The 238,415-nt window shown below is 44.4% G+C and overlaps 5 protein-coding genes and 2 pseudogenes across 8 annotated transcripts; 6 read left to right on the top strand and 1 right to left on the bottom strand.

Annotated features, from left to right (window-relative positions):
- The first annotated feature begins 2,547 nt into the window (after nucleotides 1-2,547).
- Nucleotides 2,548-4,383, top strand: LOC113875332 (annotated as a pseudogene).
- A 17,256-nt stretch (nucleotides 4,384-21,639) lies between these two features.
- On the top strand, nucleotides 21,640-106,506 carry KIAA0355 (KIAA0355 ortholog). 2 transcript variants are annotated; one of them, XM_027515968.1, is made up of 14 exons: nucleotides 21,640-21,722; nucleotides 53,522-54,810; nucleotides 79,506-79,715; nucleotides 83,893-84,033; nucleotides 84,250-84,345; nucleotides 84,470-84,631; nucleotides 87,257-87,415; nucleotides 90,131-90,228; nucleotides 93,778-93,903; nucleotides 95,024-96,057; nucleotides 99,954-100,119; nucleotides 100,861-100,998; nucleotides 103,359-103,437; nucleotides 103,925-106,506. In XM_027515968.1, the coding sequence occupies exons 2-14, from the start codon at nucleotides 54,316-54,318 to the stop codon at nucleotides 104,234-104,236; spliced, it is 3,216 nt and encodes a 1,071-aa protein (XP_027371769.1). In that variant the 5' UTR covers nucleotides 21,640-21,722; nucleotides 53,522-54,315; the 3' UTR covers nucleotides 104,237-106,506. The 2 variants fall into 2 exon arrangements, with proteins under 2 accessions (XP_027371769.1, XP_027371770.1); XM_027515969.1 differs by lacking the exon at nucleotides 21,640-21,722 and adding an exon at nucleotides 29,323-29,418.
- A 7,237-nt stretch (nucleotides 106,507-113,743) lies between these two features.
- GPI (glucose-6-phosphate isomerase) lies at nucleotides 113,744-142,607 on the top strand. The gene is made up of 18 exons (XM_027515971.1): nucleotides 113,744-114,699; nucleotides 115,684-115,774; nucleotides 116,110-116,178; nucleotides 117,608-117,727; nucleotides 124,164-124,247; nucleotides 124,373-124,519; nucleotides 125,264-125,335; nucleotides 125,797-125,841; nucleotides 127,194-127,247; nucleotides 137,373-137,433; nucleotides 138,092-138,135; nucleotides 138,250-138,402; nucleotides 139,274-139,403; nucleotides 139,557-139,633; nucleotides 141,505-141,633; nucleotides 141,846-141,921; nucleotides 142,015-142,081; nucleotides 142,199-142,607. Exons 1-18 carry the CDS (start codon nucleotides 114,578-114,580, stop codon nucleotides 142,329-142,331), a joined length of 1,674 nt encoding a protein of 557 aa, XP_027371772.1. The 5' UTR covers nucleotides 113,744-114,577; the 3' UTR covers nucleotides 142,332-142,607.
- A 4,873-nt stretch (nucleotides 142,608-147,480) lies between these two features.
- On the top strand, nucleotides 147,481-165,933 carry PDCD2L (programmed cell death 2 like). The gene is made up of 7 exons (XM_027515967.1): nucleotides 147,481-147,789; nucleotides 147,904-148,070; nucleotides 148,217-148,277; nucleotides 149,138-149,511; nucleotides 150,397-150,507; nucleotides 156,359-156,507; nucleotides 165,744-165,933. Exons 1-7 carry the CDS (start codon nucleotides 147,682-147,684, stop codon nucleotides 165,872-165,874), a joined length of 1,101 nt encoding a protein of 366 aa, XP_027371768.1. The 5' UTR covers nucleotides 147,481-147,681; the 3' UTR covers nucleotides 165,875-165,933.
- Nucleotides 165,934-171,883: 5,950 nt separating this feature from the next.
- Nucleotides 171,884-204,685, top strand: UBA2 (ubiquitin like modifier activating enzyme 2). 2 transcript variants are annotated; one of them, XR_003506529.1, is made up of 18 exons: nucleotides 171,896-172,089; nucleotides 173,964-174,047; nucleotides 175,054-175,124; nucleotides 176,368-176,432; nucleotides 177,699-177,799; nucleotides 180,616-180,737; nucleotides 184,666-184,733; nucleotides 185,200-185,321; nucleotides 187,957-188,056; nucleotides 188,970-189,136; nucleotides 191,064-191,157; nucleotides 191,263-191,375; nucleotides 193,720-193,875; nucleotides 195,454-195,550; nucleotides 198,255-198,360; nucleotides 199,935-200,071; nucleotides 201,331-201,392; nucleotides 201,757-204,685. XR_003506529.1 is itself a non-coding variant. In XM_027515966.1 (17 exons), exons 1-17 carry the CDS (start codon nucleotides 171,952-171,954, stop codon nucleotides 201,936-201,938), a joined length of 1,923 nt encoding a protein of 640 aa, XP_027371767.1. In that variant the 5' UTR covers nucleotides 171,884-171,951; the 3' UTR covers nucleotides 201,939-204,685. The 2 variants fall into 2 exon arrangements, 1 of the variants encoding a protein (XP_027371767.1); XM_027515966.1 differs by lacking the exon at nucleotides 201,331-201,392 and having other exon boundaries at nucleotides 171,884-172,089.
- A 3,707-nt stretch (nucleotides 204,686-208,392) lies between these two features.
- LOC113876571 lies at nucleotides 208,393-209,375 on the bottom strand (annotated as a pseudogene).
- Nucleotides 209,376-211,492: 2,117 nt separating this feature from the next.
- Nucleotides 211,493-237,319, top strand: WTIP (WT1 interacting protein). Of its 2 annotated transcripts, XM_027515965.1 has the most exons (8): nucleotides 211,493-212,182; nucleotides 218,034-218,135; nucleotides 230,355-230,422; nucleotides 230,580-230,642; nucleotides 230,810-230,940; nucleotides 231,721-231,772; nucleotides 232,461-232,529; nucleotides 235,977-237,319. In XM_027515965.1, exons 1-8 carry the CDS (start codon nucleotides 211,516-211,518, stop codon nucleotides 236,115-236,117), a joined length of 1,293 nt encoding a protein of 430 aa, XP_027371766.1. In that variant the 5' UTR covers nucleotides 211,493-211,515; the 3' UTR covers nucleotides 236,118-237,319. The 2 variants fall into 2 exon arrangements, with proteins under 2 accessions (XP_027371766.1, XP_027371765.1); XM_027515964.1 differs by lacking the exon at nucleotides 231,721-231,772.
- Nucleotides 237,320-238,415: the final 1,096 nt, after the last annotated feature.

Below are 238,415 nucleotides of genomic sequence, written 5' to 3'. Positions count from 1 at the left end.
TCCTACAGTTTTATACCAGCTTCATGCCTGTTAGCAAGTTCTATCAATTCTACTTTCTAAATACATCTAATGTCTCTTATTTTTAAAATGTTTTATGTTGATAAGAGATATGTGTAGACATGTGTTTTAATTTAAATGCCTCAGAGGGCTTATAATGAAAGCCCTCAGTCATACTGTTATCCCTTCCTACGTAGGCTTTTGGTTTTAGTTTTACTGATTTTCTGTGGAAAACAGAAAGCTATTCAACAAATCTTTACCAAGCCTTTATATGCAAGGGGTATAGTTCATTGGCAGGGTAAGCAACAGTGAACAAAATAAAACAAGCCCTTCTTGGAGCTTGTGTTCTGGGAGGAGACATATAATTAAATTTGTAGTCTGTTAAGAAGATGCTTAAGGGAAAATTCCCTGGCGGTCTAGTGGTTAGGACTCAGCGCACTTTCACTTCAGGGGCCCAGCTTCAATCCTTGGTCAATGACCTGGAATCCTGAAAACCAAATGGCATGACCAAAAAGATGCTGAAACTCTATGGAGAAAAAACTACGAAGGGAGGACAAGATAGGGTGTATAGGTGTGTGTGTGGGGGCGGGGGGGGGGGTGGATTGCTGCTTCAATTTAAAATAGGTTAGGGAAGCTGACATTTGATAAATGACTCAAGAAGCTGATTGGCTGTTCAAGCAGAGGAGATGTTAGCTGCAAAGACCCTGAAGCAGGAGTGAACCTATTATGGCTGGAGTAGTGAGGGAGGGGCTTCCCTGGTAGCTCAGCTGGTAAAGAATCCTCCTGTATTGCAGGAGATCCGGGTTCAATTCCTGGGTCGGGAAGATCCCCTGGAGAAGGAATAGGTTACACACTCCAGTATTAATGGGCTTCCCTAGTGGCTCAGATGGTAAAGAATCCTCCTGCAATGCAGGAGGCCTAGGTTTGATCCCTGGGTTCGGAAGATCCCCTGGAGGAGGGCATGGCAACCCACTCCAGTATTCTTGCCTGGAGAATCCCCATGGACAGAGGAGCCTGGCGCGCTACAGTCCATGGGGTCGAAAAGAGTTGGACACGATTGAGTGACCACGCACATCGAACCACAGAATAAGGGAGGAGAGGCTTGTGGGATATGAGGTTAGAGTCAGTGGAGTCTTGATAGGGAAGGAATAGTGGAGTCCGCTCTAATCATTGACATTTGTTCCCAGATGGGGAGCAATTGTAGGGTTTTGAATAGAAAGAAGAGTGACAATCTGACTTACATTTAAAAAGAATTGGGAAATTCCCTGGTGGTCCAGCAGTTAGGAGTCAGCACTTTCGGTGCTGGGGCCTGGGTTCCTTGGGGAACTAAGATCCCGCAAGCCATGTGGTGTGGCCAAAAAAAAAAAAAAAAAGTACTTCTACTACAATGGTCAGTGAATCTTGTCCATGTGTATGTCTTTGGATTTTAAATAAATAAATAATAAAAACATCTGACTGCTGTGTTGAGAATAAATTAGTAGGAAGGCCAGGTAGGAAACCAGCATAGTAACCCAGAGTGGGTCTCCCTGCCCTCTGACAGTTGGAACACGCGGCCTAGACTTCCAGTGGCAGAGATCTGTAGTTTGGGGACCTGTTTGGTCTCCTCAGTGGACTGTTCCTCTGGTGGAGGCTTCACAATATCGCTTCTTTTTTTTATGTTATGGTTTTTTTGGCAGAGAGTTATGTGGCATCTTTTAGCTCCCAACCAGGGATCAAACCCACACCCCCTGCATTGGAAGGTGAAGTCTTAACCCATGGACCACCAGGAAAGGCCCCGGCTGAGGCTTTAATGTATGCATTCAAACAGTTCAAAAATAACTTAAATAGAATTTTCAATTGCAATCTGCTTCCTTTTTCTCAGTGTCACTCAGACCTTCAAGTTGCCCTCTTCACATGCAACCAGGTTGTTTCCAAGTTTTGCTAGTCCAAGCAGTGTTGGAATGAGTCATTTAACAAATAGGTGAATGTATCTGTAAGATTAATAACCGAGATTCTGGATAATAGGAGACATGACTTCATAATTCTAATATTCCCGTGTCCTTTTTGATAGAGATTATAGCAATTACATTCAGCTGTTTTTTCAGGATGTGTATTACCTTTAATGGGCTTCCTTTGTGGCTCAGCTGGTAAAGAATCCGCCTGCAATGTGGGAGACCTGGGTTCGATCCCTGGGTTGGGAAGATCCCCTGGAGAAGGGAAAGGCTACCCACTCCAGAATTCTGGCCTGGAGAATTCCATGGACTGTATAGTTCATGGGGTTGCAAAAAGACGGACGCGACTGAACCAATTTCACTTTCACTGTCGGCAATTCAAGTGAAATAACCTTCTCCCCCACCCCTTCCCTCGCCACCGCATCCCTCCACCCACCTGCACCCCCCCACCCCTATCCAGATATCTCTCCTCGCCATCCACCCGGGTCTAGGACCCGGGAGGCCCCTCTTGTTGAAAGAGTGGCCGCCTACTGAGGTGAAGGTGGCTCTTCTCTCTAGTAGCCAAGTCAGGGCTTGGGGGGCGGTGGGGAGGGGGCAGGTAAGAGGATGAGCTCGCCAACAACGAGAGCGGGGGAAGAGCCTGCAGTACCCCGTGGACCATCTGCTGAGCTGTAGACAGCGAGTAGCAGGCAGGCATCGAGAAGGCGGCCCCAGGGAGCCCGAGCTGCGCCTGGGCCTAGAGGAGAGCTAGCTGGGACTGCGCTTCAAGGACCTCACCAACGAGATGATGGTGACCATGAGCTGCAGGAGGGTGTTCCCAGTACTGAAGGTGAACGTGTCCGGCCTGGACCCCAATGCCATGTACTCCTTCCTACTGGACTTTCAATCGCTTGAAGTACCTGAACCAAGAGCGGGTACAACGGGGCAAGCCTGAGCCACAGATGCCCAACTGCGTCTACATCCACCCTGATTTGCCCATCTTCAGGGCACACTGGTTGAAGGTGCCTGTCTCCTTCAGCAAAGTCAAGCTCACCAACAAGCTCAATGGAGGGGACTAGATCGTGTTAAACACTGCTTCCCAGGAGACCCAGTTCATGGCAGTGAGCACTTACCAAAATGAGGAGCTAGCAGCTCTTAAAATTTAATACAGTCCATTTGCAAAAGCTTTCCTTGATGCAAAGGAAAGAAGTGATCACAAAGATATGATGGAAAAACCTGGAGCCAGCCGGCCATCTGAGTGCTGGCTGATTCCTGGAACCAGCACCCTGTGTCACCTGCCACCCCCGACCCTCAGTTCAGTGCCCTGCCCTCACAGCTTTCCATGCACAGCTGTGAAAGGTACCTGGCCCTGAGGAACCACCATCCAGGAGACCCCTACCCCAGCCCTTACGCAGCAGAACAATTCTCGAACCCTTTCTGACAATTCATCTGCATGCTCCAACCCATGACAACTGTCCAGCCTTGGAATGCCTGCCCACACCAGCATGCTCCTCATGGGTCCCAATGCTGGTCCTCCTATGGGCTCCAGCCAGTACGCCAGCCTGTGGTCTGTGAACAACGGCACGGTCACCCTGGGTGCCCAGGTATACCCAGCGGGCTGAGAGCCCAGTTCTTTTCTAGGCTTCTCTGCTCACTCTGCCTCCCTCACCCACGTGGTCTCGGCACCCTCCTCCTCGGGGTTCCCGCTGTACAAAGGAGCTGCCACAGCCAGAGACATTGCCGACAGCCAGTAGGATGCCCCAGCCCGCCTCCTGGCCTTGTGGATGCCCGTGTTGCCTCCATTGATGTGAACGAGAGCCTGTGTCTTTAAGGACACAATGACTCTGCTGTGGCAGCAAGTGTTCATTTGATTGGCAGTCTCCCGGGGCGAGGGAAGGAAATGAGGCATGTTAACCCTCCCTTTAAATAAGAGGAAGATACATCTTCTGCTAGTTACCTTATTTCATCCTCCGAGGCTGCAGTGCTGTCCTGGGTCCTTTATGTGCTGCAGGTGAATCCGGGTGTGAAAGCCATGCAGGTGGCCTCACTCACCAGGATTCACAGTAGCAGTGACTTGCTAGCAGCCAGAAGCTCTGTTTTGCCTACAACTCATAGATGACTGTGGCATATCAGAATTTGTAAACTCCCCTGTCATACTCCAATGAGATAAAAAAAAAACACACTTTTAATTCTCCTCCCTGTGGCTTTCAAGTAGTTTTCAGACTCCTTTTGTGGCAGGGATCACAGTCAGAGTTCAGCTGTGAGAGAATCAAATCATAGTTGGGGACAGCAGATTGTAGTTGAAAGGACAGTGTCCAGCTCTGTCCACTAGAATGTGTTGAATTTGACCATATGTAGCTAATTTTTCATATTGCTAAACCTACAACTGTTCATATTTTTCTTTTGCCAAACTAGCCAATCAGCAGAAAGCATCTTCTGTAAAATAAAACCAATGTAAAAAAAAAAAAAAAAAAAAAAGATTAAATGGATTATCTTTTTTCTGAATTTCCATCAGTTTCTTAGGATCATCTATACTATATTATTTTTTAAATTTTATTTATTTTTATTTTTGGCTGTGCTGGGTCCTGGTTCCTGTGCAGGCTTCTCTCGAGTTTCAGAGAACAGGGTAGTCTTCACTGCACTGCATGGGCTTCTCTTGTTGCAGAGCACAGGCTGGAGGGTGCACAGGCTTCAGTAGTTGCAACACGTAGGCTCAGTAGTTGAGACTTCCCAGTGGCTCAGTAGCTGTGGTGCATGGACTAAGTTGCTCCATGGCATGTGGGATCTTCCTGGATCAGGGATCACCCACGTCTCCTGCATTGGCAGGCAGATTCTTTACCACTGAGCCACCAGGAAAGCCCAAATCATCTCCATTTTAATTTGCTTCCTGACTGGACCTTGCCTTTTTTCAACTTCTGGATTGTTTTTCCTTTACCTTTTTCACATTTAATATATACAGAAGGATATGTGACCTGTAACATGAATAAATGAACCTGTCACTTAACCCCAAAATTAGAGCATTACCAACAACCTGCATGTATATATTACCACTCCCCTACTCCATTTCTGTGTGTGTGTGTTAGTCATTCACTCTAGTCTGAGTCTTTGCAACTCATGGATTGTAGCCTGCCAAACTCCTCTGTCCATGGAATTCTCCAGGCAAGAATACTGGAGTGGGCTGCCAATCCCTTCTCCAGGAGATCTTCCCAACCTGGGGATGGGACCTGGTCCCTACACTGAAGGCAGATTCTTTACCATCTGAACCACCAGGAAAGCTCTTCCATTCACTTCTGCCTCAACCAAAAAGAAATCACTATCCTGAAATTTGTATTTTATCATAGTTTTGGTTTTGTTTACAGTATTTTTCCATAGAATTTCTGAATGGCTCTTGCACAATTGGTATATATTCTCTGTTACTTGGAATTTATTCCATTTTTTTTTTGAGCTCACCAATTTTTAAATCTCATTTAGACCATTGTTTCCTTGAATCATTATTTATCCTATAGGTTTTTGTTTTCCTGGAGTTTCTGAATGTTCTATTTGGCTTGTATTTGTTGCCTTTATCACATAATAAAGTTTTCCCAAACCTTTAACCTTGAACTATCATTTGATTTAGCTTACGAAGGCTCCTTTTTTTCCCTAAAGCCCATCATCCTATAATCTTTTGCCATCCTGCTAAAATTCCAACATGTTGCTTTCGAGATCTTCAGGAAAGTTAGGATCCTAGGATTCCTCTTCATTGCTCTCCTGGGTTAAAGTCACAGATTCTAGGATGTCATGTTTTCCATTTTCTTGTTTGCTAGAATTCTTACTGTAAGATCTCTGTCACAACTTCCTCTTTTTAACTTATTTTTTTTAATATATTTACTTATTATTATTTACTTATTATTTTTAAAATATAAAAATAAAATATAAAAATATAAAAATCATTCTCAGCTCAATTGCTGACTGTTCATCTAACATGCAGCGGTGCTAAGTCTGATGCCAATTTAATTTTTTTTTCCATGATAGGTGATGTGTTTTTTCCTCTTTGGGGGTTGGGGGGGGGTGGTGCAGGGCACAATTTGTGGGGGTACCCCAACCAGAGATTGAATCCAGGTCACAGAAGTGAAAGCACTGAATCCTAACCACTAGACCACCAGGGAATTCCCATGTAGACCCTTTTTACTTAAAGATTCGTATCTTTCCTTTAGCTTTCTCTTTCTACTTCTTAGATAATATCTTTGATGCCACCCACTCTGTTCTTTCACTAAATCTCCCTCTTACTCAAATGTAAAAGCTGTCAAGCCAAACTTTTGTGTTTCTTAGGTATTTTTACCAGGATTGTTAATCTTGGTAGTACACTTCCTGTAGTAGACTTTATCCAAATATCTGAGAATTCTTTCTTACCTCTCACTGGAAGGAAGCAGAAGAGTTGCCTTGGAGCTCTGGGTGTCACCAGGATTTGTCATCTGACAAATGCTCTAAGGTGTATCTTTATCATGAGAGTTAGATCATAAAGAAAGCTGAGCACTGTAGAATTGATGCTTTTGAACTGTGGTGCTGGAGAAGACTCTTTTTTTTTTTTTTTTAATTGAATGTCTTTATTAATGCTTGGTAGGGGAAGTGAATGAAAACACACAAGTGAAATGAAGTCGCTGAGTCGTGTCTGACTCTTTGCGACCCCATGGACTATAGCCTATCAGGTTCCTCCGTCCATGGGATTTTCCAGGCAAGAGTGCTGGAGTGGATTGCCATTTCCTTCTGGAGAAGACTCTTGAGAGTCCCTTGGACAGTAGGGACATCAAACCAGTCAATCCTAAAGGAAATCAACCCTGAATATTCATTGGAAGGTCTGATGCTGAAGCTGAAGCCCCAATACTTTGGACGTGAAGAACCAACTCATTGGAAAAGACCCTGATTCTGGAAAAGATTGAAGGCAGGAGGAGAAGGGGGCAATAGAGGATGAGATGGTTGGATGGCATCGTTGATTCAATGGACATGAGTTTGAGCAAATTCCAGGAGACAGTGAAGGACAGGGAAGGCTGGTGTGCTGTAGTCCATGGACACAACTGAGCAGCTGAACAACAATGAACAACAACAAATACTTTCAGGTGTATCTTTATTGTTGAGGTCTCTGAATTCCCAAGGGCTTCATTCAGCGGTGCCAGTGATTTCAGATCCACAAATACTCTGTACCTGCAGAAAAGAATCTTCCTTTCATTGTTTGTTTTTCCTAGGAGTGTGTCGTCTAATTGTAGGTCACTTTAAAAGCATTAAGAAACAAAATTGTTCACTGCTTGTTGTGCAGACACACCCTAGGTTAGTTTTCCTGTTTTCAAACCCCCTTCTCATGCTTGCCGTCTGTCTTACCTGCTGCTTCAGAGTCTGAAGCATTTCAGAGTTTCAGGCAAGCAGCTCCTCCTGCACAACAGCAACCTTAGAGTATTGTGTCCGCATTCTTTTGTTCCTCCCTGGGTCACCGTACTTCTTCCATCTGTTCTAATCAGTCCAGAAATTTGTTGAAACATACCTCACAGAATCCTCCCTGCCCCATTGTATTTATATTCTAAATATTATTTTAGTCATTTACTGACTATTTAGTGTAGTCTTTTTTTTTCCAACTACAATTTTATTTTATTTTTAAACTTTACAAAATTGTATTAGTTTTGCCAAATATCAAAATGAATCTGCCACAGGTATACATGTGTTCCCCATCCTGAACCCTCCTCCCTCCTCCCTCCCCATTCCATCCCTCTGGGTTGTCCCAGTGCACTAGCCCCAAGCATCCAGTATCGTGCATTGAACCTGGATGGGCAACTCGTTTCATATTTAGTGTAGTCTTAAAGGTTGCTGTTGTTCAGTCGATAAGTCATATCCAACTCTTTGTGACCCCATGGACTACAACACACCAGGCTTCCCTGTCCTTCACCATCTCCTGGAGTCTGTTCAAACTCATGTCCATTGAGTTGGTGATGCCATCCAACTACCTCATCCTCTGTTGCCCGCTTCTCCTCCTGCCCTCAATCTTTCCTAGCATCAGTCTTTTCCAATGAGTCAGTTCTTTGCAGCAGGTGGCCAAAGCATTGGAGCTTCAGCTTCGGCATCAGTCTTTCCAATGAATATGCAGAGTTGGTTTCCGTTAGCATAGACTGGTTTGATGTCCTTGCTGTCAAAGGGACTCTTGAGAGTCTTCTCCAGCACCACAATTCGAAAGCATCAATTGTAGTCTTAAAGGAAAAAGAAGGTAAACGTTTGCAGTTGATAATTCTGTCTGCCTCTACTCGAGTGTGAAACACTGTCAACTCTTGCCTGTACAACTTTAATAACCTCTTCGTTGGCCACCCTCCATCCATACTGTACCCCTGCCATTCATTTTCTATGCAGTAAGCAGGATGAGCTTTTGGGAATACAAGTCTGATTGCCAGATTATATCACATGTCTTAGAGAAGGCATCTAATATGGAGGCCTCAAGAGACTGTCCTACTGGAAATCATATCACTGCAGCTGAGGTCTCTAATGGATGTGTTCATGGTGTCAAACAGCCAGACCCATGCTACTCGCAAGAGCCAACAAATGAGCAGGGCTTCTGTCTCCCCAAGGTCTCAGTCCTGGTCTAGACCTCTGAGTCACAGATCTAAAAATAAGTTTCGGGGCTGAGAGCTAGCAGGGCAGGAGCACACCTCTGCTTCTGTGGCTAGCTGGTGTTTGGCAGGAGTGAGTCCACATCCAGCACTGCTACTGCTCCAGACAGCCTGGAGATCTGGCTCGACTCTGGGAAGGACTAGGCGTTGGAGCTGCTCAAAACCTGGCACTGGGTTTATCTGTAGCTGTGTATGATCAGAATCTCAGGGCTGTCCTCTGCAAGTATCTAAAGGGCTTCTTGACAAAGCAAGAAATGCCAACCTTGTCCGTATTTACTATAACCACTCCTGGGTATATTCCTCGGTCAGATGCCTCTCAGTGTCTGATTTCCAGGACTGTCTTTTTGTTGTTGTTGTTGTTGTTGTTGTTGTTGTTTTTGGCTGTACTGTGCAGTATGCAGGATCTTAGTTCCCCATGCCTAAGGGGATCAAACCCTTGCCTCCTGCAGTGAAAGCATGGATTCTTAACCACTGGCCTACCAGGAAAGTCCCATCCCAGACAGTCAATGGGTTTGCTCTGCAGCTTTCATCATCCCAGGTTGTGGCTTAACACTCAAAACATACCTCATGTCTGGGCCAGCTTACTTTTTCCTTCCAGCTGCTCCTTGGTTTAAATCTGGAAATCCTGGAGTCTTCAGACTTCCACTGAGCTGAGATAGACCACTATCCTGGTGTCTATTCCTAGCTGCTTTTTCTTTTCCCAGAAATAGAAAGGAGCTGTCAGACACGCTCATTTTTGCATTATTCCAATTAAAACTTACCTTGTTCACACTTAAGAGGCCGGGAAGTATAGAATCAAGTGTTAGTGAGTGCAAGTAATGTCTGTAACAGCCAGCCACAGATGACTTGGCAAAGCTGAGCCCACAGAGACCATTGGTGGAAAGGCTGGCAGTATCCCCAAACTGCTGGCATGAGCCCCCGTTTACCTAATGAACAGGCTGACATCTTTTCACAAGTTACCCTCTCTCTACCCCTGTGAACAAATGGGCTGTGCACACAGTCTTCTGCTTTTCAAAACGGAAGAGGAAATTTTAAAAACTCAAAAAATTGGAAATAGTTGGGAACTTCTTAGTTTAATAAAAGATACAAAAAATGTACACCAGCGGGGATTTCCTTGGTGGTCCAGTGGCTAAGACTCCAAGCTCCCAGTGCAGGGGCCCTGCATTCAGTCCCTGCTCAGGGCACTAGATCCTGCATGCTGCAACAAGATTCCACACACTGCAGTGGAGATCAAAGATTCTTCGTGCTGCAATTCAGAGCAACCAAATAAAATATAAATGTATTTTTTTAATGTACACCAGCATTACATATAATAGTGAAACGCTGAACACTCCTCCTGTGATTGGTATCCATTACCATCACTTATATTCAGCATTGCATTGGCTGTTCTAGCTAGAATGAAGAAGAAAGGTATTCATATAAAGATTGGGGGAAAGAGAAAATAATTATTTTTAACATGACACAGTGAGATATGTATAAAATCCAAACCTATCTACAAACTGCTCCCATAAGTGAATTATCAGCATCTGCAAAAATCACTTGTTTCTATGTAATTGGAAAGTGAAAATTTAAAATATTATCCTTTATAATAGTACTAAAGAACCAAATGTCTAGCATTCTAATGAAAGATGTGCAATACCTCTACACAGGAAACTACAAAACATTTCTGAGAAAAAATAAGGGCATGTTTTCAGAACCTTGGAGTGGGTGAAGAGGACATAAAAAGTGATAACCATGAAAGAGAAACTGGACTTCATCAAAACTAAAAACATGTTTTATCAAAAGATGTCAAGAGAGTGAAAATGAAAGCCACAGCCCAGGAGAAGATACTTGCTTTATGTAATATTAGTCCACCTGCCAATGCAGGAGACACAGATTCGATCCCTGGTCCAGGAAGATCCCACATGCTGTGGAGCAACTAAGCAGGTATACCACAGCTACCGAGACTGTGCTCCAGAGCCCGAGAGCCACAACTACTGAGCCCACAGTGCCCTAGAGTCTGTGCTCAGCAAGAGAAGCCACGAGCATGAGAAGCCCTCACACCACAACCAGAAAGCAGCCCCCACTAACTACAGAAAAGAATGAGCAGCAATGAAGACCCAGCACAGCCCAAAAAAATAAAATTTGGGAAAAAAAAAAAAAAAACCCACAATGAGGGACTTGCCTGGTGGTCCAGTAGTTAGGACTTAGCACTTTCACTGCTGGGGCCTGGGTTTAATCCCTGGTTGAGGAACTAAGATCTTGGAAGCTGTACGGCCAGCCAAAATAAAAATAAATGCACAATGAGATGCCATTCAAACCACCACAAGAGTGAATTAAACATTTATATATATGCTGCTGCTAAGTCGCTTCAGTCGTGTCCAACTCTGTGCGACCCCAGAGACGGCAGCCCACCAGGTTCCCCCGTCCCTGGGATTCTCCAGGCAAGAACACTGGAGTGGGTTGCCATTTCCTTCTCCAATGCATGAAAGTGAAAAGTGAAAGTGAAGTCACTCAGTCGTGTCCAACTCTTAGCGACCCCATGGACTGCAGCCCACCAGGCTCCTCCGTCCATGGGATTTTCCAGGCAAGAGTACTGGAGTGGGTTACCATTGCCTTCTCCAATTTATATATATATAAATATATATATATTTAATTTATTTTTGGTTGTACTGGGTCTCCATTGCTGCTTCATGGCTGCTAGGGCTTTCTCTAGTTTCAGTGAGCTGGGGCTACCTTTTGTTTGCGGCGCATAAGCTCACTGTGGTGGCTTCTTTTGCTGTGGAGCACAGGCTCTAGGCACGAGGCCTCTGTAGTTGCGATTCAAGGGCTCAATAATTGCAGTGCACGGGCTTAGTTGCTCTACAGCATATGGAACCTTCCCAGACCAGAGATCGAACCTGTGTCCCCTGCATTGACAGGCAGATTCTTATCCACTCTATCACCAAGGCAGTCTGACATAAACTTTCTTTAAAAGATGTCATGTCAAGTGTTGGTGAGGACATGGAGAAACTGGGACTTTCACACTTTAATGGTAGAAGGGTAAATCAGTACAACCATTTTGAAAAACAAAGGAGCAGGATCTGTTAAAACTAAATACGAAAAAATAAAAAGCTATATTTGTATATTTATGACCAGCAGTTTCACTGTTGGGTATATTCCCCGTAGAAATGATTGGCTTATGTCCACCAAAAGACATGTTAGAATGTCATAGTATAAGTCATAATAGCCAAAACCTGGAAATAAATGTCTAGCAACAGTAGAATGAACAAATAATGGTATACAATAGAATACAGTGAAAAAAATAAGAACTTGCTTTATGCAACATAAATCTCACAGACGATATGAGTGAAAGAAACCAAATACAGAAGAGTATATACTGTACAGTTACATACATCTATATAAAACTCATAAAAAAGCAAAACTAACTTATGATGATGGAGTTTAGTAGTTACATTTGGAGGAGGTAGGGCTTGCTAATGTATTTATATCTTGGCTGGAGTGATGGGTACAGAACATAAGTGAAAATTTGAACTGCGCTCTTAAGATTTGTATACTTTATATAAATTAAATATCATTATAAACACTAAACTTCCCTAGTGGTCCAGTGGCTAAGACTCTGCACTCCCAATGCAGGATACCTGGGTTCAATCCCTGATCAGAGAAATAGATCCCACATGTCACAGCTAAGACTCAGCACAGCAAATAAATAATTTTTTAAAATGCTATATGGAAGGGGACCTTAGATTCTCTCTATTGCTCTGCCCTCTGAGGTCAAATCAGACCCCTGAGTGCCTTGCTGACTCCCTCTGCCTCTGCCCTCACTGCCCCAGTGCTATGGAAACACGAATTTTTACAACTCTCCAGTGACTTCCTGTTTCTCTTAAGAAAGTGTTCCATCCTTCCCAGGCTGTCTTACACGCTCTAGTCCCTGGAGAACTACCCTTAGCTTTCCCTTAGTGCCAGATTCCAAAATGAGTCAAATTCCAAAGGCCTTTGCTGTTCCTTTCACCTGGAGGTCTCTTTCCCAACTAATTGTGTCTCATTCTTCAAATGTCAGTTTAAATATTACGTTTTCAGGGATGCCTTCCACATCCTTCCAGAATGTGTTAAGGTCTCCTTGACTACTTTTCTTCACCACAATGTGTCCTCACTGTGCTTGAAGGTTTATTTTTATCTTCATCTTCATCATTTTTGCTTGTGGGGAAGGATTGCTTTTGTCTTATTTGCCACTCCATCCCCAGTACCTGGCACTGTGCCTGGCCTGTGGTAGGTGCTTAGAAACTTGTTGAATAAAGGAGCAAGTTACCTCACGAATGCCCGCCGTTTGCTGTATGCAGTGCCAAGTGCTGCAGCTACAGTTGAATATGAGATGAATATCACCCAAGCTCAGAGTTCAGGAGGGGCAAAACATAACTGCTTTGGGAGGTAAATACTATGACTGGGAAAACAGAGAGCTTTGGATTTTAGAGAAGGCTTCCTAGAGGCTTCCTTGAGGTCATGCTTTCAAACAACTTAAAGAGCCCCACAACTAGCGGCCTGTTCTGGGAGGGGACCAAGCTTGTGACAGATTCTGGACACATGGTTGTCTTGGATCTGCCTATACCTAGGCTCCCCAGGTGGTGCTAGTGGTAAAGAAGCTGCCTGCCAATGCAGGTTAGTTGTAACAGATGCAGGTTCTATCCCTGGGTCAGAAAGACCCCTTGGAGGAGGGCATAGCAACCCACTCCACTATTCATGCCTGGAAAATCCCATGGACAGAGGAGCCTGGTGGACGACAGTCCATGGTGTCGCACAGAGCTGGACATGACTGAAGCAACCTAGCAAGTACGCACGTGCCTGTGCAAAAGTGGAAACCGCTCAACATTGTTCATTTGATGAGATCACAGAATTTTTGAGAAGTAATCCCATTTCTTCTTACTGATCTAATACGCTTTATGTGAGATAAGGTTTTACTTTCAGGGTTTCTCCATATATGTTTAAGGTGAACTGGCTCCTTTTCAATAAGTCCAATCTCTTTTTCTGGATGGGTAGGAAGGCTGCATGGTTCAGTTTATGGAATCTAAGTTCCCCAACCAGGAATCAAACCCTGGCCCCAGCAGTGAAACAGCCAAGTCCCTAACCATCAGGGAATTCCCTCAATGATTCTTGTAAGTCAAAGGTGGCTTTTAGTTTCATCAGCTTCTTCTGAGAGCCTCATTGTAATCTCAGAACTGGATAGAGCTTCCCAGACTCATTTGTTGCAATGTAGAGTGAGCATAGTTCATTATTTTGCACTGTAACAGCAATGTTTCATGGTAGTGAAATCACTGTAGGTTAAGAGCCAAATTTTAGTTTACAAACTCAGCCTTTTCTCAAATATTTCTAGTAACTTGGCTTCAAAGTGGTATTTGGTTCTGCCCAGTTTTGCCCCTAAATGGAAAACATGAATATTTGGCAGCTGTGTGGGTTAAGGTTAAGGTTAGGCACAACACTGCCGAGCAGTGAGAAAACCAAGAAAACTGGAACTCTGGGCCCTCAGCCCATCTCCCTGTGGAGTGAGTGGGGGAAAAGCCCTTTGGCTGTTCAGCGCTCACACACGCTGCTCCCTGACCTAGCTGAATACCTGGTGCCCCACATTCCACACGGGAGGCATCCAGCTGTCTGATCATGGGAATCTGGTGTGTGCGGTCCTACCATCCAGCACCTACATCAAACTTGAGTCCATCTCTTGGGTGGGACCCAGGCTCTGTGACCAGTGCCCAAGGTTGTTCAAGTCACCATTGACACCAGAAACTCAGCCAGTGGCAGCTTTACTGTCCCTGCTTGCTAGAAATTGAAGACCCAATTGACATGCCCTAAATGAAATAACTAGAAGGTGTGTGTTACACCTCTGTTACACTAAGCTGATTCAGTCATGTCCAACTCTTTGTGACCCCATGGACTGTAGCCAGCCAGTCTCCTCTGTCCATGAGATTCTCCAGGCAGGAATACTGAGTGGGTTGCCATGCCCTCCTCCAGAGGATCTTCCTGACTTAGGGATCGAACCTGCGTGTCTTATGTCTACTGCATTGACAGGTGTGTTCTTTACCACTGGCGCCACCTGGGAAGCTGCAACTAGAGGGCATCCACATGTAAAAAAAATCTGAATGGAGACCTAAACAAGTTCAGAGTTGTTGGGTTGGAAGACTTTGGCATTACATGTTGAAGAAATGAGGGGACTTCCCTGGTGGTCTAATGGCTAAGTCTCCACACTCCCAACGTAGGGGCCTGGGTTTGATTCCTGGTCAGGGAACTAGGCAATGGCACCCCACTCCAGTACTCTTGCCTGGAAAATCCCATGGACGGAGGAGCCTGGTGGGCTGCAGTCCATGGGGTCACTAAGAGTTGGACACGACTGAGCGACTTCATTTTGACTTTTCACTTTCACGCATTGGAGAAGGAAATGGCAACCCACTCCAGTGTTCTTGCCTGGAGAATCCCAGAGACAGGGGAGTCTGGTGGGCTGCCGTCTCTGGGGTCCCACAGAGTTGGACACGACTGAAGCAACTTAGCAGCAGCAGCAGCAGCAGCAGCAGGGAACTAGATCCCACATGCCATGACCAAGAGTTTGCATGCCGCAACTAAAGATCCTGCGTGCTGCAACTAAGAGCCGGCAAAGCCAAATAGATAAATAAATAAAAATAAATATTGAATAAAGAAAGAAAGAAATAGAGGAAACAACCTCCTTGAGCACCCTGAGGTGCTCCTTTGCACTGAGCCCAGAGGGAGCAGACAAGTTGCAGGGTGGGAGGCTGTAAGTTACTCCCAAGCATCAGGACCGTTGCCAAGGACAGCCATTCTAGTGGTCACAGTGCTTTTTTTGTTTTGACTAATAAATCCCCTCTTGTTTCAGTGACAATGAGCTGTGGTTATTACATCTTGATAAAAAGGAGAGTCCACCCATACTCAGGACAGGGGACAGAGTTCTGGTTTCTTCAACCACAACTTCAACATCTGGGGGACTCAGGACCCTCAATCTTGGCCCCCTTGTAGATTTACAAACCACATGTATGAGGGAATTCTCATACATATAATTGTTCAGAACTCCCAAGTTTTCAAGTTTGAACTCATCACAAGGCCACAGAATCAACTCTGCAAACGACCCTCCTGCAGTTCTTGAGAGCACATCTTTCTTGTTTATTATTATATTTATTGTTAATTGATTGATGATTGCTTTACAATATTGGTTTAATTTTTGCCATACATCAACATGAATGAGCTATAGGTGTACGTATGTCCCCTCCCACTTGAACCTCCCTCCCACCTCCCACCCTTTCCCACCCCTCTAGGTTGTTACAGAGCCCCGGTTTGAGTTCCCTGAGTCTTACAGCAAATTTCTATTGGCTGTCTGTTTCACATATGGTAGTGTATATGCTTCCATGCTACTGAGAGCACATCTTTCTGGATCAAGACCACAGCGTGGATCTTCTGAGCTAGGGTGGTGCCCATCGGCAGGTCCACATACCAGAACCTGAGGAGAGACAGACCTTGGCTGTCAGCATCGAATGGACTGGAGCTGCCCCTAGTTTTCAGGATAACTTGACCTCAAGGCTGTGAAGACCTTCTGTCTCCACCAGCATCTTGCCTGGTTCCCTCTTCAGCACATCTTTTCTTCCTTTCCTGGTCCTAAGTCCTTGGACCCCTGGCAGTCTATGAGTTCTGGAAAATATCCATTGCCATTGTGCAGACCTTCACCGCTGATGACTGTGGTGGGTATAGCCTCTAGGGTGGCCCCTAGGGCATTCAGCAGCTACCCGTCCCTCACCCCACGCACATCCAGCCCCCCTCTGCTTCACCAAGCCCAGGAGAGCCCTCAAGGAGTCCCCCAGCAGCTCCTCCTGCCTATGTAGTACCAGGCATTCTCTCCTCGCTACAGGGGGAAGGGACTGGACTCCTGGAGTCCAGCCCACCCATCAGGGATCTCCTAGGCTCCCGGCCAGCCCCAGACCCTCAGAATCATCAAAGGCAACCTTGGATCTGAGAGATGGGGTGAGACAAGATGGCTCAACCTGGCAAGGGCCTCTTGGCCACAGCCCAGTCATTTCCAGCCAGCAAGGGCTGGGGGCAGGGGGGATGGAGAAAGAACAGCAGGATGTTCAAATGATTACAGGGGAAAGGGAGGCGTGCGGAGCGACTTCCTCAGGGAGACAATCTGGAGACTGGGGGAGAAGTTTCCCTTTTGGCACATGACCCATGGAGCCCTCAGCCCCTTTTCTGCCTGGTCCACACCACCCAACAGACTGGGGCTGGCCTCGCCCCAGCCTCTCTCTGTGCCCAGTAGTCAGCCAGTTGCTCTGTGCCCAGAACGTCTGGCCAACCCTCTTCAGACTGGCTCCCAAATCCCATGGATTCTTGGATGCCAATACCATTCCTAGGGCTCACAGCCCATCTTGTAACTTTCATATTCTGCCCAAGGGAGACCAACAAGGTGAAGGAGGAAAATTACTCTCCAAACTCAGGGGGTCTCCCCATAGCCCCTGCCCACTGTGCCCCTCTCCCCTACCCAACCACTGCCACCAAGAACACTTGGCTATGAAAACTCCTTTCTTGCAGGATCTTCTTTCAGACATGCCCACTAAAGCCAACATGTAAGAGCCCAGCCTGGAAGCTCTGGCTTTGACTGCAAAAAGAGCACACAAACCAACAGTAATAACTTTGACTGCTTAAGAAAATCAGTTCTCTAATCCCTTCTGAGCCCCTTTCTGTGGGATGCTCCTATTCTGCAGCTCTTCTGATGTTAGGAATGTGGAACCCTCAGGAAAGCTAGACTGAGCAAATCAGCTTTGTTTTTCTCAACAAGAGGAGGCATCTCAGGTCAAGGCCAAGGTGCATCTCTGGCCCATCTCACTGACGCAGTGCTCTTCAGCCACTTGAGGGGCTCCTGACATCCTGTTCTGCTCACTCCTCCCAGAGAACAACTTCTGAAGCTCTCTTCCCTTCCACGGGGTCTGGCTCCAACTCTACCTCTAAATCAACACAGGAGGGCGAGTGGATTCAGGGAGAGATCTTGTTTCCTGGCCTGGGCCTTTTTGACTTCCTGAGTGGCAAACTCTGGTGTTTGTCTGGTGGTCTCTGAGGCACCCATCCCCCTGTGCACGCTGAGGCTCTAACCACAGACGTCTCTGCAGAGCTGGAGGATCACAGCTTTGGTCCCCAAGGATGTGGGGGCTCCAGGAGGGTCTAGCCTCCACCTCTAGACTTGTGGGCTCCATCCTCCTTTCTTGGCACTCTGCTGCAACGGAGCTTGGGAATAAAGAGGTGACATGAAGCGACTCTTGAGATTCCCTCGGAGAGCAAGGAGATCAAACCTGTCAATCCTAAAGGAAATTGACCCTGAATGTTCATTGGAAGGATGGATGCTGAAGCTGAAGCTCCAGTACTTTGGCCACCTGAAGTGAAAGACGACTCACTGGAAAAAACCTGGATGCTGGGAAAGGTTGAAGGCAAAACGAGAAGGGGGTGGCAGAGGATGAGATGGTTAGATACTATAGCATTACTGACTCAAAGGACATGAATTTGAGCAAACTCCAGAAGACAGTGAAGGACAGATGAGCCTGGCATGCTGCAGTCCACAAGGTCACAAAAAGTGGGACATAGTAACTGAACGATAACAACAATGAAGTGATAAATGTCTCAAACCTGTGTGGTGGGTCCATGAATGAAGTGATAAATGTCTCAAACCTGTGTGGTGGGTCCATGGGTTTTTTTTCCCTTTCTCTCTATATCTGTGTGTGTTGGACGAATGAAAGTAAGTATCATACCCTCTAGAAGGTATGTATGATAGATAGGTGTGCTCACAAAGCAGACTTGATATTTCCACAATACAAAAAGTCTTCAGGTAAGCCTGGGAGATCCAAGATAGTCTGATGCTCAGAGCACCCCAGAGGCCACCAAAGGATCCCCATGATTGGTAGTGTCCATACTAAATACCAATAAGAAATGTAGGCATGGCTGAATGGGTCTCTGGAAATTCCTGGCCCAGGACTGAAGTCTAGAGAAAGGCCCAGATGGTGCCAGGCATGAGTGGTTTCCAGGCTATTACTCTGGGACCGCGAGTGAAGTGAGAAACAGTGGTTGGGTGTGTGGGTCAGAGCTTACCAGAGGAGCCCCTTTAAAGCCCCATCCAGTATTTACCAGGTGCCTTTAGGCATAACCACTGGAGGCTTTAGGGGTCTGTAATAGAAGTTAGGAGGAAAATGGGAGCTAGGAGAACGTTCAAGCAAGAAATAGGCTTATCCTGAGACTGCAGGGGCCACATTTGGCTCACTCAGAAGCCAGGCACCAGTGGGACTTCCCTGGTGGTCTAGTGGTTAAGATCCCTTGCTTCCACTGCAGCCACCATCATCTCTGACTCCTTTTCCAGCCTACATAGGTGTGGTGACACCAGCACCCAGGGACACTTCCTCCAACTCTGCTGTCCTACATCACATCCCCTCTCCTGTAGCTTGAGTTCCACAGCCCATTATGTCAGTAACACTGGCTCCTCTCTCTGTTACTCAAGACGCAGGTGGATCCTTGTTCGTCTTCTTCACTTTTACCTGAAAACTGCTGGGACAAGTCACTTAAATAGGAAAGAAGGCTCTGTCCACCTGAAATAGACCCTCAGTACAATTTAGAAATTCTACCACCTTTTTCCTTTCTGCTTTCAGACCTTTTTCACTCTCCTCATACCTCTGTCCCCAGGCTCCCCTCACGCTTTACTGCAGACTGAGGTAAGCCCATGGCCAAGCATTTTAGAATTCCTCCAGCCTTTTCAGAACCTCACAAGATGAATCACATCATCTTTCTACTGTATACTCAGCCTCTTTCTGTCAACCAGACTTTTCTCTCTGACACTGATACATGTTTAAGTTTCTCCACCTTAAAAAACAAACCATGGACTTTCTTGGTGGTCTAGTGATAAAGAATCCATCTGCCAATGCAGGGGACACAGGTTTGATCCCTGGTCCGGGAACATTCCATATGCCATGGGGCAGCTAAGCCCGTGTTCCTCAACTACTAAAGCCCACGCACCCTAGAGCCTGTGCTTTGCAAGAGAAGCCACCACAATGAGAAACCCATATATCACAACTAGAGAGTAGCCCCAGCTCACCACAAGAGAAAGCTACATGCAGTGATGAAGACCCAGCACAGCCATAAATAAATAATTTCCTCAATCTACACTCACTTTTAGCTGCATTAGCCCCCTAAGCCCCAGTGACATCTCCAGCTCTCACCTAAGCTCCAGAGTTCCACCTCAACTGCCTACTTGGTGTGTCCTCTTTCACATGATATCATGCTCACAAGGGCACTCATGACCTTTTTACTCTCTTCCTCACTTCCAAATATGGTCTTCAGGAGCTTCCCTGCACTGTTACCACTCCCATGGCTCATCCCAGAGACCCAGGAGAGCTTTAGGATTCCCTCCTCTTTCTGATTCTCCATGTCCAGTTCACCACTGACTGTATTCCCCGTTGACTCTCCCATAGTATGTGAATGACTTTCAAAGTGAGAGTCACACACTCACTAAAGTAAGAAGGCGATCTATTGGAGTAAAGGAAGAAAATATTAGAACTTAAGACTTCTCTTTCAAAACTTTTTATGTATGTTTCATAACATAAGCAGCATATTAGTAGTGTATTACATCTGTATAAGTTTTAAGTAAATAAAGCTGCATGATATTCAAATGTTTTCAAGAACAAAAAAATGTGCAGGTCCTGGTCTAAACGAGGATCACCTTTTGCAAAAAAAAAAAAAAAAGGAAATAGACTTCTTACTGATCTCCACATCCATCCAACTAGCTTGGTAAAATATACATAAAATGCACCATTTTAATCACGTTTAAGTGACCGCTTTGCGGCATTAAGTACATTCACACTGTTGTGCAATCACCACCACATCCATCTGCAGAACTTTCTCGTCTTCCCAACCCACAATTCTGTATCTATTTATTTATTGGCTGCATCATCCAGCATGTGGGATCTTGTTATCCAAATAGGGAATGAACCCGCACCCCTGCATTGGAAGCATGGAGTCAACCCTAACTGGATCATTTAGGGAAGTCCCTCTCTGTACCCATTAATTACAAACTCTGAATGCTTGAATGCTCCCCTCCTCCCAGTCCCTGTCAACTACCATTCTACTCTCTGTCTCTATGAACTTGACTATTCTAGTACCTCATTTAATTGGAATTATAGAATATTTGTCCTTTTGTGATTGGCTTCTTTCATTTAGCATAATGTCTTCAGTTTATCCTTTGGCAGCATGTGTCAGAATTCCCTTCCTTTTAAAGGCTAAATAATAGTCCATTGAATGGATATACCTCATTTTGTTTATCCAGTTCATGCATTGACGGACATTGGGTTGTTTCCAGCTTTTTGACTTTTATGAATAATGTTGCTATTAACATGGGCATACAAATTTATGTCCACTCTTGCCTCTCCTCTCTAGTCCTTCTCCACAATATAGCCCAAGTAATCCTTTTAAACCCACAAGTATGGCCAAATCACCCCTTGCTCTCAAGTAAAATTTTCTCATCATCTTGGTTTCTTGAACACAAAGCCACTGAAAACACCTGCCGTTACTTCTGCAATAATACCCTTTCCTCCCTGCTTCTTCAACCCTCCCCACCTGAGGACCTTAACTCCTGCTCTTGTCCTGAGGGAAGAATCCTCTGGTCACTCTCCTTCACTAGGTCTGGGGACTCTCTCCTTCCCTCATCAACTTTCCCCTCCTAGCCCTTGTCTCATCTGGCACTGTATCATCAAGCGCATTGATAACAATTATTATGTTTCCATCGCTGGAGAATAAACATATGAGGGAGAGGGCACTATCCAGTTCCTACAGCGCCTGCCAAGGCCAGGCAGCTAATACACGCTCAATTTCTCAGTAATTAATTTTAACAATAAATCTGTGTGGACTCAGCTGACCCCTCCCGCCCGGAGGCCAAGTCACAGTAGAGAAACTGGGTGGCTCTGGCCGCCGGTCCTCGAGCCCACCCTGGCTCTCCCACTTGGAGGTCGGGACGGAGGTGCAGGGCCGCTCGCGTCCCCAGCTCGCGCGGCGAGTTGCGAAAGGGGGGGTCGGCGCCCAGCCTCTGGGTCCTCAGCCACCCGGCGTCAGCCCGGGGCGGGGGCGGGGCCGGCCCGGAGACGTCACTTCCGGTGTACACAGCCGGTCCGGGCGGTGCGCAGGGGGCCGGGGCGCGTCGCAGGTGAGGAGCGGGCACGAGCAGGCGCTGCCTGGTTCTGGCTGGCGGGCGGGCGGGCTCACCCACTGCGGGGCGGGAGGGCGGTGGGCCGCTGCCGGGGCTGGCGACTGGATGAGCTCGCGGGGCGTCGCTCCCGCTCGGGGCCTCAGTGCTCAGGGCCGTCGGCTCCCGCCCCTTGCCTGTCCGCTGTGGAGGACGCCGGGCTCAGGGGGAGCTGGCTGGGCGGACGGAAGCCCGGAGAGGCCTCGCGGCTCGTGCTTGGGACTGGGGGCGCGGCAGGGACCCCGCGGATACGGGACATGAGGGACCGGGAGCTCTCTCTTGGGCGACCGGAGCCGGGGAGGTCGAGCTAGCCCCTTTACCCGCTCCCGGAAACCCCTTCGAGGAGTACGCGGAGGGACCTCGGCCTATGGGTCTCGGGGTCCGCGGGGACTGCCTAGGGACGCGGCCCTCACGCCGCCCTGCGGCTGCCGGTCGGCTGAGCTCACCTTCCCCGCCGGGGCCGGGCCGGGCCGGGCCCCAAGGAACACGATTTTCCGGCCCCGCTGAGCCCGTTGGCGCAGTCGGGCCCGGGGAGGTTGCGCGGGGACCCCGAGAGGGCCGGGGATGAGGATGAAGGATCCAAGCCCGAGGGGCGAGCGCAGGGTCAGGGGTGTGTCTTCCTGCTCTGCTCGGTGCGAGGAAAGAAGCTTGCCTGGTTGGCATGATAAGAATTTTATTTATTCTCCTCACAAATTTTGCCAGATGGAATACTTAGCTTTGAGGGGAGAGGCCCTAATTTGAAAATAGCTTTCAAATTCCGCCCCTCACTCCCATTATAAAAGCAATTCATTCTCCTTTCTTCTCGCTCAAGACTACACAAAGTGTTGTGACAGTACTTTTTAAAGTAACAGTCATCATGTAACCTACCATTCAGTGATAGCCATTGCTAAGATTTTGTTGATACCAATAAATACATGTATTATCACTTTTATGGACTTCATTATACCTTTGTATATCACAATTTAACCAAGTCCTACTAATGAACATGTAAGGTGCTTCCAATTCGTCATGGGATAGATGATTCTGCCACAGAATTTGTCTGATGGTTCTTATAGGATAAGTTAACAAATAAGGTCAAAGGTAACATTCATTTAAAAAATACATAGTATTATTTTTCTTTTGTTGACTCTTGCAAAATTATTCTCCATTCCAGTATTTATAACATACAGCCATCTTTGCTTCTCATTTCATGGTTTTATTTTGTTTTTCTTTTAGCTATTTAATTTACTTAAAATAGAGTTTTGGTTTAAGATATGAAAAATTTCCCAAATACCTTCCCAATTTTATTGAATAAGCTGTGATTGCCATTGTATCATGTTTTACACCGAAAAGTTCTAAGTATGTGTTTGTAAAGGACTCCTTACAGACTTGATATTTAGATTTTGTGTATGCTTTTTCAAAATTCCATTCACAGTATCTTTTGTAAAAATTATTTTTCCTTAAAAGTCCTGGGAGTATTTTATGTTTGAATTTTTTTTTTTTAATTTTTATTTTTTGACAAAGTTTAGTTACTACTGTTTCATTTGCTTTCTTACTGACAAGATAACAAACTCCATATGAAGAGTTCAGGTTTGTTGTGGCAACTTTTCCATCTGGCATTTGAGATTCTAATCTTCCTCTATTTTTGCACACGAATACGTAGGTTAGCATTGGAGACCAAGATAGAAAAGTTCTCAGATTCCCTTGGCAAGCCTAGATTTTTCTATCTAAAATTATCCCTGGATTTTTGGAAGACAGCATGTTTTAAGCATCCTCTTTAAAAATTTTTAAACAAGTTGCACATGATTCAGCTGAAAATTTTGCTAAATGTTTATTCTGTTGCTAATCTGAAGCCTAATATACCAGGAGCTTTTTGTCACGGAAATCTAACAAATCTATAGGAAAATTACTGTTTCTGAGAGTTAGTGGACTGGGACATCACATGAGTTGAGTGTCCACTCTCTTCCCTCCTGTGACTTTCTGCTTAGTGGAAAATGATGACCTTCCAAGGTGGACAGAGAATGTTGGTTTGAATAAGGAATTGCTTTTTTGGAGTTACAGAAAAAGTGAGATCCCATTTTCTCTTAGTATAAGTTCACTGAAAGCCTGGATGTATCAGGGGTTGTGCTTCAAATGTCTTTATTTATACTGAGTCCATCCTCCTGATGGTCCCTTAATGGATAGACACAGTGGCTGCTGCTATCTCATTTCCCTTGACCATAAGTATGTGGCATGGTGAGCCACACTTTCTTGCTGTTGTGAACCTCCTCTTAGTTGGCCTTCTTGATGCTATCTTAACTTTGTGACTGTGCTTTCTCATTTGTCTTTGCTTCTCTTCTTCCCACATCTGCCTGGGAGCATTTTGTATTTTTGTTGTTGTTCAGTCACTAAGTTGTGTCTGACTCTTTGTGACCCCGTGGACCGTAGCACACCAGGCTTCTCTGTCCTTCACGGTCTCCCAGAGTTTGCTCAAATTCTTGTCCATTGAGTCAGTGATGCTATTTAATCATCTCATCCTCTACTGCCCCCTTCTCCTTTTGCCTTCAGTCTTTCCCAGCATCAGGGCCTAGGCATTTTCTAAGGCCTAGCTTAATACCTCTACCTCTGTCCCTTAGCGCACGCTCATTCTCACTCATCCAGTATGTGACTTCTAGGTAGAGACCCATTTCATCCCTTCACCCTGTTTCCACTTGGTGACCCCAACTCAGACTTTGCTGCAAGTAATTTCTTTCTCTCACTCTAACTGACCCCTGCACATGTTCCTGAGGCCATACTTTCTTCAGGTGAGGGAGCCCTTCACTGCTTCCCAAGGTGGCTTGTCCTTTGTGACTCTCAAGTCCTTACCAGTTGACTTATTACAACTCTTCTTTCTTGATTTGGGTTGTATTTGCCATTTGCTTTCTATTCCTTACAGTTTGATGGAAACTTGTACCTTTGCTCTAAGGGACTTCAGACATAATATGATCCTACTCTGAATTAGAAAAGCGAGACCCAGTGAATTTAGTCATGAATTTAGTTAGCTTACATTTACTGAGTATTTACAGTGTAGGCTTCCCTGGTGGCTCAGACGGTAAAGCGTCTGCCTGCAATGCAGGAGACCCAGGTTTGATTCCTGGCTCAGGAGGATCCCCTGGAGAAGGAAATGGCAATCCACTCCAGCACTCTTGCCTGGAAAATCCCGTGGACAGAGGAGCCTGATAAGCTACAGTCCATGGGGTCGCAAAGAGTCAGATACGACTGAGCGGCTTCGCTTCACTTCACAGTGTAGGCCAGTTACTGTACTGGAAGATTGGAATAGAGAGCTGGAAGGCATGGCCTAGGTAAGAAAACCAGATAAGCAATTTCATCAAGTATCGCAAGTGCCTAGAAGCAGGAGACAGGTTTTAGAGATCTTGTCTGTCATGTTCACTGCTGCTATCTCCACAGCCTGAAGCACAGTGTTTCCGGAGGGATTATTTGTTGATTGAATCAATGATCATCTGAGATTGAAATCAGAATGAATGTTACATCAATTATCTATAGAAAAAATATAAGGCAAGAAAAGTTTGTAAATGTAGGTTTGAGAATTTCAGGGAAAACTTTCAAGTTCAACGAGAATGACCCAGCTATAACCCTTAGAAGGCATGATTGGAATGTGTTTGTGGCCAAATGCTTAAACTTAATGTTGTATCCTCAGAAGAAAGACTGGGACTCTGGAAGGAGAAGTTTCGGAAGATACCTTTGGAAATTGGGTTGGTGGGTCCAAGAGAAGAATCGACTTACGTGTTTGTAGTACCGTCGGGGGACCCTGGTTGCAGGAGCTGTGTGCAGTCCTCCACTGGGCCTTTGCACTTCCAAACAGATGGGTGCATCTCTGTTGATACCTCTAGTGGACTCTAGTGGGAAGAATCTTTCCTTTGCTGCCATGATCCAAAAACCCTTTGATTAGAACATGACTTTACATGGAGATTGCCTGTTGAGAGTGTTCTTCATCCTGACTCTTTGGTCAGATTCTGGTTTGTTTCCCCATCCGAGAAATGGGGTAATAATAACACCTTCCTCTTTGGCCCCCAGTAAGTGCTCAGTATTAGCTCTTGTCAGTATTTATAGAGTTTGTAACTGGCCTTCAGGGCTTCCCTGATAGCTCATTTGGTAAAGAATCTGCCTGCAATGCAGGAGACCCTGGTTCGATTCCTGGGTCGGGAAGATCTAGTGCAGACGGGATAGGCTACCCACTCCAGTATTCTTGGACTTCCCTTGTGACTCAGCTGGTAAAGAATCTGCCTGCAGTGTGGAAGACCTGGGTTCGATCCCTGGATTGGAAAGATCCCTGGAGAAGGGAAAGGCTACCCACTCCAGCATTCTGGCCTGGAGAATTCCATGGACTGTATAGTCTGTGGAGTCACAAAGAATTGGACGTGACTGAGCAACTTTGACTTTCACTTCTGTGGTTAATACATCAGTCATCTTTGAGCTTAGATAGCCTGAATCAGTCCCCCTGAACCTACTTGTTCCTTAGTGCACTGACAAAGCTGAGAGCCAGAAGGTGGGAAGTCATGACAGATGTGCTCTTCCCAAACTGCTTATTCAAAGAATTCAGCCACAGTTGTCAAGGAAGACTTCCAGGGGAAGGCTGGTCTTGAGCTGAATACTGTGGGAAGTAGTGAGTTCATCTCCACCAGAAGGGGAGCGGGCTTTTAGGCAGGATCATGACAGCTACAGAGGTGTAGAGCTGAGCAACCTTGAGGTATGTGATTTGAAGGAGATTTAGGGTGAAGGGTGGATAGACCTGAATAGGGGAGTAGAGGGAAATGAGACTGGCAAGTGGGGCCAGCTTTTTGAAGATATAGTTCATAACAGTCTCTAGCTTTTGCATCCGGCGTTGTGTCTATCCCTTAGCCTCACTGTGCCAGCCAGATGTCTTGTGAAGTGCTTTGCATATATTACCTTGTTTGCTCCTCATAATAATCCTGTGATGTAGGTATTTACTGTTAAAGAGAAATGACATGTCAGATATCACCTACAGGATCTCTGCCCCTCAATTCAGCCTGCATGTTGCTATAAGGCTAACCCTTGATATCTGCTATGCACTTAAAAGCCTTTTGTGGCTCCTGTTTCCTAATGAAGTCCAAGGTCACAAGATTTTCTGACTTCATAAAAACGTCTTGGGTTAAAGTGTGAAAATATGTATGTCTTAGTATTGAATCAAAACAGCATAGGTGCAGAGTGCATCAAGCATAGAGAAATATCATCTCAGTGAAAAAGGCAAGATGCAAGACAATGTGTATATGTGCCCATTTGTGTAAAAAAAAGAGAGAGAGGGTACTCATGAAACAGATTTCTAAGAGCAGGAAGACAGTTCTCGAATGATAGAAAAGGAACAGTGATTGCCATTGGAATGAGGCTCCAGAAATTGAGGTTGGTAGACTGACCTCGCTTTTTCTTGCATACTCTTTTGTACAATATGATTTTTTCAATGATGTACTTGTATTATCAATTAAAAGTTAATGGGGGGACTTCCCTGGCAGTCCATTGGTTAAGATTTTGTATTTCCACTGTAAGGCTTCCCAGGTGGCTTAGTGGTAGAGAACCCGACTGCCAGTGCAGGAGACACAAGAGATGTGGGTTTGATGCCTAGGTCGAGAAGAGTCCCTGGAGTAGGAAATGGCAACCTATTCCCAGTATTCTTGCCTGAAAAATTCCATGGACAGAGGAGCCTAGCAGGCTGCAGTCCATGGGGCTGCAAAGAATTGGACACAGCTGAGTGACTGAGCATGCACACACGCTTCCAACGTAGAGGGCACAGGTTCTATCCTTGGTCCAAGAACTAAGATCCTACAGGTTGCATGGCACAGCCAAAAGAAAAGAAAAAGGAATTAAAAGCCAAATGTCCGTTGTACGCAGCAGTCATTTAGAGAGGGAATGTAGCGTAGAGGTTAAGGGCAAGGACTGTATCCAGACTGCTTGAGTTTGCATCCTGCCTCTACTACTTAATTAGTCACTAACCCCTAAGCCTCTCTTTACCTCAATTTACCCTGTCTGAAAAGGGGGAAAGTAATAGTGCCTACCTCCTGGTGTTATAGTGAGGCTTAAAGGAGTTGTTATTTGTGAAGTCCTTAGAACAGTTCCTGACAGGTGTGGGTTTCTGGTGGTGGTGGTCGTGGTGTGGCCCTGTGTTGTGCACCAAAGTGACTGTGAAGATCTGTCCAGTCTGTCTCTGTGTGTCCACAATTCATCTGCAAAGGCTCCGTGGGAACTAAAGGGGCTGGAGATGGTTTCATCGAAACAGTGGATCTTAAATATTGGTAACTTCTAGAAAAAGTGAAAGGAGAGACAAGGACACAAAGTGGCTTGTTCTGGGGGTGATATGTGTCTGAGGTGGACTGAGGCAGAGAAATGAGGCAGGAAAGAGCTTTGAGGGAGCCTGAAATTGGGGTATATTAATGCCATGGCCAGTCACTGTTCTTAATATATATAAAATAATGATATGATTTATGATAATGACAGTTTAGGCTTGATGAAATGTGGTAGCTCTACCTTGATCTTTCACATGATTGTGGGGTGTTCTTGTGTAATTTTTTTTAATGAACCCCTTAATGCAGTACATGTGGGTTTGTTCCAGGTTGGTGCTTGTAGTCAGTGCTGCCAGTGGGCATCCTGGATACAGGCCTCTACATTTCCTGAGTCTGTTTCTAGGATTCATTCCTAGATGATGTTGATTTTTTTTTTTAAACTATTTTGACTGTGTTCCTTGTGTCTAGGCCACCATCAGATATATGCTTTTTCAAATTGGTAGTTGCAAAGAATCATAATGTGAAAGATTGATTTTGAGTGTGCAATTAAAGCTAGGTAGGTATTACTGAAAAAAATTCAGATTTTCTTAATTGAAAATGATTTGGGGATTAGGTGCCAGTGAGATGGTCATTATGACTGGCGAACCTAGAAATACTTGAGTCTTCCACTGCCCAACTCCCAGATCCCAGAGGGGGATGTATGTGCCTGAGAACAGGTAGAGGAAGCTGGCTTGGCTCCCAGCCTTGAGAGCTGCAGTCTGGTAACCTAGGCAGGGAGAGGGGAAAGTGGCTTCTCTGACCAGGGACAAGGATCTGTAGTCTTTTTTTTCATTTGTCTGTATTTTTGGCTGCACTGGGTCTTTGTTGCTGTGTGCAGCCTTCTCCAGCTGAGGCGAACTGGGGCTACTCTCTGTTGAGGTGTGATGAGGGCTTCTCGTTGTGGTGCCTTCTCTTGTTACGGAGCATGGGCTCGAGGCTCAGGGGCTCTAGTAGTTGTGGCTTGTGGGCCCTAGAGCACAGGTTCAGTAATTGGTGCTCAGGCTTCATTGTTCCACAGCATGTGCAATCTTCCCGGACTAGGAATTGAACCTTTGTCCCAACACTGACAGGCGGACTTCTGTCCACTGCGCCACCAGGGAAGTCCTCAAGGACCTATCTTGTTCCCCATCTCAAGGTAGGAGAGAAGGCACCTGTGCTTAAGTTGCTTTGTGATGTACTTTATAATGCAAGGTGATTCGTTCCTTAGCACTGCCCCTGTTCTTTCTCTAGTTTGGGGCTGAAAGAGGAGGGAGTGGTCAGCAGGGAAGTGGGAGGGCCTGGTTTCCTTCCCCTCTGGAGAACACAGGGCAGCACCGCTTTCAGTTTCTTGCCAGGACTTTGGGAGTTGAGGCCAGAGCTGCAAGAAGGTAAAAAATATTTTTGAAAGTTATTATAACTATGTGGGGGTGGGGGTGAAGGGGAGTTTGTATTTTTAATGATAGCAGGCCAGAAAGAAGAATTTTTAAAAAAAGATAAAATGCTGCCCTCTGACTGGTCTGTGGCCTGTTTCAAAGCAGTAGCTTCCATTTATTGAGTGCTGTCCTTTATGGACTTAATCCTCACTGAAGTCCTGAAGAAACTGAGGCACAGGAGTTCAGTAATTCGCATAAGATCTTGGGTTAGTAAATATCATTTATTCAGCTGATAGTTACTAAGAGCAGGATTTCATATCTAGGTCAATCTGTCTCCCAAAGCCATAACTGTTTCCATGAAATCTCTCAAGTTGGAGCATCTTACCCCGCAAATTAAGAATATGAGCCACAGCAGTCCTTTTCCTAGGGCTGTCTTGCCTGCTTGGGAAAGAAGTGGGGCTGAGATGAGGAGGAGGCTCCTTGAATGTCCTCACTGCTAAATATTTGACTTGCTGGAATGTTTGTGGAGAAGAATGAGATCCTGAGCTATAACTCTGATTTACTGGGATTTTTTGAGAGACGGGAAGGCTTGCTGGGTGTAAAAACTGGAGGCTTTGTTCCCAGTCCAAAGGATGGAACTTCTATTATATCCATCGATAAAATTTTTCATGGATACCTTAAATTTTCAGAAATTATCCTGAATCTGAAGTGTATTTATCTAAAATTTATATAGTTCCACTCTGTAGTAAGAGAAATAGTTTCCATATTACAGTTTGATTTACACATTTGTACGTAAGCTTCTTGATAAATACTTGTTTTTCCCCATTGGAGGTTAATTTTGGGTAGGTTCCACAGTGCAAGTTGTTAAGAATGAGTAGCGCTATAGAACTTTATGTTTTCTTAAATGACTTTTTAATGGATACATAAATTTGGAAACTTTGGACTAGACTTAACCAGAGCTGAGTAGATCAAAGCCTTTCCGTGTTCTAACACACTGAAACAAAAACTGAAGGTTTTTAATAGGTCTAGGTTAAAAAAATATATTTTTTAACAAATCGGATTTGAAAAATTACATCAGTATTTTGTAACTTTTAATTTAATGATTTACTTTAAAGTTATCGTCTCTCCTTGATTTATGCTCGAATTTCCATCAGCAGGGTAGTTTGTTGTAATGAATGTCTTCATAGTGCTTGGGTGCATTTTAATTGGTCAAAGACCATTTCAGTTTGTAGATTAAAAACTTTGTTTCCCTGAGTAAACTTTTTCAGATGTTTAGGAGCCAACTTTGTTCACCTTTTGGAAATGTGGGGTAGTTTTTTACAGATAAGCCTCTTAGCAAGACTCTGACTTCCCCTTGCGCACCACCCCCGGCCCCATTTCCTTTTCTTTTGGAGATTTCTGTTCAACAGAGATTTTTTTTTTTTTTGACTCAGAGCATTTCTCTAATACAATTCAAAAGTTCTAATATTTGTTTGTTTCTTTGGGCCTACCTCGTGGCTCACAGGGACCCGCACCATGGGCAGTGGCAGCAGAGTCCTCACTGCTGGACCGCCAGGGTCCTGGCCTGTTTTGTTTTTAACCTGTGTTATTCTGAAGCTAAATTTCAACTCTGTTGCCTTTGTGGTTAGAAAATTTGTTTTTTCTGCTGTAACTGAAATTATCAGTTATTCGTAGATTACTGAGTATAAAAGCTTTTTGACAATCTGCTAATGCTAACTTGCTTTGTTATTATGGAGGAATGTCGTATTTTGTGATGATAAATTGTTTTAGAGCAGGTGTCAGCACAAGGGGCAGTCAGGTGTCAGCCCGTGGAAGCAGTGTTACGCCATTAGACCAGAATCCCCTTGACACCAGCACTGTTAACCTGTGCATCCTAGGTGCCTAGAGTATTCAGGCACAACTTACAGGGTTGAGCCGTGCTAGAGGACACAGGTGTAGAAGAATCTTTAACTACGACAGATTCTAGCTATGATTAGAAATTTTTAGAATTCTATGAATAGAATTTTTATTTAATAAAGTTTTTTCTGTCTGCTTGAGTTTTCATACCTCAATATGATTTTAATATTTTTTTGTTTTGGCTGCTGCAAGCTGCATATTTAGTAGGGTTTTTTCCTGTCTACTAGTGTTTTCATACCTCAGTATAGGAAAGCTTGGACTGCAGATTTTGTCAACAAGTCAGTTATTTCGTAACTTTTTGTTTTGTTTTGGCTGTACAAAGCTGTATATTTAGTAGGTTGTTTTTCCTGTTTACTTGAGTTTTCATACAGGAAAGCATGGGCTTTAGATTTTGTCAACCAGTCAGTTATTTAGTAACTTTTTGTTTTATTTTGTTTTGGTTTCACCACTGGGCATGCAGTATCTTAGTGCCCCAACCAAGGATCTAGAACCAGTGCTCCCTGCAGTAGAAGCACAGAGCCTTAACCACTGGGCCACCAAGGAAGTCCCTGTCTTAATAGCAGTTTTAGTAGCCACTTCTTGACCAGGAAAAATATAGTTTAATCTTGGCATCCTTAAAAATTTTTTCATTGACTTTTTTTAAAAACTCTGATATAACTGTAATGTTTCAGGAGTTGTCGCACGATTCTTTAAACTAACATGGGTTATATTCCTTGGAAACTTTCTGTATAAACTAGAGCCCAGTTTTGCATGTAATTTTCTTTGGGAGCAGTCTCCCGGGCACAGAAGTAGTCTGGACTTGGTGGACCCCTAAGTGTCACTTCCTTTCCCCTGGTGTTGGCTCTCCATGTCTCCCTTTCCGTTTCCATGTTTTAATGATACCCTCCCTGCTCAGTGATTTGTGTTCAGGAAGCTAGGCAGTGATTACTTTTGTTTCTGCTTTGTGAATTTCCTCCCCCACTTCCTATTTTTACTGAGCAACTACAGGAAGTGAGGCGTCTCCTGGCTGGCAGCTGCTAAGTCCTGATTTTAGGTGGCAGAGAGCAAGGCTTTAGGGCTTTAAAAAAAAAAAATTAGTTAATTTATTTATATTTATTTATGCTTATTCTTTGACCATACCACATGGCATGTGGAACTTCCCTGACCAGGAGTTGAAACTGTGTTCCCTGCAGTGGAAGCACGGAGTCTTAACCCCTGGACCATCAGGGAAGTCCAAGGCTTTAGGGCTTTAAAAAAAAAAAAAAAGCATTTTCTTTATTTTTTTAAGCTTGTTTTTTGGCCGAATCTTGAGGCATGCGGAATCTTAGTTCCCAGACCAGGGATCTAACCTGCATCCCCTGCAGTGGAAGTGCAGAGTCTTGACCACTAGATCACCAGAGAAGTCCCTTAAAGCATGTTCCACCTTTGTCTGCAGGAATCATAGAAACACACTCTTATGATTGGGTGATTGGGTTGAGATGACGACATGTCCTCCTCAGCCTGGGGTTGGGGAAAACTGGGTACTCCTCAACTGGAGGGCAGAGCTTTTGGGAAGTGGTTGAGGGTTTTTTCCAGTAGTAACACTGGGACATAGTAGCCCTGTGGAGAAGCAGCTGTTGTGGGTGGACAGTGTGGCAGGAGCCAAGGGTGAGTGGAAGGGACCTGTTGCAAGTGAGGCTGGAGGGGGTGATTCTGGATTGGGGGCAGGGGGCCTCGATTGGCAGGCTTGCAGTGAAGTGAGGAGTCCCATATGCTCTGGGATCTTTGACAAGGCCTCAGCCTCTACAGTGCTCTCCTTCCTCCCAAGTCCCAGCATTTGATTTCTCAACCAGGTATTTAGCATTTACCTGCCTCTCTTCCAGTGATACCTTAAATGTATCTACTGTGGCTTAACTTCTGGGGGAAGTTTGTATCATCTTCCCAGAAAGAAATAACTTATACATTAGGTACCTGAACATGGAAGGACTTTGTTTAGCAGAGTTGCTCAGTAGCAGTACTGTTGACCTTTTGGGTGGATTATTCTTTGTCTTTAGGTGGACAGGGGGCTGTCCTGGGCATTGCAGGATGTTTAGCAGCATTCCTGGCCTTACCCACTAGCACTTTCTCAGTTGTAACAACCAAAAAATGTTTCCAGACATTGCAGAATGTCCCCTGGGTGGATGTCTGTGTGTGTGAGTGAGTGAGAGTGTGTTTGTATGTTTGTATGTTTGTATGTATAGCCTTGTCTTCACTTGTTGAGAGCCACTATGTTAAAGATTGAGTGCTGACTTACTAAATTTTGTGAAATGGGATAAAATAGAATGTTTGGTCCCTTGGGATTGGAGCTATTAGTTTTATTCCAGTATCTGATATTCTCATGCATTTTTAGCTTGCTACTTAGATTTTGCTATTGTCTATCTATTATGCTTTCAATAAAAGGTCTTGGGGCCTGAGCATCTGGAGGCTTGGCTTCTAGTCCTCATAGAAGATACTCTTTCTTGGCCTTAAATGCTTGCTCCTGAAGACTAGTTCTTTGGAAGCTGAACAGTGTAAGGGAGAGAGCAAGAGGCATTTAGGATGTAACAGAAACAGTAGCCAACATTTATGCAGTGCTTGTGCAGACCAGGTGACCAGGATTGAACTGTGAACTGTGGTGAGCACAATTGGCAGGATGAATGCTGTAAGAGACTGTAAGGAAAGGGAACAGGATAGGGACCACCTAGGCTAACACATGTAGGGTTGATATCAAGGCAGTAAATATACAGGAGGGAGACCAAGGGATGGAAGGATGACTAGGATCTCTTGTGAGTCTAGTCCCCAGAGCCTTGAATTTGGATCATCAGCAATGGATATGATCTCCTAAAGAGAAACAACTTTTCTCTTTTTTCATCTCTGGGCTCAACTTCCTGCCAGTTCCTGTCAAGAATCCTATAGCATGAAACCATCTCCTAAGGATAATAAACAATGTCTCAGTCTAGATAATTGACAGAGGTAGAGTAATGTAGTGATGGAGAACCCTGCTGCTAGTGGCAGGCCCCCCAGGCACAAACCAGCTCTTTGGGGACTATTTACCTCACCAGTGTAGCAGGACCCCAAAGAACTCACTCAGCTTCTTGTGTTACCTCACAGGGTAATTAGCTAACAAGTGTGAAGTGTGTAGCACAGCGCCTGCTACTTAGTGTCCATTCAGTTAAGGTCAGTTGTTTTTCTTTTACAGTTCTAGTGAATCTAAATGAAATTATGTATCCAAAGCTCTGGGTGTACTGCTTGACACATTGTAGTCACTTAATGATCAGTTTTATTGAGGAGAACTTGGGTAAACATGCCATTTTGTCAGCTTTTTTTTTTTCTTTTTCAATTGGACTCTCTTATCTAGCACTTAGCTTACTGCCTTTGTGGCTAGCAAGGCTGAACATATGAATGCTGTATAGAAATAGCCATTAAATAAATACTGAGGATGAACTAATTATTCAGCAAATAGCTGTTGAATGTTTATAAGGTGCTTAGCACCCTGGAATGTCTTGAATGCCCTCAGTGATCTTTGTTGGAGGTGGCAGAGAAGCACAGGGGAAGCTGGCAGTTGTGATGCAGTACATCACTCTGCAGCAAAGATGATGCTAAGACAGGGCTGAAAACAGGATGTTATGGTTGCACATGCATTTGCTCCTACCTCAGGCTTTGTCAAGGTCTCTTCCCAAAATGACGTGTCAGACATTCAGGAGGAGTAAAAGTAAGCCGGGAGAGCTTTCCATGCAGAAGGAGCTCAGTGGGTAGATGGTGAGAGGAAAAATGGCACAGGCGCGAACTAGGCAGAAATGGGGTGGGGGAGGTGGGAGAAAGATGGGAAGGTAATGGAGAGCCGTAATCAGTTTTAAGCAGGAGAGTGGCGTGATTAATCACACAGCAACCAGAGAGGAGCAGTCCAGGCATTTGGAAGATCACTCACGAGGCTCCTCTATAATTCAGGCAGGAGATAAAGATAGTTAGAACTTTGGATTGGCAGTGAAAATAGAAAAGACTTGTAAAATGTTAAGAGAACAGAACGAACTTGACTAAATGATTAATTGAATGTAAGTCCAGGTTTCTGGCTTGTTCATGTAAGTTAATAGTGATGCCATTCACCAAGACAGGGAAGGAATATGGAAAGACTGGGGAGAGTTGGTTCTGGACATTTGATTCAAAGACCTGTGCACTAGGCCGTTGAATATTTGGAATATGGAGCACAAGAGAAAGACTGGGGCTCGAGAGATGGATTTGGGGATCCTCCCAGTGAGAATTTGTTGATCTTAGAAACAGACAAGGCATAACAGAGCTCTATGGAACCACAGCATTTCAGCTCTGTCAGTGACTCAGAGAGGTGACTGAGAATGGCCAGAGGGGCAGGAGGAGAGCACAGAGAACTAGCATCTTTGTCTATCACTCATTTTAATGTGACAGCAGAAGGTGAGCCAAAAAAAGAAGAGTCCTAAGGAGAGAGCGAGAGAGACCTAAGAACTGGGTCTTCTGGACATTTTCTCTTGTCTGAATAGATACTTTAAATTTGTGAATGTTGGGAATAAAATTCTTCAAAGCATTTTTCTGGAATGCATTTCTAAATATGGCTTGTGTCATTCTGACTGACCAAAAAAAAAAAAAAAAAAAATCACCATGGAAATGGTTGGACTTTGAACTTCATGGACAATAACTTCACTTACCTCCCTAATTTCCTGTGAGTGTCCCCACATTATCAAGAGTGGGTATTTAGATTTACATTGTTGTGGACTGGAGAGGACAGAGATTTTTCTGTCTGTTTTCTCTGAAGGAGTTGTTTTTGGAGTCATCATCTTTATTTTAAATAACAGCTTTATTAAAGTGTAAGTTACACACCATCAGTTCACTCACTTAAAGTGTATCATTCAATGATTTTTAGTATATTCATAGTTATTACAACTACCACCACAATTTCAGAATGTTTTCATCACTCCAAAAAGGCTGGAAAAAAAAAAGAAACCCTGTGCTCATTAGCAGTCATTCTTTGTTTTTCCCAGTCACCCTAGCCCTAGGCAACCATTAATCAAACTTTGTGTTTCAATGGATTTGCCTGTTCTGGACACTGCATATTAATGGGATCATGCAATTTGTGAACTTTGTTTCTGGCTTCTTTCACGTAGTGTAATGTTTTTAAGACTCATCCATGCTGTTTTATGTATCAGTACTTCATTTCTGGTTTTTTTTTTTTTTCGGCTGCTTGGCATGGCTGGTGGGATCTTAGTTCCCCAACCAGGGGTTGAAAACCAGGCCCCAGCAGTGAAAGCACCAAAACCCTAACTGCTGGACCACCAGGGAATTCTCATGCTTCGCTCCTTTCTTGCCTGAAGAATATTATTCCTTTGTATGGCTATATGCCACTAAGTCGTTACACATTTGGGTTGTTTCTGCTTTTGCACTATTATGAATAATACTGCTCTGGACCTTCATGTACAGGTTTTTGTGTAGACATATGTCTTTCATTTTTCTTGGGTATATACATAGTTGTGGAATTATTTGGTCTTATGGTAATTCTATGTTTAACCTTTTGAGGTACTGCCAGACTGTTTTCCAAAGTGTCTGCACCATTTTATATTCCCACAGATTCTAGTTTCTTCACATCCTTGCCAACACTTGTTTTGATTGTATTTTTATCATAGTCATCCTAGTTGTAAAGTGATATCTCATGGCTTTGATTTGCATTTCCCTGATAGCTAATGATGTTAACCATCTTTCCATTGCTTGTTGGTAATTTGTATATCTTCTTCAAAGGGTTCATCTATTTTTGATCATCAGTTTGGACAAGGTAGATGAAGTTGTAAAACCTGATACTGTAAAAGAACAGATGAACATGTAGAGAAATGAGGGAAAAGCATGCGTGTGTATGTGTGTGGTAAAAGATGCTATAAACAGAAAAAGATGAAGGACGGGCTCCCCAGAGAAATAACTAGCACTCTTTACCCATCTCAGGCATGAGCTTGAGAAACAGGGTGCTTGATGATCCTGTTATTTAGCTGTGACTTTACTTCCAAAGTAAAGCCTCTACCATGGTCTCTACCTTCCGCACATCACTTTGTCTTAAGACTACAGGTGTTGCAACCACTGCCAAGTTTCTGTAGATCTATAGTCTGACAAGTAGAGAGGTTGCCACATGGATTAATAGTTTGGTCTGTATTGAAGTGTGTATCAGAATTTGCTTCCTTCTTAAGTTGAATAATATTCCATTATATGATCATACCACATTTTGTTTATCCATTCATCCATTGATGGACATTTGGCTTGTTTCAGCCTTTTTGCTATTATGCATAATTCTGCTATGAACATTGGTATACAAATATCTGTTTGAGTCCCTGCTTTCAGTTTTTTTCTGTGTATACCCAGGAGTAGAATTGTTGGATCATATGGTAATTAGTTATTAATGTACGTTTAATTTTTTGAGGAACTGCCATCCTGTTTTCCAAAGTGACTATACCATTTTACATTTCTACCAGCAATGAATAGGGCTTCAGCTTCTATATCCTTGCCAAAATGTTGTTTTCTGTGTTATTTTTTCTTTTTATAGTAGTCTTTCTAATGCATATGAACTGGTATTCATTTTGGTTTTGCTTTGCATTTCCCTAATGATTGGTGATGTTGAGTATTCGTTCATGTGTTTATTGATCATTTGTTTATTTCTTTGACAAATGTCTATTCACGTCCTTTGCCCATTTGACAGTTGTTTTGTTTGCGTGTATGTTTTTGAGTTGTATGAGTTCTTTTTATATTCTGGGTTTTACTTCCTTTTCAGATATATGGTTTACAAATATTTTCTCGCGTTCTTTGGATTATCTTTTTACCCAAAGTTATCTCTGCCAGTTGTGTCCTTTGATGTATAGAAGTTTTAATTTTGATGAAGTAAAATTAGTCTAGTTTTTCTTTTGTTGCCTGTGCTTTTGATGTCATATGCAAGAAATCATTGCCAAGTCCAAACTCATTGGTTTTTATATATTTAGGGAATTTTACTCCAAAAGAGTTTTTCTTTCAATTCTTAGATTCTACCACTTTTGGCCATTAATAGGGCTTAATTTTCAGGTTGACTCTGAATCCTAGGACATGGGCTGGTAGTATTAAATGGGTTCCCTAATTTCTGGCCAGATAAGAATTCCTGGGCTTATCTTTTAGTTTTTGACCCTAGATCTAGAATCAGCGATTCCTTTCTTTTAAAAAAAAATCATTTATTACTTATCTCTGGTTGCATTAGGTCTTCATTGCTGCGCATGGGCTTTTCTCTAGTTGCGGGCCAGTGGGGGCTGCTCTTCATCGGAGTGCACGGGCTTCTCATGCAATGGCTTCTCTTGTGGTGCACAGGCTCTAGGCACATGGGCTTCAGTAGTTGCGGCCCACGGGCCTGGGTGCCCCATGGCATGTGAAATCTTCCCGGACCAGGGATCCAACCTGTGTCCCCTGCATTGGCATCCACTGTACCACCAGGAAGTCCCAAGAATCAGCCGTTTCTATAAGGAGTTCTCATTCTAGTCGTGGGAGGAAATGGTATTAAGGGAGATAATTGCAACTGGGATATGAACTTAGGTCTTTTAAGTAAAGTAAATGTGTACTTTTTAGAAAGAAAAAGATAAATCATGATTCAAATTTAATAGAAGGATTAAAAGACTTTTATTTCGTTGATTTTATATTTGTCTCTCTTCTCCTTTGTTGACCAGAGAGATACAGTCAAGATCCTGTTTTAATTTGAAATAACCCTTCTCTGTACCACTAATAGGAGTTGGCTGATTCAGTGGCCAGGAGTGAGAAATAAGGAGGAGACCAGGTAGATGAAGCTATTTCCCACTCCTGACTGTTCCTGCTGATTCAAAGCTGGACATTTATCCACATCTTCCTGGAGGAGGGCTCTGCTTCTCCACCTGCCTTTGGCTTTACGTGTTCTGTGAAATGTCTAGCTCTGCTCTGGTTTATCTTGTCGTACAATTTCCTCTGCCTTCCTCTGTGTCTTCTAGAAAGTGATCAGCACTTAAATAGACTGTATCCCTCAGCTGTTCTTATCACTGTTATGTTGATTCCCTTGTGAGTATCTTTACTGTTATGTCTTTGGGATTTGAGCAATGTGGGCAGGTAAGTACATGTGCCTGTTTTATTTAGCCTGCCATCTTGAAATGAAGCTACTTTGTGCCATACTGTTTCTGACAATGCGTGCTGAGTGCTGCATGCGTGCTAAGTCACTTCAGTGGTGTCCGACTCTGTGTGACCCTATGGACTGTAGCCTGCCAGGTTTCTCTGTCCATGAGATTCTCCAGGCAAGAATACTGGAGTGGAATGCCATGCCCTCCTCCAGGGGATCTTTCCAACCCGGGGATCGAACCTGAGTCTCTTTCGTCTCCTGCACTGGCAGGAGGGTTCTTTATCACAAGTGCCACCTGGGAAGCCCCATTTGTGACAGTAGGACTGTTTTTCACTCTCTTTCTCTTAATGGCTTAATGACTGAAATGGATTTTAAATTGTTCTCTGTGTTCACAGATAATAACTCTCACATCATTGAAACGTGACGCCAGCCACCCTAGAATACAGAGATTTCCACTCAGTTAAGGGATTGGGTGACTTTATAAGACCTTTCTTGTCAGTAACTTTTTCTCAGACAAGCAGAATAATAAGGCCTACTTATTTTCACTTATTGGAATGATGATAATAGGATCATCAAACATTTAGTGGTTAATAGGTGTCAGACATTATTCTACATGCTTTCTATGTATAAACTCATTTAACTCAATAACAGTAGTTATGGTTATTATCCCTATTTTACAGACGATGAAACTGAGGCACGGAGAAATTAAGGAACTTGCCCAAGGTCACATAGCTGGTTAGTGGCAGAGCCAGGATCCCACCCAGTTGGTCTGCCCCAAGGCCACTGTTTTCCACTGCATTCTCTGAAGGAAAGGTCTTCAAGTTTTCTCAGGATGACCACTTTTTTTTTAATGTTATCAGTTATGGGTATAAGAAAACCCTTTTAAAAAAAATTTGTTTATTTTTAATTGGAGGATTATTGCTGTACAATATTGTTTTGGTTTCTGCCATAAGGAAAACCCTTTTATACTTAGCTTTTGTCTAGTTTCAGCCTGTTCTGTGTTATTGGTTGAATTACAAATTGCTGCTGACTTTGATTACAGAAAGGAATGTTTTAAAAGATGTAGTTAGGTCTGAGTTCAATTTTAATTTATTGAGAGTTTTTGCAGATTATTGTAGTGTTGAAAAGATGTGACATATACTAAAATGTCCTTTCCTACTATGTGTTTGAGAATCTTAGGCAGCATTAAAACTTATGACTACAACACAAATCTTACAAGTCTTGGCTGCAGCTAACTTCTGAGGTCTTTCACAATGCATATTTATTTCCATGTAGCATGAATAGTGGATTCATAAATGGTGAATATTTTCCCAGTGAAAATTCTTTTCAAGAAAATACGGAGCAGAAATGTCCTTAAATGGATTGAACATATTTTAGCCCTTCAGGGAGATAAATAGAGGGGGAAAGCTTTCAAAAAACAGCAAGACAAGCACTGAGAATACTTTAAAAAAGGAAGGGATATATCCCCATGCTTACATACATGTTTGTGTGCATTTTAAACTTCTTTTGGCTTTACTGGGTCTTTGTTGCTGCACGTGGGCTTTCTCTATTTGTGATGTACAGGGGCTACTCTTTGATACTGTACATGGGTTTTTCATTGCAGTGGCTTCTCTTGTTGTGGAGCACAGGCTCTAGGCTCTCGGGCTTTAGTAGTTGTGGCACACGAGCTTAGTTGCTCCATGGCATGTGAAATCTTCCTGGACTAGGGATCGAACCTATGTCCGTTGCATTGGCAGTTGGATTCTTATTCACTGTGTCAACAGGGAAGTCCCTTTTTAATTTACAGAAATGTATGATCTTGTGCAACAGTAGAACAGATAACACAATGAACCTCATGCGTGCCTATCACCGAGCTTCCAGCAACATTTTGTGAAGGGCTCTTATGATGACTGCCATGATGATGACTCCTGAGATGCGTGTCACCACCTTGTTTGCATATTACTTCTGGCAAAGTCCCATTTGAAAATGATAGGACTTGAATGGTATTTCAATTCCATGATACTTCCTTGAATTCAACACTGTCTAGTTTTGATTATAGCAAAGATCAGCACAGGAACACAAGATCTATTAAGAATAAGTAGAAGCCAATTTTTATTTTCTTAAGGGTCTTGTTTGTTCTGTCTCGTGAAGAACCCCAACCTTAACTATGACTAAAATGGTTTTGTTAGAAGCAATTATGATATAAGCAGACGTTTTCATTGAATTGTCCAGCCAGCCCCTTGATTCTAATATATAGAATCATTTATCACATGGAGGTGGAAGTCCCTTTCTGGGTTTTTGAATGAATAGGAATGTTGATGAAATACACAAGTTGCCATAAGTAGTGTTTATATAGTCTGCATCTTCAGATGTCCTCATCCTTGTGACTTTCAGCAGGTTTTCAGCTGACCAGTTTTGTTCTCAAATTATAATATATGTCTAGAACCACTTGAGAATCTTGTAAAAAATGCATATTTTTTTCTGCTCCTAATCCCAAAGATAGATTCTTTAGATTTGGATTGTACCCCAGGAATCAGCATTTTAACAGTCATTCCATTAAGAGGGATATTCTGATTCTTATGTCAGAGAAGGAAGTCCTTAAGCTACGGTTGGCTTTTTCCTTTCAACCTAGTCCAGCGAGGTTAATGTTAATATGGGATCTTATCAAAAATTGCTTAAAATTTTCCATTCTTTTTTTTTTTTTCGCCATTCTTAATAACATGTTCAGTGGGCATTATAACCACTCCTTGAACACTGATGTGACATATAGACAGCCTTATGCTAATACAGATGCATCTTTGGTCTTTTTTTTCTCTTGGCTGGGCTGGGGCTTTGCTGCTGCACATGGGCTTTCTCTAGTTGTGGTGAGCAGGCTTTTCTCGTTGCGGTGGTTTCTCTTGTTGGGGAGCAGGGGCTCTAGGGTGCATGGCTTCAGTAGTTTCGGTGCATGGGCTTAGTTGCTCCTCGGCATGTGGGATCTTCCTGAACCAGGGATCGAACCCGTGTCCCCTGCCTTGGCACGTGGAGTCTTAACCTCTGGACTACTAGGGAAGTCCTGCACCTTTGGTCTTTAACAATTCAATTATGATGCTCATGACCTGAGGACCACACCTTCAGAATATAGGTGCACAGGCTGTGATATGGATTCAGAGGATCCAATATGGAGATTCCCTGGTGCTTCAGTGATTAGGAACCCAGTGCTTCCCCTGTAGGGGGCACAGGTTCAATCCTTGGTCGGGGAACTAAGATCCCACAAGCCAAATGGCATGGCCAACGAACAACCAACAAACAAATTAAAAAGTAAGCAAAAATAAAAAATCACTAAGGGTCCAGTATGTATTTCTCTCTGGTTCCCTGGAATGTGTTAACTTGAGCCTTTGTCCTCCCCTGTTTGGTATCTGCTGGACCAACCCTAGATGCAGTTTTGATGATGTCACCTGCTGCCTCCAGCTCTATGTAGCCTTCTTCTGTTGGGAAGGGAAGGGAAGCACGGAGAGTGTGAACGGCCGGTGGTTCTTCACCTGGGACTCCAAATCCAAAACTGAAGGAAAACTCTGGTGTTTTGGATACATGTTTGACTATGGAGTGTTTTGTCATCAGTTTCTAAAAGGAATCTGTGACCTTTCCCTCCCCACCTCCTTCTACTTCCCAACTCTGCATACATACACACAACAGAGAGCCGTGTCCTAGAGCAGCCTATGTGAGAGTCACCTGGCCTCTAGACAGCAGTTGTAGGGACACCAAATTGCAAAACAGTCTCTACTCTGTGGAATCAGAATTGCTCTTCATCATCTGGTAAAAACTGCAAGCCACAGCTGTGCTGGGTGGCCAACTGGCCAGCTGTATTGCTTAACTAATATTCCATGTGTCCCCCTACATTTCCCAGTTTATCTTGCAGTTACATTAGCACATGTGACTAATTCTGACCAAAAGGAAGTGATGTGTGCCACTTATGTTGGGAAGTGATGTGTGTCACTTATATTGGGAAGTGATGTGTGTCACTTACACTGGGAGGCAGTGAAGAGTGGATATGGGTTTCTTTTCTTGTGCTAAGGTGACTGTGGAAAGTACAAGTTCCAGTGATGTCCCTACAAGCTGAAGGGCTGCCAGACCCTCACTGAATGTTATGTGAGCAAGAAATAAATCATCTTAGGTTAGGCCACTCCTTTCAGGATTTGTTCCTGTAGCATAGCTTAACAAGGATAGTGCTGAATAGAACACTTCCATATGCATTTAGAGTTCTGGCAGTAAAGATGTAGGTACTATGCAGTCTAGTGCAGGACATTTAGTACTTTGAGATCTTTTTCCTTCATCTGAATTGAAAGGTATCCCTGGAAAACTTTTTTTTTGTTGTTGTTGTGGCATGCAGGATCTTAGTTCCCCGACCAGGGATTGAACCCATGCTGCCTGCATTGGGAGCTTGGAATCTTTTTTTTTAATGTAGATTTTGTCACTTTAAAAAATTATTTATTTATTTATTTATTTTTGGTTGTACTGAGACTTTGTTGCTGCACGGGCTTTTCTCTAGTTGTGGAGAGTGGGAGCTGCTCTCCAGCTGTGATACACAGGCTTCTCATGGCAGTGGCTTCTCTTGTTGAGGAGCACAGGCTGTAGGGCACATGGGCTTAGCAGTTGTGGCTCCTGGGCTCTAGAGCGCATGCTCAGTAGTTGTGGTGCAGAGGCTTTGTTGCTCCAAGGCGTGTGGGATCTTCCTGGATCAAGGATCAAACCCATGTCTCCTGCATTGGCATGTGGATTCTTTATCACAGCCACCAGGGAAGTCCTGAGCTTGGAGTCTTAATCACTGGACTGCAAGGGCAGTCCCCCAAACTTATTTTTTATTATGTACCTTTTGCTGTTAAATGAGAAGTTACATAGGGAAAATAACAGCCTTGTTGAGATATAATTCACATACCATATGTGTTATAGTATATTCAGAGTTGTTCAGCAGTCACACTATCTAACTTCAAAACCTTGTTATTACCCTGAAAAGAAACCCTGTACTCATTAGCAGTGACTCTCCATTGCATAAATCTACTTGTTTCTATGGATCTTCCTATTCTGGGCATTACGTATCAGTCAGGGTATATAATACGTAGCTTCTTGTGTCTGGCTTCTCTTGCACTTAGTACAGTGTTTTCAAAATCTGTCCATGTTTTATAATAGCATGTATCAGTACTTCATTCCTTTATATGTGCATAATACATATTTAATGTTCCATTGTATATGCCACATTTTATTTGTTCATGAATCAGTTGATAAGAGATTTGTGTTGTTTCTTTTTTTTTTTTTGATTATTTTGAATAATTCTGCTGTGAACATCAATGTGTAGGTTTTTGTGTGAATTTATATTTTTCCTCTCTTGAATATATACATTGGAGTGGAATTGCTGGGTCATGTGGTAACACTGTAGTTATTTTGAGGAGCTGCCAAACTGTTTCCCAAAGTGCTATACTTTTTACAATCCTACCAGGAATGTATGAGGGTTCCAGTTTCTCTACATTCTCACCAACACTTGTTATTGTGTGTCTTTTTGATTAAAGTAATCATCTTTGATGAAGCAGCTATATGCAAACCAGTCAGTGAGATATTAATGTGTATTTTAACTTGTTAAGTTGTTCTTTAAGCAGTTGTAATATCTACTGGCATTTTTATAAAAATATTCACCATGAGCTTAGCACTAAAATAAAAAGTGTAATGAACAATAACAATTTCTCTGCTTGCTTAGTGTTTACAGATTTTATGTTTAAAATAATGGATTCTAGAAGAGGGAAAAAGGGAGTAGATGATTCTCCAAATGTAATTGTTGTCTCTCTTTTTAAAAAATTAATTTATTTCTTGGCTCTGCTGGGTCTCCGTTGCTTTTCTTGGATTTTCTCTATTTGTGGCAAGTCGGGGATCTCTCTAGTTGTGATGCTCGGGCTTCTCATTGTGGTGGCTTCTCTTGTGGAGCACAGGCTCTAGGCACGTGGGCTTAAGCAGTTGTGGCACACAGACTCAGTATTTGCAGCTCACGGGCCCTAGAGCATGGATTCAATATTTGTGGTGCATGGGCTTAGTTGCTCTGCAGCATGGGAATTTTCCTGGACCAGGGATCGAACTTGTGTCCCCTGCACTGGCAAATGGATTCTTACCCACTGCACCACCAGGCAAGTCTATACTTGTTCTCTTAAAGCATAAATTTGTCTTTATAAATTATGTACTTCTAATTTGTCAGATGGATTATACCTTAAATAAATAAGCTTGAGCCTTTTAAAATCACAATGAAATCCTGAAAGGTTGTCCAAAATGAAGTAGTTGAATTGTTACATTAAATATATCCTGGAGTTCACTACTTAAAGGAGCTTCTATGTATCTTTTAAGATGGTCAGTAACCCTCTGATTATTTGTTTCATAGATTGATGTTTTTGTTTATTTTTAAGAAGAGGAGTACCCCATTATGTTGGGAATACAAGTGTTTGAAGTAGTATTATGTACATAGTTGATCCTCACATAGATGCTCACAAATCTCAGATCCTGTGTTTGCAGATTAGCTTAGTGGCTACAATTTATTTGCAACATAAAATAAATACTTGCAGAGCTCTTGTGGTCAGTTGTAGACATGTGCAAAGTGGCAAAAAATTTGAATTGCCCAACATGCACACCCCCAGCTGGGGTTGAACAGGGTGATGGTCTGCCTTCTCATTTCAGCTCTCAGACTATAAGCAAGTATTCTTTTCATAGTCTCTTAAGTGCCACATTTTTTGCATTTTTATACTTTTTGTTGGCAGTTTCACTGTTTAAAATGGCCCCTAAGTATATTGCTGAAATGCTCTCTAGTGTTCCTAAGTCCAGGAAGGCTGTGATGTACCTAACAGAGAAAATCCATGTGTTTGATGAGCTTGATTAGGTATGAGTTATATTGCTATTGCCTGTGAGTTCAGTGTTAATGAATCAACAATATATGTTAACTAAGGTATCTGTAAATAGAAACATAAGACAAGGTTATATGTTAATTGGTTGGTGACAATGTTTTCACCAGACATTTATGGGATCTTAACTTTGCATGTATGTCTTCTAAGAGTACTGATTTAATATTTGCTAATTCAGTGTTCATAGCAACCTTACATAACTACAGAGTCAACTTATGTAATGAGTTGTTTTTCTCTTGTTGCTTTCAAGAGTCTCTCTTTAGCTTTCGACATTGCATTATAATGTGTCTACACTGAATTCTTTTTTTAGTTTATCCTACTTGGAGTTTGTTGAGCTTCATAAATGTATAGATTCATGTGCTTTTCATCAAATTTGAGAAATTTGGGAACTTTATTTCTTCAAATTCAGACTTAAATTGAAGAAAGTAGGGAAAAACCATTAGACCATTCAGGTATGGTCTAAATCAAATTCCTTATAATTATACTGTGGAAGTGACAAATAGATTCAAGGGATTAGATCTGATAGACAGAGTGCCTGAAGAACTATGGACATAGGTTTGTGACATTGTACAGGAGGCAGTGATCAAGACCATCCCCAAGAAAAATAAATGCAAAACAGTTGTCTGAGGAGGCCTTACAAATAGCTGAAAAAAGAAGAGAAGCTAAAGGTAAAGGAGGAAAGGAAAGATATACCCATTTGAATTTAGAGTTCCAAAGAATAGCAAGGAGAGATAAGAAAGCCTTCCTCAGTGATCAATGCAAAGAAATAGAGGAAAACAATAGAATGGGAAAGACTAGAGATCTCTTCAAGAAAATTAGAGACACCAAGGGAATATTTCATGCAAAAATGGGAACAATAAAGGACAGAAATGGTATGGACCTAACAGAAGCAGAAGATAGTAAGAAGAGGTGGCAAGAATACACAGAAGTATATAAAAAAGATCTTCATGACCCAGATAATCACAATGGTGTGATCACCCACCTAGAGCCAGACATCCTGGAATGGGAAGTCAAGTGGGTCTTAGGAAGCATCACTACAAAGAAAGCCAGTGGAGGTGATGGAACTCCAGTTGAGCTATTTCAAATCCTAAAAGATGATGCTATGAAAGTGCCGCACTCAATATGCCAGCAAATTTGGAAAACTCATCAGTAGCCACAAGACTGGAAAAGGTGAGTTTTCATTACAATCCCAAAGAAAGGCAATGCCAAAGAATGCTCAAACTACCGCACAATTGCACTCATCTCACACGCTAGCAAAGTAATGCTCAAAATTCTCCAAGCCAAGCTTCAACAGTATGTGAACTGTCAACTTCCAGATGTTCAAGCCGGATTTAGAAAAGGCAGAGGAACCAGAGATCACATTGCCAACATCCATTAGGTCATAGAAAAAGCAAGAGAGTTCCAGCAAAACATCTGCTTTATTGACTACGCCAAAGCCTTTGACTGTGTGGATCACAACAAACTGTGGAACATTCTGAAAGAGATGGGAATACATGACCACCTTACCTCCTTCCTGAGAAATCTGTGTATGCAGGTCAAGAAGTAACAGTTAGAACTAACTGGACATGGAACAACGGACTGGTTCCAAATCGGGAAAGGAGTACATCAAGACTATATATTGTCACCCTGCTTATTTAACTTATATGCAGAGTACATCATGAGAAACACTGGGCTGGATGAAGCACAAGCTGGAATCAAGAGTCCCAGGAAAAATTTCAATAACCTCATACATGCAGATGACACCACCCTTATGGCAGAAAGTGAAGAAGAACTGAAGAGCCTCTTGATCAAAGTGAAAGAGGAGAGTGAAAAAGCTGGCTTAAAACTCAACATTCAGAAAACTAAGATCATGGCATCCGCTCCCATCACTTTGTGGCAAATAGATGGGGAAAACATGGAAACAGTGAGAGATTTTATTTTGGGGGCTCCACAATCACTTCAGACAGTGACTGCAACCATGAAATTAAAAGATGCTTGCTCCTTGGAAGAAAAGCTATGACCAACCTAGACAGCATATTGAAAAGCAGAGCCATTACTTTGCCAACAAAGGTCTATCTAGTCAAAACTATGGTTTTTCCTGTAGTCCTGTCTGGATGTGAGAGTTGGACTATAAAGAAAGCTGAGCACCGAAGAATTGATACTTTTGAACTGTGATGTTGGAGAAGACTCTTGAGAGTCCCTTGGACTGCAAGGAGATCAAATCAGTCAATCCTAAAGGAAATCAGTCCTGAATATTCGTTGGAAGGACTGATGCTGAAGCTGAAACGCCAATATTTTGGCCACCTGATGCGAAGAACTTATTGGAAAAGACCCTGATGCAGGGAAAGATTGAAGGCAGGAGGAGAAGGGCATGACAGAGGATGAGATGGTGGGATGGCATCACCGACTTGATGAACATGAGTTTGAGCAAGCTCTGGGAGTTGGTGATGGACAGGGAAGCCTGCAGTCCACAGGGTCGCAGAGAGTCAGACACGGCTGAGCGCCTGAACTGAACTGATTTCTTCAAATACTTTTTTTGTGCCTTTCTCCCTCTCTTCTTCTGTGATGCTGGTATTCTTGGTGGTGTCCCACAGTCTCTGAGAGTTTTATCTTCCTGTTTCTCAGTCTAGATAATCTCAATTGGTTAATCTTTAATTTCACTGATTCCTGTTTATATCTGCTGTTAAGCCCTTAATTTTTTTATATCAGTTATTATATTTTTCAACTCCAGAATTTGTTTGGTTCTGTTTTTTTTTTTTAGTAGCTTTTATTAGTATTCTGAATTTGCTGAGACATCATTCTCATATTTTTCTTTAATTCTTTTTTCCTTTTTAATGATTTTTTTAAACTTGAGGTATAGTTGTGCAACCATCACCACCATCTAATTCTAGAATGTCTTTATCATCTCAAAAAAAAAAAAAAAAAAACTGTATTAATTGATAACCACTCCCCATTTCCTTCCTCTCCTTCGGTCCTGGCAACTACTGATCTACTTTTTTCTGTCTCTCTGCATTTGATTTATATGACTGTTTCGTGTTAGTGGAATCTCACATTATCTGGCCTTCTGTCTCTGGCTTCTTTCTCTTACCATAATGTCTTTGAGGTTCAGTCACACTGTAGCGTTTATCAGTGTGCTCAGTCACTGAGTTGTGGCCAACTTTTTGCGACCCCATGAACTGTAGCCTGCCAGGGCCCTCTGTCCATGGAATTTTCCAGGCAAGAATACTGGAGTGGGTTGCCATTTCCTTCTCCAAGCATTTATCAATGTTTCATTCATTTTTTATGGTTGAATAATATCCATTGTATGGCTGTAACACATTTTGTTTATTCATTCTTCAGTTGATAGACTTGGGTTGTTCCACTTTTGGGCTATTGTGAATAATGATGCTATGGACATTCATGTGTAATTTTTTTTTTTTTTAATGAACTGATGTTTTTCAGTTTTCTTGGGTATATGCTTAAGAGTGGAATTGCCTGGTCTCAATGGCAACTCTCTGTTTAACGTTTTGAGGCACTGCCAAACTGTTTTTCACAGTTGCAGCATCATTTCACATTCTTACCAGCAACTTAGGAGGGTTCCGGTTTCTCCACATTCTCACCCACACTTATTTTCTGTTTTGTTTTTTGCTTGTTTTTACTGTAGTCATGCTAGCATGTGTGAAGTGATATCTTACTGTGATTTATTTGTTTTTCCCTAGTGACTATCCATGTTGGGCATCATTTGATTTGCTTATTGGCTAGTTGTATGTCTTTCAAGAAGCATCTGTTCATATAATTTGCCCACATTTTACTAGGTTATTTGTCTTTTAAAAAATTTTTTTAAAGTTCTTTTTATATTCTGGATACTAGACCCTTAACAGATACATGATTTTCCATTATTTTTGCCCATGCTGTGGGTTGTCTTTTCACCTTGGTAGTAACCTTTGATGCACAAATATTTTTAGTTTTGATGAAGTCCAGCTTATCTATTTTTTCTTTTATTGTTTGTGTTTTAAGATGTCATGTCCAAGAAACCATTGCCTAATCTAAGATCACAAAAATTTGCACCTATATTTTCTTTTAAGAGCTTTAAAATTTTTAGTTCTAACATTGAGGTCTTTGACCCATTTTGAGTTACTTTTTGTTTATAATATAAGAGAGGGGTTCTTATTCATATTTTTTTTTTTTTTGCATGAGGATATCTAGTTGTCCCATCATCATTTATTGAAAAGACTGTTCTTTCTCAACTGAATGGTTTTGCGCCCTTGTCTAAAATTAGCTGAGCATAGGTGTCTAGGTTTATTCCAAACTCTCAATCGCATTCCATTTATATATATGTCTTTCCTTATCCTAGAGCTCTGCTGCCTTTATTACTGTAGCTTTACACCTAGGTTTCCAAATTAGGAAGTGTGAGTCCTCTGACGTCTTGGTTTCAGTACTTGGTAGGTCTTGGGTCTCTTGCACTTCCATATGCATTTTAGGATCAACTTGCCTGTTTCTGTGGAAAAGGTTCAAATTTTGATAGAGACTGCATTGAATTTGCAGATGAATTTGGTGAAGTAGTATATTTAAGCATTACTAGTTTCATCTACGTAAACTTTGAAAGCATGCAAAGGGGAAAAAGTTTAATGTTTATGATGTTTATTAAAAAATTGAGTGTGTGGGCCTTACTTGACCTTCTTGAATCATCTGGCAGAGGAATGGGGGTGGACTCTCAGAGCCAGGAGCACCAGTGTGCAACACACAACAAAGAAGCGTGTTCCTTAGGGCTTTTCAAGACTCACTGTGGCCAGTTCAAGGTGATAGTTTTCCTTCACAGAGCACACAGTTTCTATGTGAGCAGCCTTCCATCCTTCAGCACTCCTGCTGAGTGTTTCTCTTGTCCTTCTGAATTTGTACAGCCACACTGGTAACAGTGGAACACTTGAGTAGGGATAGATGTGATTGCCTTATTGTATGTAATTAATTTGAAAAATGAACATTTGGGAACATATTTCTTACATATAGCTGTTTGATATCTCATTTCTTGAAAAGTTTATGAGAGTTTTTAAGAGTCAAAATTCTCTTGAACACAGAGCTACAAACGGTGCTAGTTTAATTGGATTTATATGCTAGCCGGGTTAGGCTTGTACTTTTAGAGTATGTGTTTGTATTCACAACACTTTTCTCATCTCTTGCTCTTACAACCTGTCTACCTTCCTGGGTTCCTAATGAAATTGTAGAATCATAAAGAAGGCATGGTAATTGGCTATATAATGAATGAAAAGATGGTTGTTATTTAGTCACTCAATCATGTCTGATTCTGTGACCCCATGAACTGCAGCACACCAGGCTTCCGTGTCCTCCACTGTCTCCTGAAATTTGTTCAAACTCATGTGCATTGAATCGGTGATGTCATGGTATGACATATTTATTTTTATCTACCAAAAAAGCAAAGTGGAAAGAAAGAAAATCTAGTTATCAATAAGTAGTTCAGTTCAGTCGCTCAGTCGTGTCTGACTCTTTGCAACCCCATGAATTGCAGCACGCCAGGCCTCCCTGTCCATCACCAACTCCCGGAGTTCACTCAGACTCACGTCCATCAAGTCAGTGATGCCATCCAGCCATCTCATCCTCTGTCGTCCCCTTCTCCTCCTGCCCCCAATCCCTCCCAGCATCAGAGTCTTTTCTAATGCGTCAACTCTTCGCATGAGGTGGCCAAAGTACTGGAGTTTCAGCTTTAGCATCATTCCCTCCAAAGAAATCCCAGGGCTGATCTCCTTCAGAATGGACTTCAAGAGAACACCACAGTTCAAAAGCGTCAATTCTTTGGCGCTCAGCTTTCTTTACAGTCCAACTCTCACATCCATACATGACCACTGGAAAAACCATAGCCTTGACTAGATGGACCTTTGTTGGCAAAGTAATGTCCCTGCTTTTCAATATGCTATCTAGGTTGGTCGTAACTTTTCTTCCAAGGAGTAAGGGTCTTTTAATTTCATGTCTGCAGTCACCATCTGCAGTGATTTTGGAGCCCCCCAAAATAAAGTCTGACACTGTTTCCACTGTTTCCCCATCTGTTTCCCATGAAGTGATGGGACCAGATGCCATGATCTTCATTTTCTGAATGTTGAGTTTTAACCCAACTTTTTTACTTTCCTCTTTCACTTTCATCAAGAGGCTTTTTAGTTCCTCTTCACTTTCTGCCATAAGGGTGGTGTCATCTGCATATCTGAGGTTATTGATATTTCTCCCAGCAATCTTGATTCCAGCTTGTGTTTCTTCCAGCCCAGCATTTCTCATGATGTACTCTGCATATAAGTTAAATAAGCAGGGTGACAATATACAGCCTTGACATACCAAACTATATACAGACATCATGTAGACTACATATGTCATTCAATAAAATATATTTGAACTATTTTTGTTTGAGAGAGCAGATCGTTAAGGCAAGTGTAAACCTAATGAGCTGTGGAGGGAGAATCACACTGCTTCACTATTGTAGGTTCAGAAATGACAACCAGAGATATTTAGACCTTGCTTTTTGCACCTATCTAGAGCCAGGGGTTGTGTAGAAGCCTCCCCAGGGTGTAGGAACTAGCACAGCCTCCTAGACTTTCCTTCGATCATCTAGAGGGGAAATTGGTACTGGATGAGGATGAGAAGCAAACCTGCCAGCCACTCACTTCTCCAGACTCTGTCTTTCTGATGCTGCACTTCGGCCGACCTGGGTATCCTGAACAGACCTAAAGTCATCCTGCTTCAGGGTCTTTGCTGTGGTAGTCCTTTCACCTGATGAGCCCTGGCCATCACTCTTTCACTTATCAAAACCTGGCGTACAATCATGGCCTATCTCCTTAAGGTAGAGTAACATTTTCCTCATAACAACCTTGATTTCTCAGTCTTTTGCTCATCGCTCCATTTCCCAATCCCCCTTAAGGTTTTGTGAGTGCTGTACTTGTCAACAGTCCCAGTCGGGTACTCTCATAATCCTCTTGTGGATTTGTGAGCTCTTTGAGGAAAAAACAAGGGAATGCCAAACACAAACATTAGTCCAGGCCCCGCGCGATGTGTCACTTGTCAGCATGAACTTTGAAGCGGTTTGTGTGGAATCAAACTTTTTTGTTGTGTTATTTTTGTACTACAACTTGAGGAATTTTCTAACCATCATCATATCGTAGTTCTACTCTTTTATAACATTTCTTATTCATTTGGAGCCCATCTTTGTGGATGATAGCGTTTCAGGAGTTAATGTTCTAGAATTACTCACTGTCCTATAACTCTCCTAATTCTATCTTATTTTCCCCCCTCACAGGAAATGACTTAGAAGCCTTACAAGTACATCTGTGCATTCTTGCTTCAGACTTTACAATTGAGGGCCAACCCAGTCTGGAAGCACCTCTTATTAATGTTACAAGGAAACCGCTACCTCAGCAAACAAAAGGAAAGAAGAAGACTTATAATAACAAATGCCTTTTTTTTGAAGGAAAAAAAACTTGTTTTCAGAAAATATTAAAGGAAATTTGGAAATTTTTCGCATTTAGAAGAAGCTTTACAGGTAAATGGATTTGGCAGGCAGGCTCTGTCAAAATTCTGCAGATTTGATCTTCCTTCCTAAGGACTTAGTGTGAAGTGATTCTGTACTGCTTTTTAAATTGCTGTTGATCAGCTTGTGGGTTTTTGGGTTCTCACTTTTCTGGTATATTGAAGATACATTATATTACATTTTTTAAAGTTAAGTTATTTTTCTGCCATTGTAAATACAAGTATCAAAATATTCTTGCAAAGCAGTTCTCAGTAAACATTTTTCTCAGCAACCATATCTTTTTATTAAGAGGGTGGAATGCTAACAGTTCTTATATAGCATTTTGGACACACTTATTTTTTGTCAGAGGTCCTGCTTCCACTGAAAATATTAACTATATAAACTTCTTGTCCTTTTCACGTCGACATTGGATCACATGGTCACCTGCCTCATGGAAATGCCTTTTTTAAAACTTAGATTTGCAGAACTCCACTATTTTTATACCTAGCCACGGTTTTAGGAAGAAAGAAAAAGGAATTGGAACCCTGACCCTCTCCCGGTCACTGGGACAGTCCCCTTCCCGCATGTATTGCTGCAGTGCCCAGGACAGTAAAATGGACTACAAGCGGCGCTTCCTGCTTGGCGGGTCCAAGCAGAAGGTGCAGCAGCACCAGCAGTACCCAATGCCCGAGCTGGGCCGAGCACTGAGTGCTCCCCTGGCATCTACGGCCACCACCACCCCCCTGGGCAGTCTGACCGCTGCAGGCAGCTGCCACCACGCCATGCCCCACTCCACTCCCATTGCCGACATCCAGCAGGGCATCTCCAAGTACCTGGACGCCCTCAACGTCTTCTGCCGTGCCAGTACTTTCCTCACAGATCTCTTCAGCACTGTGTTCAGGAACTCTCACTACTCCAAGGCAGCCATGCAGCTCAAAGATGTGCAGGAGCACGTCATGGAAGCAGCCAGTCGGCTGACTTCAGCCATCAAGCCCGAGATTGCCAAGATGCTGATGGAACTTAGTGCTGGGGCTGCGAACTTGACAGATCAGAAGGAATTCAGTCTCCAGGACATTGAGGTAGAGTATCTTCTCTGTCATACTTGGGTTGGAAAGTGTATTCCAGAGGTAAGTGAGAATGTTGTTTTTGTTTTTTCTCAAATCACTGAAATGATGGTCTTCGTCCTCTTTCCATTGATACTGTGTTCTTGTGAAAAAAAATTTTTTTTGCATGCCAGGTTTTTAATTGCTTTCATTTAAAATTAAGTAGGATAAAAGATTATTAAATGAATCAGCCTAGATTTTCTTTAAATTTTCAACTTGGAACTTAATTTCCAAGTAACATGCTGTTACAGTGATGTGATGTGATGTGATAGTCATTCGGTCGTGTCCGACTCTTGCGACCCCATGGATTGTAGACCGCCAGGCTCCTCTGTCCATGGGATCTCCCAGGCAAGGATACTGGAGTGGGTTGCCATTTCCTTCTCCAGGGGATAAAGTACACAGTAGGGACTGAGAATTCTAAATGTGATTATAAAGATTTATTTGTGAATTGTCATTATATAGACCCGTTGGTTTAATGTAGCAAGTTCTACACATGTTTACAGGATAAAGGTATTTTTCCAGTTCTGAATTTACAGTTGTTCATATTAGGATACATTTGCTTCTTATTTAGGACATTTCTTAGGTCTTTGATAGTCAAAATGAAATATTCTCCCCTTTTCAGGGCTTTAGATTATAAAATTGGAATATGAATTTCATTCAGAATAAAGGTGATGTTTTTCCTTCCTTCATTTAGAAAATAATTGTTAAACTGTCATCTGGTAAATTCGCTTCACTGCTAGATTTTTAAAATTATTTTTAGTTGCTCAGAGAGTTCTTCTGAGTTTGATTTTTCCGTGTGTCCTTGTACATTTTAGCAACACATCAGAGGTTAGGTTTCTGGATGCTAGGAGGGAGAATGTTTTTTCAGCATCCCGGGGTTGTATTTGATTTTCGGAAATCACCAGTCTTCTGAACCAAATCTGATGATTGCAGTGGCTGAATAAGCTAATTTATAATGTTGTGGGTTTGGGGGGAACAAAAGCTAAGCTATTAAGTGTTATGACTCACTTTTATTGTGTTTGAAAGGCATATTGTGATTTGGAAAGCATTTCCAAGAGGAATTGTTTTGTTTTATTTTTGGCTGTGCTGGGTCTTCATTGCTGCACAGGTTTTCTCCAGCTGTGGCGAGTGGGGGCTGCTCTCTAGCTGCAGTGCGCCGACTTCTCATTGCAGTGTCTTCTCTTGTTGTGGAGCGTGGGCTCTAGGCGTGTGGGCTCAGTAGTTGTGGCACATGGACTTAGTTACTCCACGGCATGTGAGATCTTTTTGGACCTGGGGATCGAACGCATGTCTCCTGCATTGTGGATGCTTAACCACTGAACCACTGGGAAAATCCTCCAAGAGGAATTTAAAATTATATTTGAGAAGAAATAATAGTCTTGGTTTAAATCAGGCATTAGGCATCTTCACATTTTTTCTGTAGAGGGCAAATAGTAAATTTTAGGCTGTGTGGGCCACATTTGTCTCTGTCACAAATTCTTTGTTTTTTGGGTTTTTTAAAAATAACCCTTTAAAAATGTGATAACCAGTTTTCCCTTGTAGACTTGTCTATTGGACTCGATTTGGCCTATTGCTGAGTCTGCTGGTATAAATGTATACGTGTGTAATATCTTCCTTGGGTCATTCTGTTTTGAACCTATCCAAATATATTTTTATTTTCTGATTTTTTTCCTATGGTCATGGCATATATTCAGAGAAAGCATGATTTTGAAGTGTTTTTAAAAGTGGCTTGGCAAAGTTTAAAGTATTTTTTAATATTATACATGTAAATCATATATAAAGCATATTTTGAAAAAAATTGTACTTCTCAAGAGAAACTCAAGCAGTAAAATTTAACACTACTGCTCGACTTTCCCATCTCATTCCTTTTCCCGGAAGAGACCACTGTTAACTGGGTTGGTGTGTGCCATTCCAGACTACTGTGTGTACATGCACAGATACACAGCTGTGACTTTTGTTTGTTTTATGTGAAGAACCAAGTTCAACTCCCTGTGTGCTTGATTGCTGCTGGGCAGAGATGTGGCAAGAGAGCACTTAGAGACTCTGCCTTGTCTGAAACAGTTGAACAGGCCCAGACTGTTACAGCTATCATCCTATAATGGCACAACCATCATTAGCTTTATTTAGAATTTCAGGCAAGAGTGGTTTGAAAAATGAAGCCAAAGCCTCTTATTTTAACATGAACATTACTGAGCTCTTCTTCAGACCGTGCCTCCAAGTGCTGGAGGAGACAGAGCTAGGCCTCCAGGGCCACTTCCCCTCTGACCCAATGGGCCAGTGCCCTTGTTCCCCAGGACAGGACAACTAGAGAAGGATGAACTAACCCTGAGGACTTGGAGTTCAGTAATCCACTGGGTGCAGTGGCACTTAGCTGGTCCCTTCTGCTTTTCTGGGACCAGTGTGGACCATCTGAGCTGAGAAGGGGAAATATTTCTTGATGTGGTTTGGAATTTTGGCTTGACTTTCCCCATTGAAATGTGATTAGGATAGCTGGAACACTACCATGTTTTTGTGTATAATGGGCTAAACAGGCTTTCAGAGTCTAAACTGGAAACTAAGTGCTGTTGATAGGTTTTAGAATCTATGTTGTATTCTGGGTTTCAAACTGCTGACATAAAAGTAAATCCTAAAATGTGATTGCCAAATGTAGGCCTGCAGACTTAACATTTTGCTCTTTCCACAGAACAGTATTTGTTGTTTCTGGAATTTATGTACTGCCGTGGTCCCTCTCTCTCAGGATATTCACCAATTCAAATGGAATAGTTAGGCATTTTTTCCCCTGTGTTGGCTTTTAAAGATTTTATCAGCAAGGCCCAGAGACACTCTTTAGCATTTGTCCTTGGGGAAAGAATCTGTGGTCTAACATCGATGAACTTGACTGACTAGGCAAGGACCTGTGCTTGGCAGCTGAGCCTAGGACTGTGGTTGAAGAAAGCCCTGAATTCAGTGCTCAAACGCTTGACTGTTTCAAACTTGAGATAGAGTACTAGTTCCACTGTCCCACCCCTTGAGGGGCGAAAACATGCTTCTGACGCTCCCTGAGTTCAAGTCAGGTTTGGGATATGCTCACTGATTGACAGACCCTGCTGCCTGTGTCTAGGAACTGCAGTTGCTGACTGTGCTCTGGGGCAGGCAGGGTGTACATGAGTCCTGTCCTGTCTGTATTCATTAGTGACTCTGCCCCTTACTTCAGGTGGTTCACCCTCATAATCTCACTGTTAGAGAAGTAAGTTGTGAGTATTAACTAGTGCTCTTGACACTGCTTATTATGGGGCATAGAATCAGAAAATGTGGGTTTAGAAAATGACTCTGCTTCTTATTATCTGTGTGATGTCAAGCAAATCTCTAACATCTGTAAGCCTCAGTTTGCCCATCTGTAAGATGGAATTACCACCCACCTTCACAAGAGTTCTTGTGAAGATCAGAAGCAGTCAGTGTGTGAAATACTGTACCCAGTTGGTTGTCATCCCATGTGGTTATTGCTTCCAGCATGGCCTGAAAGGTGCTATTAGCCCTTCTCTGAAGTACAGAGCACAATTATGTACAGAGCCAGCATCAGAGAGGAATGTACAGCAGGTTGTTCTTCTCACCAGGAAGCTTTTAGGTGGAAAAAGTTGCCACTCCTAGGACATTTGCTTTACTTGTTTCTTTCCTGGTTCCTTAGGCAGGCCACCTCCCTTTCCCTTCTGCGTTATTGTCTCTTTGGGAGTTATAAGATGGCAATAGTATTACCTTGCTTGATGTAAAAACTGTTAGGATCTTTTCAGCATAAAAGCCCCTAGGGACCTCTTCTACCAGTAGTCACTGCTCTATTACCTTGTAACTAGAATTCCCAGATGGCGCAGTGGTAAAGAACCCACTTTGCCAGTGCAGGAGACGCAAGAGATGCAGATTCGATCCCTGGGTTGGGAAGATCCCCTGGAGTAGGAAAGGGCTAGCCACCCCAGTATTCTTGCCTGGAAAATTCCATGGACAGAGGAGCCTGTTGGGTTACAGTCCATGGGGTTGCAAAAGAGTCAGACATGACTGAGCAACTGAGCATGCATAGAATGGGGACACTCAGGGAAGGGAGTGGAGAGGGATGTGGGACACTTGCAGTAGCTAGGAATTTTTGAACAAGCCAGTTGACAGTTCAGGTGGGATTTTCACCCCTCTGGATTTATAGAAAATGTAGAGTTTACTTTGTGTATGAACTGGAATGTTGTCTAAAATGAGAAATATGATCTTAATCAAGTGCTCCGTGGGGATTCCTTTGTGTAAGTCTTGAACTATCAGTCCAGCCAAAATGAATTCAGGAAAAATATGGTTTCCCACATTGGATTTGTTCATCATATAAAGCTTTGACATCCCACAGCATTTTTTACAGGTAGACCATATGAGTCCTGCTGTCTTTATCTTTTCGAGTCTAGGGACATCTCCATTGGTGTGTTAATTCCAATGTTCCTGTTAAAGGCCAGGCTACATGAGTTGTGGCTGTGAGTTCTCTTTGGTTTTGTCTACCTCAGTTTTATTTGTCCTAAAAATCTGGTATCCTAACTGATACTGAGCCTTAGACTCATTTGCAAGCAAAACATGTAGTTCATATTAAAGAAGTATAGGCAATCCCCTAACTAGGTTTTCTATTTATTAGAAAGTCACAAATGTTAACTTCTTTTTACAAACATCTGTCACTCGTTTTAAATAAAATTACTTTTTCAGTGCAAATATATAAGTGAAAGAAGGAAACTGACTTGTAGTTCATGTGTTCATTACACAGGTATTTATATTGCACACTTTCTTTGTGCCAGGCACAGAGGAAGCAGCGGCAAACAAGACAGAAGTGCCTCCTTTCATGCAGATAGATGAGGACTGTGATCTTAGACACTTGGTTAGAAAAGGCATCAGTGAGAATGTGATATTTGAGAAAGAAACTGGGGGAGATGAAGAAGCAGGCCTTGATGATAACCAGGAAAAGAGGGTTCTGGGGAGAGGGAACAAAGCTCCTGAGGCAGGAGCAAACCTGAGTGTGTGAAGAGCAGTGAGGGTCTGTCGTGGCTGAAACAGTGAGTGAAACGGACACGAGGGGTGAGGTCAGACAGGTAAAGAGGTCATCCTCTGCAGGGAGGATGAGAGGAGGGCAGCAAGACGAAGTGATGACACCTCTCGCCTTGCTTTCTTCACCACTTGGGAGCTCTGGGGCTCTGGTTTCACAATGGGGCCTCAGTATTGATACGGGGTTCCCAAGAGTTGTATGCCTTTAAAGGGATGTATTTTATATCTTCCAGCATTTTTAATGACTTTCCAAGTACAGTATCCCTCAGCACCTGCAGGAGATTGGTTCTAGAACCCCCTGTACAGAAATCTGAAGATTCTCAAGTCCCTTATATGAAATGGCATAATATTTATACAGAACCTACACACATTCCCATGTGTAATTTAAATAATCTCTAGATTATTTATAAAACTTAATACAGTTTAAATGCAGTGTTAATAGTTGTTAAATTCAGTGTAAATGCTATCTAATAGTTGCCTGCATGGTAGATTCAAGTTTTGCTTTTTGGAACTTTCTGGAGTATTTTCCCCTGAATATTTTTGACCTGTAGTTGGTTGAATCTGCACACGTGGACCTTGCAAATCAGAGAACCCCCTGTATCACCATATTATAAATAGACTTTAAATCAAGTCTTTATGTAATTGCACCTTGGCTTTCAGTTCTGTGCATTGACAGATATCTTTTCTATACTGTGTACCTATGAATCTGTTTGAAATAATTTATTTGTGATCACTGACTGACTCTTAAGGACCTTTATTCAAGCATTTTAACATTTATTTTGGATAGATGTATGCCAGAAATGCTGCAGAGCAATGGTAATGGAAAATATTAGAAGCTGGTTTCAAAATGTGATTTTCATTAACCCTAATGGAATTAAATTTGCATAGTGTTTTTTTTTTCTTTTTTTTTTTGCCTAAAGGTAAAATTCAATGTTACTTCTTTCTTGTTTCATCTAGTTGACCTTCCATAACAGATTATGGAGTAAATGTTTCCTAACTATATATGCCAAATGAAAATTCAAATTGCTGGTATTAATCAGAAACTCAAATTCATTTTATAAAAAAAGTATATAAATCCAGTTTTCAGGCTGTTAATTTCTGTCACTCTTCTTGGCTGTTCTTTTAACCAACTGAATCTGTTATCTAAATTGTCTTCAGATTTTAACTATTAGGAGAAGCTGTAATTAATTAGGCAGTTGAAATTTGGGTGATTGTGCAAAATTTCACTGTGAACAACAAATAAGATTTCCTGCCTTCCCAGCCCATCTTTTATGGGTAGAAGCCCCTGGGGCCAGAGGATATCATCTACTCTGGAGGGACTGGATCCTTTGATTTATTAAGAAGTGCTGTGCACAGAAGAGACACAGATGTAAAGAACAGACTTTTGGACCATGTGGGAGAAGGTGAGAGTGGGATGATTTGAGAGAATAGCTTTGAAACATGTATATTAACATATGTGAAACAGATCGTCAGTCCAGGTTCGATGCATGAGATGGGGTGCTCAGGGCTGGTGCACTGGGATGACCCTGAGGGATGGGATGGGGAGAGGTGGGAGGGGGGTTCAGGATGGGGAACACATATACACCCATGGTGGATTCATGTGAATGTATGGCAAAAACCACCACAATATTGTTAAGTAATTAGCCTTCAATTAAAAAAAAAAAAAGAAAACTCAGTGCCAACAAGAATAAATAAAAGGATAGAAAAAGATGAAAAAAAAAAAAAAAGTGCAGCCCACTCATTATTTTGAAAATTGCTAATTAAAAGGAGAAAAATGAGGAATTAAGCAAATTTTCTGCTTCTCCACTACAGACATTTTTCAAACCAAATGTAGCCCTAGTGGATGAGGGAAGTTTTCTTCTATTTAGAAGATTCTGAGTACTTTCCTGTGTAGAAAAGATGATACGATTAGAAAACTCACCATTTTGCAGACCATAATGAATTAATTGACTCAGGTGGTGGTCAACAATGTAAGATAAAATCATTTGATAAAAGGCTGCTAGAGAGGAATCAGGCTTTTCTCAGCCAAATCCATTGGTCAACCTCAGCATCACTGAATCAGAGGCAGCCATGTGATTGTATCTCCTAATAAGAACTATACAGCACTCCCATAATGCAGTCTTGTACTTATCCATCTTTCTGCCATATCCTGGGGTGGGAAGGACCCTGAAATAATCTAATCAAGCCTCTAGAAGGAATTACCACTCTACAGGAAATGTGGGGTGTGGTGGCACAAGTTATGTAACACCACAAGGGAGCAATCACAATCAGACAAATCCAGAAAGTGGCATATTCTATAGGCAGTTGACCTGATTTGTTCAGCAAGTCTAGTAGCATGAAGAAAAATTCAGTAGAGAGTTAAGAGATACAAATTAAAAGAGAATTGAGATAAAACAACCAAATAAAATGAGCTTTTTGGAGTTGAAATTCAACCCAAAAAATAAAAAAGATTTTTTTTGGCTATACCACATAGCTGATGGGATTTTAGTTCCTCGACCCCGGGTCCTCAGCAGTGAAAGCATGGAGTCCTAAGGACTGGACCACCAGGGAATTCCCCCTAAAAAGACATTTTTAAAAATAAGTTGGGAACTTTGAAAATGTATTGGGTCCTGGTTGATTGGGATTTGCTCCAAAACATTCCAACAGAATAAGGTAGAGTTGGGGAGAAGGATGAAAAAAACACAGCAAAATGTTTTTAGTTGTTGAAGCTTTTTGATGGGTACATGGGGTGAGGGGTTGTTATACTCTGTTTTTGTGTGTCTGGAGAATCCCAGGGATGGGGGAGCCTGGTGGGCTGCCGTCTATGGGGTCGCACAGAGTCGGACACGACTGAAGGGACTTAGCAGTAGACATTTTCCAAGTTTAAAAAAAAGGGAGAGAGAAACTTATGACCACATGACAGGCGTAATGTGTCAGGAACACCCAATAAATAATTGCATTTCATGGAGTGATTTGTTCATACGAAGTGGTCTTCTAACAGGAACGGAAGTATTTAGGAAAACTCCTGTGTTCTGTCTACTCACAGAATACTCCTCTGGCACTCTGGTCCTAAGTTTGTTGTTGGGGGGTTTTCCTATACAAAGCAATTTGGGATCAGTTCTAACACGTTTATACACACACACACACACACACACACACACACACACATTTATATATTTAAATATATATCTCTTTCTTTTTTTATTCATTTGGCTGCACTGGGTCTTAGTTGCCACATTTGGAATCTTTGATCTTCACTGCAGCATGTGGAATCTTTTTTAGTTGCAGCATGCAAACTCTTAGTTGCAGGCATGTGGGATCTAGTTCCCTGACCAGGAATAAAACCTGGGACCTTTGCATTGGAAACACAAAGTTTTAGCCACCAAACCACCAGGGAAGCCCCAGTTCTAACACTTTTTCCTGGAGTTAGCATCAGATCCCACAGTTAATGGCTCAGTCCCACAAGATTCCCCCTACCCCCTCACTTAGATACCAGTTACAAGTCCAGGGAGTTACCTGTGTTTCTTAACAACTGGCTATAAATCAAAAGATTCCCATGACCCCTTCCACAGATTTGATTAATTTGTTAGAACAGCTCACAGAACTCAGAAAAAAACATTTCTGAGAAATGTTTTTTCATCTCAGAAAAAAACTCAATTATAAAAGGATGTAACTTAGGACCAGCCAGATGAAAGATATGCATAAGGCAAAGTTTGTGGTAAGTGGTGTGAGCTTCCATGCTCTTTCCAGGCCTGCTATCCTCTCAGCACCTGCACATGGTCTTTATTCCAAAATCTTTCTGAACCCCATCCTTTGGGTGTTTCTGAACCTTCATTTCACAGGTGTGGTTGATTCAGTTTTGGTTGTTGGTGATTGATTCTCTCTCCAGCCTTTTCCCTTCTCCAGAGGGGTTGGGCTGAAAGTTTCAAACTTGGTTCCCCTGGCAACCAGCCCCTATCCTTAGGGACTTTCCAAAAGTCACCTCGTTAACACAGACTCAGGTATGGTTGAAAGATGTTTGTTATGAATAACAAAAGATACTTTCTCTCTCTTATTCACTTAGAAAATTCCAAGGGTTTTAGGAGCTGTGTGCCAGGAACCATGGGAAAAGACCAAAATACGTATTTATTATTAATCACAGTATCACAGAGAGTATTATTGAGTAAGGTATAGTGATGAGAAAAAAGGTAAGTGCTTTTCAGAAAAAAATGAAGGAAATAAAAGTGAATCAAGGGAGAAAATGATGAGAATAGAGGAAAGATACCTCTGAAGGCAGGACCCCAGCAGCAAGGAGTAGTCGAGGAAAGAATGCTGTGCTTGCAATTTTGGTGACTAAAATGGCAGTGTTGCTTTCTTTTAGGAGACTATAATTTAATATTTCATAGTTACTAAAAAGTCATAGTTACTAAAAAGACAAGGTGGCAGAGGAATAGGAAGGGGAGACCACTTTTTCCCCCACAAATTCATCAAAAGATCATTTGAATGCAGAGCAACTTCCACAAAACAACTTCTGAACACTGGCGGAGGACACCACACACCCAGAAAGGCAGCCCATTCTCTTCGAAAGGAGGTAGGACAAAATATAAAATACAAAAAGAGAGACAAGAGTTAGGGATGAAGCCCTGTCCTGGGGAGGGAATGGTGAAGGAGGAAAAGTTTCCACACAGTAAGAAACCCTCTCACAGGCGGGTCTGTGGGGAGTTTTGGAATCTCAGGAGGCAATGTAACTGGGAGAAGGAAAAAAAGAAACCCACAGAATACAAGTCTAACCACTACTGCAGAAAAGAGAACTTTCCTGGAAAGGCTCTAACCTAACAACCTAACCTGGCCTGGCCTGCTCACAGAACAAAGGATTGAATACCAAAGGAGAGCTAGCTGTGTACTGGCCCCTCCCCACCTGGAGGCAGAGAGGCAGGCTTGGGACAGCCAGAGCAGGAAAGCAAGGGGCTGCTACAGTCTCAACCCCAGAGATACATCTTCCGCCAGGAGGGTTGCAGCCTGAGATCAGCTGTCTAGAAGAGACATGCGGGGCACCCAGGAAACCAAGTGGCTGGGACTGGGGAGGTGATTAAGACGCATGACTTACCTGGGACAGTATGCTTGACAAGCACTTAGTCACCTGAGCTGCTTAGATCTGGGAAGGGCGCAAAACACACGCCCAGCCCACAGAGACTGAGCCTGAACTGTGTCTGAGTGTCTCCTGTGGAGATACAGGTACCTTTTGAAGGTCATCATTATCTTCATTACCTCCACCATAGTTTGGCCTCAGGTCAAGCAACAGGGAGGGAACACAGCCCCTTCTTGCTGCTCTCCCATCAGGAAGAGCAGTGGCCTGCCACAGGGGCTCTGGGTGCAGCAGACCTGGGTAATGGTGTAAGCCCTCTTGGAGGAGGTTGCCATTAACCCCACCATAGAACCACCAGAACTTCCATAGGACTGGGGAAACAGACTCTTGGAGGGCACAAACAAAACCTTGTGCACACCAGGATCCAGGAGAAAGGAGCAGTGACCCCACAAGAAACTGACCCAGACATGCCCGTGAGTGTCCAAGAATCTCCGGCGGAAGCGTGGGTTGGTGGTGACCTGCTGCTGGGTCGGAGGCACTGAGTGTAGCAGGGCATGGATGGGACCTTTGAAGGTCATCATTATCTTCATTACCTCCACTGTAGTTTGGCCTCAGGTCAAGCAACAGGGAGGGAACATAGCCCTGCCCATCAACAGAAAATTGGATTAAAGATTTACTGAGCATGGCCCCGCCCACCAGAACAAGACCCAGTTTCCCCCTCAGTCAGTCTCTCCCATCAGGAAGCTTCCATAAGCCTCTTATCCTTATCCATCAGAGAGCAGACAGAATGAAAACCACAATCACAGAAAACTAACCAAACGATCACGTGGACCACAGCCTTGTCTAACTCAGTGTAACTATGAGCCATGCCATGTAAGGCCACCCAAGATGGACGGGTCATGGACAGGTCACATTTCTGACAAAACGTGGTCCACTGGAGAAGAGAATGGCAAGCCACTTCAGTATTCTTGCCTTGAGAACCCCATGAATAGTATGAAAAGGCAAAAAGGTATGACATTGAAAGATGAACTCACCAGGTTGGTGGGTGCCCAATATGCTACTGGAGAAAGAATGGAGAAATAACTCCAGAAGGAATGAAGAGATGGAGCCAAAGCAAAAACAACACCTAGTTGTGGATGTGATGGGTGATGGAAGTAAAGTCCAATGCTGTAAAGAGCAATATTGCATAGGAACCTGGAATGTTAGGTCCATGTATCAAGGCAAATTGGAAGTGGTCAAACAGGAGATGGCAGAGTGAACATTGACATTTTAGGAATTATTGAACTAAAATGGGATGGAATGGGTGAATTTAATTCAGATGACCATTATTTATATCTACTATTGTGGGCAAGACTCCCTTAGAAGAAATGGAGTAGCCATCATAGTCAACAAAAGAGTTGAAAATATAGTACTTGGATGCAATCTGAAAAACGGTAGAATGATCTCTGTTCATTTCCAAGGCAAACCATTCAATATCACAGTAATCCAAGTCTATGCCCCAACCAGTAATGCCGAAAAAGCTGAAGTTGAACGGTTCTATGAAGACCTACAAGACCTTTTAGAACTAACACCCAAAAAAGATGTCCTTCTCATCATAGGGGACTGGAATGCAAAAGTAGGAAGTCAAGAAACACCTGGAGTAACAAAATTTGGGCTTGGAATACAGAATGAAGCAGGGCAAAGGCTAATAGAGTTCTGCCAAGAGAACGCACTGGTCGTAGCAAACACCCTCTTCCCACAACACAAGAGAAGACTCTACACCTGAACATCACCAGATGGTCAATATCGAAATCAGATTGATTATATTCTTTGCAGCCAAAGATGGAGAAGCTCTATACAGTCAGTAGAAACAAGACCAGACCAGGAACTCTACACATGGACATCACCAGATGGTCAACACCAAAATCAGATTGATTATATTCTTTGAAGCCAAAGATGGAGAAGCTCTATACAGTCAGCAAAAACAAGACCAGGAGCCGACTGTGGCTCAGATCATGAACTTCTTATTGCCAAATTCAGACTTAAATTGAAGAAAGTAGGGAAAACCACTAGACCATTCAGGTATGACCTAAATCAAATCCCTTATGTTTATACAGTGGAAGTGAGAAATAGATTTAAGGGCCTAGGTCTGATAGATAGAGTGCCTGATGAACTATGGAATGAGGTTTGTGACATTGTACAGGAGACAGGGATCAAGACCATCCACATGGAAAAGAAATGCAAAAAAGCAAAATGGCTGTCTGGGGAGGCCTTACAAATAGCTGTGAAAAGAAGAGAAGTGAAAAGCAAAGGAACAAAGGAAAGATATACCCATTTGAATGCAGAGTTCCAAAGAACAGCAAGAAGAGATAAGAAAGCCTTCTTCAGCGATCAATGCAAAGAAATAGAGGAAAACAACAGAATGGGAAAGACTAGAGATCTCTTCAAGAAAATTAGAGATACCAAGGGAACATTTCATGCAAAGATGAGCTCGATAAAGGACAGAAATGGTATGGACCTAACAGAAGCAGAAGATATTAAGAAGAGATGGCAAGAATACACAGAAGAACTGTACAAAAAAGATCTTTATGACCCAGATAATCACAATGGTGTGATCACTGACCTAGAGCCAGACATCCTGGCATGTGAAGTCAAGTGGGTCTTAGAAAGCATCACTACAAACAAAGCTAGTGGAGGTGATGGAATTCCAGTTGAGCTATTCCAAATCCTGAAAGATGATGCTGTGAAACTGCTGTACTCAATATGCCAGCAAATTTGGAAAACTCAGCAGTGGCCACAGGACTGGAAAAGGTCAGTTTTTATTCCAATCCCAAAGAAAGGCAATGCCAAAGAATGCTCAAACTACTGCACAATTGCACTCATCTCACACGCTAGTAAAGTAATGCTCAAAATTCTCCAAGCCAGGCTTCAGCAATATGTGAACCATGAACTTCCTGATGTTCAAGCTGGTTTTAGAAAAGGCAGAGGAACCAGAGATCAAATTGCCAACATCCGCTGGATCATGGAAAAAGCAAGAGAGTTCCAGAAAAACATCTATTTCTGCTTTATTGACTATGCCAAAGCCTTTGACTCTGTGGATCACAACAAACTGTGGAAAATTCTGAAAGAGATGGGAATACCAGACCACCTGATCTGCCTCTTGAAAAATTTGTATGCAGGTCAGGAAGCAACAGTTAGAACTGGACATGGAACAACAGACTGGTTCCAAATAGGAAAAGGAGTACGTCAAGGCTGCATATTGTCACCCTGCTTATTTAACTTATATGCAGAGTACATCATGAGAAACGCTGGACTGGAAGAAACACAAGGTGGAATCAAGATTGCTGGGAGAAATATCAATAACCTCAGATATACAGATGACACCACCCTTATGGCAGAAAGTGAAGAGGAACTAAAAAGCCTCTTGATGAAAGTGAAAGAAGAGAGTGAAAAAGTTGGGTTAAAACTCAACTTCAGAAAACTAGGATCATGGCATCTGGTCCCATCACTTTATGGCAAATAGATGGGGGAACAATGGAAACAGTGACAGACTTTATTTTGGGGGGCTCCAAAATCACTGCAGATGGTGACTGCAGCCATTAAAAGATGCTTGCTCCTTGGAAGAAATGCTTTGACCAACCTAGACAGCGTATGAAAAAGCAGAGATGTTACTTTGCCAACAAAGGTCCATCTAGTCAAAGCTATGGGTTTTCCATTGGTCATGTATGGATGTGAGAGTTGGACTATAAAGAAAGCTGAGCACCAAAGAATTGATGCTTTTGAACTGTGGTGTTGGAGAAGACTCTTGAGAGTCCCTTGGACCGCAAGGAGATCCAACCAGTCCATCCTAAAGGAAATCAGTCCTGAATATTCATTGGAAGGACTGATGCTGATGCTGAAGCTGAAACTCCAGTACCTTGGCCACCTGATGCCAAGAACTGACTCATTTGAAAAGTCCGTGATGCTAGGAAAGACTGAAGGCAGGAGGAGAAGGGGACAACAGAGGATGAGATGAGTGGATGGCATCACTGACTCAATGGACATGAGTTTGAGTAAATTCTGGCAGTTTGTGATGGACAGGGTGGCCTGGTTTGAACTGAGGTGAGTGTTTGAACTGAACTAAAGTGAGTACTATTCATGTTCCCATTTTATTGATGAGATGGGTGTGGAGTGGTTAAACAACTTTTTAAAAGTCTCATGGCAGATTCAGACTTTAGACACAGACAATCTGATTCTGTAGAGTACTAATTCTTGACTGTAGCTCTGTACTGCCTCTCAGCAAAACAATGGATTGACCCCATGAACTGAAGAAAGTTAGCTCTCTCTCTCTCTGGTCATGACTGGATACAGGGGCTCACACAGTGCTAAACAGACCCAGACTGTCTCCATGCCAGAGTTACCAACACCTCTGTTCTCTCCCGGGTTCTGACAAAAGTTCTGGAACTGAATCTGATTGGCGTGACTTGGGTCACTTGCCTGTCCTTGGGCCTGGTGGGCAAAAAGGTTAAACTAACACACCGACTGGTCAGGCCTGACTATGTGTCCACTTTTGGTGCTGGGGTACCTCCAGGCTGAGAGCACAAGGGGAGCAGTTCCCTGATGGCTGCTTCCAAAGCCACGGGACTAGATGTTGGAGAGGCCACGCTGCAGGTTCCAGGTGGAGCATGTCAGAAGATGTGATGGGGAGCATATTTATGACCCTGGAAACACCTGCTGAATTGTTTTGTTTTCAGGATTTTAGCAGTTTATTATGTCTTCTATGAAGCTTTCAGTTATGTGTCTTAGTAAAATTTCATAATTTCCGTTCTAGTGGCTGTGTGTATTTTTAACATTCTTAACTAATCTTTATTTTAGTTGCTGCTGTGAATGAAATCTTATCTATTTATTTTTGGCTATGCTGGGTCTTCGTTAGTGTGCAGGCTTTTCTCTAGTTGTGAGTGGGGGCTACTCTCTAGTTGTGGTATGCGGGCTTCTCGTTGCAGTGGTTTCTCTTGCCATGGAGTATGGGCTCTAGGGTTCTCGAGTTCAGTAGTTGGGGTGCGTGGGCTCGATTGTAGTGGTGCTTGGGCATGTGGGATCTTCCTGGACCCAGGGATTGAACCAGTGTATTCTGCATTGGCAGGCAGATTCTTTACCACTGAGCCACCAGGGAAGCCCAGGATGAAATTTTATTTGAAAGTTTTTTTCTGTAACATAGGAACACCCTTGATTTTTTTTGTTTATTTTTGTCTTATCTCCTGCTCTGTGGCTGGACTCAGTAATTTTGATGTTTCATTTGGTTTATCTGGGGTTTTTTGGTATAGATCATGTCATCTATATATATCTTCTCCCTTCCAGTAGTTATATATCTTGTTGCATTGAACATAGGTTTTACTTTTACTTTTTGGCCACACCACATGGCTTGTGGAATCTTCTCTGACCAGGGACTGAACCCAGTACGTGGCAGTGAAAGCCCAGAAATCCTAACCACCAGACCACCAGGGAACTCTCTGTCTATCAGCATAGATTTTAATATATAAAACAATGAGCTTTAAGAATGAGCACTTTTTTTTTTTTTTAAGAATGAGCATCTTTGTTTTGGTCCTCATTTTAATGAGAATTCTTTGGATGTATTACTATTGATTATTAGTTTTAATAAATTAGTTTTATTTTGTATGTGATGCATACTTATGGCAAAAAATACAAACATTTCTGAATGCCATAAGTTCACTTTTCCAAAGGTCATGCTTCTCTCTTCCAACTCCATCCCAGTCCCAGGTAGAACCACTATTAACTGTTTCATGTATCTGGGCAGAAAACCACAAGTAGATACACATACACAAACATACAGGGAAAATACACCTTTCTAGGCCCTTATATATACCCTTAATTCCCTCAATAGCATACTTGTTAGTTACAATATTGGTTCTCGGTTTGAAAGAATAAGCCTACAATTCCAAGGCATGACATGTTATACCTGATTCTTCATTCTGGGCAAGTGTGTCACTCACAGGAAAGCCTTGCATGGTTTACAGCCTTTCTTTCTCCAGAAGAGTCATTATCTCCCCCTGGCTTGTTGGGGATATCACCCTCAAAGTAAGCTCGAGGTTGCAGCTGGTGTCCATGGGCTGGCTGCAGAAGAGCTGTCCAGTGAATGAAAGCAGGAAGAGTTCAGGGGTAATAACATTTGCACATGGATGCTGCCATGATGTCTTGCCCTCAGCTCTTCAGTCAACATGCTACTCTTGGACTAGATTGGTGTTTTTATGTGGAGAGTAGTAACTGCTTTTTTTCTTCTTTCAACAAATATGTACAGAAAGATTGTCTGCTGTGTGCCAGGCATTGAGAATGTGACTGGGAGCAAAACCAAAGACCCTGTCCACATTCAGCTTAACTCCTAGGTAGGGAAACAGACAAAAAATAAATGGCCCATACAAACATAATGCAGGTAGTGAGAGGCACTATGAAGAAAAAGAATGAAGAAGAAAGACCTCTCTGAGGATGGAACACTGAGCAATGTCTGTCTGAGAGATAGAAGGACGCTCCAGGTACGATAGTGGTTCATTTGCAAATAGGGTCAGAGTGGGCCTCCTTCAAAGGACACTTGGCATTGTCTAAAAGTCCAGTGGGTAGGACTTGGCGCTTTCACTGCTGGGCCCTGGGTTTGATCCGTGGTTGGGGAATTAAGGTTCCACAATGTGGAATTTTGCATGGTACAGCCAAAAAAATAAATAACCAACTCTGGAGGGTTTTTTATTTGCTTTTGTTTTTTTAGGAATATCGTTCTTGAAAATAGAACTATACTTCCCAACCTCCCTTACAGCTAGGAGTGGTCACTTGAGTAAGTTCTGATTCATGAAGATGTAACTGGAGGTTTTGGATGAGACTATGAGGAAGTTTCCTTAGAGGGAAAAAGGGTGCTCCCTTTTCCTTGCTCCCCCCAATTTTTTACTGTCTAGAATGCAGGAAAAATGGCTGAAGGTCATTTAATTATTTAGAACTGTGAGGTTATGTAAGTATGTAAGTCTTGTGGGAGGATGAAGAGCAGAAAGATGGGAACTGGGCTCCCTGTGATACCCAGGAGCCTCATCCTAGCTCTGGACTGCCAAACCCTAGACTCATTTTCACCTTTGTTGTTCACATGGCTAAGTCGTGTTGGACTCTTTGCAGCCCAGTGGAGTGCAGCACACCAGGCTTCTCTGTCCTCCACTATCTCCGGGAGTTTGCTCAAATTCATGTCCATTGAGTCGGTGTTGCTATTTAACCATCTCATCCTCTTTTGCCCGCTTCTCCTCCTGCCCTCAGTCTTGCCCAGCATCAGGGTCTTTTCCAGTGAGTTTGTTCTTCGCATCTGGTGGTCAAAGTATTGGAGCTTTGGCTTCAGCAACAGTCCTTCCAATGAATATTCAGGGCTGATTTCCTTTAAGATTGCCTGGTTTGATCTCCTTGCTGGTTTTCATCATAGAAAGAAGTAAATATGGATCTTATGTAAGCCACTGCATTTGTTGTTGTTGTGTGTAGATAAAATGAATCCTAACTGAAAGGAAGCAGGAAGATCGGTTAAGAGGCTTTTACAGTCATCCAAGCAAGAGATGACTGTAGCTTGGAATAGAATGGTAGCAGAGGGGGTGACTAGAAGCAGTTTACTCTTTTTTAGTGTGGTAAACTATACATAGCATAAATGTTGCCATCTTAACAGTTTTGAAGCATATAGTGGCATTAAGTACATTAATATTTTTTGCAGCCATCGACCACTGTCCACCTCCAAAACTTCTTCATCTTCCCAAGCTGAATCTCTGCCCACTGAGCAATAACTGCCCCTCCTCCTTCGTCTACCATAATTGATGTGGACTTAGTTCCTGTCACTGGCTTTTCACTGTTTCATGTCCTGGATGATAGTTTATAATTATACTTATTAGTTATATAAAGATGTATAGTAGTGTAGCTAAAATATAAAACTTCCTATGTGTGTTGCATGGTAATAAATTTTGATATATTTTATTTTGGAAAGCAGACTGTAAAACAACATATGAAAGTGAAAGTTGCTCAGTTGTGTCCGACCCTTTGCGACCCCATGGACTATATATAGTCCATGGAATTCTCCAGGTCAGAATACTGGAGTGGGTAGCCTTTCCCTTCTCTGGGGATCTTCCCAACCCAGGGATTGAACCCAGGTCTCCCGCATTGCAGGTGGATTCTTTACCAGCTCAGCCACCGGGAAAGCCCAAGAATACTGGAATGGGTAGCCTGTCCCTTCTCCAGCAGATCTTCCCAATCCCAGGAATTGAACTGGGGTTTCCTGCATTGCAGGCAGATTCTTTACCAACTGAGCTATCAGGGAAACCCCAAAACAACATATAAAATGAGCCAATTTTGGAAAAAAAAGAAAGTTTCAAATGTAGGCTGTTCTGCAAACGTGTAATCAGTGATTACATCTATTTAGTAATATCTGACACTGTTTTTTTATTATGCTGATCTTTTCTTCTTAATTTATTTGCAGTGAATATATATTACTGGTATAAAAGTTTCTGTGAATCACAGTGCTTGAAGCAGTTTAGAAACTGTGTCTGATGATATTGTTACCAGCAGTAAAGCAGCGTGTCAGGGGCAGAATGTAATCTTGTCTGAATGATTAACGTTTGCTGTTGGCTCATCCATCCTTGGGCATGTGTTAGCTTTCTCTCCTCCCTAGTTCTTTCTCCTGTACATAGCATGGCAGCTTCTTTGTGCTCTGGGTTGATACCAACTGCAAAGAGATTATTGTTTTGTTAATTGCTTTAAAAAACAAAAAGTTTAAATACTCACTGTTAATCAGTTTTTAGGTCAGACTATACATCTTAGTTTCAGTGAGCTTGGTTTTTACATTTTCCTACTGTAATTTAATCTCCATAAAGTACTTTCCATAGTCCAAGCGTGGTCTGCTGCATTCTCTATTTCTCTGGAGACACATTTAGGTTCTTATATCACATTCCGGTCTGTTGGTTAGGTCATTATGTAATAACTGTGGAATTATCATAAGGACAAAAGATTGAGAACACTTGGAACCAATTGTAATGTTTAAGGTACAAGTAAGTTTTGAAGAGAAAGAAATGATTGAATGACCTTGGAATTTCTAATAAAAGCCACCAATCCGGATTGACTTCATTTCATTCATTCTTGACTTTTAAACTGATCAGAAATAAATACCAGAACGCAAATGTTTGACACTATGGCATATGCAACATTTCTACTTGTTCTTCACTTCGCAGGGATATGAGAAAGATGATTTGTTCAGTGAGTTTGAGTAGAAAATGAATTTAGACATTGTGTATATCAATGTGAAGATCACAAGGTGTGTCACAGATGGGGTGGACTTGGGCAGTCTGTAATTTCAACATGTGGGGATATAGTAAGGGCTGAGTAAGGCCATGGCCCTGGAAGAAGAGTAATTAAAAATTTGAAAATATTCTAGGAAGGTAGAATTGACTTTGGTGGTGTAGAAGGGGTGGTCTTTTGAGGCTCAAAACAGGGTGACCTTAAACTAAAATCTGTTTTAATTAATAAAATAGAAAGATCACTGAAAAGAAAAGGTTTCCTCATTTTATCCATAAAGATAACCCCCTGTATAGGTCCATTTATAGAGACATGGGAAAGTGAACACGTACCTTTTTCTTCTGTCATCAGCAATTCCCAGAAAACAAGGTTTTATTTCAGTAGATGCTCAATGGCTGTTTACAATCCAGAATGCTTCATGGATATTTGGAAGCAGTAGTGGCAAGGTCACTTATTGTCTATATTCAGGAGTTGGGCTTTTATGAGGAATTTAAGTCATACCAAAATATTCCTCTCTCTCTCTTTTTTTTCCCTTCTTTTTTTAAAGCTGTGCCGCTGCATGGTATGTGGTATCTCAGTTCCCCAACCAGGGATCAAACCCATACTTCCTGCAGTGGAAGTACAGAGTCCCAACCACTAGACTGCCAGGGAAGTCCCCAAGATGTTTCTCTTAATGCAACTCTGATAATAGCCTTATATTGCCCCAAATTCCATCCAGTTGGGATGCCTTGAGATGAATGTGTGTGTGTGTGTGTGTTTTTTTTTAATTCAGATGCCAAGGGTAAGATTAAGTCTGATTGCTTTCTTCATAATTCTTGAATGAGACTGATGGGCTGAAGGCCCAAATAGATGTTTTGGGGCTTGGAATTCCTTAAGAGGTAAGAGAAGTTGTTCCTTTTCCCAAGCTCCATGTGCCCTCTCCCATTTTATTGCTGTTTGCAGCCAGTCTTAGCTGTTGTCTGCTATGCAAATCATGAACTTCAAGACTCATGCCACCCCAAAGGGCCACAGGCACTTGTAAAATTTGTTGCAGTCCCTTTCCCACTATCAGAGAAGACTGAGCCATGCCTCTCAGTCTTTGTTCATCAGGGTTCCTGCACTGCGGTCCCCTCCCCTTCGTGATATCCTTAGCCACTGTTGTGACTACCTCCTGGATCTTGTCATATGAAAATAGCACAGTCTGGTGGTTAGAACAGTTTTTGGAGTTAGACTCAGTGTCAGATCTCTACTGCACCACTTATTACCTGCTTGACATTGGAGCAAGGTTCTTTCTCTCTCTAAGCCTTGGTGTAGTTATCTGTAAAATGGATGAATTGCTGTCACCCCACAGCTTCGCTTCACTGCATGTAAAGTACTTGGTATGGGTTAAACACTCAGTAAATGGTAGCTCTTGATTGACATGGACTTCTGGAGCTCCAGTGACATTTTAATCTCACTGACCACTCATTTGTCCTTCAGCTTGCTACACATGTTCTGCATCTTCATGGGATCCCATAATCCAGGAAATGGTCTCCATGTGGAAGAGAAAGTTGAGACCCTCCTGGTCTGGTGGTTAAAACTGCGCACTTCCAATGCGGGGGCCATGGGTTCAGTTCCTGGTCAGGGAACTAAATTCTCACATGCTGCTCTGCCAATATATAAGTAAATAGATGCAACTTTAAAAATAAAATTAAAGAGAAAGTAACTGTCCTAGGCCCTTGGGTCACATGCTTTCAGATTCATAACTTTAGAGTCTCTATTGCTTTCCAGGTTTCTCAGGAAGACCCCAAGGACTGGCACATCCCTGGGTCAGGGAGGATGGAGCCTGTGACAGGAAGGAAACTGGGCTAAGACAGGAGATATTGTAGAGAAAAGGTGGGCAGAGGCAGGCTGGAGGTTGAGCTCCATCCTCCCTCCAGAGAATACACTTCTGTTACTTAGGTACACTTGTAGAATACATATTCTTTAGATAGCTTTTCCAAGATCCAGGGTAACCATGGTTTTGATTGGCTTTTTAGTGAATTGTTTACAACACAAATATTTTATTACAACCAATAATTTGTGCTCCATACCTCATATAAGTAGGGGGAGGGAGATGCTGAGGTCTTGTTTTTGCCACTTCTTATACATAAGGAAGAAATTTAAGTTAGACCTCTCATCCAGGGTCAAGCATGTGAGAAGTGGTGGTGGTAACACTCCAAATGTCCCCCTTCTAAAACTGACCACCATCTCTCCCCATTCATTCCTGCAGCAGCGACATCCTCTTTCCACCATTCTGCCCTCAACAGCAAGAGGACCCTCCCCAGCCCTCAGCTTGCCATCAGCAGCATTATCAGAGTGTCCTCTTCTGGGCCCAGGACACTCAGGCCCTCAGAGGCCGTTCCTAGAACTTCCCTTCAGAAGCGACAGACAGAGTACTCCCACTGTTCCCGTGCTCTTGTCCTCAGAGAGCCTTTTCCTTCCCACCTTGCCCCTCAGTGTTCCTTCTCCAGTAGCCCCTGCCTTTGCACATCTACTTACTGTCCCCCACCATTAGAAGGTAACCCTCAGAAGGACAGTGACTTGTTCGCTGTATTTCTTGTAGTATCCTCTAGCTTTTTTTGTGCTTTGTACATACCACACACTCACATATTACACATTTGTTGAAAGAATGAATGACTCAGTTGTATCTGTCAGAAGCTGAAAGAATGTGAGCCCAGAGCGGATGGCACAGGGCACGTCACTGCTCCCTCCTCCCCCCTCAGCTGCAGCCTGCCAAGAGGCCAAGGAAGAAGGAGGAGGAAGAGTTTGTGTGCCTGGGGACTCGGCTTCAGGCCTCCTCTGGGTTTGCTCTGTGTGGAGCTTCAGAACACCGCGTCATTCTGGCCTGAGCCGGTTAAGGGTGAGCGTCTGCCATGGGTCTGGTTTCAGTGTTGCCAGCACACAGCTGTCTCCAGGCGTGTAGATCTTGTTGAGGGCAAGGTGCACGCTGGCTAAAGGCATAGACACTTGAGTCAAGTGAGCCCTCTGCCAAATTCAGTTTGTGTCCCCTTGACAAAGTTTCATAACCTTTCTGTGCCTTAGTCTTATTGTTTGTGAAATGGGAATGACCTCACATGGTTGTTCCTAGGATTGAATGAGAAAATCCATGTGAAATCTTTAGTGCAAGTGAGGTGCATGCTGAGTGTTCAAGCTGGCTGATACTGCATACAGTGCTAATTAAATCCTGTTTTTTCTGTTTGTGTCACAAGTTTCAGGTTGCTAGGTCTATTTACTCTGTGTGGCTCACTCTGCGCATCTCTATGAGAAAGAGCTTTGAGGGAGTAAGTGGAAACCCAGGAGGTTTGGGTGGGAATTCAGCCTGTTTTTCTGATTGTTCCCTGTAGACAGAGGATGCTATGATGTGAGATGTCTGTGTTTGTTTTAGTTTTGTCCTGGTGATTTCCACAGGGGAAAATAATTCAGAGGGAGTAAGTGTCACCGCTGGGAACTTGCCTGACTCTTTCTCCAGGAGGAAGAACTCTGCCTAGTGCGGGTAGGAAAGGGCAGCATCTGAACTGTGCGCTGGGAGGTGAGAGCGCCAAGGAGGGGCCTTCTTTCTGCCTGCTTCACCAGGCCAAGGTGTGGGCCCTGGGGTTGAGTGGTAGTTGCTGTAACTGCAGTGGGAACCGTCACCATGCCCCCAGGCAGTGCCCCCATGCTGGCGACTGGTGGGCCCGCTTTGCTGTCCTCCAGTGGGATAAATTACAAACTCAGTTAAGTAATTTTTTGTTAGTAAACCACTCTATAGGCCAATGAAATATGAAATACTTTCCATTAAAAATGTTTTGTGGGACTTCCCTGGCAGCCTTGTGGTTTAATACTCTGTGCTTCCAATGCAGGGGTCATAGGTTCAATCCCTGGTTGGGGAACTAAGATCCTACATGCCACATGGCATGGCCAATTTATATATATATATATATATATATATATAGGGTTTTTTTGAATGTTATGAGGCATGTAAAAAAGTTACAATAAAGTTTTGTTGTTATTGTCAAATTTGGTATGGATAAAACTGTAAAAGATTAGGGAAGATGTCAGTAATCTGAAAAGTGTCTGTTCAAGTTGCTTTGCAAGTAGCAAATTCTTATCTCCTTTAAAGAAAAAAGAAATAGGAAATTGTAGAGAATACCTTGTAGCTGGAGTTAACACAAGAAAGCAAACAGAGAACAACAAACAGTGCGGAGAATAGCTCTTGCCAGTGCCAGAGGTTGGCAGATAAAGGCACATTTGTATCTTTTGGTGGTGGTATGTTGTAGGAGAAGGCAGTGGCACCCCACTCCAGTACTCTTGCCTGGAAAATCCCATGGACGGAGGAGCCTGGTGGGCTGCCGTCCATGGGGTCGCTAGGAGTCGGACACGACTGAGCGACTTTACTTTCACTTTTCACTTTCATGCATTGGAGAAGGAAATGGCAACCCACTCCAGTGTTCTTGCCTGGAGAATCCCAGGGACAGGACAGCCTGGTGGGCTGCTGTCTATGGGGTCGCACAGAGTTGGACACGACTGAAGCGACTTAGCAGTAGCAGCAGCATGTTGTATGTTTTTAGTACACATATTTTTATAATTATATATTAATAGTATACATTAACATCGCATTATGTATTTAGTAGCTTATAAAGTAAATTTTCTGCTTTAATGGACTATTGTATTAATCAGTCAGCTGTACTAATATGTATTAGGCAAGTGGTGTTCTCCTGATCTGACACATGGATGTACCAGTATGTTTTGTTAACTCTGAGAAAACAGGTCTGTCAGCTTTGTTTCATAAGACTGGAAATATGACATACAGCTATGGTAATAACTATGTAATTACTATGTTAATAACACTGTTACTAAAACAACCTGTATCTTTGGATTCCATTTCCAATGGAATATGTTCTTATAGTCAAACTGACCTTTCAGGTTTCTAATCATCTGGCTTTTCTTCTGTCTTCTGAATACTGTGTGGAGAGAACTGGAATTGTGGCTTGCTGTGATTCCACTGAAGCTCACAGACAGTTCATAGGATTCTGTGAACAAGAATCCAGATGAAGAGAGTGGAGGACGGGAGTGAGGGAGGCGAGGGGGGAAGTGGGGAGGTCCATTCAAACCTTGAGGCTGGTAACTTGGTTATAATGTTTTGACTTCTAGGCACCGGGCCACCCAGGTCCAAATGTGAGAACAAAGGCAGATCCTTCTAAATAAAGCATGGTGACTTTGTAACTTCCATGTGATTTCAGAATTCCAGTTAATTGTTACCTCTACTCAAATTCATAGTTGAGAAGTTATTGCAGTAATGCAGTAGCAACCCACAACCTGAAAGTCCCTGACTCTCTTGTCTTCACAGGTGTTGGGACGATGCTTCTTGACAGTGGTGCAGGTCCATTTCCAGTTTTTGACCCAGGCGTTACAGAAGGTGCAGCCCGTGGCTCACTCGTGCTTTGCTGAAGTTGTTGTGCCAGAAAAAAAGAACAGCAGCAGTGGCGGCGGCTTATCTGGCGCGGGCCACACGTCGGAACTGGAGGAGGCCGTGCGGTCCTGGCGCGGGGCTGCTGAGGTAATCCTGACTCCCGGGAGATGAGTGCCCTTCGTTCACATAGGAGAGGTTCCAGAGGGCCTTTGCCTTTTGGTTCTTAAAAGGGCCTTTTTATTTAGAAGTGTGAGTTTTCAACTGCTGTCATTAGATTGTTGATTCATTTAACAGTGAATGCCTTTGTAAATGCTCACTCATACCAGGCATGCACCAGGTACTGGGAAGACAGCCTCTACTCACAGCCTCCTAGGAGAAAGGGCTTTACAAAAGCAGGGTTGAGGAGAGGCCTTTGACAAGAAGTGCAGCAGAGTTTCTAGGAAAGGGACCAGAGCGAAGAGGCTGGAGGGCAAGGAGAGTAAGCAGTCAGCTAGGTAGCTAGGTGGGGATGTCGTCAGCAATGACACTTCTTGTTGGTATTTTAATACTCCTTTGTTTCTGAGGCTTGAAGAAAAAAGCCTTGCAAGTCAACATTTTAACTAGGATTTACTGTTCCATTTCACAGAGTAAAAGAGAATTTATATTATAATATTTAGTTTGACTCATAACCTCAATTAAATTGGCAAAATTTTTGATTTTGTTTTAGAAATCTCTTATCAAATTTGTAAACATCTTTCAACATTTTAACATTATATGTTCTGTTGTTTACTTAGTTCAGTATTATGATGTTCCGTTGCATTGTTATTTCTTCTCAATTTCTTTTCGCTGTGTTGGTCCCTTTCATTTTAAAGATTCTCCTCTGCTTTCTTGGTGTTTATTGGAGCAGCCATGCAGTGCTAATTGGGGGCTGAGTGCAGGAGTGGTACCTGCTGATTTCATTGCAGGTGGCCAGGCAGTGGGATCCACACCTTTGTCTTCTCACCTTACAGCCCTCTGTGCCCTCCTGGCTGCCGTCTCCTGATCACACTGCTCACACTCTACACTCTTTGTACCTGACTCAAGGTCTTCTCTACCCAACCTGTGGGTATCATTCATGCTGAGAGCCCAGCCCAAGTGAGCAGCCTTCTGGTGCTCCTGTGACCTCCTGGCCTTGACCTTTTCCTTCACCCACTTCTGTCTGCCCTGGCTTTCTGCCTTCCTTCCTTTGCTTTCAACCAGTGACCCTGCCCCCTACACACTGAGAAAACAGAATGTACCTAGCAGCAGCCCCTCTTCTCCATTTCCACCCAGATGACACACGTCTCCCATTCAGACCCTCTCCTGTTCCTTGCTCTTGGTTCCAGCAGAGGAGGCGCCCTCCCCGCCTGTGCAGTCTGCCTCTCTCCACCCTGCCCCCACCCTCAGGGCCTCTGTACTAGGACCCTAGGTTTTGTCTCCCACCTCCTCAGCATGTTCCCACCAGTACACAAATAGGCCTACAAATAAAAATCCTCCATGCTCTGCCCTGTTTCTCTGCTCTTTTCATAGCCAGCTTCTTGGGAGAATTGTTTGCCTCACCTTTGATTCACGCTAAAAAAAATTACTATTATCAGATATTTCAAGCATATAGGAAATGTCACATACATAACCATCTATCTTCCTTTTAGCTTTGTCAAGTGAATCTTCACTTTTTGCCACATTTGCTTCATACCTTTTATTTTTAACAGAAAATGCAGTTGAATTCCCTTTATACTTCTCCACTGTCGTATTCATATTCCTTTCTCTCTAGAGATAACCTCTTTTGATTTTGGAGTGTGACTCCTATGCATATTTTTATAGTTTTATTCTGTATGTGTGTATCCATATGTATATTGTTTTGCACAATATGAAGCTTTATATATAACGGGCGTCATTCAGCTCACTAAAATCTGGCTTCCACTCCTCCACCAGAACATGCCTTGTCTTGTCAAGGTCACTGGTGCCTTCGGTGTTGCCAGAAACATTGGCAGAAATCCAAGGATCCCATTGACTCCATTTAGCAGCTCACAGCGACTTGGGCCCTGGAAATCCTCTCTCCTTATGAAGAACCAACTGCTCTTGGTTACCCTCTTACCTCCTAGGATAGCCTCTCCAACCGCTTTGCTATCTTCTCTTCAACATAACTTATGAATGTGAGTTCCTCAAGGCTCAGGTCTACGTGTTCTTTTCCCTGAAGGGCCTCCATCTAGTCTTGGAACTTTAGAAACCGCTTGTGTGCTGGGGCCATGGAGTGTGTGTGCCCAGTGCCCTTCTCTGTGGTCTCAGGCCCCCGTGTTCAGCTGCTGTCCTCCTCAGGTCTTCAGATGGCTCAGCCCTTGGCCTTCCCACATACACCTGTTCCTCTTCAAAGCATCCCTGCGCTAGCAAGTAGCGCCCTCTCACACTGGGTCCCTTGTGCAAGAAACCTGACATTTATCCTCCAGTTTGTCTGTCACAACTGCATCCAGTCCACAGGAAAGCCCCGCAGACCCTGCCTCCAGAATACTATTGTAGACCTATCCCTTCATTCTGTGTCCACCGTCACTGACTTATTTCAGGGGATCATTACTCTCCCCTGACATCTTCAGAGGCTGGGCCTGCTTCTCCCTTTCCTGTCTTGCTGTCCCTCATCTCTCTCTCTTTCCTTAGGATAAGGGGTAGACCTGTCCTATGACCTGCCTAGTCACACATAGTCTGGCTCCTGCCTCCCCACCAGCCGCCTCTGGCCACTCTCCCCACTCCCTGGGTTCTAGTTCCTGCGCCTACATCTCTGCCTGTCCGCCCCCCTCCCTGACCCTGCACTTCTGTTGACTGCCTCCTCCTCTTTAAATGCAGCCTAAATGATGATTTCTCAGTTTCTTGGGTGCTCCCTGTCACAGTTCTTTATTTCCCTTGGGATGAGTTTTTCCATTTTATATTTTTTAAATGTTTTATTTGCTTGCCTTTTCAACCTACAAAGCTGTCAGCTCCAAGATTATAGGGACCAGGATTGATGCTCCACTGTCTATCCAGTGACTCCTGTAACGTAAGACCTCCTTATGAGGTCTTACATATTTTGACTAAATGAAGAGTTCTAGAAAGAGAGTCAAATGGTTTTAAACTGTGGGACTATTAGGGTGCAGGGAGTGATTGGTCTTCATATAGAATTTGTGAAGCTTTGGAAATCTATGACATTATAGCTGCTTAATTTCCTTTAGTCTTGCAATGTTGGTAAATGTTATAACTCCATTAACCTAGAAGAACAAAAATTAACTGTTTAAAAATGTTATTTGTTGCACAAGTATTATTGCAATAAAAATAGATGTTGAAAAAAATTGAAAGACAGTTCATCCTGAATCCTTCCTTACATCTAATAAATCGAATATATATTTTTCTATATTCTCTAGTCCTGATCCATATGTATAGATAACTAGCATTTCATCACAAGACACAGATGAGTCTTCCTGTTTTTCTGTCTTACGTCCTTATGTCTTCTTGTTTGTCTGTCTTATATATTCATTCTTGTTGTTTAGTTGCTAAGTCATGTCCAGCCCTTTGTGACTCCATGACTGTAGCCCACCAGGCTTGTCCGTCCATGGAATTTCCCAGTCAAGAATACTGCAGTGGATTGCCATTTCCTTCTCTAGGGGATCTTCCCAACCCAGGAACTGAGCCTGTGTCTCCTGCTTAGTAGGCAGATTCTTTACCACTGAGCCACCTGGGAGGTTCAATGTACTCTTCATAAACATATATTTAATGACTAAACAATAAGTATTTCATTTTTCTGTGAGGATTTCAAAAGTTCTGTTTTTCCTTTAATGTTACAATGTAGTTTTTTTCCTACTGGTGAGGTTTTTTACTTTGGTGTATAGGACCACTCAACCAAATAGATATATTTTTTAATTTTGGAAACTTCAAGGGCCAATATACTATGATATCTATCTTTTTAAAATAGAGAAACTTAAAATGTGATTAATATAACAGGTAGGTAAGTCTTTTTCGCAGGTTTTATTTTTTGATTGTGCCGTAAGGCTTGTGGGATCTTTGTTCCCAGACCAGGGGTTGAACCCAGGCCCTCAGCAGTGACAGTGTCAAATCCTAACCACTGGACCACCAGGGAATTCCCAGGGGGTTTCTTAAATAAGGTAGTGCTATGTCAGGTTTGTTTTTTCATCAATGCTTGGTTTAGTCTTTCAGAATTTCTGGCTGCTCTCTTTATAATAGAGATAATCCAGAATGACTAATGCTTAGATAGTTTCTTGCTTTATTTTAATGGTTTCTTTTTTTTTTAATTTTGCTAGTATCTGTAACATCTTCGTTTACCTACCAGTGATTATTTCTGTTGCAGGCAACATCTAGACTGAGAGAAAGAGGCTGTGATGGCCGCCTGGCAGGAATTGAAGTTCAGCAGCTCTTCTGTTCTCAAAGTGCAGCAATTCCCGAGCACCAGCTGAAAGAACTGAACATAAAAATTGACAGTGCTCTGCAAGTATGTTTTTCAAAACTAGCACATTAATATCTGAGGAATGAAAACAAGGGCAGGAGTTAAAGTTTTGATGTTGAACCAGTTGGAAAGAGTAATAGGATAGTAGTTGGCCTCATGTCTTTTAATAATTATAGAAATTTACAATTTCTATTTTCACTGGACTTTGTCAGTTTAGAATCTACTATGTAATCTTGATTCCTAAAAACACTTTCTTTGCAGGCATATAAAATAGCTCTGGAAAGTTTAGGTCACTGTGAATACGCAATGAAAGCTGGTTTCCACCTGAATCCAAAGGCGATAGAAGCCAGTTTGCAGGTATGTTACTCTGTCTGGTGGCTCCGGTGAGCTGTGGTGTGGCAGTCACGCCGTCCACATGAGCCCGTCGTCTCAAGAGCTGAGCCGTGGGTCATCTCTCTTGTCCTCTCCGACCATTTTCCAGGGCTGCTGCAGCGAGGCAGAGGCGCAGCAGACGGGGCGGAGGCAGACCCCGCCGCAGCCCATGCAGTGTGAGCTCCCCACTGTGCCCGTGCAGATAGGATCAAGCTTCCTGAAGGGGGTCTCCTTCAACGAGTCAGCCGCCGACAACCTGAAACTCAAGACGGTAGCTTCCCATGGGGTTCCTCCAACCCGGGTGTGAACTTGAAAATAGAGTTCTTAAGGACACCTAACGGCTTGTAAAGAATCTGGATTAAAAAGCAAAACTGAAGTGAAGACAGGAGGCATTGACCTTCCTCAGTAAACTGTTGTCTAAAAGCAGACTAGAGTGACGTTCCTCCACACACACATTTGATAGGTCTTTATTGAGCAGCCGTTAGTACCAGGCTAGGAGGTTTGACAGCCCCCTAGGTTGTGATAGTAACCCAGCACGAGGGGGCCTCAGCTAGAGGATTAGTGATGTGACCCTTGAGAAGAGGACTTACTGAAAGACCTGAAGAATAAGTGTGGGAGTGAGGCTGGGGCTGTGAGACAGCCAGGAAGTGAGAGCCGTTCCAAGAGCTGAAGGCCTTCCTTAGAGCTGAAGCGGGGTGTCCTCTGGCTATCCAGTACAGTCCCTAGTAGGATTTGGATTTAATTGTCCTGAAATGAGGGCTGGGCTCTTCTAGTTTGTTAAAGTTGTCCAGGTGATTCTAACGTGTAGTCAGACCTGAGAGTCTAGAACAAGGGGAGACATGGCACTGACCAAGGCTGGAGAAGCAGCCCAGGAAGATGGAAAGCCCCCAATTTGAGGCTGGTGCCCCACCCTGGTAGGTCACGTGATTAGGTTGGCATTTCTGAAAGATCTCCCTGGCCTCAGGATAGACTTTTGGCTGGAGGGAGAGCAGCACTGAAGGCTTTTGGCCATGGCCCCATCTGGTGATGATGGGAGGCAAGTGGAAGGATTCAGGAGCAACCTGCTGCTGCTGCTAAGTCGCTTCAGTCATGTCCGACTCTGTGCGACCCCAGAGACGGCAGCCCACCAGGCTCCCCGTCCCTGGAATTCTCTAGGCAAGAACACTGGAGTGGGTTGCCATTTTCTTCTCCAATGCATGAAAGTGAAAAGTGAAAGTGAAGGTGCTCAGTCGTGTCCGACTCCTAGCGACCCCATGGACTGCAGCTTACCAGGCTCCTCCATCCATGGGATTTTCCAGGCAAGAGTACTGGAGTGGGATGCCATCGCCTTCTCCGCAGGAGCAACATAGAGGTTGTAATAAGCAGGACTCCATGATTAACTGGCTATGAGAAGGAGGGGAAGGGAGATGAGGCCCAAGTTTCTGGCTTGGACAGCAGTTTTGGTGCTGCTTATTAAGGCTTGGTGATAGTTGTCAAAAATACATTTTTGTACATGATTTTAAGATTGCTTTTGGAATGTCCAAGTGGAGCCATCCAGCAGGCAATTGGATGTATGGGTCTAGAGCTCTGAAGTGGGATCAGGCCTGGGTCCTCACAGACAGATGGTCTCTGGAGCCAGAAGAGAGGCTGGGGGAATCCAGGAAGTGTGTGGAAGGGGTTCAAGGAAACTTTGGCATTTAAGAGAGTGGCTGTGACTATTTTATAGTCACAGGGCCATACATGAACTTCTTCAGGCATGTCCTGTATCTGCCACTGTGGACTCTCCTTATGGTACCTTGATCAGAGTACACTGTTGCTGTGAAGTCCAGCTTGTTGGGAGAGTTCTGGATCATCGGTTTGTTGTGAGAGAATGTAACGCAGGAATAGCCAGATGGAAGAGGCGCCTGGGGCAAGGCCTGGGGAAGGGACTTGGTGGCTTCCTGTTCTCTCCAGGCAGCACAGTCCCAGCACCTCCCTGTGTTCTCCAGCCCAGAAGCTCCTAGGGTAACTTTTGTAAAGAGACTTTCGCCAAGTTAATTTCATTTATGATTTTGTTCAAAGTGTATAAAATAAAAGGTTTTGAAAGTACACTATAAAAATGTTGTTTATGGTTATGCTCTTGGGACGGGCTCTCACTTCCTGGCTGTCTCACAGCCCCAGCCTCACCCCCACACTTATTCGTCAGGTCTTTCTCTACTTTAAGTCCTCTTCTCAAGGGTCACATCCCTTAATCCTCTAGCTGAGGCCCCCTTGTCCTGTGTTACTATCAGAACCTAGGAGGCTCTTATGGTTAATGTTTCAGTGAAATAAATAAGAGGAGAAATCTTGCTCTAGTACTCAAGTAATTAGGACCGTTTGTGGAGCGTCCTATGTGCCAGGCATGTGTTAAATGTTTCCCATGTATCCTCTCAGTTAATGCTCACCCATGAGGTAGGCACAGCCCTTTTCCCCACTTGTCAGAGGAACTGGAGCCCAAGGCCGCACAGTTAGAAAGTTGCAGACTGGAATTGGAGCTTATGCTGACCACTTTTTCATCCAGAATAGGAATGAAGTTTTCTGGTATTTACTTGTATCAGATGATTTCCTTTCCTTCCTTATTCAGAGGGATTCAGAACTTCAGAATTCCTTAGCCAATTTGCATCAGTAGATTGCTAAATAATGCTGTGTTTTGTGCTAGAATAGAAATCACATGTGTATTAATGCACATGTATCCATATCTAGCCAGTCACAGGTTTGAGAAAATCTTTGAAGGTAATTGATGAGAATTACTTAAGAAATCAAAAATGAAGTGACTTGGGAGAAAATAAAATTCTCTTCTCTTGAGGGCTATTTTGTACCTATAAATGCATTTCCGTAAATTTTGGAACCTTGTATGGCTTTATTTTGAGGTGTGAACTCTCTTTTTATCAATCTGCAGCATACGATGTTACAGCTGATCAAGGAGGCAGGCTGCTATAATGGAATGACACCCAGGGACGACTTTCCTGTGACTGAAGTCCTGAACCAGGTGTGCCCATCCACGTGGCGGGGTGCCTGCAAGACTGCTGTGCAGCTGCTGTTTGGCCAAGCTGGACTGGTGAGTGAACACTTGTGAAGGACAGGGGAGAGTAGAGGAAGACATTTTAAGCACGTGAGCATGTGGTGTGGGCTCACGTGTGAAAACATTGGATAATATAAACAGCCCTTTGGTTGCTGCAGAGTTTAGACAAGATGGGAAAGGAAGAGCATCATTAAAAGGTCTTTTTTTGTCCTTTACTAGATTGATGTTATGTATTTGCAGGGGACCTAGTTGCAAAATGGTGTCTCAGGCTTTCCAGATTTTAAGGAAACCATTACATTAGTGATGATTTGGTAGGCCCTTTCACCTGGCCTGACTCTCCAGGGCTACAGTGGGTGTCTTTCTGTTGCTCAAACACAGCAGCCTTCTTCCTGTCTCAGGTTTTGCCCTCGATGTTCCTTTTCCCTGAGAATACTCCTCTCAGATCTTCATGTGACTCTCTCTTTCTCATTTTCCTTACATCAGCTCAAACATCACGTCCTCCGATGATATAAGTATTGCCCCATCCAGTCACTTTGTATCCCAGCTCTCTGTATATCTCCTTTTATACAATAAAAATAACAACAGCAACTCCAAACTAAGTTTGATCTCTTCACCTTTGGTGAGAAGAATAACTTTTGCCACATTTGGGTGGGTTAGGAAATCAACATCTAGGTGTCTTTAATTTTTGTTTTTTTTTTTCACTATTTATTTGGTTGCACCGGGTCTTTTGTTGCTGCATGTAGGATCTAGTTCCCTGACCAGAGCTCAGACCCGGGCCCCCTGTATTGGGATTGTGGAGTCTTAGCCACTGGACCACCAGGGATGTAACAACATCTAGGTTGTTGTCAGGCGCCTTTGATCTGTGAACCTTATGTATTCATCCTATGTTCTAGCATGAAAGATTGCTTTCTGAAGTGTTATAGGTCCTCCTCCAGGGGATCTTCCTGACCCTTGGAGGAAGACATGGCAACCCACTCCAGTAATCTTGCCTGGAGAATCCCATGGACAGAGGAGCCTGGCAGGCTACAGCCCAGCAGGTCACACAGAGTCTGACACGACTAAAGCAACTTAGCACACATGCATAGCATTTTAGAGATTAAAGGAAGCTAATTAGAGATCAAGATAATTAAAGAACTGTTTCTACTCTGATTCCTACTTTATTCATAAAAGGAACTGTTGGGAGGATGCAGTCCTTCTGTTTGGTGTGGGTGAGCGCTCCAGTGGCCCAGCTCAGGGTAGTACTTGCTTTGTAGAGGGCCAGGTGGGGCCTGTCCACAGTGTTGAGTTACATTTCCCTTAAAATCTGTTCCATAGTATAGGAACTCCTGAGAAAAAGAGTAAACTGGAGACCCCTGGAGCCCACTGCTTTGAGTAGATTGATCCATATTCCCAAAGACCATTTTAAGCAGCAGCAGCAGCAGGGGAACCATGTCAATAAGTTCTCTAGAAAGGAGAATGTAAAATAAGGCAGGAAGACCCAAAGGCGGTTTTGAGAAAACATCAGTTAAAAAAAAATGTTCCATGTTATTCAGAGAGCAAAAACTTCTTCCTAGTTCTCTGCTCCTTGATCCCAGGGCACCTTTGTGTGTGACTGATGAAAAACTTCAGATTATTGTTCTGGGATGGGAGGAGAGAGGAAACACCTGCTTGTTCCAACAATGGCTATTACTTGGACAGGAAGTCTTTCCTAAAGGACGCTGCAGACCAGCTGTGGGAACTTACAGCTGTGGAAATCGGCTCCATTAGATGCTGAATTTGGAATCCTAATAAGCAACTCTGCACAGCTTTGCCCTTCCTAAAATATTACAGATTTGTTTTTAAAGTGTTTTATGATTATTTTCTTAAATTTCTTTTAGTTATTTGAAAATATATTCATCACTTTGTTACACCCTTTGAATTACAAAGGATACTATATCATCTGTGTAATATTAAAGACTCTCCTCAGGACTTCCCTGGTAGTCCAGTGGTTGAAACTGCACTTCCAATCCAGGGGCCACGGGTTCAATCCCTGGTCAGGAAACTAAGATCCCACATGCTGCATGGCACAGCCAAAAAAACGAAAAACAAAAAGCTGAAGAAAGAAACAACTCTCTTCGAGGGAGTTCCCTGGTGGTCTAGTGGTTAATACTCCATGCTTTCGTAGCTGTGGCCCGGATTCAGTCCCTGGTTGGGGAACTGAGGCCCCACAAGTGCACAGTGTGACCAAAAACAAAACGAGAGAAAATCACTGAGAAAGGATTGGTTCTGCATTTTTCCTGAAGTAATTCTGTTCTTATTGATGGTTGAGGATAAAATGGCCTTAACAAAAAGCCTCACCATCTTCTGGCTCATATTTGGTCATTACACGTAGGCTGCTCTAAAAGCATTGGTTTGATTTTTAATGACATTTTTACTTCTTTCAAGTGCATCAAGTGAAAAAATACTTAGATGAAGGAAACAAAGTAATTCCTAATTAATGTATTTACAGCTTGGAAGAAGTACTAAAAATGATTGTGAAGTTCAGTACATCCTGCACCTAGAATGCAGTTTCTGTTTTTTTGAAGTATTACTGTTTTCAGTCATCTTTATTACTTGCTGTTGTCTCCATGGGATCCTGGCTGGCCTGTGTGTTTCTGTGTTGCCAGATAGTTTGCTGTCTTACCAGAATAGTTCTTACCAGAGTCACTCAGCATTGATAGGCTCATGCATTTGATTTGTTTATGATCCATTTTTCTCTTTGAAAGCTGATTGTTGTTTTTGTTTCTCTCTTAGGTGGTAGTTGACACAGCACAGATTGAAAATAAAGAAGCCTATGCCCCCCAAATCAGTTTAGAAGGCTCCAGAATTGTGGTTCAAGTCCCATCCACATGGTAACAGAACTCTTACACTAACACAGGCCTAAGCTTTGATTGATGTTTGCACATCTTTGAAAAGATTGCATTGCTTGTGACAAATTTGTTACTGAGTCCACAGCTTTTGAACAGAGTATATCATTTTCTCTAAGTCACCCAGCATTTCTCTGAAGCTGAGTATAAAACATAGAATTTCTTCTCCTTTGTTCCAGCAACAACCCTGCTGACCTAGAGGTCATGTCAATACATACCCAGTGTCATTGAAAATCAGAAGGCAGACTGAGCTATTTCATTTTTAATTATTTGCTTATATTTATAAACTTATAATGAAGTATTCTTAATTTATTCTAACAAAAGCCCCTACAAATCAGTAAGAAATGGGCAAAGCACATAGACAGGTAAATCAGAGGAGACATGGTCAACGAAGAGGTGAAGAACATGTATAACCTCACCTAACAAAGAAAGGAAGGCAAAGCGGAAAATACAATGTCATTTTGCCCATCATGTTATTAAATTGTTTTAGAATAACAGTACTAGGTTTGGTCCAGACTGTACAAAAACCGGCACAGATATTGTTGAATAAATCACACAGCCTTTCTGGAGGGCAGTTTCATTTGTCAGAAGCCTAAAATAAGGGCTGTGACCTCAGCAGTTCCACATCTAGGGATTTATCCTTGTGATGTGCCTACAGATTCAGTACAGTTTTATTAGTAAATAGGAAAAATTAAACATATATTGGAAGACTTTTGCTATTAAAATCATGGGCAGAATGAATATTTAACTATATAGAAAATGTTTGAAGTAATTAGGTAGGAAGAGGTAGTAAGGAATAGTGACACTATTTGGGCCCGTGTGGACTAACGTGGTATTTGGGTAATGCATTTGAATTCTATTTAAACCATTTCTTCTTGAAATGTGAAGGGGGTCCAGTGGAGATTCTGCTTAAAGTTTTAGAATTTGTTAATATATCAAGTGTGAAAGCAAAAGTGTTAAGTCACTCAGTCATTTCCAACTGTTTGTGACCCCAGGAGCCCAGCAGGCTCCTCTGTCCATAGAATTTTTCAGGCAAGAATGTTGGAGTGGGTTGCCATTCCCTTCTCCAGGGGATCTTCCTGACCCAGGTATCAAACCCGGTCTCCTGCATCGCAGACAGATTCTTCACCATCTAAATGGTTGGTGATTGACGTCATGTCCCAGAATCTCCCTTCTGTGAGTTTCTCCACAGATTTCTAAATTTGATTATTAGTTAATTTATATTCAGGTCTTCATTCCTATCAAACAGTAGATTTTTTTTTCTGGACTCAGCTTGCAGGATCGTAGCTCCCTAACCAGGGATTGAACTCGGGCCCGCAGTAGTGAGAGTGTGGAGTCCTAACCACTGAACTGGCAAGGAATTCCCCAAGCAGTAGATTAAAAGCTCACATTTTGTAAGAGTTTTGTGTTCCTGAAATTGTTTTCTAATTCAGGTTCTTATTGAAAAATATTAAACTTAACTAGGATTCTCATTTTAAAGAAAACATTTCCAACTCTTGGATAATTGGGTGGATATAAACAGCTAGTACTAAAATGGTTAACACTGCAGTTTACTTCCAGAACTCTCCCTTTATGATTGATTTCCTTTGTAATTCATTGCCCGTCCTTGAAAGACCTCACAAACTGCTCCCTCTGCTGGCTACTTTTGGTAAAAATGGCACAGTTTTCATGTTTTTGTTTCAAGTTACGAAATATGTGCTTGTTGAGAAGAACTCAAAAAGAAGTAATTGCTTTATTCCAACTTAGAGAAAATGAAATTATTAGCAAAACTAGTCAAGAATTTATTATTTGCTTTGCTTTTAGCATAATGAAGTATCTAGATTCTTTTTTCCCCCCAAAAGTAGTATCTTACTTAGGTCCCTGCCCTTAACAGAGCTGGCTTTGTAATGGCGTGGGGGTTGGGCAGGGGACTGTTAATAAGCGTAGGAGTTAAGTTCAAGCACTGGCAAGTGTACAAGGGGAATAAGAGTAGAGTGACATCATCTGTTAGAGAATAACAGGTAGAGATGGCAAGAGGAAGCTATTTTGGATGAGGAGGTCAGTCATGAAGGGTCTCTTTAAGGATGTGACATTTGAGAGGAGCCTGCCACGCAGAGAGCAGATGGGGAAAGCATCGCAGGCAGAAGGAACAGCAAATGCAGAGACCTGAGGAGTGCACTGGTGTGACTGGAGGTATGCTGGGTGGGGGTGAAGACAGGAGTCGTGGAAGCCAGGACTTGCAGGGTCCCTGGGGGACTAGGGTTTTATCTAAGAACAGGTAGAAGGTTTTAAGCCAATCAGGGTAATTTGTCAAAAAGAATAGGTTTAGTTTCTTCAGGGGATTTTACTGATGAGTTCTCAAGACTGATGAATAACATAAAAATACCATTCTGTTGATTTTTAGAAAGAAATTATTAGTATCACCAGAAACCATAGTACTGCTTTCTGCATGACCAGAAAATGCTCGCTTAGTGGGCGGACATGTGACCAGCCAGATCACAAGCAGAAGTTGGCTTGAGAGCATAGAGCAAGTATGTCCTGGTGATCAGCGATTCCAGGCTGAGAGAATCTGGTGCGTGGACCTCAGCCAGGTCCACTGGCCAGGATTCTCTCCTAGGAGCCCAGGGTCTCGTCGGGTGCTGGAAGAGCTTGCCTTGTTGCTTGCTTTCTCCAGGGTTTCTGAAACTGGCCAGCTCACACCCTCACGTATATTTCTTCTCAAGCCAAAGTCACATTGGGGAGTGCTGCTGCCTCCTTAGGATGGCTTTGGCAAGTGTTATTTAGCTGAAGTGTTATTTAGCCTACTATTTAGCCCCCGGAACACTCGGTAACAGACAGCATCTTCCTGGTTCTCCCTCTCAGAAAACGCCTCTTGGTGGAGGTGCCCGGGGTGGGCAGTGGGGACCTGAATGCCAGCGGGAAGGCAGCTCTCAAAGGGGAGCAGTTGAGGCAAAGGCAACAGCATGAGAGATCCTGAGATGTGAGCAGATCCAACATACTCAGGGCGTATGAGAAGCCTCGTAGTTGGGACACTGTAAATAGAGGAAACAGTGAAGAGGACTGTGTCCAGAGAGGCAGGAGGCCCAGGTCACAGAGTCTGGAGGGCTGAGCTGAGGGGTTTGCATTTTATTTCAGCCACAATAGGATGCCACTGGAGGGTTTTGCACAGGGGAGTGGTGTGTTCAGATCTGTGCTAGAGGAGGCTCACTCTCTTGCTGTGTGGAGGAAAGTCAGGGCTGAAGCTGGTGTAGGACAGTGAAAGGGCGTTAGGACACCTGGAAGGCAGCCCCTGCACTGAACTCTTCTCTTCCTGCTAAACAGATTCTAGACAGTTAGAAATCTGCCGAGACGCCAGGCCCTGTTGTATTTCTTCCCCCTCCTATTACAGAGCAGCAAGTCCCAGTGTTAGCCCTGTCATCCTCTAAATATTCTTATGATTACTAAATTTTTCTTTGGTGCCAAAAGTTGTGACCTTTTGTATAAGGCCTGCTTGAAAATTGGAACCCTGTTGTGGAGAAGGGCAGCCTAGACTCACGCAACTTGGTTGGTGCCTAGGTGCCTGAAAGAAGACCCGGCTACCATGTCCCTGCTGCAGAGAAGCCTAGATCCCGAGAAGACGCTGGGCCTGGTGGACGTGCTCTACACTGCGGTGCTGGACCTCACCCGCTGGAGGGCAGGGAGGTGGGTGTCCCTGCCGAGGAGCAGTGTGACCACTTACAGGGTCATGTGAGCTCATGTCACTCATAGTATGTGAGTAAATAAGGCATGAAGGGGAACTTTGGGGCAACTTGTTATTTGGGAATACTTTCAAACTTATATAAAAGTTGCAGGAAGAGAACAGAGAATTGCCCTTTATTTACCCAGACTCCCCAGTTTGTGAACACTTTTGCCTTCATTTGTTGTATCATTTCAGAGTTAAGTCCATCAAGAGCATTTTAACCAAGCTCACATTCTCCCTATGAACTCAGAGCAGAAAGGTGTTTAGAAAATTTACTTATATCTTGCATGAAATTTATTTATATCTGAAAGTACTGACAGTTGCAAGATTATCTATTTGTGAATAAACTTTAGAACTGGTAGAGACCTTGAACATTTAGCCACAGGCCCTCTGCATGTCTTCATTCCTGAGCACACAGAGGCGCAGAACAGCAAGGTGACTTAACCAGGGTCACTGCAGCCATCACCTGCCCAGCTCCCATCCCATGCCCTTTCCATCTCTAGGACTTTCTTTCAGTACTGGAAAAAAGTATGCGGGAAACTTTGGAAGTAACAACCCTCTGTTCTTGGCACTGTCTGTGAATTACCTTCAGAGACAAGCTGGGCTGCCTAGTGTCCCTGGGACCTGCCCACTCACCCCTCTCTGCTGTGTGGATTAGTCTCTCGACCCTCTGCTGGATCTGCCAGGCTCCCCTGTCATCCAGGCACACAGCCGACCTCTGCCAAATGCATCTCCCACGCTAGATGAGGTGTGCTTTGCTCTCCTGCGTTGCAGTCAGAGGATTTCACTCAAAAATCCTCATGCCAGAATCCTAATGTAGTTTTCATGGCCCTGTGTTAGACATGGTGAAAGTGAAAGTGTTAGTTGCTCAGTTGGATATGGTAGATGTTTTATAATAAATATAGATAGTGCTTAAATTACGTACTCTTAAAACTTCTGGGTGTTTATGAAATAAATGAACCCAATTCCAAACAAAGAGGTCTTTTTATTCTTAAAGTCTTTCTTGAACACCAAAGCAATCCCATTTTATTGTCCAATTTGTATACTTTTCTTTTTTTTTATTTTTAATTTCTCTTTCAATAGGGAACAAGCTTTACCCTGCATACAGATCCAGCTTCAGAGGGAGATCTGTGATTTTGGAAATCAGGCTGACTTGCCTTCTGGGAATGGGAACAAGTCTTCAGGTGGCCTGCAAAAGACATTCTCCAAGCTGACCTCCCGGTTCACCAAGAAAGCTTCGTGTCCCAGCTCGAGCAGCAACACGAGTTATTCCATTCCAAATACCCCTTCCAAAAACATCTTCATAGCCGGGTGTTCAGAAGAGAAGGCCAAAATGCCCACTAATATGGATTCAAGGCTACAAAGCATTTTGAACATTGGCAATTTCCCTAGGACTGCAGACCCTTCACAGTCAGCTCAGAATTCCAGTAATCACATGGCCAATGGTTTTCTCCTGGAGAGGCGTGACAACTTCCTGCAAGGGGATGATGGCAAGGACGAGAAGGGTATGAATTTGCCAACCGATCAGGAAATGCAGGAGGTGATCGATTTTCTCTCGGGCTTTAACATGGGCCAGTCACACCAGGGCTCCCCGCTGGTGACACGGCGTAACTCTGCTGCCACAGCCATGGTGACTGAGCAGAAGGCAGGAGCCATGCAGCCACAGCAGCCGTCACTGCCAGTGCCCCCACCATCGCGGCCACCCCAGGCTGGGGCGCACACACCTCTGACACCCCAGCCGGGCCTGGCACCTCAGCAGCAGTCCCCAAAGCAACAGCAGCCCCAGGTCCAGTACTACCAACACCTGCTGCAACCTGTCGGACCGCAGCAGCCCCCGCCCCAGCCCCGGGCCCCTGGGAAATGGGTACCCGGCTCATCCCAGCAGCCAGCGCAACCTGTCGGAGCTGGTCTGTCTCCCCTTGGCCAGTGGCCTGGCATATCTGATCTCAGTTCTGACTTGTACAGCTTGGGTCTGGTGAGCAGCTGTTTGGATGATGTGATGTCGGAGGTTTTGGGACAAAAGGCACAGGGACCTAGAAATAACACCTGGCCAAACCGTGACCAAAGCGATGGAGTCTTTGGGATGTTGGGAGAGATTCTGCCTTTTGATCCTGCAGGTATGTGAGCCCCCTCCCCACCTTGGGGTTTTAACTTAAGTAGTATCACCAAGGACTTTATAGGGCCTGTCATGGCCTTCCGTGTGGGAGGCAGTGACTTAATCCCCTTTAAAGACCCTTTCTCACTGTCTGATGGCAAGTATGGGGCAGCTCCAGCAAAGGGAGGAAGCAGTAGTTAGAATGAGTCTGAGAAGGTAAGTGGAACTATTTTCTTATTTTGTAGACGACAGAATTGAGGCTAAGAGAAGCCGAATGACTCAAAGTCCCATTAGTCAAGAGGGCTCCAATCTGAGCCCTCCCATTCAGGGCAGCCAAAATGGCCCTTCGTGGGCTTCTTTTTTCCTAATTACATATTCTGTTCTGTGATTCTCTTTTGCTTAAAGTCTAGAAGCCATGAAAGGTGGTAAAGCACCCTCCTACCTTCATAGAATTTGGCTTTTCCTGGCCTACACAGTGTGAAAGTTCGCCAGAGTTATCTCAGGAAATTAGAAAAAGAATTTAGAAACAAAACAAAAATAAACTAGGAGGAGGAGTTACATATAAAAGTTGTTCTACACCTGAAACTAAAATGATATTGTAAATTAGCTATACTTCAATTTCAAAAAAGGATAAAAGCTAAAGCTAAATAAATTTGAAAGAAAAATATAGTAAACATTATAAATCTAAAAGACGGGTCTTTAGAAAACCAATAAAATAGAGAAGCCAATTTATTGTAATCCTGATTAAGGCAGAGCAAAGAAAAACAAGATTAGGAAAGAGAAAGGTAGCTACAGATAGAGGAGAGATTCGGACAAGGCAGTAGCAACCCACTCCAGTACCCTTGCCTGGTAAATCCCATGGACGGAGGAGCCTGGTAGGCTACAGTCCTTGGGGTCGCTAGGAGTCAGACACGACTGAGCGACTTCACTTTCACTTTTCACTTTCCTGCATTGGAGAAGGAAATGGCAACCCACTCCAGTGTTCTTGCCTGGAGAATCCCAGGGATGGGGGAGCCTGGTGGGCTGCTGTCTATGGGGTCGTACAGAGTCGGACATGACTGAAGTGACTTAGCAGCAGCATAGGAGAGATTAAAAGAACTTTAAGGGTTTCCCTGGTGGTTCAGTGGTAAAGAATCCACCTGCCAGTGCAGGCGACACAGGTTCAATCCCTGATGTGGGAAGATCCCATGTGCCACGGAGCAACTAAGCCTGTGTGCCACAACTACTGAGCCTGTGCTCCAGAGCCTGGGAGCCTCAACTACTGAGCCTGTGCACTGTAGAACCCGTGCTCTGCATCAAGAGAAGCCACCGGAATGAGAAACTGTGCATCACGGCTAGAGGGTAGCCCTCACTTGTCACAACTAGAGAAAAACCTGCACGGCAACAAAGACCAAATAAATAAATAAACCATTAAAAAAAAAAAAATACTTTAAGACATTATCACATATGATGTGATGACACCATACTAGAAAACTGAATGGAAAAGAGAATCTTTTCTAACAAAACATATGTGATCAGAATTGCACCAAGTAGTGGAAAACCTACCCAGTCTATTCCAGGAAAAGAGATTGGAAAGGGAGTTATGAAGCCAACATGATTTTACTGTAAAAATGTAACTTTTTATGAATGTAGATAGATGCAAGAATATGTAGCAGTATATCAAAGGAGTTATATCTGGTTCACTTCAGTAGTATAAGATAGTTCAGTCTAAGGAACTCGGCTCCTGTACAATAATCTGTTATTTCACCCAGTAAATGAGAAAAATTCATACAGCAGAAGATGCCATCAAGACATTTGGTAAAAGACACCAGCAGTTCTTAAGTAAACTCAAAACATGAATAGAAGGAAATGTCTTGAATATGGAAAAGATTATCTACCAGTAGCCAGTAACAAGTAGTACTTTGTACAGTGAAACAAAGTCATTCCAGTTAAATCAAGACCCAAACAGTGTGGCAAATGATACTACCAATACCATGTGACTTTGTCTTGAACTTTCTGGCAAATGTAGCAAGACAAAAACAAAGGAAATAAGTGGTATAATATTCGTTAGGAAAGAGTTTAAAAAAGCACATCTCTTGGGACTTCTTCCCTGGTGATCCAGTGGCTAAGACTCCGAGCTCCCAATGCAAGGGGTGCAGGTTCAATCCCTGGTCAGGGAACTAGACCCCACATGCTGCATACAAGATACAAGATAAATATATACAAATTGATTATTTTTTACTCTAATTTAGCAAATGGAAGTGAAAAATAACCGCCACAAGAGATTTCCGACCAAGTGAACCCAGCATTATCTAAAATTAAAGGAAAGAAATTTTTTTTTATGTCTTCTCAGAATTCTTCATACTGCTGCGTGTGCTCTTTTGTTCTTGCTCCCCTTGTGTGGGTGGATGTGGGGCCCCTACCTTGGGGAAGGTCTAATGGTTCCATGCTGCTATGGAAGAGCAAGCTCCTCTGGCCACCACCAGTGGGGGCTGCTGTGGTACATTTTTTCAATCGCTGAGAAACAGTGTGTACATTTTTTGACAGTCCTATAATTAAATCCAGAGTATTAATGGTGTTTGGCATAACTTTATCATCTTTAATCTCTACTGGGGCCCAAACAGCCTGTATGTCGTTAACCTAGGAATCCTACTAGCTTTTCCTTCTGTATATCCCTTTCTTAACTTCAAGTCCTTCATGTAGCTTCCTGCAGATGCCACCCCATCAGCATAAGGTCTGCGTGGCTGTTTTTGCAAGATAAGGACATTCTGGAAGGATGAATTCCAGAAGGCACCCTTTCAGGCAGGGTCAGCTAGAACTGAGTGCCACCTCTGCACAGGCGCACGCAGTCCCTGCGCGCCCTCTTGTGGCCATCTTCGTGCAGTGCACACATGGTGGCTCCCAGAGAGAGCACTCTAAGGATTGAGCCCTGGTATCTTTCCCCCCTTGAAGCTAGAAAGTATTCACTCATGAGTCATATTCAGTTTGTGACCTACAGACATTTTCCTACTGTGTCTTTTTGTTTGACTTTCTCTAAATGTCTTCTGTGCTGTTTTTCTTCCACTGGTACTGGCCTGCACATCCTTACTCAGTTCTGTCCAATATGTTTCCATCCACTTCTTCATACTTAAATTTCACCTTACTCACTATCACTCTTATGATCTTCAGGCTGAATTAGCAGGTCTGCCTTCAGTATCCAGGAGAATATTGGGTCAGACTTGAGCCCAAAGGGGAAGACCGGGTATTCTCTATCTGGCTGACCCTAATGCTTTGATAACTTGCAGGTTATCTCTTAGTTGAAGTCATCATCTGATCCTCTTAGTTGTTAAGTATGTAGCTCCAGACATTGGAAATTTTTAAAGTAACTAGTATTTGCCCAGTATTTTTGCCTGGAAAATCCCATGGATAGAGGAGCCTGGTCGGCTGCAGTCCATGGGATCGCTAGGAGTCGGACGAGACTGAGCGACTTCACTTTCACTTTTCACTTTCATGCATTGGAGAAGGAAATGGCAACCCACTCCAGTGTTCTTGCCTGGAGAATCCCAGGGACAGGGGAGCCTGGTGGGCTGCCGTCTCTGGGGTCGCACAGAGTCGGACACGACTGAAGCGACTTAGCAGCAGCAGCAGCAGCAGTATTTGTCTTTCATATTGGCTAAAGCAGACCTTTTTATTCTCTTTGTGCACATTCAGCTTGCCCTGCTCTAGGCAAACCCCTTCTCACAGTCCCTATGCACACACCATTCCCCATCTTCAGACCTGTGTGCTGAAAGCCCCATCTCACCACAGTGAGCAAATTCTACAGCCCACTCTGGGCCGCACGCCTGGCAGCCCCTCACCACTCATCACTGTGTTTGTCAACAGGACACCCTCAGATGGTAGGGAATGAAACAAGAGGCCAGTTTGGCCCCCAACCCTGTTTATTACTCTGTCTTAACACAGTGGGTTCAGATCCCGAGTTTGCACGCTATGTGGCAGGAGTGAGCCAAGCAATGCAGCAGAAACGGCAAGTCCAACATGGTCGCCGCCCAGGCAACCCCCGAGGCCACTGGCCACCCATGGATGATGCCCATCGGACCTGGCCTTTCCCAGAGTTCTTTGCAGAAGGGTGAGTGCTGGGTGTGTGGGCGGGAAGCTGAGTTTGGGGTCTGGGTGTTCTGCAGGGGACCTTGGTATATACTCTTAACAGGCCATTCATTTCTAGGCCCCCACGTGAGAATGGCACATGGTCAGATCTTAGGGGTCAGAGTTTCGTGACTGACTAGGATGCCAAGTGGCATGTGGTGTCCCTGTACATACACCATTGGTATGAATTGATGATTTCTGAGACAGGCTCTTCTGCCCTGGACAGAGATCTTATTTGGTGGTGTTTGGGACATAATTGCATGTTCAACACAGTCTTTAGCTGAAATGAGCATGGTGATGAAACCTGTGTCATTTATGGAATGTGATCCTTATAGCCTACAAAAAAAAAAGCAAAGGTGTACAGTTCAGATTCTGATGTATTGAGAGAACTGTGGATTTTCATCATAAAGACCTTTGGGGGAGTGAATTTTTTTCTTTTAACACCTCTTATTGCTCCCTGATTAATAACTCCACATAGCTAAAGACCATCTCAGCTTTTTGTTTGCTCAAACATGAATTGCATATATACACCACAGCTTCTGAGGCATTTTTAAAGGAAGGAGAGAGACAAGGGACCACTATTGGGTTGTGAGATAAGAGCAGGGAAAAGACTGTTCCCTTAGGGCTGGGGTGGGGGTGGGTGTGGGCCTGACCTCAGGCTGTCTAGCTGGGGTCCAGGCTTGGTGCCTGACGCCTGGGACCAGTTTCTCTCTTTGGCTTTCAGGGATGGCCTGCACAGCGGCTGGGCGGGGGCTCAGGGAGACTCAGCCAGCTCAAGTGATGAGACATCCTCTGCCAACGGGGACAGCTTGTTCTCCATGTTTTCAGGGCCTGACCTTGTTGCTGCTGTCAAGCAGAGAAGGTATGATGAAATATTTAAACCAAAGAACAGAGGGGTGCATGGATGTGATCCACAGCTTAGTCCTCTACAAAGCTCAGTAGCCCCATTGTTTCCAGGTACCCACATTGAGAGAGGGAGAGGACCTTTTCCAGTACTGTCTTGCTGAAGCTTGGGTGGTGATATAAAGTTGGGCTGAGTTTTTACTGGGAGAACAGTCTCATACTCATGGTAGCCCAAAACACCCGTATGACAGGCTAGGGAGTATTACGGAGAGCAGGGTCTGCTGCTCTGGGTCTGCTGAGGCTGGTCTGCATCTTACAGGGGACAGGCCTTTCCGTGGGAGGAGTAGGGCCAGGACAGCCAAGTTCTGGTCAACTCACCAACAGGCTTTGCAACCCCAGACATGGGCCTGGCCCTCTCTTACCCTCAGTTTCTTCATCAAAGGTGGAACTGGATAAAAATAACCTCTCAATGGTATTTCAAAGTTGAAAAAAAGTTACAGAGTATATTTGGAGCTAAAGTTTTCAAGTGTAAGTGTTAGTTGGTCAGTTGTGTCTAATTCTTTGCAACTCCCATGGACTGAAGCTCTTTAGGCTCCTCTGTCCATGGAATTCTCCAGGTGAAAATACTGGAGTGGGTTGACATTCCCTTCTCCAGGGGATCTTCCTGCCCCAGGGATCAAACCCAGTTCTCCTGCATTGCAGGCAGATTCTCTACCATCTGAGCCACCAAAGGCATTATGTTTTCAAAAGTAGTATCAAAAATGAAAACGGACCCTGAAAGAAGAATTTGTTTAGAAAGAAATGGAGAGACTGTTGTGGGTGTGAGGAAGCAGAGGCCTGCCTGGTCGAAAGGACATGAGCAGGAATAGAAAGCACATAGGGTCGCCTGGGCGTCAGAAGTCATGCCCATGTGTGATAGGACCAGGGTCTGTCGGATAAGAGTGGGGAGCAGGTAGATGAAGATGGAAGGGCACCTGCGTCACGCAGACTAGGATACACAGAGGAGCCACTGTGATGTTGGCAGTGATTGCTGATCCAGGCTGGGGCGCATTCTCATGCCCGGCCCTGGGCTTGGCATTCACGTACATTTCCTCATTTAATTATCACAAACACTGTGTTTGTTTACTAGGGCTATCATATCAAAGAACAACAGACTAGAGAAGTATTTAACAGCAGGGATTTTTCTCCTAGTTCTGGAGGCCAGAAGCCTGAGATCAAGGTGTCAGCAAGGTTGCTCTCCTCTGAGGCCTGCCTCCTTGCCTTGCAGCTGGCCCTCTTTCCCGTGTCTTACATGGTTCTCTCTGTGTACCTCTCTATCCTGATTTTCTTTTCTTATAAGGACAGCAGTCCTGTTGGATTGGAACCCATCCTAATGACTTCATTTTAACTTAGTTGTTTAAACAACTTATCTCTAAATGCAGTCACACTCTGAGGTACTGGGAGATGGGGCTTTCACATATGAATTTGTCCTTTATTCAGTAGCTCCTGTCATGTACCAGGCACTGGTGATAGAGCAGCAACAAATCAAAGTCCTCTTCTTCATGAAACTGATATTCTACTGAAGAAAGGCTGATACAAAAATCCAGTATGTTGGTTTGGATTAGGTTCTATAAAGAAAAATAAAGCAGGGTATGAGGGCAGAGAATGCAGGGGACAGGTGGATTTCCTGTGTTCCAAATGAGAGTCAGGGAGGCTTCTGATGAGCAGAAAGCTGAACAAAATGATAGAGGAAGTGGCAGTGGGGTGTGGGAGAGAGAAGAATCAAGGGTGAGATGCAGGGTTTTGGCCTGAGCGTCTGTGTGAAACAGTGGGTGTCATGGACCCTGATGTGGAGGACTGCAGGAGTGGGACTGAGCCTTGAGAAATGCAGACTGGAAATTAGAGAGGCTGACTAGAGGTCCAGCTAGTCACCACCTCAGCAAAGGCCGCTGCTGCGTACTGGAACGCTGGTAGACTGATTTACCTGGCTGGCTGCCTGCTACATCTGCTTTTTTCCTTCTATTTAAATTTTTTTCACGTTAGTGGTAAAAGTAACAGCTGTTTTTTTTTTTTTTTTAAGTCATCTGTCTCCAGTGCATGGTAAACAGTCAGTCTGTATCTGTTGACTAACTTAACAAAAGGCTGGAGCTGGCGGACTCAGCAGCTGAAGCAGCAATGCCAGTCCTCATGCCCGCTGCCCCCCACCCCCAGCCCAGCCCTGTCACGGCCTCCAGAAGGGTACCACACCATGGTGACCCACCTTTGCCTCCTGCACACAGCGGGCCCAAGGCCTCCCCACCCAGAACCAGTGCCTAGAGACACCCATACCAAGCAGCTAGGTGTGCCCTGGAGGGAAGCCGGGTGGCAGGCAGCCACGGCCTGAGTTCTGGGTTCTTTCAGGAAGCACAGCAGTGGTGAGCAGGAGACCAGCGCGCTGCCCTCACCGCCTCTTCTCACCGCAGTGGAGGACGTGAACCAGGTATGTGGGCCCTGCTCTGGCCACAGAGGGCTGGCTTCATGGATACCATGGGCAAGGTTCCAAACCCTTAAGTTTTAAGAGTTGGGTGGGGGGTTCTTTGTGGTGAACAACTCTCTTCTATGGTTTTTGTCTAAATGATCAGCCATCTCAGCAGACTCGAGCCACGTGCAGAGGAAGTTCTGGGGCTGTGCTGTCCAGAATGATGGCCATTAGCCTATGTGGCTACTTAAGTTGAAATTACTTCAATGTAAAGATTGAGTTCCTTAGTTGCACCGTCCATGTGTGGTGAGCAGCTGCCATACTGGGTGGCATGGACAGAGCACATCTGTGGTCGCACGCTCCGCTGGACGGTGCTGCTCCAGGACTGTGGGGAGGGCTGGGGCTCGCGCCGTTTCCTCAGTGGGAATAAGGACTGGAGACTGGGGGAGGTGGGAAAGGAGGATCAGTTGCCAGAAATGCCACTAAAATGCCCTCTTCTGTCTCTCAGGATAACAAAACCAAAACGTGGCCGCCCAAAGCCCCCTGGCAGCACCCTTCCCCGCTGCCCAGCACCCTGCCTGGCCCAAGCGCACCACTCTATGCAGTCGCCAGCCCCGGCAGCCAGTGGAGCGACACCATGCAGATGCTGCAGTCCCCGGTGTGGGCTGCCACCAGTGACTGCAGTGCCGCCGCCTCCTTCGCCTACGTGCAGACCCCGCCGCAGCCCCCGCCCCCACCAGCACACAAGGCAGCCCCCAAGGGCTTCAAGGCCTTCCCTGGGAAGGCTGAGCGCAGACCAGCCTACTTGCCCCAGTACTGACCCCAGGCCCGCCTGCCCACCCGCCCAGAGCTTTTGGGGCCAGGGGCCCCAGCCCAGGGCTGACTGGCTGGCAACAGCCCCCCAGAGGACCAGTGCACCCCTGTCCCAGGCAGGGATCCCTGGGGATGGAGGTGGTTGGCAGCTCCAAGCCTTTAAGGCCTGGCTTCTCAAAACTCTGGAGGCATCAGACACCTGGAGGGCCAGATGAAGATAGCGTTTTCTGACTCTCCTCAGGGAGATGCTGGGGGATGTTCGAGTTTAATAAGCACCTCTGGTGATTCTGATGTAGGTGGGCCACTGGCCACACTTTGAGAAACACAGCTCTCAAGTTTGTAGACCCCACTGCGTGTGTTGGGAAGGCGTTGGGGCTGAAGGCTGAGAGCAAAACTGACCATTCTTCTGAAACCTTCTCTTTCCCTCCTTAACACGTTGAGTGATGACCACACCAATCACTGTATTTTATAGCTATTTTTCATATAGGTTTTTAGTTAAAGTATCTCCTGCCTCAAATGCATTGAATATTTTAAGATAACAAATAGAGTGGCTGGAGGTTTTTCAACACTATATTTAAGCTTCTATGAACTGGGCAAAGGATAGCATATTTGTGATGAGAAGCAATCACCTGGGTTTTCTGTAGATGGACAGCCCCTCGCCACCCCCAGCAGCACCCAAGGGGTGTGACCTTTACCGGATTTACAAAAGCAGGATCATAGCCCTGATGGTGCGTGGAGATGAGCCTGCTGGCTGCTGTCCGTGTGCGGGATAAAGCTACACCTTCTGCCCTCATATCTTTCCACACACGGCCAGAGGCTTCAATAAGGTTTCCGAGCGTGGGGTTGTGGTCAGGGGGGCTGCAAAGAGACACTTGAAATTGCAGTAACATTGTGAGCTGGCTCAAGACAAACCAATTAAGATGTAGATAGGAATTAATTTAAAAGTTTTTCTTTAAAGAAAAAAATAAACCACCTCATTTTCAGTTAACATGTGCTGTTAAATAGATAACATCCTGTGGATTTAGGGATATTTTTCCAGCCAGAATGGATCCAGAAGAATTGAATGGTGCTTAAATTGAGAAATAATAAATATATCTATATAGACTAGACCTATCCCACTGTATATTAATTGAGGTTACAGAAGTTCTTTATATAAAACTTATTTAAATTTTTCATATTTCATCTTTGAAAAAATCTAATTGAGAAAAATCCATAATATTTTCTGGTATGAAAGTTTGACAGTATTAATATTTTTTTTTATATTTTCTTAAATCATTAAACCATTTTAATATATGTTAACTACTAATAAATGGTTTATTCTTTCTAACTCCATATAAGCTTTTCCAGCAGAGATTGTAATAACACAGTTATGTTCTCATTTTTCTATGAATATAAGTAAATTTATATTTAAAAATACCAAAAAGAATATATATATATATATATGTATGTAGACACACTAATTATAGAGGACCCTTAGGGTGTCTGAGCCCAGCCATCTGAACCTTTAGTACTGTGGTGCCAGGCTGTCTCCAGGCCTCGGGTGTTGTCTTTTGTGCTGAGTGGGGATGTCAGTGCTGCCTGTAGTCATGATCCTCTCACCGTGGGTTCTGAACATTCACCTCACCATGTTTACAGAGAACTGTTTTGTACATAGACTTTTCAGGCACGTGCTCTGCACCGACCCTGGTGGCTCTTGTCCGTGTTGGCTGTCACTGTGTGTGCACTACGTCTGTTGTTATCTGTGGCTGTTTCCTTGTAAGATAGTTTTCTTCTCTCCTTCAGTGATGTGTCTCCAGTACCCCGTGTTTCGAGTTCTATTATACTGAAGTACCCTTGTTTTAATAGTGCCTCCCCAAAGACCTCACTCTGGACAGAGGTCAGTCCTTTATGCTCCAGCGCAGGTGACATCAACATTGCTAACTGTCACTTTCCAGTCTGTTTTTCTCGATTAAGGAAGGCATTTTGTAATTGCGTCTCCATGGGCTGTGAGACTGTGTGAAGCTGTTTGTGTAGTCTCCTTGTGGGTGCTGTGTTCTCAGCACCGCCTTGCTTTGAACACTGGTAATTCCAGGTGCTGCGCTTGGCAGAGGGGTCTCGCCAAACGCATGTGTGTGCGTGTGTGAGTATGTGTGTCCTTTGTGTGGCCAGGCGTGGCTGCCTTGCTCGTGTGACTAGTTACAACGCTTCCAAACTGGAACTCTACATTTTGTATCTTACTTTTAAAGCTCCTATAAGTAAAATAACTATTGGCTTTATTAAAATATACCTTTAATAATTTTTGGATCTCTGTCTAAAATGAACTGCAGCAGATGATCATGTCAGAAGCCCTGTCTGATTCATTACTTTGAAAAGCTGCACACGAATAGGTTTTTAGGTCAGCCTGTCCTCTGATTCTGAGCCCTTGCAAGGGTAATACCTCTGGGGGTATTAGGATAAGCTGGGGTTGGGGGTGCTGGCGTACAGAAAGTGGGACAACCTACCACATCTCTTCTGTTGGCTTCCCTGAGGCCAAAGCTGAAAGGGCCTGTGTGTGGCCAGAGCCACTATTGTGGTGAAGGAGGCCACCTGAAGAATGCAGACTCTCCTTGGGTTGTGGTCTGCCAACACACACATTCCACCAAGTGTGGGCACTTGTGAGCTGCCCAGCCAGCCTTTCCAAGAGGCAGATGAGGTCTCCCCTAACTCCACCAGACACCCGCCATGTAGCAGACCCTCCCTCATAGGTACAAGAAGGACCAGGTGCACTGGATGGTGCCATCCTGCTGTGGAGAAGGAGAGATTGTACAGTGGGAGCCACAGAAGGAGGGGGAGTTACAGGGGAGTTGCAACTCATTTTCACTTACAGCAAGACAGCATTTGATTGAAACTTTTCCCATGCACTTAAGAAAATGGAGTGAATGAGTATAAATATATAACCTACCAGTACAAGTACCACTCTGGCTTCTTTCTGCTGAGACTCCCAGAAGCTGAGCATGGGGACATTAAATACACCTCAAGACAAGGTTACTTAGTAACAGCCATGTTGTATGAATATTGCTAAGGAAGACACTGAAAGTTCCTATTAAAATGCTGCTGCTAAGTCGCTTCAGTCATGTCCGACTCTGTGCGACCCCATAGACGGCAGCCCACCAGGCTCCCCGTCCCTGGGATTCTCTAGGCAAGAACACTGGAGTGGGTTGCCATTTCCTTCTCCAATGCATGAAAGTGAAAAGTGCAAGTGAAGTCGCTGAATCCTGTCTGACTCCTAGCGACCCCATGGACTGCAGCCTGCCAGGTTCCTCTGTCCATGGGATTTTCCAGGCAAGAGTACTGGAGTGGGGTGCCATTGCTAGCCAGAACATTTTATAAATGTTAAACATTTATAACAAAATGTAAACATTTTATAAATTGTAAACACATTTTATTCATATGTGTTCCTATTTAACATTAGTACCCAGTGCTGTTCTCCAGGCAAGAATATTGGAATGGGGTTGCTGTGCCCTCCTCCAGGGGATCTTCCTGACCCAGGGATTGAATCCGAGTCTCTTCCATCTGCTGCATTGGCAGGTGGGTTCTTCATCACTAGCACCACCTGGGAAGCCCATATTCTTGCCTGGAGAATCCCATAGACAGAGGAGCCTGTAGGTCTACAGAGGGTTGCAAAGAGTCAGACACAACTGAAGTGACTTAGCACACACCCACACACATGGTCCTGTTCACTGAATTCTAATTGACAACAGTGGTGGAGACAGGAGTCCTGTAAACCCAGCTCCATCCTGAATGGGTGGGGATGGAAGCAGACAGATGTTCACCAGGGCCTCAAGAAGGTCCCTGGGGGCTTTGGCTCAGCTGAGAAATGGAGGAGGACACACAGGCAGGTCCTTATGAGTCTGGTGACCCTCCTTTTCCATCTGGGGTTCCTGGGAGAGTGGACATCCAGCTCTGGGAATGTAGCTGAAACTCTGCATCCCAGCCATGTTGCTGGGAAAGGACGGCCCACTGTGCGACCCCTCTCGTGATCTGCTTCCTGATGCGGATCCAAGAAGTAAATCCTGCCAAAGGTCAGCTCCTTGATTCCCAAAAAGACGTGTGTGGACAAGTGACTGTAAGGGTCTCAACCACATGTGCCTGGGAGTCTGAGGAACCTCTGGGGCTAGGCTCTTGGAAGTAACACAAACAGATGGCCTTAGGATCCACAGGGGCTGGCTGACTGGGCCCAGGCCTCTGCTTGTCTGTGAGGGGGGCTGTATGTGGGCCTAGGTGAGGAGGAAGGATTGTTTCCCGAGTGTCACGTTCATTTCAACATTTACTATCGTCACGCTCCTTGCTAGGATAGGAGCCAGGCTGCATAGAAAATGAAGTCTCTGCCTATAAACTCCAGAGAAGGCAATGGCACCCCACTCCAGAACACTTGCCTGGAGAATCCCATGGGCGGGGGAGCCTGGTAGGCTGCAGTCCATGGGGTCGGTAAGAGTCGGACATGACTAAGCCACTTCACTTTCATGCATTGGAGAAGGCAATGGCAACCCATTCCAGTGTTCTTGCTTCGAGAATCCCAGGGACTGGGGAGCCTGGTGGGCTGCCGTCTATGGGGTTGCAGAGTCGGACACGACTGAAGTGACTTCGCAGCAGCAGCAGCGGTCCATAAACTCAGTCTTTGAGGGAAGACAATTCCCTCTTTCCCGTTCTCGGTAAGAGATACATATTCAAGCACTCAATGCTCAGGCAGAAATCCTAGAAGACATTTTTGATCTTCTTTACTCTCCTCTTTCACTTAATTAGGAAGTGCTACAAGCGCTACTGTGGTCTTCCCTGGTAGTTCAGCTGGTAAAGAATTCGCCTGCAATGCAGGAGACTCCAGTTCGATTCCTGGGTCGGGAAATTCCCCTGGAAAGGGACATGCTATCCACTCCAGTATTCTCGGGCTTCCCTGGTGGCTTAGACAGTAAAGAATCTGCCTGCAATGCAGGAGACCCCGGTTCAATTCCTGGATAGGGCAGATTCCCCTGGAGGAGGGCGTGGCAACCCACTCCAGTGTTCTTGCCTGGAGAATCCCATGGACAGAAGAGCCTGGAGGGCTACAGTCTGTAGGGTCACAAAGAGTCGGACACGACTGAGCGACAAAGCACAGCACAGCACAGCACAAGTGCTTCTGCAAGCATATTTCAATTCCACAAAGTTCTTACATCTCCACTGCCATCAACCTGGTCCTCCCCATCTCCTGCCTTTCCTTCTCAGGCCTAAGGTCTCCTGGACACCCCTGCTACCTCGAGGAAGCCTACCGACGGTGCCCACGTGCCTGGGCCTTTCCATCAGTTCTGTGCGGCCAGAGCTCAGCCTCTACCCGGCCTTGTTTAGTACTCCGCTATAACGTGTCTTTGCACATGTCCCTCTCGCCAGAATCAAAGCTTCAGTAGAGCAAGGAGTAAGTCTTGTTCATGGCCACAAGTGCAGAGTGCAGAACACCGCGAAGCAACTCCAGATAATACAGATGAAATGAGGTGCCGCTAAGGCCAGAGGCAAATTCTAATACAAAACCAAAACACAGAATTAAGACTTGAATCGGTTTTCACATCGGGCTAAAAGAATACGCAATGACCAGGGTTTGTACTAGAGCCGCAAGGAAGGGGTGTTTAGCTCTTTACCAAGTACAGAGTTTACTCTTAGGGTGAAAACCCACGGCCATGTGCGGAGGGGAAATTTTTTTAAAAAACAACTGGATTCACCAGGAAAATCTGGCGACATCCCAAAGCGACTGAAGTCAGCTGAGCAGGCAAGCACCGCGTGCACGGAACACGAGCCCCGAGCCTCCAGGGGGCGCTAATTCAGCCATCCGGGTGTCTCTTAGCCTGCGCACGCGCAGTCTGCCCCGACCCGGAGTCTGCGCACTTTCGCGCACATGTCCATCCCAGACGTGCGGGCAGAGGCGTCTGCAAGTTCGCCGGTCAGGGGCCGGCGGCTGTCTGAGCGCGGAGACATGCGCACACGTGCTCCCTCGGACGTGCGAGCCCACACGCAGACGCGTGCGCACCCCCGCCCGCTCACTACCTGCGCTGGTCCCGCCTTCCCTGTGCTGGTCCCGCCTTCCCCGTGCTTAGACGCGTGCGCACCGCCCCTCTGGAGGGTGTGGCGGGTGTCAGGGGGATTCGCGGAGTTCTGGAGAACTGCGACTCCTCACCCTTTCTCGGTCACCGTGACTCAGCATCCTCGGTGGGTACGCCGCCTCGGAGCAGCTCGCGAAAATCCATCGGCGTGTATCGCCCCATACCCGACCTCCTTCACACTCGAGCCCCAGAACTGCTGCTACCCTGTCCCGGAACCTCCTTTTGCCCTTGTCCTGGTCTCCATGCCCTGCCTGACTCCTGTCCAACGGCCCTGAATTGAGGCCTGACTTAGGTCCACCCTTCAATCCACCCCTCTCTCTCGGTTCATAACATTTTGCCGAGGGCACTTGAAAGTGCCTGGCACTGGAGCGGTCTATTGAACTTTGAGAGCCAGGTTTTCTTTTGATGGTGGTTGTCAGCCCCAGGTCTGGATGCATAGAACCCTCTGAGAGAGCCACTTCTGAACACCGATACTGTGCGGTTTGCAGACAGGGCTTGGCTTAGCATGTGGAGCCGATTGTGGGGATGGTGGTAGAAAACAGGTTTAACTTTTATCTATATATGGTTTAGTCACTAAGTCGTGTCCAACTCTTACCCCATGGGCTGTAGTCCACCAGGCTTTTCCGTCCATGGGATTCTGCAGGCAAGAATACTGGAGTGGGTTGCCATTTCCTTCTCCGGGGGATCTTCCCGACCCAGGAATCAAACCCAGGTCTCCTGCATTGCAAGCAGATTCTTTGCCGACTGAGTTATGAGGGAAGCCACTTTATCAATATAAATATAAAATTACCTTAATATTTTTCCAAACTGCAGACTTCACTCCACTCCCCAAGGTTTGATTAGAGAGGCTACCTCCACACCCCAGTGTCTGATCGTTGCGCCCCCCCCCCCCCCCCCACACACACACACACTGCACCTTTCCTGGTAAGAATCTCCCTACTGCCTTACTTAGATGCTCAGATCCAGTCCAAGGGGAGCAGTGTTGATCCAGTGGTTGTATTCTGCCTCTCTGCCTCTGCCTATGCTGCTGTCCCTGCCTTTGGAAATGTCATTCTTGGCCATTTCCACTTGTAAAATTCTACCCTGTCAATCAGATTTACAGGCTTAATTGATGTTCAAATAGAAGGGGCGGGGGGAGGCGTGATGGAGAGGGCCTGAAAGAATTGCCTGCTTCTCCTTGTTCCGTATACCCTTTTCCTAAGGCTGAAGAGTCCGGAAGTGGCCCAGGACAGGGCCAGGGCAGGGTTGTGATTAAGAACAGGGTTCAAGACTGGGGCAACCTTGAACTGATTCTCTTCTTAGTTTAGCAGAATGGCTATTTTCAGTTTTTTTAGTTTGTCTGTTACGTGGAGAGGATAATGGGATATCCCTCATGGGGTGCTATGAGAGTTATGTGGCAGAGAATTTAGCACAGAGCTCTGCATGCAGTAAACTAGCCAGAGTAGGAAAGTAACCATACTTTCCTGCTAATATAGAAAATCCACATAACTGGAATTTCAACGTACAATGTTAAAATATTACGGGGAGATCTGAGAATAGGTGGGAAATCTGGAATAATTGAAGCTGCTGGGAATCACAGAGGCCAAACTGCTGGAGGTGTACATTATAGAATATTAAAAAGAAGATGAAACCTTTAAAAGGTAATCATTGGAGGCCTTGCCTCCTTCCTCTTTAGTACCTAAGCTGCTCCTGTGGGTTTCAGGTGGATGGAAGTGGACATTGGGGAGGATAGTGTGGCAGGGGGCAGGTGAACACCCATAAAATTTTTGGAAAGATTGGGAGTTGTAAATGACAGCTTAGCTTAGAACAACGTCAAGATGAGGGGAAATCAGTGGTTCGTGCTGCAGCTGCATACTGAGGTGGCCTGGCCCCAGGAACTTGGGTGAAGCGGTTCACTCTGCCATCTCTCTGGAGGTCCTTCTCTTCATGGTCTGTCCTTTCTGACAGGCAGCCTAACACTACAAAAAAACTAGAGTTTTTCCTACTGGCTTTGGGTCCCTGTTTGGCTGTCTTGGGCTTCCCCTGGTGGCTCAGATGGTAAAGAATCTGCCTGCAATGCGGGAGACCCAGGTTCAATCTCTGGGTTAAGATCCCCTGGAGAAGGGAATGGCTACCCACTCCAGCATTCTTGCCTGGAGAATTCCATGGACAGAGGAGCCTGGCGGGCTACAGTACACAGAATTGCAGACAGCCAGACACAACTGAGTAACTTTCACTTCTGACTACTTAGGTCATGTGTTCATCTCTGGCTTAAGTCATATGTTCATCTCTGATTCAGTCAAGGAGGCAGAGGAAGAAGCCCAAGGGTGAGAGGTAGTGGCTTTGAATCAAGACAACAGATAAACAGACGTCTGCTGTGATCACTGAAAAGAGCCTGCTTGAGAAAAAGGGAGGCAGTGGCTCCTACTGTTGAGAGTCGTCAAAGGAATCATAGAGCAAGTGGATGATATGGGTAATAGCTACTGAGACCGGGCCTTCCTGTTGGATGGAGTTCTGTTCTGAAACACAGGATTGAGGGTTGAGAGTGCTGTTCTGTGCAGATAGCTGCTTGGATGGGAACTCTGTGATTGGAGGGTTTCTCAGAAACAAGTGGAACAGATGCTGTTCAGCACTGTCAGGGTTCTGCTGGATATGGGAAGCCCATTTAAACCTCAGAGTTGACAGATGACCCAAAACTCTGGACAAATAAGGGCCATGTGGCAGGGCTGTTCCCTGCAAAGTCCTGTGACGATCTCTTCAATTTCTGACCCCTCTCTTTTCCTTCTTTATCTTTAGGAACTCAAATAATTCTGGGCAGAGAGAGAAAGGCCAGAAGTGGCAGTGACAGCATGGTGCTGGGAGGTAGGTCAGAGGAAGATCTAAGCCTAGGACTGCAGCAGGACAGGGCACACTCCTGGATGGATGGCATTTCTGGGGGAACTTGGTGATGGAGAAGCTCAGTTTGAGTGCACAGTCCTTGGACCTCTTCTCTCTGACTACATTTACTTCGTCTTACCCACACTCTCCTCTAGGCTCATGACTTCAAATGCTATCTATTCACTCATGCCTCCCAAGTTTTTCCTCTTGCCTAAACCATCCCTCCTCGTACTCCAGACTTGAACACCCAACGAAACACCTCCACTTAGATCTCTAATAGGTTCTGAAAACTTGTCAAAAATAAGATAATGATCTTCCCCCTGAAACTGGCATTTCTCCAAGATGTAATGGCAATTCCATTTTTCCAGGAATTTGGGTAAAAAACCAGATGTTATCATTGACTGTTCTTTTTCTTTCTCTTAATTCTTCACTCAATATATATAGGTCACCAGGCCCAACTCCTCCTACCTTGACACCTTCATTCCTGGTCTGCATTCTTACCGTAGCATCCTGTCTGTTGTCCTTACTTTCATGCCTACGGAGTTGTTGGTCTGATCCTTTGGTAAACATGTCAGATGATGCCCCCCCCCCCCCCCCCCCCCGCTTTGTTTAAACCTTTCAATGGTTTCCCATCTCTGTGGGAATAAAACTCAAAGTTCTCACAATGACTTCTTGCTTTCCTTCCCTCTCTGACCTCCTCTTTCACTCTCCCCTCATTCACTCCGCTCTAGCCAGACTCACCTTTTGCTGTTGCTAAAATATCAGCGTGCTTTCCTCAGGAATTTTGCAGCTGCTCTTCCCTTTTCCTGAACACTTCTCCCCCAGATATCCAAGGGGCTTGCTTTCTCACCTTCTTCAGGCTTTTGCTCAAATGTCACCTCCTTTAGTGAGTTTTGCCTTGACCATTCTATTCAGAATTGCATCTTCTATCTCCAGCACCCTTTTCAGTTTTCCTTTTCTCAGTAGCACTTACCAGCATCTGATAAGCCATATATTTTACTTTTCACCTAAGCGTCCCGAACACCTGCAACGCTGCCTGTAACACAGAAGGTGTTGGAGGGAGTTGTGTTAAGTGAATGAATGAATGAACGAATGAACTAATGAAGCAGGCAGGAGCTCGGCCTCTGTTCCCCAATCAATTCCAGGCAAAGGCTGGCAGAGTAGCAGCAGTCCAAGCGGCTGCCAGTTAGCAAGGAGAGAAGAGCTGAGGTCCCGGATCCTCGGCTGTGGGCTTGGTTGCCCCTAGGCGCGGACGGAGGAGCGGGACGGGGCGGGGCCAGGGGCGGGGCGGGGCCGGGCGCCTGCGCCATAAAGCTCGCTGCGCACCGGGTCTCTCCGCCTGTCGTTCGCTGCTCTCCACGCTTCCCTATCGGCGCTCGCCCGGGTCCGTGTTCCCAGCCACTCACGCCATGGCCGCGCTCACCCAGAACCCGCAGTTCAAGAAACTGAAGACATGGTACGAGCAGCACGGCTCTGACCTCAACTTGCGCCGCCTTTTCGAAGGAGACAGGGACCGCTTTAACCGCTTCAGGTGCGTGCGCGGGACGGGAACGGGGGCGCGGAGGTGCTGCACCGGGAGGCGGCTCGCGGGGCCGTGCGGTGCAGCGCCAGGGCCCGGAGGGCGGGGCGGCGGTCCCCGGTTGAGTCGGCGGGAGAGGGGGGGGTCGGCCGTGGATCCGGGCCTGGGCCCAGGCCGCACTTCGTCCTTGACGCCTCCTTGAAGCAGGTTTCCGGGTGCTCGCTGGAGGTCTCGGGGCCCCGGCAGCTTCGTCTGGAAGAGTTCCCCACCTCCTCCGCTTCCCTTCCAGGGGACATCTCTCTTTCCTCCCCTACCCGCCCAGCAGTCCCGACCGGCTGAAGCAGCCCATCCTTCCGCGGTTGTGAGCAAGGGCCCTCGCTGACGCAGCAGGCGCGGAAGGGCTGCTCCCCACTTCATGCGATCCTGGCTTAGAATGGACCATCCGCAGGGTGTGGTCAGGGTGGGACAGGCCCGTGGGATTTGCGGAGAGTCGTGGTGAAACGCTGGAGAGGTGGGGCTGTGATTCCTGCCCTGGAGGCTAGATCCGGAGACCCGTGAACAGGGGTAAAAGAGGAAATCTTGGGGGTTGGGAATGGCCAACCCGTTGGTGCAGGTATTGGGCAGAGGAGATCTGTGGCGCTAGATTTGAGGTCCCTGATGGCCAGCCCTGTTCTCCGGGGCCTTCCCTGAATAGGTTGGGTCTCAGGAGCCCTGGGCCAGAATGGTCACTCCCTGGCCAAGGCGGTGGCAGCGCTCCCAACTCTGTCTTCCCATCCCCCAGCTCAGTTTTAGGGGAGCAAGGGCCCCTCACCCAGCGTCTGCAGCTTGCACTGTGCTGCTCCTGCTGCAGGTCAGCTGAGTGGGCGGGCAGGTGACAGAAGACACCACTGTGCTGGCCAGCTGAAGCTTGTTTGGATTTGGCACGGGGAGGATGTTTTTTCTGGAAGCATCTTGTCAGGGAGCAGATGGTGGGCAGCTTCTGCTATCTTTCTGCAGCTTGAACCTCAACACCAACCATGGGCATATTCTGGTGGACTACTCCAAGAACCTGGTGACGGAGACTGTGATGCAGATGCTGGTGGACGTGGTAATGTTCTGCTTCGGAAGGCTTGACCAGTGACCCATGATGTGGCAGGCGAGCAGGGCTCCTGGCGCCCCCAGATTCCTGAGCATCTTTACTTCCTTCTCTTAGTGGATCTCAGTCATTGCCTCTGTGCCCCTGCCCCGGCTCAGGTTCTGACCGGCATCCCAGGGGACCCAGTGCCCAGATGTCTGAGCAGACCCTTCCCAGGCAGTGGGGGAGGGCGCCAGGCTGCAGCCATCCTTCAGTCCCACTGGGGATCTGCACCAAGCCTTTTGCTTGGGGGTTTGGACTCTTGACCGTCGTGGGTGGGACCAGGTCTCAGTGTCTTCTCTTCTCAGGCTAAGTCCAGGGGTGTGGAGGCCGCCCGGGAGCGCATGTTTACTGGTGAGAAGATCAACTTCACTGAGGTGAGCTGGCTAGTGGACAGCAGGCTCTGCAAACCCTCCACAGCCTCTTGGTTCCCTTTGGGGTGCGTCGGACTGTTAGCAGCATCGCCTTGTGTCATACTCCTTCTCTTAGGCAATGCTTTTGCTTAACGAGAGACCTGAAGGTCTGTTTCCTCAAGCAAGTTGCAGGGCCAGACACACCCCATGGTGTGTCTTCCCCAAGCCTGCAGTCTAGGTCTGGTGAGTGTGGATGGCTTCCAGTGTCTATGTCTGCCTGGGGACAGCAGCTCTCAAGCCTGCAGAGAGAGGGCATCTCAAGACATGGTCAGAGAAATTAACTCTGATCTGTTCTTGCTGCAGGTTTAATTAGTGAAAAGCAGACTCCTGTCAAAATCAATCTCCTCAGTGGTAGGAGTCAACAGGAAGCTATGGCAGGGCCAGGTCTGGGCCACCCTGTTCCTGAATCGCTGTGGAAGCCTTGGAGGCATAAGAATCACTGAGCATGCAGAGCGTCAAGCTCATAATGTTACTAGTCTCCTTTTACACACGGGGAACCTGAAACTCAGAGATCAAGTCACTTATCTAATGTCATTCTCTAAGTGGCAGATTCAGGATTCAAACATTCTGTCTTTCACTGCTGGGCAGTCTGAGGGAGGCTGCAATCAAGGAGGGCTTCCTGGAGGGGTCATTTCATTGCCTACAGAACATGGCTCAGAAGTGAGGTTGGACAGGGTGAGGGTGGTGTCGCATGAAGCCCTCCACCTTAGCGATCCGCTCCCTGGGTTGGAGTCCTAAGATCATCCCTTCCTGTCCCTCCAGAGTCTCAGATGTGTTTGTTTCAAGGCCTCTGCTGCCCGAAGCTCGATGGGACTGTTGTTCTCACTTGATAAGGCCAGCTGCCTGGCGCTTATCACAGACTTGGGATCTGTTTTGGTTTCCGGTGGTGGGTGTGATGGAACACTTGGTGAGGGAAGGTTGAGTTGCTTGCTTTGCTCCACTTTCAAGGGGCCGGGACACTTTTCAAAAGGTGCCAACAAGCACCATGAACTTTTTACCAGGTAGATGAGACTGGGCTTCGTGAGCGTTGGTCCTCTGCAGCCACTTACTGCTTGTCTCTGGCCTGTGTTGCCACCAGTCTGCCTTCGCTCACTCCATTCAGCTTTCCTCGACTTTTCATGCCCTGAACATCCGGGGGTCATCGGGGCCTGTCCTAGGCCCATTCTGGTCTCTCCCCTTGTGACTGTCCGCAGCACATAAAGCAAGGGGCACTTGCCTTGCTTCTCCTCTCCCCCGGATCCTGGGGGTGGTCCCTACTTCCGTGAACACACAGTGGGTTCTCTGTATGAGTCCAGACACTTAACAGACCTTAGCGCCTGGATGTCCATTGGGTGCAGCTGGGTATGTGGCTGCACCAGGGCGAGGACCTTCACACGCTGACTCTCGCCCCCAGGATCGGGCTGTGCTGCACGTGGCCCTTCGGAACCGATCAAACGCACCCATTTTGGTGGATGGTAAGGATGTGATGCCAGAGGTCAACAGAGTCCTGGAGAAGATGAAGTCTTTCTGCCAGGTATGGGTGGACTTCCCACTAGCCATGTGTGTGCTTGTATTTGGGAATCTAGGGGTCCCGATGGGCTGCCCTTCCACTCTCCTTGGAGAGGACCCCAGCTCTCAGTAACCTGAGGTGGGGGCAGTGTGTGTGATTGCTGGCCATGGGGGTCTCTGCTAAGGCACGGATTCCCCTAACCCTGTTCTCGGGGAAACCACTACTAGCAGCCGTGGAGCTGCCTCCTTGAACTGTAACACCTGCGGGCTCACGGTGACAATCTGGCCAGGACAGAGATCTGAAAAGAAAAGTGAGGCCTCTGGAGGGGGAAAGACTTGCTTTTTGTAACCTCTTAAGTCATGGATCCTTATTTCCTGGTCTAGAACTAGATAAAATTTAAAACTTAGGATTTTCTTGACCACACCCCTGCCAGATTTCCGGAGGCAGTCTTTATTTACTGTTAAATCTTGCACGGGTTTCCCGAGCATGCACTAGCTTGTCTGTCATCTCTTCTTTGAAGCACACATACCCACACATGTACACACACATGCAGCTTGTCCCTGCTTCAGCATTAATGCACAGAACTGTGCCTCCTTTTCCTCTGTGGGTGTTGGGGTTGCCTCAGAGTCCTTCTGGAGAGTTCCCCATATATATTGCCATTGCCTCAGTGTCTACGCCAGGAATGGTTCTGCAAGAATTCGTGGATGTCCTCAAGCCTATAGAGCAAGGGTGATATCTGTGGGCTGGACTGTTTGGGCAGGCCTGTGCATGTCTGTGTGTGGATGATGCGTGCTCTCGGAGTGATAATCTAAGCTTTGGTCAGCTTTTCCCTGGGAGCAGTGTCCACCATGTGTGGCTGGTCAAAGTCTGGTCACTTTGGGTGAGAGCCATCTTCTGACTGAAATAGTGGGAGGTGATCTGGGCATCCATCCTAGAGGCAAAGGCAGCCAAGTAGGACTTCACGTGGTGAGGAAGGCTTGGGATCCTGATTGGAATCTGAATTCCAGAATGTCCGTTCGTAGTGGTTGGTGCTGGTGATGGGCTTTGGGTGGAGGGGAGGGCATTTCCCCTCTTCATGGATCACAGCCTTGTCGTGGTCAAGAGGCTTTTGTAACTCAGTGAAGCTATGAGCCATGCCATGCAGGGCCACCCAAGTCAGACGGGTCATAGAGAAGGCAAGAGGAGAAGGAGGCGGCAGAGGATGAGATGGCTAGATAGCATCACCAACTCAATGGACACGAATCTGAGCAAACTCCAGGAGACAGTGGGGGACAGAGGAGCCTGGCATGCTGCAGTCTGTGGGGTCGCAGAATGGGACACAATTTAGTGACTGAACAACAACAACAAAGGGTGTTTCCAGCTATCAGGTGTGAGCGCAAGAACTGCTGTGCTCTGTATGAAGCCTGGTGCTCTGTTTGGTCAACCTTGGTGTGCAAAGGCATGCCAGGTGGAAAGTGTGTGGCACTGGTTGTCTGGGAAGCTGTTTGCAGGAGAACCCTCCCTTACAGCTGGCTGCTGGAGTACCTGACTCAGACTGATGGGTATTTATAGTACAAAAAAGCTGCTGAATAGCAGCATTTCCCTGGTGAGGAACACTCCTCAGGGCTGTGCTCGCAAAAGTTCACCAAGATTGGGTGAGAATGTTCACTGTGACCTTGATTGTCCCGGCAAAACCTGAAAACAGCCTGCCCTTATTTATTTAAAATCAGTGTGTGTTCATATACTGTAGTCCTGGGCACCATTAGTAATTAGGGAACTACAGCTGCATTGACCTGCTCTTCTGTTGAGGATATACTGTGAAGTCAAAAAGGGAAGTTACAGAACTGGTGGGTTTCGTTAGACACCATCTGGTCAAATAAAGGGTATGTGTGGTTCTAGTAAAGATACACAAAGGTTCCGTTCTTGGATGCCATATTTTAACAGAACTGATGATGAGATTGAGGGTTGAAAAGCTGAGTAATTTATTTTTCTTTCTGTGTTGATGGAAAAGTGCTCATGGCAGTTGATTATTATCTGAAAGAAATAAAGTTACAGGGTCTTACTGGTTTGGGGAAAGCCGTGTGTATCAGTTTCCTATCACTGAGTAACAGATTACTCCAGAATTTAGCAGCTGAAAACAACAGTCAACATTGCGGTTGATTGGTTCTGGTTCTGGTCTTACAAGGTTTTAGTCAAGGTGTTGGCCCAAGGTCACATTCATCTGAGGGCTTGATGGGGGCTGGAAGATCTTCTCCCAAGGTGTTTCACCAGCAGTTATTGCTGATTTCTGGGAGGCTTTAGTTCCTCACCTTGTGAACCTCTCCACAGTCTATTTGGGTGTCCTCATTATATTGAGTATTTGCATGGTTACACCCTGGCTGCTTTCATACTTTTTAGAAACCTCTGAAAGGTGAATATAGTAGTATCTTTTATAGATATTAGCAGGCCCATAAGTATTCCTATTCCCTTCTGAAATCTAACATTGTTTTGCTATAATAAAGAAAAAGTTTAAAAGGAAAAAGACCATGAAAGTTCTATGAGTGAAAAAAAATAACTCCACAGTGTTATTTCGTAAGCTTGTTAGTATAGTTTTATACTCTTAGGGGCTTTTGATCAGTGTTCTTGTCTCCAGAAGCATTCTTGAAAAGTACCTGTATTTTACTTACACACACCATGCAGTTGTTTCTTGATGATTATATATTTAGCATGGAGCTTTAAGCTCCATTTTATCCCATCATGGATGTATGGAAAGCAGCTGCTTTGGGAAGAAAGTATGAAAGTAAGGTTAAAATGCATGAAGTAAGGTTTGGGCTTCCCTGTTGGGTCAGTGGTAAAGAATCCATCTGCCAGTGCAGAAGACATGGGTTTGATCCTGGGTCAAGAAGATCCCCTGGAGGAGAAAATGGCATCTGAAAAGTTAGCGACTATACAACAGCAACATGACAAGGTAGCTGATTTTTCCCAGAGCAATTGCTCCAACAGAAAGCAAGGCAGAGTGCCTCAAGGCCTTTTATTATCTTGAGCTAGCATTAGAAGTTACTCTTTCTTTTCTGACTCTGATCAAAGTGGGAAGGGACTACACAAGATCATGAATGCAGTGCCAGGAGGTGAGGATCTCTGGGAACTATCTTGGATGTTGGTTACCATAGTCTGCCTTCTGGTTCCCAGTAATTCATCCTGTTCCTTCCACATGCAAAATAAAATACCCCATTCTCTTTCTCTTAATGCCATTATCAGATTACAATGTCAGTTAGAAGTCAAGAACTTCATCATCTAATTTAGGTTCAGATATATCTGTATTTTCTTTAACATAACTCAAATGTAATTCCTTTCGATCTGAAGATATGTGAATTAAATAGACAAGTTATTTTCCCCTCACACACTCAACATACAGGTGAGATAGGCACAGGATACCTATATAGGATAATTCCTTTGCAGAAAGGGAGGAAAGTGGGAGGCACACAGGAATCATTGATCCAAAGCAGTTCTTTTTTATTTTAATTGGGAAATAATTACTTTACAGTTTTGTGATGGCCTCTGCCATACATCAACATGCATCAGCCATAGGCATACATGTGTCCCTTCCCTCTTGAACTCCATCCCTCCAGGTTGTCACAGAGCACCAGGTCCAGAGCAGTTCTGAAATTCACCAGACGCTTGGTTAGGACTCAAGGCTTCATTCCTCAAGGCTTTTGGCTTTGCTCTCTGTTATCTTTTTTACATGAAAGGTAGTTTGTGTTTGTAACTGCCTAGTTTTTTCAGTCTGCTTACTGCCTATAGAAATGTGGGTTTTGAGGGGGACTTCCTTGCTGGTCCAGTGGTGAAGACTCCACACTTCCACTGCAAGGGGCACAGGTTCAATCCCTGGTTGGGGAACTAAGACCCCACATGCCATGCAATGTGGCTAAAAAAAAAAGTTTAAAAGAAATGTGGGCTTTAAAAAATTATTAGCTGTGCCACACAGCTTGTGGGATCTTAGTTCCCTGACCAGGGATTGAGCCCAGGCCCTGGCAATGAAAACACCAAGTCCTAACCACTGGACAGCCAGAGAATTCCTTGAAATGTGGATTTTTAAAGATTTTTTTCCTTTTATACCATCTCTGTCCCTTTCAGTCCAAACTGGTAATATTTCTAACAGTTCAATTATCTTAAAAACTTTGTTGGTCTCCTATGAAGCTTACTGGGGTGGGGAGAGGGGTTGGTCACTTCATTAGACAAAAGCTACATTCACAAACTTCTTCAAGATAATTTCTACCATTACTTCTCAGACCACAAAGATAGTACTCTTAAAGTCTTTGGAACCCTTATCTTCAGCCAGAATATTCTCTGTAACCACCTTAATTCTCGCTGAGGTCTTAACAAAAGCTTTACAGCTACATACTCTGTTTTACCTTTTGAAGTTTTTGTTACAGTACCTTGGACGCGATCTTTGCCACATCCATCTCTTAATTTTGGAATCACTGCCTAGAGAGGCTGGGAGTTTTCAAATCCTGCAGTTGCTGGCTTCTTTTTGTTTAAAAGTTCTACATTAAGTTTATTTCTCTCTGCTTGCATTTTACTGTAAGCACTAAGAAGCCAGGCAATTTGTAACAGCCTGAAAACTCTGTAGCTAGGTCATCCAGATCATAATAGGATACATCTTTTACTTTCCCCACTTAAAAAAATTATTTACTTAATTATTTTTGGCTGCACTGGGTCCTTATTACTACGTGTGAGTTTTCTCTAGTTGCAGTGAGGGGAGGCTGTCTTGTGGAGCACGGGCTCTAGGTGCTTGGGCTTAGTAGTTGTGGCACGCAGGCTTAGTTACCCCACGGCATGTGGAATCCTCCCTGACCAAGGACTGAACCCAGTGTCCCCTGCATTGGCAGGCAGATTCTTAACGACTGGACTACCAGAGAAGCCCTACTTCACCCTCCCCCGATTAATGCAGTCAACACTGTTATTAAATCTTCTTTCACTATATAACAAGGATTTTCTTGCAATTCCCAATAATGTTTTCCTCCTGTTTCTTCAAATCTACATCAGCAACCCCCTCAAGGACTTTTAAACCTCTGCTAACAGTCTCTTCCAGGTTTTTATTAACTCTCCTGAGGGCTCTTTTAGCTTTTACCCATATTTCTAAATTTTTTTATGGTAATACCCTACTTCTAGTGTCAAAATCTGTATTAGTTATTCATTATATAACAGATTGCATCAAAACTTGATTTAAAATAGCAGTAAATATTCACCATCTTGAAGTTTCTATGGAGACTTCCCAGGTGGCGCTAGTGGTAAAGAACCCACCTGCCAGGGTAGGAAAGTAAGAGCCATGGGTTGGATCCCTAGGTTGGGAAGATCCCCTGGAGGAGGGCACGGCAACCCACTCCTGTATTCTTGCCTAGAGAATCCCATGAGCAGAGGAGCCTGGTGGGCTACAGTCCATAGGGTCGCAAAGAGTCTCACATGACTGAAGTAACTTAGCACGCATACACGCACACACAGTGTCTATGGGTCAGAAACTCAAGCTTAACTGGTTGGTCTTGGTTTTCGGGGGAAGCGGGGAGGTCTCTCTTGAGGGTTGTACTCAAGATGTTGGCCAGGGCTGTAGTTATCTGAAGGGTTCTGGAGGATTCTCTTGCAAGGTGGTTCCTGCTCATGGGTGGTGAGTTGGCACTGGCTTTTGTAAGAAAGCCACCATTCCTCACCACAGTGGCTTCTTCACACAACCATGTCTTCTTGTAACGTCGTACATGGTTTCCCCAAAGTGAGTGATCTGAGAGAGCGAGGCAGAAGCTGCGCGGTCTGTCATGACCCGGCTTCTGAAGTCCTGCTCCATCACTTTTGCAGTATTCCGGTGGGTTCACAGCCCTATACTGGAGAAGAAAATGGCACCCCACTCCAGTACTCTTGCCTGGAAAATCCCACGGATGGTAGAACCTGGTAGGCTACAGTCCATGAGGTCGCAGAGAGTCGGACACGACTGAGCGACTTCACTTTCACTTTTCACGTTCACAGCCCTATGCAGCACAGGGGGCTCACGACACCCACACCTCTGTAGGGCTCACTCTGCACCCACGCCTCTAGAGTGTGTGGCTGCCAGGCAAGACTCCCTAGGAGCACGTGGAGGCTGGCTGCGTGTCTCGTTCTGTCCCTGGCTCAGACTGGTCATAGTACTTGGCATTTCACATCTCTCGGCCTCTGTCATGTTAGGTTCTGCTGGAAGTTCATGCTGCTTTTGTAAATTCTGATAACGTTGCTGGTTATGAGATGGGGATATCGCCCCTCCCTCCTACCCTTACTCGTGGTGGACGAGGGTCTAGTTGATGATGAGGGTCTAGTCCCTACCTGAGTGTGGCAGGAATGTGACACTACGGTCTCAGTAGGCCTCTCTGAGGGCCTGGAAGTTGGAACTAAGGTGTAAGGATACAGAAGTAATGATGCTTTTGAACAGCGGTTTATACTCTGGGGTTTGGGCTGATGACATCTCCCTGCTCTGTGCCAGCGTGTCCGGAGTGGTGAATGGAAAGGGTACTCGGGCAAGGCCATCACGGACGTCATCAACATCGGTATTGGCGGCTCTGACCTGGTAAGAAGAGGGCTGCCTTGGGATAGAGGAGGGGGTCTCATCCGGCCTTGGTTCCCCCAGAGATGGGACCTGGCTGTTCTCACCACTTGTGGCATCTTGTTTTCTGATGCTCCATCTCCCCACAGGGACCCCTCATGGTGACTGAAGCCCTCAAGCCCTACTCTTCAGAAGGTCCCCGGGTCTGGTTTGTCTCCAACATTGACGGGACTCACATTGCCAAAACGCTGGCCACCCTGAACCCCGAGTCCTCTCTCTTTATCATTGCCTCCAAGGTATGGGTTTCAGCCCCGGCCTGTCTCCCAGCCCTGTTGCGCTGGGGTGGGAGCAGGGGTTGGGGGGAGTGGGTGCTTTGCTGCCGCCCTGCACACTGGACCCTCCCGCCTGCTCTGAATGAGCTGTGCTCTGTGGCTCAGGTGGGCACAGCTGCCCTCAGACCGTTCCTTATCTGGTGGCCAACACAGTTCACCCGATGAAAGCCCACACTGGTCCATGTGTGCCTCTATCTGAGGCCATGCCCACTCACTTGGCTGAATCTGGGCTCAGCCCAGGACCATTCCTATCCTCTCAGAGATTTGTCCCTAACGTCTGCTCCTTTCTCATCCCAGAGCCAGGCCCAGATAACGTAAGCATTTTGCTTTTTTGTCATTTATACCCTGTTTACTCATATCCATGCACATTAAATATTATGGATAATTTCATCTGGGTTTTGAGATACAGCCAGGTCTGGGCTGAAGGAGCCCCAGGCCACAGCAGCTATCCTGGCGGATGTTCTAACCTTTGACCTGTGGTTCCTCTGTGAAGTTCTGGAATCACAGAATGACGCTGCTGCTTCCAGGCCTCTGCCCCAGATACACACTAACTGGGGCTTTGAGGACATGTGGGCGGAGGTGACGTGGAGCAACTCACTGACCCACATGCACTGCTCCGTGTGATAACTGGGCATCCATGTGGCCTCCGCTGCTGAGCTCTGGCTCAGGACTGTATCAGCTGGGGACCAACTGCTGTACTCTCTGCAGACCTTCACTACCCAGGAGACCATCACGAACGCAGAGACAGCGAAGGAGTGGTTTCTCCTGTCGGCCAAGGATGTGAGTGCTCATGGGCAGTGGGCAGGCGGGGAAGGACAGAGTGGGTCTGCCCAGCCCTGTAGTCCTGTTTCCCCTGAAGTTGGCAGCAGGAGGCAGCCTTTCTGGTTAAGATACTTGACTTTGCCAGCCCAGACAAGCCCAAGGTGCAGACCCTGCTCTAACTTCTGAGGGCCCTTTCTTTAAGGCTACTGGCCCTGTGGAGCCTCTCTGCCCCTGGCCCTGCCAAGTTTACAGGGGAGGCACCATGGGCCTCGTGTGCCCATGAGGTAGGATGGGCCAGCCAGCCTCTGACCCCTCTGCCTATTCTGCCTTGATTTGGGCCTCCTCCAGCAGCCTCAGAATCGAGTACTGGGGGCGGTGGGCCCCACCCAGGGCCTGGGTTTCTCCGGAGGCAGGAGGGTCACTGTCCCTGGGGGTGGTTCCCAGGGTGAGTATGGTCTAACTTGGCTTATCTCTTGCAGCCTTCTGCAGTCGCGAAACACTTTGTTGCCCTGTCTACCAACACTGTAAGTGCCCACAGGGGTTCCTGTACCACCACCCTGGGTTGGGGCCCTGGCCAGGTCAGGGTCATGGCCTTTCCAAGTACATGAGCTGACATGTGCTGACAGCGTCAGGGATCTTGGCTCAGCCAAGAAGGATTGCTTGCCTATGGGGGATGTGAATTGCAAGCCATACTTGCCACTTTGAACTGCTGCTGCTCCATGAGGGGCTTGCAGTCAGTGGGATCACATTAACCCCACCCGTTCCCCGGGGCCTGACTGATAACCACAACATTCCACACGTGTGACCTCCCTTGGCCTCTGACACTGGCCTCTCCCTAGACGAGATGTGCCAGGTACGGGTCGGGTGGTGGTGGTTCAGTCGCCAAGTCATGTCCAACTCTTGCGACCCCATGGACTGTGGCATGCCAGGCTTATTTCTCATGTAAGGATGTTAGTTAAGCCCAGTGAAGGGATGTGAGTTTGCCCAGTGATTGTATGAGTCAGTGATGTAAGGATTAGAACGTGGTTACCCATGTGCCAGCTCCTCCTGGCCCCAGGTTGTGCAAGGTAGGGGTGGGGGCAGGCCTGTGGGAGTTGGGGCTTTGCTCCCGGAATCAAAAGAAAGGCAAACCTGGTTGAACACTGGCTATGTGGCGGGCCTTGTGTTGGGCAGTCTGAACTGGAACCACACCCAGGTTCTCTGGACTCCCACTCCTTCCGTGCCACCCCCACCCATGCCTCCAGTGCTGACCTGCCTATGAGAGGAGACAGAAGGACATCTTAGGGCTGGCCAAACAGCACAGCTGTCCGCCTCTTGCAGGTAGAGCTGGTCAGTAGGGCGTCTCCTGTGGGGTCTAGGGAGGGGGCTGCTGACCCTGTCTGTGTAGAGGATAGAATAAGATTGGTCTTCCCCTGAAGGCTTCCTGGGGTTCGGTCACCATCCCAGTATCGGAAGGGCTGGGCAGGTGTCCAGGTTGTCTGTTCCCCGGCCTGGGAGGTGGCCCCTGCCTGTGCTCGGGTTCCAGTCCGGGGCCCAGTTTCCCAGAAGTCCCGGGGATTGGGTCTGGGTGGTGGCTCTTGCAGAGCAGTGTGGGGGCCAGGTCCTTGCAGTGAGTGTGCAGCTCCCCTTCAGCAGGAGGGCTTGGCCAGTACCAGGCCACCGATGTGCTGGGTGTGAGCTGGCTGGACATCTGATTCTGGGGTGGGCGTCTCCTGGTGCTGCCCTGGGCTCAGAGGTGGCTCCAGCCCCACCCCAGTGAGGGCTCTGTGGAAGGTGTGTTGCTCCTAAAGTTTGGACAGCATGACTCCTCATGCCTGCAGGTTCTCGTGCAGCTAATCCCGGCTTCTTCTTTCTTTCTCCCTTTGCCCCTTTTTAGGCCAAAGTGAAGGAGTTTGGAATTGATCCTCAAAACATGTTCGAGTTCTGGGATGTAAGTAATGGCACTTGCCTGTGGTGGGTGAATTATGTCCTTTGCTAAGTCAAGCCACAGATGAGGGGCCCATGGAGTCAGGTCAACGTTTATTGAGCACCTGCTGTATGCCTGGCTTTGGGACAGGCCAGGAAGTCCTCAGGGAGCAGGAGCAGCTTCGCTCAGTCAGGATATGGCCCCCCTCCCACTGAGGGCGGCTTTCAGGGCCAGGGTGACACCCCCCGGGTGCCTGCAGTAGCACCCACAGTGGGGTAACCGGAGCCACCCCCATCCCCCTCGGTGAGCTGAGGTTGTGAGTTATTCTCAGTGATGACCTTTCTCTGAACCACAGCCGCAATCTGTAAAGGCCAAGGGGCAGGGCAAGGCAGGAGTATGACTGGGCAGGCCTGGAAAGGAGCTGCAGGGGCAGCTAGAGGTGGCAGAGAGGAGGTGCCAGGCCTGGGGCCGGGTGGGGCCCCGCTGGGCAGCTTGCAGAGCCAGCACTGCTGGGGGGCAGAGCTGTGGGCCAGTCTAGCCACGAGTGGTCCCACAGGCTCATCTCTGCTGAAGCCACCATGGGTGCCAAGCAGTGAGCCAGAATTGTCTCTGCGGCTTGCCTGAGTGCAGCCGTGGTGTAGGAAAGGCTCGGGCGGCAGAATGCAGGCAGGCTTGGGATGCAGGGATGCAGTGCAGGGAGTGGTGTGGGTGCAGTGGGTGTGACTCTAACACATGACCTTGGCAGGTGTACCTAAGAGAGCATCCTCTAATCGAGGGATTTTGCCCTGGGGCTGATTCCAAGCCCTTATACCGCAAGCTCTCTGCTGAGTGGCAGCATCCGAAGATGTAACCTCCTTTGAAAGCTGTAAAGGCCTTGGAGTCTGGGAGAGAATTTAGCCCTCGTACCCTAAGATGTCTCTTGTGTGTAATGAGTTAACTTCTTTCCAGAATGGGACTAGTTATGTACCATCCTTGGAAGAATTGAGAAGAGTCACTCAGATCCTTGTCTGCGTCTCATGGCTCAGATGAGGAGCCCCGGTCGAGAGAGACTGTGCAGCTGCTAACAAATGCATGCGTGCCTGAAACAGGAAGGGGCGCCTTCCTCCTGCATGCATGCCTGAGACAGGAAGGGGCGCCATCCTCCTCCTCCTCCCTGGGATCTCGAGCCTGAGCAGGTGGTGGTCAGGGCCGTGCAGGGGCTCCCGTGAGCCAAGGAGTCCGGCAGAGCGGGGCTGTGTCCCAGCCTGGGTTTTCACTGCCTGTAACCACCCAGTCTGAAGAGATGAGTTGAAGTGTGGCTTAAACAGAGACCTGGGTCTCCCAGGTAAGGCCTAGGAACACAGGAACATGTTCTGGCTAGTGAGGGCCAAGTGCCTCGAGTGGGCACAGTAGAGGCCTCGGGCCAGGCCAGACATAGCTGGAGGGACCTGCATGTATATTGCTGAATTGAGAAGGTGACATCTGAGGAGCCAGGGACAGGTGAAGTTTCTGGACCTAGGGTCTCTCAGGTGAGAGAGAATCATCAGAATAGATACAGGGATATTGTGCTGGCTCTGAGGTAAGATCGGAAGAGTTCAGTCTGGCGTAAGTGGTGAGGACTGCTCAGCTGTGTCCAGGGGGTGCAGCCATGGTCCAGGGTCCATGGGGCATCCTTGAGTGTCGGGCTTAGGCAGAGGTGAGGTGGTAAACTGGGGGAGACTGTCAGGGCTCAGCCAGAGTCAGCACATATTGGGGGGCTCATTTTGGCTGTTGCTGTCTGAAGAGGAGCCAGGACAGGTGCACGTGATGTCTGAAGAGGCAGCCCCAGGATGGGTAAAGGTACAGGGGAGATTCTGGAAGAATTCAGATGTTTATTCTGTCAAGTAGCGTCTGAGAAGCCAAAATTATGGACAGGTACTTAGACCTGGATCTGTGAGCTCAGGATGGGTGTATATAGTGGGATCTCTCTGACTGGCTCTGAAGAGTGAGCCTCAGGTACTGGATGGCTGATCACTCAAGCGAGGCTGTTAGAACTCAGACGAGACAAACATGGAAAAGTCCCCTGAGCCAGGTGAGCCTCTGGGTTCTCAGCATCCTGACCAGTGAGACAGGCAGAGCTCAGGGTGTTGTCGAGGCCTCTCGGGTCGCATGACCAGCCCAGGACGTGTCAGTGGCATTGGGGTCTGGCTGGGGTAGGGTTTGAGGTGCCCAGATGAGGGAATGGTAGGAATGTACCTAGTTATCAAAGGTAAGGACTGGAGAGTTGGGACAGGTGAAGACAAGTGAACTGCTGAGGAGCTGCGTCACTAAGATGTGATGGGAGAGGCTAATGGTAGACAAAGGTCTCTAGAAGTGTCAGAGGCACAAGTCACTCAGACCCTGTTTGGCACCAGTGGACTCTCACCAGGCTTCCCTCGGGCCACGGCAAGCAGCCAGGAATCTGTCAGGTCTCCGGGAAAAGTCTTCAGGTTAGGTTTGTACAGAGGGGTCTGCTAGGGGTCATCTGTAAAGCTACATCTGTTTGAGGTCTCAGAAGCTAGAATCAGACGAGGTGTATATAACTCGGTATCTTGGGGAGACCCGAGGAACTGAGATTAGACAACATCTGGGCAGAAGTGGGTTGGTCAGATAAGGACACTGGAGCCAAAGATAGTCAGAGACAGAGCTGAGTCTGACAGGTGGGCTTAGAAATCCACGATTGGGTCCAGGTCAGAACTGTGTCCTCAGTTGTTGTCCGAGCAGTTCTGGTGACTCAGGGCAATGGCCCAGGGGCCCCTGGGAAAAGATTGAAAACCTGGAGTCAGGCAAGGAGATGGAGCACTGCATCCATCCATCTGGAAGGTTCGGCAATTCTGTGTCTGTCTCGGGTGCAAAGCAGGTATGGGAGGTAAGGTTGAAGGAGTTGAGGCGAGAGACAGGCTTGTACTCCTGGTTCCTGAACAGGTGAGGTCTGAGCTGTTGAGGTTAGTCCCTGGCTTGTACTCTGAATCTGAGGAGCTGAGGTTCAGTGCAGGTAGATAGAACTGAGTTTTTCAGGTTAAGTCTGTAAGCCAGAGGCAAGCTGGAAGTAGGCTGAAAAGCCATGTTTGGGTTCATTAAATTCTGCCCCATAGTTGAGGTCAGGAACAAGTAGGTAGATCTGTCAAGTGAGGCCTGAGGAGCCAGAGTTAGGCTTATCTAGAAAGAACTGGATTTCTTAGATGATCTCTGAGAATATACAGTGAAGACAGGTGGATAGAGGGAGGTGTCTCAGGTGAGATCTCAGGAGCTGGGATTGGGCCCAGATGAATAGAGCTGGATCTCCCAGGTAAGGTCAAGATAGGTAGGTAGAACTGCTTCTTGGCAGATGTCTCATGATGATGAGTTGTGCCCGGATGCAGGTATGTGGAATTGAGTTTCTCAGGTAAGATCTCTGGAGTCTGCATAGGGGACAGATTTTATTCTTGGGTCTCACAGGGTGAGTTAAGCACAGGTAGTAGAATAGAGTTTGTCAGGTAAAGTCTGTGGAACAAGTTTAGGAAACTGGGTCTGTCCAGTGAAATCTCAAAAGTCACAGGTAAGTCCGGGAAAGAACCGAATGTCTTAGATGACCTCTGGCGAGCTGAACTGGGGCAGAGCTAGCCTGTCAGGAGCAGCCTCAGGAGCCAGGAACAAGCACAGGTAGCCAGAGGTGGCTCACCATGTGCAGCTGAAAGACCCAGGGTCATGCACAGGTAGGTAGAGGCAAGGTTGTCCAGCTGCAGGCTCGGGAACCAGGGTCAATCTCAGGTCGGTAGAACTGACTCAGGTCGGTAGAACTTGACGTGTGAACTTGACGGTCACACGTCAAGAAGAACCAGAGTCAGGCACAGATAAGCAGAGCTGGTCCACTAGGTACAGTGTGTAAGGTGCCAGAGTCATTAACAGGTAGACAGAATTGGCCTGCTGGGCATGGTCTGAGGATCCGGGTCATATACAGGTCGGCCAAGCTAGTCTGCCAGATAAGGACTGAAGGTCCAGGGGAGTGTACAGGTAGGCAGAACTGTTCTGTTGGGTATGGTCTGAGGACTCAGAGTTGAGCACAGGTAAGTAGAGCTGGTCTGCTAGGTACAGTACAAGGAGCCAGGGTCATGTACAGGTGGGCGGAACTGGTTCATTGGGTATGATCTGAGGACTCAGGGTCACCTACAGGTAGGCGGAGCTGGTCCGTAATGTATGGTCTCAGGACCCAGGGTCATGTGCAGGTAGGAAGAGCTGGCTGGGTAGGTATAGTTTGAGGACCCAGGGTCATGTGCAGGTAGGAAGAGCTGGCTGGGTAGGTATAGTTTGAGGACCCAGGGTCATGTGCAGGTAGGCAGAGCTATCTGCTCAGTATGGTTTGGGGACTGAAGTCAAGCACAGGTAGGCAAAGCCTGTGCTAGGTACACTGTAAGAAGCCAGGGTCAGGTACAGGTGGGCAGAACTGTCCCATTGGGTATGGTCTCAGGACCTGGAATCAAGCGCAGGTAGGCAGAAGGTCTGAGGAGATCGAGTCGTGCACAGGTAAGCAGCGCTGGTTTGCACAAGGAGCCAGGGTCAAGAACAGGTAGGTAGATGTGGTCTAGGTGTGGCCTGAAGGTCCAGGGTCGTGAACAAGTAGGCAGGTAGGGTATGGGTAGGTATGGTCCAGTGATCCAGGGCCAAGCACAGGTAGGTAGAACTCGTCCACTAAGTATAGTCCAAGGATTGAGTCAAGCACAGGTGAGAGCACAGGTACAGCACAAGGGGCCAGGGTTGAGAACAGGTAGGTAGAGGTGGCCCACATGGTGCAGCCTGAGGAACCAGGGGCATACAGGTAGGCAGAGCCTGGTCTGTTTGGAATGGTCTGAGGATCCAGGCTCAAGCACAGGTAGGCAGAGTTGGTCTGCCAGGTATGGTCTGAGAGTCCAGAATTGTGTACAGGTAAGCAGAGCTGGTCTGCCAAGTGCAGTCTGAGGATCCAGGGTCATGTACAGGTAGGCAGAACTGTCTGCTAGATATGGCCTGAGGACTCAAGCACAGGTAGGCCCACACGGTGTATCACAAGGAGCCAGGGTCAAGTGCACAGGTGAGCAGAGCTGGTCCGCTAGGTACAGCACAAGGGCTCAGGGTCATGTACAGGTAGGCAGAACTGTTCTGCTGGGTATGGTCTGAGGACCCGGAATCAAGCACAGGTAGGCAGAGCTAATCCACTAGGTAAGATCTGAGGAGGTGGAGTCACTCGCAGGTAAGCTGAGCTGGTTTGCACAAGGAGCCAGGGTCAAGTACAGGGAGATAGAGCTGGCCCGCTTGGTACAGCCTCAGAACCCAGGGTCACGTACAGGTAGGCAAAGCTGGTCTATAAGATGTGGTCTGAGGAGCCAGGGTTAAGCCCAGGTAAGCAGAGCTGGTCCACTTGGTAGCACAAGGAGCCAGGGTCATGTACAGGTGGGTGCAACTGGTTCATAATGTATGGTCTGAGGAGCCAGGGTCAAGCACAGGTAGGCAAAGCTGGGCTGTCAGGTGTGATCTGAAGGTCCAGGTAGTATCCAGGTAGGCAGAACTGGTCCATTGGGTATAGCACATGAAACCTGGTTCCCTAGACATGGTCTGACAATCCAGGGGCATGAACAGGTAGGCAGAGCTGGCTCAGCAAGTGTGTTCTGAGGGGCCTGGGTCAGAGGCAGGTAGGCAAATCTGGTTGGTAGGTATGGCAAAAGGAGCCAGGGTCAGGTCCAGGTAGGTAGAGGTGGCCCACTACGTGCGGACTCAGGGTTATGTACAGGTAGGCAGAGCTGGTCCATAAGACGTGGTCTGATGAACCAGGGTCAAGTACAGGTAAGCCGAACTGGTCTACCAAGTGCAATCTGAGAACCCAGGGTCACGTATAGGTAGGCAGAGCTCATGGGCCAGGTATAGACTGGATCCAGGGTAAAGTTCGTATAGGCGGAGGTGGTCTACTAAGTGTGGTCTGAGGAGACAGGGTCACATTCAGGTAGGCAGAATTGTCGTCGGTATGACCTGAGGACTCCGAGTTAAAGCCAGGTAAGCAGAACTGGTTCACAAGGCACAGCACGAGGAGCCAGGGTCATGTACAGGTGGGTAAAGTTGGTCTGCCAGGTAGGGTCTGAAGGTCCAGGGTAACGTACAGGTAGGCAGAGCTAGTCCATTAGGTACTGCACATGAAGCCAGGGTCGTATACATGCAGGCAGAGCTGGTCCCCTAGGTATGGTCTGATGTAGGGTCATGTACATGTATGCAGAGCTGGTCCACTAGGTATGATCAGAGGATCCAGGGTCATGCACAGGTAGGCAGAGCTGGCCCAGCAAGTGTGTTCTCAGGAGCCCAGGTCAGAGGCAGGAAGGCAAAGCTGGTCTGCCAAGTGTAGTCCTGAGAAGGCCTAAGGATCAGGGTCACATGGGCAGAGGTATATAAACATGATCTTAGGTGGGTTTTTGCCCCCAGGGTTCAGGTACAAGTTGGCATCCCTGGACTTGTTAGATGAAATGAATGGGGCAAGATCTAGCCCAGAAATACATAATTGGTGTGATTGGTAAGGCCTGAGAAGGTGACTCAGACACAGGTGGGACCCCCAATGGTAGGATCGATGAGGACACTTAAGTGGGTAGCGTGGACTGTCATCGAGGGAGAGCCAGAGTGATCGTAGGTATGTATACCTAGGTCTGCCTGGGGAGGTCTGTGGAGCCCTTGGGTTCAGGTAGGAGAGGTAGAATATGCTGAGCCACATCAGCCACCTGTCCTTAGCACCCTGGTCCAGTGTGATGGGCAGTGTTGTGGAGGCCAGGGGATCTGTAACCAGTCTGTCACATTGGGGTCTGGTTGGCAGGGTCTGAACTAACCAAGTATGGAAAGAGATTGGATTACACCTGGTTGGAGAAGGTGGGATCTGAGGCTCGTGAGGCTCAGAACTTAGAACTGACTGCTACATCTTTAAGGTGTGTTCTGCACTCGCTGCAGGTAAAGGTGAGGTCTAGCGATCTGTGTCTGCAGCTTGACGTTTCAGAGGCTCAAATCAGATACTGGCTTTGCTGGGCTCTTCCCAAAACAAAAGTCAGGTCTGAGACCCTGCCCTCAGCCAAGGTCAGCAGCCTGGAATCTGTCAGTCTGAGCCCTGGCCGTCTATTCAGTCCAGTTTCTGGGTTTGAGTCTATTGGGTGAGATCTGAGAGCCTCCGTCAGGCATAGTGTGGTCTGTGGGACTGTGACTGTCAGATCAGGTTCCCCCAAACCCAGAGCCTTTCTAAGTAAAGAACCCCATCATACTCATCTTTATTACCCAAGCTGAAACGTCTGATCCTCTCACTCTTGATCCTCTCATTGTGCCAATTCATCCTGTTTAATTAACATCCTGAATCAGTGCTATGCATCCGCACCACCCCCTTCCAGGGAAACGTCACTCTTTGGACGAACACTGGGGCTCCCGTGTGGTTTCCTGCTTCCCTTCTCACCTCACCTACAGACTTCTTGGTTCTCCATCCTTGCCTCTCCGCTTCTGCCCACCAGTTTATGACTCCTTCCTTCATCTTCAAAATTGTGCTGCCCGTTTTCCTGCCCAGCCTTTCTCAGCGGGCTTTCAGGAGAGAATTAAATCCTAATGCCCCAGGGCAGCCATTGGATATAATGAATTAGCACCTCTCTTTTGCATCTGGAAGGATGCTAGCCTTGGATCAACCTTGGGAGTATGGAGAAACTAAGTCATTCAAAGCATTTTCTGTGGGGCTTAATTCTCTCACTGTTGAGAAAGGCTGTTCTTGCCACAGAAGCTTTGCATTTGCTGTTCTTGCTCCCGGAATCCTCCTCCCTCTGTGCTTCCCTGAGTAGTACTTGCCCATTCTTCACATCCAGGCTGAAGCACCTTCAGAGTCCTTTCATTATTGGTTTCAGTACTGTATTCCTGTCTTCTAAGCACTTTATCTCATTTTCACATTTATTGGCATTTCATTATTGGTTGTTTCATTTATATCTTTCACCCCCATGGATTGTTGGCATTGTCTATGCTAGGAACTTGGTGGGTACTCCATAAATAGTTGTTAGGAAGATGTGATTGGAGCTCTGAGGATTCCGATGATACAAAGTGGAATCTGCAGTGTGGCATGGGAGGACACAGTGTGGATGGTAGGTCTCGGTCTGGCTTGGGCTGAGGCTGAAGATCAGTCAAGCCCAGGTATGAGCTGCTGGGCCTGTCAGTGTCCCAGGAAGCAGGGCTGGCACAGGTAGGAGCTGTGTCTGTCAGTACAGCCTGGGAGTCGGGGATGGGCTCAGGTACAAGGCACTGGATCTCCTGTCAGAAGAGTCAAGGCCAGACCCAGGTATGAGGCATTGGGCCTGAGGAGCAGGGCCACAGTCAGGTAGGAGGTGCTAGGTTTTTCGTTGTTCAGGGAAGCATGGGCACAGGTAGAAGGTGCTGGGTCTGTTAGTGTTTACGGAGGCTGGACACAGGTAGAAGGTGCTGGGTCTGTTAGTGTTTACGGAGGCTGGACACAGGTATGAGTCACTGGTTCTGTTGATGTCCTAGGAGGCATGACTAGACACAGGTATGGGGTTCTGATTTGTCAGTGTCCAAGGAGGTGGGCTCGGCACTGGATCTGCTGGTGTCTGAGGAGGCCAGACCTGGCTCAACTATGAGGCCCTGGGTCTGTCGGTGTCTGGTGAGGCCAGACCTGTGCAGGTATGAGGCCCTGGGTCTGTTGGCATCTGAGGAGGCCAGACCTGGCTCAACTATGAGGCCCTGGGTCTGTCGGTGTCTGGTGAGGCCAGACCTGTGCAGGTATGAGGCCCTGGGTCTGTTGGCATCTGAGGAGGCCAGACCTGGCTCAACTATGAGGCGCTGGGTCTGTCGGTGTCTGGTGAGGCCAGACCTGTGCAGGTATGAGGCCCTGGGTCTGTCGGTGTCTGAGGAGGCCGGACCTGTGCAGGTATGAGGCCCGGGTCTGTTGGTGTCTGAGGAGGCTGGACCTGTGCAGGTATGAGGCCCTGGGTCTGTCGGTGTCTGAGGAGGCGGACCTGTGCAGGTATGAGGCCCTGGGTCTGTCGGTGTCTGAGGAGGCCGGACCTGTGCAGGTATGAGGCCCGGGTCTGTTGGTGTCTGAGGAGGCTGGACCTGTGCAGGTATGAGGCCCTGGGTCTTTCGGTGTCTGAGGAGGCGGACCTGTGCAGGTATGAGGCCTTGGGTCTGTTGCATCTGAGGAGGCTGGAGCTGGTTCAGGTATGAGGCCCGGGTCTGTCGGTGTCTGAGGAGGCCAGACCTGTGCAGGTATGAGGCCTGGGTCTGTCGGTGTCTAGGGAGGCCAATTCTGTGCAGGTATGAGGCCTGGGTATTTCAGTGTCTAGGGAGGCCGATCCTGTGCAGGTATGAGGCCTGGGTCTGTCTATGTCTAGGGAGGCTGGCTGGACCTGGTGCAGCTATGAAGCCCAGATCTGTCGGTGTCTGAGGAGGCTGGAGCTGGTTCAGGTATGAGGCCCGGGTCTGTCGGTGTCTGAGGAGGCCAGTCCTGTGCAGGTATGAGGCCCGGGTCTGTCGGTGTCTGAGGAGGCTGGACCTGTGCAGGTATGAGGCCTGGGTCTGTCGGTGTCTAGGGGAGCCGATCCTGTGTAGGTATGAGGCCTGGGTCTGTCAGTGTCTGGTGAGGCTAGACCTGGTGCAGGTATGGAGGCCTGGATCTGTTTGTTTGGTGAGGCTGATCCTGTGCAGGTATGAGGCCCGGGTCTGTCGGTGTCTTGAGGAGGCTGGAGCTGGTTCAGGTATGAGGCCCGGATCTGTTGGTGTCTGGGGAGGCCGGACCTGTGCAGGTATGAGGCCCGCGTCTGTCGGTGTCTGAGGAGGCTGGAGCTGGTTCAGGTATGAGGCCCAGGTCTGTCGGTGTCTGGGGAGGGCAGACCTTGCTCAGGTATGAGGCCTGGGTCTGGCAGTGTCTGGGGGGAGGCCGGACCAGCCACAGTAAGGTCTCGGGTTGAGTCTGTGGCTCTGGCCAGTCCATGTGTAGTTAGTGCTGTTGGTCAGCCCAACAGCTGCCAGCACCCGGCTTGCTGTCTTGCTTCTCAGAGGTGGGTTGGGCCAGGCCCTTGGAACTGCACCTGTAGAAGAGCATGGCTCCTGGGGACAAGTTTCCTGGCAGGAGGGAGGGGGGGCGGGGTGTGCCAACCTCTCCTCAGTGCCTTTTCCTGTCTCTTCTAGTGGGTGGGAGGCCGCTACTCGCTGTGGTCAGCCATCGGACTCTCCATTGCCCTGCACGTGGGTGAGTGTGTGTGTTTTATGTCTCTGTCTTGGGAGACGATGCTGCAGTCTGAGGTAGGGGTGGGGGCTCATGTCCCCAGATGCCCTCTTGTTCCCTCAGGCTGCTGGCTTCTCTGCCCTTGATGGGACCCTTTCTCCCAGGTCAGATGGGAAAGGCTGAGTGACCCTTGGTATTTGCAGGTTGGCCTTTCTCCCTGCCCCTCACAACTGTGGTCTGTCTCATTCCCCATGCCAGGTGGAGTTACAGCTGCCTTTGAGCTCAGGACTGACTCTGATTAGACAGGCTTTCCACAGGCCTTCGTCCTCCCAGATCCTGTTGCTTCTGGCTCCCCCTCCAGCCTTCTCCTGGTTCTATAAGAAGCTGTGTCCATGGCCTGGAGGCACAGTTCAGTTTAGTCACTCAGTCGTGTCCGACTCTTTGTGACCCCATGAATCAGAGCACGCCAGGCCTCCCTGTCCAACACCAACTCCCGGAGTTCACCCAGACTCACGTCCATCGAGTCAGTGATGCTATCCAGCCATCTCATCCTCTGTCATCCCCTTCTCCTCCTGCCCCCAATCCCTCCCAGCATCAGAGTCTTTTCCAATGAGTCAACTCTTCGCATGAGGTGGAGGCACAGGGCACGATCATTTCTATTGATGCGGCTTTTGTGTTGCAGGATTTGACAACTTCGAGCAGCTGCTCTCAGGAGCTCACTGGATGGTAAGTGCTGAGGCCCGAGTTCTCCAGCAGGCACTGGCCAGAGACATGTTGGTTGGTGCAGCTCCCTCCCCCTCAGCAGCTGCTGAGCCCCTGTCCACCCTGGTCTCCTTGCAGGACCAGCACTTCCGCACAACGCCCCTGGAGAAGAACGCCCCCGTGCTGCTGGCTCTGCTGGGCATATGGTACATCAACTGCTTTGGGTGTGAGACGCACGCCATGCTGCCCTATGATCAGTACCTGCACCGCTTTGCTGCCTACTTCCAGCAGGTACCAGCTGCCAAGCCAGGCTTTGGGTCAGGGGCCCCCTGAGCCCAGGTTACTTCTCCTCCTAGGGCCTTTCCCCCTGTTAGCCTCAGGCATGTCCAAGGCCCACCTGTGCTCCCCCTCTCATGGTGAATCTCCGTAACCAGGATCCATGTCAGTCAAGTTGGGCTACCATGGGAGGGGCATGACTGGCTGTCATGGCGTCGTGGCTGGTCAGGCTCTGGCGTGACTCAGGGCATATGCCTCACCCGGGTCACTTCTTTCTTGGACATCACCTGTTAGGCTGGGGCCATAGCCTGGGACCCCCGTAGTTTGCACTGCCTTTGTCTCCCTCCAGAAAAGCAAGTTTACACCCAGTCTGTGGTGCCTCTTTGGGCCCCTCACAGCCCTCTGCCCCTGGAATCTCCACAGCCCCCTTGAAGCAGCAGATTCTGTGACTGGAGGAGGGGCTGAGGCCCCCCCAAGACCAGAGTCTGGTTGGGGGGATGGCCCTCAAATACAGTACAGCCTGGACCCCAGCCTGCCTTAAGAAATCACTTAAAGATTTTGTGACCAGTTTCTGCTCTTAGGAAGGTCCTCCCTGTACTGCCATACCTTCCTTCCCCTGGTCATGGGTCCTCCCTGGACCTCCATTCTTACCTTCTCCTGGTCATGGGTCCTCCCTGGACCTCCATTCTTACCTTCTCCTGGTCATGGGTCAGAAGCAAAATGCTTGTGACCTCTGCCCTCCCAGGTGAGGACGTAAAAGGATCGTGCCTGTGGATATCTCACGGGGCAGAGCAGGCACGCCTGGTGTGTCCCAGGCAGGTTTTGGGGATGGTGTGTGAAGAGCAAGACTTGCAGATCGAGGGCTGGGTTTCTGGCCCTGTTCCAGGGTGACATGGAGTCCAATGGGAAGTACATCACCAAGTCTGGCACCCGCGTGAACTACCAGACGGGCCCCATTGTGTGGGGGGAGCCAGGGACCAATGGCCAGCACGCCTTCTACCAGCTCATCCACCAAGGTAGGGCCCATCTGGCCTGCGCAGAAGTGCTACTGGGGATGGGGAGGGCCTGCCGGCAGAGCCCCCTCCATCAGATGAGGGTTCCCCTGGAGACCATATGGGTGGCTCCCATGGCGGGGGTAGGTACCTGAGTGAGCGCTGTACCCTTCACAGGTACCAAGATGATACCTTGCGACTTCCTCATCCCGGTCCAGAGCCAGCACCCCATAAGGAACGGTTTGCATCACAAGGTAAAAACACTCTTCCTGACCCTTTTCAGCTGTCTTAGATTCACATCACACCCAGACCTCTTAAGACTGCTGCGTTAGTCAGCAGCGACTAGTTTTCTGTTCCTGTCACCACAAGCTTAGTGGCTTAAAAACAACACTCATTTATTGTCTTGGTTTCTTTGGGCCCCAGTCCATCACGCTTGCTGGGTCTCTGCTCAGGGTCTCAGGCTGAAGTCAGGGTGTCCACGGGGCTATGTTCCTTTTTGGAGGCAGCCTTTTCATCATTCATTCAGATTGTTGGCAGAATCCATTTCCCTATCAGTTCATTCGCTGAGTCGTGTCCGATTCTTTGTGACCTCCATGGACTGTAGCACACCAGGCTTCCCTGTCCCTCAACAACTCCCGGAGCTTGCTCAAACTCTAGTCCATCAAGTCGGTAATGCCATCCAACCATCTCATCCTGTCATCCCCTTCTCCTGCGTTCAGTCTTTCCCAGCATCAGGGTCTTTTCCAAGAAGTCAGTTCTTCGCATCAGGTCACCAAAGTATGAGTTTCAGCTTCAGCATCAGTCCTTCCAATGAATATTCAGGATTTATTTCCTTTAAGATTGACTGGTTTGATCTTGCAGTCCAAGGGACTCTCAAGAGTTTTCTCTAACACCACAGTTCAAAAGCATCAGTTCTTCAGTGCTCAGCTTTCTTTATAGTCCAACTCTCACATCCATACATGACTACTGGAAAAACCATAGCTTTGACTAGATGGAGTTTTGTCAACAAAGTAATGTCTCTGCTTTTTAATATGCTCTCTAGGTCGGTCGTAGCTTTTCTTCCAAGGAGCAAGCGTCTTTTAATTTCATGGCTGCAGTCACCATCTGCAGTGATTGTGGAGCCCCCCAAAATAAAATTCTCACTGTTTCCACGGTTTCCCCATCTATTTGCCATGAAGTGACAGGACCAGATGCCATGATCTTTGTTTTTGGAATGTTGAGTTTTACCATTTCCCTATGGTTGTAGGACCAAGGTCCGGTTTCTTTGTTGACAGCTGGGAGCCATGCTCAACTTCTAGAAACCCTTTTGGCTCTTGGTCTCAGAACCAGCAGGGGTGGGCTGAGTCCCTCTGATGCTTCAGTTCTGTCCTGCCTCTTCAGTTGCATGTCAGAGGATGACTCACTTGCCTTCCCCTTCTGTTATTTTTAAGGGCCATGTGATTACATTGGGCCCACCCAGATAATCTCCTTATCTTAAGGTCTGTAACCTTAGCTCCAAATCCCTCTCTCTACCAAATCCCTTTTGCCATGCTGTGTACACAGGCATTAATAGCAGGGGACAAAGATCAGGGATTTAAGATCTTGTCTGCCATGACAGCAAGGGGAAAACCACCCCACTCCAGACAAGGGTCCTTGAAGAGGACTGCTCCTGCCTTATCTCGGGTGTGCAGAGTAGCACAGGTTACTGTGGGCACAAGCTTTGGATTCGGTGTCCTGGGTTTGAATTCTGATTCTTCCCCTCTGTCCCTCTGGCTGGGATTCAGTGCTGTTGACTTGAAGAAACTGAGGCTCAGCTAGAAAAGAGAGATGATGCCTCTGCCCGTCATGGTCTTAAAAGATAGACATTGGTAAAGTTCTTAAAAGGGCCCTCAGCAAGTAGTATAGTCCCTGAAGGGTACTTATTGTCATTAGCTAGTTTCTGGTGTCCTTGGATGTGCTCTGTTGTCCCCGCTTGTTCCAAATAAGCTCTCGAGTCGGAGGCAGTCGGGCTAACCCCAACTGTTGAGACTAACCCCGACTGGGCAGTGCCAGGCAGTCTCATCTGTCTGCCTGAAGCTCACACGTGCTTCACGATGGTACTTGATGTCTCTCTCATCACGATGGTACTTGATGTCTCTCTCATCAGATCCTCCTGGCCAACTTCTTGGCCCAGACTGAGGCCCTGATGAGGGGGAAGTCGACAGAGGAGGCCCGGAAGGAGCTACAGGCTGCTGGAAGGAGTCCAGAGGACTTTGAGAAGCTGTTGCCTCACAAGGTCAGTGCTTCTCTTGGAGTGGGCTTTGGGGTGGCATCCTGGAGTTGGAAGGATAAAGTCGTGTGGCCGTGGCCGGGGAGCACTGTCCTGTCCACAGTAGGGGGCGCTGTCCTCACGGACCTGCCCACCCCAGCCTTGGGCAGGGTGTGCTTCCCTTCTGAAGAGCTGGGGACCATGACTAACTGGGGGACATTCGTGGGTGTTTTCTGAAGGTCTTTGAAGGAAATCGCCCGACCAACTCTATAGTGTTCACCAAACTCACGCCATTCATTCTTGGAGCCTTGATTGGTGAGTAAGCGGGGATGGTCTCAGCTTGGGGTAGGTCTGAGTGGGCTGGGGGAACCCTAACGTGCTTCCCTCAACATGTACCCCCTTCCACAGCCATGTATGAGCACAAGATCTTCGTTCAGGGCATCATCTGGGACATCAACAGCTTTGACCAGTGGGGGTGAGTTGCTGGCTCAAGGGGAGGGTAGGGAATGCCTACCAAAGGTTAGTTGGCTTGTGGATTTCCCTAGTAATGCTGGAAGCCTCCTCATACCCTTCTTTCTCCTCTCCCTGGCAGAGTGGAGCTGGGAAAGCAGCTGGCTAAGAAAATTGAACCTGAGCTTGACGGGAGCAGCCCAGTGACTTCTCACGATTCTTCCACCAATGGGCTGATCAACTTCATCAAGCAGGAGCGAGAGGCCAGAAGCTAATAAACTCGTGCCCAGCAGCAGTCCCTGTTGTGACTGGTCCTTCTTGTCTGCCTGCCCAGAGTCTGCACTGCACGGTCCTGCCCAGAGCACCCTCTGGTTTTGGGCTTGGACCACGAGCCCTTTGAGGGAAGCTGGTCTGGAATTGCCACCCCTGCCCTCTCAGTGTCCACACCCTCTCTGTTCTACAGTTGGCTGAAGTGTTTCAGTGCAACTGATTTTTCTCATCTATGTTTATTGTTCATGTACCAGGAAGAAAAATAAAGATGTCACAAGGGAGGTCATGGGCTTAGCCTCTTTGTCGTGAGATGGGCTCTCTGCAGAAGTCAAGGTGCCCAGTAGGAAGAGTGGTTGCCTTGACTGAGGCTTGACTGTAATTGGTGAGCAGATCCACACTGGAAGATGGTCCCTTGAGAAGAGAGTGGGTGCAGCGGAGCACTGTCCATGTCTCGAGGGCAGCTTGGCCTCTGCAGCTGGATCTCTCCTCTGTCTTCTTACACTGCTCAGGGTGAGGCTTACAGTATTTGCTGAACGGTTTTTAAAACCACAGCGAGATTTTGTCTCTTTTGGGTGGATTCCTGGCCCAGATCAAGAGTGACTGCTAACTCCTGGCCAGGTGCTCAAGTAATTCTTCCCTTTGATAAGGTAGACATTGAAAAAAAAGGAATTTTGAACAAACTGCTCTTTTATCTTCTATTTAAGGTACTTCTATTCAAGATTAAATAATACTTCTGGCCAACTTAGCTGAAAAGGAATTTCATTTAAAGAATTGATGGGACTTTCCATGTTGTCCAGTGGTTAAAAATCTGCCTGCCAATGCAGGGGACATGGGTTCAGTCCCTGGTCCAGGAAGATTCCACATGCCACGGGGCAACTAAGCCCATGCACCACAACTACTGAGTCTAAACTCTAGAGCCCAGGAGCCACAACTACTGAGCCTGAGCGCCCTAGAGCCTGTGCCCAACAGCAGAAACCACCTCAATAAGAAGCCCGTGCATCACTAAAGAGTAGCCCCAGCTCACTGCAACTGGAGAAAGACTTGGAGTGGCAACGAAGATCCAGCAGAGCCAAAAATGAAGTGAAGTAAAGTGCAAGTTGCTCAGTCATGTCCGACTCTTTGTGACCCCATGGACTATACAGTCCATGGAATTCTCCAGGCCAGAATACTGGAGTGAGTAGCCTTTCCCTTCTCCAGGGGATCTTTCCAACCCAGGGATTGAACCCAGGTGCCTGCATTGCAGGCAGATTCTTCACCAGCTGAGCCACAAGGGAAGCCCAAAATAAATTAGCCAAAAATAAGTTAAGGTTTTTAAAAAAATGATGAGCAGAACCAATGGGCAGGCTAGAGGCTGAGCTTTCCAGATGTACACCCTAGACTATGACACAGAATGATCTCAACCAGGAAAACTACTGCCCATCATAAGGCCCTGCTGCCCTCGACCCTGTCATCAGGGTGGCCTTGACCCCATCTTCTGGGCTGCCTGGATTTGAGTTGTCCTGTGAAGAGCTGACTCATTGGAAAAGACTGATGCTGGGAGGAATGGGGGGCAGGAGGAGAAGGGGATGACAGAGGATGAGATGGCTGGATGACATCACCGACTCGATGGACGTGAGTTTGAGTGAACTCTGGGAGTTGGTGATGGACAGGGAGGCCTGGTGTGCTGCAATTCATGGGGTCGTAAAGAGTCTGACACGACTGAGTGACTGAACTGAACTGGCTTGGTCATATTCCTTCCTCCAAATAGGGAGAAGTCAGGACAAACTGCACCCATGGAAGGAAGGAATACCCTGATTGTAGAGTGACCATGTAGGTGCAAATGTCCACCTAAAATAATAGAAATTGTCACCACTTCTCATCTTCCTATTGGTGAAATGAGATTCTTTTTTTATTCCCAGAGTGAATGTCCACTTCTCTCCCCACTTTTGCAGAAGTGATAGAGGCTCTTCAACACTCAAGCTCTGTTGAAACCCCTGCTAACCCACCTCCTTTCTTAATACAGCTGATGAAAAGTGAGCTATAGTCCCAGCAAAGGCACTTCCTCTGTTACAAAAGAGCAAGCACACACAAAAAACTTGCAGAGAGGAAAATTCTGGTGGCAGACTGTCTCAGGCCGACTTGGTTTCACACAAAGGATCTTGTAGCAGTGAGACCCCTGAGTTCTAGGCCAGCTGCCGTCTCGTGTCAGGAGGAAGAGGACCTGGAAAACACCAGTTGGCCACATGTCCCTTGGCCCTACCTGGTTTTGCTCATCACTGCCACTGTAATCTCTTACAGCGTCCACTCTGTGGCTGCCAGTTGTTGCGAGTCTTGAATAGTATATGAGTTCTCCAGAGGAGCAGAACCAATAGGATGTGTCTGTATATTTCTATATAGGTGAACAAGGAGATTTCTTATGGGAGGAGGCTTACATGATTATGGAGGCTGAGAAATCCCACAATATGCTGTCTACAAGCTGGAGACTCAGGAAAGCCAGGGGCATAATTCAGTTTGACCCTGAAGGCATGAAAACGAAGAGGCCACTGATGTTAAGGTCCAGAGTCTGAAGGCTTGAGAGCCAGGAGCTCTGATGTGCAAGGGCAGAAGAAGACGGTTGTCCTGGCTCAAGAAGGAGAGAAAATTCATCTTTTCTCCTTCGTTTTGCTCTCTTTGAGCTCCCAGTAGACTGGAGAATGCCCACTCACATTATAGAGGGCAGATCTTTATTCAGTCTACCAATTCAAGTGCTATTCTCTTCTGAAGCACCCTCACAGACAGAGAAAATATGTTTTTACCAGCTATCTGGCCATTCTTTAGCCCGGTTAAGTTGACATGTAAAATTAACCATCACAAACAGCTCTTTGGGTGAGACTGAAACAGTGTTCAACATCTTCATTCTGTATTTCCTCAAATACCAACTGTATCATCATTTGATGATTACTGTGAGTTTGTCAGGAGGCCCAAACCCTACAAAATCATGAATTAAGTCAGACACTTCCAAGTCTCACACATGCAAGGACTCTTCCCAAGGACTTCACAATAATGCCAGTGTCAGATTGCTTTTAAACTGCTTCTGGAATTCTGGAATGCAGTAGTAATTCACATATTAAAAATTCCTCTTAAGTAATAAGCCTTCATGCTGTGATCACACGTTGATGGAGAGGCTGTAATAGGTAGTGTTATGATATAATCAGATGACATTGGAGAGAGCTCAGTAACTGGCAACCATCAATTTGATGACAAAAGTTTACCTTTTCCAGACTGTGGCCTTTTGCTGGAGGAGATCTTGCTATGTTAGCAAGAATAAGAAGACTTAAAAAAATTTTTTTTGGCGGCGGGGGGGGGGCATATGGATCTTAGTTCCCTGACCAGGGACTGGACTCGTGCCTCCTGCAGTGGAAGCACAGAGTCTTAAACACTGGACCACCACAGAAATCCCCAGGAAGAATTTTGAAGTTTGTTTCTTATTGCAGTAATTTAGAAATGTATCCTGGGAAACATTTAGCTGAAATAACAAGTATCTACCAAGTCATCCAACCATTTTGGATAGACATGATGAGAACAGCAAGATTGGACTTCATAGTACCTGTAAAGCCATCAGATTGGCAGTAATAAACCAGGAGTAAACCAGGTTTCAGCTCCAAGTCCTTGCTGGGGCTGGAGTCAAACAAAAGGAGGCACCTGTGTCTTTTTTATTTTTTTACACACCACAGTACAAAGCCTGAAATAGTACTTCTGCAACATGCTTTTTTTAAGTCCAATTTATTGAGGTGTAATTTACATATAGTAAAATTCATCTTTGGTGTACAGTTCTGACAATTCTATCCAGTCATGTAGCCAGCGCAAGTGAGATCTATAGCATTTTCATCACCCCAAGTTCTGGCATCCTTTTGTGGTCAATCTCTGCCCCCTAAACCCAGACTCTCTGGCAAGCATCGATTTGACTACAAAGGTACCTTTTCCAGAATGTGGCCTTTTGTATCTAGCTTCTTTCACTTAGCACTACCTTTTTAAAATTCCCCTGGGTGTGCTACAGGCATCTTAAAATTTTTATTATGGAAAAACTCGAACATATAAAATTCAAATAGCATAACAGACCACCCTGTGCCTCACACCAAACTCGAACAATTACCAATCCAGGGCCAATTTTATTTCATCTACGGACCCCTCCCATCACGTACCAACCCTCAGATACATCATTTCATCTACAGTATAGGCATTTCAATGTGTCTAAAAAATGTGGGCTTCCCTGGTGGCTCAGATGATAAAGAATCTGCCTGCAATGCAGGAGACCGGGCTTTGATCCCTGGGTCAGGAAGATCCCCTGGAGAAGGAAATGGCAACCCATTGCAATATTCTTGCCTGGAGTGTTCCATGGACAGAGGAGCCTGGTGGGCTACAGTTCATGGGTCGCAAAGAGACACGACTGAACGACTAATACTTTATACATTTTTTCTCTAAAAATTTAGGACCCTCTTTTTTTATTTTTTCCGGGGGTGGGGTGGGGTGGGGGCTTGTTTAGGAGAGTGCTATTCCCCTCCAATTTTTGGGGGGGCTGCCCCTTGGGCAAGTGGAATCTACCAGGGATCGAACCCCGCCCACTACATTGGAAGCTCGGAGTCAGAGCCACCGGACCGCCAGGGAAGTCCCCCCTGATTTTAGATAAAACTTCTCGGCAAGATACCTCACAGTAGATGGTACCTACTTCCTTTCGCGGCGCATTACCAGGGGAAAAAAAAACATCTGGAATCCAGGATATTAAATTTCAGTTCAGTCGCTCAGTCGTATCCGACTCTTTGCGACCCCATGAATCGCAGCACGCCAGGCCTCCCTGTCCATCACCAACTCCCAGACTTAACTCAAACTCACGTCCATCGAGTCGGTGATGCCATCCAGCCATCTCATCCTCTGTCATCCCCTTCTCCTCCTGCCCCCAATTCCTCCCAGTATCAGTCTTTTCCAATGAGTCAACTCTTCGCATGAGGTGCCAAAGTATTGGAGTTTCAGCTTTAGCATCATTCCTTCCAAAGAACACCCAGGACCGATTTCCTTGCAGTCCAAGGGACTCTCAAAGAGTCTTCTCCAGCACCACAGTTCAAAAGCATCAATTCTTCGGCGCTCACAGTCCAACTCTCACATCCATACATGACCACTGGAAAAACCATAGCCTTGACTAGACGAACCTTTGTTGGCAGAATAATGTCTCTACTTTTGAATATGCTATCTAGGTTGGTCATATTAGAACTCCCAAATTACATCTCCCAGAAGGTCTAGGAGGGGCGGGGCTGTCCCACAGGCGTCAGCGAAGCGCATGCGCAGAGAGGCGCACCCTCTCGGCTGCCGTAGCCCGCCTCTTCACTTGTTCTCCCGGTCGTCATGGCGGCTGTTCGGAAACCCGTGCTGCTCGGGCTTCGAGATGCTGCAGTGCACGGCCGTCCTACGGGGCCGAGCGCCTGGACCGCAAGCAAGCTGGGCGGCGTTCCGGTGAGGTGGGGCGCGGGAGCCGGGGTCGGCTGGAGCTGGTGTTGGGCTACGGGGTGAGGGAGTGGGCGAGGTCCCTGGACAAAGTCAGGGTCTGAGCGCCTTCCTTGTCCTCAGGACGCCCTGCCCGCCGTGGCAGCTCCGAGGCCGGTGTGTGAACTGTGCCGGCAACCGCTTGCCCTCGTGGTGCAGGTGTACTGCCCGCTGGAAGGCTCTCCTTTTCATCGACTCCTGCACGTGTTCGCTTGCCCTCGCCCTGAGTGCGGTAGCGGCGGGGCGCGCAGGTAGGCGGGGAAGTAGCTGAGCTGCCCACAGGATTTATGTCGAGTGGGCGGGAGCGGCGGCCGCGCCAGCTGCACCGGGAGGGGACTGGCCAGCCCTCCGGCAGTTGGCGATGCAGTCCTCACCGCGGTTTTTCTTTACTATGAAGTTGGAAGGTGTTCCGCTCCCAGTGCCTGCAGATGAGAGAGAAAGAGACTCAGGACGCTCAGGTAACGCAGTTGTGACTATCATATTGTTGTTTAGTCGCTAAATCGTGTCTCTTTGCGACCCCATGGACTGCCTGCAAAGATAGGACTGCAGAACAAAATCCAGCTTTTCTTTCCCAATAAATGTTGCTTTATATATTCACTGAGTTCTTAATGTGTGCGAAGCATTGTGCTAGCAATAATAGGAATAAAAAGGTGGTGTTTGCCTATATTTCTTGGGGTTCAATTGCAGATAATAGAAAAGCGTTTTGACTTTTTATAGCTGAGACTGATTTAAAGTTAAGTTTTTCCTTATCTTACTAGATAGGCTGGAGGAAATTACTCCAGGAGTGACCAGCAGAACTACACCTCAGAACTGTCCTGTCAGGGAGCTGCCATGACACCCCTCATGCAGTCTGGAAGCCCAGATGTATTCTGATGAAGTTGCCCTTGTCAGAACTGTTGACTCCAGAGCCTTGCTCTGTCTCCATCTACATACCAGCTGCCTTTTGCTTCATGGTCACTCTTTCTACTTCATTCTGTCAAGTTTGTCTCTCTAGTGTTCCTTATGAGCGGACCCCCTGACCATATCTAGAACCCTAGCTGCTTAGGAGTCTGGGAAATGTAGTTCTTTCTTACCAGCTTCTGTAGTATATGAAGCACAACTGAAAGCGGTGTTGAAGAAACCACCATAGTATATCTGCCACAGTGCCCCTGAAAAGGAAACACAACATTCCTCACCTCCAACATGCTTTTGAGTAAACCATGAGGTGCTGGAGTGGGAGGGGCAGATGTAAGGTTCGTTCAGGAAGGTGAAGGATTAGGTGGCTCAGGAAGCCAAGGGAACAGTGTGCTTGAACCTCATTCGCTGGGTATTTTTCCAGAAACAGGAAAATGGCCTCACAGCTGAGGATTGGTGTGAAGGTGCAGATGACTGGGGAAGTGACAGTGAGGAAGCGTCTCCACTGCAGCCTGTCTCGGAGTTTGGAAATGATTTGAGCAATGCCAAGGACAGAGACTGGACCTCCCAGCTCCAGGACCTCCGCCTGCAGGATACTGTCCCAGGTGTTGCTCCTCCTGCACCTCCTGGGGGAGGGCCGGCCTTGCCTCCTTCGGTGCCGCAGTTCCTGCCCTATTACATCTGTGTCGTCGATGAGGATGACTACACGGACTTCATCAGTCTGGACCATGCTCAGAGCCTTCTGAGGGAGTATCAGCAGAGAGAAGGAGTTGATATGGAACAGCTGCTTTCCCAAAGGTGAGTGTGTGTGCTGTTGAGTTTGAGAGGTGGTGTGATCAGGAGGCTTCCAGAGTTGGTACTCTTTGGTTTTATCCTCAAAACTGGGGATACTTTTTCAGGCAGAACTTTTTCAGGTCTGACACACCTACAGGCGTGTTGGTGTTTGAAAATACTCCATAATGGAGAAAGACATGACAAGAGCCGGTGGGTATATGACTTTTTATTTTGTTTATTTATTTGTTTTATTTTTGGCTGCCCTGAGTCTTTGTTGCTGTACACAGGCTTTCTCTAGTTGCGACGAGTCGGGGCTACTCTCTATTTGTAACGTGCAGGCTTCTCATTGCAGTGGCTTCTCTTATTGCAGAGCTGGGACTCTAGAGTCTGGGCTCAGTAGTTGTGGTGCATGGGCTTAGTTGTCATGAGATATGGGGGAATCTTCCTGGACCATGGATTGAACCAGCATCCCCTGCACTGCAGGGCGGATTCTTAACCACGGGACCACCAGGGAAGCCCCATGGTGACTTTTTACATTGCAAATAATTATCCAGTGTTGAAAATGGCTAAGAAGCAGGGCTTGGGAGAAAGTTGGGCAGGGGGTTACTGTTATTCGTTATAAAGTGTTAAACTTATGATTTTTAAGTTATGTACGTATATTTTACTGTGGTAAAGTTTTTAAAATTGTGTACTCTGTTTCTTTTTTAAAAAACTTATCTATTTATTTAGGCCGCCCAGAGCAGCTTGTGGGATTTTAGTTCTGCAACCAGGGATTCAATCTGGGCCCTCAGCAGTGAGAATGTGGAGTCCTAACTAGTGGACTACCCGGAAATTCCCTGTGTACTGTTCTAAATACAGTTAATTCTCTGAATGTAGACACACAAAAGTGTTTTCTGCTTTTCTTTTTAGTCTGTCTAGTGATGGTGATGAAAAATATGAGAAGACTGTAATTAAAAGTGGAGATAAGATGTTTTACAAATTCATGAAGAGAATTGCTGCTTGTCAGGAGCAGATTTTAAGGTAAATGCACATTTCCTTTTATTGTTTTTCTTGTTGATGCAAAAGTAATGTGTGTTAGTTAGGAAAACACAGAAAAACAGAACAAGAAAACCAAAATCTACAATATTCCCCAAACCAAGAAGCTAAGATTTTAGTGTATTAAGTTATTTTTTACATATCTGAATGTATATGTGTAAGTAGGTATTGTGTGTATTCTTTTATTGTTGTGAATTGGGGTCATGGAATATAGCTATTCTCTTTTCATAAACATTCATTGGTATTGAGGGTTTCCCTATGTATTAAAAATTCTTCCAAGTGATTTTCTTCTGTTTTATTTTATTTTATTTTTTGCCTCCCTCCCCGCCCCCCTCTTCTGTTTTAAATTTAAATTTAAAACACATTTTTAAGACTCAAAAACATAGAAGTATGTACATGTGCATATATGTATAAATATAACGGAATAATTCCTTTCCTACTATTCATATCTATCAGGTCATCACTGTTGTTAGTTCCTGTGTGTGCTTATGTAATTTCTTTATGCATGTCAAAGCAAATGTCACATGTTACTTTCCTTTTTTTTTTTTTTAATCACAAGAAAGCATTCAAGAAACATTCTGTTTCCTGCTTTTTCAACTGTGCTATTATCTATTATTGTATCTTTTCAGAACATTAAGAACTATATTAAAAAAAAAAGTTACTGTAGTCCCATGTCCATTTTACTTGTTGATGGACTTTTAGTGAGCAAGTATTTCTCTAGGATGCATTTCCTGAAGTGGCATAGTTAAGCAGAAGGGTTTATGCAATTGTGGTTTTAATTGCTAGCACCCAGTTTTCTCCCATTGGACTTTTAATTCCTGCTGGCAATATATGATCTTTAATTCCTACTGGCAACCTATAAGTGCCTGTTTTCCGGTGGCCTTGCCAGCAGGGTGAGGTTCATGCTTTTGTATTTCTGTCAATTCACGGTGAAAAAGGGCATCTTGGTATAATATTACCTGATTTTTTTCTTATGAATATCTTCTTCTGTGTTGTGGAATTACTTCTGTTGGGTGGGCCAAAAGTTTGTTCAGGTTTTTCTGTAAGATCTTACAGAAACCTTTTTGGCCTCCCTATTGTCTATTCATAACCTTTACCCATTTTTCCATAAGTTCTTGTTCCTTTTGATTTTTAGGAACTTTTTATCTATTAGAGAGATTATGATGATTAATTTTATATGATTAAAATCATCATGATTTATTTTCTGGGCCTGTTTGTTTTTTGACTTTGCTTGTGGCAGTATTGCTGGGTGTTTGATTGTTTCCATCTGGTTTGTTTCAGTTTTGCATAGTTTAGTGCTGCAGTATGCATCCTGTTTACAACTCCTGGAATGTCGTAGTGATTTCTGTCTAAGCTAGTTCTAGGAGCGAAATTGAGGATTGAAATTTTGAAGTTTAAAGGTTCGTGATACATATTGTTCGACTGTAGTTTTTATTCCAGAGTACAAAGTCAGACTTTACTCTTGATTCTTGGCATCCTAATTTTATTGATGATAATTCACTTTATTTCTCCTTACTTTAATTAGGCATGACAACTAGAGATGCTGTGTTGAAAACATGCCCAAATTATGAAACCTTCAAGCCCCTCAGTAGTGACAGTAATTCTTAGTTGGAGACCACCCTTTGGGAGGGGCCTCTTCACTGATGAGACTCAATGCTCACACTGATCCTCTCCTCCTCCAGGGCTGAGTTATTGTGTGCTGGGCTTGGAGTTGGTCCAATAACAACCGCTCTTGGTGCTGGCCACAAAAGTACCTGGTCTGGTCAGAGGAGACAGGACACTATATGCTATGATAGGTGCCCAACGGAGATGTGAACAAGTGTGCCAGCAACCCAGAGGAGGGACCAGGGGCCTTTGCCTGTTTCATCAGGAAAGGCACCATGCGGGAGACACACTTGGAGCCCCTAGCCCATACCCTGTAGGATAAAGGCCAAGGATGCTTTGTGTCACAGAAGTAACTGATGAAGGAAAAAGATAGCCAAGTGCATCATGGCGGGATAGGGGCAAGCCAGTGGGCTGGACACCATGGTGTCTGAAGTGAGAACAGCTTGGTTCTTGCCTCCCACAGCTCCAAACCTTGACCTCCTTTAGGACACACACCCTTGTTGTCCTCCTTGACAGACTGGGTACTCCCCAGACTTGGTGTCTAGAACTGGCATGGATTAGGTATGTTTTCAATCCATTTCTTACTAAAGAATTTGTATTTTATTCTGTAGCCAGTGGATGCCAGGGGAGTGATATGATCACTCGAGATTCAAGGAATCCAGGTGAGAGATGGTATAAGGTTTTGGATCAAGGCAGAGGATGTGGGAAACAGGGAATGAGTTTGGGAGATGTTTGTATAATGGCAGTTCTTGGTGACCCTTGGATATGAGAGTAAAAGATTGGAAGGCAACAAAGTGGTTTTGAGCTTCTGGCTTGTGAAATTGGATGAGTGTTGATGCAGTGCTGGAGATGAGGATTTCGGAGGGTGTTATTTGGGGGGTGGAGTCTTGATTGTTCTTAGACTACAGAGTGTGTCTTTGTCATTTTGATTTACATCTTTGAAACTAAATCTTTGTTATAGTAGTTTTGGTTTTATTTCCCTTGCACATTCTACTTTACAAGTTTCTTATACCGAAGCCATAATACTTTGTAATAAGTAACAACTGCCTAGAGGATATTGAATAAGAGGTCTTGGAAGTTCAGGGCCTGGGTTTTCCATTTCTAGTTGAAGGTCCATGGGCAATTCACTTAACCTTTCTTATCCTCAGTGCCTCGTCTCCAAAATGAGGATGATAATACAACTACCTATTTCTTAGGATCCCTCTGGGAACTAAATGAGGTGATGATGAAAATACTCTGTACAACCATAAATACTGACTGTTGTTTGAAACCCACTATGCTGTTTTGGGGAAGCAGAGATCTATAAGGATCTCTTAATGGTATTGGTGTACTTATGTATTCATGATCTTTGGCAGTGAGGACAGTATGTTATTCTCATGCAAAGCATAGTACCTACATATAGTAGGTATTTGTGATACCGGTACATTTTCAAACATGGTAGGGATGAAAAGAACCTTGGTTTTGGTCTTAGAAGACTTGGCCTTGGGGCAGATGACTATTTACTCTTCTGTAAAATGGGCCTAATGCCTACTTTGTAGGATGTTTGGAAGGATTCAGTGAGCACGTTCATTCATTCAGCTAATATTTACAGAGTCTACGCCAGATGTTAGGTGCTGTTATAGATGCTGCAGGTACAACAGAAAATGACACAAAGTCCTTGTTTTTATATATTTTACCTTCTAGTGAGAGAGTTTAAAAATAAAAAGATACATTGTGTGATTTCCACAAGTGATAAATGAGGAAAATAAAACATAACTTCTAAATAGGATGTCACAGAGGCTCTCAGAGGAAATGACATATCCAGCAGGTTATAGTATATAAAAATGACAACACAGGGAAAACGTGGAAAAATGGGTCTAGATACAGTGGTCAGAGTAAAATCACGTGGTCTCTCTATCCTAATACCTGGTTACAGTGAATATAAAAAGTAAAAATCAACCAAAAATAAAGTAGAAAAAAACAAACTTTAAAAAGAAAATCCCTTCCATCTGCATTGAAATAAGGAAAGAAACTTAATACCATAAAACTCAAAGTGGCAATCCAGGATGTGATATCACTAAAAGTCTAATACAGTTCTGGATGCCTCACATGTATTTATTTATATAGTTAACTTTCTTTTCACAGAGGAAGGTACATTTCTGTACCTTCAGTGTGAGTTCTAGCCATTCAACCTTCTTCTCTCACTTCTTGAAGATACACTGATAAGTCCACAGCATCCTGAGAATTGTGGTAATAATGTTGAGTCTGGAAAGAAGCAAACAGGAGAAGAATCTGTATCTTCTGCTGTAGCGCTTTTGGCCACACAACTGGGTGTGGTGCGGGTGAAGATACAGGGAATTAGGAATTGCCTCTCAGAAGCAAAAGTTGGGTTCCATGATACGATACAGAAATGATAAAGAAGTCAAGGGCAATTTCTTGCCCATTAGAGTGGGATCCCCCAACATGTAAGACATTTTACACTATCTCAGTAAAAAGGAAGCCCAGGTGTTCTAGTAGATTGCACTGAGTCTTACAGAACTCTACCCCCACCCCGATTCACCTACAGAAGAGTACAAGAAATGAAAAATGTGTTTGGAGAAGGGGAAAAGAACAGACCTCTGATGTGAGATTGACAGGAAGTCAGTAAGAAAACCCACACATTGTTTTGGAGCAAACTGGTGGTCTAAACAGAGTTGCCCTCTTGAGGCCTGAACTAGCTGAAAAGTGGCAGGCCACCCATGTAATCATACTGTTGGTAGTAAAATTAGAGAAGTGAATAGTGCATACAAAAATGCGCCAAGAACCATATCTGGAAGAAAAGATAATCTGAGGAACACATAATTCCCAGCAGAGTTTTCAAGATACAGATGAACTTTGTAAGACAATGTGTTCAGTAAAACCAAGAGCTCCAAGTTGAGAAAATAAGATGCCAAGGGAAGTTGAATTGCTAAAGAAATCAAGCCACACATTGTGTATCTAATAAATTTAGAAGTAGTCGACTTGGCTGAAAATCAAAGTACTGATGTGAAGAGAGTTTCAAAAATCTCATGAATGCTGAACAAAAAGACAAAGTAATTAGAAGGCGCTATCTTGGAAGGTCGGAGAAGGCAATGGCACCCCACTCCAGTACTCTTGCCTGGAAAATCCCATGGACGGAGAACCCTGGTGGGCCGAGGTCCATGGGGTTGCTGAGAGTCGGACACAACTGAGCGACTTCACTTTCACTTTTCACATTCATGCATTGGAGAAGGAAATGGCAACCCACTCCAGTGTTCTTGCCTGGAGAATCCCAGGGACGGGGGAGCCTGGTGGGCTGCTGTCTATGGGGTCGCACAGAGTCGGACACGACTGAAGCGACTTAGCAGCAGCAGCAGCATCTTGGAAGGTGGATAAATATAATTGCTATAAAGATAACAGGTGTCCAAAGAAGAGAACTCAACAAATGGATCCAAAACAATACTCAAAGATAAAATAGGATATTTTCTCCAAAATGAAATAAGAACTAAATCTGGGGATATTAAAGTACATTGATGACAAGAGTGATTGAAGTGAGAGACTTAATCTGGTGGTTGTTTTAAAAATATTGTCCATGAGGGTCCTATTGTATGGCACAGGGAACTGTAATCAGTATCCTGTGATAAACCATAATGGAAAAGAAAGAAAAAGAGTCACTTTGCTGTACAGCAGAAGTTAAACACACATTGTAAATCAACTATACTTCAATGAAATTTTTAAAAGCATAAAGTGTGTCTGAAAAGTTCATCATTTTGGCTATGGCTCTCCATGTATTTATTTTCTTTATGGGTTAGTTTTTTCTGCTTCTTTGCATATCTAGTAACTTAAAAAAATATTTACTGGAAACTGTATGTTGGAGGAAAATAGATACTGAAGTTGATACTCATCCCTTAGGGGTGCACACCCCTTCTTCTGTAAGGCCAGAACTGTGGGGAGCTGAGTCTCAATCTGCAATTGAGCAGAGTCTGGGCTTTGTTGCAGTTTTAGTTCAATTTAGTTCAATATTAGCTTTAGTGCCTTCATCTAGACTTTAAATCAAGCATTGATAAGAATTCAGATGTCTTGCTATCATTTCCAGCCTTGCAGCTAGTTTTCTGGGCCTTTGATTTTCTTTGCTATCTGGTTTTGCTCCGGATATTCTCCAAGAAAGAAACAAAATCGATTAAGTGTAGTCTTGGATGTTAACATGTGACTTGTATGTGGCCTTAATTCAGCGTTCTTTTTCTCCTTATTCTAGGTACTCCTGGAGTGGAGAACCACTTTTTTTGACCTGCCCTACATCAGAAGTCACTGAACTCCCAGCCTGCAGCTACTGTGGAGCCCGAAGGATATTTGAGTTTCAGCTTATGCCAGCACTGGTCAGCATGCTCAGAAGTGCTAATTTAGGTAAAGGGCCCTTTATTTATTTGAGTTTGTGGGTTTCTGGCACTAATTTGGGATTAGTTTTTAAAATGAAAACCTAGTGTTTCATCTTTGTTTCCTTATAAAATATAAGCATTACAGAAAATTTGGGAACTTAGAATAATTTTTAGGAGACATATTTGTTGCTTCCGTTCGGGGCTAGTATAAATAAAGTTGCTTTGAACATTTGTGTACAGGCCTTTGTATGGACATAGGCTTTTGGATTAAGTATCTAGGAGAAAAGCAGTTGAATCGTGCGGTAGGTGTGTGTTTGACTTTTTAAGACACTGCCACCTTGTTTTCTAAAGAGCCTGTGCCACTTACATCACAACTGACAGTACATGAGAGTTGCACCTCCTTGGCAATACTCGACACGGTCTGTCGTGTTCATTTCAGTCTCATGAGTGTGTAGCGACATCGCATGGTTTTCATTTGTGTTTCTCTAATAACTAATGATTTTGAGCATCATTTTCATGTGCTGATTTATCACTATATATTTTCTCTGGTGAAGTGTCTGTTCTAATCATTTTCTCTTTCTAAAATTTGGGTAGTTTGTCTTCTTATTGAATTCTGAGAGTTTTGTATGTATTCTGGATACAAGTCCTTCATCTGGTATATAATGTACAAATATTTTCTCTAAGTCTAGCTTGCCAATTTTTATTTTGGGGTTTTTTTTCTTTTTTTTTTTAGTGTAGACTTTATTCTTTAGAAGCTTTCAATTTACAGAGAAATTGCGAAATAAGGACCTAGAATTCCCATATACCTCACGTCCAGTTTCCCCTTTATTAAAATAAATTTATACTAATACAGTACTTTTGTTATAATTAATGAGCCAATATTAATACATTATTAACTAAAGTCCATAGTTTATTTAGATTTCCTTAGTTTTTACCTAATATCCAAGAGCCCATCCAGGATATCACTTGGTGTGTCTCTTGCCTGTGATGAAAATTCAGACTTCCTCATTTTTCTTAAGCAAGATTTTTTTAAAAGAAATATTTATTTATTTATTTGGCTGCACCAGGTCTTTGTTGCAGCATGTGGGATTTTTAGCTGTAGAATGTGGGATCTAGTTCCCTGACCAGGGATCAGACCTGACCCCCTGCATTGTGAGTGTGGAGTCTTAGCCACTGGACCACCAGAGACATGCCAGGACTGCCTCGTTTTTGATGACTTTGACAATTTGTGGGAGTACTGGTCACTTATTTTGTAAGATGCCCCTCTTTTGGATTCATCTGATTTTTTTTCTCATAATTAGAATGAGACTACAGATTATTGAGAAGAAAATCATGGGGTGTGGGGTAAAGTGCCATTTTCTTCCTGTCACTCATCTTATCAAGGGTGCCTCTTTAAACATTGATTGTTGATGTTGGCTGGTATTTTAGGTTTGTCCACTTGAAAACAGTGCCTTTTTCTCCCCCTTCCATAAAGTACTGACTTGTCTTTTTATTCTCTAAACTGTCCTTTTAAAAACAGTTTTTAATTTTGAAGCACAATTTATTAATCTTTTCTTATATGAATTATGTTTGTGATATCTTGTCTAAGAAATGATTGCTTAGCCCAAGGACACAAGTTTTGTTTCTAGTTTTACATTTAGATTTATGTCCATTTTGAGTTAAATTTTATATATGGTATAAGGTATGGTTCAAGTTCCTTCTTTTCCATGTGAATATCCAGTTGTTTCAGCACCACTTATTGATAAGACTCTTCTTCTCTGCTCAAGTATCTTTTACCTTTGTTGAATATTGGTTGTCCATATATGTGTTAATTTGTTTCTGTACTCTTTATTCTGCATTCTGTTCCATTAATCTGTTTTTCTGTTTTGACACCACTGCCACACTATCTTGACCACTGTAGCTTTGTAAGATTTGTTGTTGTTGTTTAGTCACTACGTCATGTTTGACCCTTTGCGACCCCATGGACTGCAGCATGACAGGCTCCCATGTCCTTCACTGTCTCCCAGAGTTTGCTCAGATTCATGTCCATTGAGTCCATGATGTTATCTAACCATCTCATCCTCTGCCGCTCCCTTCTCCTTTTGCCTTCAGTCTTTCCCAGCATCAGGGTCTTTTCCAGTGAGTCAGTTTTTCTTATCACGTGGCCAAAATATTGGATTTGTAACTTGGTTGTATCAGTCTTTCAGCTTTATTCTTCCTTTTCAAAAATATTTTGACTCTTCCAGATCATTTGCATTTCTGTGGGGTTTTTTAAAATTGCATTTTATTTCTTAATTCTTTAACTGAGCTGTCCGATAAGTTAGCCATTCTATATGTGCATGCTCAGTCACTCAGTCATGTCTGACTGTTTGCGACCCCATGGATTGCAGCCTGCCAGGCTCCTGTGTCCTTGGGATTCTGCAGCCAAGAATACTGGAGTGGGTTGCTATTTCCTCAACTTCTTAAAAAAGTAAAAGACTTTCTGGGATTTTGTTTGGTATTGCGTTGGTTCTCTGGATCAGATCGAGGAGAATTGACATCTTAACAATGTTGAGTCTTCCAGTCCATGTAACTAGTATCTCTCTCCATTTATTTAGGTTCTCTTTAATTTCTTGCAATAGAGTCTTATACTTTTCGGTGTAGAGTCTTGCATATCTTTTTTCAGTTTTGTGTCTATGTGTTAAATGTTTTTTTATGCTATGATAAATGGCATTTAAAAAATTTCAGTTTCTGATGTTTGCTGCTAGTATTAATATGTTTAAATATAACTGATTTTTTGAAAAATGTATTATAAAATACACGTACTTAAAAATTGACCATTTTAGCCGTTTCTTTAAGTGTATAATTTAGTGATATTAAATATATTCACAGTGTTATGTAACTGTCACCACTGTTTTATTCCCAGAACTTTTTTGTTATCCCAAACAAAAAAATCAGTCTGTACTCATTAACTACTCTGCCCCTCCCGTAAAAGAATGAGCCCCACCCCCCACCCCAGCTCATTTTCTCTTCCCCTAGTTGCTGGTAACCTCTATTCTGTCCATTTCTGTCTCTTTGAATTTGCCTATTCTAGACACCTGACATAAGTGGAATCATATGATATTTGTCCTTTTGTGTCTGGCTCATTTCATTTATCATAATATCTTCAGGGCTCATGTTGTAGCATGTATCAAAATTTCTTTCCTTTTTATAGTTCATTCATGATATACAGAGTTCACTGTATAATACAGATTTTTTAAATTCTTTAACTTGGTGGTGGGGCTTTCCATCTTTTGGCTACTATGAGTAATGCTGCTGGTAACATTGGATACAGATACATTTGAGTCACTGTTTTTAGTGTTTTTGGGTATATCCTCTGAATGGCATCCCTGGGTCTTAATTTCTTTATTTTTTTGGCTGCACTGTGCAGCATGTGGGATCTTAGTTCCCTGCCCAGGGATGGAACCTATGCCCCTTGCAGTGGAAACATGGAATCCTGACCACTGGACTACCAGGGAAGTCCCCAACCATGTCATCTTAAGAGCTGTAAACACATATGTTGAAAACAAAGACAAATCAGTGACCTAATTGTTTACCTTAAGGAACTAGAAAAAGAAGACCAACCAACCAAAACTCACAGAAGAAAGGAAAGAATAAAGGCTAGGGCAGAGCCTTTAAGGATAATATAAAAACAACAGAAAACTGTTCAGAACCAAGTTTTTTGCTGTGGATTCGTTAGGATTTTCTACATATAATATCAGATCATCTGTATTTCCTAATATATATTTTATGGGGCTTCCCAGGTGGCGCTAATGGTTAAGAACCCACCTGCCAATGCAGGAGACCTAGAGACTTGGGTTCAGTCCCTGGGTTGAGAAGATCCCCTGGAGGAGGGCATGGCAACCCACTCCAGTATCCTTGCTTAGTTGCAAAGAGTCGGACACCACTGAGATGACTTAGAGCTTCATATATATATATATATATATATATATATATATATATGTACATATATGTACATATATATACACACATACATATTGCTGTTTGCTAAATATAAGTATTTTACATGGACTAGGGACTGATTACATTTGATCTTTATAACCACTGAGTATTCATATGTGTATTTAAAGTACTTTTTAGAACAGACATGAAAATACTGAATTCACAAAACACGTTTATCCATTGTACAGTATTTTAAAAGTTATTGTGGTTTAATTTTAGGAGCAGAAATTTTCTCTGTTAAGATTATAAGCTAACCAAGGCACACATTTGGCAAAATCATACACAGTTGAGGAATAATGGCTTCTACCTCTTTGCACAGCTGCCATAGTCACTCATGTATAATGAGTGAGTCACTCATGATGATGGGCTTTCTTATGTCAACATTATCTTTTTCCAGTTTATCAATAATTACCTAAGATGCATCATGTACATTTTTTCTTTTATTTCAATATAATCAGTAAATCTTTCCTCTGTGGTGATGAACGTGTTCTTAACACGAACACGCTTTGTCATGTGACGTCACTGTCACATGGGCTACTTCTTGTACACCATCAAAAGCAAGGAAAATTGTTTGCTTTTTATATTCCCAACTTAAATTTATATTTCAATTTAACCTGATTTCTCAGGACCATTTTACATATTCTTTGAATTGCATTAAACCCATAAGAAAGTGAAATTGAAAGTCGCTCAGTCGTGTCCGACTCTTTGCAACCCCAGGGACTATACAGTCCTTGAAATTCTCCAGGCCAGAACACTGGAGTGGGTAGCCCTTACCTTCTCCAGGGGATCTTCTCAACCCAGGAATTGAACTCAGGTCTCCTGCATTGCAGGTGGATTCTTTACCAGCTGAGCTACCAGGGAAGCCCTAAAAACACACAGGAAGAGATCACTGTTTATCTTTATCTACATCACTAGCTATATGGACATTATAATAACATGTAAGTTTTACTTCATTGAAAAGCATTTCAGGGTTTGATCTTAGTATAATTTTTCAAAGGGGTAACTTATTTCTAGGACAAAATATAGCAACAGCTAAAATAATTTGGGAGACTACTATTTCAGTTTCTTTAAATTTGTTACTTTCGGGGGCTTCCCTCCTGGTCCATTGGTTAAAACTCCCCACTTCCATTGCAGGGAGTGCAAGTTCAGTCCTTAGTCAAGGAAGTTCCACTAGTCGTGAGGTGCCACCAAAAAAAAAAGAAAAGAAAAATCATCACTTTCTAGTAACTATCCTAGGAACTGATGAGTTCTACATATGTTTTAAACAATTCTTATTTGAAAACATCAAGATGAAAAACTGAATGTTTGTGGTCAGATTCTGTTATCATCATTCTAATAAGAATATTTGAGTTGCAGATAATTTGATTTTGTTCTGTTAGTGTGGAAATGTAAGTACAGAGACAAAAACAAGCATTCTTGGAAAAAAGATCAGATCAATAGAGATAATTTTACTTCCTCCTTTCTGATTTGGATGCCTTTTATTTCTTTTTCTTGTCCCATTGCTTTGTATAGAACTTCTTCATTGAATATAAGTTGCAAAAGTGGGGATCCTTGTCTTGTTCGTGGTCTTAGGGGAATAGCTTTTAGTTTTTCACCATTGAGTATTATGTTAACTGTGAGTTTTTCATGTATATGGCCTTTTTCAGTTTGAGGAATTTACCTTCTATTCCTCATTTACTGAGTGATTTTTATCACTACAGGGTTTTGAATTTTATCAAATGCTTTTTTCTGCATCAATTGAGATATCATGTAATTCTATTGATTCTATTAATGTGGCATATTACACTGATTTTGGTATGTTTAAACATCTTTTCATTCTTGGGATAAATCTCATTGACTCATAGGATATAAACTTTTTATAAGGTCCCCTTTTTTGGTTTGTTTATATGAGTTTAGTATCTTCTTTCATATCTTTGGGATGTGTTCTGTTTTTTTTAAAATTTTTACTTGTTTCCTGCATTTTCTATTTCCTGCAGTTTACCTTTTTTTCTCTGCTTGTTTTGATCCCTGAGTTTTCTATTGAAGATTTTCTGTAAATATCTGGTAAACCTTGGAAATCACCATTATTTGCCCATGTGTAGGATCATTCCAGTCATCATTCTTGACATAAATGCAGACAGAAAGTTAAAATAGATGTATGACTAGAAATTTTTTTTCTAAAAAGGAAAAGATTTAGTAATACTAAAGTACTAGAATAAATTCATGAAAATTTAACATAAGAAAAATTAAGTGTAAGTGAAGGAGCTGCTGGACTTTTTAGGTAATGGGTTCTTTATTAAAAGAGGCCCTAGTTTCTAAAAGATCTTCTGAAATTAAGAAAATTATATTCATTTCATATTTCCATTTTAAATGGTTTGTATTTGACCCTTTAATAGATAAGGAAATGTTTACCCTACTCCATCTCCACATATTTTAGTATCAGTTTTGCTTTATTAAAGTTATCAGTCTGTATTTTGGAAACATAATTCTCATAGCTGTTTAGCCTGTGAATTCTTTATGCTGTTCTCTCCTAGTTGGATTCCACCATGTAATTGCCTCAAAGAGGGCTCGCAGGTGTGAGCCCTAACTAGTCTGCCTTTCTAGTTGAAGGACAACTTATATGTAAAGTTATTAAGCCCCACTTTCTTTCTTCAAAACTTGGTCAACCCCATGCTGTCACCTTCTAATAGTGAGGGCCCCACCAGCCCTTTTATCTGGTACCTCCTGTCATCTCCCATGGCTGGGCCTCACTGGAAGTACATTTTTCTGAAAATCCCTGAGATCTTTCACGATCATATAGATATCTTTTGGCATTGAATGTTGCTTTGTGGAAGTCTAAAGGTGGACTGATGCCCCTCCACCCTTTGTAACTAACACTGACACCATAGAACTTTCTTTATCCATGAAGTCCAGTCAGTGAACTAACAGGTCTTACGGTCCCATTGTTCTGTAATTCTTGTTTACTTATTTTAGCTGCACTAGGTCTTAGGTATGGCATGAGAGATCTTCGATTTTTGTTGTGGCATGCAGGACCATTAGCTGCATCATGAGAACTTTTAGTTGAGGCATGTGGGATCTAGTTCCCTGACCAGGGATTGAACCCTGGCCTCCTGTTGAGAGGGCAGAGTCTTAGCCACTGAACCACGAGGGAAGTCCCATGCAGTTTTGTTTATCATGGGATTGGATGGGTCTTCGGACCTGCATATTTAGTTTTTCTTGTTTTCTTTCTTTCTTTTTAAGTTGGCCATGCCGTGCGGCTTGCAGGATCTCAGTTCCCCAGCCAGGGGTTGAACCCACACCCTCGGCAGTGAAAGTGAGGAGTTCTAACCACCAGCCTACCAGAGAATTCCCCTGAATGTCTTTTCTGTTGAGTTTGTAGCTTTTCTGTAGAAGCAACACCAGTTGGTTGGGTCACCTTTCTCTTCTCAACTCCATGATAACATCTTTTCTCTTTCCCTCTGCATTCATTGAACTTCTTGGAAGCCTTTCCTTTCTACCTGTAACTAGATTTCACCTGTCTTTTCTGTTTCTTGTGGTTGCTGATGTTTTTTCATTACATGTATAACGGGACTGTTTTGATCTCCATATGCCTCTTTCTCCTCCCTACCCTTCAGTCCCCACTGTGGGAGGTCTCTGGGTTCATGTATAATACTCAGCTATTTCATATTTTATTCTGATTCTTTGCATCTCCTTCTTTCCTCTCCTGGTGGTTACTATTACTGAGGCTGTAGCCTTCTCATGCCCTCTACAAACTGCCTGTTATGCATTTTAGTTGGGAATTTTCTCAAATTCACCAGGTTATTTCTTCAAAATCAGCTCTATTTTACCCTTTTTTGGGACTGTCTTTGACTTTCTTTCCATTATCACCACCTACATTTTATTTATATATATATATATATATATATATATATATATATATATTTATTTATTTGGCTGCTCCAGGTCTTAGTTGCAGCATGAAGAATCTTCTATCTTTGTTGTGGTATGCAGCATGCTATCTCTTTAGTTGTAACATGTGGGATCTAGTTCCCCAACCAGAAATCGAACCCAGGCCCTCTGCACTGGGAGCACGGAGTCTTAGCACTGGACCACCAGGGAAGGCCCAACTGCCTACATTTTTTTTTTAAATTTTTATTTATTTATTTTTGGCTTTGCTGGGTCTTTGTCACTGCATGGGCTTTTCTCTAGTTGTGCCAAGTGGGGGCTCCTCTCTAGTTGCAGTATACAGGGCTTCTTTGGCAGTGGCTTCTCCAGTTGCGCAGCCTGGGCTCTAGGGTGCTTGGGCGTCAGGAGCTGCAGCACATGGGCTTCAGTAGCTGTGGCTCCCACACTCTAGAGCACAGGCTTAGTTGCCTCACCAGCTTAGTTGCTCTGCAGCATGTGGGATCTTCCTGACCTGGGGATTGAACCCATGTCCCCTGCATTGGCAGGCAGATTCGTTACCACTGAGCCACCAGGGAGGCCCTGCCTACATTTTTCCTTTGCTGCTCCAAACCAGTTGCTCAACTCATCCTGTTGACTCCTGTTTTCCTATTCTGATATCAACAGGCTTTCTTATTACTCACGTTCTCTTGATGCCATTTTTCCTGGCTCCATCCATTGATACATTTCTATAAATTCTTATCTATTTTCTGCTTTTTGCCTGTATCCTTTCTTGGACGTAGTGTTCTGTTAGTATGACATTTTAAAATGATCTTCAACGTCAAATAGTCTGGATTTGGCCACACCACGCAGGATGCAAGATCTTAGTTCCTCGACCAGGGATTGAACCTGTGCCCCCTGCAGTGGAAGCACAGAGTTTTAACCACTGGACCACCTGGGAAGTACCATATTTTTAAAGTATATTTTGCTTATCTGTTTTGTTTTTTTTTTTAATCAGCAGTCACTTTCTATAGGAATACTGTGACTGTATTGTGACTGAGTGCTAATGAGCACTGTTTTTGCCTTAAGTAATTATTTTTTCAGCTTGTAAGGTAAAACCACTGCCTGTGGCAACATCAGTTATCCTGATATTGAGCAATCCTTCTCCTTCCTATTAGCGTCTTCTGCTTAACCTTTCTGCTTTACAGATAACACTCAAGATGTGCCAGGCTCTGTTCCAAGTATCTTGTATGTACTAGCTTATTTACTCCACACAGCAATCTTATCATCATGATAAATACATAATAATATCATAGAGGTGAAATCACTAGGTGGTAGAGCTGGGTTTGAACCCAAGCAGTCTTGTTACAGTGTCTGGGCTATATTCACTAAGCAAACTGAATATTGAGTGTATCTCCTAACACTTTCTCTTTATTGGAATCCTGATTATGTTGTATTTTTCAGATCTTTCTGTGGAATTCGGAACCATTCTAATTTACACATGTGAGAAGAGTTGCTGGCCTCAAAATGATCAGGCGCCCATGGAAGAGTTTTGTATTATCCAAGAGGACCCAGATGAATTATTATTTAAGTAGTGCATTTCCTTTTATTTATATAAATTAAACTTTAATGTTTAAATTGTCTTTTTACCTCATTTTGACTCAGAGTTTATTAGCTCTTGTTTCTGTTTGCTTTTTGGCACCTGTGATGGGTCTGGAGCCAGGATTTAGAACCTCTCGTTTATGGGCTGGTTAGCCCTTCAGGGTCAGTGGCCTGCGTCCACAGAGGCAGCTCAGAGCGTGGCTCCTCTGTAGCCCACGGGCAGGTGATCTTATGGAAGACCCTGACGGGTTCTTGGAGGGAGAGGCAGCTGTAGCGCTGTGAGCAGCAGCTAGCCATGTATTACCCCTGCAGCCTCTGCATTTTTGCTGTCCCTGAATGCTGACAGAGCATACTGCTGGGACTGTTCCAGCTGCTTGAGGCTTCTGCCCTGTGACATGAACTGTTGAAGCCTACCACACTTTCCACCCTCATCTACTTCCACCTCTTGCCCCTTTGTCTCTTCTGGACATTGTCCCTCCACCCAGCTATCCACCACTCATCTCCCCTTTCTCCATTTACATTTTATGTTTTTGACTGCTTCCTTGCCCTCTCCCTGCTTCCCAAGGTGGGGAGAGGTACCTGGGGAAAGTGGCTGGCCGTGTAGAAGAAAGCAAGGGTGTTGGTTATAGATATTTCAGGAACACTGGGTTTGTAGGGTTGAGGCTGGGTGTGGACCTGCAGAGAGAGGTTTTTTGTTTTTATTTATTTATTTATTTATGGCTGTGCTGGATTCATTGCTTCAAGGACTTTCTCTGGTCGCACCAAGCAGGGGCTGCTCTGTGGTTGTGGTGCACGGGCTTCTCGTTGTGCCGGCTTTTCTTGTAGAGCACAGGCTCTGGGGCATGTGTGGGCTTCAGGAGTTGCATCTCCCGGGCTCTAGAGCACAGGCTCAGTAGTTGTGGTGCATGGGCTTAGTTGCTCCATGGCAACTAAGATGTGGATCTTGCCGGATCAGGGATTGAACCTATGTATCCTGCAATGGCAGGTGGGTTTTTTGTTTTTTGTTTTTTTACCACTGAGCCACCAGGGAAGCCCTGCAGAGAGAGGTTTTGATTCTTCCTCTCTGTCATGTTGGAGAAACCATCACCAGTTCCCTTGTGGCACTTCTGTTGTGGGCAGATAATCCCTCAGACTTCAGACCACTCACTCCAACTGGAGCAGAATACAGACTGCTCATATCAGGTACATCAGACTGCAGGTACATCACTTTGGATTTATTTAAATTGCCAGAGAGTACCCTCCTTTGATGAGACGATGGGGTATAATTGTTGCTTTAAACAGTTGATACAGCCATTTTCAGATATGACTTAGGTGTCATGTTTCTTTTAGGTGGAGACAATTTGTGCTTCCAACCAAATGCATTCTTGAATCTAGTTATACATGTTTGTATCAGATCTTATCGAAATAGAGTACAGATCGCAGAGGCATCCCCATCATCCAATAGAAATAATGTTTGTAACATAATTGTTAAGGAAGCAAGACATGAGAAAACAAGTCCAGTGTGAACCCACTTAAATGCTGTGTCAAAGACCTAGATCTGAAAATAGAAATACCAGCAAGGCCCTGAGGAGTAGGATTAGCTGTGCAGTTCTGTGGGCAGGAGAGAAGCAAAGGAAGGTGGCTCTATCCACTGCGTGTCTTGAGGGAGAAGGAAGGTGAACATCCTGTGCAGAATGTCTGTTTACAAGAGGCAGGCCAATGGTAGGGAAGGGACGTCAGCAGTGTACTATGCAAGGGTGTGCCCCCAGCCCCTCGACCAACCCAAGCCATGGTTGGGTTCCCTGGCCCTTCCTTTACCTTATGGTTCAGAACCACAGCCCGAGTGCTCCTCACAGACCAAGCTTGGTGGGTGCTTGGTGAACCAATCACTGATGAAAAAGAGCAGAGAAGTCAAAAGCAATTTTCTTCTGTTTTCCATTGTCAACCAACAAAACGAAGAAAAGAGTGTATTTGGCATTATAAGAATTGCAATTTGGAGCTTTAGTCATGGTCCAGTGGTTAAGAATCTGCCTTGCAATACAAGGGACACGTGTTTGACCCCTGGACCAGGAATATCCCACACGTTTCACAGCAAGGACGCCCATGTGCCACAACTACTGAGCCCACATTCTGCAACTCCTGAAGTCCACACACACCCTAGAGCCCATGCCCTCCCACAAGAGAAGCCACCACAATGCGAAGCCCATGCATTACCACAAAGAGTAGCTCCCACTCACCCCACCGCAACTAGAGAAAGCCCATGTGCAGCAATAAAGACCCAGTGCAGGCCCCCAAAATAAATAAATAAATAAATCTTAAAGAAGTTACAGTTCAGAAGACACAGATTTGAGTATAATGGAAAGAGTGTTCCAGGGAAGAGAATCAGGGGCTTATGAAGACAAATGCCATGAGGCTATATTCTGACACAAGAAAGGAAATAGTTGTCCTTTAGGGATGATGGTCGCAAGTTGTTTTAGGGTAAGGGTCTGATAGATAGGCTGTCATGAGTTATATTTGGGTAAGGGTAATAAGCATTGAGTTTCTGGCAGATGTTTTGAATGCCTTCATTAGGATAGTGAGTGGTCAGAAGGTCAGACTTCACTGCCACGCTGTGCTTAGTCACTCAGTGGTGTCTGATTCTCTGTGACCCCATGGACTACAGCCTGCCAGGCTCCTCTGTCCATGGGGATTCTCTAGGCAAGAACACTGGAGTGGGTTGCCATTTCCTTCTCCAGGGGATCTTCCCAACCCAGGGATTGAGCCCCGGTCTCCCACATTGCAGAAGGAGTCTTTACTGTCCGAGCCACTAGGGAAGCCCTTGGAGTCCAGAAGATATAGACACTATAGACAGATAAGGGGATCTTATGGAAGCCTTGCATAAGTTACACTTTATCAGTGGCCTTCCAGCTCCATTTTAGAGAGCTCTCTTAGTAATAATGACTGTATTTGGATTTTCCTTTTATACCATCTTTTCCTTTTTTCTTTTAATAATTTTTTCTGATTTTAAAGTTCACATTTTCTTTGAGGAGCATGAGCATCTGGGAAATACAGGAAAGTTTAGAGAAGAAATAAAAATTGTCCACAATTCCAGCATACATAAATACACAAAAATACTAACTATGGTTATTTTCTTGCCATTTGAGAAAATTTTTTAACAAAATTGAATCACTTACATGGCTTTATATCTCTTTCATTTAACATTATGTTGTGTTTCCCCCATCAGTATCCTCCCAGGACATACTTTGTAATTGAAACCGAGTCTCCCCGCCTCCTGAAACCAAGTTCCCTTACTGAGTTTATGATAAATCTCTCCACAACTTTACTCCCTTTCTTAACCTCCTCTGATCTCAGTCCTATGCTAATGGAACACTAATCAACCAGAGTCAGATGACTAAAATTGCTGTTGTTGATAACCTCATTAATGTAGTAAACTTGCTATTATAGGTGTCATTGTGAAAGGTTGTTGTTGAATCACGTGAAGACACCGGGATTCTTGGCCCCTGGAGGAGAAGAATTCAATCTGGGGCCAGAGACGACGCTTGATTGCTCAGAGCTTTTGTGTAATAAAGTTTTATTAAAGTATAAAGGAGATAGAGAAAGCTTCTGACACAGGCATCAGAAGGGGGCAGAAAGAGTACACCTAGTGTTAGCAATGAAGTTATATACTCCAGTGAATCCAAAGAATGTCTGGAGGTTGTAAAGACCTCACCAGACCTACTGCCATAATTTACATTTTAAGATAGAATTAGCCAGAAGTTTTAATCCAGAGACTGTCCTCAGGCAGGATACATTATTGTTATATAATCCTTGTAAAGACCAGGTCTACTCCCATAATTTACATTTTAAGATAACAGAATTAGCCAGAAGGTTTAATCCAGAGACTGTCCTCAGGCAGGATGCATTATTATTATATAATCCTAAGGAATGTAGAGAAGGAAAAAAAAGTTTGTCCTTCCTTCCTCCTTGAGAATTCCAGACCCCTCTCTCCTTGGGGATCCCTAGACTTCTTATCAACCTGCCTAGGAAATAACTCTCTCAATTGTTAAGGTACAAACTCAGGTTGTTTCTCCAGAGGAAGGTGAGCTAACAGATCCCTGAGGCATGGACCACGTGGCCAGAGAATTGTAAACCAGAGACATATCCTACAGAGAAGGCAATGGCACCCCACTCCAATACTCTTGCCAGGAGAATCCCATGGACAGAGGAGCCTGGTGGGCTGCAGTCCATGGGGTCGCTAAGAATCGGACACGACTGAGCGACTTCACGTTCAATTTTCACTTTCATACATTGGAGAAGGAAATGGCAACCCACTCCAGTGTTCTTGCCTGGAGAATCCCAGGGACGGGGGAGGCTGGTGGGCTGCCATCTATGGGGTCACACAGAGTCGGAAACGACTGAAGTGACTTAGCAGACATATCCTAACTCCCCAAACTACTATTTAAAAATGTCACAAGGTGATGATTAATCCCTCTTTGTTCTTCCCCTTAAAAAAATCCCCTAACTCAAAGACCAAGTTGAAGGGACCTGAGGCTTGCCTCCCACTTCCTTGCTTGACACCCTGCAATAAGTCTTTCAGTTCAGTTCAGTTCAGTCGCTCAGTCGTGTCCGATTCTGCGACCCCATGAATCACAGCACACCAGGCCTCCCTGTCCATCACCAACTCCTGGAGTTTACCCACTCATGTCCATCAAGTCAGTGATACCATCCAGCCATCTCATCCTCTGTCGTCCCCTCTTTTGGCTCCATCCCTTCATTCTTTCTGGAGTTATTTCTCCACTGATCTCCAGTAGCATATTGGGCACCTACCGACCTGGGGAATTCCTCTTTCAGTATCCTATCATTTTGCCTTTTCATACTGTGCATGGCTTAGTCTCATTGAGTTAGACAAGGCTGTGGTCAGTGTGATCAGATTGACTAGCTTTCTGTGATTATGGTTTCAGTGTATCTGCCCTCTGATGCCCTCTTGCAACACCTACCGTCTTACTTGGGTTTCTCTTACCTTAGACGTGGGGTATCTCTTCACAGCTGCTCCAGAAAAGCACAGCCGCTGCTCCTTACCTTGGACGAGGGGTATCTCCTCACGGCGGCCCCTCCTGACCTTGAATGTGGAGTAGCTCCTCTCGGCCCAGCCTCCGCTCCTCGGGCGTGGGGTGGCTAGTCTACAAATTTACACTGTCAGAGTTTGGCTTTTTTGGCTTGGGGCACAAGAGGCCTTTACTTCATTACACATATGCTGCAAAGTATTTTTCAAAAAAGAAGTATGCATCCAGCTCTTTATGTTATACAGCCGCTTTCCACTATTTCACACATGGTGGTGTGTATATGTCAATACTACGTTCTCAATTCATCCCACCCTCCCCTTCACCTGCTGAGTCCACAAGTCCATTCTTTACATCTGCCTCTCTTTTCCAATTTAATTATTTTTTTTAACCAGTGATAATTGCCATTGGATAAATTCCTCGAATTGGAAAGAATGAATCAAAAGCTATGCACAATTTTAGGGTTTTTTTGTATCAAATTGCCACAATACTCTCTAGAAAGCTTTGCCTTAGTATACCTGCAGTGTGTGGGAGTGCCTAACAAAAGTGTTACACTGTTTTTGCCGTTCAATGGGTGAAAAGCGTTTGAAAACTATTTTGCCTGTCTTTGATGAAATTTCAATATTGATCATATTGCCCACTCCGTGAGTGTCCTTCACATCTATTGCCTATATTATTTGTGTGACATTCATTTTCTTGTTAATTTGTAAGAGCTCTTTACATAGAGGGACATCAGTTTTCTAATCTGTTAGAAGTTTGGGTCGGGAGTTCCAAATCCCAGGCCAAACACCATCCTTAGGCTACTTAGGCCGAAGACCCGGCGGTGCGCGTCGCTGAGAAACACTACTAACGGAGGTGTGAAGCCCTTCGCTCACAGCCCAGCCCTGTCCGGGGCCGGCGGACTGGCCACACCCTCGGGCTCCGCCCACTCGGCGCCGATAGGCGGCCGAAGTGCGCAGGAACGGAAGCTGGGCCGCCCCTCCCCCACCTGCTTCCGGCCGCGGCTCACTTCTCCCGCCTCCGCCTCCGCCGCGGCTCGTGGTCGTCCCGCCATGGCACTGTCGAGGGGGCTACCCCGGGAACTGGCTGAGGCCGTGGCCGGGGGCCGGGTCCTGGTGGTGGGGGCGGGAGGCATCGGCTGCGAGCTCCTCAAAAACCTCGTGCTCACCGGCTTCTCCCACATCGACCTGGTGAGGGCCAGGCGTGCGCGCGGGCTGAATGGCGGGCCGTGCAGCCGGGGTCGGGGGGCTTGGGGCCCGGAAGTCGGGACTGGAGCTGCGAGCACGGGGCCAGACCCAGAGGCCCCAGGGTCGTGGCTGTCCACGGGGAGGGAGGTCTTCCACAGCGACGGGGCGGGCCTTGCCGCACGCCGGGCCCGCTCCGCACGCTGAGGCCGAGGGCCCGGGTCTTCCGGGCGTCTTGCGGCGGGCCTCCCCCCATCCCACCCCCCCCACGCCCCGCCAATTTGTGGCGGCTCTGGGGAGTGGAGGAGCCCTCGTGCTTTCGCTTCAGAGCGGTATCCCAGTTTGAACGGGAGGCAAGAGATGGTTGTTTCCAGTCCCTTGAGGATGTTGCGAGTGTTCAATTCAAAGTCCCTCTTAACTCAATATCCAGAGCAGAGTATGGCGCGGTAATAACAATCAGGACCTACTGAGTGCTTGTCTCGAGCCCGACTCTCTCCTGAGGTTTTTACTCGCCTTAACGTATTTAATCTTCAGTGCTATCATAGGCTTTGTAAACGCTGTTTTCATCCCATTTTATTTTTAACAAGAGGAAAAGTGAGATGCAGTTTGGTAACTTACTTGGGGTCGCCAGGCAACTGGTAGGACTCCTTTGGGGCTTACGCTCCTCTCTCCTGGGTACAGACAATTTGCGTGACAATCATTTTTATTACCATAGATTATTTCGTTAAAGGTATTGGTTAGGATTTTAACTTTTGCATTGGTGTGCAGTGGCGAGAATCTACTGCAATTTTGAGTCAGGTTATTTCTGTTATGTAAACTTATGAGGTTTGGAGTTGTAACCTACAATTTGGTTGTGAGTTTATAACGTTTTAAGGTGTAGTGGAAACATGGAATTAGAGATGACCGACTGAACTAATAAATAAGTGACGAGGGAAAAGCATTTATGCATTTTCCTTTGGTTTTTATAGGGTTTGTCTTTGCATTCAGTTCTGTATCACAAATCCCAAATATAAATGTGGCATAGCTGATACTCCTTTAAAAGGTTCATTTTGTTACAGACATTGAGTTGGGACACCTGAGAAATAAATGTTGATCTTTTTTTATTTGGTTTGATTTTTGTAGTAATTTAGAAAGCACGAATAAAAAAATGTTATGTGATTATATGTACTGGTAATTTTCACAAATTATAGCCAAAACCATGGATGTTATACAGAACATTTGAATACCTTTCATATAAATTTATTGAAATGGAATGAAAGTGGTTTTAGTTATAATTATTTATTCTTCCCTTGTATTTAACGTCTAAACAGCAATTAGGTAAGACTTAAAACATGAGACACTTAACCTTGTGTAGAAGGTTCCCTCCACAGGCCTAAGGTAATAATTGTAAATAAAATTGTGGATGGGTAAGGACTTCTGAATTAAAGAACGTGGTAAAAATTCAATAAATCTGTTTGTCAAATATCATTAAAAAAAAGAATAAGGCACAGTTTATTATATTGGATTTGAAAGAGTAATTGATGAGATTTATAGAGAAGTGATGGAAATTGAAAGGAAAAAAAGAAAAAAATTTAATGCATTTTCAACATAATTCTGTGCCATCTGAGGAATTTCCTAACATATTTGCCAGGATGATTAAACAAGCAAATGAAGAAAAGAATCAGTTTTTTGAGGGGAGGGAGGATGTTATCTTTGAAATTAAACCTTTTTTTTAATATGTATTAAATTATTTAATCAATTTAACACTTTGGTATTAAGAGCCTTTTCTCCACTAATGTAGCAAATACCAAAAGTTTTGGGTTATGGATGCAGAGAATAGTGATATTTATTGCTCAAACATACCAGGAAATTGGTGATTTATCTGGTCTCTGTATTTGTAGATTGATCTGGATACTATTGATGTCAGCAACCTCAACAGGCAGTTTTTGTTTCAAAAGAAACATGTTGGAAGATCAAAGGCCCAGGTAATTGTTTTTCTCATATTGTTTCTATTTATCTGTTCATTATTATTTCTGCCCTTGGGGGATCTTCTATTTATGGTATTAGATTAACTTGGGGTTTCTAGTAGGAGGGAGAATATGGGGGAAGCCGTCTCTTTTTCAGCTGAGGGATTATGAAGAATAGAAAGATCTGTCTAGTAAAAGGACTGAAGGCTGTGCTCTCCTTTTTTTGTCTGCAGAGAAGATAAGTGCTTTTCCTGACCCTGTAAATGGTATCCCCTTCTTGCTTAAATTTCGGAGTGTTTACTTAGAGTGAGCCTTGTGTTCTACGTTCCCCAGAGGTTGGCTTCTCCTGTATTTTGGGCAGGTGAAGCTACAACTTAGGCCATTGTTCACTTCAAAAGAAGACAGCGTCCCCTGAGTTCTTGCCATTCTGACCTTTCTTTAGTTCCTTGAATGTTCCATCTTGATTCAAGGTTTTGAAATACCTTTTGCCTTTGCTTTTTTCTCAGCCTTTTGCGTGAACTTTCACTCTTCTCCTGTTTTCATTTTTCACATTTTCTCTAGTTCTTTCCTAAATCTCTAAATCAGATCTTCCTTTCATTACAATCTCTGCTTTTTCTGTGTATCATTATCATAGTTTGTAGTTACGTTTATCTAGATGGTTATTTGATATATGTCACTTTTATTCACCAAGTGCCATATACAAATTCTGATATATGGAAGATATTTAGTAAATAGTCGTTGAATGGATGAATGATACTTGGTTAAAGCATTTAATACTTTTGCTGAAGCTGGCCATTCATGTACAAGTGTGTGTGAGAGGAGGCAGCTGTCCTGTTAGTTTATAAGTAGGTGTATATAGCTTAATCTTGTTGAAATTTTCCTGTTACATTTTTGTATTTTATTTTTAATATAAATATTATATAAGGTGAAGTAGCAGTTGTCTGCCATAAATAGATTTTGTATATAATTAGAATTGTTATAGTAATTTAGTACATTAGTAATTTAGTGTTTTTTGTTTTTCCAGGTTGCCAAAGAGAGTGTCCTGCAGTTTTACCCGAAAGCTAATATCGTAGCCTACCATGACAGCATTATGAAGTATGCTCTGATTATTATGTCACAAAATTGCATTTGCTGTGAATTTTTAATTAAACCTTCAAAGTATATTTTTATTAGCTAAATATATGAACTCAAAGTCATTCTCCTTTCTAAAAAAATGTTTTTCTGGAATAATGAAAATGCAGTAGGTTATGCCCACATAAGATAAGTGGCATTGTTTTAGCAGTATATTTGTATATACATATGTATATATTCATACACAGACACGTTTGGTTTGAATGATTTAGATAAGAAGTGAGATACTTTAATAAGAAGTGAGATACTTTAATACTTTCAATAAATCATAAATAACTTATGAAAACTTAAAAGGAACTTACACTCCTGTTTTAAAGATAATTCTATGAAAAATCATTATATATGATGATTCAGACCTTTCTAAATATATTACTCATTCCGGTCGACTTCAGCTACAGCCTTTCTAAGTTTAAAAGGTTCCCCCCACAAATAATTTGTTTATTAGGGCTGAGTTCTATAATATAACATTGGGGATTGTGATGGGGCAGTAATTCTGATGGTACAGAAGTATTCTCTGATCTCTACTTAGAATAAATACATAATTTTGGAGGTGTTGGGGCAAAGGAACTCTGTGTCTAAAATATCCTTTATCTGTAGTTGTTGTCTGGCTAACAAGTATAAATGGTATTAAAAACAATGAGTTCTTGTTTGAGGCCTGGAATTAAAGAAAGCCTTACGCTTTCTCAGGGAATTTATGTCTCCAGGTTCCTTTTAATTCTCTGGATGTTTGCTCTACAAGCTTGCTGATAGCCCTGCAACCTTCTTACCCTGTGTTGCTTTCCCAGTGCTGCTAAAAGCAGGGACCCTAGGGGCCTGAACCCTGCTGATCTTGACCATGTGAGGTGAAGCCACAGGCTAGGCAGATCCTGGGAATGTATTCTTTGTATGTTCCCAGGCACTTGCTGCCCCAGGAAGGCCTGGTGGGACTTGTAAGTCGTGCCAGTTTGGGTTTTCTGCTCAGTGCCCAAGGTAACTGGCCAAAAAGGATGTGTAGTTATTCACAGGGATTAAGGGGAAATAATTTCTTTTAAATCTGTTGATGGTATTTGGGAATAGTCAGACTTATGTATATATGGTAGAGACCCCTAATACCAGTTATTTTTGCACTGTTATTAGTTTAATATGCTTTTTAGTACCCTGTTTTATTCTGTAAAGCTCATGTATAAGGCCAGTTGTTTTGGTGACTTTTTTTTGTTTTACTTTGTAGCCCTGACTATAATGTGGAATTTTTTCGACAATTTATATTGGTTATGAATGCTTTAGATAACAGAGGTGAGATTATTTTAATAATTTTAAGTATTTCCTCTCTTCCGTAACAAGGTTGTTTATTCAATTAGTGTTAATTAAAATATTTCCTTACAAGTTAGATCTTAAAAGAGCTAAAGGGAAGTAAGATCAGGTTTAAAGATTGCCATTTGATTGTAATTTTAACTGGAACTGCTGTGAAATAGGGGAAGCTGAAATCACTAAAGAGGATGGCTGCGAATGTTGTGTGCATGTTTGTTTGTTCCGCGTTACCCCAGCACTTAAGCACAGTGACTCCCTTTGTTTATGTGGAGATCTAAGAAATATCAGGGTCCAGATTTCACCCAAGGCCAATTAAATCCGACTCTGTAAGTGCGACCTAATGATCATATTTTTTTCATAGTTCCCCAGATGATCTAAAGGGCAATTAGGGCTAAAAACCACTGATTTGAGAGTAAGGCAACAGGATGCCAAAGTTATAGAAGTCATGGCTCTTGAATTAGTTTTGGTATATCTGGTGCTGTGAGATACCAGACTGGCTCCTGTTGCATGTACACATTTTACACCATTTAAGCTTGTACAAGTTGGTGATATTTCATATATCAAATACTGTATAGCCAGTTATTGTTAACAGATCTGTGTGTCTGAAATGTGGAATGAAAATACTTAGTCCTTTTCTGTAATTACTTCCACATGTAAAAGTACATCTGTCAAGTGAGTTTGTAACAATTTCAGGTCAGAAATATCAAAAGAAAAGACATACAAAGTAGCATAAGAAAGAGGCAGGATAACTCTTTTAACCAGACTCATCTTTGTTCCCTTAATCTTGTTTACCGCCCCCCCCCCCCCCAATCTTAAACTGCCTTAATAGTTCCAAGTTGATATTCCGTATTCTTTGTTCACTTCCATGTATTGTCTGATAATTTTAGTAGAATAAGAGCAAGTTAAGGGCTTGTAAAAAAAACATTAAAACAATGTTTTAGCCAAGTTTAATAGAAGGTAGCCACAGCAGTAGAAGAGGAAGATGGCACTTTGGGATTAAAAAGTAGAATATAGGGGTGCTTCTCATATAGTAAATTTATAATACGAATTTCTTATGTTAGAAATTTTACTGTTGCCTGTCTCTTAAATGTCTATAACAGTTGTATTATTCTGGTCATAGTTGTAAGAGAATTGTACATGAAATAAAAACAATAGAAAATGGTTTGGGTAAATTTGATTCTGATTACAGGTAACTATGTAATCTTTTTTTTTTTTCCTATGAACTCCTGTTAACTAGTATTTTTCTTCCAGCTGCCCGCAACCATGTTAATAGAATGTGTCTAGCAGCTGATGTCCCTCTTATTGAGAGTGGAACTGCTGGTTATCTTGGGCAAGTAACCACTATCAAAAAGGTAAAGAACATCTTTTTGTTTATTTTTGCTCCCCAAATATTTATTTGGGACCTTAAGGAGGGAATGCTTATTTATATTTATTTGGGACCTTAAGGAGCCAAAGAATGCTCAAACTACTGCACAATTGCACTCATCTCACACGCTAGTAAAGTAATGCTCAAAATTCTCCAAGCCAGGCTTCAGCAATATGTGAATGGTGAACTTCCTGATGTTCAAGCTGGTTTTAGAAAAGGCAGAGGAACCAGAGATCAAATTGCCAATATCTGCTGGATCATGGAAAAAGCAAGAGTTCCAGAAAAACATCTATTTCTGCTTTATTGACTATGCCAAAGCCTTTGACTGTGTGGATCACAATAAACTGTGGAAAATTCTGAAAGAGATGGAAATACCCAGACCACCTGATCTGCCTCTTGAGAAATTTGTATGCAGGTCAGGAAGCAACAGTTAGAACTGGACATGGAACAACAGACTGATTGCAAATAGGAAAAGGAGTTCGTCAAGGCTGTATATTGTCACCCTGTTTATTTAACTTCTATGCAGAGTACATCATGAGAAACGCTGGACTGGAAGAAACACAAGCTGGAATCAAGATTGCCGGGAGAAATATCAATAACCTCAGATATGCAGATGACACCACCCTTATGGCAGAAAGTGAAGAGGAACTAAAAAGCCTCTTGATGAAAGTGAAAGTGGAGAGTGAAAAAGTTGGCTTAAAGCTCAGCATTCAGAAAACGAAGATCATGGCATCCGGTCCCATCCCTTCATGGGAAGTAGATGGGGAAACAGTGGAAACAGTGTCAGACTTTATTTTTCTGGGCTCCAAAATCACTGCAGATGGTGACTGCAGCTATGAAATTAAAAGACGCTTACTCCTTGGAAGGAAAGTTATGACCAACCTAGATAGCATATTGAAAAGCAGAGACATTACTTTGCCAACAAATGTCTGTCAAGTCAAGGCTATGGTTTTTCCTGTGGTCATGTATGGTTGCGAGAGTTGGACTGTGAAGAAAGCTGAGCGCCGAAGAATTGATGCTTTTGAAGTGTGGTGTTGGAGAAGACTCTTGAGAGTCCCTTGGACTGCAAGGAGATCCAACCAGTCCATTCTGAAGGAGATCAGCCCTGGGATTTCTTTGGAAGGAATGATGCTAAAGCTGAAACTCCAGTACTTTGGCCACCTCATGGGAAGAGTTGACTCATTGGTAAAGACTGATGCTGGGAGGGATTGGGGGCGAGAGAAGGGGACAACAGAGGATGAGATGGCTGGATGGCATCACTGACTCGATGGACGTGAGTCTGAGTGAACTCCAGGAGTTGGTGATGGACAGGGAGGCCTGGTGTGCTGTGATTCATGGGGTCGCAAAGAGTCGGACACAACTGAGCGACTGATCTGATCTAAGGAGGGAAGAAGTAAACTTTGGCTATGTATTACATGGGTTTGTCAGCCTCCAGAATGTAAGGATTTTTTTTTGTGCTCCTCTAAAACTTAGGATGCTATAAAGGTACGAAAGAGTACAGGCAAAGATCTTATGTATTAAAATCCTTGCATGTATTAAAATGTAGCTTGTGTCTTAAAATCCTTAGGTTGGCAAGCATAAGAGACTACATGACATGTTGATGTATGCTAAACCAGCTTCTAAAAAGTTAGTTTTGGCTAGAGTCCAGATTTATAGTCTAGAGTACTTTGAAAAAAATTTTTGGTCTATTTGTGAAGTATTTCAAGTATTTAGATAAAACTAAAGAGTAAGAACAAGTACCTGTATGTTCATAACTCAGTTTTCTATAATCTTAGTATTGTTATTCATTTTCTGCTCAAATTTTTTTTCTCTTAACTTCTTTTAAGAAATTAAACAGATACATTGGAAGAATCATTTGCAGGTTTTAAAACTAAAAGAAACTATATACTCTACTTGAAATTTGATACTTTTGTCTGTTCGGCAATTTATCCAAACCGAAAATTGTGGCTCTGCTTCAGTTGTTTTTAGTGTTTAGTATTACTCTTTGGGAGTTTAATTCATATCATTCTACAAAGACTTGTAAATATTAATTTATGAGGGATGCACTGCTTGCTATATGGCTGGCCTCAAGAAAGCATGTTGGAAGAACACCAGAAATGGCATTATGGAGAAAACCCTGGATCTGCTGCAGTTTTTATTAAAACACTATTTGCAGGTTTGGGGTCTTTAACAATTATTAGGAAGACATTGCTCATTACCGTTATCCATTACTGAGACACTAGTATGTATTAAGACTGAGATAGAGAACTGCCAGAATGAAGAATATTCATTTGAAGTTTTGAAAAATTATCACAGGTGTTGTAGACTTCATTCCGACAGTATAGATTTAAACATAACCCTTTAGCAATGAAATGAAGAGTATTTGGTTTAGCAATACCTAAGATTTTTTCCATGCATCTGGTTAGCTCTAGAAATTAAATGCTTTAAATTCACTTAATCTTTAGGACCTTATAAGGTAAAGCTATAAATATTTAAATAATAGAGTTTTACAACTTTGGAAGATAATTGGTTGGAAAGCTGTTATTTGTCTTCCCAGTAGTTTCTCTATTCACTATGATCAAGGTAAACTTGTGTTTTCTCCTCACTGGGCCAGGAATCAAGAGTCCTGGCTTAGTCTTAGCTGTGACTGGTAGATTCAATTAGGTTTTATGTTAGAGTTTCTTATCTGTAAAGTAAGGATTTGGGGAGTCACTAATATTTTAAAATTTTCTTGATAGTTGGAATGTAAATGAAAGAATGAATTACAGTATTGAGAAGCCACTGTCATTGATTAAATGTTTTTCTCACATCTTTACTTTGCAGGGTGTGACCGAGTGTTACGAATGCCATCCCAAACCAACCCAGAGAACTTTTCCTGGCTGTACAATTCGTAACACACCTTCAGAACCTATTCATTGCATTGTCTGGGCGAAATATTTGTTCAAGTAAGAGTATATATATTTCTGGGCATATTTTTAGTACTGGTGATGGACAGTGGAATTATTTATTTAAATACCATGGAGAAATTGTACTTAACAATGACGGAGCTTACTCTGACTGGAATAGGCATGTAATTAAATGAGTACAAATCTTTGTATTTGAAAACACTAAAACATACTTAGAAGTAACTCATTGGTTAAACAAGAAATAATGGAGGTTGAAAATAGTTTGTAATAATACTGAAAATACTACACGTGGAACTTGTAGGATACGTTGAATGTGGTAGTTGAAAGAAGTTACAGGCTTACGTAGATGAAGAGTGGTGAACATTAATCAGCAAAGGATCCAACTTATGTCGGAAAAAGAACAACATAAAGTCAAAAAAATTAGAAGAAGGATGTAATTGAGGTAAGAGTGAAAAATAAATTGGCAAGTTTGATCATAAAAAGGAAAGAGGGGGACTTCTCTGGTGGTCCAGTGATTGAGAGTCCACCTACCGATGCAGGGGACATGTGTTCGATCCCTGGTCCAGGAATACTCCACATGCCATGGAGCGGCTAAGCCTGGGCAGCACAAGTGCTGAGGCCCGAGCAGCCTAGTGCCTGTGCTCCACAGCAAGAGAAGCCACCGCATCGCAACTGGAGGACCCAGCACAGCCAAAAATAAATTTAAAAAAATCTAAATGGTATAAAACAAAAAGGATGCCCAGTTGTATTTATTCCAGGAATGCAAGCATGATTTAACACTGGAAAGGTTTATAAATGCCGTTTACTTCATTGAGAAAGAGAAACTATATAATCTTTATAGATATAGGAAAAATGTTTGGTAAAATTTAGCGAACACCTTTTCATCATCTTAGTAAACTAAGAAGAGAATTTTATCAAGTTGATATCTTCTAGAAATCTGCAGCAAACAGTTTTATGTTTTGATTAAGGTATTACATACTCACTCAGAAAAGTACACATATAATGACAAAATTTCATGAGAAATACACTTGCCGGTTTTATTTATTTGGGAAACTTTTTTTTTTCTTTTTAATAGACTTTAGTTTTTAGAACAGTTTCAAATTTAGAAAAGGATTGAGAAGGTAGCAAGTTCCCACACTAGGTTTCCTCTGTTGTCAACATCTTATGGTACTAATGTATGATGTGTAGGTAACAATGGATCAGTATTGATGCATTGTTTATTAACCGAAGTCCAAAGATTATTTAAATCTCCTTAGTTTTTACCCAGTGTTTCTTATCTATTCCAGGATACCACATAATTACTTATCATATCTTTAGATCCCCCTTAAGGAGGCTGTGACAGTTTTTCAGACTTTCCTTGTTTTTGAGGACCTTGTTAATTTTGAAGAGTACTAGTCAGGAGGAGCCTGGAAGGCTGCAGTCCATGGGGTCTCGAAGAGTCGGACACGACTGAGCGACTTCACTTTCACTTTTCACTTTCATGCATTGGAGAAGGAAATGGCAACCCACTCCAGTGTTCTTGCCTGGAGAATCCCAGGGACGGGGGAGGCTGGTGGGCTGCCATCTATGGGGTCGCACAGAGTTGGACACGGCTGAAGCGACTTAGCAGCAGCAGCAGTCAGGTATTTAGTAGGATGCTCCACTATTGGAATTTGTCTGATGTTTTTCTTAGTGTGGTTATAGGTTATTGGAAGGAAGACCTCAGAGAGACAGTGTTGTTTTCCTCATCATATGAGGGGTACATGTTACCAACATAATTTATGACTATTAATGTAGGCCTGGATCACTTAAGGTAGTGTTTGTTATCCATGTAGATGCATTGATACTGAATGTATTTTATAGTTATAATCTAATGGGTTTTTCCTCCCTGATAGCTCAATTGGTAAAGAATCCACCTGCAATGTAGGAGACTCCGAATCGATTTCCTGGCTTGGGAAGATCCACTGGAGAAGGGAAATGCTACCCACTCCAGTATTCTGGACTGGAGAATTCCATGGACTGTATAGTACGTGGCGTGGCAAAGAGTCAGATGTGACTGAGCGACTTTCACTATAATCTAATATACTGTTTAATTTTGTTGCTCAGATTGTTCCATCTTTGGCCATTGGGAGCTCTTCAGTTGGCCTTGTGCTCTTTGATATGTAGCCATCAAAGTGTAGTGGGGTTTTTTTTTGGAGTAATTCCTTACTTTCTGGTACTATAAGATGCTCCAGGTTCATCTGGTGTATTTCCTGCTTCAGCCCTAGGATTAGACATTTCTTCAAGGAACCCTGGTTTCTTTTATTGAAGAATGATATTAGAAGCCCGGATACAACTGCTTAGGCATAGATGTGGATGCCATTTGTTTTAGGCCTTCTTAGCTGACAGAGCAAAATATACATTTATTCTAGTTTGTGTGTATAAAGTATTAATGATTCAGTACAGTTCTGATTAAAATTTTATCAGGGATTTTATTGGAACTTGTTCATCTGATTATAAAATTTATACGTAAGACTAAAGCCTGCTGCTGCTGCTAAGTCGCTTCAGTCGTGTCTGACTCTGTGCGACCCCAGAGACAGCAGCCCATGAGGCTCCCCAGTCCCTGGGATTCTCCAGGCAAGAACACTGAGTGGGGTGCCGTTTCCCTCTCCAATGCATGAAAGTGAAAAGTGAAAGTGAAGTCGCCCAGTTGTGTCCGACTCTTAGTGACCCCATGGACTTCGGCCCACCAGGCTCCTCCATCCATGGGATTTTCTAGGCAGGAGTGCTGGAGTGGGGTGCCATTGCGTGGAAAAAATTATATTCTCTACTTAAAACAATATGTGTAAGTTAATAATGTATAGAAATTAAGTCGAAGTGAGTTAATTATTCAGATGTGAAAGGCAAAATTTTAAATTGTTCTGATACAGGAGAAAATCTTTATCTTTTGGATTAAAGAACAATTTCTCAAGATATAAAAGTGGTAATTATAAAAAAGGATTGATTCATTCAAATTCATTTAGTATTTCATCATCAAGAGAGGTTCAATGATGTATACACAATTAAGCTATTATATGGGATGAACTAACTGCAACATAAGGAACTAAAATTGTGGTCTGGAATATATTCCTGTAATAAGAGAGGGACAACCTGACAATACTAGTAGACACTTTTTTTACTTAAAGGGAAATCTAGGCAATAAGCAAATAAAGATAATGTTCAACTGTATGATTAACTTGCAAAATCAAGAATAAAGCCACAGTAACATACTATTGATATTTTATACTTGCTAGTTTGGCAGAATGTTTTCTGGAGAGGAAATTAATCCGTAGGAACTCATGTATGCTATTTTGGGAGTGTATTTTGGGGGTACAACCAGTGTTGGAAACAGATTGCCATTTTCTTGTAAAATGTATCAGGATCTTTGGGATTTTAATGTAAGTCCTATACTTAATGAAAGGTTGAAAAGTTATTAAACAGTTTTTAGGATAGCTTGATTAATAAGAGGGAGTTTCAGCTTAATACTTTCCAGTTATTTCATACGACTCTTAAGTGGTAAAGATAGGTAAATATGCATACTACTATGATAGAATGTCTTCCTGCTGAGTTTCCTGCAGCTTCAGCAGTGCCTCACACACAATAGGTGTGTCACTGTTTAATATAGTTGCAGGTATACTTCACAGCTGTTATTCTAGAAGTGAAATATTGTCTGTGTTGGAATGTAAAGCCACTCACCTGTCTGTTGATCAACAATTTTAACAGGAATTTGCAGAAGCTAGCTGACAGAAATGAATCTGGGTCTACTAAAATTTTGCCTTCTCTGTGTTGTGGTTCAAATGAGAATGCAAGCTGTTTTAAACAGATGGCTTAAATACTTTGAGGTTTCTGGAATATAATTTATCAATTACTTAATTTTCATCGCTTCTGAAGATTTGAGGAAGCTTGGAAAAGGTATCATTTGTTCAGAATATTTTGGTGTACATAAATATTTACTATTCTTAAATTATAGCCAGTTGTTTGGAGAAGAAGATGCTGATCAAGAAGTATCTCCTGACAGAGCTGACCCTGAAGCTTCCTGTGAGTAAACTAGTTGGGATATATTTTTTTTATTGACGACCACTGTCTTTATTTTGCTAATTTAATATTGGTAGCTTAAGGCAGGGGGAGGGGGAAATAATTGCTGTTATATGCTAGATAATGTATTATGTTCTTGTTTCATCTTTAAATGATGTTTTAAAAAATGAGTCGTGCCATTTTACTTGTGAAGAAACATGCTGCAGAGAAATCTCACAAATCGAGTAAATAGAGCTGGGCAGGAGTTGTTCCCAGGTCTATACTTGAACTACTCTGCATGTGGCCTTCAGAAACTGAAGTAGAAAAAAATGGTGATGAGCATGTTCTAATTCTTTCTCCTTGAATTCAGAATGTTTCACATGCTAGTGGCTTTCATGAGTGACCCCATGCCACCACACCCCTCAAAGGTCGATGAGAGATTCATTCTACACGAACTACAGTTGAAAATAAACTAGTGTTTGTTTTGTAGGGGAACCAATGGAAGCCGAAGCCAGAGCCAGAGCATCTAATGAAGATGGTGACATTAAACGTGTTTCCACCAAGGAATGGGCTAAATCAACTGGATATGATCCAGTTAAACTTTTTACCAAGGTTAGGATTACCGTTTTTATAACTGTGGATCCATTTTTATTACCCTGTTTTAAGCTAGTGTGTGATTTAATTGGGCTTCCCAGGTGGCACAGTGGTAAAGAATCTGCCTGCCAATGCAGTAGACATGAGTTTGATCCCCGGACTGGGAAGATCCCCTGGAGAAGGAAATGGTAACCCACTCCAGTATTATTGACTGAGAAATCCCATGGACAGAGGAGCCTGGTGGGCTACAGTCCATGGGGTTGCAAAGAGTCGAACACCACTGAGTACACACAGAGAACACAGCATTGTCTTAGTGAATTCATTGTGATGTAGTTGGGATAAACTACATTTGAAATTTTAACATGAATACTAAATCAGTATAGCATCTTTATAGAAGATAAAAACAGCAGCTTATTTATGCACTCTTATCTTTCCTTCCCTCACTTTCACTGATTTTCTTTATGTAACTCACCTTTGGTTTCTCCTGTTCTCTTCTTACATTCCTTTGCTGATTTTGATTATGCTTAAAATCAAATGTGCTTAACTCTGTTATGGATAGTGACAGTATTGTCTAAACTAGTGTCTATATACCTATTTCCATTCCAATTTGAGCAGTTGAACGCCGAAATAATCTGAAGTATGTCTCTAATCTGTTGTGCAACAGGTAACTTTAAGTATCTGCTGTGTGCCACACACTTAAAGTACAGAAGCTTTAACAGTGACGGAGACAGAAAATAGGGTCCCAGCTTTTTGTAGGGGAGAGAACTCAGAGTCTAGAAGGGAAGTCAAACATTGAACAAGCAGTTTTGAGTTCAGGGTGTAATGAGATTAAGTTCAAATGTATTGGAACCTGTAATAATAAGTAGACTTAACCCTCCTTGTTATTAAACATTATTACTGACTGGAATGAGGGTCCAGAAGAGGCTGTCCAGAGGAAATGACATTTCAACTCCAGATTTCAAGGAATAAGGGTGGGGATGAGAATGCAGCATGTAGAAAGTCAGTCTCAGGTTGAAGAACTGAAATAATTCCCATTAAAAGGGAGAGTGGAAGGAGGACTGTAAAGGTAAGCTGAGACTCTATCTGGCAAGATTTTCTAGGTCATGATAAGGATATTACACCAAGACAGTGGGAATCCATTGAAGGGTAGTCTGTAGGGTCAGTATAAGGTATAGGAAATATGCAGTGCACTCTTGTAGGACCTGGTGTTCCTCTTGTAACCAGTATGGGACAGTGCCTTCTGCAGTAATTGGAAGTAGAACCCATCTGCAATCCCATTGGAGTGTGGATTATCCATTTTATACAAACTGAACTTTGTATAACATGAGAAACCAAGAATACTTCCCGGTTTCCTGCTGGGCAGCAGGTGAATAGTGGTGCCATCTCTGAGGTAGGTGGGGAAACATGTGTGCATAGGGATCGGGAGAGTGTGGAAGGTGATAGACTTTGAGATTCCTCTATGGAACGTGAGCGAGATGACACATGGTTCTGTGGGTAGTTAACCAGTTTAGAGATTTGGTTGAGTTAGGTTTATAGAAAGAGACAGAGTGTGAAGATCTTAGTATTTAATAATTGAACAGAGAAGGCTGTGGAGCTGGTGTTTGGAAATCCATGCTAATTCCCCATTGCCTGGCAGGCTTTACAGCCAAGCATTAAGGTTCCTCTATAAAATGTCTCTAGCCCAAATCATACAGGACCCCTCATTTCCTTCCCTTTGTACGCATTTCACATGTTACCAACTCTGTCCCTGTTCCTCAGGTAGAACAGAATAACTTAACAGTACTCAGAGGTGTGTGATTTTCACACTAAATTGTACTATTATTTGTATATTTGGCTGGTTTTCCAAAGATTAAGGATGTTTGATAGATACTCAGTTGAGTATATTTTGATAGAAATAGTTCTAACTTTTAGCCATATCTAAATTCATATCTGGTATATACAAAAAATGTGTGGAATAAATCAACAATAAGAAATACAGCTAAGGAAAATGTAAAACTATTAAAATCATCTGAAATTCTACCACATAGAAAGTGTGATTCGTGTGATAGTCTCAATCTATATGTGGTAATCTTTGGTTTTAGTTTTGAAATAGGAATTGTTTTGTGTGTTTGAGGTTCTTTGTGGGGGACTGGGGAGGCACATTTCAGAGGTGTTGCAGGTGGTTCTTAATTTCTGTTTGAGCACTTTTAAAATGTGTATGCTTTATTGGAAGTACCCACAAACTTGAAGATGTTGCTAACTGGTACCTGTAGGCTCACTTCTTGTGGAGTTGGTGTGTAGTTACTTAGTCCCTTGAATGGTATGATTGCGATTGCAGCTGATCTGAGGAGCCAGTATGGGGAAGTGATTTGGGAGGACGGGGTCAATCAGCACAGTTCAGAGCTCCCTTGCTCTGCTTTTCTCAGCATCTCTGATTTTAACCGTTTCAAGTGTAAGCGTTGTGTGTAAAATTTCTTTTTACACAAAGATTTTAGGTGTGCACCTCCCCCCTACCCCCCGCCTTGAGAATTGTTAATCTACTGTTATATAGCATGTCCTCAGATCTTTAAATCAGATTTTATAATGTGAAGTCAGCAGGGTAATTTTGTTATATTTTTATCAGGATAGGGACAGTAGGGTTCGTGGAATTTATCTTTCTTCCTTTCTGTCTTAGCTTTTTAAAGATGATATCAGATATCTGTTGACGATGGACAAACTATGGCGGAAAAGGAAACCTCCAGTTCCATTGGATTGGGCTGAAGTGCAAAGTCAAGGTGAAGGGTACATTTTTCTCTTTGGGATTCCTAAGTTGGAAATTCTCTCACCTGAAGTCTTTAAATAGCCTTGTTATTTCTTGGTATACAGTGGTGTACACCCATGCTAAGAAATTGAAATAGTTCAGAAAAGTATGAAGAAGGAAAATCACTGGATACCTCATCACCTGGAGAAATAAATACTACGAACATTTTAAGGCTGTCTTGGTGATAACTACACAGAGACACAGGCAGTTGTGTGGTTACTTTACGTAAATGGAATCATACTATTTACATACTCTGACTTGCTGTTCTCAGTCTTTTTTAACCTAGTCCCTTATCAGTTAACATTTAATTATTTCATATTCTCCCTGATGTAAAGTGTTGTTCCTTAAACTTTGGGACATATTTGTAGCTTTGAGTGAGGAAAAACTAATGTAGTAGTGGTTGCTTCCTTACCCCTCTCTTCAACACATTGTGTCTCAACTTGCTTTGCACAGCAGTGTTTAGCATATTGAAATTTAAAAGGCCCCAGGAGATTTAGGGTGTCAGTTTGAAGCAGTTTCCTGTAGTTATCTACAGTAACAAATACTTCTTTTATGGCTCAGTTCTAGTATTGCTGTGGTAGCTTCCACTTATTGATACTGTATTCTGGGCATAATGCTTATTACCTTGTCTATATTGTATTCTTGAATCCTCCAGTAATCTGTGAAATTCTGAGAGTCTCACACCTTTCCCATGTCAATATTGACCATTTTCTTGCTTAATTTTGCATAATATTGACCAATTTCTTACAAATGTATGCATAATTGTATCATAGTGATAATTACTTTAATGAAATTTGTTTCATATAATTTTTTTATTGTCAGGCATTGAATGTTAAACTGAGTAAAGGAAAGATGTTAGGAGTAAATTTCTAATACTTCTTTTCCAGGAGAAGAAACCAGTGCATCAGATCAACAAAACGAACCCCAGTTAGGTCTGAAAGACCAGCAGGTTCTAGATGTCAAGAGCTATGCATGTCTTTTTTCAAAGAGCATTGAGACTTTGAGAGTTCATTTAGCAGAAAAGGGGGATGGAGCTGAGCTCATATGGGACAAGGTTTGTGTCGAAAATGTGTGGCAGTTACTTGTATATCAAATGTGTGTTTTAGTTCTTGAGCTATATCAGAACCTAGTAATGTTGGGATATTGTTTTTATTCTACCAGATTTTGAGGACATTGATTTTGTTTTGATGTTTTCACCTCTAATTACTACATTGAAGTATGAATTTTCTATATGTGAATTTAAGCAATATCATAAAACTTCATTTTAGATTCTAATATGTTCATAGTTTGTAACTGTTGACTAGAAAAATAATGTGACTTTACTGTGGTAAAATATTTCTCTGATTTAAGAAAATAGCTTTAAGAGAGCTTCGTACGTAATAGAGATTTATTAATAGAAGTCATAATATCCTTTTGGAGACAACAGCTCATGGGCCTTATTTGGCCTTGAAAGTAATAAAATTGCCTTACTATTGAAATAGTTAATAATGCTTTGAGTTCTGAGAGACTTATCAGTACAATAAGGATATGTACTTATTTTTACAAGTTAAAACAATATTTAATAGATCTTGCAGTTAAATGTTACATTTTGGGATTTAGTGAATTAATTTTACTTGTTTTTAATTGTACTCAATACTTTCTGTGACTATAAGTGATTAATCTGCTAAAGTTTGTATGTTCAGATTTTGGTAAAGATTTGCCGTTAATTTCAAAGTAAGGAGAAAAGTTTGATCAGTTTTAGAGAACTAAGATAACTTTTAGAGAAGGAAATGGCAACCCACTCCAGTATTCTTGCCTGGAGAATCCCTTGGACAGAAGAGTCTGGTGGGCTGCAGTCCATGGTGTTGCAAAGAGTTGGACACAACTGAGCACAAGATAGCTTTATATGTGCAAATTTTGAAATGGGGGTTGAATCAGACATCTGAAATAAAGCTGGTAAATTTAGATTTTGGAGAGTTGCAAACATTAGTCTTTAAGTTTTGTGTGCTGTAAGGGATCAGTATTAAAACTTTTTTTCATTGTATTTTTATAACTGGTGTAGTAGGTTTTCATCTGTATACAGGGACTCAATAACAAAACTTGGAACTGCAAATTGTTACTCTCTGTGAGTAAGATCTGTAACTAATGGATGTGATAAGCCAGCTGCCTGGGGAAGTACCTGATGGACCCTGTTTTGGGTACTCTTAAGTAATCATACTTATCCTCGCCACAGCCTTACAAGATGTTTATATAATTTTCCCCATTTAACACATTAAGCAATTTGGGGTCGGGGATTTATTTGCCTGTGGTTACTCAGCCAGCCAGATAAGTATGTGAAAAACCCACATCCTATCAGTGCTTTTTCTTTCATACTTGGGCATTTCTGCATTATGGGCTAGGATAGTTTTTCTCAGTTCAAAGCACGAAACTTTGGTGAAATCGAATTAGAGTAGGATATATGCTTAGAAATAATGGCAATTGTAAAGGGAAAACTCTGTCCTGCCACATCTGAAAAGAATCAGCCAATATAGGAGTGCAGTGTTTGTGAAGGGAGTTTGGAGAAAGAAAGCAAAAAGAGGTATTCTAGGTATTTCTGAGGCTTTAATGAAGTAGCTTTCTTAAACCAGTCTGTATCTTCATCCCTGAGTTCTGTACTCATCAGACAAGCTTATTGACGATATGGACCCAGGGAAGGTTTGCCACCATCAGTAAATAGAATTGGTGTTCTGATCTGTGTACTCTTTGTCTCCAGTGCATTTGTGGACGCAGGAGTGAATTCCTAAAACCTGTTGGCTCTTGGCAGGCCACATTCCTGTATCCCTGGAGCTGATGATCCCAAGCAAGCCCTTGTTCACTTCTCATCCAGACCAGCCTTTCCCTGGAGGCCATCTCTTGTTCTAGATGACGTGTTAGAAACTTGTGAAAGTGCTGTTCTGAAAGCAGTACTAGCCAAATTAGTAAATTTGTGGGGAGATTTGTTAAATTGTTTAAATTATTGACAGGATGACCCATCTGCAATGGATTTTGTCACCTCTGCTGCAAATCTCAGGATGCATATTTTCAGTATGAATATGAAAAGCAGATTCGATATCAAATGTAAGTTGTTTGTACTTCAGTTGTGTCCTCTAAATTCTAAGTTTCTTTTTTTGTTTTTTTTTTTTTTTTTTTTTAACAGCTAAACTTTTTTTTTTTTTCTTCCAGCAATGGCAGGGAACATTATTCCTGCTATCGCTACTACTAATGCAGTGATTGCTGGGTTGATAGTATTGGAAGGATTGAAGATTTTATCAGGAAAAATAGACCAGTGTAGAACAGTGAGTGTTTCTATTTGCAATTTTAAAATTAAAACAATAACATTTGGTTTAAAACAATGGAAAAGTAATTGTTCAAGTTACCTTGTGAGTTGCACATTTAAGTAAGGTTCCTGGAAGTTACAAAAAGGAACACACATTTGCTTCTCTTATTTTTGTCTAAAATGGAAGCAGAAGCTAGTTTGCTCTAACATTTCTAGTTTTACTAAATTCTTACAACTCATTCTGTGGGTCCTTTGTATTAACTTTTCTTCACTGTTTTCCAATTCTAAGAGTATTTTGGTTTTAAAATTCTGTTTGGTCACTTTATAGTACTCTGTTCTTCAGGCATTTTTGTCAGTCTCCCTTTTTATTTTAAAGTTTATGTTATTATAACTTTGTTATTTTTGGTTGTTTTAATGCCTGAAATCTTTATGGATGAGCTTATGTCATTTCTGTTAGATCTCTCTCATAGTGTTTGTTTGCTTATGTGATATGTGTATATATATATATATTTTTTTTTTTAAACAATTATATTTATTAACACTGTATCTGTGGTAATTCTTTAAGGACCCACTGAAGGTGTATTTCTTCAAAGAGGATTTGTGTTTGTTTATATCTGGATGCCTGGGATTCTACCAACCTGAGACCACTTTCACATTCTCAGTTTTAGTTTCTTAGCCCACATATATATTCAGACAGCAAATCTGCATGAACCCTATCTTACTGTAATGAATTATAAAGGAAGATATTCTTCCCTCACGAAGCACCAAGGTTGAGATTTCTTGCTATTTCTGCAAGGAAGAAATTTTTCTCCTCTTTTTTTATCCTCCCCTTTATGTGAACATCTCCTATCATGAGTTTCCTGCATTAGTAGTGGTTGGACTGGGTTTATCTTTTAAGAATAAAGCCACTTGAATATTCCCTTTGGATTCCTGTTTTCTTTCTGAATTGAATTTGCATGTCTGAAGATACTTTGCCTTCATACCACTGAGGATTTAAAAAACTTCCTAAAAATATTGGAGCCAATATTTTGCTATTGTTTTAGGTTCTCCTTTTTGCAGTAATGTTAAAATAAAAGGACCAGTTTACTTCCAGAAATGTCTTTTAAAAACAAAAGCAAAAAACCTAGTCTAGTCTATGATGGTACTCTTAACTTTTCAGTGTCATTATTAATGCATTCTTAAAATACTTTTTATTGTTTCCATGAAATTTCAGGGTAAGGGAATGTGGAATCATAATGCCAGTCTGACATCTTGGTTCAGCTGTTTAAATTATTTTGGCTATCACGTTTTTAATTTCTGAGAACTATATTTTTTTATGTCTTATCTTTTTATAGCAGCCTGAACAAGTGTCTTACTTTGTCCTGTAACATTTTTCTTATTTCTTTACTTGCTCATCTCTGTTCCTGTCTTGAGCTAATGATACCCATATGTCTGGGCTTCCTTTGTTCCCATTTATAAATGAATCTCAGGATAGGTTAAAAGAAGTGTTAGCCTGAGTATTAGTAGTGTTAGCAGTTGTTTTTATTACTGTCGATTTCTCTTAGCGGAGTTACCCTCCCAGTGAAGATCAACCATTGTCCCCTGTTCCAGCCCTGGCAGTACAAGTGTATATTCATTGTGGGGAGAGGCTATAGGAGGCCTCTGCCTAGCACTTAATGCCTGTCAAGGGATTTACTTCTTTAAGTTGGGGGGAATTGATAGGGTTCTTCTTCAGAGATTATTCATCTTAACAGATACCATACTACATGGTAGTTCCACAGTAAGAATTTGTGTATTAGCGTCCGGTGTTCTCTTGACAGTTGTAACTTCAGTGCAGTTTGTTTTTTATTTCCCTTGGTTCATGTAATTTTTTTTTTTTGGTTTGGGTATTAGGAAAATGGTAATAGTGCCAGACATACATTATTTTTCCTTTAGTTATGTGAATGTTAATATCACAGTCATCAGAAAATTAGAAAAGAAATGCAGCTCAATTTGGTCCTTGTATCTGTGCAAACATTAGAGAAATTAGTGCACTGGTCTTGTTAGAAATTGACTTAAAGTTGATAAGAATAACCACTAGGAAGGCACTCCAAACTGATTCAATGATGATACCACAGACAAGTATGGTTTGGCCCTTATTCATGCTAAGTTAGTTTGCAGAATAGTCTAGTTTTCAGTACAACGAGATTTCAGTAAGCTCAGCCTTATTTACAAGGTGGCTAATTTGAAAAGGTTGGGGAAAAAGTCAGCCTTTTAAGGTCTTGATTTTCCTTATCCTTTGCCATCTGGAAGGGAATATTTAAGTGAATGTTCTATGGTATATAAAATTATAACTCAGATTCCTGATTTCTACTTGTGGTTTTTTTTTTTTTTTTTTGCCAAAGATTTTTTTGAATAAACAACCAAACCCAAGAAAGAAGCTTCTTGTGCCTTGTGCACTGGATGCTCCCAATCCTAACTGTTACGTATGTGCCAGCAAGCCAGAGGTGACTGTGCGGCTGAATGTTCATAAAGTGACGGTTCTCACCTTACAAGATAAGGTAAGTGCAGAGCCTGGTTCTCTTCCACAGGGTTACTCTTTGTAAGAAAAAAACAAGTCCCCTTTTGCCTTTTACAGTGTACTGTGATAAACTAAAAGCCAGATAATTACCCTGAATACTGAGGTGTGTTCCTTTGCCATCTGTGTCCTGTTGACTTTTCTCTCTGTGGTTCCAGAATGTGTGTTTCACATCCCAGAGAGGAATAGGTACATTTGGCTAGAATGTGGACCACAGGTGGCACACAGATAGGTAGCATAGTATCTTCACAAGCAAATTCTGTGTTCCTTAGGTTTCTAGTGATGGTGTATTAAGCTAGTCCCTGAGGCGATGCATTGTTAGCACACCTGGATTCACCTGTAGAGCTTTGGTGTGAGAGATGGACGGTTAAGGTATGGTTTGGTCCTATAGCCTGGTCCTTCAGTTCCTCCTAGTATTTTTTTTTTTTTAATTAGGAAAGAGCAAGTGACCTGAATGGGTGTCACTTCTCACTTTGGAAATCACTTCACATAGTTCCTCTGATTGTGTACATTGTGATGTTTCATGTTGATATGCCTCCCGACATGAAGGACTACACTTTGTGGCCCTCAAGGCTGCTTGAGAATGAATGGCCTTTCTCCCAGAACTGGTTACATTGGACAGGTTGATTTGAACTTATGTTTTGGATGGAGAAGGAGCTGAACTTGATATGTTGGCCAGCAGAGGGTGGTTGCCCCTTGTTCTTTCTTAGGAAAGAAATGATTATAATTGGTATCTACTCATTCTTGAGCTAAAGGTAATTCCACATATTTGGAGTGTAATTGGACCTTTAGAGAGTTATCTGTTGTTTGGTTTTTTGGCTGGTTTGTTTGTTTAGGATCAGGTAAGATTTAATAGTATTAATCACTCCTGATCCATCTTGGAATTTGCGAAGGGGATATGGAACTTGGGAAGAGATGGAGCTTGGGAAGGGGAAAACTATTTATCAGAGAATCAGATTGATGAGAAGTTTTTCATCTATAAAACATCTTCCAGTATGGAGTTGTAATAGAGAGTAAGATAAAATATGTCAAGTGTCTAGCTTAGTACCTAATCTGCTGGGAAGGACAAAATACCAAGAGCCAGCCAAGAGTTCTTAGTCCCCATCTGGAGGAAGTGTTACCTGATCTTATCAGTGGTCAAACATGGGATAGAACGTGCTGCTGCAGTTAAGTTGCTTCGATCGTGACCAACTCTATGTGACCCCATAGATGACAGCCCACCCGGCTCCCCCGTCCCTGGGATTCTCCAGGCAAGAACACTGGAGTGGGTTGCCATTTCCTTCTCCAATGCATGAAAGTAAAAAGTAAAAGTGAAGTCGCTCAGTTGTGTCCGACTCTTAGCGACCCCATGGACTGCAGCCTACCAGGCTCCTCCATCCATGGGATTTTCCAGGCAAGAGTACTGGAGTTGGGTGCCATTGCCTTCTCCAGATAGAACGTGGGCATGAGGTAATTGGGTGAATTCCAGTGGAAGGAGAGAGTTAAGAGCCTTTATAAGAAGTCTAGGCTATTTGTGGTCTTTAATTCCATATGTTAACATTTTGAATTTTTTTCCTTATAGATTGTGAAAGAAAAATTTGCTATGGTAGCACCAGATGTCCAAATTGAAGATGGAAAAGGAACAATCCTAATATCTTCAGAAGAGGGAGAGACAGAAGGTATTATACATTGCCTTGTTCCCTCACCCTCACCCTGAGTGAAGGGGTGCACATTAGTTTTTCCATTTACTGTTTACAGTACTGAGGATCACAGTGGTCAATCTGAATGGACTTTGAAGTTCCCATACCTCATCTGTCTTGTTGGAGAGTGTCAGGATTCTTTTTGGCTATAGTTTCTTGCCCAGAAATTTGGGGATATTGGGTCGTAAGTAATTGGAGGTCGTGCTTTGGCTGGCTAGTAGTCTGTTTTTTATTAAAATTCTAGTTAAATATGGTTTCACCAAAAAGAAAAAATGACTAAATGTCCTCCCATTAGTTTTAGCCAGCTCTTTTAAAGGCTAGGACCTTAAAAATGGAAACTGGTCTAGAATCTAAGTGGCTTAAATGTGACCCTTTACCACAGAATACATGTGCTGTTGAGGGTGAGAGAGCATTTATTCCGAGCCTTTGAAATGCTGTATTATAGGAATAGTCATAGATATTTGTAATTCAAGGATAAATAAGATAATAGTCCCTGGCTATTTCACAGCCTAGAAGGAGATGAGAGATTAGCAACAAGTAGATTTAGTGTCATCTAAGAAATACTGTAGAGGGAAGGTGTACAAAGTTTGAATGAAGTTTTGTAAAGGGAAGGTTAACAGGGCAAGGGGGCATATCACAGGAGAGAGGACTCCTGGGCCAATTCTTGATGAAGAACTGAGAGGGGAGAGTCTGCAGTTGGGCAGAATGAACAGCATCTGCAAAGGCGTGCACTTATAAAGCACTATAAAGGGCTTTAGGAATGACCAGCTGTTGTGTTTCCTGGAAGGTAGGGTGCTGTGGGGTTGGCACCAGTGGTGCAGCTTGAGGATTTTGTGTGTCATGTGTGTAGTATACGGGTGTGTGTATCATTCCCCCCGCCGATTCCCTGCTCCCTCTAGGGTTTAAGCAGGGTCGTAATGTGTAATCTGCAGAAGAGTAAGGCAAGGATGTGACAGTGGAGGTGGGGAGCCAGTTAGAAAAAAACTGAGGGAAGTGAGGGATTTTTACTAACGCAAAAGCAAATGACAGTTTTGAGATTTGCAGAGTCTGAATGTAGAGCACTGGTGAGGAAGAGTAGCATTGTTTGGCTTGGACAGAACTATTGCCAAGACTCAGGCTTCAGAAGTGATGCTAATTCACCTGGATAGAATTGCTCAGAGACTGTTTCCCTTTTGAACATGTTGGGCTGTGGAATTTGAGTGAGTGTGAAAGAGCTTGGAAATGGAAGTCTGGGTAGGAATTAACTGTTCTGCAGAGACATTCCAGGTAGACCGAAAAGGTATAAAAGAAGAAGAAGAAGAAAAAGATAGTTGTGCTGTGCTTAGTTGCTCAGTCATGTCCGACTCTTTGTGACCCCATGGACTGTAGCCCACCATGCTCCTCTGTCCATGGATTCTTTAGGCAAGAATACTAGAATGGGGAGCCTTGCCCTCCAGGGGATCTTTCCAACCCAGGAATCAAACTGGGATCTCCTGCATTGCAGGTAGATTCTTTACCAGCTGAGCTGCCAGGGAATCCATTGGATTATGTAGAAAACAACATAAGTTTTAAAATTATAAGCAAAGTTTAAGAATTTAAAATACATTTTACTTTGTTTGTGCCAGGCACTGTGGCTATACAGATTCTATACAGTCCGTAGGCAAGAGCAAATTCTCAGTAAAGCAGACTTACTGTTGTGAGGAGACAGTGTAAATTGGGAGCTAAATGAGGAGGCGGTTTTGTAAATGAAACTTGAGCATTTGAACATGCAGGAGAGAAAGGATGGTTAAAGGCAGGAAGGCCCTGGAATAGGTAGGAGGAGATGGTAACACCAAAAGTTTGATTGGAGAGTTTATTCTTCACTGGAATATTTATAATCCATGTAGCAAAGGCTTACTGAGTGCTAGTGGATGCTTGGCATCATGTGCTCCATCCTGGGGCTATTCAGATTTAGCAGAAATGACATGGAAGAGAGAATTGAGTTGGAGTGATTAGTTTTGGGGGACCTCTCTGGCTGTCCATTGAGAAATGCAGAAAATTTATGTTGAAAAAACTATTGAAATAAAAGTTTACAATTCAATAACTGAATTGTAAAATTGGCTGATGGTTGATATTGTGGATAGCCTTTTTAGAAATAGTATATTTTGAACAATTCTAAAAGTTGTCATTGACTGCTGTAGGATTCCATATTAATTTGGTTTCAAAGGGAGAAGTTTCTCAGAACTTCTCAGTTTAGTTTCCTTGAAGTTTTGGTAGTTGAGTTTTCAGGGCTGAGTTCCTAAGTGCCTGATGTTTTAGTGAACTAGATTACTAGGGCCATCACACCCAAACACACAGGGAAGTGACGTAAATAATACATTTTATCCTAGTTCCAGAGGCTAGAAGTCTTAATGAAAGGGTCCAGCGATGATGTTGGAGGGGTGGTTGACGGGTTTGGTTTCTCCTGAGGCCCCTCTCCTTGGCTTCTTCTAAGGATACCAGTTAGACTGGATTAGGGTCCACCCCAACAGCCTCATTTTAACTTAACGCCTCTTTAAAAAAAAGTACTGTCTCCAAGTACAGTCACATTCTGAGACATTTCAGCATGTGAATTTTGGGGAGATACAATTCAGCTTATAGCAGGGGGTTTATCTTGTAAAAACTAAGGTTGACTGCTTCATGGAGATATAACTAAAGCATCTAAATTTCTTTAAAAATTTTTTAGCTAATAATCACAAGAAATTGTCAGAATTTGGAATTAGAAATGGGAGCCGACTTCAAGCAGATGACTTCCTTCAGGACTACACTTTATTGATCAACATCCTTCATAGGTAGGAACTATTAATATTTTAAGTGTAAGAAGTTATTTGAATATATAAACTTAAAATTGGAGAGAAAATGTTTTCTTACCCTTAAATCCTACTTTTCATTTGAAACTGCACCATATATATGCTCAAGTTGGCCATTAAGTTCCCTGAGGTTTGACCTACAGAAAAATCTGAGAATCCAGAAAGAAATGTTTGAGGGTAACTCATCAGTAGTAGCTGATCAGAAAGACCTAGAGAGGGTAGAAATGCAGGTGTGTGAATAGTTATAATCAGGGGTACATTCCTTTTCATAGTTGAACTGAATAGAAAATTTGGAAGGAAGAAATATCTCTCCCCTAAAACAAATGTTTCATTGTGATCTGGAACAGTAACAAGAGAGCATTAAAAATTACCATATATAGATTCCTGAGTCACATTTTTTTTCTTTTTACTTTATTTTATATCCTGCCCACTTTATTTTAAAAGTATCCATACTGCTTGTATTACAGGATATTTGTACATATGTAGCACAGCGTAAATACAGATGGTTCTCCATTTGGTGTGCTTATCTGTTGAACAAGGTTGGTTCATGCTCATTGATACCTCTAAGCTGTACCCTGGCTCATTTCTTCAGGTTATATCTAACAGATGTGTTTTGCCAGTGTTGCCATCTATACCCAAATGTACGGAACTTGTATAATTGTTCAAGAGTATTACATTATATATACTTAGTTTATAAAAAGCAGGAAAGGGCAGGAAAAACTGAATGTGAGTTATTAATAATAGTATAAAATGAGACAGGTGAGTCAGAGATAGGTCTTGCTGGGGGGTGATCTCTGGCCCCAATTACACACCAGTTGGATGTCAGTGGTGTGCTTGTGTTCAGTTGTGGAAGGACATGTACAATGAAATGGAAATATATCAGTTGATGTCTAAAAGAGGAGGCATAATTAGGGTCTTTTTTATCATATCTTTTAGCTCTCTGTGAACAGAACCCCCCTTATAATATGTAAGTCTTTTGTTTGACTTTCATGCGTTAAATTTTTGTACATGTTTTTGGGAACTCATTACAAAAGCAGAGTGCTGCCTGTGAAGATGGAGGAAAATCAAGAAGCTGTGTAACTCTGCCCCCAAACACTAAATTACTCTGGTTATGATCAGAAGAGCATGTATAGAATCTTTTCATATAGCTGAAGAAAAAATGCCTAAGAATTACACCAGGCCTCACAATTTTTGACTCAAGTTTTCTGCATTAGGTATAAAAGTTAAAATTTTTTTCCCTGAATTGAAAGGACAGTGTTATTGACCATTTGAATTGAGCTTCGAACACATAAAAATCTATGATGTAGTCTTTTTTTTTAACTCTTTGAAAATCAGAAGCCAAATAAAAGGTGTGTATGTAGTATACACACAAATAAAAGGTGTGTATGTAGTATACACACAAATAAAAGGTGTGTATGTAGTATACACACAAATAAAAGGTGTGTATGTAGTATACACATTTTGAGGTTTGAGGACAGTTTCTCTTTGGTGCGCCTTTGCTTTTGTAAATAGTCATAGCAGTGGTTCAGTGTTACAGTACGCGATTCTCCTTACAGTGAAGACCTAGGAAAGGATGTTGAATTTGAAGTTGTTGGTGATGCCCCAGAAAAAGTGGGGCCCAAGCAAGCTGAAGATGCTGCCAAAAGCATAACCAATGGCAGCGACGATGGAGCTCAGCCTTCCACATCCACAGGTGAGTCACAGCCCCAGCCAGCAGTCACCCACCAAGCAGGACTATTTACAACAAACTGATTGTCTTATGAACATTGACCATAAAATAGAACTACTCACAGGACTACTAAAGGTGTGTGTTGGTTCGGCATTGTTTTAATGGAACTTTGAATGTATAACCCATGAAGATATTTAAGACTGGGTAAAATTTTTATAGAAAATAGATACATTTTATTTTTACAACTGGAAATGTCAGTGTACTAGTGCATAAAGATGGTTCATTCTGAGTAGTACTGCTTTGGGATTTTATATGCATGTTTTTGCGGACAGTGAATCAGTGCATCTGACTGTTTTGAGTGAACAGATGCTTGGTAAGTACAGCATTTCAGTTTTCTCAGAACCAGTGACTTTGGTAGAGTGTATCAGAAGCTCTGTTTCCTGGGTTTTCAGTGTTGGTGCTTTACTGTACTCCAGTGTGAATGTTCACTACCTGCACCACCCCCCACCCCCCCAAACACACACACACACCTCTTGGTTCTTTAGTGTCAGGAAACCAAAAGTTACTCATTTTTTCCTTCTCTGTTTTCATTTCTTTGACCCTGTGTCTTTGGTATTCTTTGGAATATCAGTGCTTCTTTGGTTCTGATGTTCTCCGAGCATTGTGAAAATGAATTTAGAGATCGTCTAGAGCAGGGTTGCCCAACCTCTGGGCCATCAACCAGTATCCTGTTAGATCAGCAGTGGCACTAGATTTGAAATAAAGTGCACAATAAATGTAATGCACTTGAGTCATCTCCAAACCATCTCCCCACCCTCAGTCCGTGGAAAAATTGTTTTCCATGAAGTTGGTTCCTGGTGGCAAAAAGGTTGAAGTCCAGACTGCTGGCCTAGAGTGTGTGGGCCATGGGTTCATGACCCTTCGCCCCTGCCCTCCACCCCCCACCTCCCCCCCGAAAAATAGAAAGGTTCATCATTCCTATTTTGAGGAAAGGACTGGTAGTTTACAAAAATCATAATTTGCAGCGTGCATTTATTTTCCACTATGTGGCTAGGTTTTGGAGACTAGCAGTAAGGTAGGTACTGTGCCTTTGACTTAGTGGAATGTCGGGGGTGGGTGACACAATTCCAACCATAGTGTAAGTTAAGAGCATGCACTATAGAGCCCCACTTCATGGGTTTTAATCGATCCCATCCTCTGCTACTACTGTGTGACCTTGGGCAAGTCTCTGTACCTCCGTTTCCTCTTCTGGAAAATGGATAATAATGTTATCTTCTTTATAGGGTGGTTGTGATGATTAAATGAGTTGTATATGCAAAGTGCTCAGAACAGTTCCTGGCACATTGTAAGTGCTATGTATATGTTGTTATTGTTGTTGTTTATTACTATTATCACTGCTACGAATATTAGGATACGCACCCTCCCCTTTTCTGTTGGAGAAATAGAAACAAGGAACTGTAACAGTTCCTCTGAATTATATAATGCTTGTTAAAATTTTTTGTTTTGATTAGGAAAGAAATAGGTGCTTGTAACAAAACAGTGAAACAGTACAGAAATACGTAATGTATAAAGCAAGGGTTCCCTGAGGGTAGTCATTCTGAAGTTTGATGTATGTTAGAAGAGTAGTTTTTCATGTACATAAAATTGCAGTGAGCTTCTAGTCGCCCCCCACTTTTAACCATTTTTTTCCCCTTTTTTTCTGAAATAAGCACAAGAGCAAGATGATGTGCTCATAGTTGATTCGGATGAAGAAGGTCCCTCAAATAATGCTGATATCAGTGAAGAAGAAAGAAGTCGCAAGAGGAAGCTAGATGAGAAAGAGAGTGTCAGTGCGAAAAGGTCACGCATAGAGCAGGCAGAGGAGCTTGATGAGGTTATAGCATTAGATTGAACAGAAATGCCTCTGAACGGAACCTCTTACTCCATTAAGGCCTTCTGGGCAGAACCAGGTTATTTGTTACGTCCTTTGTTCCAAAGGGAAAATATTGACACCAGTGACTTGAAGATGATTCTGCTCCCTTTGAAAGCATTCATTTTGCTAGAACTATTAGAAACATTGCAGTATGCTGTATTGAAAGTAGGAATATAGTTTTAAAACCCTTTGAACAAAGTATGTGCATAACCAGTCCATGAGATGAAACAACACCGTGCATGTTGCCTTTTTAATGTAAATACCCTTCGGTATCATTTAACAGTTTTAAAATATTGTGGTTTAGTAAAGTTGATACCTGGTTATAAATATTATGCCTTTATTTTTGGTTAGAAGAAGAATTATTTTTAGCCTAGATCTAACCATTTTCATACTCTTAACTGACTGAAACAGATTCAAAGAAGTATCGAGTGCTATGCATTGAAACTTGTTTTTAAATGTTAACTGGCACTATGTATATTAATGTAAAACAGTTGTTAATTTACTCAAGTTTTCAGCTTGTACTGCCTGGTATGTCTGTGTAAGAAGCCAATTTTTGTGTATTGTTACAGTTTCAGGTTATTTATATTTGATGTTTTGTAAAACTCAAATACAACTATACTGTACTTATGGACCAAATAAATGACATCTGCATACTTGTTATACATGCCTGCACAGTTCATGTTTCTGCTGCCTTACTGGGTTTATACATTGTATTTGCTGCAGGCATACTATATTCTTTCCTTTTAGAAAATTAACTCAGAAATGGATTACCATAGATGAGTACTGTTTACCACAGATGAGTACTTTTTAAAAGACAGCTTTTAAAGGCATGTTGCTTTTTAAATGATTGTAAACTTTGGGCCTTCTGTTGAGAACATTCAAGTGATCTTTGCTCAGCCCCAGTACCTTGGAGTCGTGGATTTGAGATTCCACATGGCAAGTCTCCTCCACTCTGGGTGTCCCCAGGTCATCCAAGGCCCTTCTTGCATGTACCCTTCTGGGCCCAACTCTGACCAGCACGTGTGGCCAGGCCAGTCTGACGGATCAACACTCATATCTCCTGAACCTCCGAACGCCTTGGCCCCTAGGCTGTTCTCCTGCAGATGAGCCTGGAGTTTTCAAATAACAGAAACCCATGAAGCTGATTTCCCCGTTCTGTACCTCTGCCTTGGTGTTTTTGGCCACAGTCAATGAAATTTCAACTTAGTAATTCATTATGTTGTTTGCCATTGTGTAATTCTTACTCTGCCATCCAGCTTACGAAGGTTTCATTTTCCTCCAGAAAAAGAATTTTTTTGAAATTACAGAACTGTGTTACAGATAAAGATGGAATATCCTGAAATACCCTTTCAGAAGCAAATTTTGGTTAACTGGTTGGTCACTGATGGTCATCTCCTGTTTTGAAATTTTGAAATCTGAAGAGTTCTCGAGAAAATCTGAATTTTGGAATGCTCTCCATCCCTTTAAACCTCATCCACCCTGCCTTTTTCAGCACAGTTATCAACAGTGTATTTCTAGCATTTTGTTTATGTTTTATTTTCTTTCTTATGTGAATGTATAGTGGTACTAAATGCCAGTGTGATTTGTAGAGATGTGTTTCTCTCTTGGCAGACCAGCGGTTTTCAGTTTTGCAACAACTCTATTATTACTTTTCCAGCAGTTTCTGTTCTTATAAAATCTGGGTTTATCAGCAAAGCAGGCCTGACCGCAGTGGGCTTGTTTAACTAGACTAAGATCCAAATTGCAACTCAGTCCCTGGAGTGTGGAGGTACTTTAGATCTGGCCTTTGTATTCATGGTTTTCCCACGTGAGTCTTCTCAGTTTATGGAGCTGGAAGTGGGCTTGACAAGCATGTTTCCCCAGAAGCTTCAGCCTGAAACAGTCTGACAAACCATATTCCAGCCTCATTGGGAGCAGTCTGGTGACTCAAGTCTACCTAGAGAGTCCATTGTCCCAAAGGTCATGCTGCGTACTTGGCAGGTACCATGAAAGGATTTGGTATTTTAATGAGAGCCTGAACCATTAACAGAATAACTGATCAGGCAAAGATCATCTGTGGATGCAAAACCCAAAAGGCTCCTAAGGAACAGAATCTTAGTGGAGTGCTCAAATGTTGCTATATAAACTTGCAAAAATGAAAAGCTCTCTGTCTTGACAATAGACTGATTTATCATCATTGTAATCAAGTGATCAAACCTGGCATCACTAATGGGACAGCCTGGTATGTGCTTCCTGATTGATAGGAGATGATGATTTGAAGGATCCAACACGTAGGCCCCTCCCCACCCCAAAAGGTAACTTGAATTTAGCATCTAGACTTCCAACTAACAGAAAGCAGAGGGAGTAGAGAAATGAGTTAAAGTTAAACATTAAGGGGAAATAATTGGATGAATATAGAATGTGTGACATTCTAGAACTCAAGTGTAAAATAAATGATTCTTGTGACAATTGGAAATTTGAAAATGGAACAAATTGGGTGATAATGGATTTACTTTATTAGCTATGGTATTGTTCTTATAGTTATGTAGGCCGTTGTCCTTATTCTTGAGAGAGATTAGAGATGAAGCTCACAATAACTACAACTTCTAAATGGCTCAGCAAAATACAAAATACAGGAAGAAAAACAACATTGGATCTCAATGGAGCCTATATATATTGTTTATTGTGTCATCTAACTTTTCTCTGAGAACTTTAATAATAAAAGTGGAGATATATTTTGTATTTTCCTTTAGTGTCTCTGTGACTTTTTCAAGTTTTGTACTGAGTATATATCCTGTGATTGGAATCAGAAAAGTAATAAAGATTATTAAAAATGCCAGTTGGAATGAGAAAGTGTTACAGCAATTCCTGGGTTGGCATTGATGAACTCAGCTTTACTCATCCTTATTGCTAGGCTGTGACTTAGGAAGAAGTCTCTTTTATTTGATCCTCTAGTGAAGTCAAGAGAACCAGTTGCTTCCAGTAGATTAGTGGTCCACTTGGAAGCTGCCATAACACACTTGGTTCGTGATCGATGTTTCTGAAACTCGCCTGTTGGTGGCACATATGTCTGAAGTGGACTTGCTCTATGACCCAGTTCAGTCAGCCATCCAGCCGTCTCATCCTCTCTTGTGCCCTTCTGCCTTGTCTTTCCCAGAATCAAGATCTTTTCCAGTGAGTCAGTTCTTCTGCATCAGGTGGCCAAAGTATTGGAGTTTCAGCTTCAGCATCAGACCTTCCAATGAATATTCAGGGTTGATTTCCTTTAGGATTGACTGGTTTGACTTTGCAGTCCAAGGGACTCTCAAGAGTCTTCTCCAACACCAGAGTTCAAAAGTATCAATTCTTTGGTGCTCAACTTTCTTTATAGTCCAACTCTTACATCCATACATGATTATTGGGAAAACCATAGCTTTGACTAGGTGGGCCTTTGTTGGCAAAGTAATGTCTGCTTTTTAATATGCTGTCTACGTGGGTCATAGCTTTTCTTCCAAGGAACAAGCGTCTTTTAATTTCATGGCTGCAGTCAACCATCTGCAGTGATTTTGGAGTCCAAAATAGTCTATCACTGTTTCCATTGTTTTCCCCCATCATTGTTCCCATTGTTTCCTATGACCCAGGATCATGGGCAAATTTACACCTCTTGTAATAAACAAAAAGCAAATCTTAAAAACCCAGAGAAATCAGGGAAGAAACGTTGGCACGTGTTTCTAGTCATTGTGGCTTGCAGATGTGAGTATCCCATTTCCTTTGTAAAGTAGCGTAGCTAAGGACCAGAATCCATTTGACTGGCTTGCAAGATATATTTAGTGAAGTATTTTTATAGACCCTTTCATGCTGGGAATACATTATTTGTATTCTGCATACAGAAGGGACTTTTTTTTCGTTTGTTTTTCCTGCATGTAATTTAAGTTCTAGCCAAAAATTTGAGAAATGTTTGAACTGCTTCACTAAATAAGCAACTGAGTTGAATTACAGGTTTCTGAGGCTACTGTGCACTTGCTTATATTACTGAAGACAGTTATTTCCTGGTAACATTTTTTGGAAGTTTTGCTAAATGTATCTCATAAAAGCTTTTTTTGTTTTTGTTTTGGCAACACCATGCAGCTTATGGCATCTTATTAGTTCCCCAACCATAGCCTGAACCCAGACCTTCAGCAGTTAAAGCGCAGAGTCCTCACCATTGGACTGCCAGGGGATTCCCTATAACAGTTTTAAAAACTTTAAATCTTGCAACAAATGATAACTTACTACATAGGGAAAGACTGAGGAAAGATTATATCAATATTAGAATATATAATGCTCCAAGAAGTTCCTCAGGATTTACTTTAGAAATCTTCGAGAGTTCCTTCTCAGAAGATCAGTCTCAGAAGACGTAGGCATTGTGCACACCATTGTTCACTCATTTTATAAACATATTGTTCAGTCACTCAGTTGTGTCCAACTCTTTGCGACCCCATGGACTGCATCACGCCAGGCTTCCCTGTCCCTCACCAGCTCAAACTCATGTCCACTGAGTCGGTTATGCCATCCAACCATCTTGTCCTCTGCTGTCCTTTTCTGCCTTCAATCTTTCCCAGCATCAGGGTCTTTTACAATGAGTCTGCTCTTCACATCAGGTGGCCAAAGTATCAGAGCTTCAGATAGTAAACGTATCGCATCCCTACTTTGCACTATGCTTCATTTGGAAAACCTTGCCAAATTTGCCGGTCTGATAGAAGTCTTCGAAAGTTATAAGACACTAAGGGCTGGTGTACACAAAAACGTAACTTCTTACTGTAGCAGTAGGTAGTGGGAGGAGGATCTGAGAATCCACATCTTTGGTTGGCAAGCTTTCCAGTTGGTCCCAGTGGCAGCAGCTAGGAGTACTGCAAGTCATCAACACTAACCTTATGCTCAATGTGATTCCAAAAGCTGTAGCATCCCCAAATAGCTCCTCCCCATGGAGCTGCAGACTGACTGGGGGTTTTGCCCTGTAAAGTTAATGCATAAATTGCCATTCCTGAATGCAGGATAAGGACCCAACCCTAATTCTTAGATTGGGAAACCAGCTGTCCATGGCTCTAGTTATCAAGGCTTTGAAACTTCTGTGCCCCTGCTGCTGCTGCTGCTGCTAAGTCGTGTCCGACTCTGTTGGACTCCATAGATGGCAGCCCACCAGCCTCGCCCATCTCTGGGGTTCTCCAGGCAAGAACACTGGAGTGGGTTGCCATTTCCTTCTCCAATGCATGAAAGTGAAGTCGCTCAGTCATGTCCGACTCTTTGCGACCCCATGGACTGTAGCCTACCAGGCTCCTCCGCCCGTGGGATTTTGCAGGCAAGAGTACTGGAGTGGGGTGCCATTGCCTTCTCCGTCTGTGCCCCTAGAGAGGCCTAAAGGGTGTCTAGGACCAAGGGAAGTTGGTAGACTCAATCTGGTAGGAAGAATTGAACCTCAGAAAAGAGGGATGGAAAAATCCCTCTGGGCACAACTCCCAGTGGACAACCTCACAGTGGCTTAAGCAGAACATGCATGTTGGGTCTAGTGCAGTGTTTTAATAGGATTGGCACACCGGTGCTGAGCTGGGAAGGGTCCATATGTGCTTTAGGTGAAAGATTCTGCTCTCCAGGAAAACTTATTTTATAAAGGTAGACTGCTGCAAGCTCGGGGGAGGGAGAGGAATGTGGATCTCAGCGATTCTTAGACGTGGTGTTTGCATGCCATCCCCTTCCCTCGTAACCCAAGTTACTTAGTCCACATTTGATTGACATCTGAGTGTATCCCAAGACTGAGAAAACCCCTGAATTGTGATCATAATTGTGCCATTCTTAGTCCCTCAGTCGTGTCCGACTCTTTGTGACCCCATGGACTGTAGCCTGCCAGGCTCCTCTGTCCATGGGGATTCTCTAGGCAAAAATACTGGAGTGGGTTGCCATTTCCTTCTCCAGGAGATCTTCCCAACCCAGGGACTGAACCAAGTCTCTCGCGTTGCAGGAGGATTCTTTACCATCTGAGTCACCAGGGAAGCCCTTGGGGTCCAGAAAATACAGACACTACAGACAGATAAGGGGGTCTTATGGAAGCTAGACTACAAGGAGAGACAATGGGATCTGTTAAAAAAAAAATCACTGTTAGTGTAGACAGTCTGGATAGGATCAGGCTTAGAAACAAAGATGGTGGCTCAGGATTTGGTGTGAGACTCGATTGAACATGTCCTGTTCTAGCCTTCTGAGTGTTGGTTTGTCTTGACAGAAGATTCTAGTTAACTTGAAAGAATGATAGAACCAGAGACCCAGCAGTTCTGTTGTGAAACTTTCCCAGCAGTGGGATGCAGGCAGTAGTCATTGGAGCCATCTCTATTCTAGCTTTCAAGAACTGATTATACCTATTTCTTTCCAACTCTGTTTAACAACACCATATTGGCAGTTTAAAGTTGATCATGGGGGAACTTCCCTCATGGTCCAGTGGTTAAGAATCTGCCTTAGAAGGCAGGAGACACAGGTTTGATCCCTGGTCAGGAAACTAAGATCCCTACATGCCATAGGGCAGCCAACAGCCAATGCAGCCACAAATAAATATTTAAAAAAATAAATAAAATTGACCCTAGTGAAAGACTTCCCTAGTGGTCTAATGGACTCCTCACTTATACTGCAGAGGATGAGGGTTAGAACCCTGGTTGGCAAATTAGAGCCCACATTCTGTGCCGTGCAGTGGAAAAAAATTTTTAAATAAAAACATAAAATTGACCATGGTGTTATTGGCAAATGCTATAAATCAGGGGCCCTTCACTTCTCAGGCAGAAAGAGCCAGCTAACAGATCAGACATACCTTTAGTGAGGAAACGAAGATGGGGTCTGGGACACTTGTTAATGTATAAAGGGGAGCGTACAGTTTCAAGTTCTACTTTTGTATCCACTTCGTGCTATGATGGTAGGCTTCCCCACGGTATTAAATATTTTAAAGGTATTTAAAATAATGAGTTTCCCACTTCATGGAAGTACTTTAATGTTGAACAGTGAATATTTATTTAAACAGGTTCTGGCCGACTTTATTAAAGAATAATTTTGTGTGATTTACTTTTCACCAGTCTGTTTTGGTATGTTTCTAAACATGATCACTTAGAATAATGATAGCCAGTGTTGGAACTCCGTAATATTTTCTACCCGTTCTGCTCAATTCAATATTATTGCCACTGCAGTAGTGATGGGCACAAATTTTGGCCAACAGGTGTAGATCTCTATTTCAGATTTCCTCAAGGCTGGGCAGACATTGTGGAGGATATCTGCTTTTGTTCTGCCTTGTCTGATCATTTTCAGAGTTGGCTTGTACCCCAGCAGTACTTTCCACTTTTCATAATGATTAGGAGCCTAGAGTGGACTGACTCCAGCAACTTTTTCATCTTTGCTGCCACCAGCTTCCTGTCTTAGATGTGGGATGTCCCCCAGCCAAGAACAGCTGCCAAGCCACGACTGCAGAAAGCAAACATATTTTAGGTTGTTTCTGTTCCAGTGTGTCCGTGGTTATTGTCATCTGTCTATCTATTTAAGAAAGCCCTTTAGCTGACCCTGGACGCCAATATATTATTTAAATATTGAAAGCTCTAAGTGGGCAGATAAGGGTGGAACTTAAGTTACATTGGAGGGCAGAGAGCTCCCTCTGAGCTCCAAAGGCTGGAGATTCTAGGACTGTATGGATTACATAAATAACATGATAAACAGTTGTGCCTACACTGTCATCTGCGTTGGGATTACTTGCCCGGAATAGATTCTTGGAGCATTACTGCTTTCAAGAATGTTTTTGTTTGTGAGGATGTTAACACCAAATTGCTCTTTCTGACAGGAGGCACCAGCTTACACTCATTACCAGTAAAATGCACACGTTTCCCCACAGTCTTGCCAATATTTCCATTTTTAGGTGGTAGATAATGTGATCTAGATGGAATAGATACCTTATTGTTGACAATTTATTTTCCTTTCGTGGAGTGGAAGATCATTTTTCACCAGAAGGAGCCTCTGGATTTTTTGCTCCCCACAAAGGGCTTGCCCCTACCTGTGCCTCCCTGCCACCCAGCCTGGGGAGTAGGGGTTGGAATTCTCCCAGCTCTGAAAGGTGGAAGGAGGGAGGAGTAGCTGGGTCAGACACTGCTCCCCTGCCAGCTGAGAATGGGCCACAGTCAGCTCCTCAACGTTGAGGCCAGATGCCCTGGTCAGCCTGCACCGGGACCTTTCCCTACCCAGGCTCCCTGTTCCCCGAGGCACTGTAGTTGCCTTCCTTGAATTCTCTGAGGATTGAAGCTCCTGGAAGTAAGAGAACTCTTTCACTCAAGGTTGTTTTCTGGGATCCATCAGGTCCTGATAGAAAATGGTTTGCTTTTCTTCCCTACAAGCTGTTTCAAATGTGTGACAACTACTTTGTAGCTTGTGTTTTGGGGGACAAAGCCCCAGTCATCTTTCCTTCCCCTCCCCCACCGTCTCCCCCTACTCCCCCACAAAGGCCCCATCCGGTCCCAGGATGTGCTTTCAGAAGTAGCATCTCCTTGGTGTCTCACCTAAGCCCCTGTAGGCAGGTGTTGGAGAAAGGAGGACTCTTCACATCCCTTGGTGACTGAACCTTGGGTCACAACTGAGGCTTCCCCGCCCACTGGCTTAGCCTGAGGCCTGTTTCCGGCCTCGTCTGGCCTTGGGCGCTTGTGCCCAGTGACCAGGTTTGGAGACCAGTCTCCATCCAGCCGCAACTCCTAGTACAAGGCGCCTTCCCTACCACGCAGGTGGGGACACCCGCGGAACCAGTGCGCAGCAGCATGGCCCTGGGAGGGGCTGGGGTCTCGGGGTCAAGTCAGGCGAGATGCTGCGGCGCAAATGTCAGAGACGCGCAGTGGTCTCCAGTGTCCTGGGGTGGGCGGGCGCTGTGCTTCTGCCCAAGGCCAAACTTGTCCGGCCCAGCGCTTGAAACCGTGGCGGCGCAGGAAAGTAAGATGGGGGAGGATGTGGGAAACGTCTGTCAGCTGCTCATATTTCTCTGGCCTGGACCGGGGGAGCCGCCTCTTGCTCAGCCTGCTGGAATACGGGACCTTTCCAGCGGCCCGACGGTCGGGGCGCACGACGGAGGCCGGGCCCTCACCGGGCGCCACACACAGTTGGCCGCTCCTGCACTCGAGGGCCAGCTCCAAGCCGCACGGCCCGGCGGCCCAGCCCAGCCCCCGCGCCCCTCCGAGCTCCGGGCGAAGCGCGGACAACGCGGCTCCGCCGCCGCCACTCCCCCCACATTCCAGAGGCCGCAGCGCCGTCTCCTTCCTCGCATTCCTGCCCCCACAAAGGAGTCCCTCCGCCCCCCGCACGGCCGCGGGGAGGAGGGGAGGCGGCCCGGCGCCGCCGAGCGCACATTCCTCCGCCGCGCGCGCCACCGAGCGTAGCGCCGCGGCCCCCGGACCGCGCGTGGCCGGCGGAGCGACCCCGGGCCCGCGCCGGCCCCGCCCCGCCCCGCGCCCAGGGGTCCCGGGGCGGGCTCCGGGCTTCGGGCGGACGATGCGGCGGCGCGGCCGGAGCGGCGGCGGGAAGCGGAGGCGGAGGTGACGCGCCGGGGCCGGCGGGCCGGGCCATGCAGCGCTCCCGGGCGGCCGCGGACGAGGCGGCTCTGCTCCTGGCCGGGCTGGCCCTGCGGGAGCTGGAGCCGGGCGGCGACTCTCCGGGCCGGGGTCGGCGGGGGCCGCGGCCCGGGCCGGCAGACGAGACGGCCCAGGCGTTGGGCCGCAGGGGGCAGGGCGGCGGCGGCCCCGAGGCCGGGGTGGACGGACTGAGCCGCGGGGAGCGAGGCCCGCGGCGCGCGGCGGCCCCAGAGCTCAGCGCGCAGCCGGCGGGCAGCCCACGGGCCAGCCTGGCTGGCTCCGACGGCGGCGGCGGCAGCGGCAGCGCCCGCTCCAGCGGCATCAGTCTCGGCTACGACCAGCGCCACGGCAGCCCGCGCTCGGGCCGCTCGGACCCGCGCGCGGGCCCCGGGCCGCCGTCGGTGGGCAGCGCCCGCTCCAGCGTGTCCAGCCTCGGCTCCCGCGGCTCGGCTGGCGCCTACCCGGACCTGCTCCTGCCCGGTGCCTGCCCCGCGCCGGCTCGCTCCCCGGAGCCCTCCGGGCCGGCCCCTTTCGCTCTGCCTTCGCTCCAGCTGCCCCCGGGCCGGGAGGGCGGCCCGAGCGCGGCGGAGCGGCGGCTGGAGGCGCTGACCCGAGAGCTGGAGCGGGCGCTGGAGGCGCGCACGGCGCGGGACTACTTCGGTGAGCGAGCTCGGCCGCGCCTCCCGCGCGCCTGGGCACCGGGCCTCCGCTCTCCTCGTCGGGGGTCGAGGACGGCCTCCGGGTAGGCGGCCGGCTCGGTAGAGGAGAGCGCGGGGTGGGCCGGGATGCGAAAAGCGCGTCTCCCTCCCGAGGGCCTGGGAGCCGGCGACGTTTGTTCCCGCAGACTGTGTGTGTGTGTGTGTGCGCGTGTGTGTATGTATGTGTGAACCACCAGTTCTGGGGCTTGTGTAGGACAGTGGCTTAGCGTGTACAGTGTGTGTGTGAACCACCAGGTCTGGGGCTTGTGCAGGACAGTGGCTTAGCCTCTGGGTCTCCGGGCCCGGAGTTCTGGCACTATTAGGGGATGCGTTGCTCCTGAGAGAAAAAGTCATGTTAATAGGCAGAATAAGCTATTTTCGAATAATTTCTTCTTAACCCTCGGTACTTGGCTTCAGCTCATCGTACTTGGTGCTTTGTGATCAGCCGAAGCTATTTTAGGGCCCCGCGGTCTCTGAACGGGGCAGAGAGGCACAGGGCAGGGAGGGAGGCGGCCGGCCAGATACCACCAGAGCCCACCTGACCTGAGGCTTTGATAATGGTAGCGGCTGGAGGTAGAGGCCGAGGGACGGGAAGTCCTCCCTGAGTGGGAGGGAACTGATCTGGTCACACTGGGCTAGGCTGTGTATATGGGATGTTTCCCAAGGGAATCCTACTTCACATCATTTGCAAAGATCATCAATCTCTGACAGCCTCCCTTGCCCAGACTGACCTTGGCCCTTTGATCCCATCCTTTGGACAACTCTTGGGACTCTTAGGCTTGAGGTTCTGAGAAGAGGCTTGGGGAGGGGCTTCCGTCCCTCCTTCACTGATAAGCAGGCACCTGGCTTTGGAGGGGGTGGTGGTTATCATGTCTGGGAATGAGGCCCCTCCTGGGGTTTGTCTTTAATGTATTCATTCCAGCTGGCAGCTCCGGACTGCCCTGAACTGGATCTTGAGAGAGAAGGAGGTTGTAGACGACTAGTCAGTAGGAGCATTCCAGCCAGAAGGAAGAATGTGGGCAGAAGGAAGCAAGTAAGGAAGTGGACGGTTCAATTAAGCTCCCAGGGTTTCAGCCCAAGAGGGGTCAGGTGGTCAAGGGAGTGTGTAGCCCACAGGGATGTTCTGCCTTTGGGAGGGGACCTGTTGATCTTTGAGCATCATGGTGCGAATTTGTGGTTGGGTAGGTCCCGTAGCTGCTGTCAGACGGCCTGGGAGCAGGGTGGTGACTTAGGAAGCTGTTGTCTGTCATACCAGGTAGGTGCTAGGAGCAGAAGCGAGTGCGTTCTGAAGAGAACAAGTTTCCAGCACTCTCTACCGGAGAAGCTACCCCTTTTCCTGTCCTCATTCACTGCAGGGCCTGGGCAGGGGTGTGTTATCTGGGCTTCTGAAGGTACTACTGAGCTTTTTAATTTCTTAATTATATCTTTTTTATTTTTAATTGGAGGATAATTGCTTTACAGTGTTGTGTTGGTTTTTGCCTTACAACAGTGTGAGTCAGCCATAGGTATACACGCCCCCTTCCTCCTGAACCTCCTTCCCACCCCCACACCTTTGCGTCCCTCTAGGTTGTCACAGAGCACCAGATTGAGCTCCCTGTGTTATGCGGCAGCTTCCCATTATCTATTTGTTCTACATGTAGTAATGTACATGTTTTGGTGCTACTCTCTCAATTTGTTCTACCCTCTCCTTCCCCGGCTGGGTCCATAGGTCTGTGCTCTGTGTCTGTGTCTCTATACCTGCCCTTCTAATAGGTTCATCAGTGCCGTTTTTCTAGATTCCATATATATGCGTTAATATATGATACTTGTTTTTCTCTTTTGACTTACTTCACTCTGTGTAACAGCCTCTAGGTCCATCTGCCTCACTGGAACTAGCTCAAATCCATTCCTTTTTATGACTGAGTAATATTCCATTGTATATATGTACCACAGTTCTCTATCCATTCATCTGTCGATGGACGTCTAGGTAGCTTCCAGGTCCTAGGTAGCTTCCAGGTCCAGTGCTGCAGTGAACATCACTCCTGAGTTTTTGTGTGAAACTGAGGTGGCCAGGCCTGGGCAGGTAGTGGGAGAAGTGAAGGGGCTAATGGATCGTCCTCTCTGAGGGGAACTGCTGTCACATGGGAGTGGGAGGTGACTGATGATATAGATATAGGTTTTTTTTTGCACCACATGGCATGGAGGAATCTTAATTCCCTGACCAAAGATTGAACACACACCCTCTGCATTGGAAGCACTGAGTCTTAACTACCAGACTGCTGGGGAAGTCCTGCTCTTCTGTGTTTTTTTTTGAGAGAAGTCAGATCTAGGTTACATTTTCCTGATTTTTAAAAATATGAGCAGCTATTTACTTGAACTGCTAGTATCTTACTGCCTTTATTCCACCTTTTAGAGCTATAAATGTGGTAGTTTCATACATGTCAACTTGTATGAAAATAATGTAACATTTTACAACAGGAAGTCTGCAGGTAGCATAGCTCAAGTGACCTCTGATAAACGTCACCCTCAATGTGTTTCTTCCTCTCTGTCCATCCCTTTTTCTTGGCCCTAGAACCCACTCACCTCTTGGCCCTTCTCTGTATTTCATGAGCATCTCTTCTGACCAGGTTCTGCTGTCATGAGTCAGCTAGCACCTTCAGGATTTGCCTGAGGGTAAATCCTGGGTTTACTCCACACCCTGGATCCGCCTCAGCTCAGCTGTCTTCAGTTCTGACTGCAGCCTGCATCTCACCAGGACCTCTGATTCCTCTAATCTCTGCTCTGTAGAACCCTGGCTCTGATCAGTGCTGCAACCCCCTTTTCAGTTGCTGTACCAGGCAACAGAGTCGTGGTCTTCAACCTCTTCAGGGTACCGCCTATCACCCTAAGCCTTGGTCAGCTCCCTCTTCTAGTCCCTGAACAGCCTGCCTCTGTCCTCAGTGTATTTTTATTAAAGTGGTGCAAGCTCATATTAATAAAAAAAAATCAAAACAGAACCAAAAAGCAAATAATAATAAGATTATAATTTCCCCTCTTGCCCATCCTTCTGTTCTGCTTTCCAGGGGCAGCTGACTTCTGTCCCTTTCACTGTATGTTTTGGTAACTTAGACAAAAACAAGGTCAGGTTTTCAGAGTTGATTGACAAGAATGAAGGTGTGAGGGTGGGTCATTTTCACTTTAGAAAGATAAGTCTGGCTGCAGTTTTGGAGGTGGATTATTGGGGGCCAGGATGGGATGCTATAAGGAGACTGTTGAAACAGCAAGTGGAATGAGAATTGATGATGCTGAATCAGACCAGTGGGAGCAAGGGGAGGGAATGAAGTCTATAGTAGGGAACACAGAAACTGGATTCAGAGTTGGAAGTGAGAAAGACAGGGTAGATCTGGATACTTCCCTAAACCTGGCTACACAAAAGTGCCGTTTCCTGACCAGGAACCCAGAACTCTGTTCTGGGCCTGCGATGGTCTGGGAGGTGGATCGGTGGCTCGGGAAAGGAATCTGGGCTGGGCAGAGTGCCAGGAGCCTGGCAGGAGTGAGCAGTTGGGAGCAGATGGGACTTCCCCGGGAAGACGGGGTAAAGCCACGTGTGGAGACCTGCAGACGTGGTGTGTTTGGCTTCCAAATTCTCAAAACATGAAAGTTGATGATTTATTTCTGCATGGAAAGTTTTCATATATAAATCCAGATTTCTAGCTTTTCTGGAAAAATCAGACTCTCTAGCAGGGCTGGCCCTGCCTTCCCACCTGGTAGCCGTCATTGGAGCCAATGGCTGTGACCTCCCCCGGCCATGGCTCTCTCCTCCATTCACCTGGGGCCTCATAGCTACTTTTACATTCCTGCCTGGTTTGAGAGCATCTGCACTGACTGGCCCTTTCCTGGGGAGACTTAAGCATGGGAGGTCCAGGATGGAGCAAGGGAATGCCCAGTAGAGTTGGGAAGAGAGAAGAACCAGAAAGCCAGGCAGGTGTAGGTCATATCCTGGGGACCTGAGAGGAGGGGAGGCCCCTGCTGGCAAGATCAGAAGAGGAAGTCCATAGAGCTCACCGTTAGGAAATGAGGGGGTGTGGACTGAGCTTGCTTTCTTGACTGAAGGGAGAGGGAGAACTTTCTAGTCGTAAATGCTGATGGAGGTTTCTTCATCTGAAAGAGGTGGGAGAGGCTCAACCATGCTAAATGTTAAGCAGAGAGATGTGATGAAAAGCAGGGGGGGAGGGGTGAGGGCAGTGTGTCCTGAAACTGCCAGAGGACTTAGGATCCAGGGGGCCCATCTTAGGCCCTTGATGGCCTGGGAGACCTTGGGTGAGTCTGAGAGAGAAGCTCTGGTGTCTGAGTTGGCCACCTTCCGTCCAGGTCTCCAGGTGGGCTGGCCAGAGAGTCCCTGAAGCTCATGCTGGCCTTCGCCCTGGCACTGCTGGTCACCCTTCTCTTTACCATCCCTCCCTTGCCTGCTTAGCAACCCACACTGGAGTGGTCCCCAAGTCCACCTAGTTTTCCCTGCAGAGCAGCTTTCCTCCAGTTTTTCCTTTAAACCTTTGCTCAGATATCACCTTATCACTAGGGCCTTGTCTGACACCCTCTTTAAACTTTAAAAATCACACACTCAGACATATTCCTGTTTGTTTTGGCCACACTGTGAGACATGTAGGATCTTAGTTCATCGACTGAGGATCAAACCTGTGCCCCCTGCATAAGAAGTGCAGTCTTAACCACTGGACAGTCAGGGAAGTCCCTAGATATATATATATTTTTTCTTTTAATGTGGACCATTTTCAAAGTCTTTATTAAATTTTTACAGTGTTGCTTCTGTGTTATTTTTTGTTTATGTTTACTTTTTTGGCGCAAAGCATGTGGGATCTTAGCTCCCCCACTAGGAATCGAATCCACACCCCCCCGCACTGGAAGGTGAAGTCCCAACCACTGGACCGCCAGGGAGGTGCCCCCAGACATACTCTTAATCAGCCTTCTTTTCCTCCAAAGCACTTTTTTCCACCTGAGATGTGACTTACCTGTTGTTGTCTGTCTCCCTCCACAGGCTCCTTGGGGGCGGGAATTTGGTGCCTCGCAGAATCTCTGGCACCTAAACTATGTGGGGCATCAGTATCCAGGTGTGGACTGAACAAGAGATTAAACTGACATTATCGTTCAGTGAGGGAGGTGTGGCTGGAAGGGTCAGGGCTCTGCCCTTTTTGTGTCTGTGTGCTCTTCATTCTTTTTGGTTCATAGACAGCAGAAAGGAATTTCCCCCAGTCTGATAGCAGGTCAAGATGAAGGGGCTTAGAACAACTTTCTAGTCGTAAATGTGTCCTTGTAATTTTGATGGCACAGACGGTGTCACTTAGCTGTGACTTGCCAGGTGCTCTGCTAAACTGTATGAATCTCAGACAACAGCAGCAAAGCCTAAGTAGTGGTACCCTTGTGTGTGTGTGTGTGTGTGTGTGTGTGTGTGTGTGTGTGTGTGTTGCTCAGCCATGTCTGACCCTATGTGACCCCATGGACTGTAGCCTGCTAGGTTCCTCTGTCCATGGAATTTTCCAGGCAAGAATGCTGGAGTGGGTAGCCATTCCCTTCTCCAGGGGATCTTCCAGACCCAGGGATTGATTGGGTCTCCTGGATTGCAGGCAGATTCTTTACCATCTGAGCCACCAGGGAAGCCCTAATGGTACCCTTACTATCCCCATGTTAGCCACTAGTAATGGAGCCATGGAGGACTCTGGAATTTTCCTTGCCCAAGATCATATGACTGGGCAGCACTGGGACTGGGAGTCAGATGCATAGCTGTTCAAGTCCACAGTTATGGTGCTAACCGCTGCTCTTTCCTGCCTCTTCTTCCATAGGCATTTGCATCAAGTGTGGGCTTGGCATCTATGGAGCAAGGCAGGCATGCCAGGCGATGGGGAGCCTGTATCATACTGATTGCTTCACCTGTAACTCCTGTGGTAGGTAACATCTCCGTTTCCATCCGTCTTGCACTGTGAACCCCCTTGTGCCTAAGCTCCAGGCAGATGGATCACCCAGCTCTGGCCCAGGCTGGAGTGTGGAGGAGGCTGAGTCATGATGCCTTTCCTTCTGGCTTGGTCTGTTTGAGGGCCCTAGGCTCCTGGGAGGGGGATATGTGGGGCCAGGGAAGAGCCTTTTGCTGGTCATAGGGAAAAGCTGCCCCTCTAACCCTTGTTTTTGTCTTTTTTTTTTAACTGTTTATTTTTTGCTGCTTCAGTTCTCAGTTGTAGCGTGTGGGGTCTTCGTTGTGGTGGGTGGGCTCTTTGCTGAGGTGCATGTGGTGCGTGCGCTTCTCTTTGTTGCGCCTTGTGGGCTCCAGAGCAGCAGGCTCAGAAGTTGCAGCACATGGGCTTAGTTGCCCCAAGGCATGTGGGATCTTAGTTCCCAGAGCAGGGATCGAACTTGAGTCCTCTGCATTGGAAGGCAGATTCTTAACCATTGGACCACCAGCAACGTCCTAAGATTTTTTTTTTTTTGATGTGGACAGTTTTTAAAGTCTTTATTGAATTTGTTACAATATTGCTTCTGTTTTATGTTTTGTTTTTTTTGGCCGCAATGCATGTGAGATCTTGGCTCCCAACCAGGGATCGAACCCACATCTCCTGTGGTGGAAGGGGAAGTCTTAACCACTGGACCACCGGGGAAGTCCCTGAGCCTTGGCTTTGGAACCTCTGTCCTGAGCAGTGTACTGATGTCTCCTGGCTGCCTGGGTGGGGCTTGTGGAGCCAGTGATGTGCCTTCTGCCTGCCTATATACGGGGCTAGTATTTTTTTCCCTAAAGTTTAATTTTTGTCCTGATTTTACACATGGTATAAAATATAAACATCATTTAACTTAAACAAAGTTATAAAAAGTAACTATAATCCAACCAACCTAATAAATCTACATTCTTGATGTTCTTATTGTTCTTTCATACTTTGCCCCTGAGCAGACACCTTTTATTTATTTACACAAAACATTTTAGTATTTTATATTATGAAAGTGTAATATGTGCCTAGTCTTAAGTCAAATAGTCCTGAGAAGCAATGTTTGCAATAGCAAAAAACCACTTATCTTCCTACCCCTGGTATCTTTCACTTGGTATTTTTTAGCAACTTCTTCTAGTAGAAACCTCCATGTTCTAACAGTGTACACTGCTGTTTCTTGATGTATCAGTTTTAGAAATGATTTACTTGGGTTTTTTAACCATGTTTTACTTGAGTTTGCTGTCGTCAATGAGGAATAGATTCTTTTTTTATAATTTTATATATTTCTTTAGTTTTGGCTGTGCTGGGTCTTTGTTGCTGCATGGGCTTATCTCCAGTTGAGCAAGCAGGGGCTGCTGTCTAGTTGCAGTGTGCAGACTTCTCATGGCGATGACTTCTCTTGTTGTGGAGCTTGAGCTCTAGGGCGTGTGGGCTTCAGTAGTAGCAACTCCCAGGCTCTAGGGCACAGGCTTAGTTGCTCTGTGGCATGTGGGATCTTTCTGGATCAGAGATCGAACCTGTGTCTCCTGCATTGGCAGGTGGATTCTTTACCACTGAGCCACCAGGGAAGCCCTCAGAATAGGGGGTGTTCTTATACTGACTGTTCCCCCTTCTCTCTTCCCATCTTCTCAGTATAGTCATCATACTGCTACTGCTACTGCTAAGTCACTTCAGTCGTGTCCGACTCTGTGCGACCCCATAGACGGCAGCCCACCAGGCTATCAATAAACCAGGTTTATATTACTGTATTATGTGACTTTATAAATATTATTTACTGCAGAGCTAAGAATTACACTGTGATTATATCTCCTTTGTTCTGTAGTCATTTACTTTTCCTGGAGTTTTTTCTTCTTTAAACTTTTTTTTCTCCTTGCATTGTCTTGGCTTTTATCTTCAGTTCTTTCCCCACCCACCCCAGATGTTCCATTGTAGCAGGCATTCTTTTGAGTTCCCCTCTTGGGAGTCCCTGGCCTCTCTGTAGTCTGAGCCAGCAGTCCTCTGAACCCCTGTGGAGTGTTCATTCTGTTCTTCATGTTCCCACGTATACACTTTGGATTGAATCCACAGTCTCCATAAAGCTTTCAGCTGCAGGTAACAGGGAAACTGCTGAGGAGGCTTGAACTCTTAAGAGTATTTCTTTTTTAAAAAAAAAAAAACAAACAGGTTTTTTTTTTTATTTTTTATTAAGCAAAAATTTTAATTAACCAAGAGTTCATGTCTTATCATTTTTATCCATCATTGTGTTACTTTATAAATGGCTTGAGAATTATCCATTGTTTGGTATATTCTATGTGTCTCCTTCATTTGAGTAATCAAGATGTGTCTGCATCTGAAAATAAGCTTGTATGATTTTCTTTTTTTTACTTTACAGTATCTTAACTCAGTGAACTGGGAGCCCAGAGATAGGACTGGCTTTAGGCTGGGAAGGATCTAGAGGCTCAGGTCCTAAGAAAAGCTTGTCTGGGTTTTGCTCGTGCTTGGCTTTATCCTTAGGGCAACTTCTCTTATGAAATGTCTGAGGCAGCTTGAGACTTCATTGCCACACCACTGGTCTGAAGAAAGAGTGGGCATTTCTTCTGGTCATGTTTTTGGGGTAGAGACACTTCTTTTCCAGAGAACACCTAGCAACAATCTTCTTGCATGTCCCTGGCCAGATCGTCTCACACATGGATTCCTGAACCAATCCCTGTGGCTGGGGGGAGTGCTGTGATTTGACTTTACGTGCCTGAGTATGGGAACCAATATAAGGGAAGAAGAATTAGCTTTATACTAATCAGGCCCACCCGTGGATAAGGGGGGTGAGTTCAAGTTTCCCTTAAACACAGCAAGCTGCCTGAGGTAAGGCTGGGTACTGAAGACAACTTGGATAAGTAGGGAAGACTCGAAGCTCTGAAACCACCCAACGAGTGTCCAGCGTTTTGCTTTAGTTCTCTAAAAAAGGGCATGTGGGAGGTACATTTTCCAAATTCTGGTGTGTCTAAAATGCCTTTATTCTACCCTCACAATTAATAGTTGACCAAGAATAGGCTTCCAAACTGGAAATAATTTTCACTAAGCATTTTGTTCAGCGTGTTTTTTTGTTTTTGTTTTTCCTTTGGGCTGCACCACATGACATGTGGGATCTTAATTCCTCCACCAGGAGTGGAGTCCATGGCCCCCTGCGGTGGAAGTGTGGGGTCTTCACCGCTGGACCACCATGGAAGTCCCTCCCTAAGCATTTTGAAGTTGTAGATTTATCTTCCAGAAGCCATGGCTCCTAAATTTTGATGCCATTCTGAGTCTTATTTTTGTGTGTGTGATCTGTTTTTTCCTTTTGAGAGTCTCAGGAAGATGGTTGTCACTGCTCTGGCTCTAATAGCTTCTGGAAAGGGCCATGAACTGCACAGTTCCAGGGAGTGCCATTTACATAGATGCAACAGGAATGGTGCCCTTGGAATTGTGCAGTGCAGCAACTGAGCTTTGGATACTTTATTTATGTTTGGTGTAGGCTTTGTGCCATTGGTTGTGCTGGGCGCACACACAGAGTCCCATTAGACTGGAGACTTGCCCTTCAGTTCTGGGAATTTTTTCTTGTACTATTTATTTTATTTACTCCTTTTTTTCCCCTCTTGAATTAAATTCAGCAGTGTATGAATCAAGATAATATATTATGACCAAGTTGAGCTTATCTGAAGAATACTTGAGTATTGTTATACAGTATACAGTAGAAAACTCATTAATGTAACTCACCTCGTTAACAAATTAAAGAAAAACTTTATGATCGTCTCAATAGGAGTAGAGCAAGAGGTCAGTAAAATCTGACATTCACATTTTTAGAAATAATTTTTGTTTATTTATTTTTGGTTGTGCTGGGTTTCACTGCTGCGTGGTTGCTCTCGTTGCGGCAAGTGGGGGCTACTGTAGTTGCAGCGTGGGCTTCTCGTTGCGGAGGCTTCTCTTACTGTGGAGCACAGGCTCTAGGGCACGTGGGCTTCAGTAGTTGTGGCTCCTGGGCTCTAGAGCACAGGCTTAATAGTTGTGGTACACGGGCTTAATTGCTTCTTGGCGTGTGGGATCTTCCTGGATCAGGGACAGAACCCATGTCTCCTGCATTGGCAGGTGGATTCTTTACCACTGAGCCACCTGGGAATCCCTGACATTCAGTTTTTTTAAAAGTTTGTATATTTGTTTTATTTTGACTGTCTCAGGTTTCAGTTGCAGCAGCAGGATCTTTCGTTGGCAGTGCGTGGACTATGTAGTTGTGGTTCGAGGGCTTAGTTGCTCTATGGCATGTGAGATCTTAGTTCCCCTATCAGGGATTGAATCCACATCCCCTGCGTTGCAAGGCAGATTCTTAACCACTGGATCACCAGGGAAATTCCTGACATTCAGATTTTAGCAAGTTAGAAATAAAAAGGAACTTTCTCAACCTGGTGAGAGTTGGTTACTAAAAATCTATGCAAATATCATACTCGGTGGTGAAATATAAGAAAAATGGACCGTTAAAAGAGGAAAGGACAAAGCCTACAATCATATCTTCTGTTCAGCATTGTACTGAAAGTCCTAGTCATTGCACTAAGATGAGAAAAATAAATATACCATATTCATGTAAATATTTATGAATATATCCATATTCATGTACTCTTGAACATGGGTATATTCAATGCCAGTTTTTAAAAATTGATCTACAATGCACTGTAATTCCACTTAAGCAGGTTTTCATGAATTTGCCAGGCTAATTCTATAATTTAAATACAAGAGCAAAAGGCTAAGAATAGTCAAGATGATCTTGACAGAGAGTAAGTTGGGCAGGCTTCTACTACCAGGTGTCAATATGTACTGTACAGTTGTATTAGTAATTTCCTGTGGCATTGGCGCAAGGATAGACAAGTAGGCCACTGGGACAGAGTGCAGGCTTTAGAAACAGACCCGTGTCTGTGTGAGAACTTAACTGATGATAGAGATGGCATTGCAGATGGTTCTGGGAAAAGTGGTTATCCATATAAAATAATGAAATGAAACCCAAGTGGATCAAATACCAAAATGTGTAAAGAAAAACATGATAATTTTAGAAATAAATATAGACAATTACCTCTATCAATATTTTGGTTAAGAAAGTGTTTTTTTTTTTCCCCCACTTACAAAAATCACCAAACTTAAGAAGAAGGGATTGACAAATTTGGCTACATTAGAGTTAAAAAACTGGATTTGTTAAAAAAAGACCGACTGTGAAACATGTGGGAAAACAAACCATATACTGCCACAATCATGACTTCCAAGGATCATTTTCCAGAGTATTTAAAATATTTGACATATCAATTAGGAAAAAAGTACAGATAATTTAAAGTGTTCTTTTTATAGTTTGATGGGTATAGGTATGAGTTTTATTTGTCTGGGATTCATTTTGACTCCTGAATCTGAAAACTGTCAATATGAGAACAGTGTTAGCTGTTTTCAAAAATTTCCTTCTTTCCCATTGTTTCTATTATTTACTTATAAAATTCAAATTAGAAATATTAGTCTTTGTCATTCTGTTCTACTTTTCTCTTAGCCACTCCTTCATATTATCCATGTCTCCTCTCCCTTTGCTGCGTTGTTTCATTTCTTCAGATCTGTCTTCCAGAATCCGGAGTCTAGATCAGTGAACTTTCTTGTCAGCTGTGTGTAGCTTTAGTATGTGTGGGTGGTTACCACAGGATACAAACCCATTTATAATCCCACGGGCAGTATATGAGAATTCCAGTTTTTCCTTATTCCTGCAAACACTTGGCATTGTCTTTTTAGCCATTCTGGTAGAGGTAGAGTGATATCTCTCTCTTTTTTAATTAATTTTTTACTTGGAGGATGATTGCTTTTCAAAGTTGTGTTGGTTTCTGCCATACTGGAGTGATACGTTGATGTGATTTTACTTTGAATTTCTCTGATGAATACTGATGACTCATATACTCTTTCATGTATTTGTCAGTCATTTGAATGCCTTTCTGTGTAAAGTACCTGTTGAGTCTTTGACCCATTTTATAAACAATTAATTAATTAATTTCTGGCCGTACTGGGTTTTCACTGCTGCGTGGGCTTTCTCTAGTTGCGGCAAGTGCAGGCTACTTGTCACTGTGCTGCGTGGCTTCTCATTGCAGTGGCTTCTCTTGTTGCGGAGCACAGGCTCTAGGACACGTGGGTTCAGCAGCTGTGGCTCTGGGGCTATAGAGCACAGGCTCAGTAGCTGCGGTGCCCAGGCTTAATTGCTCCATGCTGTGTTGGATTTTCCTGGACCAGGGGTCAAACCCCTGTCTCCTGCATTGGGAAGTGAATTCTTTACCACTCAGCAACCAAGGAAGCCCCTTTTTGCCCATTTTTAAATTGGGTTGTTTGACTTTTTCTTAATGATTTCTAGGAGTTCTTTATGCATCTTGGATAAAAGTTTTTTGTTGGTTATATGTGTTGTAAATTCTTTTCCTCACCTATTCTTGCTTCATTATTTTTTTCCTTTTTGGCTGCACCTCTCTGCTTTTGGGATCTTAGTACCCCACCAGGGATTGAACTTGGGCCCTAGGTAGTGAAAGTGCAATTTTAAACACTGGACCACCAGAGTTTTCTAGTTTGTGATTGTGGAAGTCTGTCTGTAGGAATTCATTGAGGTGTGTGTTGAAGGTGCATTCTCCTAGGGAATTTTTTTTTCCCACTTAACCAACAGGACAAATTTTATGAGGGAATAATTCCCCAATAAAGTTGATACAGTTCTAAATTATAAGATGTTTTCCAGAAAACTTAAGGAATGTTTGAAAATGTATGAGCAGGGGCAAATATGTATTTTCTGAGAATTTTTATTACTTATGGATTTGTATTCATATAACGTATTGCAGTACCATCATTATTCTTTTGATGCACAAATCGTCTCAAATTTGGCCAGAGAAGTCCCTTCCCACTGGCTCCTATGTCCTTTTGACATGTACCCACTTTGTTCTTTGAACACTTCTTTACTTTGGCACAAGATATACTCGGTTTATCTTTGTTTTCATTTTTAATTGAGTACAATTTACATATTGCTTAGCAAACAGATCTTAAGTATATAGTTCAAAGATTTTGCATAAGTATGTTCATTTATACAACTTACACCCCTAACAAAGATACAGGAAAAAAACCCGCAAGAAACTTCCGTCTTCCCTTTTCTCCAGTTGATCTCCATATGATTCCCCCATCACATCCTTTCAAGCAGTGTTCTAATTTCTACCACCATACATTAGTTTTGTCTGTTCTAGAACTTCATTTAAATGCAGTTAATAGGTACTATTTTCTTTCTTTTTTTACAGTGGTCCCCCCCCTATTTTTGCTGAGCATTTTTGTTTTAAATCCGTGTTGTTATGTGTATGAGGAGTCCCCTCCTTTGTGTCACTAAGATTCTGTTGTATGAATATATACCACACTTTGGTTTTCCATTTAACTGTTGGTAGATACTAGGTTGTGCTATGAACATTCTAGTACAGGTCATTTGTGGACAAATGTTTTCATTTCTCTTGGGTAAATTCCAGGGAATGGAATTTCTGGGTCGTAGGCTAAGTGTATGTTTCATTTCATAAGAGACTGCCAAACTATTTTCCAAAGGGGCTGTATCATTTTAAACTCCTACTCGAAATGTAAGAGAGTTGGGTCATTCTACATATTAGCCAACAGCTGGTACTTTAGTCTGTTTAATTTTAGCCATTCTAATGGGTGTGAAGTGGTAGCTCACTGTGGTTTTAATATATATTTCCCTAAGAACTAATGAGGTTTAAGCATCTTTTTTTCCTGTTTCTTGGCCATTTTTTCCTTCTTTTGTGAAGTCTATTCAAGTCTTTTGCCCTGTTTTTTTTTTTTAATAATTTTTAATTTTGTTTTTACTCCCTTTTTATTTTGTTTTTAAAATTTTGGCCTTGCCGTGTACCATATAGGATCTTAGTTCCCCACCCAGGGATTGAATCTGCAACCCCTTCACTAGAAGCTTGGCGTTGCAACCACTGGGCTGCCAGGGAAGTCCCTCTTTGGCTCAGTTTTTAAATTGGGAGTTGTCTTTTATTGTTTAGTTTAGTTCTAGGAATATGTATGGTAAAATTTCTTTTTAGATGTTTTGTGAATATTTTCTTCAGGGTTTTTTTGTTTGTTTGTTTTATGGTTATTATTTTTGTGACTTAAATTTTTCTGTCTCCCTTTAAGTCATGAAGATAGTCTCCTTTGTTTTTTTCTAGAAGTTTTAGGTCTCTCATTTTTATGTTTAGGTTGATGACTGTTTCATCTTCTGTGTGGTATGAGGTAAGGAATTGAGTCTTTTTTTTTTTTTTTCCATATGACTGTCTGGTTGTTTCAGCACCATGTGCTGGAAAGACTTTTGCTTTCCCACTTGCATGTTTCTTGAAATATTTATGGGTCTGTTTTTGGACTCCATTCTGTTCCACTGATCTTTTTGTCTCTCCTTACCAGAATATTACACTGTCTTGACTTCCGTAAATCTTAAAATAATGTTAGTCTTCTTGTTCTGTTGATCTTTTTCAAGATTATTTTGGCTATTCTAGGTTCTCTGTATTTCTATATAAATTAAGACATTGGAAATCAGTTTACACAAAAGAAAGAGTGCTGGGAACTTGATTGGGTGGCACTGAATGTGCAGATCGATTGGGACAGAATCAGTATGAGAACATTTGAAGCATGAAGATGGTTGTCAGGAACTGTGCAGGGTCTGAGAATTTTCCCCATGTGCAAGCTGACAAGTTAGCCTGCCAGTGTTTCATGGGTGCTGGCTGGACACGACCCTCCTGGGGCAGACACTCACGGTACTGCAGGCAGTGTGAGCGTCACGTTTGCATTGCTTCTGTGTGCTCTCCTTAGTCCCACAGTGGTGAAGTGGATACCAGGTGTGCGCTGCATGTGCAGTGGGTCTGTATGTCATGGCTGAGGAACCCTGAGCTTAGGGATCCCCAGGATTTTATAATGGGCTGCCAGCAAACCTGTCAGATTCTTCTCCCAGAGAAGCCCATTATCTTTAACAGATTGAACAGCAAACAGACTTGCCCTCTGCTTCAGAGGGAGATGCTGTCTCTGTCTTCTAAGCAGTTTGCTCCACAGATATCCTTGGAAAGATAATCCAGAATGAAAGCTGCCAGCCCTGTGTTTGAAAGATGTGTTAAGAATGGAATTGGTCCAATGGAGAACTGTCTTCCAACAGTGGTATATCTATTTATTAGCTCTTTTACAGTTTTTTCCAGCAAGCTTTGGTTTTTCTGAGTCAAATCAGACACATCTTTCATTAAACTTACTCCTTAGTATTTTATGGTTTTTCTTCAGATGCTATTATAAATGTATTTTTAAAATTGTACGTTTATTTTCCAATTACTTGCTGCTAGATTATAAAAATATTTTTGGTTTCCATATACTGACCACCTTTACCACAATTTTGCTAAAAATACTGATTAGTTTTAGTACGTTTTTTTTGTATATTTCTTATGATTTTCTATATAACAAAATTGTCATCTGTGTTTAAAGACTTTTTTTTTTAAGCAATAATTTTCAGTTCACTAGATGAAACAGACTTGCAACATCATCAGCAGGAATGCAAAATAAGCCATCTATAGCAAATGATAAGGATAATGGGCAAAAAGGAAAAAGAATCCGTTGGAAAAGAAGCTTCTCTTGAAATAAAAAATCAAACCATTATTATAAAGGAATTTACCTAGAACTGCTATGTTTCCCCCATCCCATTTGCTGGAAGTCAACAAGAGCATCTAGCACTTTATGTCCCTGTCAGAAAAGGCAGACCAGAGCATCCTAATGCAAAAACAGACAAAAAAGAAAATCCCTAACCCCTCCCCTACACCACAGAACTGTAACTCCAGAGTTCAGATTCAAAAAGGAGAGTTCACTATCTAGCACTTTTAGTATACTGTTGAATCCTAAGGGTAAAAGTGGAAAAAAAATTAACTCTTAATGTCTGATGTTAGCTGTGGGGCTTTCCTGGATGTGCTTCATCAGGGGGAGGAAGTTCCCTCTTGTTCCTGGTTAGGGGTTGTCATCTCCTGACTAATGGGAATGCCTCTCATAGCTGCTGGCAGGTCTGCTGGGGCTGTAGTTTGGATTTGACAAGTGTGCCTTTTTCTTTTAAAGTTTTTTTTTTTTTTTTCAATTTATTTAAACTAAAAAAATACCACATCACTCATTTTTCTCATCCCTAACCCCCTGCATCTTGGAACAGCCAAACTTTTCTCTGTATCTATGTTCTTGTGTGTGTGTGTGTTTGTTTTAAAGATTCCCTGTATAAGAGAGGTCATAGTGTGTTTGTGTTTCTTTGTCTGACTTAATCTCACTTAGTATATAATACCTTCCAGGTGCACCCGTGTTGTTGCAAATGACAAGATTTCATTTTCATTCTTTGTCATGGCTGAATAATGATATTCCATTGTGTGTGTGTGACAATTTCTTTATCCATTGCATCCATCAGTGGATACTTAGATTGTGTTCATATCTTACTTATTATAAATAATGCTGTAGTGAACATAGAGATGCAGATAGCTTTTTGAATTAGTTTTCATTTTCTTTAGATAAATTCCCAGAAGGGGAATTGCTGGATCATATGTTAGTTCTATTTTTAATTTTTTGAGGAACCTCCATATTGTTTTCCACAGTGGTTGTACCAATTTACATTATATTCCCACCAACAGTGTATAAGAGTTCCCTTTTTTCTACATATTAACCAACACTTATTATTTCTTGTCTTATTGATAATAGCTATTCTAACGGACGTGAGGTCCTTTGTTGTAAATTGATCGACTATATATATGTGTGTTTATTTCTGGGCTTGCTATTCTGATTCATTGATCACTGTCTGTTTTTATGCCAATAGCATACTTTTTAATTACTACAGCTTTGTAATACACTTTGAAATCAGGGAGCATGATACTTCTAGCTCTGTTCTTTTTTCTCAAGGTTGCTTTGGCTATTTGGGATCTTTCGTGTTTCCATATAAGTTTTAGGATTATTTGTTCTATTTCTGTGGAAAATACCATTGGAATTTTGACAGGGATTGTATTGAATTGATAGATTGCTTTGGGTAGTATGGACATTTTAATAATACTGATCTTGCAATCCATGAGCATAGAATATCTTTCCATTTGTTTGTGTCTTCTTCAGTTTCTTTTATTAATATCTTACAGTTTTCAGTATACAGGTCTTTTACCTCCTTGGTTAAATTTATTCCTAGATATTTTGTTCTTTTTGATACAATTATAAGTGGACTGTTTTCTTATTTTCTCTTCCTGATAGTTCATTGTTAGTTAAAGCAACACAAACAACACATTGTTATGTATTGATTTTGTATTCTGCAACTTTACTGAATTCATTTATTCTAACAGTTTTTGATGGAGTCTTTAGGATTTTCTGTATGTTTCATCTGCAGGTAGTGATAGTCTTACTTTGTCCTTTCCAATTTGGATGCCTTTTCTTTTTTTTTTTGCCTAATTGCCCGGGCTAGGACTTCCAATAATGTGTTGAATTAAAGTGGTAAAAGTGGACATCCTTGTCTTGTTTTTGATCCTAGAGAAAAACTTTTTACTTTTCACCATTGTATATGACATTAACGTGGGATTCTTATATATGTCCTTTATTATGTTGAGGTATGTTCTCTCTGTACCCATTTTATTGGGAGTTCTTGTTATGAAAGGATATTAAATTCCATCAGATGCTTTTTCTGTATCTATTGAGATGATCACAGGATTTTTATCCTTTATTTTGTTAATATGATATATCACACTGATTTGTGAATGTTGAACTATCCTGGCATCCTTGCAATAAAGGATACCTTTTTTTTTTATATATATTAGGCTCCTTTACCTGGTGAGAGTTGTAGTTCTAATGTTTTTAGATTAAGAAATTCATTCTGCGAAGTCTGCTCTGAATTCAACTGAACTTAAAGCAGATGTTTTTTAAAATTATCAGAACTTCAATTTACATTTGATAAACAGGTCTTCATATATTTGTATGACAACTTCTTATGACAGTTTTGTCAACAACATATTCTTAATTAAAAACTATTAATTAGTGTAATGATAATAACATAACATTAGAGGGAAATTTAAAAATCTGTCTGAAGTCCATTTCTCATCTATTGGAGGAGGGTGCTAAGAAATGGCAGCAGAGGCATCATCCCTGGTTCCAATGGTCCAGGGACCCCCTTCTCTACCCTCATCCTTGCAGGGAGACGACTTCGTGGGAAGGCATTCTACAACGTGGGTGAGAAAGTGTACTGCCAGGAGGACTTCCTGGTGAGTGAAAGCTGTGCCCTGGCTGGTGCTGTGGGTGGGAGCAGGGGCGGGGACCCTCCTGAGTCTCATGGAGACCCGAGGCCAGGAAGCAGATGCTGGCTGGGCAGTGAGTGCCCCTTTGTCATATAACATCCTGGATCCTGTGTCCCCCTCCCAGTACTCCGGGTTCCAGCAAACGGCTGACAAGTGTAGCGTGTGTGGACACCTCATCATGGAGATGGTGAGAACCTCCCCCAGGCTCCTGGAGCCCCTCTGACATGCGTGGAGTCTGAGGACCCCACCCTTTCACCTGTTGGAGACCTGCCAGGGGCTCAGAGCCATCGTGTCTTCTGGGGGCTGTGCTGAGCCTTCCACCTGCACTGACCCTTCAGTGCCTCCTGCCCCCAGATTCTGCAGGCCCTTGGGAAGTCCTACCACCCAGGCTGCTTCCGATGCTCGGTATGCAACGAGTGCCTGGATGGGGTGCCCTTCACTGTGGATGTGGAGAACAACATCTACTGTGTCAGAGATTATCACACGTGAGTAGCTGGCACTGTGGAGCAGTGTGACTCCCGTGGTTCCTCTGCCCGCCCTGGGAGCATTTTTCCAGCCTGCCTGTCTGTGTTCTCCATTCTTGGCCTGTTCACTTCCTGCCTCCACTGTGTGCTCAGTGGTTGAGGTGAGGCACGGATCTCTGCCTGGAGCCATCTGTCTCGGTTCTCTCCTCCCCTTGCCTTTGCCTACAGCCCCTTCCTCCTAGGGGTGGGAACTCTCAGATGCCCCACCTCGTGTCTGTCTGCTCCAATGACCAGGCCAGGACTTTTCTGCCTGGAATGGGAACTTGGGGTCTCCGCAGAGTCTTTTCCTGCTTGTCTGGTACCCATGTGACTAGGCAATCCATTCTTCCTTGCTGTGGCTCCAGGCTCTGCTCTCAGACCTCTGGTCCTGTGCTGCTGCCTTGTATGGGGGTGGTGCTAGGCATTGGTTCCTGGTACTTGGTGTGGAGCCAGGCTTTGCAGGGTCTCAGCTAGGAGAGACCCAAACGTGGACATTAGGGGGCAAATACTCAGGAAGCATGAGGGAGAGGCCAGGGGAGAAGCCATCTGGAGGAGGTGATGGGGTGGAGGTGAATTGGGGAGCCACAGAAAAGGCCAGTGCTGAGAAAGCATGGCAGAGAATGCTCCTACCTCACTCTGTCCACAAAAGGAGAGGGGGCCTGTTATTTGGCCACATCATGGGCTACTATGGGTGGACCTGTCCTCGTTCCCTTGACCTCCAGTCATTCAGCTAGTCACTTCTGGTTTCCTTTATCTCTCCAGGGTTTTTGCACCAAAATGTGCCTCCTGTGCCCGTCCTATCCTCCCTGCACAGGTAGGAACCACTCACCTGGAGAAGATCAGGTGCCTGGCCCTGCTGGTCCTGCCTGGATGGGCCCCAGGTCTTGGGCCACGGTGGGAGGGACAAGCAGGTGCTCCTGCCCCATTGCCCTCTGGGCAGAAGGATGTGTACAGGACGGGGACCACCCAGGGCACACAGGGTGCACGTGTTCCTGCATGAGTTAGAGGGACATGGTGGCCCCTGCTTCTCAGCTGCCCCCCCTGCCCCCTCAACTCCATTGCCCATCCATGTCAGGAGTGTCCCCCAAGTTCGTGAGCTCACAGCTGAGATGGTGGGTGGAGCAGATGAAGAGAAGGGTGCAGTCTGTGCAGGAAACAACCTTTCGGGGGTGCAGCTCTCGGCACTGGGTTTTCCTCACACGCTGGCTCTGTCCCAGCCTACTGTGTCTGGGGAAGCAGGACTGGTCTTTGCTGACTCCAAAGAACTGATGCCCATGTGGTGGCTCTCATCAGCAAGCGTGCATGCTGTCAGCTGCAGGTGTGGGAGGAGGCCTCCAGCACACGCACATCCATCTGTGTGCACCAACCGATGCCTGTTCCGGCCCCATGGAAGCACCCGTGTCAGTGCTCACACGGGTGTGAATGCACAGCCCCCATGACAGGAGCACGTGTAGGTATGTGCCCACCACACAGTTCGCTTCATACCCTGTTTCTTCTTCCAGGGCTGCGAGACAACCATCCGTGTGGTGTCCATGGACAGAGATTACCACGTGGAGTGCTACCACTGTGAGGTGAGCCCGGGCCCCCCAGAGGGCTGGTGGCTGGGGCAGCCCCCCTCCTACATAGACCTCATCCTCCCTAGGTGTTCTGCAGGCCTACCTCTTTTTAATATTTCTTTGGCTGCACTGGGTCTTAGTTGCAGCAATGTCTAGTTTCCTGAACAGGGATCAGGTCCCCTGCATTGGGATTACAGAGTCTTAGCCACTGGACCACCAGGGAAATCCCCTACTTCCTCTTTTATGGTTCTACCCCATGATGCCTGCTGCTGCTGCTAAGTCGCTTCAGTCGTGTCTGACTCTGTGCGACCCCATAGACGGCAGCCCACCAAGCTCCCCCGTCCCTGGGATTGTCCAGGCAAGAACGCTGGAGTGGGTTGCCATTTCCTTCTCCAATGCATGAAAGTGAAAAGTGAAAGTGAAGTCGCTCAGTCATGTCCAGCGACCCCATATGCCTGTCCTCCCCTTAGTGAGCTCTCTCCCTCCGCACCGCTCTCCCCCCGACCCCTACCCCATCCCCCCGCCCAGGATATAGTCTCTCTCAGCCCATTTCTCAGTCAATCAATCAAATTATTTCCTCAGGATGTACAGTGTCAGGGTGTTGTGGATGTAGAGAATAAAGACAGTCTGGAATGGCACCCCACTCCAGTACTCTTGCCTGGAGACTCCCATGGACAGCGGAGCCTGGTAGGCTGCAGTCCATGGCTTCGCTCAGAGTCGGACACAGACTTAGCAGCAGCAGCAGCAGCAGCAGCAGTACCCTCCAGAGAGACAAGTACTCAGGCAGTATTTAACAGGGTCATCACTGCTATCAAGGGGAGTTTTCAGAGCACCTAGGATGCCTTGGAAAATCAAGGAAGACTTTCTTGGGGAGGTGACACTCAAGCTAAGATTTGAAAGACAAATCAGAGCTAGCCAAGGAGGCAAGGAGAAGGGCATTTCCAGGGAATGGAAGCAGAATTGCTAAGGTGTGAAGGTGTGTTGTTTTGTGTCACTGGAGAAGTTGGCAGGATGATGAAAGGTCACTTGACCTGAGGAGCCTGCAGTTATCCTGAGGACAGTAGAGAAGGATCGAAAAGGGATGACATGATGGCATTGGGATTTAGAAAGGGCACTTACCTTGCCATGCAGAGAATGAATGGAGAAGGAGGGGGAAGGGGCTGGGGTTCCCTGAGGACACTGGTGGAGTGAAGGTTGTGACCCTGGGTTCTGGGAAGTAGATGGAGTGTTGGTTAGATAGTACAAGAGACTGGATTTGGTCAGTGACTGGATGTGGGAATTTGGGGGTTGGAAGGTGAGAGTGAGGACCCCAGGAGAATGAGTGAAGGTGAGAAGAGGAAGGCATAAGATGTTCTCGCTTTTGGTAGCTAGAGACATCTGAATGGAGATATCCAGGAAGCAGGTGGATGTGCTGGAGTGTGAAGACTCTGGTACTGGGGTAGGAGTTTGGGAGTCATTGGCATATATAGCTCTTTCCTCTCTGATACTCTGTCCTGTGGTTTCTAGTTGCATTTACCTCCCCAAATTCTCAATTAAAGGAGGCCAATAGGCTCTCTTTGAGTATGCTGGAAAATCTTTCCAAGTAGTGTAGTAACTTGGGGCAGTTGTGGGGCTACTTTATTAGTTTCCCTTCCATGACTGGCCTGCCTTGTTTGGTGTTCTGAGTCTGAGAATCATTGTTTCATATTTTTTTGCCCAGCCTTTTTCATTGTTAAAGGCAGAATGGGAATTCCGGTCCTTGCTACTGTCAGGGCCGGAAGCAAGAGTCCCATCAGTCCCATCATGGTCAGGTACATGGCTACTGAAGCCAGGGGAATAAGTGGTCTTCCAGGGAGAACTGTAGAGGAAGGAGTTGGGGCTCAGGATAGCCCCTCAGGAGCTCAGGAGCTCCTAACATTCCAGGGATGCATACAGCCACACAGGAGGCCTAGAATGAGTGACCTGATCTGACCAGAGAGGTAGGAGGAAAACCAAGAGTTGGGTTTCAGAGTCCCAGGGAAGAGCAGGTGTGTCCGTGAGAAATCTTCTGTAGGAATCTAGGGTCCATTTGGAACCAGGTTGTGTTGGTGGGGCCAAGTGGCCCAAAGGAAATAGGAATCCTGATGGGAGGATCAAGGAAGGTGGACTGGGGGCAGGCACGGCCTGCAGAGGGCCCCCGATCCTCTAGCAACAGTAGGAGGGCATCCTGCTCTTCTGTCTGGGGACTTGCCAGGTCCCCTTGGGATCGCTAAGGACAGTCCTTAGGGGAAGCTTGATACTGAGAGTCCAGGAGCAGGTTAACCTGTGGGCAGATCACAGCCAATGCCTCACGGCTGGGAGATGTGGTGCTGCTGTCCCTCTGCAGAGACCCCTGGATGGGAACTGGGGTCTGCAGGCCCCCCTCTCGTCCCGTCTCTCTGGTGTGTGGTGGTTAGTAGCAGGCCCCGTCAGGGGGCTGTGGCCAGGCAGGCCATGGAGGACATCTGGGATCTGAGCTGTTTGGGACATGAGGCTCCATGGCAGCAGTCCAGCTTTGTAATCTGTTAGGGGTGGGCCAGGTATTAGTCTCAGGGCCTTTGGGTAACAAGTGTCAAACCTGCCAGGTTGGAGTTCAGCCCTGAGTGCAGTGAGTGTGACCAAAGGGGCCTCCTTGGGGTAGGGGACAAAAGGAAGGAAAAAGTTGTTCACCTGGTGCCTCACTGTAGCTCACAGCACAATATCTTCCATGTCTGACCTTTACATTTCCTGTCTGTTATTTATTTAAACACCAATCACGTAGCTTGTTAAACAGAGAAAATTAGCCCATAATATATCCTGCAGTGGTAAAATGGTAAGATAAAGGACATAAAACAAAACTCCTTGTTTACTTGATGTTTTCAGTTCTGTTCCATTATCTCTTAAGGCCACTCAAGTCAGCCATTTGACCTTCCCTGTTTCCCAAGGTCACCAGTGATCCCCATGTGGGGATCCAGGAGACGATTCTCAGCTGTCACTGCCCTAAGCTTGGAGTAACTGTCCTAGACTCTCCTCTCCTAGTCGCCCTCTTCACTGTGCCCTTAGAACAGGGCTGTTTTTGGTTTGCCTCTTCTATTTTCCCCTGAAATCTGGGCTCTGGTTCTCTTCTTTCCTGTCTTAAAGTTGGAGCTTCCACAGCTCAGCTGTTCTCTTTCCTAGTTATCTGCACTCCCTGTGAGAAACTCCCGTGGCTTTGTAAGAACTGTCACATTTTTATGCTGACGCCCGCATTTACTGTCCAGCCCTGACTCCCAGACTCTAGGCTACTGTCCAACTACCTCCCTCCTGACTCGCTCCTTTGGATGTGTAGAAGTTCTCCAAGTCGGGGTGTCCTAACACTGGGCTCCTGACCGCCTCTCTCCCAAAAGAGTAAAGGCCAAAGTCCTCTGGAGGGTGGGCAGGGTCCTACAGATCGCAGATGGACCTCTCGTTTGCTTACCCTGGAGCCGGGGCTGTGTTCTTCCCTAGGACTGCGGGCTGCAGCTCAGCGGGGAGGATGGACGCCGCTGCTACCCCCTGGAAGGCCACCTGCTGTGTCGCCGATGCCACCTGCGGCGCCTCCGGCCTGGGCCACTTCCCTCACCTGCTGTGCATGTCACGGAGCTCTGAGCCGGGGCTGAGAGCCCGACCCTGGGGTCGTGTTTGTGCTTGCACGAGCCTGCGGTTTTGCGTGCGTGCCCGTGCGTAGTTTTGCGTTGAAGCGCGCATGTTTTTCTGCGCAGGCGCGTGTTTTCTGCGTTCGCGCGTGTTTTTTTGCGTAGGCGCATTTTTGCGTGTGCGCTGGCGACACGCGACCCAGGTCAGTGCCAGAGCTTTGTGTCAGGGTGGGCGCAGCGGCGGGCTCCCACCCTACCCCGATCCCCACCAGCCACCGAGCTGCTGTCCGAGGGGCCGGCCCCGCGGCGAAGCTATTAATATTTATTCACCGTCTGTGCCTCCTCAAGCCGCTTTTTTTCTTCCGGGCCCTGCCTGCTTCCCGCCCTTCCCCCCACCAGCGGCTTTCCCTTTCGGGACCCCCTGTGCCCGGTAGCCTCGTGGCGGGGGAGGCTCCCAGACCGGCTCTGGGTCGCGTAGCTGAAGATTGCCATTACCACGTGCAGGGGTGCCGGATACACGGCCGCCGTCCTCCGACTGGCCTTGGGGCAGGAGTCAGGTTCCCTGAAGCGAAGGGGTCTGGGATCCCCTTCTAGAGCGCCCCAGGGCTGGGTGTGGCTTGGCAGGCGGGGGTTTGGGGAAGGGCACGTGTATTTGTCTCTTAAGCGCCTTGCCTGCTGGTTGGGTGGGAAGGGTTCGTTGTTTGGGTGGGGTCACTGGAGGGGGTGAGGAATGACCCCCCCTCAGGGAATGGGGCCTGCGAAGGACCCCTGCCTTTGGCCTTTGGCCACTGCGGGTTTTGGTCACCCGGATTCCGATGGGTGTTTTCAGCCGTCATCTCGCCCTGGGCTCCTTCCCAAACCGTCCCATCCTCAGCCTCGCGAAAAGAACGCCTTCTCACTCAGAATTCCAGTCACAGGTCTCGGTCAAGAGAGACCGCCAGGGGGCGCCCTGCCCACTTGTTGCAGGAAAGCACTGTGTATTAGGCTCCACGACAAAAAGCATATGAGTTGACTTAAATTAAGTTTTTCTTTCGAGAATATTTTCATTTTCTTTAAAAGAATATAGTTTTCTTTTAAAACCTTGGTCCACGGTTGTTATTTCTTAGGAGAATCACAAGCTCAAAAATGTCAATTTGTGTAGCATACAGCTAGTGTTCAAGTGGTAAAAGCATTGTAGTTTGACTATGTTTTTGTATAAATTCCTCTGAAATCTCAGGCTTTTGACTAGCGTGGGGTTTTGTTTGTGTCAGTGTCTTGAAAGCGGTGACCTAATGAAATGTGGTATGTGGAAATGTAGATTTTTCTTTTTCCCTCTGAAAGACACATCAGCATTGGGAAGCCTGGACTTATCATTCATTCCTAGTGTTGGATTTGCACTGGTAGGTGGCCCGGGCAGGCCCCTGCGGCTGAGACCCCACTAATCAGGATAACCATCACAGTGATTTTCATGGACTACTTTAAGTCCACTTGTTCCTATGAGAACTGAACCACCTCCTCTTGACTACTGTTCTTATCCATGTGTGAGATGTGGGATCTCTCTTGTAGGCTGATTCATCTGGGGGAGCCCGGCTGTAGGAAGTGAAGGTTGTCAGGAGTGCCCATGGGGATAGGTAGGAGGGGAAGTGGCAGCCGTCAGCGTCCAGCTAGTGTGAAAACTGGAGCCGGGAGGCCCCCTAGTGGGCAGAGGGCGCAAGTACATGGTGAGTTACACAGAGGTTGTCCTGAGATGGGGAAAGCGTGTGTCTTCCTGAGGAAGGGGCTTCAGAAGGATCAAAGTGGCTTCTTGGAGGAGCTGATCCCAGTGGGGCAGGTGAGAGTAAATTCCTGGGACGGGTGGCTGTTTCTGGTTTTCTCTTCCTTCTGAGCTGGGCTGCTTTGCTTTGTAGCCCATTATTGCAAAGCTTTTTTCTGACTGCTTCCAGTGTCAAAGCTGCTTTGCCCTGGGTTTCTCCTTATTGCAAATGCAGCTTGTATCTTCTCTCTTCCTTTGTGTCTGCTGTGGAGGTGACCCCCACCATTGCTTTCCTCACCTGCTCTATCCTGGTTAATATGCTCTACCACACAGATGAACCAAGTCATCACAGCATGGAGCCCTCTTCGAGTTCATGTGCCAGACTTTATCAAAAGTCAGAGCCAAGGGAATGCATCTCTGGCTGCTTTTTCTCTTTGGGCTCCAAATACAGAAGCCCTGTATTGGCTTTTCCCATGGCTGGTGACTGCCACCATCCCTCTAGCCCCAGAGCCTTTGCACATGCAGGTCACTCTGCCTGGACCCACTCCCTGCCCATAACTTTAATTCCTGATCAGAACC

The sequence above is a fragment of the Bos indicus x Bos taurus genome, chromosome 18 (genome assembly GCF_003369695.1).
Source record: "Bos indicus x Bos taurus breed Angus x Brahman F1 hybrid chromosome 18, Bos_hybrid_MaternalHap_v2.0, whole genome shotgun sequence".
In the NCBI taxonomy this organism is placed as follows: Eukaryota; Metazoa; Chordata; class Mammalia; order Artiodactyla; family Bovidae; genus Bos; species Bos indicus x Bos taurus.
The sequence above is the reverse complement of the archived record's forward strand: the minus strand, read 5'-3'. Positions and strand labels throughout refer to the sequence as shown.

What these genes read in the sequence shown, in the direction of transcription:
- WTIP (XM_027515964.1), top strand. Translation starts at nt 211,516, where the DNA reads ATGCAGCGCTCCCGGGCGGCCGCGGACGAGGCGGCTCTGCTCCTGGCC. An exon ending in ACTGCCAGGAGGACTTCCTG is followed by an intron (nt 230,423 to 230,579) that starts GTGAGTGAAAGC and finishes TCCCCCTCCCAG; the next exon opens with TACTCCGGGTTCCAGCAAAC. An exon ending in TGGAGTGCTACCACTGTGAG is followed by an intron (nt 232,530 to 235,976) that starts GTGAGCCCGGGC and finishes GTTCTTCCCTAG; the next exon opens with GACTGCGGGCTGCAGCTCAG.
- KIAA0355 (XM_027515968.1), top strand. Translation starts at nt 54,316, where the DNA reads ATGTATTGCTGCAGTGCCCAGGACAGTAAAATGGACTACAAGCGGCGC. An exon ending in GTTCAAGTCCCATCCACATG is followed by an intron (nt 90,229 to 93,777) that starts GTAACAGAACTC and finishes GTTGGTGCCTAG; the next exon opens with GTGCCTGAAAGAAGACCCGG. An exon ending in CAGTGGAGGACGTGAACCAG is followed by an intron (nt 103,438 to 103,924) that starts GTATGTGGGCCC and finishes TCTGTCTCTCAG; the next exon opens with GATAACAAAACCAAAACGTG.
- UBA2 (XM_027515966.1), top strand. Translation starts at nt 171,952, where the DNA reads ATGGCACTGTCGAGGGGGCTACCCCGGGAACTGGCTGAGGCCGTGGCC. An exon ending in AGCTGACCCTGAAGCTTCCT is followed by an intron (nt 184,734 to 185,199) that starts GTGAGTAAACTA and finishes TTTGTTTTGTAG; the next exon opens with GGGAACCAATGGAAGCCGAA. An exon ending in TTGATCAACATCCTTCATAG is followed by an intron (nt 198,361 to 199,934) that starts GTAGGAACTATT and finishes TTCTCCTTACAG; the next exon opens with TGAAGACCTAGGAAAGGATG.
- PDCD2L (XM_027515967.1), top strand. Translation starts at nt 147,682, where the DNA reads ATGGCGGCTGTTCGGAAACCCGTGCTGCTCGGGCTTCGAGATGCTGCA. An exon ending in AAGAGACTCAGGACGCTCAG is followed by an intron (nt 148,278 to 149,137) that starts GTAACGCAGTTG and finishes GTATTTTTCCAG; the next exon opens with AAACAGGAAAATGGCCTCAC. An exon ending in TGTCAGGAGCAGATTTTAAG is followed by an intron (nt 150,508 to 156,358) that starts GTAAATGCACAT and finishes TCCTTATTCTAG; the next exon opens with GTACTCCTGGAGTGGAGAAC.
- GPI (XM_027515971.1), top strand. Translation starts at nt 114,578, where the DNA reads ATGGCCGCGCTCACCCAGAACCCGCAGTTCAAGAAACTGAAGACATGG. An exon ending in AGAAGATCAACTTCACTGAG is followed by an intron (nt 116,179 to 117,607) that starts GTGAGCTGGCTA and finishes TCTCGCCCCCAG; the next exon opens with GATCGGGCTGTGCTGCACGT. An exon ending in AGATGAAGTCTTTCTGCCAG is followed by an intron (nt 117,728 to 124,163) that starts GTATGGGTGGAC and finishes GCTCTGTGCCAG; the next exon opens with CGTGTCCGGAGTGGTGAATG.